The 288358-nt window shown below is 41.1% G+C and overlaps 15 protein-coding genes, 3 long non-coding RNA genes and 3 pseudogenes across 39 annotated transcripts in view; 15 read left to right on the top strand and 6 right to left on the bottom strand.

Moving 5' to 3' along the window:
• The window catches only part of LOC5510397 (lysosomal acid glucosylceramidase), a 4253-nt gene extending 4143 nt beyond the window's left edge, over positions 1 to 110 (top strand). The window contains exon 7 of the mRNA XM_001630823.3: positions 1 to 110. This exon is cut by the window's left edge and continues 404 nt beyond it. The gene's annotated coding sequence lies outside the window, so the exon portion shown is untranslated.
• An 804-nt stretch (positions 111 to 914) lies between these two features.
• Positions 915 to 7324, top strand: LOC5510396 (protein PRRC1). Its single transcript, XM_048727650.1, has 5 exons — positions 915 to 1484; positions 1953 to 2007; positions 3065 to 3335; positions 3841 to 4061; positions 6365 to 7324. The coding sequence occupies exons 1-5, from the start codon at positions 1035 to 1037 to the stop codon at positions 6475 to 6477; spliced, it is 1110 nt and encodes a 369-aa protein (XP_048583607.1). The 5' UTR covers positions 915 to 1034; the 3' UTR covers positions 6478 to 7324.
• Positions 7325 to 9187: 1863 nt separating this feature from the next.
• On the bottom strand, positions 9188 to 12397 carry LOC5510395 (shieldin complex subunit 2). The gene is made up of 3 exons (XM_032379526.2): positions 12266 to 12397; positions 10642 to 11829; positions 9188 to 10287 (listed from the first exon to the last, which is right to left on the bottom strand). Exons 1-3 carry the CDS (start codon positions 12360 to 12362, stop codon positions 9530 to 9532), a joined length of 2043 nt encoding a protein of 680 aa, XP_032235417.2. The 5' UTR covers positions 12363 to 12397; the 3' UTR covers positions 9188 to 9529.
• Positions 12398 to 12401: 4 nt separating this feature from the next.
• LOC5510394 (uncharacterized protein C9orf85 homolog) lies at positions 12402 to 15831 on the top strand. The gene is made up of 4 exons (XM_001630821.3): positions 12402 to 12721; positions 13299 to 13412; positions 14010 to 14092; positions 15378 to 15831. Exons 1-4 carry the CDS (start codon positions 12516 to 12518, stop codon positions 15506 to 15508), a joined length of 534 nt encoding a protein of 177 aa, XP_001630871.2. The 5' UTR covers positions 12402 to 12515; the 3' UTR covers positions 15509 to 15831.
• A 2008-nt stretch (positions 15832 to 17839) lies between these two features.
• Positions 17840 to 28320, top strand: LOC5510393 (anoctamin-8). 3 transcript variants are annotated; one of them, XM_048727733.1, is made up of 15 exons: positions 17840 to 17977; positions 20584 to 20628; positions 21050 to 21285; positions 21964 to 22192; positions 22422 to 22538; positions 22914 to 23203; positions 23890 to 24169; positions 24874 to 24929; positions 25371 to 25445; positions 25610 to 25828; positions 26232 to 26423; positions 26494 to 26625; positions 26888 to 26998; positions 27072 to 28037; positions 28086 to 28320. In XM_048727733.1, exons 1-14 carry the CDS (start codon positions 17914 to 17916, stop codon positions 27138 to 27140), a joined length of 2115 nt encoding a protein of 704 aa, XP_048583690.1. In that variant the 5' UTR covers positions 17840 to 17913; the 3' UTR covers positions 27141 to 28037; positions 28086 to 28320. The 3 variants fall into 3 exon arrangements, with proteins under 3 accessions (XP_048583690.1, XP_048583691.1, XP_048583692.1); XM_048727735.1 differs by lacking the exon at positions 17840 to 17977 and adding an exon at positions 19616 to 19761; XM_048727734.1 differs by having other exon boundaries at positions 27072 to 28320.
• LOC5510392 (spindle and kinetochore-associated protein 1) lies at positions 28181 to 39259 on the bottom strand. Of its 2 annotated transcripts, XM_001630792.3 has the most exons (7): positions 39137 to 39258; positions 38379 to 38503; positions 37604 to 37701; positions 30015 to 30140; positions 29388 to 29523; positions 29090 to 29123; positions 28181 to 28631 (listed from the first exon to the last, which is right to left on the bottom strand). In XM_001630792.3, exons 1-7 carry the CDS (start codon positions 39216 to 39218, stop codon positions 28480 to 28482), a joined length of 753 nt encoding a protein of 250 aa, XP_001630842.3. In that variant the 5' UTR covers positions 39219 to 39258; the 3' UTR covers positions 28181 to 28479. The 2 variants fall into 2 exon arrangements, with proteins under 2 accessions (XP_001630842.3, XP_032235415.2); XM_032379524.2 differs by lacking the exon at positions 30015 to 30140 and having other exon boundaries at positions 39137 to 39259.
• Positions 33966 to 37210, bottom strand: LOC125563049 (annotated as a pseudogene).
• A 937-nt stretch (positions 39260 to 40196) lies between the features above and the next one.
• On the top strand, positions 40197 to 41123 carry LOC125562949 (transcription initiation factor IIB-like). Its single transcript, XM_048727307.1, has one exon. It carries the CDS (start codon positions 40197 to 40199, stop codon positions 41121 to 41123), a length of 927 nt encoding a protein of 308 aa, XP_048583264.1.
• A 15243-nt stretch (positions 41124 to 56366) lies between these two features.
• On the top strand, positions 56367 to 76617 carry LOC125563127. The gene is made up of 14 exons (XM_048727991.1): positions 56367 to 57334; positions 60953 to 61037; positions 61434 to 61774; positions 62555 to 62696; positions 63619 to 63944; positions 65444 to 65585; positions 68341 to 68566; positions 69705 to 70099; positions 71920 to 72144; positions 73029 to 73262; positions 74071 to 74397; positions 74526 to 74725; positions 75023 to 75164; positions 76295 to 76617. Exons 1-14 carry the CDS (start codon positions 57314 to 57316, stop codon positions 76564 to 76566), a joined length of 3078 nt encoding a protein of 1025 aa, XP_048583948.1. The 5' UTR covers positions 56367 to 57313; the 3' UTR covers positions 76567 to 76617.
• Positions 76618 to 78912: 2295 nt separating this feature from the next.
• LOC5510390 lies at positions 78913 to 147910 on the top strand. 4 transcript variants are annotated; one of them, XM_048727984.1, is made up of 34 exons: positions 78913 to 79062; positions 93486 to 93878; positions 94680 to 94939; positions 95478 to 95592; positions 96678 to 96905; positions 108088 to 108498; positions 115531 to 115785; positions 116606 to 116716; positions 120007 to 120216; positions 121928 to 122590; positions 123202 to 123305; positions 124219 to 124274; positions 124905 to 125038; positions 126689 to 126994; positions 127554 to 127850; positions 128430 to 128720; positions 129079 to 129378; positions 129671 to 129967; positions 130667 to 130838; positions 130997 to 131163; positions 131566 to 131868; positions 132056 to 132355; positions 133770 to 134072; positions 134642 to 134929; positions 135805 to 136110; positions 136368 to 136560; positions 136844 to 137117; positions 137237 to 137325; positions 138346 to 138502; positions 139131 to 139197; positions 139668 to 139801; positions 144934 to 145071; positions 146013 to 146184; positions 147064 to 147910. In XM_048727984.1, exons 1-34 carry the CDS (start codon positions 78963 to 78965, stop codon positions 147342 to 147344), a joined length of 7875 nt encoding a protein of 2624 aa, XP_048583941.1. In that variant the 5' UTR covers positions 78913 to 78962; the 3' UTR covers positions 147345 to 147910. The 4 variants fall into 4 exon arrangements, with proteins under 4 accessions (XP_048583941.1, XP_048583940.1, XP_048583942.1 ...); XM_048727983.1 differs by having other exon boundaries at positions 121895 to 122590; XM_048727985.1 differs by lacking the exons at positions 78913 to 79062; positions 93486 to 93878; positions 94680 to 94939; positions 95478 to 95592; positions 96678 to 96905 and adding an exon at positions 107562 to 107930 and having other exon boundaries at positions 121895 to 122590.
• A 911-nt stretch (positions 147911 to 148821) lies between these two features.
• LOC116617089 lies at positions 148822 to 195618 on the bottom strand. Of its 6 annotated transcripts, none has more exons than XM_032379511.2 (20): positions 195568 to 195618; positions 191915 to 191988; positions 179113 to 179241; positions 178581 to 178777; positions 177323 to 177565; positions 169019 to 169131; positions 168717 to 168947; positions 168181 to 168293; positions 167728 to 167837; positions 166986 to 167180; positions 165651 to 166007; positions 164800 to 165023; positions 160100 to 160361; positions 159554 to 159796; positions 158804 to 159055; positions 154973 to 155096; positions 154535 to 154672; positions 153198 to 153254; positions 150821 to 151019; positions 148822 to 149405 (listed from the first exon to the last, which is right to left on the bottom strand). In XM_032379511.2, the coding sequence occupies exons 2-20, from the start codon at positions 191967 to 191969 to the stop codon at positions 148916 to 148918; spliced, it is 3732 nt and encodes a 1243-aa protein (XP_032235402.2). In that variant the 5' UTR covers positions 191970 to 191988; positions 195568 to 195618; the 3' UTR covers positions 148822 to 148915. The 6 variants fall into 6 exon arrangements, with proteins under 6 accessions (XP_032235402.2, XP_032235401.2, XP_032235403.2 ...); XM_032379510.2 differs by lacking the exon at positions 195568 to 195618 and adding an exon at positions 194162 to 194276; XM_032379512.2 differs by lacking the exon at positions 195568 to 195618 and adding an exon at positions 194167 to 194259.
• A 7563-nt stretch (positions 195619 to 203181) lies between these two features.
• LOC125563131 lies at positions 203182 to 203877 on the top strand. Its single transcript, XR_007308144.1, has 2 exons — positions 203182 to 203311; positions 203507 to 203877. It is a non-coding gene; the product is annotated as an uncharacterized LOC125563131 (long non-coding RNA).
• Positions 203878 to 206885: 3008 nt separating this feature from the next.
• Positions 206886 to 208152, top strand: LOC125562948. Its single transcript, XM_048727306.1, has 4 exons — positions 206886 to 207395; positions 207427 to 207651; positions 207761 to 207945; positions 208062 to 208152. Exons 1-4 carry the CDS (start codon positions 207186 to 207188, stop codon positions 208150 to 208152), a joined length of 711 nt encoding a protein of 236 aa, XP_048583263.1. The 5' UTR covers positions 206886 to 207185.
• A 4558-nt stretch (positions 208153 to 212710) lies between these two features.
• On the top strand, positions 212711 to 227941 carry LOC116607137. 7 transcript variants are annotated; one of them, XR_007308142.1, is made up of 6 exons: positions 212737 to 213201; positions 213294 to 213360; positions 213609 to 213683; positions 215112 to 215325; positions 215458 to 215552; positions 216064 to 216637. XR_007308142.1 is itself a non-coding variant. In XM_048727998.1 (5 exons), the coding sequence occupies exons 1-5, from the start codon at positions 213198 to 213200 to the stop codon at positions 227560 to 227562; spliced, it is 282 nt and encodes a 93-aa protein (XP_048583955.1). In that variant the 5' UTR covers positions 212711 to 213197; the 3' UTR covers positions 227563 to 227941. The 7 variants fall into 7 exon arrangements, 5 of the variants coding, with proteins under 5 accessions (XP_048583955.1, XP_048583951.1, XP_048583952.1 ...); XM_048727998.1 differs by lacking the exons at positions 215112 to 215325; positions 215458 to 215552; positions 216064 to 216637 and adding exons at positions 225102 to 225195; positions 227529 to 227941 and having other exon boundaries at positions 212711 to 213201; positions 213286 to 213360; XR_007308141.1 differs by having other exon boundaries at positions 212729 to 213201; positions 215112 to 215552.
• On the bottom strand, positions 213607 to 225000 carry LOC125563128. Of its 3 annotated transcripts, XR_007308140.1 has the most exons (4): positions 223964 to 225000; positions 221713 to 223775; positions 217531 to 217613; positions 213607 to 217320 (listed from the first exon to the last, which is right to left on the bottom strand). XR_007308140.1 is itself a non-coding variant. In XM_048727993.1 (3 exons), exons 1-2 carry the CDS (start codon positions 224640 to 224642, stop codon positions 221713 to 221715), a joined length of 2742 nt encoding a protein of 913 aa, XP_048583950.1. In that variant the 5' UTR covers positions 224643 to 225000; the 3' UTR covers positions 217488 to 217613. The 3 variants fall into 3 exon arrangements, 2 of the variants coding, with proteins under 2 accessions (XP_048583950.1, XP_048583949.1); XM_048727993.1 differs by lacking the exon at positions 213607 to 217320 and having other exon boundaries at positions 217488 to 217613; XM_048727992.1 differs by lacking the exons at positions 213607 to 217320; positions 217531 to 217613 and having other exon boundaries at positions 221540 to 223775.
• On the top strand, positions 217575 to 220069 carry LOC125563130. The gene is made up of 2 exons (XR_007308143.1): positions 217575 to 218040; positions 218194 to 220069. It is a non-coding gene; the product is annotated as an uncharacterized LOC125563130 (long non-coding RNA).
• Positions 227942 to 228014: 73 nt separating the features above from the next.
• Positions 228015 to 231907, top strand: LOC116617098 (annotated as a pseudogene).
• Positions 231908 to 241237: 9330 nt separating this feature from the next.
• On the bottom strand, positions 241238 to 244821 carry LOC125563129 (annotated as a pseudogene).
• A 592-nt stretch (positions 244822 to 245413) lies between these two features.
• Positions 245414 to 260321, top strand: LOC5510386 (DNA mismatch repair protein Msh3). 3 transcript variants are annotated; one of them, XM_048727990.1, is made up of 22 exons: positions 245414 to 245810; positions 247015 to 247479; positions 248298 to 248392; positions 249031 to 249304; positions 249674 to 249846; positions 250300 to 250545; positions 250817 to 250901; positions 251023 to 251129; positions 251596 to 251734; positions 252238 to 252366; positions 252587 to 252648; positions 252994 to 253060; positions 253569 to 253670; positions 253752 to 253816; positions 254248 to 254472; positions 254665 to 254785; positions 254867 to 254935; positions 256067 to 256155; positions 256630 to 256687; positions 257033 to 257161; positions 259521 to 259738; positions 260016 to 260321. In XM_048727990.1, the coding sequence occupies exons 1-22, from the start codon at positions 245655 to 245657 to the stop codon at positions 260101 to 260103; spliced, it is 3162 nt and encodes a 1053-aa protein (XP_048583947.1). In that variant the 5' UTR covers positions 245414 to 245654; the 3' UTR covers positions 260104 to 260321. The 3 variants fall into 3 exon arrangements, with proteins under 3 accessions (XP_048583947.1, XP_048583946.1, XP_048583945.1); XM_048727989.1 differs by having other exon boundaries at positions 245415 to 245810; positions 250303 to 250545; positions 259347 to 259738; XM_048727988.1 differs by having other exon boundaries at positions 245416 to 245810; positions 259347 to 259738.
• Positions 260322 to 260430: 109 nt separating this feature from the next.
• On the top strand, positions 260431 to 262841 carry LOC5510382 (alpha-1B adrenergic receptor). The gene has a single exon (XM_001630811.3). It carries the CDS (start codon positions 261255 to 261257, stop codon positions 262197 to 262199), a length of 945 nt encoding a protein of 314 aa, XP_001630861.2. The 5' UTR covers positions 260431 to 261254; the 3' UTR covers positions 262200 to 262841.
• A 20328-nt stretch (positions 262842 to 283169) lies between these two features.
• Positions 283170 to 283650, top strand: LOC125563035. Its single transcript, XR_007308064.1, has 2 exons — positions 283170 to 283310; positions 283535 to 283650. It is a non-coding gene; the product is annotated as an uncharacterized LOC125563035 (long non-coding RNA).
• Positions 283651 to 288358: the final 4708 nt, after the last annotated feature.

The raw sequence follows: 288358 nt of genomic DNA, 5'->3' as shown, positions 1-288358 counted from the left end.
AACCCATGCTTATTAAAATTTTGCAGTATGCTTGGGGTATGCCCAGGTTGGCTAACATAAATGTAAACATGTTTTGAAGAAATCGAAATAAAAGTATTTTTAATTTTCAATTTTTTTTGTTGCACTCAAACACAGTCTTTAAGGAGAGGGGTGGAGGAGGAATTATTATGTAGGAATTATATGCAATACGAGTTATATGCATTATATACAAGAAATGCTTTTTTCTTAGCACCATAAGGTCAGGCATTAAAACGGCAGCAAGTATTCTTAGGAAATCTTTATCATGTGTGTAACCAAAGGCAGGCACGCATAGCCAGGAAACCGCTAAAGGGGGGTGCATAGTCATTTTAGATATTGCAGTTGGTTGTGTGAAACTAAATGGGCGTATATAAACACTATGTGTATGTTGTTATTCACCTCTTCTTATGCACCTCTAGAGACTGATGCTTTGGCTGGCCTTCGGCCATTACAGTTTCCTACCCCATGCCCCTGCTACAATCGACCACCCCCTGAACGGTACCCATGATATGGCGGTCCCGCCCACGAGCCCCTGCCCTCCCCGCCCCCTGTTCTTGTAAAACAATGTTGTAGGCGTCTATTGCACAGGGTACCATTGACATTCGTAGTATTTTTATAAAATTGCTTTACACTGGTAGTTTGCACTGTAACCGCCATTGGAACGTATCTCTGATTCAGTGCATTGCGTTTGTGGTTATCACTTTGTAGGTAAGGATTGTTTATTCAAACCTTTCCAGGTAGCTTTGTTTCACGGATTTTTTTCACCTCGTTCGTAAAATTCGATTCGGTGGATATGTGGCGTCATATCCGGTTGGCTTATATCAATCACATGAGACCGAGGCCATCTGCCATTGTGCTAGCCTACGTGTAGCCGCTGACTCGCGAAAAATATCCTCTCGCTACGAGAGGATATTTTCGCGAGTCAGCGGCTACACGTAGGCTACCGTTGTGCTGTCTTGAGAAGTTTTCACCACACTTATTGTAAGGAAAGTTCCTAAAAGAAAATTGCTGGCAATATGGAACAAGACTCAAAAGGACCTGAATCTAAAGTGGACATCGTGAGAGAAGTCGCGAGTGCTCTAGAAGAGGAAGAATTTGGCAAAGATTCCCCGGAACAGAAAGCTAAAACTGCCACGAATCCACAACAACAAGAAAAAACGACAAAGCCATTCGAAAGTGCTTCATTATCCAGTACTTACTCAACAGTTACTAGTTCTATAAAGAGTCAAGAGCAGCAAAAAATGTTGCGGCCCTTAGAACCAGTTCCAACGAAATCAGGAGAGAATTCGAACATTTCATCTTCCGGGTCTAGTACCTCAACGTGGCAACAGGCGCCAGATAATACGTCGGTAAAGAGTGAATCGGTGGTGGAGACGGGCGGCATGTGGGGATGGATGTCCAATGCAGTGAGTGCGAGTTTACAAACGACTTCCTCCATAGGCAGGAATCTTGTTGAGAAAACAAAGGTAGATGCTGTACTGTAAAGCGAGGTATCTGTATCAGTGAACAAGGGGGTAGGCGGGGGAGGGGGGGAGGTTTTAGTTGATGTTTTCTAATAAGTATTAAAGCCGCATTGTCACCAGTTTACTTCCGGTCGATTGCGTAACAATATCCGATGATTTTTAACGGAAAAGACGAAAAATATTTAGAAATATTAAAAACAGTGTGTTTATTGGAAGTTTCTTTGAGGATGTGATTGATGGTTTAGAGCGGATGGCCTGTTTAATATCTCTGATTTTAATAGATTCTTTTGTCTTTTAACGGTTGAGGTTTCAGACGGACCTCCGGAAGTAAACTGGTGACAATGCAGCTTGTTATAAACTTTATTTCAGTACTGACTCCATTAGTGATGATGATGCAGATTTTTACTTAAGTACTATGGTATTTACCATGTTTATTTTGCAAAGCTTACTCAGTTCTTTCCTATTTTTCAGAGCTCTGTGGATACTGTCATAACAACGTTGGACCCAGCCATGGAGGATTACTTACGTAAGTCATTCTAAACCTGCAGTCAGAATAATTTAATTGCCTCGACACGCTAGAATATAACTAAAAGCTACTTTAATTGTTAATACGTACTGTATGAGCAATCATGTGCATTTCTCATAAATACAATGTACAATACTTGGCAAAATTTGTTAGTTAAAAAGATGACCTGGGGGTCGTTTTTCAAAACTCCCGATAATTACCGGGCCCGTTAGGGTACCGGGAGAGTTTTCGGGATACTTTTCCGGGCGGGGAAGAGCGTTTCTCAAAGCTAGCGGTAGCGTCCCGGTTGTTTACGAGTTCCTGATAAGCAAATTATAATTTTCAGAGTTAATGAATAGATTGGCTAAATAATTATTGAATATCAATAAAAATCGTAGATTTGTCGATGTCTGTAGACAACTGGTACCCCAAACACTGCTTTGGCATCGGCACTTTTCGAAAAAAGACAAAGAACAAGTAGATAAAGTCTCATTTTGTAGCAAACTTCCAATATCTTCGCAAAGTTGTTTTACATTTTTTTAGGCACACAGTGACAGCTAAATGTCAAATCATTTGACAGAAAAGAAACCTGATTGGCTGGTAGGGAATCCCATAAAATGATGTTAGCCGTGATTGGCCCACTTTTTTCCGGGCAGTGATATGGTTTCCTCAAGTGATGAAAATTTACTACAACTCGACACAACTTGAAAATGGCGAGATTTAATCGGAAAAAAGCACCAAATTGGATAGTTCAACTTGGCTAATTCTAGATGAATAGTTGATCTATGAATTCAGCTGAAAATATTAAGGAAAAACATCGTTTTGGGTATCAATTATCACATTAAAAGTAATTCCTGGTAAGTTAACGGGAGCTCTTGAGCTCCCATGAGTTACCGGGCGAGTTACCGGGATTTTTTCCGGGCCGTTTTGAGAAACACCCGTAAAGTTTATCGGGGGCTTACCGGGTGACTTCCCAGGTTTATCGGGACCCCCTGGAATCAAGAACACTCATGCCATCTACAGAACCTTAAATGTAAAGTAAAGTAATCCACTTAATTTTATGTATCTCTGTACTCAGACGACAGGGGCCAAGCAGTTAATCTCATCCTCACAACAGAAGACCCCGCAGCAGTTGAGGCAGTACGTGATGGATTCAGACAGATCTTTGAGTTGGCATTTGTTACCAGCTGTTCATCGGTGTCTAGTATCGCGCCCTTACCTGTTGGGTGTTCTGCAGGAATGAAGGGAGCTCAGCACAGGGTATCACATCTGCGGCGAACCAAGAAAGTCCAGGATGACAAGGTGTTACTGGGAATGGAAGAGTTTGTGGCTGAATTAGTGCCCGGCAAGTACGTGTAGTACCTCTCTAAGTATTTACTTTTTTAGACGCTATAGTATTTTATTACGAGGCAGCTGCACTGTAAACTCAGAAAGGTTTTGAGGGTGGCCTTAGATACTACGCCCCATTAAAAAAAACACAGAGACTTACAATTTATTTATGTAGAGCAGAGAGGGGTCACATCAGCTAGAGCCTTCTTGGTAAAATGAATTTGGTGAGTGGAAAATCTAAATGTCATTCAAAGTTGTTTCAGGATGCAGTGCATTTCACATTTATTTTAAATGCAGTCTAAAATTGTAAATCTGTATTGTTTAGTGTTGTATAAAACCTTTTCTTACCTCAACTGGTTGAATTAACTGGTTTTGCTCATTCAGCTACTGTACTCTAGCCTAGTTGCTTCACATGCTTTGTGCAACCTTGTAAACAACTACATTTTACTTAAAGGCAACCTGGTAAATAGGTACCAATGAGTAACTCAAATCCCAGTGTTACATTTTGTTTGCTTCCATTCTCAGATGGTTTAGCATGATCTGTTTGCACCTGAGTGACCCCATACTCAAGGCAGAGTTTCACACCCTATCCCAAGCTGTGGAAATTCCTAAACAGTACATCACAAAAGCTGAACAGAGCACACCCTCAAACTACAACCTGCGCTGGTCTGGACTATCGTTCACACTTGCAGAGGTTATCCTGGGGAGTGGTCACACTCATGGCGACTGGCAGTCACTACTAGGTGGTAAGTTACAGTAACCTTGATGACAGCAGGAGTGTTTTCATTAAAAGATGGTCTCAGTAGGGCATTGGCACAAGTTTGCTTAAAGCCCCTGTATTGTGTTTCATCATTACTTACAAACTCATAATATATTATACAGCAATCAGTTTGGATTCCGCCCTAAACACTCAACAACTCATGCTGTACTAAGTGTCAGAAAGCCATAGAATTGGGCCAATTTTCGTGCGGACTTTTCCTTGACCTTAGTAAAGCTTTTGATACTGTAGACCACGCGATTCTTTTACACAAACTCAAACATTATGGAATTCGTGGCATCGCGTATGACTGGTTTTCTTCCTACCTTACAAATCGAAAACAGTTCACACAAATTGGAAGCAACAAATCTTCACTGAGCTCCATCTCCTACGGAGTTCCCCAAGGGTCTGTGCTTGGTCCGGTTCTTTTTCTACTATACATTAACGACTTTAACAACTCCTCCCAAACCCTAGACTTTAACATATTTGCAGATGATTCCAATTTGTTCTATTCAAACAAAAACCTAACCAATTTAGAATCTACCGTGAATTACGAATTAAAACATATATATACGTGGCTCTGTGCCAATAAACTCTCTCTAAATATAGATAAAACTAACTTTTGTGTTATTCCATCCTCCTCAGAAAAAAGTAACTCATCCTATAAAACTAAAGATAAACAATAAACCAATCAAATCAGAAAAATACATAAAATATTTAGGAATAATGATTGATTCACATCTTAACTGGAAATGCCACATAACGGAGCTTTGCAAAAAACTTAAACGTAATCTAGGAGCACTCTCAAAGATACGTTACTTTGTCAATATTAACATTTTGAAACAACTATATTATTCACTTGTTTTCCCCCATATAACTTACGGAATTTTAGTATGGGGCAACACCTATAGTACAACACTAAAACCTCTCTTTTTAATGCAAAAACGTGCGATACGAATTATGACTTTTTCTAAATTCGATGCCCCATCTTCCCCCATCTTCAAACAACTAGGACTTCTCAAGGTTAAAGATATAGTTTACTTCCACACAGCGCTATTTATGTACCAACACCACTCTGGAACTCTCCCCACAACTTTTGACTCTTTCTTTCATATAATTTCCCACAAATACAACACCCGACTTTCTGCCAAATCTAGTTACACCCTACCTAAAGCATGCACCAACTACGGGAAATTCAACATCCGATTTAGAGGTGTACAAATTTGGAACGAACTCACCCAAAATGACAAAGACCTAAATATGAAATCCTTCAAAAAAAAATTATCAGACGACCTGGTCGCTACCTATTAACCCACCCACATCTTCACCTGTAACCCATACTATCACCTAATTCTTGGCCATATATTCCTTCCTTTTGTTTTTGTTTCCGCTCTGCTTGTACCAGCTTATATTCTTGTCGTATCCTTGTCGTGTCTCTATATCTGTGTTTTTCTCGTACATTCTTGCTTATGCACACAGCCTCCAGATCTCCAAACTAGGATTTTTCCCTAACATTTAAGTGCACCGTAGCCCGTTTAGCTCTCAAGCTATTCTAGGGTGCCCGCACCGAAGTATTGTCCCCCTTGGTATGCAACTCTAGGTTTTTTTTTTTTTTTTTTTCTCTCCTCTCCCTATCAATAAATATATGAATATAAAAAAAAAAAAAACAACCTATGTAACACTTAATTTTGTGTGCAAATAAAAGATGTTTGTTTGTTGTTTGTTTGTTTGTTGTTTGGAAGCATTGTGATTTGTTCCTCTCTTTATGTGCTACCACCCCTACCTCTTCTCATTTCTTACATTCCCATCTTGAAAAATACCAGAGGGGATCCAGGGATGACCACCCCTTTCACACACAGTTCACCTCTGATTATTCGAACATCCATGGGATAAGTGGGAGATTCAAGTTATCAATTTGAGTCACTTGACGTAAAAAATATTAGGAAACTAATTTTGGTAGTGTTTTGAATGAGAGAACCTCTGCTCTCACTGTCCTACAGGCCTTGATTGAATGCATGTTTCTTTCGCTGGTGCCGTAGATGCAAATCACACCTCAGTGTTCTGTAAGGGCACCAAGGCAATGGCCAATCTTTTTGAAAAAAAAATAGAGATTTTTGGGACAGCAGTTAATGTAGATATCATTTTATTTTTAGTATAGATTTTTTAGTGTAGATTAATGTGTAAAAACTTGCGTTTGTTGATCTGTGTTTTTTATGGTTTTTTATTAAATAATTTTTGTCTATTATTTAACAATTTTAAAATTATTTTTGTCTATTTTTTCCATTATTTCAGGTTGTTCAAGAAAACAGATTTTAACAGTAGCGGCACGAACTCTTGCAGGACAATATCGGAACAAGCTGAACGAGACTGCAGAATCTGTCATGGATAAGGCAATTGTGTTATGAAAAGCATAGAGAACACCCCTCACGCCAAGATGATGTCACCGGCCTAATGCTGCCTGATGGGACAACAAATAGATGTAAACAAAAAAAACAAGTTTTTCAGGAAACAAAGTTTTCTCTTTTTTTTGCAGAGTTTTCAAAGGGCAAAGAATTTGTAATGCTATGATGCAAACGGGTAATGACAAATTGAATTTACACACCTGATTTCTCAGTTATCTCTTTGAATGGAGCAAGAATATACCTATATAAATGCCCGAGTAACCATACGTGCCTTTATGTGCTCACTGGGTTCTTGAAGCATTATGATAGAATGTGCTGTTCTTTTAGCCTGTGTAGTAAGCGTTTCTCTGAGGGTTTCGACTGGTCATTCTCTTCTCTCGCTTCCAATCTCCACGTGAACCCTAGCCTGAGTATCAGGCTTTTTAGTGGGGGGGGGGGGGGGGAGGAAAAAAGGGGAAAAAATCCTTCTTCTCTCCCCAGTCCCCCTTCCCCTGAGTGAAACCCGACAGAAATGCTACTTCTAAGCAGGCTATTCTTCTTTGGAAGGAGTAGGTCAGCAGTTTTATAAAGTTTGCATGATTTGTATTAAGGTCAGAAAGACAGAAATAGAAGATAATTTATGTAAAAGAAAAATTAGTACAGTTAAAAATACAAATGAGGAGCAAAAAATATATGTGTATGTTGGCAATACCTTTGTTGAATACCTTTGTTGAAAATCGCTTAGTTCAAAATACAAGACACAATAGAATCCATGCAGTCTAAAACATTGCGGATTTCAGGGGTATTTGTTATTTATTAGACAATATGATGTCACTTAGTGGAAATAAAGAAATAAACTTTTGGTTCTCAATAGACGTGCTATTTGTAGAGAAAACTCAAAATCATAAGCTAAATCACAATGGTATGTGACATGTGGTATGTAGCCAAATCCGACAATAAACGTCCTGTGCAAAGGAAAAAATCCCTTTATTGTTCTTTCGGAGGTGGTTAGATTTTTATCCGAGAAACCCCCCCCCCCCCCCCCCCTGAAAAATTATGTCCACTTTTTCGGATTCCGCATCCCCCTCCCCAAGAAAAATCCTGGGCCGGTATAGCCTTAATTTTGTTTCTGTCTTGCTTGCCGTGACAAGACAAAGCGTTTCTAATATTTTTTTTTTACTATTTTAGAACTAGCAATCTTCTTTAATGGTGTGAGATCCAGTATTTTAAATCTTATTACTAAGGTTGTGAACTCACCTTTATGTAAAATTCAAGCGACAAAATACGTTAAAAGCCTTGGCCTGTTTTCATTTGCAAACACTTTGATAGTTCAAAGTGTATGCAATGCGTTGACCATTCACAAAGCCGTTTCAAAATGTATTCCGTTAAAATTCAAAGCTTGATTAACTGGGATGAGAAGCGATTTTAGGATTTTGGGTATTGTTGAAATCGCAGTTAAAAAGAAAACTTCCGTGTCTTGTCATGCTACTCTTAATATGAGAAATTTATTGCGCATGCGTAGTTCGGTGCGAATGTCTAGAAAATCAGAAATATGAGATTTGAAGAAAAGAAACCCACTAAGCGAAAAACACAAATCCCTTACCCATAAAAAAAACAGGTTTTTATTGAAGAATTTATTCTTTTTTTTTTTTCATAAACTTTGCTGTCCCACATGCGCGCGATCTCGGCTATGTTGTAGTCGAGTTTCGGTAGTTCACCAAACTCCGGTATTGACCTTCTGGTTCAATAGGGAGTTGATGAACGGGTTACTCTCTGTCTGTCAGAGACACGTGCGCCCTTCCTTGTTACGCATAGACACGTGACCCTTCTGATCCCATACCCGATGCCATGACCAATCAGAAATTTCGTTTGAAAAGGGTTAGATACGTTGTAATGATTCTGTTTGTGCCAACCGTCATGGCGGAGCTCCAAATAAAACATTCTTATCAGGCGCCAAACGTAACAAAACTCATTTTCGCACTATAGTATCAATTTGACAATCAAGTTATGCCAAACTATCCGTTCAACTATTGAATAATAATTGCAAGCATATGAATTCACAAGAGTATGCAAAAAAACTTTGCTAGTAAGTAAAGATTCCGTGAGTTTACAAGTTCCATGCAAGTATAAAAAATCCATGCAAGTATAAAAAATTCCGTGCAAGTATAAAAAACCATGCAAGTATACAAAATCCATGCAAGTATAAAAAAAATCCATGCAAGTATAAAAAACCCATGCAAGTATAAAAAAATCCATGCAAGTATACACAATCCATGTAAGTATAACCATCAAAAAGATTGTCACGTGATGTGTGACGTTATCATAAATATGAATACCTTATAAAAATCATCGTATGACAACCCAATTTGGTAGGTGTCAGCAGGGGTCTATAAAATTGGTCACGTGTGAAGTAATCGACTAATAATAAAATATCCAAGTATATAAGGATACGTGAAAATTCTTATATTGATAATTTCGCAATATGAATGCAATAAATTATCCTTATTATTAATATCGTCAGGCAAAAGATGTTATGTAGCTTAAGTAGGTGTTGATAGTGTAAAAAATAGCATAAAAAAGCAATCGTAAAGCATCATATTGGAATTATGGAGTAATACGTGCCTACGACACCCGCCGCTTACCACAGGTATCCCGTTTATACATCGACGGACTATTTTACTATTTTGATTTTGGGCCCATTTGTTTCTTATTCTATGTCCTTTCTCTTCAATTCTTAGAAAATGTTGGATACTTGTGTGTTTTCTGAAAAGCATAAATTCTGGCTAGCGAATCTATGTTCACGCTTTATTGCACCTCTTTATTTATTGTGCCTAAAAATACACTGCCTCTAAAATAAATGTGCACTTTTTGGGCTGTTTTTTATTTCAAAATAGCCCACCCTCCCTCTGGTTGTTAAAATTAAATCATTATCCTTTGGTTCGTTCTCGCTGGGAGGCACGCGAGCAATTAGCCGATTTTCACTGAACGCAAGAGATTACAAACCGTTGAACTTCTTGGGCTTGGATTTTCCCCATTCTCTCACTTATGCCGCGCATGCGTCCCAGTGAGAACCAACCTATACAAGTGAGAAATTTCTTCGACTTACAAAACTATTCTCATCTATATTTGTCTCCACCCGAATATAGAGTGTTCTGCTCTTTTCCAAGAGCTCCCTCGCTGCGCAAGCAAGTTCATTCCACGTGCCCTCTCGAATGTGATCCCGCGAGAACTCACGTGGGTCCAAACGCAGAATCCGCGAAGCACAGCGCGGGGAAACGCTTACTTCGATTGTTGATTTATTGGAAAAAGTGAGAGTAATTGGTTTAAAGAAGTGCGAAATTGAGTAACCATAATCGACATAATTGTACAAGCAATACGTACACTGCCCGTATATGCCATTTTGATCTTGTTCAAGTGCACGCGTACAACTTGCACAACCAACAAACGTCAAGCCCCGAAACACTGCACTATTCAGATCTTGCTCTTTGTCTACCTTTACTAACCCATCACTGCTACTAAACACTATTCTAACTATGACTCCTTCTACAACAGCTGTGCCATTAAAATTCTCATCCAGGAGCTCTTGCAGATTTTCAAACCTTGTGGCTGTATTTTTAGAAAATAGTGCTGACACCGGGTCCTGATTTGGAATTAGAGTCTTGGTCGACTTGGGTGTGGTGTGTAGGGTGAAGGCGTCAATTGTTGAGTCATACGTAACGGCAAGGTACTGCAAGTCCCATACACACCCCACCCCCCTTTGCAGTGCTGACAGCCAGTCGGCCTGTCTACCCCATAGGCAAGCGTCAATAGTTTTTTGCTCCGCACCTTCCAACACTAAAATAATAGTAAATATTGTTTTTGAGTCTGGTTTTACAACCTGCATCAAACAAAAGACTGTTTAGAGAGCTAACAATTAAATTACCTTATCGGTATGCATTCATCACACAATGTGAATTAAATTCACCAAAGAATTGGGATCTCGTTACTTAATTATACAAAAAGCAAAATAAAGAAATTAGCTAAACTGTATTTTCAAAAAACCTCATGCTATTTGGCATCAAGAGCATTTAAGGTAACTGCTTTCTTTAGAGAGCGAATAACAAGGAAATGATAGTTTAAGTCAGAATGTTAATTAGTGTGGAAAGGATGCCCAAACAGTTCAAACTAGTGCACAGAAAAATACCTTACCTGCAACAAGCTTAGGAAGTCGTTGGTTGCCATAGGAATACACACGTTTTGGATTCTGGTAAAGAATCTTCACCAGCTTGCCTTTAAAGTGTACAAGACTATTCCCTCTGAGCTCATCAATACTTCTATGCCGCACCTCGACTGGGTATGAAAGACTAAACAGATACCTGTGGCTTCTTCTTGCCCATGACATCAACTGGTCAATTCTCGTCTGTGACACCAGTTTCAACCAGTCAGAGGGCAAGGGCATCTCTGGCTGGTGCAGATTATAAAGACTTGACTGATACGTTGTCTGGCCAATATACTCATCTTTCCATTTCTCAATTTTGACAGATGTCATGACAATAAATTCTCCGGTCTTAACCCTTTCAGCCCATTTTGAGGCCTCCCTCCACAGTGTCAACCTGAAGTAAGGCTTGGTCTCATCTGCAACAACGATGGATGATAGTGCAACAAACCTACCAGCATTCACTCCAGATTTCATTTGTATTTCTCTGATAGGGTTTACTTGTAGTACCACACATATAATATTGCTGAGTGACATTCCAAGCTTGAAGTCTATCAAAGAAGTAAGTTTCTGAGCTATGTCTGGCAATTTGATTTGCAGAAAATCAGTGTGAGCTGTTGTAAAATTTTTCAGTGGTGACGGTGAAGATGATGAAATAGAGCTACTTGTCAAGGATGAACTTGTTAATGACGTTGATGATAACGGTGCTACTGACAGTGACATTTCAACTGTTGTAGTGTCACATGTGAATTTAGAAATGTTCTTCTCTGCATAAACTCTTAGAGACTGTTGTGTGTACGCATCATCTTGTGTCATTTGATGCACTTGGTCTACTTGACTATAAAGACTTGATCTTCTTGAAATAGGGTTACCATTTTTTCCCTGATTAGAATTTGCAGGGCTATCTTTTGCACATTGTAGAAGCATTTGACTTGCAGCTTGTATTTCATCATATTCATTTTGCAGCTGAGCATCTAGATCTTTTATACCTGCTTGCAGCACATTTCCTGTAAACTCACTCTCAAGGTAACAGTGGACAGAGTCTTGAATTTCTTGTGGGTTGTAATCTAAGAAGAGGGAGCTTTCAGAGGTATCTGCACGTAAGCTATCAGCTATTCTAAGATGGCCCCCATTAAAACAAAAGTCTTCCCGGAGCCATTTTACTTCTTGTTTAACCAAGCCTGAAAAAATAACAATTAATGTTATTATAAATATATAACATAAATATCTCTGGTATCTTGATCTTAATCAAAAGTGTGCATAGCAAAATTCATTATACTGTTTTTGGGGCCACAGACTATATCTGTGGGACGGAGGGGGGGGTTGTTTAGATAAGAATTGGGGTTGCTATACCATCGTCTTCCGTCAATGATATTAGGCAGAATTTCAGAACAGAAAAGGTATTGTTTTTTTTAATTGAAGTTCTGTTCACAGATTGGTAGAAACAAGACTAGATGATGTAAATGACAGGGTTCCTAAAGAAGCCATGCTTAGGAAAAACAAGCGTTCTTTGCTAATGCCCTTGCCCAAGTCTCGATATAGAAAGTGGCAAGTAACGATGATTTGTGAGGGTATTCTAATGAGCGGCCATCTATGCTTGCATCAACCTAAAATTACCTTCGATAAACAACCGTCTTTTTGTTTTCTGCAAATTTAACGGCGGTGGAAGAAAAACAAGAATGTGTGACCAGCTTTTCCCCGCGGCGTCCGCCATGTCTGAGCCCGCATATTAGCAGCGGTGAACTCTCACGAAACAGGCGCGTGGTTATAGTGCTCAAATAATTTGACATGAGCCGCTGATCCCAAATTGAATGTTATAGTATAGTTTTGTTTTTATCACAGCTAAAAAACACTTGATTTGAAAAGTATGAGTACGAGGAAGGGAAACAATTCTAAAAGAGCCCAAAAGTTCCAGAACACATCAGCTTTCAAGAATAATCTCCACGATAGTACCTTAAAACAAAAACAAATTAACGGATTTACCATATCTGGAGTCTGCGCTAGATGTCAAGAAACCATAGACTGGAAGAGAAAATACAAAAAATACAAGCCGCTCACAGCCCCTAAAACATGGTGAGACTTAGCGTGTTGATTACTGCTTCTCATAGTGCTGATCTGATTGATGTGTTTATGAATATTATCAGTTTTTTAAATGTTTACAATTTGCACGTGGTCATACATATTAAGTATACAACACTGTCTCAGCAATTCAATAGTAAGCATAAAGGTTTTGAATTTGAATGTGTATGCTGTACTTGAATCAAGCGCTTGAACCACTTTTACTCATATATAAATCAAAATAGATCTCATTTTATTTGTCTCCCCTCAAATAATCCACGGATGCATGTCATGAAGAATACTGCAACTTGGCTCAATTTTCGCATACTGTACATTTAGTGGAAATAACTGGAAATGTGTCCATAGGGAAAGTTTGGATTATTACAAGGAGTCCATGAAAGCAGGGGTTTCAGTGTTAATAGGTCTGTATTGGCAATTTTTACTCCAAGCAAAACAATTTTTGTCAGTGTTTGTCAATATTTTGAGTGGTGAGCTGAAACTTTGAGGATATTTTAAGGCCAAAATTTATCAAGCTTTTTCCCCAGCATTTGTCCCTAATGGTGTACATATAATAGCGTGTTTTATTTTTCAGTGTCAAGTGTAAACAGAAAACTATCAAACATGCCTACCACACACTGTGTACGCCATGTGCACAGGCTGCAGGTGTTTGTGAGAAATGTGGGAAAAATGAAGAAGTAGTAACAAAGTAAGAAAATTATATGGATAATGTCACTTTTTCTTTTCATTCCCCACATTTCTATACCCTTTATATACCTTTGTTATATTTTCCTCTGCAGTATATACACTCAACAGCTCTTTATCCCTTAACCCATTGTGTTTGACTACTGCATGATTACATTAGGTAAAAACATTTTTGAACATACTGTACAATATGCACGTGGGTTGTTCCTCCCTTCCAGAATTTTACCAGTCAAAGCATTACTTAAAAAATTATGACTAACCTGACCAGTTTTAAACTGTAAAAAACTGATATATGAGCTGTGTAGAAAGGGGAGACATTAGCTTAAGCACTCCACCCATCTCTTACTGTACATGATACTTTGCCATTCTGTCTTTGTAATTCACCTCTTTTTCATGATGCATTTCTACAGTAGAGACCCTCTATCAATATAGGCTACATACCAGAGTGCATATTTGAAACCATAATAAAAACTGAGGAGCTTGTTTACATTCTTTACATTTAATAACCGAGTTCGCCTGGTATTAAAATGGAACCTCGATTTATTGCCAATCTACTGTACATCAAAAGGCTTCTATTCAGTTTGATAATTAATCATTTCAGACCAGGGATATCTGCTGAGGAGCAAGCAGCCCAAGATGCCAAACTCCAACAGGAACTAAGGACATTGAGTGAAAGGCAGAGAAGTAAGGGGCTTATTTATATTATGAGTCTTAAACAGAATAATGCTTTTGTTCTAATTATTGTTTTTATAGCCACTAAATATAGTGGTACCCCGGAACCCGGGGTGATGAGGTCAGCATGATAAGGCATGAGCAGTCAAAGCAAGGCCCACCTCCACCACATTGTTTCGCCTCCTTATTGCACCTCATTTGGGCACCCTAGGTACCAGAGGCTCGAGCTTCACTCCAACAACAAGAGCCGTAACAAGCAATGTTAACATTTCTTCAATCAAGTATCCACATTTTAATATCTTTTCTTGAAAGACAGCCACTAGTTGATTGCTGAGCACAGCGCTGGTAGAACTTGAAAGCACAAAGACTTCCCCCATCCTGTTGGCAGTGCCACAAACACGTCCTTTCCTCCAAAAATCCAACAACAGCCTTATGCTGTTTAGCCTTAAAAGCTTCTATATGCAGAAATTGCAATTTGAGTGTTCCCGAAAGAGCATTATCTATACATGTCCTTCGTTATTTATATCGGCGGCACCATAGCTGTTGTGAGAAACTTCAGGAAAAAAATACGGTTTTGTGAGTTTCAAGATCACATGTTATGAATAGACAAATCACAAACTGCCATCAGGGGATTATAACCAACCAGCCAATCAGCTCTAAAAAACATTGATTGAAGAAATGCGTCCAGAGGCTTGTCGCTTCGCTCCTCATAGTCAGTACAGGGCACATGGTAAACAAACTGGAGACTCTGGTACCCAGGGTAGCATTTGAGTAATAGAAAGCGAAATGGCTCTTAGAATTATCTGATCTAACTAAAGACTAAATGTCTCTGTTTTGCACTTGATGGTATGCTGTGCACAATCACATATCTAAAGTTACCTAACCATAAGTTTACAATGCAAATACATTTTTGTGTGATGGATCGGGTATACTATGCGTTTTCTGCCAGTCAAGCCTCTAAAAGCAAATATGATCATAACTGCAAGGCATAAAGGGTTTGGTGCCTAGAGTCCAAGTGATAGCAGTTGCTATGAAATTATGGTTAAATAAAGTTAGCAGCATTGTGTCCACAATTCGACAAATCAGACGTTAAATAGTTTCATAATTTACTGAAAAAATATTGCACCTGGTCAGTTTTGTAATACCCTCGGAGGATTAGGACAACAAATTCAGAAATAATTAACTTTTAAATGTTTATGTCACCACAGAGGGGTCACTTGACACTTGCTCCAAATTGAGAGTTCCACTCTTGGAACTTGTCTTGTTCCTGTCAGTGATAGCGATTTGCTTATTCCAGGGACGTTTTTTAGACACCTGGAAAAAGGAGAAGGGAGCGGTGGAGCTTCTGTTAGCAGTACACAAGATGATGACAGTGATGACGATATGATGGAAGATCATGACCAACTTAATGATGAATGTGAAAGCTGACAGATCTGTAATTCAGTTATTCAGCAATCAGTATTCATTCTAGGCCCTTCGCTAGTATAAAGTAATCCTTGGGGGGGATTGGGTACGCAGTACGCAGCGGCTTTGTCTCCTATTATCTTTGTTCTACAAAGAAGTTCTTTTGTCTCTATTCTTCTCGTTCTTTGTGTCGAGGTGCGGATATTGTTCATTTGCCCAATCAAATTGCAGCTTCTAAGAGCTGCGTACTGACCCATTTCGAAAGGGGGGGGGGGAGGTACCTGGTTTTGACATAGAGTGCAGATAAAAATGATACAAATAGTTTAAAAATATATATATATAACATATTTTATTGTTCAATCGCTTTATACATGTAACACTTTTATGTAACACTATCAGGCCTTACCTTTGTCCCAGGCCTTACCTTTGTCCCAGGCCTTACCTTTGTCCCAGGCCTTACCTTTGTCCCAGGCCTTACCTTTGTCCTAAGCCCTACCTTTGTCCCAGGCCTTACCTTTGTCCCAGGCCTTACCTTTGTCCCTTTGTCCTGTCGTGTGCGTTTGTTTGCGTGCTTCACATCCCATGAGAATATCGACAAAGGGATTGCAGTTCTAGATTGAAGGTGACTTGGTGAGAACGGAAAATGTTACAAAGGCATAGCAAAACAAAAATGCCGAGCCAGAGCTGTACAGGACCCGAAATGATCCCAGGACCCGAAACGATCCCAGGACCCGAAATGATCCCCAAAAGTACCCCAACTGATCCTCGGACCCGAAACGATACCGAGGAGTCCCCGAAATCAACCCCAAGGAATTGCGGTAATGGACAAAGGGAAAGCAGAAGAAATACTAGTAATTCTTGAAGCATAATTAAGGGTTAACAGCGACTCGATTTCTAAACAACGTGACTTAAAAAATATTAAATTCCAACACAATACTTCTATTTATTACATTGCCCGGCGTAAAACCCATAAACAGAGTCCAAAACAAATACACAACCTTAAATTGCTACTGAAAGGAATACAGCATAAACATAGTACAGCTTTCTATGGCCCGCTTTCCTCAGATCAACCAAACTTTTGACCTTCCATCACACAAACATTTTGCGGGTTCGACACATGACTCTGACACTATAAATCTCGTTTCCGGTAAACATCACCCCTAAAAATTATTATTCATTTGACAACAAAACATGTATTTCACCAAGAAATCCTTGTTCACACGAGCGAATATTTACCGACACATTTTAGGCAGCCGGTTTGGCCGAGAAGATGGAATGACAAAAGCACACTGAGTAATACACTCGAACAACCCTTCTACTACCGATGCAAAATATTAAGAGGATGTGGCTTTTGTTGAAAGCAATATTATGTGGGTTTTGAATTTCCTCATGTAGTCGTGTGTACACCCCGGCATGATCTCATGATATGATAGGTCTTTTATTCACCGAAAACAAACATGCCAAAAAATAACTTTAAAACATTTCGCTTCCTATGAAAAGCGGCATGCTCACGTCGGAGGAAACCCGAAATCGATAAAAGCCAATTTTTTCCAATAAAAGGCGCCTGTAGACGAGGCTTTGATTAACTGTCATGGGACGATTTGGGTCCACTTGACAGATTTGTGAAAGCAATTTAAATTTCAAAAACCCGATGAAAAAGGGAGAGACTTACTGATTGACATAAACTAAACTAGCCATCCAGAGAGGCAAAGAAATGCTTGAGTTAAAGTAGCCGCCTTCGCAGGCATCTCGAGTGTTTTTTTTTTTGTTTGTTTGTTTGTTTGTTTGTTTTTTTCTTACTTTCAATATTTGAATGAATTGGGCTTCCTTTGGGGGACAAAAAAAATAAAATCCCTGCCGACACAATCGGAGCGATCTGCGCATTTTGCTCGCGCATGGCGTAGATCAAACCTAAGTAGGGTAGGGAGCTTTTTTGTATGCCACGCTCCCTTTGTTGAGGGAGCCCTGAATCGATAAAAGCCCTTGTTCCCCAATAAAAGGCCCAAAACACTCGAGACGCCTGCTAGAGTGCAAGTACGACGGGATCCCTCTAGTCATACACTTCGTGCTAATCAAAAGGGTTTCTTTCATGGTGATGGCATTGGTGGTCACGGTAGCGCGCGTCGGCACAAGCCAGCCATATATTTCTTAGATCATTATTATTACGGACCACTTCCCACTATGCGATCAGTAATTACTCTTTTTTCTTAAATAAATGCTCATTAACATTTAAATTCAAATCTGTCATAATTGGATGTCTAAGTGGCTTTGTGGTAGCTGGGAAACTTGATTTTTAAATAATCTTATGCATCCAAACACAGCCTACACAAACATGACATTAAAATATATATATTCAAACATAGACTTACTTGGACGAAATCTGATGGAACAGAAATAATAGTGGCTTATCGTAATATGTTTACGCGGTGATGAAAAAGGCCCGTGTTTTTTTAGACACCACAAGGGAACGACACCAACAGATATGGACACTGGGTAGGAGATTGAAATTTATGTTTTAGAAAACAGATTATTATTATTTCTTTATATGAAGGTATAAACTGTAGCTCGGAAATTGAAAAACATATATATATTCAGCCGAACTTGTTGCATCGTTGTGACCAAAAGTCAAACTTAAGTCAATGAAAATCAAAGATTTGTACTTTAATCGTTTCTTCCTTACTCGGAATTATTGTAAGGGCAAAATTGTTATAACTATAAAAAAACAAAAATTAGAATAATTTAAATCGACTGCAGGGTCATTTGAAGCTGAAACGAACCAAACCTATAATTTCATGATAAATCCCCCTCCTAATCCAGTTACCGAGAAGTTATCACATTGCGACACATAATACGATTGTAGAACTTGGTGTAAAAAAATGTAGGATAACCTATACTCGAGTAAGATAAAACATGAGGGTAGCTACGCCATTAATTGCGCATCTGCGCATTTAGTCCTCGTGTAGCAGGGATTGTTAAACCCTATGTTCTGATTCTGGTCTATAACAACCGAAGAACAGGCGTGTAGCGGGGGGGGGGGATGCGCAGGCCTATATAACATATGGAAAAAGCAAAATAATTGAAGATATTTCACAATAAGAAATGGGGGGGGTAGGCTCCACCTGCGTACCCCCGGTCAACATACCAAGATATTAGCGTCAACCTTTTGTTTGAACATATTTCACATAAGGTTGTATCCGCTTGGAAAGGCATGCGTCTTAACCCGCAGTGCTACATGGGTATCAAATAAATGATGAGGCAAATAAGTGAATTCTTGTGTGTGGGCCTGTAGACGCTGAGACCAGGGCCGGGTTCCTAAAAGCAGGTTAACGCTAGCTCAGGGATAAATAAGGTTGTTATTCAATCAAATGTTTCCTTAATCATATTTGATAAGCGCTAACCTGCTTTCAAGGAACCGGGCCCACTGCAAGATACGACAAATCGATTCTCCAGTGCAACCTTATTGCATATTTAAAATAAGTGTATAGTCCAGGGATTTTGTCAAGCACTGTAATTACCTTTTTAAGATTCCTGTATGATAAACAAACACGGTAGAGAATATGATTGCAGGGAATGCAGCTCGCTCTAAGACAGACGACTAGGTGCGCAGCGAACAACACAAAAACTTGCTATTTTTCAGTCCCGTTCCTTCTATCTTTTTTTTTATTGGCAAACCGTGGCCAACGGAAAACCTAAAAGTAATAGACATGGACAAAGACGTAACCTGGAAAACATATCGCGGTACATCTGCAATAAATCGTAAAAAGAAAAAGGAAAGTTACAATAGAGTATTAAATTATGCTTTTATTGAAGAGAAGGCGATGCCATTAAACATTGATTTCTTTGTCCGTTTCCTTTACTCTACGCACTCGCTTGTGAATTTCGCTGTTTTTCATTTAGTGTTTCCGTTTTGTTTTCTGTTTTATGATTTTTGAAAATAGAGTTAAGCGCCCTCTTGCTCCTTGATGACTTAATATATTACGGTCGGAAATATTCTTTTGCAATGATTGTTGTTTTCAGATGCCATTAGTTTTTTTTAATGAGGAAAATCCTGGATTTTTCCCAGTAAACAGCCACCCGTTGGACCTGCTAAACTGACCAATCACGATTAAGGTATTAAAAAACAACCAATCAGAGCACGTTGCGGTCCGCGTCCTCAAGGAACGGTTTAAGTTGTCTGCTTAGAAGTCTTTGCTCGGAAGGCTGCAAAGAGGAAGCTAGGAAAGTAGTTTTGCTTCTCGTCAAAATGCCTATTCCGGAAAAGAGGACGAGTTCTCAAGGTAAATTCGCACTTTAACATGAGACCTTTAATTGTACGCTTGGCCTGTCCTTGCAGCTTCTACTGGTACCTGTTCTTAGATATCCGCTATGGAACAGCAAACTTTTCGTAAGATAAAGTGTGTAACATAAAGATAAACCACTCCGAGGCATTTACGCCAAGTACGCGCAAAATCACAACGAACCTCAACTTTTATTGGAAGCAACAATTAGCAAGAATCAAGTTTTAACCATACAGTGTGCTATGCCGAGTCATGCATAACTTATGCGGTTTATTTTCTACTTACTTTTCTGGATAGTTGTAGTTACCGTGGTTTTAATTTAACCGTTTAGTTACGTTTTTGCTTAATTATGCAATTACAATTTCTTATTACTATGTCAACCAGTACACTCCACTTACAAAGATTTCTTTGTCCTATTTTTGAAATGGCAATAAAATGGCATCTAAAGACTTCGCCCATAAAATATTATCTACCCTGAATGGACCTACCCGTAAAATGACAAACAACTCTTTCGGAATTCCATAGCACACCAAGTTTATCGTGTACATCGGTTTAACTTTTGCTCCGGTTTCTATAACCTATAGTTTCCAATTTAAATTACTGGCTGTGGCACCGTATCTGTAAACTGTTATAAAAAAATACTGGAGGAAGAAAACGCTACATTCAAAACTATTAACAGCTTTGTAAAGTAATGTATCAAAGGAAATGTATCTTGTTGAATGTTTAGGGTCACTTTTGTTTCGTCCTTGAATCAAGAAATGATTTTATGAAATAGGATAAGGTGCGAAAAACATGCTAACGATTGATCATATCTATTTCCAGTGAAGACAGCAGCTGCTGATATCTTCAAAAAGGATGAAGGCGAAGGTACTATAAACGCAGATGCTCTTGTCTTTTCGCGCATTACCTAGAAAATATCAACTTTTATACTTGTTAAAGCGGACGCTTTCCGTGCATCGCCTTTGCAGGTCCTTGTGTCATAGTTTGAAAAAGGTTCCCTAAGTCAGCTTTTGTGCAAATCTCGTTCCCAGGTCCCACGTAACTTAAATCGTGCCGCTAGCACAAAAGTACCCGGGCTCTGGGAACAAAATTGCGGATTATAATCTGCGCATGCGCCCACAAGGTGTTGTCACCAGTGTGGATAGTTCGGGTTGTAACACAGCTAGCCCGTAAGCACGGTTTACGCATTTGGTTATACCATGCTTTAAGATTATTCCATGAGGGACAAACTGAATAAAATCTTGTTAGGGCAGTGGTATGGAAATGTTGCTGAGGGTTTTTGCTCTAGTTTCAGGCCGCGGCTTCAAAAAGGCCGGTAAGTTCGTGCTGTCCTCTAAGCTGTGGGAGAGCTCCACGCCTTCCAAGACATGTGACGTCATCATCACCTTCCCCAAGGACACGGAGGACTATGTCGTTATGTGGCTGCTGTCCAGATTGCGGGCGCGGGTCCCGGATATCGAAGTTCATGTCCGGCAGATGGCTAACTCTCCGGTCTACGGCTTCTATCTAACTGCGTCATACGAGGTAATAAATCAACCAAAATACCCAAAAATAGTCTTGTTCCTTTACCAGAGAACCAGAGAGAATAAATAGGGTTTAACTCAGTTAAAAAGTAGTCGACTACTAATAAGAATTCTTCAAGGAAGACTCCAGGTCTTATTAAGGACGAATTTGGCAGGTTCGACTACCAGTTTTGGTAAGCCATATACAAAGTAATGAGATACATTACAATTAATTTCTATTAATACGTAAAAGTTGACAAAAAATGCCAACACTTCTGGCCGAGCAATAATATACTGGCGCTATTTTCCGCTAGGTTGGGCGGTATACAAAAAACAAGTTTGCCAACATTTTCTGGTGTGAACACAGAGCATATAGGGGTAGGCTCCAGGTGCAAACGCACCCTACCATAACGGCCGAAGGTCCACTTTTGGTTCTCAATAGACGTGCTATTTGACTAACTACATTAAAGCATAAGCTAGATCATTTTTTTTTCTTGGGCGGTCAGATTTTTATCGGAGACCACCCCCCCCCCCCCCCCCCCCCCCCCCCTCATAGGCCCCACCGGAACAATTAGGTCGACTTCGTATTTCGGACCCTTCCAAGAGAAATCCTGGTACGGGCCTGTAAGGGAACTAGTTATGTTGATGTAGGTGTTGTTTAAACGGGGTCTAACAACCAGTCTTTTTTGCTGCTTCCCAGACATTCCTTCGACAAGCTGAAGAGCTTGGTCTGAGGAAAAAGCTGATCGGTGGAGGAATGGTGGAATTCAAGATGGAGGACAAGGAGCTGTTCGAGAAACACGATGATCCCACAGCATTCTTTACATCCGGGGATCGACAGAGCATGATTCTCGAGATGGTGAACGGGTTGCGGGCGGTGGACGGCGACGAGCTCGGGAAGATTACATTCTGCGAAGGCATGCAGATAGGTAAGAAAAACTTCGGGGATATCACATTACGTGAATTGTTCAGCTTTACTCTCCGGAAATTTGCAGAGTGCCTCAAAAAGACGAAAGGATAGAGAAGTCTAATGTAATAAAAATATATGATAAAAGTTCACCAATATCATTTTTTATAGCAAAGCAACATACCGAAATTTAGCAATAAACGTCTTCTTTTTTCCGCCATCTTTTTCTAAAATTTCATAACAAATGTTAGTTCCCAGGCTTATGGCGGAGGGTGTGATCGAAAAGATGTTTCCGCTGCATAACCATGACGACCTGGCAAAGCTGCGCAAGTCCTGGGTACAAGCCTTTTTCAAGAAGCAGCCGCTCGGTGAGAGGATTTTTTTTTCTTTTATTTACAGTTGCATGTCTAAGAGTCTCTATCAAAATTGATTAAAGTTTTAGTTAATTTAGTGAATGAGAAAATGTATTCAATGCATTATATCAATTATTTATCTAGAAAACTAAAGCAAAAAAGTTTTTATTTTTAAGTTTTGAGTGAAGGTTATGATCCATATCTGCAGTCATTAAACGTCTGTAAAAATCCACTTTTAAGAGGAGCTAAATGGAAATGCTCTTAGTGCCCGATCAATTGAGCCAGAAACAAACCTAGGCTTAATTCGTTACTGTATTTCATAGTAAAAGTATTCAAAAACATCATGGCTTACGTCTCATTATCAATCTTCATATATTTCCATGTCCCCAGATGACATTTGCGAGTACTTCGGTGTAAAGATTGCCATGTACTTTGCTTGGCTTGGAATGTACACCAAGTGGCTTATTGCGCCCGCAATCCTCGGAATCGTTACCTTCGTACTGAGCATGCGCGGCGAGGTGACACGTGACTGGTGTGTGCTGGCATTCAACATATTCAATATTGTTTGGGCAACGCTGTACCTTGAAGCCTGGAAGCGTAAGAGCGCCGAGTTAGCGTACCGCTGGGGAACACTGGATATGCCATCAGAAGCCCTCAAGGATCCAAGGCCCCTTTTCAGGGTAAGAACGAAGGCCTCAAAGGCCTTAACGATCTAAGGTCCATTTGGGGGTAATTTAAAAAAGAATTACTAAGATATGCCCCCAGAGACTCTCAAGGATCCGAGGCCCATCAAGGGTCCTTTTTCCGAGTAAGATCGAACAACTTTGTATTTTGATTCGCCTTCAAAGTCCCTTTAGGATCCAAGGCCCATTTTGGGGCGATAGGACAAAAAAAGGGAACTGTTTTCTTTTCATTATATGCAAGGATAATAACATATATGACATTTCTCAGATATATTTCAAGCTGACTAGGGTCGTAGAACTTCTTTAGGTTACACTGGGGTTACACTGCGTTTAAAGTACTTTAGATATGTCTGCAATCGGAAGCTCTCACAGCGCGACACGCCAACAAGCAAAGCAAAAAATGCTTGGGTATGCACAGAAGCGCCACGGAATCCTCCTGTTATGGACTTCCTGTTAAACAAAACCGTGATTCTCGATACTGATTGGCTAGCTCTATTAAAACTTTGTATTAGTGGCCACGATCACGATAGCGAACGTCCTTTCATGAAGGTAAAAAAGACCTCCCCTAGATATCGGACAATCTTTTCAGTCTTATCTTTCTCTAATGTTTATGCAATACGTTTGCTTCAATACCCCTGGTATTTTTGCCAAATAATTAACCTTTCCGTTTATTGTTTTACCAGGGTGAATTCAAACCCAGCGAAATCACCGGCCAAATGGAGCCCCATTACCCGTCAATCAAGAGGAACATTTTCCGGTACTGCGTGTCGCTCCCTGCCATCATTGGATCGTTGGGTGTTGTCGTTATCAGCATGCTGTGTTGCTTTGAGTTCCAGCGGTGGGTGGACATGATGGATAACCCACCAAAACCGCTCAAGTTTGCGCCTAAGATCGCTCTGGCTGTCTGTATCGGCATGCTTGATGATAACTATAAGAAACTCGCCTATAAACTTAACGACAAAGGTAGGGAAAACGGCATAATTGCTTCGTCAACATCTTTATCATGTTCTTCATAACGGGCCTGTAAATACAGGCACGATACAGAGACATAACGAATAATTTGTGGGGCACAGCTACGTCCCTATTGATCTTTTCCTCATCACTTTAATGGGGGTACAACCCGGCCTTTAGTGCGGTACGGCGCTGGTCTTCAAGTTTTATCAGCTCCATGACGATAACATGGTTAAAGACAGCAGAAAAACTATAAAATTGGATTGAGGATTCATTAGATGTACGTGGAATGCGTTTCGGTCTGATACATTTCAGTCGTTCCTCCCAACCAACAACTACGTGAAAACTCCTAGTTTCACGAGGCATCAAACGTTTGAACTGTTAACCTCTCTAACTTCGTTTGCTTCTCTAGAGGAGGCATCTTTAGTTTTTGTTACATATCCTTCATCTCAGGATGGGGGGGGGGGGGGGCTCCTGTGACAGTATTCACTTTATCAACGCTCACGACTCAGGCTGCTCACGACTCAGGCTGCTTACGACTCAGGCTGCTAACGACACAGGCTGTCCACGACTCAGGCTGCCTACAACTGATGATCCAAGAACAGACAATCAGTTATATTTGAAATGCTTAAAAGACAAAACGGGCTCATAAAGTAAAATTACTGATTGATAATTGAGGAAAACTTATGCAAGAAGCCATCAACGTTCATTTTCAGAAAACTATCGTCTTCAGGAGACGTACGAAAACCACCTGATCATCAAGCTGGTTTCGGTGAGTTATACTCAAAGAAGGCCAAACTTGCCGACATTTTACTCTTTATCACACAAAGTGCTTACAATGCTTACGAGGGCCATATGTTAGAAAACTGTAAATTCGGTTAATATGCTACCCTCGATAAACAAGGATTATTGTATTTGTGTATTGTATTGTATTGTATTGTATTGTATTGTATTGTATTGTATTGTATTGTATTGTATTGTATTGTATTGTATTGTATTGTATTGTATTGTATTGTATTGTATTGTACAAAGCATACATTTCAATCGGCTCTGAAGCAAGTAATATGTAAAATGTTAGGGGTAAGCGTATTACGATTTAGACAAGTAAGCATGATAAGGGGGGGGGGGGGGGTATGTGGTAACATATCCCCTCCAAGTGAATATTGCCTTCGTCCAGAGCCCCCTGATGTTTCCTTTGATTTCTTGATTGTAGTTCCAGTTCTTCAACGCGTACCTGTCATTGTTCTACATCGCCTTCTACATCCAGGATCTGACCCGACTAAAAAACGTAAGTGAACCTCCCTGCTCAGGAGCTCAAGAAAACATGTTTGAAGCAACAATCTTGGACGCTCTTTCGGTTTAATTATATCCAATGGAACATCTTATCAAATGAAACATCTTATCAAATGGAATATCTTATCAAATGGAACCTCTCAATGTCTTTCTTCGCAGACCCTCGGTGCCTTGCTCATCACCAAGCAAGTTGTCGGTAACGTCAAGGAAGCACTTGTGCCCTTCGTAAAGCAGAAGGTAAAGGAGTGGAAGATGAAGAAGCAAGCGGCAAAGGCCAAGAAGGAAAAGGAGGAGAAAGGAGAGAAAGACAAGCCATCCGAGCTGGATACTCCTCTCATGCATCAGGCGGAGATAGAAAGCAACATGCCGGAGTACGAGGTATGCCCTTAACACGCGTTCTTAGTCTTGATCACATATACCATAGCAAGTTGATCACGTGCTTCCATGGTCCTAGACACACATCGCAAGTTGATGACGAGTTCTAATTGTCCTTGTCGCATATCATCGCAAGCTGATCACGTGTTTTCATGGTTTTCGTCACACATCGCAAGCTGATCACGTGTTTTCATGGTTCTCGTCATATATATTTGCAAGCTGATCACGTAATTTCATGACAATCCTAGACACGTATTGCCAGCTGATCACGTGTTGCCATTGTCCTAATCACATAACATCATGATTTGATGACGTCTTTACTGTCCCGATCTCAATTCATTGAGCTGGTCACGTGATTCCGTGGTTCTGGTCACTTCGTTGCGAGTTAACCACGTGTTTTCCCTAGGACACGTTCGAGGACTACCTTGAGATGTTTATCCAGTTCGGATACGTTGTTCTGTTCTCGTCCGCCTTCCCGCTGGCCGCTTTGTGCGCTCTAGCCAACAACGTCATCGAGATCCGAAGCGACGCATTCAAACTATGCACCAACCTACGACGGCCATTCGGAGAGCGCGTGGAGAACATCGGCACTTGGCAGGTACGAGGGGCAGGGAAAGGCTGTACAGTTTACACATTGCTCACAATTTTATTACGCGTTTTATTCACAGGACGCTATGGAGGTTATGGGTGTGGTTGCTGTCATGGTGAACCTGGCTCTGCTGGGTATGGGCGGCTCAGTTCAGCGGATGTTCCCTGGAATGACAGTCACTGAGCGTATCATCCTCATCGTAGTCCTGGAGGTAAGTCAAGTCCCTTATACGTTGCTGAGGTTTGGCTATTTGTTGTTTTGTAGCAACTTGAGGATTTGTCAAATATTTGTAAATAAAAGACACTACTACTACACAAAAAAGAACTAGGATAAAGTGCAATACGCTATGACGTCACTCGGTTGATTTTGCACGGGAAAAGATGTTTTTTATTTTTAACTCGTTCGGTACTCGTTCGAGCCAAACAGTCGTTCTCATTAACTGTACGCCGCATTGAATACCTTTCTGTCTTTAGCATCTTGTACTCGGCATCAAGTTCGCCGTGGCTTATGCCATCCCAGATATCCCTGAATGGGTGGAGAACGAGATCGCCAAAGTGGAGTTCAAGCGACGCGAGGCTCTCAAGGTAACCCAACTTTCTCATGATGCACATGTTAGACATATCATCCTTCTTTTAACAAACAGAATCTTTCTTACAGGGAGGCAATTCCCCAAACTCCCCTCCCCAGAGCAGCGTGAGCCCCGAGGAAAACAACACTTCGGTGTGAGAGACTGGTACTGAAAGACTAGAAACTGGGCCACAGAGGATGGGGCCAAGGAAAAGTGGAGACTTGACCTATAGAAAGTGAAGGAATAACAAATATTGAATAGGCCTTCAACGCCAAAAGGATGAAGAACGATTTTTTCATTAACCAATTAATGTTTGTAGATAGACAAAAGCTGTAGAAGTCACAAAGTAGCGCAGTTTTTGCGATTGCACAGCATGATTTTGGTGCAATTGTTTTACGCAAATCTAAGTTTCGAGTTAGAGCCGCATTGTCATCCTAGCAAAATACCAAGTGCAAGCGCATCCATGTCCATCGACTGCCAAGTGCAAGAGCATCCATGCCCACCGACTGCCAATTGCAAGCGCATCCATGTCCATCAACTGCCAGCGCATCCATGTCCATCGACTGTCGAGTGCAAGCACATCCATGTCAATTGACTTCCAAGTGCAAGCGCATCCATTTCTATCGACTGACTTTGGAAACATATTTCGATATTTATCCATATAATAAGGGTATCGCTGATTAGGGCTGTACAAATGCTGGATATTATAGCAAAAAGGATACAAAATTTACTTTAAAAATCTGTCTTTCGAGGCATGCGTGAGTGTAGCGATCACCGAAGCCTTAAGACTTAGGGAAAAAGCAAAACTAGCAAAGGAGATTTATATGCCCCGAGAAGGGGGTTGAAAAATCAACTTGAAGAGATCTCTTACTTGAACAGACAAACAAAACTAGCATAGCGAATGTGTATGTTGAATGACAAAAAAAGACAAGAATTGATTTAAAAAAACACAAGGGGCAATAAATATTTCAATTCTTTACGACAATAACAGATGTACAGTAGATAGATATAATTTAGGTATAAAGATGTAAATGCCAAACATAACTTAGTAAATGGTCATAAGCGGAAAAACGACACGATGTCAGCCATACAAAAGTTTAAAGACAAGTTATCTAGAAGAACCAGGACAGCTTTGTACAGTACAGAAGGACGCCATAAAGCAGAGAGACAGACGCAAGCAAGACATCAAGACAATAACTGATGTGCTTTTTAAACTTTATATTCCTAGATACAAGATACTGTTAAATTCATATATTTACATGACATGTTCTACTGACAGGCCTTGAGCCCTGTTTGTTTCAAATATTAGGGGATGCACCAATAAAAATTTGCACCAGACAATGTCGATCCTTGCCATTTCATATCTAAGCAAGCCACCAGCCCGCGCCTCCTTAATCCGACCACAAAAGCATAGCAACCGTTTAGTCCTTGAGCGCATATCTAAGCAAGCCATCAGCCCGCGCTTTCTTAATCCGACCACAAAGACATAGGATCCGTTTAGTCCTTGAGCGCATATCTAAGCAAGCCTTCGGTTCGCACCTCCGTAATCCGACCAGAAAGACGGAGCACCGTGAGCAGTGCACGCCCCTTGGCATCCATCTTCAGGCCAGAGTATGATTTGATGTCATCTTCTACAAAGAAGTACAGACCTGCAAGGAAATACAACGCTCGTAAAGTGCGCGTTCTGGTTTGGCTAAGTTTGTGATTAGAGTATGTGCACACATAGCATGCGTGCAGCAGTGTTTTAGGGATCTTCTAGAGTTTAAAAAAATCCGAAAGGGAAGGGGGGTCAAGGGTCAACTCGAAAAAAAAAGAAAATTGGAAAATCGAAAAGAAAATCGATGATCCATGTTTTTGTTTCTTAGTTTTCTTGTTAATATTGTGCCGAAATATAATAAAAAATGCTGTGACTATCATATCATATGATGTTGTGCTTTGTATCATAAGAAAAGTAATTAAAAAAAAAACAGTTTAAACAGGGGGAGGGGGTACACCTCTATCAAGATTTTCTCAGATTTTTGGAATTTTTGTTTTTACTTCAAGAGATCCCTAATGTATTCCGTTACTATGGATGGTGTGCAAGATGTATGTTGCAGGTTATCCCTACCATCGGTTTCTTTACATTCAGCCTCTTTGAATGCCTGTCAGAAACATAATGCAGATCAATCATCAATAACATTAACATGCATTTATTTATTTTTTTTTTACTTATTCGTTCATTGATTTGTTTATCTATTTATTCATTCTGTCCCCTATTCTGTGATATACAATATGGCTAAATCAGAGGGTAGTGCTGGTACCAACTTCACATCAAAATCTATAGCTTTGTTAAAACTTTAAGGTTACATTCTAGCTCTGATAACCACAGCAACTGCAGTTCTTTTATTTGCAAAAAGGTACAGTACCTTGTATTTATTCATGACTGATTCTCCCATGGATGACCTAGGAAGGTTGACAATCTTGTATTTACTGTCAACAACTTTGTGTATCTCATCTATGGCCTTGTTTACTTGGTCATAGGTCATACGACCTCTGCTGTACCTGGAAGGTAATACACTTTTAGACAGTAAAAACCTGTGTATACAGGAGAACCTAACTTATGAGAACCTGTTATGAGAACCTGTTAGGCTAAAATTTCTGCCTCATTATTACAGCCTCAAAATGAACTCAAAAAGTTATTATTAATTGACACAGTAACATGGCTACACAGTCAAGAGAAATCAGGGATTACATAAGGCCATGGCTGCTGGCAGAACTGACTATTTTCCACAGGGCAAATTGATTGAAGTTTGAATTGAACTATATAAAATAAAATAACTTTCACCCCCCACTCATCAATCTCAACTGCCAACTCTGAAACTTAATGAAAACCCCGAGAAATTATATTAAATTATATTAAAAGATCTCAAAACCTTTAAGCACAAGCTTCCAACCACTAAAGCTTTGATTTTAAATTGAGTCAGCTACTTGGAAATTCTTGCAGTTTAGTACAAAAGCATTACATACAACATGAAAGCGAAAGCTGCTCTTACTTTGGTATATTCTTAAACTCGTCCACTGTGAGATAGTCAATTCTGGGAAAGCTTTGTGTTCTTGCTTTCTTCACATACTTTTTAGTTGTAGGCCCACTGGTAACCTCACACTTGCTCTTTGGTGCACTTCAAGAGATCAGTAGCAATTTAAATAAGCGTGTATGTATGTCATCTGTAGTGTGGCAGTAATGTAACAATTAGTAGATTTCATTTTACCATTGCCATTCTAACATTGCACAAGGGATTGGGCCGAATGGATAACTGGGCAGCATGCTGTGACGATTTTTAGGGACGCAATTTAACATGGCTAACTCTTCCCAGCATGCTGTTTGCTTATCAACTCAACAAAATCCCCCATGCATCATAAGAATGCCAAAATGTTTTAGGAGCCGAATGGAGGGTAGGGACGAGTCGATTATGCTAGTAAAACTGGCATAATATGCTAGTAGCAAGCAAATTATGCTTACTATTTCAAACATTATGCTTACTATTTCAAACATTATGCTTGACAAAAATGGGAAAAACAATAAAAGATCAGCAACAACTGCACAGTTTCCCAAGAGCAAGAGTGGGACTTTGAAGAAGTTTTTCCTAGGCTTCCTGTTCCGGATCTTTCCCACCCCTGCCTTCATCCACAGCTTCCCCCCTCCCCCCCCCCCCCCCCCAAAGAAAAATAAAAAAATAAAATACAAATATAATAACAACAACAACAACAACAACAATAATAATAATAACTGTTATGAGAATAACAGTAATGAAATACAAGTGATATTACTTTTACATTTAAATGATATATTTATTTATAAGGGATATATGAGGTTGATTTTATCATTTTTTAGTCTGCAAGATGCAAAATATGCTGAGAATTGCTTTTTTGCTAGCATAATCGACTTGTCCCGAGTGGAGGGGGGAGGGGGAGAGGGAGGACCTTTTTTGAAAAATAATCTTGAGTGCCTCTTTACAAGGTCTAAAAAACCTACATTGTTTGATCCAAGAAAAAAAAGCAGACAACAGAAATAACTCTTGCTAAATAGTTACATAGCTCAGTGAAAATTAAACTCCTGGGGCCGGTTCCTGAAAAGGGGATTAGCGCTAATCCAGGCATAAATCTGCTCTAATCTGGGCATAAATTTAAACCAGGATTAAATCGCGTTCCTGAAAGCGGGAATAGCGCTAATCTAGGCATAAAATCGGCATAACTTTATACCACCTAGCGAGGAGGGTATAACTCGCTAATCCGGGAATAAAAGTCGAGCAACAAACAAAATGGCGGACATGTTATTGTTTGGTAATCTTGCAGGAAGGCCTGCTCAACCGCGTCGGTTTCGTCATTTCCGTACAGAATTAGATGATTACTATAATGATAAAAATGTAAAGTCGAGGTTCCGTTTCAATAGCGATTCTATTCGCTATATTGCGGACTTACTTTCACCACAATTAGCGAGGAGCACAAAGCGAAACCATGCACTGAGTCCGACCTTGCAAGTTCTTGTTGCTCTTCGGTACTTTGTCTCAGGTAATTTTCTTGAGGTTATAGGGGACACATTTGGACTTCCAAAGTCTACAGTATCACGGTGTATTACTGACGTTTCAAAAGCACTTGTTGCCAACAAAGAAGAATTCATTGCTTGGCCTAGCGACGAGGAAAAAAGACAAATCAAAGAGGCGTTTTTCGCAAAAAAAGGGTTTCCTGGAGTGATAGGCTGCATCGACGGCACTCATGTTCGCATTCAAGGACCTCCCAGGAACGAGAACGACTTCGTAAATAGGAAAGGATTCCATTCAATCAACGTTCAAGCCATTTGTGACAACAAAGGTGAGTAAAGATTCATAATAAACAAGGGTAGTGGTTGTGGGGGGTTGGGGTGGGACCAATTAGTGAACTTTTTGGGGGTATATCAGTCCCCTGTAAGTAAATCAGATCCACATTCTCCCTAATAGGTCCACCCTTTCTAAATTAAGAACTGAATTTTCTCAAACAAATAATCACAGCTACTGTATTTTATACTGATGTATTAATTATCCACGATCAAAGAATACTTTCAAATGAACTATCTTTTACAATATTTGTTTTCTGTCATCTCATCAAACAAATGAAAAATATCTTTTGTAATAAATATTTTTATTTTTTTTTTCCACTCTTAGGGCTATTCACCAATGTTGTAGCCAAATGGCCTGGAAATGCCCATGATTCTTTCATTTTTCAAGACAGTGGAATACACGACAAGCTGCAGCTGGAGCACAAGAGCGTCGAAGATGGTGTTCTAATTGTTGATAGTGGGTATGGATGCAAGGCCTTTTTAATGACCCCTTTTCCTCACCCTGAATCCCCAAAACAAGAGGCCTACAATGAAGCACTGGGAAAGACAAGGGTGAAGATTGAACAGACATTTGGCATATTTAAGCGGAGATTCCATCTCATGCATACAGAGATCAGGGTGGATCTCTCAAAGGCAACCCTGCTAATAGGGGCTTGTGCGGTTTTGCACAACATTGCTATTATAAGAAATGATGTTTATAATCCTCCCCGTGGGGTTGTCTTTGAGGATGATCAGCCAGAGGTACCCCCCTATGAGGGACCAGAGGATGGGCTAAGGATCAGGGAGTACATTTGCCAGAATTATTTTTAATATTTTTTTAATGTATTCAATACTTTATTAGAATGATGGACTACTTTTACAAGTTTGTATGTCAAAGAAAGCTTCTTATAATAAAAAAAATACCCATATGACTGAAAGATTGGGTACTATAAGATTTTAAAGATTGTAAATTTAAGACTATAAGATTGTAAATTTCTAAAGAATATGAATTACAATGGAGGGAAATTGACAAAAAGACCATTTTTCCTTTTCTTTTCAAAAAAAAGAAACAGACAAAATATAAATTAGATAAAACTCAGGCGACACCTGCAAATTTACAGTCGATTTATGGCGTTAGGCTTAATACATTATTAATAAAAGATGAAATTCTATCTGCAAATTCCATCAAAAGCTTTGAAAAAAGATTGCATTTTCAAATGCAATACTCACTAAGGATTCTTGCCGGCATGTGTAAGGGAGTTGGAAGTTGGGGACCATGGTAAGCTGTACTATCGTGTCAAAACTTTAAATACTGTAAAACTGCTGCAAATGTGTGCAAGTCCAAAAATACTAGGTTCAAACATCCCAAGAAATTGGCTATCAATAATCGATAAAAAAGGCAACACTTCTTTGTCAAAATAGCATAGTGTTCTGATCATGATTTTTCACCAAGAGTAATGGCAAATTAATATTCATTGATTTTCAAACCATTGAATTTTGAATTACTTTTAGGATGTTGCTCAGATTAGAGCTAATCTAAAACCAAAACAAACTCACTTTGAGTTAACAGGGAGTTTGAATTATCCTAGTTCAAATGTCAGTAGCAAATTCACAGCTGGCCCAGGAATGACTCTGTAAGGTTACCTTATCTTTTGATTAGATTTGAGTACAGACTCTACTCCCTAAACCCTAATCTTCCAGTTGTCACGGCTCTGAGCATGTGACGTCATGTGCGCTACGGCCGCTGTCTTTAGATTTTGTTTGGAAGTGTAAAAGGCATGTATCAAGCAAAGAGCAGATATTTTGACTGAACATGTGCTGTGGGCATTTTTGTGGCAAAATATGGCTTTCGAGTAAAAGATAAGCTTGCTACCACTTCAAACCCTAATTTCTCACTGTGTCATGAAGGTATTTGGCTCTCAAATTATTCTAGAGTATACATTGAGAGTTTGCATTGACTTTGCCTGCGATTTGAACATTTATGATAACTTTTATCTGCACCGATCATGACACAAAGTAAGCCCGAAGAGTTCTAGATTCAATGCTAGCCAAAAAATATGTTTTAAAATGACTTCAGATATTCTTGTTGACTGTACAGTTTACGTATAATTGTCATTGTTTTTGAAGTATTTTTTAAGGCTTTTATTCATTATTTTTAAATGGAAGATGTCATCCTGTGAAGTGTCTTGTAGACTTCACTCTCTTGGAGACTTTGCTTTATATTTACACTTGCTTGTTTGATTTTCATTGCCATGCCATTCTGACTAGATCCGTCAACATTATTTTAAAACATAAAAAAAGAAATCCAGATTACAATTTTCACTAGCCGAAAGCAATGCACTGAATCTCTTTGAAATCCAAACATGGCTAACTTGCCCGAAATAGCCTCAAGCATGACATCATTGCTCAGAGCCTATATCCCAAACCCTAAGAATACTATTCCAAACAGCTTGTAAAAAAATCTAAAGAGTTAAAGGTCTTGAGAATTAGACATTTTCAAGACCCTTAACTCTTGAGCTAATTTCTCCTTCTTCATTATTATATACTCTTTCTGCAGTTGGAGAGTTTCACACTGCAGGGTAAGTAAATCATCTGCAGTGTACCTTTTCTTTCTCTTGTTACTCTTAGGGACAGGGGCTTCAGCAAGGACAGCAATAGTCGGCTCTTCTACAATATCATCAAATGCAATTGTGGGGAACTCATCACCCACTACATCTTCTGATGTTTCCAGCAGTTCTTGGTAGATATTTTCTCCTACAGTAATAAAGTAAGACATCAGAGTAGCACACACATTGAATTTAGAGAGAAATGCATTTACAGCGTCACCAGTAAAACCGTGAAAAGCAGAAATGCATGGAATGCATTTTTTTTTCAACAAATAGTAGTACGAGTCTGTTGAATTCTCACTTCTGATTCATCACAAGACAATAAACATTCTGCTCAGGCGTTCCAGCCTTACTGGTTGTGCTTTAAATCAAGTCAGACAACAGCAACAAGGAAAATCATGAATAGCTGTCTGCAGGTAGTTATTTGCTTTATTCATGCCCGGTGTGTTCAATCGATAGAACCAATAATCTACATTAATTGATTCTAGTCGACAAAATTAACTAAATGCATCGGCAATCAATCATAATCAATAGCAAAAAAATTGGAGGTCAATTGATATTTATCGATTTTTCAATTGAGACAGTCAAGAAATATTGATTTCTTTATTGATGACTGAATAAACTACACATTCCATACAGACAAAATACGACACAGCATTCTTAAAAAAAAGGTCTTTGTAGAAAAAAGAGTGTGTAAAGATGTATTTCTCTTAGGAATCACCATTGCACAGTTTCCCTCCAGCAATTCTAGCTACGTGCCTGGATTGTCAAATATTTAGTGCTTCATGTTTTTGGAATTCCGAAGATCACAGGTTTTGTTGGCAAGACTATAGGTGCAAGGAGGGAAGTTCGGTGCTTCACTATATGCTTATATAATTAGGAAACTCCTTGCAAAATGCGAAATCAGGGTGAGAAAATGTTTCATATAATACAGCAAGTGAAAGGGTTTCTCAAGTGAAGCTTTCGATTTGTGGCACAATTAGAAGTCTATCTTTTGAAAATTCCTGATGTAATCGATATATTTGACAGACTAATGCAGGGTTGTTTGAGTATAAATTATTATCGAACTTCCAATCCAATCGATATCAATTCATTGAGGTTATCAACCAATTTCAATTTAAGGACTGGTCTTTTGATAAGATATGTTTGGAAATATCGCCTGAAGTTGAGGCCTTCATGTCAAAATACAAAAAGGGACTTCATATAAGGATAGCTCAAACTACATGATTGGCATTAACTTATCTAAACACTACAATCAACAGCAAAACTGGTAGAACAAGAGAAATTAATCTTCATTTTTTTTCGAAGGTGTGTCGTTATGTCGTTATGTAAGGTTATGTCAGAGTAGCATGACAAGTCATGCTTCGGTATGTAGAATTATGTAATATCTATTGTTAGTAGTTGACATAAGTCAACAGTGTTCTAAAACAAACACCCAAATGTTTATCAGTTGTTGTATTTGATTATAGTTATGCTGAGAATTAAAAGGAAAATATTTTTCGTTCGGATGAACTGGTGAGGTAGAATGAACCGTTAATTTCGCAGTAGAGAAAACCACTTGTTACTGTGTTTTGCCAAAAAGTTCCTATACCCCTGCATAAACAGATGACTTCACTTAATGCTTTTAAGGATTATAATACGTGTTCAACTATTAGCAGAGGAATACTTATCTTTCGGGACGTAAGTCTTACATAGACAGGCGATATATTAGATTTTCTTTTTGATGTTTGGAGATTTTGCTTCGTTCTACCCCCGTTTGTAATGTTATACAAACATGGCTGTGTGAAATTCCGACAGGCGTTGCGCGTAGAGTAACGTGACATAATCACATGACTGTATCATGAATATGAATAATATTCAAAACACAAATAATACCTGTCTCGAACCCTCCTTCGATCCCGGAGAACCCCGGCGTGTTGTCATAAACCTCCACTATTTGCTTGCTTATTTCGGAGGGCTCCTTCGGCGGCGGACCCCCGCCAGTCTGTCGCTTTCCCTTCTTGGCAACGGAGTATTCTTTTTTGCCACGCTGAACAGCGCCTTCCATTTAACCCTGACCTCTTCCACAGTGCGGTAAGCCACACCCACGGCATTCACCTTTGCGGTGATGTCCAACCACACTTTCTGCTTCATTTGGTTTGTAAGGTTGTTAGTAAACTTAGACTGCAATATGTCTTTTTTGGCCTCAACGCTCTCGGTGATGACGTTTAACTCTCTTTGAGAAAAATTTGGCTTTCGCTTTCGCTTGTCTGGTTTTGTATCCTCCACGGTGCTATTTTGTGACATTTTTAGTTGTTTTTTAAGCGTGCCTTTTGGAAATTTTCCGAGGAAGTCAACGTTTGTTTACACAGGTTTCCCGCAAATAAAAAGAAAAAAACGCGCGCGCGTTGCCGTATTTTCCCGCCAAAACTGGTTTTCCACTCGCTAATCTAGGGATTAAACATTTATGCTGGGAATAGCTATTCCCTGCATAACTTGTGCTTTCAGGAACCGATATTTATACCCGGAATAGCTATGCCTAGCATAGTGGATTTATGCCTAGAATAGCGCTTAATCCGGGCATAAGCTAATCCTCTTTTCAGGAACCGGCCCCTGCTAAATAAAAATACCTTCCCCATGCCTCAAAAACGAAATGGTCCACCCCTTGCATTTCTTAAGTTTTTCTAAAGTAGAGCGAGAAGTGACAACCCTGTCATGTTTGCAGGTCCAATTACCTGCAATCTTTCGTCGTTTGACCTGGTAGGTGACGCGGTAGGTTATTACCTGCAATTCTCGATTGTTTGACCTGGTAGGTTATTACCTGCAATCCTTGATTGTTTGACGTGGTAGGTTATTACCTGCAATCCTTGATTGTTTGACCTGGTAGGTGACGGGGTAGGTTATTACCTGCAATCCTTGATTGTTTGACCTGGTAGGTGACGCGGTAGGTTATTACCTGCAATCCCTGATTGTTTGACCTGGTAGGTGATGTGGTACTGTAGGTTATTAGCTGCAATCCTTGATTGTTTGACCTGGTAGGTGACCTGGTAGTTATTACCTGCAATCCTTGATTGTTTGACCTGGTAGGTGACGCGGTAGGTTATTACCTGCAATCCTTGATTGTTTGACCTGGTAGGTGACGCGGTAGGTTATTACCTGCAATCCTTGATTGTTTGACCTGGTAGGTGACGCGGTAGGTTATTACCTGCAATCCTTGATTGTTTGACCTGGTAGGTGACGCGGTAGGTTATTAGCTGCATGCTGCAACCAGTCTTTATATCTGTCAGTGACATCCTTTAAGGCCTTAAATGGAAGGCGTGTACAGTCATAAATTGCAGACATATTGTTATTATGTTCAGAAGTGAAATAGCCCTGTCGTCAAGAAAGCTTTGTAGTTAAGGTCTGGTAAAGGAGACATCTCCTAGTTTAGCCACCCCCCGAAAGAAAACATAACAGCGTGCCATATATTGTTTTTGCAACACAAAAATGTCTGGCATAGAAACTTTCTTGTGTTACATGTGACAAAATTTATCACACACTATTTTTTGGCAGTAACAAAACAACTAAACTTGCTTCATGCTACATACCACACACAACAAATCTTCTAATTTAGCCAGGCCTTTAAACAATAGATTAGGGACCAGAGGGTTGAATACAGTAACAACAGAATTTGGGGATAATCATTATATATTATCATGTATGTTTCCTCTGTCAAAGATGTAGTAGATCTTTTATAGAAAAATGCTACTTTTTGATAACCAAGAAAGGAAGCAAATGTGTCAAAAAACCCATTTTGGCTGCCTAGCTATGCACCTGTAAATGGATTTCAAACAATGTATGTAAATAGCTGATGATCTTGTGTTTCTTTCGATTAGTCGTTGTTAATCAATATCAACCAATTATAATCAAGCAAGGGTTTTAATTTACTTTTATAAGGTTTTAAGGTCTCTTACTAGAGGAAAACATTAAGATAATAATACCCTAGCCTGTCCCAGCTTCCTTTTTTCTTCATCAACAATGCTTCTGAGCTCTTGCAGCCCTTGCTCCAGGTAGCCCATCTCCCTGTCTATGGCGTGAAGGTCACACATGCATGCGGGCGATTTCGCTACACAATATCAACATGATGGAAGCTTATTTTAGTTTATTGTCAAGCAATGCTTGGCCAAAAATCTTGTTAATGAAAAATTTGAAATTTATTACATTGAGGACACAGGAAGAGGGCTATGCTGAACAACTTTGACCAATCAGATTCGGCTTGGACACCGTAAACATTTCGAAAAAGCCAATGAGAAATGTCATCAAGCATAGCTGTCTACTCTGTCACACGATTTTGGGCCTTATCATAAGCCTAATTTTTGTAAGAATGTTCATACGTTCTTTGTCTTCACCCGCATTGGCTCTCTTGTTTTTTTTGTTTTCTTTTTTTCGTTATTTTTTTTTTTTACATATTTACATTACATATTTTGTTTTTATATATTTACTCCGATTTTATCCGATTTCACAAGATTTATGTCCAAGTTGGGTTAAACAGCTATGTATGAAGGGTCTTCACACCCCGACCCTTACCATGATAAAATATCTAAAATAACAGACCCAGTTTAGGGAAGAAAACCAGGTGGGATAAGTGAGACAAATCCTATATGTCTTAGCAAAATAATAAAATCGGAAGCCAAGGACATAGGTTTGAAATGGAAAGCTGTACAAAGAGAGAAAGAAAATGAAGCCCGGACGACTTTACCTGCATTTCGGATATCCATGCATCGTTTTAGGTTAGATGTTTTTGCTGCAAAAGTTTCGAAGATTTCATCCAACGAAGCCATTTTGGATTTGAGCGCCAAAAGTAACCCCGCTGGTCAAATACATGGCGGGCTCGGGTATGCCACAGGTATACCATATGCTAAAGAAAAAAAACCGGCTGTGTGTGTTCAGTTGTTATTCTTTTAAGTAGTAGGATTTTGGCGCAGCTGGCGCAACTTTTTGATCTCCCCAAATTTCATTTCAAAAATGGCGCAAAAGTCTCCGCACACCTCCGCCAAGCCCCGCGACCTGCGCATGCGCGAGTTTGCCAGAGATCTCTTGCACGACCAAGCCCACCTGTCAATCACTTTGTCACGTGATAGCCAAGCCCACCTGTCAATCACTTTGTCACGTGATAGCCACGCCCACCTGTCAATCACTTTGTAAAAAAACCTGTCAATCACTTTGTCACGTGACGACCACGCCCACCTGTCAATCACTTTGTCAAAAACCTGTCAATCATTTTGTCAAGGACCTGTCAATCACTTTGTCAAGGACCTGTCAATCACTTTGTAATGTGATAGCCACGCCCACCTGTCAATCACTTTGTCACGTGCTGCACTTAGGGGGAGCTCGGGAGGCTATTCTGGTCTAAAGACGTATGGGGTCCTAGATAAAATGACATTAAAGACGGAGGTTAAGATTAGAAATGGTGCGGCTACCGCCGGCGGTTGTTCGGTGCCGGAGGTGGATGTGAGTAACACTGCGGATGCGGGGCCTGAACACTGCTGTTGTGACGCTGATTACTATGAAGACTCAGAATACGGAAGCTTCGACCCCGTTGGGTTTGTGGCCGGAGCGGCGACAATTGTCCTTGGTGTTCTAGCAATGTTAGTCTCCATGCCACGGTATGACGAAAAAAGATGGGTAAGATACTAGTCCACGAATGTGGTGCGGAGACTTTAGACCCCACCTAGGGGGAGCTCGAGGGGGCTAGCCTCTCAGCTTCACATCTAGAAGGCCTTTGAAAAGTGGTTTAAAGACGTGAACAGTCTAATAAAATGGAGGAACGAACAGTTGAACGCACGGTTGAAGATCGGTCACCACCACCATACAATATCCCCAACGGGCTGGTGCCCGAGGTCGACGCCCCCATCCTCGTGTCGGAGTTTGCACTGTTTGACCGAGCCCTCACCGAATACGAGACTAGTAGAGCCTCCTTGGGAGACGAGGATAGTAGTAACACCCTTTGCAATCATGACAACCTAGTCACAGAAGACGGGGTCACTAGTTGCTTAGAGTGCGGGGAGCAGATGCAGCGCGTGATCGCGCACGAAAGGGAATGGGGTTTTTACGGACATTCCGACGGCAAACGGTCTTCGGATCCAAGTCGGGTCCAGGTACGTAGGTCTGAGGATAGAAATATTGACAAGGATGTGGAGGACATGGGTTTTAGCGGGGTAATTGTAGCCAAAGCTAACGAGATATACACTCAGGTGACGAAAGGCCAGATTTTTCGCGGCGACCCACGGAAGGCGATCGTCTTTGCGTGTATCTACTACGCCTACAAGATGTCCGGTAAGTGTCAGACACCGAAAACCTTGATGGAGACTTTTGGATTGAGCAGGAAGAGTTGCCTTAAGGGTCTAAAAATCTTTAGTATTAACGCGCCTAAAGATTACTTACTACACGGAACGTCTCCCACCGTCGTGGACCACATTCGCGATGTGATGGATAGATTCTCGGCGTCCCCCGCACAGAAGGGAGAGGTGGTCCAACTCTACTACAGATCTAAGAATCGCTCGTCTGAGTTGAATCGCGCTCGCCCACAATCCTTTGCGGTCGCTTTAACCTATTACTGGGTACGGCTAAAGGGGGTCGATATTACACTTAAAAAATTATCCGAGAGAACGGGCGTCTCCGAGTTAACCATCAGTAGGAAAGCGAGAGAAGTGGCCACAGTCCTGGGTACGCCTGGTGTGGTATGATGTCTCCTGATTTCCAGAGAAATCAGGATTTCCAGAAAACTGTCAGTTCGGAGTAGATGTGAATTAACACGTCTAAAAAAATTCGAAAAAAGTGGTTTAAAGACGTGGATGTAATAACAAAATGGATATGCAAAGTGCTGGGAGTCTTACAAATCTTACCGTGGAGGATCAAGCCGCCACCTTGGTGAGGTGGGGAGCCACAGACTTTGACGAGGCTATGGCACGCGCGGCGGCGGAGGGGTGCGTCGAGGCCGTGAGGTTGTGTAAAGAGTGGGGCGCGTCGGATTTCGACGAGGCCATGGCGAGCGCGGCGGAGAATGGGCACGCCGAGATCGTTAAGATGTGTTGTGAGTTGGGCGCCTGTGACTTCGTATATCCAGCGTCCATGGCCGCGAAAGGCGGGCACGTAGAGGTTTTGAAAGTGATGGACGAGTATTGTGACGACGAAGAGGCCATGATCTGTGCTATGAGTGCTGCGGCGGAGGAAGGTCAGGTGGGGGTTGTTAAGTTATTGATAGATCTAGGTGCCGATGTCGATGTTGGTTGGGCCACCGATGAGGCGGCGTACAATGGTCACGTTGAGGTTCTAAAGTTGCTTAGAGAAAACTTCTGGGAGTTTGACCCGAACTATGCTATAAGACCGGTCATCGAATCCGGTAACGTTAATGCTGTGAGGTTGTGCTTGGAGTGGGGCGCGACCGATCTCATTTGGTCTATGGGCCGCGCGCGATTCTTGGGTCTACACGAAATTGTCGCGGTGCTACGTGCGGCGTGGAGGTGGGGTCTCGTGCATGAGGAGCTCCCGGAGAAGCTACACAAGGTGAGATTCCGTAGAAAGCTGGAGGACGAACTAATGCCAGTAGCTTGGCATCCTGACAGGTTTTGGGATTGGTGCATGGATGAGCAAGAGAAGGAAATGTTGGGAGAATGCTTCGCCAGGTAGACGTCGGCCGGCTAGAAGGCGGGTATCGCGTGTTGGATTGAAAAGTGATTTAAGGACATGACCGGTTTGATAGAAATGGAGAACCAAACGGTGAAAGACCCGAAAGTATCCCCCGTAAAGCGAACAACGGATTATAAGTGTCTTCATGGCAGAGTGAAATATTATTGCAAAGATTGTCACGGATCGCAAATCTGCCCTCACAACCGGAGAAAAACGCGGTGCAGAGAATGTAACGGCGGTAGCATTTGTGAGCACAGACGAGCAAGATATGTCTGTAAAGACTGCAAGGGGAAAGGGATGTGTGGACACGGCAAACAGAGACCCTTTTGTAAGTTATGCGGAGGGTCTCAAATATGCGAACACGATAGACAAAAGCACCATTGCAGAACGTGTAACGGAAATTAGCATTGACCCACTCAGTTTTGTAACGCGTCTCACGTTACAAAACACATACATTCCTAATCGCCCTAACAACTAGCGATTCTGAAAATAGGTTTTGTATTTACATTGAGAGTTCGCGGTCGCCAGGGTGGTCTGGTATGCACACGTGAACAGGTATTGTTTTCTTGCGGTACGTCACATCCGTCCACATGCACCCCGCATGTTACCGGAATAGATACCAAGCTAAACCAGCCGTAAAGGCTGTGATCGTGGCAAGGTTAGTTTCGTGCTGTGTGTTCGTGGGTTTAATCACGTCCGGCTTTGGGTTAGTTTTCGCCTCCGGTTCCGGTTTGTGAGCCGTGACTGACTCGGTATGAGGTAACACAATCTTTGAATGACCCATATTATGTTTTGGGATCGTTTTTATCTCGTTATTTATCGGATTCAGCCCCAGTTTCATATCAGTGGTGGCTTTTTGTAACTTGTTATTATAGCCAGCGATCGAAGTGTTGTTATTTATCACAAGATACGATGGACTTAACCAACAACCGAGGGCGAAAGCCAGGTCTAGTTTTTGTCTCGCCTGTTGTAAAGCAAACTGATACCGTTGTATACTTTTCGATATACTGTTTTCCACCACCGCGCTTTCAAAGAGTTTCGTGAAGACCTGTTTCGTTTCCTGAGCTGAACCGCTATCACCGACGATTGACGACCGGGTCTGAACTTGCGCGCCTAGAATACAGTAAACAAAGGCTTCGATGCTCTGGTTTATCCTAGACAACCCAGCTTTGGTTAACCCCAGTGATTTTTCCGGAAAGAACCACTCATACTGAAACCCAGTTCTAAGGTCTTTCAGGTACTCGATCTCAAAGTGATTCATGTGTTCGTGGTCGCTTTTGGCAGCGTCCCATTCGTCGTGTAATTGATCAATGGTGCCATAAGGCTTATACTTGTCGTTAGAAGATGACAAGCCGTGATAATCGTAGTTATAAACATTTCCCAACCCATGGTTTATCGGTCCAAGGAACCGGAAATCGCTGCCAGTTCGGAACTCTGTCCTTAATTTTTGGTAAGCCGCTTCGCTGTAAAAGTTTTTATTCCAACTAAAGAGCCTATCTTTCGGAAGAGGGCATTGTAGCTCGTTTAATATTCGTCTGATAGTGAAAATGATGTGAAATCTGTAGAATGACCCCACTTGAGAGTCGTCAATCATGTCACGCGTCACACCACATCCAGCAGTCGCGCAAAACATAGCAAAATTTAAGGCTTGACTCCAATAACTGAGGTTCGAGGCGTCGAGCCACCTACTAGCCTCCTTTGCTGTTCTGAATACAAGCTCGCTGTCGGTGAATATGTCCCTAAAAACAAAGTGTGTCTTCAGCTCTGGTGTTATAAAAACATCGAAAGAGACGTAATTATTTCTCGTAGGGTTTTCGTCCCACGGCAATATCTTGTACTCTGCACGCGCGTCTAGTCTGTATTGTTTTGGGAACCCAAACAGTTGCTGGATCGTTTCCTTGTATGCTTGTGTGTCGTCAGCGACTAGAAAATCCTGGATATTCTCAGGTTTCCAGCTGTCACCGGGGAAGTGGTATAACGTCTTGACTAGATTCCCATTCTTGTCGAATGGATCGTATTCGTCCCCATTGAAAACGAATTGCACATTGCCGTGCTCGCCGGCAGAGAACCTGAAGCGTGAGTAGTAGGGGTACCTTTTCACAAATTCTGTAAACTTCATCTTATATGACATATAAGATGTTTTTAAATCAGTCCTTTACGCATCTCAATTCATAGATCCATCCGACGGGAGTTCTCTCGTACAGAAATTTCACCGAGCGGGTCGACTCGCCAGGTCTTTCAAAATCTCTTCTCTTACTGTTTCCCTCAGCTTGGTAATGTTTACGTTTTTTTCGTCCTCTCTTACCGACTTTTGACGGATCTGGAGCTTTAGAGCCTCAAACTTGTCCAACTCGTTCAAGATTAAAGAGAACTCTTCGTCTGATATTTTGTTGTCTTTTAAAGCTTTAGAGACCAGGTCGCGTATGCTATTTACTTTTGCCTTTGCCATCGCCGCTGTTTGGTCGTGCTTGGAGACTTTTTGCGACAGCCGTTTAGAAACCGCCGCACAGCCTACAGAGGTGAGACCGAAAACACCAGCCAAAGCACCCAACGGAACTCCAACGATGATGCCCAAACCTGACAGAGAAGTCCCCAAACCACTAGACCCAAGAATGACGGATAAGAGTCCTAAGACCACACTTAACTTTGAAAACACGCTCTGCCCTCGTTTATACTTTTTCCTCACATTCTCGTAATGTTTAACTTCTTGTTCCAAACTTCCCAAAACATCGTGGGTCTTTTGAAGCCTGAAGTTATCACCCGAGGGGCTGACCCCTCGGGGTACGTTCGGGTAGATTGAGTTGTACTCTTCCATAGCTTTATTATGGGGAGAGTTTATTCTTTAAGTGATTTCTAAAATTAGACGTATCGGGTAGAGACCGCGCTCTATTGTGTTTCCGTCACCGCCCTTTATACTAAGACGGAGACTACTCACATAACCGACTGATGTGGTGCTAACCCGTACCGGATCGCTTGGATTGAGGTATATCTTTCCTTCATCAAGCTCTACACTTGCTAGGATTTGTGAGGGCGCCCCTTGTTGGAGGGAGTCAGACGCGTTCACAAGATCGCAGTGGATAAAAATAGCCTCGTGACCTATCATCTTTATCTCGTGGCGAGTGTTTGCTTCCAGCTCCCTGGTCTTGAGTCCTAACAGGCAGGCGAGCGGCTCATTCAACACAACGTTTCGATGAACTTCGAGTGACGAGTCTCTAATAGAGATTGGCTTTTCACCGAGACGCAAACCCTCGTCTATTTGACGTTTTAGCGTCTCGACCGTATGCCGCCCCGCGGGGATCCTAAGGATAATGTTCTCACCGTCGGAGACCGTTCCCTCGCTTGAGAGACTGTTACAACGATTATGAAACGCACATCCTCGCAGCGCAATAAACCGCGGCTTTTCAATAGGGTGTTCTAAATAGACGGTAAAGTCACCAACGTTCCCTTCAATGTAGAGTAATACCATTTGTTATGATTTCCGTCTCCTTTTAAATCGTTCTACGAAATACAGGACGACAGCGACGATGAGAAGCCATGCGTTTTTAGCTAAAAAGCCTACGACTTCACCCGCCGTTCTAAAGATGAAACTGGCTATCGCACCAACCATTCCTGGGAGTATTTCTCCTAATTTCTTGCCTATTGTTTTAAGACCGTCTCCAACGCCTTTTGCAACACTTGTCAAACCCGTCTTCAGGTTAGAGACAATAACACCGATAACAACGCCCACAGCGGTAACGACAGCAGCGACTGTAAATCCGTATTTCTTAAAAATCGCTTTGACACGATCTTTCAACGACATTCTCTCTTCAAGATTTTCTCTCTCCAATTGATTCTCTTCCAAAGTCTCATCTATGACAGAATTTCTTTCGCTGAGCTCTTCGTTTTTACGATCTATAACTCTTAGTCTTTCTTGGTTAGTTGTTTCACTTCGTTCCTCATTATTTTTTCTCATTTGCTCGGTGTTTCTCTCTTCTTCTTCTCTGAGTGTATTACCTGTAGCGTCTAGTTCATCGAGTTGAATCTGAATTTGCTTGTACTTTCCGGATCTGATTTTGTCGTCAACACTCTTCCGCACCGTTCTATCCTCATTATACAACCTTTCTGGTCTAGTCCAACCACCTTTTCTCGCAGAATAGAAGGAAATGAATTGTTTCCCTCTTTCATCCGTTGAAATCTGAACTAAATTTTTATCAAGATCTGGATATTTCAATAACAAAAGGTCTACCCTAAGTGCGTCCGTTGAAGAAGAACCCCCCATATTCTGTAACTCCATGTATTCGGGGACAACCCTCCCGGGGTTTCGTGTTTTCCATAAGTCGGTCAACCTCCCTATCACATAGCTTGCACCTCTACCAAATCTGTTTGAAATCCTTTCATTCCATGATTCTCTTCCCTCACCATCGTTTGGAATAAGAGAATCATAATCTTTGTCTACAGTAGTATTCAAATCTTCTCTACCTTCTTCTGTTGTGGGATCAAAATCTATATCCATTTCTTATTTTGTTTGAAAATAAGAAATCTTTAAGTCGTGCCGGCTCATATCCACCTACTCGCTACATAGCCAAGGGCTAACATTCCACCTCCAACATATGCCATCTCTCCCATCTTTTGGTTGCTACTTGGTCTGTAGTAATCTGAGAGCTCAGGCTCTTTCAAATCAAAATCTGGATGTGTTTGAGCGTATAGTTTGAAGGCCTCATCCGTCTCCTTATCATTCTGGTCTGCACGAAGTTTATTATTATATTCTTCCCCCAACCAATCCTGATATTCCTGTCGTTTTTTCTGCCAATCACCCATTGCTTGTTGATACTTTTCAAGCGCTTTATCGTGTCTTATTTTTTCTTTATCAACATGAGTAGCGTCAGAAGATAAGTATCTCGCTAGGTAACTCCCTCCAACGAATGCCGTCGCATTAAGAATAGCTCCACCAATCATAAATGCTATACTCGCCATTTATTAATCAATCTATAAGATCTTTAAGTCGCCTACAGCGGTTTTGGCAAAATCTTTTGTGTTTCCAGATAATCTTTCAGATACATACTACCGGACAGGACAGCAACCCATTTAGCGTAGTTTGTGACACTCGACGAAGGGTCGCTGATAAACGATTCTTTCATAGCCTTTTTAGCAACATAACCCATACCGGCGGCTAATCCGATGATGACTGCTGAGTCGGTGATCGTTTTCACAAGTTTGTTTTCAGTTGACATGATTTTATTTATTACAGATTCAGATAATCTTTAAATCACAACATTCCTATTTTTGGCGTCGCGTTCGGGAGGCTAGCCACTCGAGCGGCAGGCCTCTCGAAAGTTTCAGTCTCGTTGGCGTTGATCTTGGGCGTCTTTTTGTAAAAACGCATATACATATCCAATGCGGTGAGCCCTATTCCAACTAGAGCCAGTACAGTTGTAAACGATAGCTCTGGAATCCAAGCGTCCGAGAGGCTATCCCCTCGAGCTCCCTCTTGGTGGGGTGTCTCTGCTCGTGCAGCGTCTTCTGAACTCGCCTCCGCCTCGCGTTTCATCTCCCTAGCAAGTGCTTCTCTACACCTCCTATTATATTCGGCAACTCTCTTACCAGCAGCGACTTTTATAGGATCTTTCTCCTTAGCGGCACTCTTCTTCCTGGGGGGAGGGTCCTTTGTGATTTGCTCAACCTCTTGATTTTCGTCAGACATGATTCTTTACTCTGGATAAAGAATCTTTAAATCACATCATGCTCAAGAGCTTGCTCAGGTGTGCTCAGGTGTGCTCAAGAGTTTGCTTAGGTGTGCTCAGGTGTGCTCAAGAGTTTGCTCAGTTGTGCTTGGAACTTCTTGAAGTTTGTTGGAAGTCTCCTGTGAAGGTGTTAGTTTAACATGCTTAGCGACCCGAAAGAGACCGCTAGCAAGTGCTACCATCCTTCCTCCCTTCAATACCAAGAGACCTGCAAAGTTTGACAATTCGCGTTTAACCAACTCGTCGTTCTGTAAGTCTTTGCTAAGCGCTTCGGTGTCATCTACAGGAACCACGTAGGAAATGACTTGAGACACCACTTGAAGTGCTGATTCTACTAATCCATCAGTAACTTGTTTGCCTAAGACGGTCTGGTAGCGAACAAAGTACTTTTCGACGTCTTTCGCCGGGAGCTTCTTGATATCCCCTAAACTCATGTCCACACCAAGAAATTCCTTCGTAGTCCCAAGAGATGCGAGAATAGCCAGCGATTCTCGTTTGACTTCAACATCATCTTCGGGAGGCTCGCCCTTCGAGCTAGCCCCTCGGGCTCCCTCAGACTCGGGTTTCTCTTCCATGTAATCCTCGACGCTTGCCATCTTATTTTGTAAGTAGACCAAGATGTTTTTAAACCACTTCGAGGGGCTGGCCCTAGAGCTCACCGCGTGGCAGGAATCTCCAAATAACGTTGGAATGGATGCCGTAGACAGAAACAGAGTCTGGAATACTTTTCAGTTTTCAGCAGTTCGACGAACTTTTTACGAGTCTCGACGTCTAAGTCACCCCCATAATCTTCAAACAGTGTTTTGGTACCGATTTGAGATGGATTATGGAATGTAACCACACAGGCGACGTTATCACGGAAGGGCTTTGCTATGGATGTTAATTGTTGCGTCAATACCCACACTGATAATCCTTCGTGTCTCCCTGAGAACGCTAGATTGATAAACTTGTTCGAGCGTTGCTTTAGATCTTTCGATACAGCACAGTCATCCAAAACGAGTAACGTATTTGTACCAGAAAATAGCACCGCACAATCTGTTAGTAACTCGTTAATCTCATCGGTGTTACTAGCATCCGGCGATAATACCAAGAAACGTTTATCTCCGTGAGCAAATCTACGGTAGGACTTGTTTTTCGCATAAGTCGGACAAATCAACACAATGTATTCAAACACATGCCGGAACGGCCCTCGGAGCTGTTCCGTGAGGTACTTTGTCTTCCCACAATTAGTAGGTCCTGTGATAATACAATGAAAAGGAACTTTTTCCCGTAATTCTTCCATTCTTTTTGTATTATCACACAAGTCCTTTTTAATACATGATTGCTCTCAAATTCGAGTTCATAACCTCCATCAACGCGTCGGCTACTACAAACATGTAGCAGGTGATGTTTCCCGTTCCTCCAACTTTTCGTTTCATCTCGAGTTTTACTCCGTCTCGCGTGTTGTTCAAGACCAGACCTCCTCCGTGAATGCTGTTATCTGGATGTGCCCTCAAGTCGACCCACAGAGCAAACTTGTTATTAGCGTAAAAATCCTTTTGCTTAACACCCTCTCTACCGAAACGTTTCTTTACCGACTCCCAGAGGTCCGGCGGTGTCATCCCCTTGGAGTAGAGACGGTTTGGCATGCCATCCACATTAATGTTGATCGATGTGATACTTGGATTGACAAACTTTTCGGAATCCCTTGCTCCTCCTGTGTAGCTCTCTGTGAACAGACACAATATCCCTGTCATTGACCTCCTCGGCAGATTAATGTGCTCGTTTATGACACCATCATTAGGTTTGGAAATGGTGAACGTTTTGTGGAGAATGACGTTCTCGTAAAAGAATCCTCTACCAACCTGATAAGCCGACAACGCCTCACGAGCCAAGTATTCACTTGAGATGCAAGCATATTCCAACTCGAGGTTTGTGATTGTGTACGTTGGAGTCTTGACCGTGTCAGCATAAACAACGACGTCGGAAACTGGGGCTAGAGTAATTTCAAAGATTAGCGGATGAGGTAACGCCTTTGGATAAAAGACCCCATGCTCGCCGAGAATAGGATGGTCGAGTGGAATGCAGTACTTGGTGTTGTGAACTGCTGCAAGAGCTACTTCCTTAGCATCTGATGTCGCTTTGTCACCTGCATTTGTCCTGAGCTTCCTCATGTTTTCAGAGGAGATACCTTGTTTTATTCTATCCTCACGATCTTCAGCTTGTAAGTATAAGTCGTGATAGGTTTGGAAGAGATCGTATCTTTGAGTATCCTGTAGTGTTTCTCCACCGAAAAGAATCTTGAGCCTTGACACTAGGTTCCGGCCAACGTTGTTGACGAGAGTATTATTCGCGTGTCCTGTGACGTTTAAGTCAAATAGTAAGGATACACTACCTGGAACAATCACTACATTTTCAGCAAGTTTTGGAATATTTATATAGAGGGTTTCTCCAGGACTTGCCGATGAGGGATTGAATGTAATCCGATTCAGCGACGATTCCGCTTTCAGGCCGAAGGGTTCCCGTGGGATCCTGTTTGGGTTAATTTTTTCTGATATCGCTTGTGCCATCTTTTATTTTAAGAAAAGAGAGATAATCTTTAAATGAGTAACGAAAGCAGGTTATCAAAAATATACTATTCCACCGATGGATACTGGAAAGGGTATTCAGCTATTTCTAAGTTAGCTAGTGCCGCTAAAGTCAGTGAAGCCGAGGCTAAGAAGTGGCTTGAAAAACAGGCGTTGTGGCAGATCTATCTCCCAGCTCCAAAGTATGTCCCCAGGCCGCATTGGACTGTGAATAAACCTAATCAGATTCACCAAGCCGATCTGTTGTTTATGCCCCACGATAACGTAGGCAGAAAAACCTACCGTTACGCGTTGGTTGTGATTGATATTGCCTCGAGATATAAAGATGCAGAAGCACTGACTACCAAGGATTCGAGTGGAATTGCTAAAGGGTTTGAAAAGATATACTCCAGAAAACTTAAATGGCCTCATACGGTGATTGTCGACCCGGGGACAGAATTTATGGGAGAGGTAACGAAGATTATGAAAAAGAAGGGTGTTACCATCCAGCGAAGCGAGGCTGGGAACCACCGCGCACAGGCTTTTGTCGAACGCGCTAATAGAACACTGGCGGAGAGGTTGTTTTCTCATCAGTATGCTCAAGAAATGATTAGCGATGATCGGTCTAGAGTTTGGGTGAAACGATTGCCAGGTGTTTTGAAAACTCTGAATAGTCAACCCATAAGAATCACTGGCAAAGAGCCTGCAAAATCTATTGGTTTGAAAGAGGTTGATATTGACCCCCCAACGTATAAGCGACCTGTTGGACTCGATGAAGTTAGACTACCACCAGGGGTTAGAGTTAGATATCTATTAGCTCCTGGAGAAGAGGAAGGAGGTGAACGCAGACGAGCCACAGATCCTATTTGGAGTTTAAAAGTGTTTGATCTATCACGCAGTGTTGTTTCAGTTGGACAGCCTGTGTTGTATTACCTCTCCGAAGGTTCGCCAAGGAGGTCGTTCGTTAGGGAAGAACTTCAAGTCGTTCCTGAAGATACTGAGCTACCACCTAATAGCGTTCTGAAATGACCGTGAGCGAAGGTGTGAATACCATCATCACAGATGACCCGTTTATCATCCTCATGAGATAGAGCGACCTTGTTCACCGTTTCAGTGTAAACATCATGCTTATGACTTCTGATGACATTCATAAGTCTCATCTGAGGTTTCTTACCAAATAAGCAATCCTTGTAGTCATCGAAACCGATGCTCTTCTTGACGACTGCTCTCTTGACGCCCTTGCATTTCTTTTCTTCTTTACCTTCATCCATCTTGTACGAGTAAAGTTTGGCCCTCAGTCCTACAAATTCTGTGATTTGCTGGCCCCCAGCCTCATCTTTAAACATTCCGATGACTTTCTTGTTCACACCCACCTCAATACCAGATGGGTGACCCTTCGGAAAGTTGCTGGTGTCGAACATGGACCTCACATCCCCGCTGATGTCCTTGTAAAAGTCTTTCGTCTCGATCTCATACATCAGGCTGTCAGTATCAGTGAATAAGAGCTTTGCATCCTCACCGTACTTGGGCTTGACGAAGTTGTAGTGGAAATCGTACATGAGCGTCTTACTCAGGTCCAGAATGGACATGCCCAAGTAGACAGGCTTGTTGAAGATCAGCTTTGTCTTCTTCATGTGGATGGCGGCTAGATTCTCGCAAAAGATGGTGCGATGTTGATAGTTCGGCTTTGATATGAGCTTCTTGGCCTGCTTCTCGTCCGTCACCAACCGAATGTCCACCCTGTTCCTAATGTTCTCCATAGTCTTACCAAAGACGGAGTTGTTCATTAACTTGAAAAAATCTTTCTCAAAATCGTTTGTCGCCTTGGCTCTCAGATCGGTGTTCAAGTCAATGTAGGGCTCCAGCCAAGCAGACTCCTCAAAAGTGACACCCCTGTGAATCTTGGTGACTTTTAGCCCAAAACTCACATAAAGTCTCAGAGTCTCATGGTGGATAACGTACTTTGTCTTGTCGTTAAGGTTGGGGACCAACTTGTCCACATTGCCTAGCCCGATAGATTCCGGGGCTAGTGGGTAATCGTTGTGTAAGTCATGTAGGTGGTGAGGGTACTCCAAGTCAACCTCCAGAATGCATGGGCGGTCTCTCCAACCTGACAGCTCTTGGTCACCCATCCACCTGAAACCGTGAGTCGGTAAAGGGTTGCTCATCGCCCAGCCATACAAATTGTTAGCATCAAGGTAGGTGATATATTTTGTGGGTAGGTCAGGGTCATACTCCTTCATGTAAGGGTTATTTGCCTCCCCATGTCTGTTGCTTATCATGGAGACACCCCCACGGATGCCCTTCTCAATCATGAGCAACATGTCATAGTCCGTTAGAAGCTCTAGCCTCACCTTGGTGGTCTTCAACGCTGCATCCCAAGCCAACCCTGGCGCTGTGTAGTACCAAGCGGGGTCCAGACCGTAATTCTTGAGACAAACGTCCCTAAAGTTCTCGAAAACGTCAGCTAAAAGCAACACATCCGACTCTAGGTACAGATTGTGGTAATCCCTCATGGTCCCCATCCCAAAGACCTCCCACACTCTCCGCGCGTGCAGGTGATCCTCCTCCGATATGCCGGTGTCGTTGAGTTTGGAGTGGAATGCCTCTCTCTGTGGGAGCTGTGTTGCGTCGAGCTTGCTAAAGCCGTCGAACCAGTCGTAAGGGAAAACACCCTTCCTCAACAACAGCTGGAGCTCCTCCCCCTCATAGTACTCCGCCAGGTTTTTGAAGCACTCCCTTGACATATTACCCACTAGACTGTCGAGACTGGCCGACATAAACCTGAAACTGTCGATAAATCTGATATCACGTTTAACATCAATCTTGTTGCCCTCCTTGTTCGTGAAACTGTCGACTACAATCTGTTTTGTGAAAGAAATATACTTTTCCTCGTTATTAGGTATACAGTTTATTTTACCTTCCGATGTACCAAGGTTCTTGATAAATAGATGGCTGTCGTACCCAGACAGATTGTGAAAGATAACAGGAAAGAACTTTGGAATTTTGTGATCTAAGTTGCATGCGTTGTGAGCAGCACCTCTGTACTTCCCTGTAAGGTGGCAATGGTCCAAAACCTTGTCTTCCCCTAATCCACCCTCACAGATGTGGCAGTGAGTGGCGTCGTTATAGGCGATTTTGTCCTTCGGAGTCATTTTAACCTTCTTAGGGAACCTGAACTTATCGTAAATTTTCTTAATGTCTGACTCCAAAGACTCTACGAAAAGCTGTGGGATATCTTCGTCTGGAGATTCAGCTGTGTATCGTACAAGCTCGGGTGGGGATATATCTCCGTCGAAACACTTGATGAGATAGCAGAAACCAGACGGTTTGTGTTTCTGGTATTGCTTAGTGAAGCTTTTACTCCCATCTGGGGAGCATGTGTCTATATTCTCTGTGAAGCTCTCAAAGTCGGCATAGACAACAAAGGGGACACGCATTTTTCTGTTGTAGTTTTTGAATTTAATGTGGGGTAGATTTCCATCCTTATCTATCTTAGGCATCTCTATTCCAACCGCCTCATGATTGCCGCAGCATTCAGAATGTTTTTCTAATGATTGTTTGCACCGAAACGAGTTCAGACATCTACAGCATAAAAAACGAGTATGATGAAACTCATCAATTTGAGTAGATACTAATCTCATCATATTCTTTATCCAGCAGTAATGATTCGTCTCATCATCCGAGATGAGAAGTAAGTTGATTGCATTATCTGGATCCTTCTCACTGATTCTCAATGGATATACTTTGGTTTCGTATCCAAACACATTAACCGTATACTGGTTCTGTTTCTCGAACTTGTCAATCTGTTTTAGTGAGACGGGGAACTCTATCCCTGACCAGTCGAATTTCTCAGAGTTCTCTATCATTTGTTTACTGAACCTTTGAGGATCTTTCTCCCTAGGATACACAGCAGAGGTTACTGCCCACTTGAAACATTCGTGATCATTCTCGTTCTTAACATTGATGATCGCCTTCTTAGACGCTAGTTTCGGCGGCAGCGGAATATAGGAAGACCCAGAAAGCGGTTCAAAGGGATCTATGTTGATGTCAAAGTATTCCACTTGGTCAAACTGCCATCCGGAGCCTTGCTTCTGGAACAGCTCAACTAATCCGAGTAAATAATTTGTCATCGTATCGAACAAATCAGAGAGATCAGTCGACTCTGTCACAATCTCGGGCTTTTCTGTATGAAAATATCCCAGTTCTTCTTCGATCTGAGCTGTAGCCGGATCCTCTTTTATAAACCCGCAAGTAAAGATAAACTTCACTTTGATAGGCTTCTCTTGTCGACCGATGAGTTCAAGGACTTTCGGTTTGATTCTGGCGATGAATGTCTTGGGGTCGTAACCTCTCTGCCCGGCTATTCCGTGGGTTTTAAGATACCCCTTCAACGCCGTCTGTTGTTCCTTGGGTGTGAAGCGATCTTCCACCTCCTCGTGTAGACGCTTAATCCTCTCCTTCAGACGTTCGACCCGTTTATCTGCAGCCTCTTTGACGGTCTTTTTGATGGGCTCAGGGACATAAGATAGTATCCAATCCGCAAACTTGTCTAACTCGCTCTTGATCAAGTTGGCCGCCCTGTTTGCAAAATGCTTGAGTGATTGGACGCGGGAACTCCGTGGGGGTTGGGAGGGTTTTAGAATAGGGACATTAATCTCAGGTATCGGGCCGTCGAGAATACTCTCCGACGTGTTGGACGGGGTAATGCGGGGTGGTCGTGGCAGCCCTTTGACAAGTTTGGGTAAAGGAACCCGTCGGGGTGGTGGTGGTGGTGATGTGCTGGTCAGCGCTCCGACGAGCTCGTCTCTCCGCATCCAGTAATATCTTGGGATACCCCGCTCCTTGGCGAGGGCTTTCAGATCTTTCACCTTCAGGTTCTCCATTTCTATCAAACCAGCCATGTCTTTAAACCACTTTTCAAAAGCTTTTTTAGATGTGAAGCTGAGAGGCTAGCCCCCTCGAGCTCCCCCTAGATGCGACACGTAACAAAGTGATTGACAGGTTTTAAACAAAATGATTGACAGGTTTTTTACAAAATGATTGACAGGTGGGCTTGGCCGTCACGTGACAAAGTGATTGACAGGTTTTCGATAAAATGATTGACAGGTTTTTGACAAAGTGATTGACAGGTTCTTGACAAAATGATTGACAGGTTCTTGACAAAGTGATTGACAGGTTCTTGACAAAATGATTGACAGGTTCTTGACAAAATGATTGACAGGTGGGCGTGGCCGTCACGTGACAAAGTGATTGACAGGTGGGCGTGGTCGTGCAAGAGATCTCTGGCAAACTCGCGCATGCGCAGGTCGCGGGGCTTGGCGGAGGTGTGCGGAGACTTTTGCGCCATTTTTGAAATGAAATTTGGGGAGATCAAAAAGTTGCGCCAGCTGCGCCAAAATCCTACTACTTTTTATGATTAGATGAAATGCCAAAATACCTTGTGCACAAGACCATGATATAGCAAGATATTCTTGAATGAAACATGTCGCTAGAAAATGATTAATATCTAGCATTAGTCATGAGGAGCGACTGCTCTTTCGGTACGGATAACATCCCCGTCAAGTTTATCAAAATGGTTGCCGAAAACCTTGCAGCTCACTCACGAACATCTCTAAATAAGGTAGCGCAGCATACCGAGTTGCGCTATCTCATCTACCGAACCCATAGCGCACCATAACGAGAGTCAAATTATCCCATCTACCGAACCCATAGCGCATCTCTAAAATAGGGGGCGGCATCCTCGCCCCCAGGAACCAACAGCTCAAAATAAAAGATGGCGCCCGATCACCGAACGGAGAGGGTTTTCCGCGATGATAACACCAAGTACCGCCTGCAAGCAGGTTATGCTTTGTTTAGTCGATGACAGTATAAATTTCAAAATTTTCAATTTTCTGATTTTTTTCCATCATGCGTTATTTATACGAAATATTTTCGATTTTTTTCCCTATATTGAGAGAAAAGTAATTTGTGGAACAGCCATAAAATGGTCACATTAATCAAAAGTTATAGCCAATTCTCTATAATTCGCGAATAGGCAGGTGAATAGGCAGCGTCTTCATGGTCTATAATCTAAAGCTCAATTTTACGCGTTTCACAGAACAGCTCACATGTTAGATATTAGTGCCAAAACTGTGAGAAAGACAAGTGGGATCCAGGGTGGTGTGGGGCTATTCTGTCTATGCAAATTACATTCCAAGGATGCCATTTGATTAGCTGCTATGTCCCGATCATTGACGGACATGCCCGAAGATCCAGCGTTTGCGAGTGCTCCAAACATCAAATAGAGGTTTAAAAATTTACGTCAAAATATTTCGCTGTTTTTTCTAGCGGATCGTTAAAAAAATCGATTCAGGGATAGTTCCGCCAATCTTCTTAGTGCCTAAAATCTGGCAGAAAACCGCGCTGAAGCTGGGGTTGTCTGAATTAAGTTTCTCATTAACTAGTATCGACACAAAAACAGGGACAAACTTATATCGCTCTAAACGTGTAAAATTAAGCTTCTAGGGAATAAAAAGAAAAACACTACAGAAGGATACATTCACACCCCGGCTAAGTTTATTTTATGAATTAGTGCATAAAGATACAACTCATAGATGTTTATTTGCGTGAATTCGTCCTTAGAAATTCTTCACTGACGCGGGTGGGAGCCTGTGATGCTAAGCAACGGACAAGGACTGTGAGAGCCATACGCCTGTCTTATCAACTAACATGAAATCATTGAACCGCTGAACAGTTTTTATACCTTAAAAGAGTTTCCTTTTTGAGCTATGGGATATAACTAACCCACAAAATTAAAAAAAAATACTCGATTTAATGATGTATATGCTTTCCTAAAATGGCCTATTGTTATTAATATTAAGGATCTTAGTTTCGTCAATTATTCATTGTTACCACCAATTAACGGAGAAGAGGAAATTGTGTTCAGTATTGACCTTTGGAAGTGAGTTCTCCAAGAGACTTGTCGGTACTTCCATTCGGATGATTTGCCCAACGATAATGGTAAGTGGAGAGAGTGTTGTGTGTTAAACAACAAGGAAAACATAAAGACATGGTAAAACCTATGTTTCATCATTTACCTAAGTTTTAAAACTCTAAGTCAAGTCATTATATCATAGGCATATCATTGTAACTGTAAATCAGGTAACCAAATTATTAGTTTGGCAGAAAGAGTAAAAAAGAGCTAGAAAGAGAACAAATTGATAAAAGAAGAAACACACCAATTTTAGGCTTAAACCAGTGAAGTTGTTAGAAAATAAAACTAAAAATGCTGATCTATGAATAGCGAGATAATAGACATACAGACAGTATAAATTTGTTAATATCTTACTGAGATAAATACTGATTTTTTTTTAACGGGATTTTATAATAACCGAACTCTTGGAACAGCAGATGTAAAATCGCTGATCCATGATGGCGAAATAAACAAACAAACATTTGATTTTTTGTTACATCTTACCGATGTAAATACTCATTTATTTTAAATATATTTTAACGGGATTTTATCAAACTTAGTGAACTCTGGAAACATTCGAACAAGTCAGATCACAAGTGATGGCAATGGTGTAGAATGATTAGCAAAATAACCTGATTAATAAATGATGATAGAAAATAATTAACGGTTAGAATTAAGTTTAAAGGAAAAATTATGGAAAGACCAAACCTCTACGCATTATTCCAGCATAGTTATAAAGTATATATTACATTTTTGGCATAATTTTAACGCCTGTAAACTTTTTAAAGCGAAGATTTGGATATTTAAGTTAACCCGACGAGAGTGCTATTTTTGTTTAATATTTTGACACGCACAAAACATTTCATCCTACACATAAGGCCATAAAAAATGTTTTTTTTTGTTTTTTTCTGGTCGCTGCCCGCGGCCAGAATTTGTGCCGTGGCAACATTTTGTTTTATTTGTTATCACTTGTTCTGTTGAGGGTGTGGGGCTCGCATTACGAAGTGGATTATGTTTGTTCGTTTTACCGGTTATAGACCCCCCAAAGATATCGGATACGCGTACTTATAGTGTCGGGAAGAACTTTCTATCCTCGAAAAGGATTCGAGCATAATACGAACAAAGGCCGTGTTAACAAACATAATCCAATTCATAATCCGAGCCCCACACCCCAACAGCGCAATTGATAACTCCCCTTACAAAGCAAACACACATGACGCGTTTATTTTCGTAACAATATCAAACGCGCGTTGAATAGGAAAACATTTTGCTGTGCTCCAACACGGACATGTGGTATCAAGGCGCATAGGTATCATATGGGGACAAATTCAGTATATAAGGATCCATTAACACATTGATGAACCCTCAACCGGCCTGTGCCGGCTTTGAGAAGTACCCACAACCCAAAAAATTCATAAATGCAAAATAAACACAACAAGATGAAGATACTCATGCATCAGTTTAAGGGATAAATGGTCTTGAAGATATGCATCCAACCAAGGGGATAACAACTACCTGACTACTCTTAAGCCAAATAGTAGCACAGGTTCTTTGACAAATTTCTAATCGAACAAGGAAAGAAAAGCAGAATCACCCCTCTAAACAAAACGCTTAAAATACCACACAAGGGAGAGAGATCAGCAAACACAGCTCAAGACACAAATAAATACGTTTATTCTGATCCTCCAGGTTAATTTCTCAAAACACAATGTCCTCTCCTTGTGAATCTGGGCTTGTGAATCCACTTGGATGCCATTACGGATTGCAAAGCATTCTGGGAAAATCAATGAGGGGAGGGCCAGTCAACACTCCTCTCCCGAAAGTCAGATGGTTTTTTATAAGTCTTTTCACCCCGAAGCCAATCAAATCAATTCCAGGTCATACAGACCCAGAATAGCAGTTTAAACAATTTTGGAATCAATTTGGTTTCAGAAAAGACAGCATTTAGGAGAGCTGTGGTGATTCATTGAAAAATTATTTTCTCATCCAGGCAAAGCCAAACAAGTAAAAATCACCATGAATCCACCTTTGCTTGCAAATACCCACAAGTACAGCACTCAATTATGCCCCAATAGACTTCATAATGTCCTAGGACACTCTCCCAATATGCTTATAGCTGTATTTTTTATGAAAAATACAAGCAACAATCAATTTGTGCTCGCATAGCCAAAATTGGGACCGCAAAGCACTGTTACAAATCTAGGATACCGCTGACTAGGTGAAGTGTTGTTTTAATTTGACAGATTGTATAAAACTCAAAATAGGGGGAGGTATCTGTTTTCAGTCTGTTTTTTTTAAATTTAGTTCAAAAATAGCCAGGAGTCAATGAGTTAATATGAAAAAGTCCCCTTTATGGCGCGCAGCCTGCTCACCCCCTTGTGTACTCACCTGAAGGTTGTACTTGGAAAATCTGTGTATCGTAACCCGCAGTGCTTCATGGGTATCAAGTGAGTAAGCAAATAAGAGTAAATAAAATACAAATCCAGGTGTCAAAAGCTGTAGAATTCTAGTTTATGTTTTTTTTATCATTCACATACATGACAAGGATTCATCCGTTTATACACTACCCATGAAATACCGCGGGTTACTATACATGGATTTTTGGTTGCAAACTTTTTAGAAATAAATTATGTCTTCATTTATTCTCCAATTTCATTCAAACAAGCGGCTGGCTTGGGCTTGGGAGACCTCACTTGAAATGAGGGAGAGTACAAATCATCTCTGCTCTTGGAATATAAAGGTTTTTAAGAAAAATTAGAGGATCCGGAGTTCCTATCTACTGTTACGCATCAATAAATTTAGTACATATATTAGTATGTAGGAAAAAGCCGAAGAACAGCTAAGGATAAAACAAATAACGCCAAATAAAAGGCCTCCCTTCAGGTTCCTATAACTAAAACTTTGTGGATATGTTTTGTACATCAAAAAAGTTACTTCCACCCTCTGAAAAGTTGGTCATATTGCAAACAATTAATTCAATATTTTGGAGAGTACATAAAGTTTTGGTGCACACAATACTATTAATTTAAACATCCGTGGGGTGGGGAAATACCGAAATAGATGTAATCATGAGAAATTCAACATAAAATTTAACCAAATTTAGCATTTTAAAGCTATTAGAGAAAGCTCCTGTTAAAAGCTATTGAAAACCCAAAATATCTCTGGAGTGGCCCTCACCCGCACACCCCTACATTTAACTTTTGAGGAGGGGGATGATTCTGAATTTTTTTTTCCTGTAAGCCATTTTACAAGAAAAAGGATCGTGCATTACAAATACACCCCCAAAAAGATATTGTACCTCTGTAGAAAAAATCATGCCCAATAGCCAAGAGGAAAAAAATATCTTACTCACATGAAATCATTCTCCCCCCCCCGTCCCTTGAATATCTCGATTTGCCAAGGGGATGTACACGCAGCCACCTAAGTACGCTCTTATGAGCTGTGGCAAATTTGTAAATATGCACGATTTTGTTTCATCTTTTCTCGGATGTAAAATCTGTTTAGAATTACTTACGTGTGTGTGAGTTTTTCAAAAAGAATCGATTGTCTTGGGGGGTTTAGAGTAATTCTGTATAGCCTGGAACACACATTAGATGGCGAAAGAATACTACACATTTTAGCAGAAGATATCCAGTCTCAGGGTGTGTGGATTTATTGTTCTTTAGCGCGGTCAAGTATGCTGCATTCTTGGCGTGTTCCTACTTATCGCTGGTCATCTGACGAAGGCGGATAATCCATACTGCTCAATCAGTAAGAAAAAAACGTTTCCAATAACATATGCAAATGTGCCTACTATATAGTTTCAGGATAGCGTTACAATATTGATGGCCGTAGAGGTAATGATGGCTGCAGTTTAATTATGATGATATTGATATCCTTATGATGATGATGATGCACATTATGTTGACAGTGCCGTAGCATTTTGAGGGGCACAATACAGAAACATTAAGAAAATATTGGGGGGCACAGCCACGCCACTTCTGGTCGTTTCCTTATAATTTTTGAAAATATTGGGGGGGGGCACATGCCCCCTATGACATTACCTACTTAGCAACCCCCCCCCCCCCCCCTTCCCCCTGGCCAGCGCTCCAGTTAGTTAAAGAGTTAGTTAAGAGTTAAAACGATAAATTTACCTCCACCATCTAGACTGCTCCCAAGCGCTAGGAATGGAGGATGGACGTATTGCAGACTCGGCAATCACGGCATCCAGCTCGTTCTCCCCTGCGTGTAACGCGTCTCGCTCCCGCCTCCACGCAAAGAAAGAGCTACAAGGCTCGCAAGAGGTTTGCGGAGGATGGGTCGCTGCGAATAATAGTCTAGATGGTCCTCACTGGCTGAAGGTCGACCTTGGAAGACTGACTTCAGTGACAGAAATAGCGATCCAAGGGCGAGATGACTCAACCAACCCACAATGGACCATGACTTTCACAGTCAGTCACAGCAGGGATGGTCATCAATGGACGGATCATGTACAACAGCAGTCAAACGTAGGTTAATTAATCTAGGGGTATAACTTGCCAGCCCGCCCAATAGGCCACTCCAGCTGTAAGTTTGCGCGCGCATTACCATAGAAACCTACCTCAACTACCAGAATGCAGCGCGCGTATTTTAAAGCTTGCACTAAACGAAGCGCGCGATACATGACGGTAGTTGAGGTAGTGCTTTCGGTCCTGTGTAGTGATTGTCTCATGCTTATATATATATTCAATCCTGATTAAGACAGCATTGCCGAAAAGTCGAAAATAATACAACCCAGTGATTCAAGATATTGTTATATATATACGGTAGTTGAGGTAGGTTTCCATGATGGGTGCGCGCGCATGCTTATAGCTGGAATGGCTGAAAGCATCCCCGGTCCCTTATCGTTCAATTTTGCATGTCTTTTGTCCTAGTTTTAACGCATTCACCTCTGCAATCGTACTGTGGAACCACTTAAATACGGGTGGATTCTGGAACTAAAACTATTATTAAACTTTCATGGAAATTAATAAGAATTAAGAAACATTTTGAAATGAGAATTTGAAATACCCCATCGTACCCTTGAAGTCGGGCACTGAAAGGTATTGCTCATACCATCTCCGAATTTCGTGCGAGCCTGTCTAACAACACGTTCTTTGTGACTGTCAATGCAGCAACTTCTATTATCACTTGATCATAGAATCTTTTTTATCTTTTCTGTATTCACGCATTATATGCATTTATACATTATTTTCAAAGGACCAAGTCATATCTATAGAAAGACCAACTAACCAAAGTCCTTATGTCAGGTTCTCACTGGTAACAATGACACTATGACAGTGGTGTCACACAACATTCTTCCGGTTCTAGTAACGCGTTACGTACGCGTTACGATAAAGACGTTTCATGGTTGGCCGGTACTCAGGGTGGAGCTCTATGGATGCGCTTGCGGTAAGAAATAACAAACAGCCTCCAATAAGTCGCATTAAAACTGAAACAAAATGTTGCGTAGCCCTGAAAGCCATCCCATACTTACGAGGGATTTCCGTGCATACGTTTATAGAACTCTTTGGATTGATAAAAAAAAAACAGCATGTGTCTAGGAGAATAGGCATTAAAACTCGCGCGCGGAATTTCATTTTGTAAACATTTTATTCCTTGGTATGGATGCTGTTTATACAAATTTTTAATCTATACTGAACGTTTTCCCATGAGGGTCACATTTACAGTGCGACCAACAAAACCATGAACTATATATAAATATATAATATGGAATGTTTATTATCCGACTAATCCGACGCGAGGTATTTCGTCAAATGGAGTCTCAACAAAATCTCAGCAAGTTCTAAACATATTCTCTGTCTCCACATTTCATGTTGGCGCAGTATTTAGCTGTAAACAACGTTGTAATAACGACTGAAGCGATCTATATCCCTTCTAATTATGACGTTCCTCATATAAGCTTTTTTCACCGCAACATGCTTTGAACGCTTGATCTCGTTTTCCAAAAAAAGATTGATACTTGGTTGCCAAGTGCTGAAAAACGCTAGCTAGTTCCAGTACCAAACGGTTAGAACAGCCTTTTTGCTTTCTTTCTACCGGGGAACTGCCACATTTTGGCAAATGCTAAGAAAACTAGCGTAAAGCTAAGGCTATAATTTTCTTTATGACTCCCTCATTATCAAACAAAAATCCCAATTTTTGTGCAGTATGATTTTAATGCTGTACAGTTAGTCAAAACAGCCACTGAGGTCAGCCTTTCGTAGCTTTACTCGAACGATTCAACACTACGATTGTCTTTGTTTGCACCATAGCACGCGCATGCGCATACGTTATTCAACACTGTCTACTTTGTTATATCCCTACCTTGCAGGTGAATATTTCAAGTGTCCTCGTCCGTTAGGGATGGAGAGTGGTGACATTATCGACTCCGCAATAACAGCATCATCATCATTACCATCAGCGTGGTATTATTTGCCCTTTAATGCTCGCCTCAATCGCACTCCTGTTCATAGTGTATGGCTCGCCAACAGCAATTACAACCAATGGTTGCAGATCGATTTGAGCAGTGTCACTATTGTCACTTCCGTGTCTACACAAGGGCGGGACAATAATGACCAATGGGTCAAGAATTATACCTTGAGCTATAGCTATTCTGAAGAACATTGGACTACTTATGCGATTAACGGTATCCATAAGGTACGCCTAATACACTTTATATAAGGTTGCACTCGAGAATCCATGTGCTGTAACCTGTAGTGCTTCATGGGTAACGTATTGTTACTCCACTGAACCAAATACTTTATGGACTGAAGATTTTAGGTTGAAGACTGTTCATTTGTCATGAGGCATCAGCATTTACAGGTTTCGTAATAGTACTCTTTACATTTACCCTTTACATTTTATCATACAATCAGGGACAAATTACTTAGGGACACAACAGTTTTGCACACTCACGTAGAACACGGGTGCGCGCATCATAATATCGGAACCTACTCTGTTCCTGTCTATAAGCCCCCCCACCCCTCCTCCCATCCTCCTATTAAATTTTGTTCGGAAATCAACTTTCTCTACAATTCAATGTATATTTCCACGTTCAAAATTGAGCGTGGGGGAGGGGGAGGGTAGAAAAATGATATTTTTTTATGTCGAAGAAATTTTTTGCGTAACTGCATAGCAATTGTTCCATCGCCCCATTGTTTTTGTGTTTGATTGTATGCTTCTTTGTACAAAGGATGAATGTTTGCCTGTTACAGCAATTAAGGGCGTGTATAGAGGCAAAAGGAAGGGTGGTGTTCAAAGTTGTAATTCACTGACCATGGAACAATTAAGTTCAAATCGGCATCCATAACTCTTTCTATCTACCAACTACCAACAAAGGGGCCAACCGGAGTCGAACCCATCTCGTCACATGACCAGGGTGGGGTCAGGGCCCTCCCTCTGGACACGCGCCTTGTGTAACTGAAAACACTAAAACACATTTTCGATGCCTTGTTTATCGTTACATATGCTATTATTTAACGCAGTGGCTATATGCCCGACAGTCGGGAAAGGTCTTCAATGGACTAAATGCCTGACAGTTGTCAATTTATTCAAATACACCCATTACTTGTCGACCTAGTGAGTTCAAAGTATTTTATATTTGTTGAGGGCAAGCAAATCTGAATTGAGATTTATTACTGGTATTAAACGTTGTCGGTGGACAATGTCCACTAATTATAATTTTAGTGGCACTCAATTCAGATTCACTTGCCCTTTCTAAACAAATATATAATACTTTGAGCTCACAAGAATTTTCTTAAGAATTCTCTACAAAGTGATGCTAAAATGTCGACAGTTTTCAATTTGCTAAAATATCACGGTAAATTGTCAACCTTGTGAGCTCGAAATATGATATATTTGTTTATAAAGGGCAAGCAAATCTGAATTGAGTGCCACTAAAATTACGATTCTATACTGTACAAAGACGACGGAAAACATCCATACCGACAATTCAGGTTTGCTTGCCCTTTCTCAAAAAATATAGAATGCTTCTAACTCACTGGGTCGACAATTTACTGGGTTGTTTGAAAAAATTGAAAACTGTAAAGCATTTAGTCCATAGAGGACCTTTTACTACTAACGGTCATATAGCCACTATGCGATCATTTAATGTTTCTAAATGAGCTGGAATAACAGCCAGCTTTCCTTGTTTTCAGATCTTTGATGGGAATACTGATAGAGCAACAATCGTCACTCATAATCTCTTGCCGGCCATTGAGGCTCGTTTTGTGCGATTTCAGCCCAAGGCTTTCAATGGACGAATAGCTATGAGAACTGAGCTCTATGGCTATAGATGTGGTAAGTATAATGTCTTAAGCCCCGTGCAAGTAGCGCCAGCTGGGGGAATACTGTGCCAAACAAAGGCTGGTACAAAAAAATTCATAAATGCAAAATAAGCACAACAGGACGACGATACTCGGGCATTACTCAAAGGGATAAATGGTCTTGAAGATATGCATCCAACCAAGGTGATAGCAACAACCCTTACGCCAAATAATAGCACAGGTTCTTTGACAAATTTCTAATCGAGCAAAGAAAGAAAAGCAGAATCACCCCTCGTCAAAATGCCACACAAGGGAGAAAGATCAGTAAAACACAGCTCAAGACACAATTAGATACCTTTATTCTGATCCTCCAGGTTCATTTCCATGGCCTCAAAACACAATGTCCACTCTATGAAGGCTTGTAAAACCACTTTGATGCCATTACAGATTGCAAAGCGCGTGCAGCCGCGTGCAGCCTGCGTGCAGCCGGAAATAGTTCCATTATTACCGTCTGCTAATTACCTACTATAAGCTTGTTTAGACCCCCCGCGCACCAACCGCCGGAGTGAAGCGATTTCTGATTGGCTGTCTGGTTCAAATGTAACAAGCCATGCGATTGGTCAATGGCTCCATGTACACTGCAATTGACTGCGAAGGGCGAAGTGTGCAAACCAATATATGGCAATTCCTTCGTGTAATTTGTGCCTCACGGATGTAGCTAATAGCGACCAGAGATTTGCCATCGGGGGTAAACGGAAGTTCAATATAGCTTTTGAGCCGAAAAATCTTTCTTCCACTAGAGTAAGCGAGTATATTTGCCGTCTGTGCTTTAGGAAACTACGAAAAATTGCTTCAAAAACTGAAAACCATCGAAGACCTCTTTCAAAATAAATAAAGGGATAGTCAGAACACCGAGCAAGAAACTTATAAGACACCAACAAAATCATAGGGAAAGTCATCATCCTCAAAACCAGAAATACTCGCTTCTATTCCTGTGCGCATTGGTCCAGCGACACAACCGCAATGGGCAGTCAGTCCTTTCAATCCAGCTCCGGCTGCAACTCCAGCTCCTGTTGCAACTATAGCTCTGCTACAAATGCAGCTCCCGCTGCTGTAAATCCTCCGAATTCCCCAAACCCACATGTGGCTGTAACTTTTCGGGTTAAATGGCCCTCGTTGGACAAAGAGAGAAAACTTCCAGAGGACCTCGAATCATTAGGCAAGATGCTCTTCCGCGGAACATATAAACAAATCGCTACGCCCAGACGGCAAATATACTCGCTTATTCAATCGCTAAAGAACCAGAGGGCAAATATAATCGCTTACTCTTGTGGAAGAAAGATTTTTCAGCTCAAAAGCTAACTTCCCTTCACCCCCGAAAACAAATCTTTTGTCACTATTAGCTACATCCGTGAGGCACAAATGACACGAAGGAATTGCCATATATTGGTTTGCACGCTTCGCGCCTTCGTTTTCAAACTCATGCGCGAAATAATAACATTCGAAAAATTTTATATGCAGGGACATGGAGCTATTGACCAATCGCGTGGCTCGTTACATTTAAACCAGACGACAGCCAATCAGAAATCGCTTCACTCCGGCGGCTGGTGCGCGGGGGGTCTAAACAAGCTTTCTGTCGGTAATCCGCAGGCGGTAATAATGGAACTATTTCCGGCTGCACGCAGGCTAATCCAGGCAAAGCCAAACAAGAAAAAATCACCATAAATCCACCTTTGCTTCCATAAGCACAACACTCAATTATGCCCCAATAGACTCCATGATGTCCTAGGACACTCTCCCAATATGCTCATAGCTGTATTTTTGATAAAAAAATACAAGCAAGCATCCACTTGTGCTCGTATTAGCACAACGACGAGGGATTAAAAAGTGGGGACCGCAAAGCACTGTTGGAAAGCTAGGATACCGCTGACTAGGTGCAGCGGTGTTTGACTTTGACGGGCTGTATAAAACTCAGAATAAGCTGGGAGGTTTCTGTTTTTAGTCTGTTTTCTTGTAAATTCAGCTCAAAAATAGCCTCAGTCGGCCTTGTGATGTACACCTTCCAATAAAGCAGAAAAAGAAAAGAAGAGACAGCTTAGTCACCAGCATTTTATTGAGTTTCCAATAAAGTGGTGACGATACAGTCTTATCACAAGCCTCAAGGTTTATTTCCAAAGACAGAGATCCCGATAAGAACGGCTAGTGCCAGGCTAAGCCCGTACTGAGGCGCTAGTCTAGGCACGGGCGCTAGGATAGTCGCAGTCTCTAAACTATCAGTATTTTAAGATTTGAACATTTCAATTTCAATCAGAATTGTTATGTGTGTGCATCTAGTGAACCTTTGATGTCCGCTGACCGAGCCAATTCGCACTTTTCTCATCTTTAATTAAAATGATCTCAATTTACCAAACAACCTTTGAACCCTCACAAATCCTTCTAACCGTTTTAACTTGTCAAGATTATTGTATCTTTTTTTAAATTGTTCATAGCAATTTGTTCCCAAAGCAAAGGTTGAATAATAAGCAACTGTTCCGAATGATAAGCAACTGTTTATCGGAGAAGAGATTTTATACGATAAGTTTTAAAGGACAAATTATTGTCTGCATTCGCATTCGCGGATAGTGCAAAAAATTATTAATTTTCTATTATTATACTCAGGAGACGTATTGTGAAATTATAGTAAAGTGTACGGGCGGCGGGCAGGTGAACAAAAGGGTACCCACGCGATGACCAGAAAAAAACTTATTACTAGATACTGAAGTATTTGCTTGTTTTAAATCTTGTTTTAGATGGAGACAAGGAATACTCCCTTTCATTCTCTGGAAAACGTTCCACCGATTACGTTCTTTTTCCCAAAGTAAAAGCACACCAAGTCATGACTGTCTGTTCTTTCGTGAAGTCGCATGTGGTTCAAGCCCGCCAAGGACTGTGGACTATGTTTGGTTCTCAGACCAATATGTCGTTCCTGCTCGCCAATGGCACAGCTTGCGAGGTGTATTTAAATGACAAGAAACTGTAAGTTGCTTATTTGGAATGAATAATGAGAAAATGACAGACATCAAAGTTAGCAAGCCCACTGTCGCACTTGCAAATAGGTATTTCAAAATGACAAAATGTGAATGAAAAATTAAGGAGATTCGATACAGTTTCCCGAATTCCCAACCATCTTGTCAATCACAACTCGTATCTTCTGCTACAGGGATCGGATCATTAAACTATTTGGCCATGGCATGCAGCTAGGGATAAACTTTATAAAAATATAACATGTGTTTACATTGCTGTTTCTATGGCAACGGAACGGTGGACCCGTTTAATTCACTATTCGCAAAGTTTGGCCATTTTCAAAATATCTAATCGCTTACTTACAACCCTTAAATGGAGCTCAAAGTTGAAAGAATGTTTCTCAACATATTAATTTTATTCTGCGAAAACGACGAAAAAATTAATCATTTTTAGATTATTATATAGTCGCAGGAATGGCCCCTAATACTTACTATCAACAAAACTGCTTTCTTTTTTGGTAGCTATTAGAAATAAGGATAGCTAATAAGAATAGCTAAATAACAATGGTAAAAAAAAATCCTTGCCCGCGTATGGATTTTTTTCAGGGACGAATTTCAAAGTAGGTAAATAACCGAATGACTGAACATAAAAGTACGCCAATATCTCCGAATTCCTCTTATAGATTTTAATAAAACTTCCTCTAAGGTTCGAACAAGGTCTGATGTACAATATCCTATAGCTTATTTGTTAAAAATGTCCCTGTATTGAACAGCACTTCGCGAATAGTGAATTTAACGGGTCCACCGTTCCGTTGCCATAGAAACTATAATGTAAGCACATGTTACATTTTTATAAAGCTCATCCCTAGGTACATGGCATTGCCAAATAGTTTGATGATCCGATCCCCGTAGCAGAAGATACGAGTTGTGATTGACAGGATGGTTGGGAATTCTTGAAACTGAGAATTTTAGGATACGAGAAGGATCACAGGACAACAAAACGAGTTGTTCAATTAACCAAATCACAACTACACAGAAATAATAGATGGATACAAAATAAAGCTTTTTTTCCAACATGACGTAAAAATGTATGTCATATTTGTGTACTTTTATGTTCGTCACAAAGTGAAGGGTGCTTCTATCATATATAGGGATATATCCACTCCAATCCCAATCATACAAGACAATCGCTGGAGCCATATCTGCTTTACATGGTCCAACGCAACAGGCGCGTGGAAGTTTTTCCTGAATGGGAAAAAAGCAAGCGAAGGCGCATCTTACCAACAAGGAGTCCACAACGGTCTCGACTTGACCTTGATGGTTGGCCAGCGTCCCGGGAATGACGGACTACCTTTGCCTCAGTACTCATTTAGTGGTCAACTGGCTCAATTCTATTTGAATCATCATTTCTTGGCTGATGACGGTGTCTGGTCATTAGCATCTGGATGCTCACGTGACCCAGGTGTAATCCCATGGTCCATTGCGCACTCATGGACCCATGGTGACGTCCTTAAGTCACCCAAAGTTTTCTGTCATCGCCATAAAGGTAAATGCATTTGACTCCGAGGATGCGAGTGACATGTACTTCACTTACGCCCTCATATCCTTAAAGGGAAGGTAAGAAGAGATGTCGCAAGAAATAGTTTAAAATGCCATTTCTCCTTCATCCGCATTTTCATTGCGCAATAAAAATGCGGATGAAGGAGAAATGGCAATTGCCTAATTCGTTTTGAAAACCGTGCTCGCCCGGCCAATGCCATACAAGGTATACTATATACCTTATACCAGGGGCGGATCTAGCTTTTAGCTAAACAGGGGGTTTGGTTCAGTGCCAAAGGTGGGGGAAGGTAATTTTTTTGTTGCATATGGCTTTATGGCAGCCCAAAGGGGGGAGGGGTTAACCCCCCTAAACCCTCCCACTAGATCCGCTACTGTATACGGAAGTCAGCTTCAATGACTTTTATTCGTTTGTTTCTCTCTTTTAAATATTACAAGTCGAGCAATATAACGTAAAAAAATCAGATATTCGTGTTTTAATGATGGAAGTGTCCATAATACAAGCAAAGCCATTCAGCGGCCGGCGAAGATTGTACTCTCTCCTCTTCCTCTCTAACGTATGTAACGTGTGTAACGCAACGCGGTCACGATATACCACGTGAGTTGTAGCACGCTTGCAAGAAAAGAAGTTGAATACACAGTGATTTAGTTACGTGTCTTGTTTTTATAGGATTATTTTACCCAGAGAACGATACATCCTCCGCATCACTTCTCATCTATTCCTTCTCTTTCTCACTCCTTGTCAGTGCACATCATCCCTTCTGCCTCATCCATCCCTCCCCTCTCTGTACCCCTTATGTTCGCCTTATGTCCCCGTATGTACCTCGTGCATTGTCGTCGCATGGATTATAATTTCATACAAGAATACGAATATTCTGTAACCTAGCCTGCTAGCCGGCTCTCATTCGGGTCTATTCGGAAATGTTTTGTTTTTCGAATATTGGGAATTCTGCGCATGAAGGCCGAGGGGCGCACGCCGGAACATATGGAGTTTTTACTTTATGTAGTATTCTTACATAAAAATGTAACAAATTAAATCTAACGTGATGTAGTACTTGTAGCTGTCTATTATTTCCACGTTTAAGAGATTTAGAGCGCATTGAATTTCTTATATTTTTATAGAAGAATACTAGCATAAAGTAACAACTCCATATGTTCTCTCTATTAACGGTCAATGAGCCGGTCGATTCAAATTACTCCTCGATAGAGCTTGGGCTACCTGTGCCTAACCCTAAGCCCAACCCTAACACTACTGTAACTCTCTATTTTTGGAAAGGGATGCTGCACCTCTACTAATGCTGCTGTGTCTTTGGCTAATAGCTCCCGATAAAAGCATTGGATAGAGTTGTTTTCAAAAAACCCCTACAAAATAAACACACATGAACGCGTTAATTATCGTAATAATATCAATCGCGCGATAAATAGGAATACAATCTGCCGTGCTCCCTTGGTATAAATCGATTGCTTGATAACATATGATGCTATTTCTTCAAACTGATGGTATTAATTTTGGCGGTACTCTTTGTCAAACGCAGTGACACCCTCCCCCCACCAACCACCACTCCGAACCCCCAGACACACACTTTTAGGATCACTCTGTCGCCCAGTTCCGTTGTCTTGATATCTCTCTTTGCAATTGTCAGACGCAGGTACTCCCTCTCCCTCAAGCACTCCAGCTCTTCCCTTCTGCAAAAACACTTCCGAACCCTCCCCCCCCCCCCCCCCCCCCCGTCCCCCCTCGTGACCACAACGCCGCCCCTTTATATTGTTTTATTTTACCCTTGTCTTGATTATTTCTCTCTCTGATAGTCAAACACACCTGGAAAGTGGCAAGTAATGGCAGCGGCAAGATCGAGGATGTCTCGTATTCAGTGGTACAAGTTGTAAAAACCGAAAACGTAACTACCGATCTCCACTCCATCGATACCGACAAACAAGGCTATGCCACACTTCGTACTCATACTGAATGCATTTCGCTTTCCTCTTTATGCTACGGTGGTGGGATTACCATGTCCTTCTGGCTTAGATACCGAGGTGAGCATCTAATGTGCGCAACAGAGTTTGTAACTCCCTAAAACAATGGTATTGGACAATGGTATTGGACAATGGGAATAATTGCCATATTATGTTCGTCTGGCTCAAAGACAGAGAGGATGCTCTCATTTTTTTCAATAAGAACCTCGGAGAAGAGAATAAGAACCTATAAGAAAGTCCAGCCTATGAGATTTCACCAAATTACCATAACATACTAAGAACACGTCAAGGCTCATAAAGCAGCAGTATATTGATTTGTTAGTGCGATCTGTTCTAAAATGCAGAAATGTGCTAACTTTTATAAACCTCTACGTTTAGGGTTATTCTTTCAATATTATACTATCCACTGTGCTCCAAAACGAGAAAACGATACGTCAGCAAAATTTCTCAGCTCCAGCATCTCTTTAAAAACGTGTTTCAAACAATGGCTAGACCAACTAAGCGGTATCGTGTAAAGAATGTCGTTCAACCGCTCTTTGTTATTATTCATTATGAAAATACAACGGTTTATTCAAAAGGAAACTTTAAAAAAATATTCAAATGAAGTCTGATATAATATTGACAATATTGGATTGAAAATATTTTGGTTACTCGCTTTAATCAGCCGATGGAAATGAATGCTTTGTGTGACTCGGCATTTAGCGAGAGTGTAAAATGGCGGCGAGATATTTAACATGTCATCCGTTTTAAATTGTCAATCACATCCTCGAAGAAACTTGCAATAGACACACTGCTTTCAAAATTTTGAAATATTTTTCGTGTTTTCCGTTAAAAAACATCGGAGATTGTTGTGTAATCGACCGGAAGTAAACTGGTGACAATGCGGCTTTACGTGGCGTTCCTTGAGAGGTAAACGTAACCATGTTTTATTGCTTAAATTTCAGAGCTTTTTCATTCCCGTATCCTGGAAAACAAGCCAGAAATGACAACGCAACTGAACCGTTTGCTCTCCCCCATCATGATCCCGAACTCGAAGTGGTCACTATGTTACCGCGCCTCTGAGCACGGCCGTGACTCGGCCCAGCATAAATCACTTTGCCAAAAAGCGTCTGTGACCCTGACAATCGTAAGAGTGAAGACTTATGTGTTTGGGGGATTATTGGATTCACCCTGGGAAGGTAAGCACTAGTGGTAGTTGGGGAAATATATAATTTGTGTTAAATAATGATCAAGTAAGGCGCATTGAACACCCGTCTAGTGGTGGGTCCAGGACATTTCAAACCCTGGTTCAAACTTTTAAGGCCTAAATGGAAATGCCTTCAAAGACCAGGGACGGTCTGGATCCTGCATTATGCAGGCTCGTACTCAAGGGAGTGCGTACGGAGATACTACAATGGCAGAAAAAAATCATTTTTTGTTCTTTAGGAGGCGTTCAGACTTATTTAAGGAAACCCAACAGCTCCACCCCCCCCCCCCCCCCCCGCCCGCCCCCGAAAAAATTAAATTCCACTTATTCGAATTTCACACCGCCTTGTACCTGGGCAACGTCCACTTTTAAACGCGGGCTTTTAAACGCGGGCAACTGTTGAATGCAAAAGGACCAAGGTAAGCAAGAGTTAAGACGTGAGGTGCATTTCCAAATAAGAAAACTGATTAAAACATTAGAATCTTTTTTGATCTCTTTAAATGAGCTTATTTCTAAAAAAACACATAACAAATATATAATTGAGTAAAACTTTACAAGGCTAGATATCGCTTATACTACACATTAAAAGTTCCCATTTTTTAGCACTGCATTCTTATAAAAACAAACAACCCCATGACACTTTTCTTTGCGAAAACAAGATTTCATCCATAAATAAAAGCAGTAAATAAATAAAACATAATTATATATCTAAAATGATATCAGAAATCCCTCCTTTTTACGCCTACACTTGCTAATGCATTAGAAACGTCGTATAAGGTTTTTCTTTATTCCATTTCTAGCATACGACGACGACAAAGCAATAGAGGGCGTAGATGCTTTCTTGTTCAGTCTTGCGAACGCGAGAGGGTGCCCACCCTTCAAGCTAAGCATAAGGAATGATTCGTACTCTCAAGCTGGACGCCACGTAAACACCTCTGGTCCCGTGTTTGGGCTGAATGACCTTCACCTTGGCCCTGTGTCGTTCAGTGACCTAGGATTGGCTTACAACCTCAGCGAGTTGTCATGTGACCACCTTGCGTTACCATTGTCACGCGAGGACGCGCGTAACCTTTTAGCGGGGACGTTTTACTTTACCCCTGATGAGATCGAAGTCTTTACATATAGATGTGAGTTGTTATAGTTTTCAATCAGTCAATTTTAACATTAACTTAGACACGACTCAAGTCCATAATTTCTAGAATATGTATTATATTAAAAAAAAGCGCCTGAACTACTCGTTTAAATTTTCTTACAGCTAAGATAACGAGCAAGGGAAGCTTTATACACCCTAGTATGCCTACTGCTACATACGTCAACATAGAGACCTCGTCTATCGCAAGGCTAGAATTTTCCTCCATAAACTGCTTGCACGGACACCAGATTAAAACGTTCCATTTCCAATACTCTGCTGATGGAATCACATGGAAAACATACCCGGACGACAACAAGAAAAAGGTATAGGAGCCCAGATTTTTGTAGAAGAAATATCTAGGCAATACCTAGTAAATAACTTTAACAAAAATATCCAGCAAGTTTCCTATTGGGGTATATCCCTACCTTTGTTACGTCACCGATGTGACTAGCATTGCATCGTGGGTAGACAACATTATGGACTGCAACAAAATAATCTCCACCAGCGCGGTTTATTAAACTCAACTATTATCAGCCTATTGTCTTCGACTCTAATAGTCTAATATTACATTCTAATATTGGGTGTTTTCACTTAGTTGTTACATGTGAAATATTTTCCAGGTATTTCGTTACACTGGTACACCTAACAGCTACAGACTACTGACTCCAATTCATTCAGCAAGGATAATCAAAGTAGCTCCGCTTACCTGTTACCCGGATATGACCAAGTGCTGTCTTAATTATGAAGTATTCGTCACTGATGGTAATGGTTACTTAAATTTATTATTGAATTCTGCCTTTTTCTATACGTATCCTCGTATTTTCATGCTACCCCATTCTAAATTAAAGTCATCTTAACTACCCTAACCACCTTCCCCTATTCATTTCCTGTCCTATACTTAACATCAGCTTATTCTTCCTTACTCTATCCATCCATATCTTATTCTTCCTCACTCTATCCATCCATACCATATTTTTCCTTACTTTATCTATCCATATCCTATTCCTCCTTACTCTATCCATCCATATACTATTCTTTCTTCTCTATCCATCCATATCCTATTCTTACATACTCCAATTTATCCATCCATAACTTATTTTTCCTTACTCTATCCATCCATATCCTATTCTCCCTTACTCTATCCATCCATATCCTATTCTTGTTTACTTTATCCATCTATATCCTATTCTTCCTTACTCTAACCATCCATAACCTATTCTTCCTCACTCTATTCATCCATATCCTATTCTTCCTTAGTCTATCCATCCATATTCTATTCTTCCTTATTTATCCATATCCCTTTCTACCTTACTCTATCAATCTATATCCTATTCTTCCTTACTCTATCCATCCATATCCTATTCTTCCTTACTCTATCCATCCATATCCTATTCTTTCTTACTCTATCCATCCATATCCTATTCTTCCTTACTCTATCCATCCATCTCCTATTCTTCCTCACTCTATCCATCCATATCCTATTCTACCTTACTTCATTCATCCTTATCCCATTCTTCCTTATCCTATCCATCATTATTTCATTCTTTCTTTCTCTTTACATTCAATCCTTATCTTCCTTTCTCCATCCATTTCTTGCCCTGAAAAAAAAACATATCTTATTATACTCTTTTATCGCCCAACCATTTCCTAAGTTCTACTTTGTGATAGATTTAATTTCTTTGTGATAGATTTAAGCTAGCAGAGAAAGGCTACAAGGGGTAAACTAAATAGTTAGTACTTAAAGGAGTCGATAGAACTGTGCTTAATCTACGGATTGGCGAGGTTGCCCAACTAACCAGCGTTACAGACAGCTGTCTATTTTCTGTAGATATGGAATGCTTCACTTTCCTTTTTGGCTACGGCTCTGAGTTGTGTTTGTAATCTCTTGGTAGGTACACTAGGTGATAGTCATATTGTGGCCTCCACTACACCAGCATCGAATGTAAAAGGCTTCAGGTTCTACTATAGCAGCTCGGTGAGTCAGCCTCCAGTATATATCATCGAGATGAAAGCTTACAATAACATTAAAGGAATCTGGAGGCTCCGTATACCTGCTGATGCCATATCATCTAACCACTGGTCGCTAGTCATAATTACCTGGTCAGGAGAAGGTCTCAGCGTACTTATCAATGGGAATGTCATTTATGACGATTTTACAAGGTGAGTCATCATCATCATTACCACCAACAACAACAGTAGAATAAATATTAAACAATTAATAATCGAAGCCGATTGGACTATAATTTAATAGTGAATTCGATTGAATGGTCTACTCAAAACAAAAGGAAAAGAAGTCTAATTATAAATAAGAATTCACCAACAAAAATAGCGGCGACTACCCTGGTTCCAGAGTCTCCTTCGCTCCTTCTCTTTGTTTAATGGCTCGTACAAGACAAAGTCAAAGTCTTTGTCGCCGCTTTGAGGCTTGTTAGTAGCTTGGAGCCTCTTGAACTAGGGTAAGCGACAACTGGAAATGGTTTGTATATCGAACTGCATTGAGGCGTCTTTGAATACAGTGTCATCCGTTTGTTGAACCGAAGCATAAAATACTTGGTGACAGCAATTTAGCTCTTTTTTAGTCATTTTTAATTTGATAACTTAATTCTCCTTGACTTTAATTCTACAAAACGTATAAACTTTAAAAAACGATAAGAATATTACACAAAAAAAATATTATCTCTCCGGATTTCACGCTCAAATATATACATGTTACATGAACTAATCGTTTTTAGTAGTTTTCGTACGGTTGGAAGTTGATTTTTTTTTTCTGGTTCAAAAATTTCAACCCTCCCCCACACAGCACAAGAATGGTGTCCCTCCCCTAAAAAGTCGACCAAATAAAGGCCCTCCCCCAGAACAAATAAAAATGCTAAAAAAACCTATTGGTTACGTTACTGAAATTATGCACGTTCTTCCAGAAGCACCAGCGAATTCTATAACTGTATGAGTTTAGAACCCACTTTAAATGTAATAAACACCCACAAATGTTATAAACCCACAGTTGTAATAAGAATTTTCCCCAAAATGTAGTAAACCCCCAATTTTAATAACGAGCACTCCTTACGGTGCCGGGCTGTACAAACAGAGATAGGGGATTCTGTGGGGAATGAGGAGACAGACGCCACCCTTAAACACCGTCAAGCCAGGAGAAGTGTTGTCTTGAGCCCATTTTTTAGGGGTGTAAATACTATCGTATAGTTGGGTTTAGCGGCATGCTCCCCTATTAAAAAGCCATTTCAAATATGAAATGCTCAGTTTTGTTAAAACCTAAATAGAAAACAGCTTCATTAGCTCCTTCCCACCATAAATCTTATTTACCTAATATATTTTTATACCACCAATCTGAAAAGCTGGTAGGGGGGGTGGGGTTAAACATAAATTGAAATTCGAAAATTCTGAGATGGAACTTTATAAAATAATAGGTGCAAAAGATAAAAGAAGCCACACTCTTTGGGGATCATCATTTTCAACGCCGGCCAAACAAGAGCTGTGAAAGTGCGTGCAAAAAAGAGCGCATTACATTTATTTATCTATTATGTAGGGGGTCTTGGGTTCTCCCCATAAATTTTGAAATTCCAGACTTCGCAAATCGAAACTCAAGAAATTGCAACCCTCTCCCCCTTAAATAATGAACCTTCCCCTAGGCGAATCAGTCGCCATTTTTCCAAGCATTTCGCTTCTCACCGTCTATCGGCCAATCAGAATGAAGGATTTGAATTCTAAATAACCAGAGACGTCTTCGTCATCATAAATATGGCCATCATCATTATCCATCCAATTCTCATTTTCATGATTATCGTAGTCATAACTACAACCACGAACACCAGTATAAAAATCCCCACCGACATCAGTATAAAAATACCCAACGACATCAGTATAAAAATCCCCAACGACATCAGTATAAAAATCCCCACCGACATCAGTATAAAAATCCCCACCGACATCAGTATAAAAATCAATTTTAATTAAAATAACAACACCATCGTTAGTACCGTCATTAATAATCATCACTACTGACACATTCAAAATACTTCCAAAGGCCATCGTCTTCTTGATACCATCGGCATCATCATCCTAAACGGTCCAACAATCACCAGTTTAATTATCACTGTCATATCACCTCTATAAGAACCGTGTAGATAGATAGCCACCCACAAATAGCTACCCACATATGTAATAACAATTACCCTCAAATGTCATAAACTCACAAATGTAGTAACAAGTTACCCACACGAGCCGGAGTCACTCTTTTCATCGTCACTTAAATAGAAAATGCGTTCTTATATATGGATGGATACTATCAGGTGTTTGTGGGTAACTTGTAATAACATTTGTGGGTAGCTTGTTATTACATTTGTGGGTAATTATTACATTTGTGGGCTCTACAACCACGTCATCATTATTGTCATCATCGCCATATTGTTATCATCCTCACAGCAACTGAATCGCAAGTGTGTCATCTACCCTTTCTTTCTTTTTGTTGTCAGGATGGAGGCAAATTCTTATTATATTTCTTACTATCTACGAGTTGGTACAGACGCCGAGACTACCCCAGCCGCTATGTTCGTGCCCAACCTAAGGATTAACGATCTTCGAATCTGGGAGACACATATGACTTTGTCGGACCTGAAAGCTGTCAGTCATATGATGATGGACAAAGGTAGACGATGCTTTTGTTTTTTTTGGACCAAAAAAGTAAATCACCGTATGTCACCACTGTGGCCTTTCGAAGAAGCACATCGTCAAAACAACTTTAATTCTTTAGATAAAGATTATTTTCAATCTTTGTTATTCAGCCAAGCTTTTGACATTTTACTTGTTCTCAGGTTCTCAGGATTAATTAAATTAAAATAGCGGTAATGCTTTGAATAACAACTAAAGAATTCTCTCAATTGCAGTTTATCTTAAAAAGAAATGTCTCACTCACGTCTCTTAGCTCTTAACATAAAAAAGCGAATTTAAAAAAGATTTTACCATACTAGACATAAAATGGTTGCTTTTATTTAGAGTTTGGAGGATTCATCGTGCGATCGGGCTCTTCGTTCTCCATGGAATCCGGTTGATAACGTCCACCAAAAACTATTTTGACAGCACCGTTCTTACTATAAGGCTGAAAAGACTAAGTTTAAACGTCGTATTATCTATCAGTCGTATTCAATGTAAATAAATCAAATCGATTGTTGAGGGCGGTAAAAGGGTTTCCGTCAAACAAGATCTGGCCATTTTTCACAGTCGAGAAACGAGAAATTGTCCATTTCGACGTCCGTGAAACGTGATTTGACTCTTCTCGTGAAACGTAATTTAGAAGTTTCAAGTCTCCGTGAACCGAGATTTAGTTCAAGTTTTTTAGTTGTTGAACGAAGAATCATGTGACCTTTCCAAAATAGATATATATGTATTGTCGTATGCATTAAATACTAGTATTTTTTTTTATTTTGGACGCGGTACTACTGTATTGGGGGGGGGGGGGGGGACTGGGGGGTTTCATAGAAACGAGTGGGAGGCGCGAATCGCCCCTCCGGGCCTCCCAGCCCCGTCTTAGGCTTGGGAGGCGCGAGTCACCCCTCTGACCCTCCCCCCCCCCCCACCCCCCAGCCCCAGGCTGGGGGCTTGGGGCCTTTGGTGGCACCGAAACGCGTTTCGTGTAGATTAATAATTGCTGGTTATTAATTTACGTCGGGACCACTTCGCGTAGATGGGTAGATCTACGCAAAACACACTCCGCGTAGATGGGTAATTAGCGTTGGATAGCAATCATTAATCTATGTCGGGGACGCCAGCGCCTTGTGCTAGGACCTGAGGGCCGCGAAAACGAGGAACGTGGATTGGGCCGCCAACCTACGGAGCGCGGAATAATCGTTTTTCGGCCGTAAATTCAAAGCCGCTGGCGTTGCGTTTAAACCTGAGTTTTACTCGAACACCTCGCTCCCGAAATCCTAGCAAATTTCTCGCAGCCTCTTTTTCATCTTTTCGCGTGTCTCCAGGGAGGGCCCTTTCCTGCTTTTTTTATCACTCGGTGCGAGGCCGTGTCGAGCTCTGATAGCGGCCTTGAGCGCGTAGTATCTCTCTTGTTCCTGAAGCATTAGCCGAAACTCTTCGTCTGAGATATGCCCGTCCTGCAGAGCCTTAGAGACAAGCTCGCTGATCGAGTTTTTCTTACTCTCCGCTAAAACCATCGTGTCTTCGTGTTTAGCCACCTTGCTCGTAAGATTCCTAGAGAATACCCCCGCGCCCGCGCCCACGACACCGGCCAGCCCAGCGACCCCTGCCAGCGGACCGCCGATCAGAACCCCTATCCCACTCAAAGAGACCCCCACCCCGGCGCTGGAAAGCGCCCTGCAGCGATGCCGGATGCCACAGACACAGCATGGGTAACGGCAAAGGCGAGCTTATACTTCTTCCGCACCTGTCGATAATGCGTTATCTCTTTGTCTAGAGCCGCCTGAGTGTCACATATTTTCCGGAGTCGGAAACTTTGCGCGTCGCCGCCGATGCTTGCCGGAGCGGTAGGCGTCATGTGCGTTTGTGGGCAAATCGGGGGGCAGACGCTGGGAAGCGAGGGGTATATGGCACCGCTGCTAACGTCGCTGTTTGCCATGCTTGTTATGTCGGACCTAGGTTAGCTCTAATACGAGGCGAACAGGCTTGCCCTTAAAGTCCACCCGTATACCGCGGTCATCCCTGACTCATATTCGGATACTCGAGACAAACTCAGAGGAAGATGCTGCGACACAAACGGGGATGTCGGGCCCATAGACGACTTTCTCGTGCGGCCTCCCGCGGGTTTCTAGGCAAGCGAGAACGTTTGAAGGTTCGTCTAAGGCGAGGCATTGCGTGCGGTCTACGATATCGCAGAAAATGTAGAGGGCCTCTATTTTCGGCAGTCACCTTAAGTGGGGGCCCCCCAAGGGCAGTGCGAGGCCCCGCCACCCCAACTGATCGTCTTTAGCCTCTAGGCCAAATAGTGCGCAAAGCTCGGCATTCAGGAGCGCAACACCTTTGGACATGAGCGCGATCTTCCCGGCTTCGCGGTCAGAATCTTGCTTTCAGCGCGGTTGATCGTTTCCACGATGGACTCGGCCGTGTGGTGCCCGGCCTGCAGAGTAGCGATAGGCGGAAGGGAGGCTATGGTCGTTATTTGATGTTTCCGCTCGAGATTATACCAGCTGTTAAACAGCGAGCACTGCCGGAGCGCCACGAAGCGTGGGCGCCTTATCGGATGCTCGAAGAAGAGCGTCAGTTCACCTTCGGTGGACACAGCATGTAGGACCACCATTGTGTAGAACATAGCACGCCTTCGTGTTTAATAGGGCTGAGCATGGATTGGGAAGGCTGGCGGATGCTGAACGAGGAGGCGATTCCCTGAAGGGAGAAGGAGGAGACGAAGAAGGCGGCAGTTGCGGCGGGAGCCTCTATAGCCGAACATATCAAGCACGCTATAGCCGAACAAGTCAAACGCGCAAAAAACCGGTTTCGCTAGGTCCCTGACCCCCGCGCAAAAGCTGCTCTACGCCGTGCCCTCGACCCCCGTGGAGAGCACGGCCTTAGACATCACCCCACTACTCACGCAGCTAGATATACACGTGGCTGAGGACAAATCATTCACGACTAGGGTCCGAGACATATTCAAAGAGACAGTAGTCACGCACAAGTCCGCCAAGGAGTCTCGCCGGTGGCTATCGGAGCCTTCCTATGGGTACTGGCCACAGCAACTCAACTTTACGGTCTGGTGCGCAACCGCCGGATGTTGGGTGTCCCTAGTCGACCCTGCTTTCGCCACGCTCTCCTCTGTCATCAGGGGATTTCTAAGATTTCACGTCTACTTTACCACCCGGAAGATACTCTACGAGCTCGGCGCCCCCCTGCCTGGCGACAGCCCGTTCACGCAAAAAGGTAACCCCTACAAGAAGGCCGCTTTCGAGCGTCTATGTACAGAGTTCGGTTTGCCGCGTAAGCCGGACTTCCGATGGAAAGGCGGGCGGAACCACGGGCTAGGCGATGTGTTTGTGTTCTACCGGGGGAGGGGTATCGCAACGTGCACGTGATCCGTGGCTACGACACAGCGGCGGACGAGTACCCGAGCCACCTGAATCTGTTTAGCGACGAAGGTGGGACGTACAATAGTGGGAAGCAGGTGGGTTACATACGCAACGACGACCACGGGGGCGTGCAATATAGCTGGTTTGCGCCTCCTAAAGGTGAGGGGCTGACAAAAGCAGGGCTAGGAAGACTCGATCGCTCGGTCGAGGCGTTCGTCTACACAGTGCTTGGCGCGCAAGTAAACGTCCGTTCCTCTATCGCGGGAGCCGGTGGGCCGGCCATGGAGGCGCAGGCGGAGTTCACGCAGCTGCTTGAAGACGCGATCATAGAAAACGACTTCGCTCAAAACGTGCAAAGGTACCAGTTAGCCGTGCAGGAGGCCAAGGTGGGACTGAGTCTTGCGGTCGCACCAGGAGTGTGGCTAATGCCGAGCGATCTGGTGATAAACACGGAAAGCGTCGTGGGCTACAACAATAAGCTGCAGAAAGCCACAGATACCATGACGCTCAGCGCAAACGCGATCAGCACCGAGACGAAGCCAGTCGGTGCTCATAACATGGCCGGTGGGCATCCTAGGGTGCAACACGTGACTGATCCGGGGATCAACCACGTGCCGTCCCGGCGGCGAAGCAAGGCTTCCGCCCCTGCGAAAGTGCACGCAGAGGGCGCGGCGCCTGCCCCCTCTCCACGTATGCATGCTGCGCATACCATGACTGCCACCGGACCGGGCGAAAAGAGTGACCACACCGCCCTCAAGGCGGGGTTGTCGGCAGACGCGGTGGCCGCGGCGTATTACTTGTTCCGATGACTGCTTTGCATTCGACGAACCAAGAACGCGGCTACGGCTAGAATGAGCAGCCACGCATTTTCGCCAAAGAATTTCACCGCTTCTCCTGCAGCTTTAAACACGAAGTTTGCGATGCTACCTACTAGCCCAGGGAGAAGCTCGCCTAGCTTTTTCCCGATAGCCTTAAGCCCGTTACCGACCCCTCTGGCCACGGAGGAGAGCGACTTGCCGAGCGACGTCACAATGGCCGCGATCGTCGTCGCTACGGCCAACCCATTAGCGGTGACGGTAAAGCCGTACTTTTTGAAGATGGCTTTGATGCACTCTCTTAGCGGCTTTTGGTTCTCGAGCTCTCGGTTTTCGCGTTCTAGTTCGTCAATCTCGGACAGCCTCTCCTCGTTGCGCTCACGGGCCTCTTGGCGGCTACTCTCTGACGTGTTAGGGCCGTCGATGGTCTCCCTGTCTGTGGCTACCACCCCTTGCAGCTCTTGGACTCGTTCTGTGTTCTCCTGGATGACCGCGTCTATCTCTGCCACGGACCCCATCGCCAGCTTGAAGCCTTTCAGCTTTGCAACGTCCTGTCGGACGCCCCCGTCCTAATTGAACAGCTGTCTTGGTTTAGACCAACCTCCTTTGTCGAGGTTGCGAACCTGTATTAGCGTCTTTCCCCTCCGGTCTGACTGGAACCGTATCAGATTCTTGTTAAGGTCTTGGTATTCCTCCCTGAGGGACTGGAGACCGAGTCTTGTCGCTGCATCCTCTGTGATGAACGAGGTTTCAGCGGTCGTTTGCGTTGCGCTTCGCGTAGCCATGCTATGCGCAGCATGCGTACGCGATGACGTGCTCGTCATTGGGATCGACTCCCCATCGTCGGGGTCGAACGGGATAAGGGGCGTCGTCTCGTCGTCCCCCGCTCCGCGATCGGAGGACGCACCCGGCAAGGTATCGTCAATTTCAACGTCAACATCACCCATGATGCGTGCGCATAACTCGTGCTATACTATATTAGACATGTCTAACAGTCCGCACCATAGCCACGCGGCTTCGTACTTTATGTATACATACGTATACGATATATAATTTACGTAATGTCAATCAGAGATAAACTTGACCCCCAACGAACACCCAGAACTCCTCTGGGGTTGAAAGCCGAGATAACTGTTCACCGGGTCACTCTCAACCCGTCGACGGCCTCCCCAGGCGAGACGCTGTATGTGGCGGTCCTAAAGCTATCGGAAGGCGTCACGCTCGTGCCTGGCTCATTGAGGGTCGGTCTCGATCCCTCCATCTCAGGCCATGCAAATAATACCGTCGTGAACAACGTCGGCCGAAATCTCGTGAGCCGCCTTTCAGCTTCGCAATGTCCTGTCGAACGTCCCCAGGACACCAACCGCTACAACGTCTTCAAGATGTATGAGGAGCTTTACCTGTCCAAGGTCCAGAGAGAGGACTGCCTTGAGCAGGACATACAGTCAGAAAACATGCGCAAGCTTCGCTCCAAGGCTGGCGATAAAGCGACTAATAACGCCAAGGAGAACGCTCTAAACGCCGCCCACGGGGCGAGGTACACCATCCCGCTAGACCATTCTCTGCTGACGGACCACGGCGTACTGTACCCAAGGGCGCTTTCCGAGGCGCTGCTCTTCGAGATCACGTTCGCAACGGTTGACCAGGTAGTAGTCGGAAGCGATGCTACCAAATCATCCTATGGCATCAAAAATCTAGAGCTGGAATACGAAAGCCTGAGGGACGACAACCTCGCCCGGTCTGCAGCCGCCGCCTACCAAAACGGCACAACGTTCTTCTACGAGCAAGTGAACATTCACAAGACCTTCGTGATTAGCAAAGGGACGGACAGCATAATCAACGAGAGTGTCAACCTGCCGCGAAGGTCTATAAGTGGTCTGTTGCTCCTCTTTGTGAAGCCATACACGGCAGGGGCTCGCGACTCTGAGAAGTTCGTGTACCCCGACATCAAGAGCGTTCGCGTTACAATCGAAGGCATGCCAAACAAGGTCTTCAGCCAGGGGCTGCGCCCCACGGATTTCTGGAGGGAGGCGAAGAGGCGGTTCGTCCGCCCCTCCCCGGGGGGGCACAGCGGAGCGCCTGCCGCCCCGGCAATCGGCCCCGAGTCGTTCTATGGCGATAACAAGTTTGCTCTGTGGATCGACCTTCGAACGACGGACGACTGTGCTATCCATGGGGGTGGTCTCCGATTGGTCAACACCCGCGACGGTGTGCACCTCGAGATAAAACGCACGGCAAGCGGCACGGGTACCGTAAACTGTCACGTGTTTGTAGTGGCCGACGCCCAAATGAACCTTATGAACGGACAGCTAGAGTCCATACAATACTGAGCACAGACACCGAAACGTGTTTCTGCGCGAAGCGCTGCGGCAGCGCGGTATGGACCCGAAAAACATCCCATTTAACGCTCTCATCGTGGGCCCGACGTCATGCGGGAAGACCCAATTCCTAGTGGACCGGCTGCGCGGCCCTTTCCGGGGCAAGTTTGACTACATCGTACTCATATGCCCTACCTTTGTCTACAACAAAACATACGACGGCTTCGGCGAGGCGCTGCCGATATACAGTGTGGTCGATCTTCACAATGACCTAGTGTCCGACTACATCATCAACAACGAGCTCCGCAAATTGTGCGGAAGCCTGTCTCTACGCTGCGGTCGTTTGATGGCTTTAGCCGTCGGGGCGTTACACGTAGCACGTCATGTGAACACCGCCGGAACGGCAAGCGCTGACACGCAGTGTCAACACGAGGTAGCACTCGCGGACTCACCAGTGGTTTGCCCGCAAACGCACAGTGGCGAGTCTGCCATCCCAGAGCAGACGTTCATTTGAGAGCTTGCCACTTCTTCAGCAACCAAGTAGTTGCATCAAAAATGGAAGTACTAGTGCCCAGCCTGCCGGAACGGCAAACGGGTCAGCGAAATCTGACAAACAAGCTGCGGAACAAGCTGCTCATAAACCTGCACGTACGCCTTCGGCGTCGGCGGAAAGAATCACGAGCCCCGAACCACCCGCGACCCGACCTAAACACCCTGGGCAAGTCGAAGCCGGAAGGCGCTTGGCAAAGTGGAACCGAATTAACAGAGCGAAGAAAGAGACACTTCGTGTCGTGCAACACGTTGAGTCGCCGGTTGCTGGCGAGTCGCAGGGACTCGAGGGCTTGCGCGCGCGCGCCGAAGGTGCCTTCGGCACGCCTTCGGTGCACACACCAGTCCCGGAAAGCAACTCTGCTTGGTCGGCTAGCTCGGTTATCGAGGTTGCTGGTCTTCTAGTATCATTGATCGGTCTCTATACACGTAGGCGGGAGCTAGCTGCCGCGTTCACTCGTACACCAGCTGTTAAACAGCGAGCTACCGATCCGCATGTAGCGGCCGACAACGTGACTCCGCCCGCAAGGCCGCCACTGGCGGCCACACAGCAGACCAGGGATCGACCGCTTGCCGTTCCGGCAACAGCGCTTCGCGCTCCCGGACAATGCAAATCTCGACTGTTAGCCATGGAGTAAGCAGACATTTACACACGAGGGCCCCACCCATATCCGCACGTCCGTGCATCGCAATGTAGACGACGCAGCAGAGCAAGATTACAAAGACCATCACCGACGCCGCAGTCATAACCGGCCTCGTCGCCGGTATCGGCTGGGTTAGGCGCAAGGTCTTGCGCGAGGACTTCACCAAAGACCACTCCGCGAACGCCATGAACTACGCAAAAATGACTGCCGCCGTTGCAGGAGCTGTCGCTTTGAAGGGTTACCTCGAAGACCAGAAGATCCTGCCCATGTAGTAGTGTACTGTGGCACACTACTACATGTGTAGGCCGTGTATTAGACTCGTGTACGTCTCACGTGCGTACACACAGCACGTGAAGTGTGCGCACGTGAAACGTACACACACTACTCGATGGCCTCCATCGCGATTTTGGTTGGCGGCGCCGTCCTAAACGCGACTGCATTCGTTGGTGGCAACTACCTCGCAAAGTTCCTGTCGAACGATGAGAGCCCTGCCTTAGCTGAGAAGGAGAGGCACGACAAGGCCCTAGAGAAATACCAACAAGACTATGGACGCTACCAACAGCGGCGACAAAAGATCCTCGATTGGCAAGCTCAAAGTCGCAAGAGAGGGTCCCTCGCAAAGCAAAACTTCACCGACACTGACTACGCGCTCAAACTCTACAACCAGACCCGGCCAGAACAATCCCTGGAGTCGATGCAGGCTCCTGAGCTGTCCGACTACTACATCCCCAGCAAAACACAGAAAAACGCCGAGTTGGCGTACATTGGCGCCGGCGCTCTCCCTATCGGCTACGCAGCTAGCCGATTGCTATGATGCAGCTGCCGTTCCAGCGCTGCGTCTAGGCGGCCTTTTTCCATGCTGCGCGTATACGCATGCGTATGCGTATACGTATACGTATAATATGATTGCAGATGATTGCAGACCGGCCTCAGAAAGACCACCTCGGCACTGCCCGAGCAGAAGGCAACCGCCTGTTGGAGACTGATACACCTGTTGCAATGCATCGCGATACATTATTGCCGACACGTAATGGCGGCGAAGCGCATGTCCGACGAAGAACTCGATGCGTTCCTTCGTCCTATATACTACGCCAGAGGCGGCTTCCAGGGAGTGACCGCTCTGCATGCCAAACTTCCCAAGGGCTCAGCATCCATAGATCGAGTGCGCAAGTGGGTAAGCTCGCAGCCCGTCGGGGGCTACACAGAGACACCCCCTCCTCCGACTACCTACGCCCACTTCTCGGAGCAGATACCAAACCGTATCCACCAGTCAGACCTGCTATTCTTGCCAACCGACCGCAGGTACAAGTATGCCCTGACTGTCGTTGACGTTGCTTCACGATATAAAGCCGCCCGCCCACTGAGGACTAAGAGCGCGGCCGTCGTCTCCCGCGAGCTCGCTGACATCTATGCAGTGGGACCTCTCACATGGCCTAAAGTCCTCATGGTTGATAACGGCACGGAGTTCAAGGGTGCTACCACAAAGCTCCTAACAGACCACGGGGTGGAGGTCCGACGGGCTTAACCAGGGCACCACAGGAGCCATGCTTTCGCCGAGTCTTTCCATCGCTGGCAGACACAGCGCCAATTTCGTGCGCAATACTCGAAGGAGCTTGCATCCGGCAAGACAAACCGCGAGTGGGTTACTGCTTTGCCAATCGTCATTTCGGACATAAACGCAACGAAGACTCGCATGACTGGCGCCTAAAGACGCCATAAGGCTAAGGCGCGTGCCTCTCAAAGCCGAAAAGCCCCCCTTGGAGGTCCCCTTAGAGGTAGGACCGGAGGTGTACATCGCCGTAAACGAGGAAGACCTTCAGGACAAGGGCCGACGGCGAGCGACGGACCCGTGGTGGACAAGCAAGGCATACCAAATACTAAATAGGGTCATGGAGCCTGGACGGAGCGCGACGCTAGGATTGGAGTCAAAGCGGATGGTTGCTGGCAATCGGGGGTAGTTTTTCCTGTGATGCTTTACCAATCGCTGCTGAACAAGGGCCCCCATCTTGTTGGTCGAGCACACCCACATATCGCTTGGGTGGGCCTGCTCGATTGCCGCGTCGAATGCCACCCCATCCCACTCCTCTCGAAACACCTCAAGCTGTTGGAATCTGGCTGACACCAAATCCGGCCCTTTATGTCGTGGAGCCTGGAGGAGGGCGCGGCAGAGCCGCAGTCGCATGTACTGTACTGCTTTCCACAGTCTTCACACAGGCAGCGGTAGTCGGACTCGAACCAGTGGATGTTTCCTTGTGCCCACTCCTTGTGCATATCGTGAGGCCCCTCTTTATCTCCCCAGGGCGGACCTGCCCATAATCGCCACAACACACTACCTGACACGGCCGCGTGGCGAGATACCCCAGGATGGCGCGTAGCACTTTAGTCTGTACCTTACAGCACTCGTCAATGATTACTTCTTCGAGACGGTCGAGTTTGTGCCCCAGCTCGGAAGGTCTCCACTCCTCTATCGGCTTTTCCGCTGGTATGCAGAGGTAGTGATAGTAGGTTTGAGCGCGCTCCGCGCACGCGAGGCGCGGTTTGTTGCGATGGTCGTGGGCGAGGTCGTTCTCGGGGGTGAGCACCACAACGTTGCGGCCGCGGAACATGCTCACCGCCCACTAGGTCTTCCCCGATCCTCCTTGGCCGGCTAGATACATCTTAGCAGAGGTTGCGGCCACTAGATCGCACGGCAGACTCGGCGCAGTGCTTGGCTTCCTAGCCAAGCTCCCCGACTTCTTCGGACCCCAAGCCGCTTCGGGTCGCCACTCGTACCCAGGCTTCTTGTGGCGCCACTCTCCATACCTCGGATTTCGCTCCACGAGCTTTACACCACTGGGCACCGCCTTTGCGTATATGGCATCTGTGCACACTCGGAGGACGTCTTCGCGATGGATCCGCCCAACATGCGTCGCAACGCTACGTTTGTGTACGCCAAGACGAAGGCCCTGATATGGTACCATTGTGAGCGCCGGACTCCGTCTTTGTATTGGATCAGATGACACCCGTCGGCATGCTCGAAGTTAAGTAAGTGGTCGGTGCCCGCAAGGAGGTTTGTCAGATACGCGGCTTCTTCACGGTCGCGGACTACGATCGAGGACTCGTCGCCATGGCGAGCGCACTTGCCTACGAAACGGACAGCGAGATCTCTACCCTCAGGGTACTGCGAGTCTTCGCCGCCGGGGCGGCACGCGATGGAGTGGGGGTAGTTGATGGAGTCCTTTTTTCCGAGGCTATACAACACCTCCCTCGCCGTGGCCATGACGAGGTCACCCGAGTCTAACAGGTCCTTGAGCTCTGGCGTGGTGATCCAGCCCTCGTTTTGCTCCAAGTGCTGCCCCACCCTCCCGGAAGTGTAGGAGGTGTAGGGTGGCAGGCCTCAGAGAACTCTCACTCGGTCAGCTGAATGGCCCCGGTTAGTTGAAGAACCTCGCTCAATGGCCGTCCCACAACATCCGCGATACGATACACGTAGGGAAGCCGTATTTCCGTACCAAATCAATGGCGTCCGAGGCGCCGCCGAAGACACTGTCCTCGCATCCTAGATACGCCGCACGCATGTCGATGTGCGCATGAGGCTGCGCCCCTAAGTTTTCCTTGCTATTCCACACTTTGGACTCAACCTGCGCCGCTCGCTAGACGTCCCTGTATTTAAGAGGCGTTGGCCTGATGTTCTCTCTTTGGGTCCACTTCTTGAAGCGATACCCTATTGCACCGCCCATCGAGTGCGTAGCTTCGGTGTACTCTTGGTAGGCTGGGTGGTCATCAGGGAGCCATTGAGGATCGTATCCAGTCTCGTCTGTAAACGCCCTGTCGATAGCCACTCCGTCCTGTCCCGATCGGTACAGTTTGCCTTCGTGCGTGACTATAACACGCCCACACAGCCAGATCCTCGTGCTTTTGGGGATCGCCCTGTTTATATAGCGAATTTTTTGTGGCGGCACTGGTAGCGCGAGGCGCTGCCTTCTCCTGACATAACGAACGAAGCTCCCTCTCAGCCTCGAAGTCTAGGCCTCGGACGCTCGCGATCGCAGGTGGTTCAGTCGGAAGCCCGTCCCAGGCGTGGTTATTGTGGCAAGGGATAGTGATCCTCGTCTTAGTCTTGTACTTCCCCGAGTCCCACAGGACGTTACCCAGGGCGTCCACGGCTACTAGCTTTACCTCGAGCTTCTTTTCCATCTTAAAGAGGTCTTCTTTGGTGCATCCCGTAGTGGCCAGCTTCTTGTCAAATCGCTCGAGGATCTTGCCTCGTGTCTTGGTTAGACCAAGGGAGCGCGAGGTGCCACGATTCCTCAAGAAGTCGGCGACATAGCTCACAACACAGTTAGCGAAGGCGTCACTCCCCTCTCGCTCAAACATTGGCCCAGGCTCACCATCTTGCTCAGGTAGAGGGCGAAGCTCGTATCACGTAGACGAGGTACTCTCGTCCTTTCTCCCAAATACCCGCATCGATGCCTTCAAGGGCACCGACTGCGATTTGGCCCCCTCTTTCGACTAACGACCCACCGATCTTGTGCTCCGAACGCCCTTCCTCCTCTGTGATTGGCGCCAATGGCTCTGCGGGGGCCTTACCAACGACCGTAAAGAGTCTGTAACGCCGGTCGGGGTCCACCATCTCAAGCACCGGTGGCAACACTGCGTTTGCCCGCAGAGACTCCCGCTCGTACGAGACCCACCACACCGAGCCATCGTCATTAATGTCACGCCCCCACATAATCGGCTTTAGAGCAATGACACCTGCTCCACCAAGATCTCGTATCTCTTGGTAAACACCGGAGCTTATGTCTCGGCCCAGAAGAGTGGCATCCACGCTTGGGAACCGAAGATGGGCGCCCCCGACGAAGAGAGAATAGTACTTCTCGGGGTCTAAGCTCTCTGGGCCCTTTTGCCGCCGTCCCGGCAGCAAAGGGTCGAACTCGCGCCGGACTTCCTCTGTCCACACTTTCGCCGGTACGAGCGGCTTAAGCAGCCTGTGTTTGACATCGTCGGGGATGTCCTCGTTCAGGATGTTCTGGACCAGCCCTGCCAGTACAGCGGGCGCCTCTTGGTCACGCATGCTATTAAGAACCTCCTCTATATAAGCGTCCATGTTTGGGTATACCCTGTGCCACCCAGTCTCTAACTGCCCGTATCACAGCCGGCGGGACGAGCGTTTTGGTATGCCTGTGCAACCCAGTCTCTAATTGCCCGTATCACAGCCGGCGGGACGAGTGTTTGGGTATGCCTGTGCAACCCAGTCTCTAATCGCCCGTATCGCGGGCCGCGATGTCAGACAGGACGAGTGTTTGGGTATGCCCTCTGCCACCCAGTCCCTAATTGCCCGTACCGCGGGCTGCGATGTCAGACAGGACGAGTGCGAACCATCCCCGAGCGCGCCTCTCGACGCCGCGCATCCTCTGCCCTTCACGATTCGCTCCGCAGGGGCGGCACAATCGCGTCTCCGACTGCGTCCCTATGCCGCAGATCCTGCACGGCACGGGGAGGGGGCTGCCCTTACGGAGCCTTTGGAGGTGCACCTTGCAGTAGGTGTCAATGCACCTCTGGCCGCACGTGTTTGCGTGGCCGACCTTTAGCCACCCGCAATAATCTTTTCTGCACTTCCTCCTTCGAACGCTCGGTATACCACAGGACAGACGGAGGTCTAATTGCAAGTCCTTGGGGGTTCGAACTGCATTATTGGAAAAACATGGCCATGATACTTCATAACAGCTTTATTAATTAGAGTGCGAGTCAGAAAGCTCTTAAAAACGTATGTCATGAAGTACCAAGCTCAATTATCCAAGATGGCGGCTCGAATCTACGCGAAGTGGTCCCGACGTAGATTAATAACCAGCAATTATTAATCTACGCAAAACGCGTTTTGTCGACGTGATATTACAGTATTTGTGAGTTTTGGTGCGATATTACGGTTTTTGAAAACGTGAAATGTGAAAAGGCCATTTTTCGGCCCGTAAAACGTGTCATTTTTCGTTTTCAAGAAACGTGATCCATACCCCCTTAACCAACCTGATTGTTTCGTCTTAATTTAAACGCCTTTGCATTGAATAAGGCTTATTGATAATACGACGTTTGAACTTAGCCTTAGGTTCTCAAATTTTAGTGCATCTAAAAATATAATATTCAAAACATGTACACTGTACATGGCTTATCATGCATTGGGCTTCCAAATAGCACATTTCATTCACTCTCTTTTTATAAGAACCTCTATATAAGAACGTCAAGCCCTAGATTTCACCAAATTTTTAGAACATGCCGAGGCTCAGATAGATACAATTTTTTGTTAGCGTGATGCGCTATAAAATGCAAAATCAAATTGTTTTCTTAATAATAATCTTAAATTTTATTGCTATTGATCAATGGGTAAGAATATCCCAAGAATATTTCAAGCCCGTTGCCCGGCCAACTCAAAAATGAAATATTTATAAGAAAAAGAGTGTACTGCCCGTCATTCTGAAAAGGCAAACCATGTGCGTTCCTACGAAGTTCCAGTCAAATATATACTAAATATTTGGCCATTTGTGTAATACGCAATGTAAATGCAGCAACACCATTGAAGAGCTGCTGCCGGTGGAAATACAATTAAAGACTATGATGAAAAGTAAGCCTGTTTTAAGAAGCTCATAATCAACAATATTTTTAAATTCACCTTAATCATTATCAAGTTATTAACAAAATCATCTTCACTGTTATTTGATATTAAAAAAAATTCATGTCATTTCAGAAGAAGTATGGCCTCGGGAGGTGTCTGATTTGGCGTATAACAAGAGGGCTCGCACAGACGTTCGTTCCACTCTCCACTATCGCAACGAGCTAAGGGGTTTTTGTGTACACTCAACTGGATGGGATGAATGGTGGGAAATTGATTTAGAGGAAATTAGCGTGGTATCTGACATCTTTTTAATGGCAAGGGATTCTACAAAGGTGCCACGGTTATTAACCATTAAAGTGTCCGAGGGATCCTCTGAACCGGATGCTCTAGCTTGCGTTGAGCGACGCGCATTTAGTTGGCCGACAACAAGGTTCTTCTGCAGACCGCACTTGAAAGGAAGATTCGTGAGAATAACGAATATGGACGCTGGCACTACCATCGCCTTCTGTATGGTAGAAATAAGAGGTTAGAATATTTATACAATAAACTCAATACGTATAATCATATAATGATCTTAAGTTATGGAAAATACTTAGGGAAAACCACAGGAAACGCATCGGGTTAAAACAACCCACGCATTTTCAATACGTATCAAAGTCTAAGGTTTTGGCTCTTATTATAAATCAGCTTGTTTTGATTACAAATACAGGGTGTCTCTTTATAGGTCTTCGACACAATTATTCTACTACGTAAGAGCGATTTTGAAGGTATATGAAAGTTCCTGTTACAAATTCATTGGGAGGGGAGGGGGATGCGGGCAATCAGCGCCAGTAGCTACCTACACACTAATACGATAAATCAATTTCATAAAGAATTCAAAACAGAAAATCACACCAGAATCGAGGGTTCACCCGCGCTGTCAGACTAGGAGAACGAAGAACATTTTCTAGTTAAATGCTCAATTTACAAAAAACTAAGAAATACAATTTCCCAACAACTAGACATTACCCAAACTTTATAGATTTAATAGCTCCAAAAAACACCACGGCATTGTAGCTAAATACATTTATGACTGCTTGTTGACTAGGCAAACTCACTTGTAAATGTTCGAGAATAATGGTCTATGTACATCTTTGTTCACGGCACTAAAATATGTCTATTTCTATGTCTAAGGGTGCTACCCCTAGACATGTCTGTAAACCTAAAAAACCAAATTTTCATAGCCCGTTAAGGACAAAGGACAAACGGTCGCGGAAATAGAAATGTGCAATACTTCAGGCACCTTAATTTTCTTACAATTCGGGTAATTTGTATCCTATTTCTCAGGTTTCAAGTACCCGGGTTATGTTGTTGTAAACGCAACTCTTCCACAGCTCGGACCATATCGTTATAACACCTCCTACGTGCTTCCCTTCAAGAACTGCCTGACTTTCGCCTTTATCATCAACGGCTCATATCCTGGTCGCTTAAATGTTTACTCAAGCGGCTACCAAGGAAAGGAAAGGCTAGTCTGGAGAGTAGCAGGAAGCCAGGGAGACAACTGGAGGCAGGGGAGAGTTTTAATAGAGGGCGATGGTATTTTTAAGGTACGGTAGATCCATCATGGCCATCACAATCATGATCGCTCACCTTTCTATGTGCTAATGTTTTCTTGTTTTTCCTGTATTGTGCCGACCCCCCCCCCCCCACCCCCCCATGTTACGAGGCCCGTTACGGCACTGCATCACCATCCTTCCATTATCTTAATTATTCATATATCATCTGTAATGATATCAGTTATAATAATCGGTTAGATATTTTAAAATCACGCCCAAGTCAACATGTAATAAGAACCATAATCTCTCTCTCTCGCAAACACAAAGCGCTCAGCGAGCACGATAATACAGCATCATTTTATCTATTTTATAGCTGAATAAATACTGAAACGAAATCATTACATCATCATCATCAACGGCACTAAGATTTGGCAACTGTTAAAGTGCAGCTGAACCTCGATATGATGATGAACTACACGAGATTGTTGTTTGTTTGTTGGATTAGCTTGGGATACTTAAAGGCTTACAAAACCCTAAGTCCAATTAACCATGAGATATAGACTAATATAATGTTACAAAATATGCTTAGGTTATCTTTGAAGCAAAGGCGGAGATGGACAGCGAGATCTATTTTGACAATATCACTTTGTCACGTGACGTCAATTGTACGCATGCGCCCGAACACGCAGTACATCGTCTTTTAGGTAAGACGCACTGGCACCATGTGCTTACTAGAGACTCATCGCTGTTCTTGCTTAAAAAAAAAAAAAAATAACGTCGAAGTTCTTGTTTAAAAATGAACATCGCAGTTCTTGTTTAAAAAAAAAAAAAGAAATTAACATCGCTGTTCTTGTTTTAAAAAAATTAGCATCGCTGTTCTTGTTTTAATAAAATAAAATAAAATAAAACTCTTCTTGTTTAAAAAAAATAAAATAATTAAAAGCGCTGTTCTTGTTTAAAAAAAAATAAAAAATTAACATCGATGTTCTTGTTTTAAAAAATAAACATCGCAGTTCTTGTTTGAAAAAAAAATAACATCGCTATTCTCGTTTAAAAAATGAACATGGCAGTTCTTGTTTTAAAAAAAAATAAAAAAAATTGACATTGCTGTTCTTGTTTAAAATAAATAATAAAAAATTAACATCGCTATTCTTGTTTAAAAAAATAATAAAAAATTGAACATCGCTGTTTTTGTTAAAAAAAATAAAAAATAAACATCGCATTTCTTTGTTAAAAATATAATGAAAAAATTAACACCGCTGTTCTTGTTTAAACAAATGAACATCACTGTTCTTGTTTAAAAAAATTAGCATCGCTTTTCTTTGTTAAAAAGAAAAAAATGAACATCGCTGTTTGTTTAAAATAAAAAAATAAAAAAATTGAAATCGCTGTTCTTGTTTAAACTCAAAGGCTCTGTGAGCCAACTCGTGAATGCAAATTGAATTTTCTAGTTATTTTCTTTTGGTCAATAAGTCAATAACGTCACATGGAAGACTTTTCTGAAGAAACTATCTTATATATACTTTACTTATATATTACTTATACTATACGTAGCGCACCCGAAACGGTCACAGGTCGTTGACAAAGCCCTTTTTAAAAAAACTAAGCTTTAACCGGACGTTGAGCACCGGAAGTATGTATATATGATATGATATATAGATTATGGGTTGTGAACGCGAAAACGAGCTTTCATAGGTCTTATTATCCTTTGATCAAAATGCTGTATAAAAAAACAAGGTTTGACCTATTTCTATAATCACAAAAACTTGAATCATGTTACTCATTGTAGGGATTCAATCAAGGGTAATAGACCGGCCATTTTACCGCGAGAGACTGGAGCAGATGTTATCTCGTGCGGGGTTCGGGCGGAAGCTGTGGAAACCGTGCTACCGTGCACTTGAACATGGATGGAATGCTAGCAACCTCCACAAGCAATGCGACAACAAAGGCCCACTTATCATCTTGCTAAGACAAAGTAATCTCCTCTTTGGGGGATTTACTGGGGCTACAATGACAGGTACGCTATCTCACAGAATTCCACCACTCGATAATATTCCAAGTCAAAAACTTTCCGAAACTACAGTGGCTCGGGATAAATGTCAAATTCTTTGACACCTTTACTTTAATGTACTGTAAAGACCAATCATTGATCAAAATAGATAACATGAACCGTTTCAATGGCAAACTATTGAAACACATCCATGTGCTGCCCGGTAAAGGAAAAACGCAACAACAAACATTCTCCTCGATTAACTGTAACGCATCCGGGATCCAGAGAGCGTAAGCACAAAGGATACGTATCCAGACGCGTGTAAAAAGAATAGACCTTGTTCTAAAAGAATTTTTTTTCCACAAGAATTTTCTAATAAGTGATTCGGCTGATAAATATAAATAAAATCGCACAAAGCCCCCTATTTTCAAAGTTGGCTATAAATTAAGGCTGGTGGTTCAGGTAAATTTGATATATAAACGATAAATGTTTCTTTCGTATTCTTTCTTAGCCTTCTTTGCAAGTATAAGGCTACAAAGAATAAATCTACAATGTTGGAGTCCAATGAAAGCGTCTGAAGTCGAACGAAAGCGCGTTAAAAAAAAGACGCGGGGCTCCCGTGATAGTAGACAAAAACGCAAAAAAGTAATTGCAGGTTAAAGTTTAGGGGCGGATCTAGAGGTGTGCCGAACGGGCCACTCCACCCCTTATTTTTAGATATTTGGCTTGAAAATAACAAGAAAATATAAGCAAATTTATGGAAAAACAATGAATCCCCCCGTTCTTGGCTTTTCATTTATGCTTTTATTTACGTGATTTACTTGGCACCCAACTGTCCATGACAGTTGTCATTTACACCCGCCGTAAATAAAAAAAACAATTTAATCTAAGTAAAAAAAATCATACAGGAACAAACACGTTTTTGTTGATATTCAGTTGAATCAGTTGATTTTACAGAACTTGGCAGGTATGTTTGCACAAAAAAAGTTTCATCGCGCTGGGGGCTTATCTCAGTTAATAAGTCAAGGGGTGGTGCTTTTTCTAAATTGGAATTGGCGAAATACAACGTCTTTATTTCAATGTATGGATAAGAGTTAAGTAGAATAATGAACAGATAAAACACATCTTATGTTTCAAGGCTAAAAAAGCACAATGTCAACGCCGATACAATGAGCTTCCCAAATGCTCTAAAACCTTGCATTCGACTATTCATAAATTTTAAGGTAGCTGTAGGGAGCGCTTATTTCATATTGTACGCCTTAGGAGGGAGCGCTTATTTCATATTGTACGCCTTAGGAGGGAGCGCTTATTTCGTTCCAAAGCAAGATGCACTGAGCCTATAAAATATATAATACAATCTGGGACTGAGGTCGCCCATGGTTATTCGCTAAGGGGGGGTTGCAGCCGTTTGGATAAATCAGTTGGTGTAACTGAAAGGTATAATAACTTTATCACAATTCGTTTCCAGTAGTTATGCCAGTATATATTTATACATTGTTAAGTGTAGTGTGCATCGGCCGACATACTGTAATTTAGCTTATGCTACAAAAGTATGAATAAACGATTATTATTATTATTATTATATTGTACGCCTTAGGGAGCGCTTATTTCGTATTGTACGCCTTAGGAGGGAGCGCTTATTTCGTATTGTACGCCTTAGGAGGGAGCGCTTATTTCATATTGTACGCCTTAGGAGGGAGCGCTTATTTCATATTGTACGCCTTAGGGAGCGCTTATTTCGTATTGTACGCCTTAGGAGGGAGCGCTTATTTCGTATTGTACGCCTTAGGAGGGAGCGCTTATTTCGTATTGTACGCCTTAGGAGGGAGCGCTTATTTCGTATTGTACGCCTTAGGAGGGAGCGCTTATTTCATATTGTACGCCTTAGGAGGGAGCGCTTATTTCATATTGTACGCCTTAGGAGGGAGCGCTTATTTCATATTGTACGCCTTAGGAGAAAGCGCTTATTTCATATTGTACGCCTTAGGAGGGAGCGCTTATTTCATATTGTACGCCTTAGGAGGGAGCGCTTATTTCATATTGTACGCCTTAGGAGGGAGCGCTTATTTCATATTGTACGCCTTAGGAGGGAGCGCTTATTTCGTATTGTACGCCTTAGGAGGGAGCGCTTATTTCGTATTGTACGCCTTAGGAGGGAGCGCTTATTTCGTATTGTACGCTTTAGGAGGGAGCGCTTATTCCGTATTGTACGCCTTAGGAGGGAGCGCTTATTTCGTATTGTACGCCTTAGGAGGGAGCGCTTATTTCGTATTGTACGCCTTAGGAGGGAGCGCTTATTTCGTATTGTACGCCTTAGGAGGGAGCGCTTATTTCGTATTGTATGCCTTAGGAGGGAGCGCTTATTTCGTATTGTACGCCTTAGGAGGGAGCGCTTATTTCGTATTGTACGCCTTAGGAGGGAGCGCTTATTTCGTATTGTACGCCTTAGGAGGGAGCGCTTATTTCGTATTGTACGCTTTAGGAGGGAGCGCTTATTCCGTATTGTACGCCTTAGGAGGGAGCGCTTATTTCGTATTGTACGCCTTAGGAGGGAGCGCTTATTTCGTATTGTACGCCTTAGGAGGGAGCGCTTATTTCGTATTGTACGCCTTAGGAGGGAGCGCTTATTTCGTATTGTACGCCTTAGGAGGGAGCGCTTATTTCATATTGTACGCCTTAGGAGGGAGCGCTTATTTCGTATTGTACGCCTTAGGAGGGAGCGCTTATCAGTGCCGTACATTACTATTTTTGGTTATATCGATTTACCTACTTATTATGCAAATATTCAAAATGGCCGCGCGGAGTTTGAAACTTGAATTTGTTTTGTTAGCGAGACGTCGCACCGCAAAAATCGACCAAAACAGCAAAATATCCTGCTCTATACCAAGTTTGATATTTGATTGATAAGTTCCTGTGCTAGAAAGTAAAATATCGTTTGGGAAACCTTTTCAAATTGAGCGCTTTTATTGGAGGCCGTAAAATCGAACTCTTTTCGTAATGTTTACGTTTAGAAAAAGAGAAATATGAGTGTGATGGACCAAATTCTACGGCTTAGAACCTTGACTGGACTAAACTAGGACAAATGAGGATCATGGCATACTAAAACAATTTTCACCACAAGCCGAAACGAGTGCCCACAGGGTATGGTGAAAGTTGAGGAGAGCGGAGGTTGAATTGTGAGGACGAAAGTGCGAGTCAAGGCCCAACGTCTATACAACAGGGAAAAATCGCCGAAGAATAGGTCGAAGAATAGGTATGAAAATTCGTGTCAACATTTAGCCGAAAAGCATTTTACCCTACCCTTGTCTCTCGGGGGTTCGCTTCTTATCATTCTTTAGCTAAATGTCTTGCCCTGCGACCACCACAACAACATAAGGGGGGGGCACTCTAGCTGTAAACATGATTGTTGGTTCCGACAGATACGGACATTTTATGTCCCCAAATGTCGATATTGAACTTGTACTTGATCGGTCACGTATTTTTGGGCTCCGTTTTTTCTGCTCAGAAACCTACTTTAGCCGCAGCTACTAATATCAAATTACTTCAGACAGCTTACTAAACTTCTGGTCTGTCTTCTGGACTGGTTTTTGGTCTGTTCCCGTCGTGATTTGCCTTCGAGTTTGGCGGAAACCTCGACTCGATCGTAGCCATTGTGACGGCCGCCATCTTGTTTGTGTGGAACAATGAAATTCGCCTTGTTAGTATTATCCATCTCGTTGCTATTAAGAGGCTTTTACCATCAACATTTTACTTCTACTACTCTGAAGTTGAAGCCTACGTCAATTCAACTACCATCTTCTGCTTCAATTGCGTGCTTTTTTACATCCAAGCAACATACTGGTTCAGTATTTCGTCCATTCCCGGCACCGCTGACCTCATCGTCCTGCTGGCTCTCGATCCTGCTAGTGATTAGTTCCAACGGATCCATTCTCAATCCTGGACCTGTGAAATTCCCCTGTGAATGTTGCAGTAAGCCCACTAAGTCAAACCAACTCGCTATCTGCTGCGATGATTGTGATACTTGGTATCATATCAAGTGTCTTCGGATGCCAATGCATATTTATCAGGGACTTAATAACTCTCATACGACCTGGATCTGCTGTAACTGTGGCTTGCCCAACTTTTCCTCGTCGCTGTTCAGTCGTTCTCTGGACATCTCCAGTTCCAACTCTTTCAGTTTGCTTGAAAGCACCTCTACAGCCAGCCCTGGACTCGATCCCACTCCATCTCCGATCGCTTCTTCATCTCCTGTGCTTACACCGTCACCAAAGCACAAGCTGCGTTGTATGTCCATCAATTGTAACAGCATATTGAGTGCTGAGAGATCTGCGCTCTTTGCTAGCCTTGTGTCTCATCATAACCCGGACATTATTTTTGGATGTGAATCGAAACTGAATAGAGATGTCCCATCAGCTTCTGCATTTCCCCAAGGCTTTACTATCTATCGGAAAGAACGCCAGGACTGCGGTGGTGGAGGTACTTTTATCGCTGTAAGATCTCCAATTGTCTCACACCCACTGGATAATATATCAACTGATCCTGAGGACGAGTCGCTTTGGGTCTCCATTCAGACATCTCGGCGGAAATTTGTGCATTTATGCTCCTTTTACAAACCTCCTCTCGCGCCCGCTTCCCGCATCGATCTTCTTTCCCAGGCTCTACTGAGGGTGTTTGACAAGCAGAAAAAGTCCCATCCCAACGTCGTGATTGCAGGCGACTTTAACTGTGGGGATATAAACTGGAAGGTCAGCCCTCCTGTTATTACCAACCCGGCCACTGCCTCATTGATGAATAAGTTACTTGACTTTATTGATGACCACGCCCTCACACAGTATGTTTCCGATCCAACTCGCCCTGCCTCACTGAAGACACTGGACTTTGTTTGCTCGTCAGTTCCTTCTCTTGTCTCAGACGTCTCTGTTCATCCTGGCATGAGCGACCACGATCTAGTACATTTCTATATCAACACTAACCCACGGCGTGCAACCAGAACCCCCCATAAGGTGTACTTGTTTGACCGGATGAACTTGGAAGGTCTCCAACACGACATGGATTTGCTTAATCAATCCTTCATGGTCTCACCGCTCTCTCGATCTGTTGAGGAAAACTGGTCAATCTTTAAAACGGGTATTAAATCAGCAATCGACGCAAATGTCCCTCATAAAATGACCAATCGCAAACCAGACGTCCCTTGGTTGAACAGGGCACTTAAGCGGCAGATACGCAAGCGCGAACGCCTCCTTCGCAGGGCAAAGCATTCTGGGGACAAGTCACCGTCTTCGCCTGCCTGGTTGGCTTACAGGAAATATCGTAACAAGGTTACCAAGGCACTAAAAGAAGCTCATAATCACCACCTGAACGAAGTTGTGGGCGGCAGCCTAGTTTCAAATCCAAAGAAATTTTGGAACTACGTTAAGAGCCGTCGATCAGAAGTATCAGACATCCCTTCACTAAGGTCTAACGATGGTATCTCCATATCCCCGCGCGACAAAGCTCAGGTTCTCAACAAGCAGTTCCAAAGTGTGTTCACTGTGGACGACGGAGTTCTCCCTGGACTTGGCCCAAGCCCGTTTCCGCATATTAGTGATATCATTTTCACCCCTACTGGCATTAAAAAACAACTAGACAATATGCAGACATGCAAGGCCTCAGGCCCTGATGAACTTCCAGCACGCATCCTACACGACTTGTCAAACTACCTAGCCAACATGTTATGCATCATCTTCCAACAGAGTTACGATAAGGGGACGCTCCCTCTAGACTGGTCTACCGCCAAAGTAGTCCCAGTCCACAAGAAGGATAACCGTGACAACCCCAGCAATTACCGCCCTATCTCTCTTACGTGCCTCTCCTGTAAAGTCATGGAACACATTGTGCTAAGCCATTTAAACAAACATCTATCTGCTTTTAATATCCTGTCAGACCTGCAGCATGGCTTCCGCAGCGGTTTCTCCTGTGAGACTCAATTGATTCTTGCTACACATGACTGGGCCAGCACACTTAATTCTCATGGCCAGGTAGATGCCATTATGCTCGACTTTAGCAAGGCCTTCGACAAGGTGTCCCACGCAAAGCTATCCCATAAACTACATCACTGTGGCATACGTGGAAAGACTCTTGGTTGGATTGAAGCCTTTCTAAACAACCGAAATCAGTTCGTAGTAGTTGACGGGTCCCATTCCAGTCAGGTTCCTGTGACATCAGGTGTCCCCCAGGGGACCGTGCTTGGCCCAACCCTCTTTCTTGTGTTCATTAACGACATTGTTGACCAATGCAGCTCGGTAACTCGCCTATTTGCAGATGACACAGTGGTCTACAGGACCATTCGATCTCCAGCTGACCATGTGTCCCTCCAACACGATCTCTGCAACCTTGAAGCCTGGGCTCGGACTTGGCAGATGGAGTTTAATGCCTCTAAATGCCAATTACTGCCGATCACCTTGAAGAGAAATAGCAGCTTGTTCAACTACTCGCTAGGCTCCCAGCTCCTGAATTCTACAGACGAGCATGACTATCTAGGGATCCGCGTTGCACACGATCTCCGCTGGAGTAGGCATTGTTGTAAAGTCTCTTTGAAAGCCAACAAGACTCTTGGATTATTACGACGTACCCTTAAACCCTGTTCTCAGAGTGTAAAGGAACGTGCGTAATTTTCAATGATAAGACCGGTCATGGAAAATGCTTCTCCAGTATGGAACCCCTTCACGGATAGAGACATCAACAAATTAGAGCAAGTGCAGAAAAATGCGGCGCGTTTCGTTACTGGTACCTACGACCCCAGGGCAAGCTCATCTGACCTTGTTAAATCCCTGAATTGGGACTCGCTTGAAGTGCGACGTCAGCTCGCCCAACTATGCCTCTTCTATAAAATCCGCAACAATTTAGTGAACATTGCTCTACCTCAACAATTTCAGCCAAACCTTCGACCGTCCAGAACAAACTCCTCTAAATATAACCAGATTCAGTCCAATGTACTTTCCCACTCATACTCTTTTTTTCCTAGAACTATCAGGACTTGGAACTTGCTTCCCTCCGAGGTTGTCGAGTCCTCGTCGATTGACTCCTTTAAATCAAGTGCACTGCCAGTCTTAAGATCCTTACGGATCCCTGGCCACCTTCGCCGCCTATAATACCTTGGCGCCCCCTAGAAATAAGCGCAAGCTTTAATAGGGTCTAACATTTAAGCATTTAAGCAAAAGAATGGAACCGCGCCACCCCTAAGAATATACCTGCATCTGAACTCTATACCCAAAACTCCACCAAGAATAGATAGCCCCCCTTCCCCCAAAAAAAGTAACCCAAATCTGAGTTCTATTCGTAAATCATACAAAAGCTTGAAACTTGCCAGTCCCGTAAAAAAGTTTTAGAAGGAAAATTTGCTTATCAAATTTAATTTATTTTTATTCCCTTTTATAAAAAAAAAAGTCTATCCTCCTCACCTCCAAGGCCCTAGTCATCAAACCCGGTACAATTTTACTTCCTTGTCTTCGCACCTTGTGTGAGCACACCACATGTGACATGCCCTCAGTCATCACAACCTCACTCCCCTTACCATGCATTTCTCAACCTTTAATTTTACACTCTATGCCTTTTCCTATTTGTCTGCACACACCATAAAATAGCTCTCATTGAGTAAGCGCATTACATAGCCACTCAAACCAGTGCCCCCTCTAAAATCTAATGCTAGAGGGGCATAATATGTTAAAATAAGCATTTGCGATAAGAACCTTTTGATGAATTAGCCCCCCCCCCTACTCATCCTCAAAAATACCCAAACCTGAGTTCTATTCATAAAATATACCAAGCATAGAAACTTACCTCCCAAATAAATAACCAAACCTAAATTCTATAGCCCAAGCATACAAAATCTTGCTATAAGGGAGCTTCAACTCTCAGATTTGCTTATTAAATAAAATCAATTTTATTCCATTTTTATAAAAAAGACAACAAACAAACTCTGTGCAATAGGCACTGAGATAAAAAAATGCTCCTGAAGTATCACCAAATATAAATATTTATTTTCCATACAGTATGATATCTATGACTGCACAATCATACTCCTAGAATATCCAAGGCCTAGTAATCAAACCTGGTACAAGAGGGGTAAAAAGAAGGGCATAATATGCTAAAATAAGCATTTGCGATAAGGACTTTTTGTCAAATTAGCCCCCCCCCAAAAAAAAAAAATACCCAAACCTGAGTTCTATACATAAAATATGCCAAGTATAGAAACTTACCTTCCAAACAATTACTCAAACCTATATACCAAACACATATAAATTCTTAATATCACTGTAGTTTTAAAGGGGAGCTTCAATACTCAGACTTGCCTATCAAATCAAATTAATTTAATTCCCTTTTTATATAAAAAAAAGACTCTTTGCACATATAATAGAGACTGGCGAGAAAAATATAAGCCTGAAGTATCACCAAATATGAATAGATATTTTCCATATGATATCTGCTCTAGTGAAGCTTGGAGCCTTTGGTACCCAGGGTATGACTATACTCCCATTCTCCTATTATCTCCAAGGCCTAGTAATCAAACATGGTACAAGTTTACTTCATCTTCACAACCTGTGTCAGCACCCCCAATTAGACATACCCTTAGTCACTACCCCTTTGCCCTTACCATGCCTTTTCCTCACCCTAGTTTACACTTTATGCCTTTTTCCATTTGTCTACACACACAATGAAATACACCCTCAATGGCTCTAACTTGGTGTTAGAACCTGTGTATTAAGCACGATTTATGTGCTATTTATGTGCTATTTATTCCAGGATCAAATATAAACATTTAAACAGTACTTTCATGTAGTGTCTTTAAATTGCATACAATAAACAGTGACTCGCTGCCAATCTGTATACGATTTAGCTTCATTTTTTAATGAGACTCGCTGCCATTCTGTATAAGATTCATTTTAGTTTCAATATCACAGCTAAAATTTTTCTTGGAGTGCCTTCATTCCGAGTGCGAAAGCAAGATAAATCCAGGGAAATTTTGTGCATTTGTATGACTTGATAAAACGTACTACTAGATAATTGGTGATCAATGTTATAGCCTGCTAGCAGTGGCTTACCCTTCCGCGTTCATTACAGTACGATTCGGTGAAGTCGTGAAAATAACCCTGCAAATGAGGTCTATTGCCGATGAGAAACAACACAAATAGGGTATATATGACGCACTGAGTCGGTGAAATCCCTGCTTAAACAGATAAGAAGAAATCACTGCTACAGAGAGTTAAAAAGCGGCGTTCAACATGATTTTCCCGATTCAACGGAACCGCCATTTTGTTTTCCCACTCTGAGTTGAGGCGTGTCCGCGTGAGACTGGGCATAGTAATACTCATCTCTGATTGGTTAATCAGATTGTTTATCAAATATAACCAAAAATGGTAATGTTACGCACTGCTTATTTCATATTGTACGCCTTAGGAGGGAGCGCTTATTTCATAATGTACGCCTTAGGAGGGAGCGCTAATTTCATATTGTACGCCTTAGGAGGGAGCGCTTATTTCATAATGTACGCCTTAGGAGGGAGCGCTTATTTCATATTGTACGCCTTAGGAGGGAGCGCTTATTTCATATTGTACGCCTTAGGAGGGAGCGCTTATTTCGTATTGTACGCCTTAGAAGGGAGCGCTTATTTCATATTGTACGCCTTAGGAGGGAGCGCTTATTTCGTATTGTACGCCTTAGGAGGGAGCGTTTATTTCGTATTTAACGCCTTAGGAGGGAGCGCTTATTTCGTATTGTACGCCTTAGGAGGGAGCGCTTATTTCGTATTGTACGCCTTAGGAGGGAGCGCTTATTTCGTATTGTACGCCTTAGGAGGGAGCGCTTATTTCGTATTGTACGCCTTAGGAGGGAGCGCTTATTTCGTATTGTACGCCTTAGGAGGGAGCGCTTATTTCGTATTGTACGCCTTAGGAGGGAGCGCTTATTTCATATTGTACGCCTTAGGAGGGAGCGCTTATTTCGTATTGTACGCCTTAGGAGGGAGCGCTTATTTCATATTGTACGCCTTAGGAGGGAGCGCTTATTTCGTATTGTATGCCTTAGGAGGGAGCGCTTATTTGAAACTGGGTTTAAAAAAGAAGCATCATTGAAGTCTTAACATCGACCAAATTAACCCCCCCCCCCCCCAAAAAAAAAAATAAAAAAGAAACAAAACTTGCACTCCGAAGTAATAAGCGAAGTAATAAGCGAAGTAATAAGCGAAGTAATAAGCGAAGTAATAAGCTAAGTAATAAGCGAAGTAATAAGCGAAGTAATAAGCGAATTAATAAGCTGAAGTACATTTCTAGCAACTACACATTACAATGTTTTGATTCGTTCCCGATACACCCTTCAGGTTTTGCCCTGTTTTTTTTTCACGTGTTATGAAGGAATTGTTAATCAATGCAAAAGTCGTTTCCGACACGTCAGATATTTACTTTCACTTTCCATTCGACATTTCACTTATTTGCCTTACGTGGATCTCTTCATTGTTTGACTAAGCATGCGTAGTTACTGTTTAGCAAAACAGGATTTATATTTGCCAGGCTTAAAATAACAGTTTAACGATTACCTTTATCCTTAATCTTACCGCTGTAACATTACTTAATTTTGCATATTACTATAGTCAAACTCTTCCTTTTATACTGCTTTGCTATTTCTATCGAAGGAATTTATTCTAAGTCATTTATTATTTCATCGTTGTTTTTCTTCCCAAAGTCAACACCCGATCTTCTATTCTTACATCATCCTTAAAACCAGTTTGACCAGCTTATTAATGAGATTAGTATAAATTGAGCAGCATAGTAACTAGCTCTAGGATTGTACTGTAACTGTTGCGAGGACACTACACGGCAGTGCTCTAGGTTGGTTTAGTCAGGACTCTCTAAAGTTGGCTTCGTCAACTTTCCGGGAAAGAGATGTTCTTTCACTACCTTACGAAAGCACTTGCCTTCTTACAGCCAACCTCCCGCTAGCCAGTGGTAGCTCTACCATTTGTAAACACTCAAGCGGTGCAATAAAGAACAACGAAGACGGTCAACCCTTGCTCAGCGTGTACGATCCCCTGCTACCCCCAATATCATAAAAGAACCACCCAAAACCTCGTAACACACGTTCTATACTACTCGTTGCCATGAGACAGCAGGTCTATGCCCAATATGGAAAGACCTCTGCTAGCAGTAGACTGATTTGCTTCTTTCTATTTCGGTAGACTTTGCACCAGGATACAACTTGGCATACAAGCGTCCAACAAAACAATCAAGCACCTGGGGTTCTTCCTCTATGTACAAGTCAAGCCATGCTACGGATGGTCGGCGTGACACTGTTTCACACACGGCAGACGATGACTTGGTGCCATGGTTACAGATAGACCTTCTTGCAGAGATGCTCATCTACAAAATCTCCCTTGTAAACAGAGATTCTTATCTTGATCGATTGCGAGACATCGATATCCGCATAGGGAGTAACGAAGAGTTCCTTTCCAACCCTAAATGCGGAGATACGATTAAAACTGCATTACCTTTGGACTCTTCGTTTGACTGCACTCCTCCCATGAAAGGACAATTTGTCAGCATAAACAAGACAGGCGTACATCTCAGTTTGGGAGAAGTAAAAGTGTATGGTAAGAATGAAATGATTAATGTTATACCTTTCTCCGTTCAAGACGGATAGCTTTAAACACGTAATTTTGTGGGTTATTTACTGCATACGATAATACATATCTATCTATTTCGGGAGGGCGCATGATTCTCCGCTCAAAACACTCAAAACGAAAGTTGTCTTAAAATGATAGAAGACGTGACGGGACGTGAAATTAATTTGCATGATCCAGCCGCTCAAACCACAGGTAGCCCAGGCAATAGTTTTGAAGCTTGTTCGTAGCTTGAAATCGGCTGTTCTTCTTAGGTAAAACGAGTCTATTGAAGAAGTGAGTTTTTGTGAAATGTTGCAAATAAAATTGCCAAATTACCCTCCCACCAAGTGTAAAATCCGCGAGGCTATCACCGGCGCATACTAATCTGTTATATAAATTAAACTGGAATAAGAGAAAACAGATTTCTTACATAGCTCCGAAAACTAATATTTCTGAATCTCAAACCGTAAAAAAAAAATATGAAATCCGTATCGAATGCGCCATTGACAGCCTTGCGGATTTTACAACTTGGTGGTGTTTGCTTCACTCCCTTGTTCAGCCGAGCGTAACTAATTGTCCAACGGCGTCGGTCAAGGAGGCAAATGGCTGCTTACTTGTTTGAAAAATGCTAGCGGCCAGGGAAAATAGTTTAGCTTGGATATTTTGACACATTTCGAATGTAAGTGTACCCTAGGACTACGAGATAAAAATATTTCGTTTGTTGTATTTTCCTCGCGAATTTCAACGGTATTTGAGTGAGACCGAAAATGGCGCCTCCAACCTTGTTTCTTTCCTTAATAGGGTGAGTGAAGCTGTATATTTCGCGAAGGAAACCACCCCCAAATCGTTATTAGACATACATTTGACAATAACAAGAAATGTTCTAAGTTTTAAGGCAATTTTACTGGCAACATTTCACAATAACTCGCTACTTCAATCTACTCGTTTTACTTCTAAGAAGAACAACCGATTCCATGCTACGAACAAGCTAAAAAAAAAACATTGCCTGGGCTACCTGTGCTTGAACCATGAAAGTTTTTAGCGAACACATCTTCGCTGAAGACACTTGCACAGAGCACTCTTTGTTAGGAAGTCCATGCCTATACGATACCAGAAAACGCTAGTCTGAACACGGGGACGTCAAGAGCCGTGCACGGGGCGATTGTTTAGCTGTGGCATATTTTTGACCGGCAAAGAAGTTAGTATTTCCATCACGTATCGCTCGATTTTCCGCCTCGGATTCACGTATTAAAAAGTAAAATAGCAATACAGTTGTGTTGTATATCAAGGTCATGTGGCAAACTTCAAATGTTCCCAGGCCGTTCAACATTGCAATAATTCTTGAATAGCCACCAAACCTGTGTTGACTTGCTTGAATGTGGAAATTCAATTTGTTTATGATAAAGCAAAAATCCCTATAGTTGTTTTATTTCCTCACTCTAGAGGTTTCCCAAAACCATATGTTTCCCCCAACTTTTGTCTATTCCAACATTATTTCTCTTTAGGAAGCAAATGTATATTTGATATTTTAAAATATTTTGATTCAGAATCAATAAATAAAAAATATGCTTACAGCTAAATAATCGCTGTCTGTGTCCCCGTGCACGGCTCTTGACTTCCCCGTGTTCAAAGTAGCTTTAACTCTAAAGCTTTAACTTTAAAGCTTTAGCTTTAAAAGTATGTTTAACTCTTGATGCATCTCCACACATAATCTTTCCATCTCCGATTCTTCTTGTCTTGACTGTTGACCCTTTGATTTCAGTGATGATATAGATGTGCGGTTCATATGGTGTTTGGGCTTTTGTTTTCTTGTCCCGCTTGATCAGAATGGCTTGTCCTACTGCGAGCTTGTGTTTTGTTGCCCTGTGTCTTATGTCGTGGTACATTTTTGTTTGTTCTTTGTACTTGTATTTCACTATCCTGTGTCGGTTTGTCTGTTGGAAAGTGTTCCAATTTCGTTCTTACTTCTCTGTTCATCATCAATTCATAGGGTGTCTTCTTTGTAGCTGGGTGTGGTGTGTCTCTGTAGGCTGATAGCATGTCGTTTGTCGCTTCTTGTACATCTATGTGTTCTTGGTTAGCAATAGTCGCTATCTTGTTTATAAGCTTGTTAAAGCCTTCAACTTGGCCTTGAGCTTTCGGGTGTCTTGGTGTGATTTTCTTATGTCTGAATCCTTCTCTGTGAACTCTGTGAATTCTGTGGAATTGAACGGTGGTCCGTTGTCGTTTGTACGACTTTTGGTACACCGTGTGTAGCAAACATCTTCATAAGTTTCTTCCTGGTTGGTTTAAGTGCTGTTGATGTGATAAACTCTACCTCCGGGTATCTTGAATACTGGTCTGTGACCACTAGTACATATTCGTTGTTTAGAAATGGTCCACAAAAGTCTGCCTCCACCGTTTCCCATGTTTTTTTCTGGTAAGCTTGTCATTTTAGCTGGCTCGGTGTGATGTGTGTTTGTTGATACCTGGCAGCTGAAGCAAGAGCTAACGATGTCCTCAATACGCTTGTTCATTCTTGGGAACCAGTATTTCCGCCTTAGTAGCTCCTTTGTCTTTGTGATGCCTAAGTGTCCTTGCTTGTGAAAGATTGTGATTATCTTGTCCCTCAGGGATTCAGGTGGAATTATCTTGTCCAGTCTTAACACTACGTCGTCGCTTGTGTAGATCTCTGCTCGTAGATCATAGTACGGTGCTAGGTCAGGGTCATTTTTGTCCCATTGTAGCGTGTGAAGTACTGTCTGTAACTTCTGCAATACTCGGTCTTTCCTTGTTGCTGTCTGTATGGTTTCCATGACAACTGCGTGGTTGGTCTCTATTATTGCTTTGATGTAGTGCTCGCTGTCTGATTGCTTTTCGTCTGGAATCGCATGTCTTGATAGATAATCCGTCATATTGGATTTCCCTGCGATGTGAATTGCTGTGAAATCGAGGTTTTGCATTTTCATCACAATCCTCTCTATACGTGGCGGTAACTTCGCTCTTGGATTGTTCAACAGCGGTAGTAATGGCTTGTGATCTGTCGCCAGTTGGAAGTGTGGTGATCCTAGGAGGTACATGTTAAGTCTTGTGGTAGGAAATTCTGCTGCAAGTGCCTCTCTCTCGATTTGTGAATAGCGTTTCTCTGTGTCTGTCAGCGTTCTGCTCACAAAGTGTACAGGTTGGTATCCTTCGTCAGTCTTCTGAAATAAACCGCCTCCTAGTCCAGTTGGGCTGCCGTCGCAGATAATCAGCGTTTGCCGTTCAGGTTTGTAGGGAATCAGGACTGCCGTAGTTATCGCTCTCTTCAGGTCTACAAACGCCTTTTGCTGCTCGTCGTTCCATTCGAACCTTGCGTCTTTGTGTGTCAGTCTCCTCAGAGGTTCGCATCGACTTGAGAAGTTGGTGATGTAGCGAGACAGGTATGCCATCATTTGAAGAAATGATACAAGTTCCTCTTTAGACTGCGGTGGTGCGCACTCTCGTACTGCTTTTACCTTGTTTGGACTGGGTTTAAGCCCCTCTGATGTGAAGAGATGTCCGTGGAACTCGATGCTTGCCGAACTTGCATTTCTCTCTTCTCAGTGTTTAGTTGTGCGCTTCCAGTCGCTTTAATACTCCCTCGAAGTTCTTGTTGTGGTCGTCTTTGTTTAGTCCACCGATAAGAATATCATCCCGATTGTTTAGCACTCGCTGGAGTCCTAAGAGAATACGGTTCATTTCCGCGTCAAATAGCTCTTGGCTGTTAACGCCGCCGAACGCTAGCCGTCTGTACCGATAGTTGCCTTCTGGGGTGGAGAATGTCATAAGCTTTCGCGATTCCTCGTCAAGTGCAAACTGGTGGTATCCGTGATTCATGTCTAGTTTGCTAAACATTCGACAGTCCTTGAATGTTGCGATGAAGTCCTCGGTAATTGGTGCTTGGACTTGTCGTATGCGCTGCATTGATTTGTTGAGCACTCGGAGATCCAGGCCCACTCTGATGTCTCCTGGCTTCTTCGGTTTTGGTTGGACCACTAATGGTGAGCACCATGTTATCGATTCGTGTTCCGGGACAGGCTCCATGATGTCGTTATCGACGAACTCTTTCATCCTTTTCTTTAGTGGCTCTATCAGGTGGTATGGAACTCGCCTCGGTTTCTGGATGATAGGCTGTGCGTCGTCTTGCATGGGTAGGTGGATTTCGATATCTTTCCCGTCTCGTCGTGCTTTTCCGATCCCCGAAAAGAGCTGTGTGTAATTGTTGACTATTTGATCCAGCTGCTCGTTTCCGGTTTGTACCTTGTGTATGTGTTTGTTGGGTTGCTTCAGCCGTCCGGTTGCATCGAATTTCACCATCCCAAGTTCTTCGAGTGTCTCTCTGCCCAGTAGTGGTAGCGAGTCGGTGGTTCCGCCGATAATTGCGATCCTTGCTACGGTACTTCGGGTCTCATTGGCTATGGTCACGTTGATTTCACCGATTACGGGAAGATCTTCTGTAAGCGTTTTGAGTTTCAGCGTTGTTTTTAATTAGCTGCACTTCCGGTTGGGCGTTTTGAAGTGTTTTTAGATGTTGTTCGTCCATGACGTTCGCATCGGCTCCGGTGTCCGGTTCGACGGTTGTTTTAACTCGTTTATCCAGATCCTTCATTTGTTTGCTTTCGTCGAGGATGGTACTGTGCTTGTCTTGCGGATATTCACATGTTTGAGTATCCGGTTGATATCTTCGTCGCTCTCTGTTTCGCTTGATTCGGTGTCGCTTTTTCGCTCCACCTGTCGAATCTGTCGGCGTCCTTTTCCTTTGTTTCGGCTTCCGAAGTTCCTTGATTGATGTTTCCCGCGTTGGTCTTGCCGTTCTGAGGTTGTTTCGTCTTTTGTTTTTGCGCAGCTCCTACACATTCGAGCGTAGTGATTTCTTTTCCCGCATTTGTGGCATTCTGCTCCATAGGCTCTGTGCCTGTGCTGTGTTTCGCTCTGCATCGGTCGCATCCTTTGTGGTGTTGGTCGCGCGTGTTGCTTTGTGATTTGTTTCACCCTTTGAGATTCCGACTCCTTCTTAAGCTTCCTTTCGATGGCTGCCGCTTGCGCGCTTGATTCTTCATCTATCGCTGCTTCGTTTAGTATTTGTGTCAGAGTTAAGTTCTTTCTTATAGTCTTGAGTCGTAGTTGAGCGCTTCTCATAGTCTTGATTAAATGATCTCGAATCGCCTCGTTCTCATCTGTGAATTCGCATTTCTGCGCTACTTCGCGGATCCTTGTGTAATATTGCGCCATGCTTTCTTTGTCGGCTTGGATAAGGTTTCCGAACTGGAATCTGGCGTAGTCCTTGTTCTTCCTTTGGAGAAAGTTCTTATCCAGCTTCCTTATAAGTCTTGTGTAGGCATTGTCTCCGGCTTGTTCAGTTAGCTCAGGGAGTGAGTCTTCAAGGTCGGCGATCTGCGGGCCGCCGTAGATTATCAGGCCGTCTTTCCTTGTTTCTGGTTCTGTTATTTCAAAGAAGCGAGACTGTCTTTCGATGTCCTTCTTCCACTATCCCATCGGATTGCCGTGTCATTGGTGTCGGTGTTGATGTGGAAGGCTTTGATACTGAGTTGTCGGTTTGCTACGGTGATGTTGTTCGGGTTGGTCGCCGCGCTACTTGCGCCCGAACTCGTATCTCTGCCGTGTCATTTGTCATTCTTCTACTCTTCTGCTTTGCTGATAATTCCTATTCCTCGTCGCCAAATGTTGTGACCTTATCGTGGTTCTACTATGAGAAAGCCATGAGTGAAGACGGTACGTGTTTATTGTAGATCTGTGTGATTCAACTCTTTTCTAATCATACATGTGCTGTATGCTAATTACAATATTTGTGATCATGTGATTAATATGACGTAATCATTAAGATATTAGATTACTACAGAAAGTAACTCTGCAGCGCAGATTTTCGCTAAAAACTTTTAGGATTTGAGCGGCTGGATTATGTCGAGACAGGAGTTTAGCAACATACTTCATGTAGTGAGATTTTTAGAACTCGACTGGGCGTGAGAGATGACGATGAAAATGCTAATGACATCAACGAAGTACTAGCCTTGTCGAATGTCGAATGACTAGCCTACTTGTAGGCTTTGATAGTTTTTCCGGCACGAAAACCCCGAAAACACGACGTTCTCATACCATGGCCGCCATTTTGGATAACGCGCTCCGCAGTTTTTTGCTGTTTTCTATTTAGGTTTTTACAATAATTAGCATTTCATATATTTGAAAATGGCAACGTTTTCATGGGGGAGCATCCCCCCTATACAACACTATTTACACCCCTGAAAATCAACACCTTTCTTGGCTTGGTGGTGTTTAAGGCCAGCTCCGACGCCCCTTTATGGGCATGTCTAAGTCAGTGCCCCCTCTCACACAATAATTTAGCGTGCGGAGGGGGGGGGGGGGGGGGGGGGAGGGAGAGCGGTGTCTGTCGCCCCCTCCCCACAATTTGAATTTGGAACGGCGACACATTGGGTTAACATAATAAAAAGCATATATTTTTTTTCTTGGCAAAGTGCCCAATCCCCTTTCTTTGTTTGTATATACAGCACAACACCGTAAAAAGTGCTCGTTATTATAATTGTGGGTTTACTACATTTGTGGGCAACTTCTCATTACATTTCTGGGCTTTACACTTATATTATAGAATTTGCTGGTGCTCCTGAAAGAACGTGCCGTACGCAGAGCATCTCAAGACTAGAGTATAGTTTCATTAAAATAACCGCTTTTTTTTGTTCTGGGGGAGGGCCTTAATTTTTGGTCGCAAAGGCTCTAATTTTTTTAACTAGAAATAAGTCAACTTAGCAGTCCTCCCCCAATAACTCATGACCTTTCCCTAATGGACACAAAACTGCTAAACCTAGCTAGAAAGCCCCAAAACTCCCTCGTGTTGTTGGCAATGATGTTGTTATTAATGCTTTTACAATAGCGTTAAGAGAATGTTTCATGTGTAAAACATGCTTCGACTGTCAAATGACGTCGTCCTGGCAACTGTGTGATGAATACTACATTGTTTAGTGAAAATGTGTATTGTTCTTTTCCCAGGTTATCGTCCGATCCCATCAGAAGCCGCCTTCTTATTCCAACTGAATGAAAATCAAATATCTAAAGTGAAACAAAACCAAACCCACTTTGCGTCCTTTTATTACCCACGTGGTGTCATGTTCGGTGCGGCTGACCTTAGAGTTGACCTTGGGACAAGGCAAGCTTCTATTGGACAAGATCTAGGCGCTTTGGCATACGACGATACCCAAACAAAAACCTTAGACCTGAGCGATGTAGAGGTCTTAGCTATAGAAGGTAAGTCTTAGATCCCAATATATGGGATACTAACAAATGCGAGTAGGCTTTAGCACAGTTTGAGGTTAATATCTAAACGAGGGGCCCATATCATAACACCAGGGCCACGAAAGTGTTTTACTATTCACATGAAAGTTGGCTTATTTCACCAACCTCTGCAGCTTCCCTTCTTACCAATGTGTAGTCTTGAAGAGTAATTTACTTCTCGAACCCCAGGTTCGCTTTTATTTCAATAAAACTCAAATAATCGTGTTTGGGCGTAAGCATATCAATAAGAAGTTGAAAGGCTGAAATACATAAAAGTGATAATATTGTTATTTAACATCCTGGTGCAAAGCAAAGCAATTTGAATAGACACCGTCACAGTTGAAGTTAATAAAAAAATGCGTTGAATACTTTGCCCGGCAAACAATAATGAAAGCCAGATATTATACGGCTGCGTCTCGTCATCACCCACCAAACGCCTCTAAGCAAGGGGAATCGAGATAGATAGGAATTTCTTTTTCGTCTTATCAAAGCTATCGGGGTCACAATTGCAATATGGGTCCATAAGGAAATCCTTCGCCGTAAAGGAAGGTTTACGTTAACGAGGTAAGAATATATTGAAAAATTACTTAGAAAAAAGAAAAACGAAAAAAGGAAAACGGCATAATCCCGTTAGCCGGCGTTGGAGTTACATAGAAAAAAATATTACCCTATCCCCAAACCCTAACCTAACCCCTAAGACTTACATAGGGTAACATAGGGTGATAATGCAGTAAATGTACGAGGCAAACCCATGTGACATCGGTTTTGTATTCCTGAATGTATTTTTGTTTAGAGACAATGTGTGACCCGCCGTGCTTGCGAGGCGAGCAGTGCGACGAGGAACTTGGTGTCTGTGTGTGTGACGACAGCAAGAGAGACGTGGAATGGTGCAACAAGAAGAGAGGTGCAGTACTTGCCCGCTTATAAGAGCCTACAGTAGCGACTCTAGGGGAGGGTCTAGCGGGTTTAACATCCCCACTCCCCCGGTTTGGAATTACCCCCTCCCTCTTTTGTCACTGACCCAAACCCCTCTTTAGCAAAAGCTCGATCCGCCCTTGACCTAGAATTTAAGAACTTGTTAGCCTAAAAATACCAATAGCCTCCCGTTAAATAAGAACCTGTGTAGCCTAAAATTTGAAACAGGTTCTTATTTTAAAATATATATATATATAAAATGATGGTTAAAGGCTTTCATAGAAAGTGCTCAATACTCGAAAGTAGAGCGGTGTATAGTGTTGGTTTGAGAAAAATACAAACTACATAGGTTTCCCTACAGGTCTGTTTCGTGGTTGCCCACTCATCAGGATATACTCATCCCCTGATGAGTGGGCAACCACGAAACAGACCCGTAGGGAAACCTATGTAGTTTGTATTTTTCTCAAACCAACACTATATATATATATATATATATATATATATATATATATATATATATATATATATATATATATATATATATATATATATATATATATATATATATATAGTGTTGGTTTGAGAAAAATACAAACTAGGGAAATCTATGTAGTTTGTATTTTTCTCAAACCAACACTATACACCGCTCTACTTTCGAGTATTGAGCACTTTCTATGAAAGCCTTCAACCATCATTTTATATATATATATATTATACATTATTAATCAATATCTTTAGCATGATAATAAGAATTTAAATATATTACCGCATTTCTACCAGCTATTAGTATATTAACCAATCAACAATCTTTTTTTTATAAAATAAACTCACCTCCTTCCCAAGCCCCTTCCCCCTCCCCCGTAAAAATTCGCTTAAAGTTGGTTCTCACTTGGACGTAAGCGCAAGCGCAACCCACGTAATTTTCCGATTCTCACTAGAATACAAGCGTTAGCGGAGGCTTACACGCGCGTGCATTACAAAGAGAACCAACCTTTACTGTACTTAACATTATTGCAAATAAACCAACCTTTACTGTACTTAACATTTTTGCAAATGAACCAACCTTTACTGTACTCAACATTTTGCAAATGAACCAACCTTTACTGTACTTAACATAATAATAATAATTATTATTATTATTATTAAATAATTAATAAACATTATTGCAAATGAACCAACCTTTTCTTTTTCCTTTAATAACATAGCAAAGATTTAATTTCCGAAAAAGTGATTACATAATCATCGTGCGTGCGCAGACACACGTGCTCAACACACTGGCAAAATCTTTATTACGGGATTTCGAGAACACTTTTCTCTACAACATATGACAATCCAAGAGCAATCTTACGGGTAACCTACTACTACTGAGTAGAAAATGGAAAGAACAGTCTTTAAAAATTTTCTACAACAATTTTTCCAAACCAAGATTGCTACAGCTTTCACGGGGTTACACTTGCAGTTTTCAGTGATCACTTTTTTCCATCACAACCTGCACATTTTGGATTGTGCAGTTACTGAACAAGGATCCAAATGGCATTCCTTGGCTCTTGGTAACATCAACGACCACATTATTCTGCTGGACAGCCGTCGAAAGACTCACTGCTGCTTGTTGAGGATTCATCGGGACTACGGACTGTCCTGAGGTCAAACTGCGTGAAATAACATCGGAGCAATGGTGAAGCTGCTCTGTGGACGGCCGTGTGTTGTAGTGCGCCAAGCTTTTTAAGCTTTGCTCGTTTCTATGGCCAGAAATGGCCATAATATGGCGGTTTGGAACTCCATCATTAGACATCAAAGTGATTGCAGTCGCTCTGACACAGTGGTTTGTGTATTGACGTGAGAGGTTTGCTTCACGGCTTATCTCTTTCATCATACCGTCCAGTTTGTTTACTCCGACAGGCTTGTTGTCAAACCACACGTCGTCGTCGGGACACCAGCATTTCTTTGGATAATGGAAAAATGTTTCACATTTGGGATTCAGTTTCGAAGTATACAATTGAAAAGCTTTGAAGCCGGTCATATGGGTTGTATGTCTCGTACAATTGGGTTTGTTTCTCTAAACTCGCGGTGTCGTTCAATCCTCCAGGATGGCTCTTTGTCGCTTCATCGTGCGACATAGTTACGTAGCGCCGGCCGCTTGCATCTTGTTCAACAGGAAGCTTGTTTTGTTTTTTTCAACGCTCGCTGACCCTCTCTACCTCTTCTACAAAAGTGCAGGACCACGTGGAACCACACATTTCTTAGGAGACTGAGATGGTGTACCCGGAGAAAGTGCTTTGGAATTTTTGAGCTTTTTTAAGTCTTTATCCTCGATGGCGGGTTTGTGCTTGGTGTTTTTAAGTCCATTTCTCTTCATCTGTACAAGCTGAGCATCCAGCAACTGGTTTGACCGCTTGAATCTAGGGTCGGTAGACAGCTTAAGGCTTCCCGACAAGGGTGGCTGGTTGAGATGGCGTTCAATGGCATGCCGGAAGACGAGTAGTGTCTTCTTGCTGTACATTTCTCCGTTTATTTTTTTGCTTCAGCGTAAAAACGACGGAGGTTCGCATCAAGTTGTCCAAGGCTCATGTCTTCTACAGGAGTATGTATTTGTTTTTTCTTGCACCAAGCTGTAATTATACAGGAAAAAGGTTAGAATTGATTGTTTGTTTATAATAAATCCACAAAGTTCGCAAAACTGTTTCATTGGTATTGTTGTTGTTGTCACTGTCACTGTTACTATTTAGTAATTTTACCGTAATTCTTAACAATTATCCTTTCAAATTGCACAATTCTTAATAATGTTTTATTTCAAATATATAGCACCGTACCTTTAGACGTGGAGACACACCAGTTTGTTGTCTTTTTTGTCTTTTCTGGTTGTTTCTCCGACAAAATGTTCCTTTTCCGACAGATTTGCAAATCGGCGACTTTCGCTCACTAAAAACATTGCCATTGGTACAACATTTTCCCTTTCTTCAAGGGAAAAACACGGGAAATCTGCGTCCTCATTCATCATATGTAGAAAGATGCAGCTCAAAAAAGAAGTATAAAGGTTGTAGAGTTACCGAAAAGTCGCTACTAGTATTTATCTGGCGAACTTTTTGTTGTCAGCAAAGATTTTTTTCCTTTTATGATATATCCCTATAGTATATCCATTTCTTGTTCATAGAAAATTAGCCAATCAGAGCGCGTGTTAGAATGTAGCTATGTTATAAATTTTCTTATTGTAGACTGTCATGTTGCCATCTTCTTCCTTTTGACTTTACAAACAGTGATATATTACCTTTTGTTTTCTAGAGCTTTACACCAAGCGGGAGGATTACTGTAGAGCGATCTGTGGCTCGGTGAGATGTTATCCGCGACACGACACCAACGTACATTCAGAAGAAGATAAATGGAGATGCTTTACCGAAGAGTCTCTAACGTCAGACAGACAAAGCTACAATAAATCTTCCAACTCAACAAAATATTACACGAGGGACGAGGAATTAAGAAACTTTGGCAAAGGTAATGTTGTACACCAAACGAAGCTCGGCTAGTTTGAGTGACAGAAACCAGAAAGCAAATTTCAAAAGCTGAAAATTATTGTATAGAGTTCGCAGAAATCACATTAAATTATTCGCAGAAAGATGAAGAAATACAATGATCACTGCTATAGCAGGAACCTGAGGAAAAAAAATGTATATCTTTGGCGGGGCCAGAATAAGATACATGTTTGTGCTGTGATCATTTTATAGAATTTACAAGCTTGTTTTCCATACGATAACGCGAGGGGAGGTTTCTCTTTTGACTTTTTTACTGAAATATACAATGCTTTAACCATAACAAAATACAAAACATCAAAGCATCAAATTTTACAAAAGTTGATTTGTAAAATGACCATCGAAAGCTGGATTTGTACTCCCGAGGTTATAGATCTTCACACTAAAATGGCATTTTTTTGGTCTTTTTATCTAGAATCATTGACTTCACGGAAAATCGGCTTCTAATTCCATGTGTTTTGGTAATTTCCCGACATAATGATTTTGCAACGCGCGAGACAATTTCAAGTTTGCTGAATAATTTTATTTTGGATAGAAAAAACAGCATCAAATCTTCTCTTCTTACGAAAAAAAACGACAAATCACTCTAGAAATTTACCTGCATAATCAGCTTAACGTATCCACATTCAAGAAAAGTTCTTTAGTGAATATATCTTATCGTCTGTGAAGGATTTAAAGCGAAATAAGACATTTTATCAATTCGAGTTGAGAACGACGTATCAATTGGGATTAAATTATTTTACAAGATTATTGGTCAAAACACAGATAATGTCTTCATTGGAGGTTCTGTAGAGGATTAAAAGCGTTGTGTGTAAACACAAAATGGAGTTTATTGAATGATCATGAGCGAACAAAATCTTCACGAACATCGACAAATGTCAGAAGCGAAACCTCGCCTCGTGCAACCGTAAGCCGGTAAGGTAAATAAAATTGGAAATTCTATTGAGGAAAACAAATAAATATTTCCCAACTAAGGGTTGGTCCGTATCCTGAAATACCGTGACCGAGGTCTTGAAATAACTGACCGAAGCCGAAGGTCGACCTTCAGCTGGTAAATAACATATATTTATCATATGCAAAAAGTTTTGGATTTGGAGATCATAAGGCAAGAGGAGGGGGTGGGGGAAGGGTGATTCTGCGCTTCCTGTGTCCGTCCTTTGCTACGGTAAATGATCTAGTAAACGCCCGGGGCGTTTATCAAATTTCGACGGTCCGGCGGGGGGGGGGGGGGGGGGGGGGGGGGGGGGGGAACGTTCAATAGATAAGAGGCGTTTATTAGAGAGGGGCGCTCTTTACAAGCTATGAAAATATAACAAACCCAAGTGCAGTAGGTTTCTAGTCTCATCAGGATCCAATTAAATTAAAGCTCGCGTATTAAAAGCATTTCTTAAAATTAAGCAAGTGTCACCCAGTAGAAGCCAAACTCAGAATTATTAAATTTTATTTATATTACTAAAATTACTAGGCGGTATATTTTAAAGCTGGGAGAGGGGGTAGGGGGGGTTATTACAAACTTGTTAGCTCAGGGGGCGTTCATTAGATAGGAGGCGTTCTTTAGATAGGGGGTGTTTACTAGGTCATTTACGGTACGTAAGAGGTTCATTTAGGTGTCGATAATATCATATAAATACTCTCTTTCCAAGACTTTCCTGAGCTCATTTACGACACGTTGGTAGTCAGCGCTGCGTACTACTGGTCATTTGACGATCGTTCAGATGTCAAGGAGCTGAACAACGCAAATGAGCACTGGACCGAGGCACCAACCGCGCAGTCTTCAAAAGGAATTCTTAATGGAGCCGTAGCATTCAACGGATCATCTTTAAAACCAACAATTCTCCTCCAGCAGCCCCAAGAACCAATGCACTGTCTTTACAATCAACTGTCACCTTGCAGTGGTGGGATCACATTTTCAATGTGGCTAAAAATCAAGCCAAAGCCACATCAAGTGTTTCTCTCGACAACCTCTGCTTTAGAAGACAGAGGTTTTCGGATCGTTGGTCAAGCCCAAGATGGTTTGTCCCTTGTGGCCGTGTCAATAATCGGAGATCTACACTTTGTTGAAAAGAAAGCGAAATTCCCATCGTTGATATGGACACATCTCATTGTTAAATATATATACAAAGGTTTTGAAGAATTGGTCAAATCGCTGGAACTGTTTATAGATGGAACGATAGTGACAGAGTTTGTGTCAAACTATATATCCTTGGAGAAGATAACCCCGGACGTTTTTCCGTCCTACATTAGCATAGGGGAGGCGGATGCGTCATATGACGAACTCTTGATTTTCATGCGAGCACTTCCTGCGTCAGAGATAGAAAATCTATACCAGTACTACAAAGGTAAGAGTTACCTGTAGCACAAACAGGGAAAAGAGGGATATCATTGTTGATGTTGACTATTGCGATGGTCATGTTATACACGAATTCTTTGTTGCGCGACCGCCGAGAATCCATTTCTCGTCTAGGAATAGCGCGTAGAGTCAATTATAGCACCTAGGCCAATCACTGCCCTCGCTGTGTGCAGTCAAATAGTTTATGACGCGACAGTCAAAAACATGAAAGCTATCGATAGGTTAATTGACTACGCGCTATTTTCAAACCAGAGAAATATTTTGGATTCCCCGAGGTCTCGCAACCACGAATTCGGCTATAACGATTATGATGCTGATGATAATATTGATAGTGACGATTATGATGCTGATGATAATACTAATAATGTTGGTGGCTATGATCATGACGATAGTGATACTAACAGTAAGAATAAAAAAATCGACAAATACAATTTATTTTTCTAGTTTTGACAATTTTTCTGTCAAATTAGAAAAACAATATTCTATTCCGTTTAAAAACGTTCCTTAAACCAAAAAAAAATTCATTGATACGAAATTGTTAAGTTAAGTAAATTTTTCACATGGAAGGATGTTACATTTATGCACATTATTTATTTTCAGGTGCGCCAAATCTGATTGTTAAAACTACAATTGGATCAACTAAACCCTGGCAAGTGGAATACCTCAATAAGTATAGTGAACTGTCGAAAGCATTCGCTCGCGAGGTAAACATAATTTATACACCATTTTTAAATAAGGTTGCACTCGGAAAATCTCTGTATCGTAACCCGCAATGCTTCATGGGTACGATGTAAATAAGCAAATAAGCGTAAATATTAAACAAATCCAGGTATCAAAAGCTTTATAATTCTGGTTTGCATTCTTATGGCCATTCCCATGGCTTTCAGATACAAGGAGTCAGCCGTTTATACGCTACCCATGAACCACCGCGGGCTACAACACATGGGTTCTCAAGTGCAACCTTACTAGACATAGGCGTATATTGTAGCCTGCAATGCAGGTGTTTAGCCGATGTTTTTAAAAAGAAAGGAAGCGATAATCATAATCGCTCGACGTTAAAAAAACACCGGGTAAACGCCTGTATTGCAGGCTAATATATGGGAATGCTACTGATATTCATGATAAGACATTATGTTTCCAATACTAACCACGATGGTACTGCTGAAGATGACGCCCTGATGGTTGTGGTGGTGTTGGTGATATGGTGTGCTGACAATAATGACAATGAGGATATTGATACAGCGACGACGTGATGAGGGTCAAGATAATGGTGTTAATGATGGCGCTGGTTTCATTTTTGTTTATGGTGATGGAGTTGCCATGGAGATGGTATCCTGAGTGTTGCAGCCTGTCATTTTCACTCTTTATTACCTTAATAAGGGACTCCACTAAAAACCTAATGGTTTCCTTCGACTCCTTTTAATATGTATAACTAACGTATTTTAAATAACTAAACATGTAGTAAACAAAATATATAATGATGATGATTGATGGCGACGAAGATGGTGATGTTGCTTCTGCTGATGGTCATTATAGTAAAACAATAAACAAAGATTGTATTGAAGATGGCGCCAATTAAATTATGACGACAGAGCTCGTACTTGGTTTTTTTTACAGGTGTCAGACGAACTCTCCATTCAAAACGACACTCGCCAGGAAATCACTCGGATGTGGTCAGTCACTAGGACCATCGCTTTTCTTCAACATCAATATAATTTATCAGAAGTTAGAAAAAAGGTGTAAATAAGCCAATCAGCCTGATATAATCAAAGACTTTTGTGACAGCTTACCGCTGTTGTTCTGTTTTGAATATTCTAAAAATAATAATATTTTAAAAATATTATGAGAGCACAATTTCATAGCATCAGTGTACCGTTTGTTGTAGAATGGACTGAAGTCCCTAGTAATTCAAGTAGATTTAGTTCGCTTCTGAAATGTACATCTAATTCGGGGCAGCCAAAGATTCGTCACGTACATACACCTATTTCAAATAAGGTTGCACTCTAGAACCCATGTGTCGTAACCCGCGGTGGTTCATGGGTAGCGTTTTAACGGCTGATTTCTTGTATCTGAAAGTCGTGTGAATGACCATAAGAACATAAACAAGAATTCTAAACCTCTAGAAACCTGGATTTGTATTTTATTTACGCTTATTTGTTTATTTACTTGATATCCATGAATCACTGCGGGTTACGATACACACATTCTCCAAGTACAACCTTATTTGAAATAGGTGTATAAGTATTGTACAGTATTGAGTTTATTCTAGTGTGGTTCTGTAACGAACCTCGTTGTTTTCATAGGAACGAAGGAGGAAAGATCTGGTTCAGCTACTTACTGAACTACAACAGAACCGGGTACTCTACTGTGGCACCGCTTCTCGAAAGCATAAAAAAATCATCAACTTTTCATTTGATAGATATCGATGTCAACGATGGTAAGTTAATAGGAGAAGGATTGGGGAGAGGTGGGAAACAAACTTAGTGACCAGATTGCATGTGCAAAATACTTAAGGATACCGTAGACCCAAGCGGTAATTACCCCAATCGTCCCGGCAAATCGCTCACGCTCGCGTCGGATTAAAGCAACTGCCGACAAACTATATATCAATTTAAAGCTTTATAATTGTTCTTTCCTCCTAAGATAATCATTTTCTATACGCGCTTAATTTTGAGTGCTTTTGCCTGGTCCGAAGTGCGAAATCGACCACATTTAAACATGCGAATTATTTATACACACCAAAAGCGCGTAACCTCCCGGGATCTGCTTTATATATTTTGTCATGTTCTGAACTGACAAACCGTGTCTACATTTGGCGTCACACAGCCTCGTTGATAAATAATCAAGGGTCAAAGTTAGGCGTGGAATAATTTTGCTTCTTTGGCTACAACGCGCTAATTAAATCCGAAGCAAAAAAAGCTATTGACTATCCGCGGCACGGTGTGACAGAACAATATCTATACTAGACGCTTGCCAAGTTGCGCAGGAATCGGGCGGTTAGAAGTGTACCTTAAATTCACATATTTAGAGTAAGACGGGGTTAAATTTGATTGCGAGATATCGGGGATTAAAGTTGTGTTAACATTAGAGGCAGCGTGACAGTAATGACAGAAAGAGCAAATAGAGCCGCGTATGGCAACCAATCACATTGCACGCTGTACACGCAGCGGGAAAACTCTCAGGCGCTTAAATGTGATAGCGCTAGTCGTGCAAGTGAAGGAAGATGCCTAGACCGTAGCGAGCTTACACCGAAAAAAGGATGAGCGCGGAAAACTTAAAAAGACCGCGAACGGAGACAACTCTCTTTTTTGGGCTTTCTTCCTCACTTAGCCTTCTTCGAAAGAAGCCAAGGATTCTTACTTAATCTTGGAATAGTTTACAACTATGCAAAATTTAGAGTAAACGCTTATAAAGTTGATATAAATACGGATAAATCTCGGATAAAACGTCGATAATGATACTGACGCGCTTGTATGCAAATTAGAGAGAAAAGCAGTAAAACTAAGTTCCCCGGATGTTGATCGCGGGACTTTGAGCTAGGTAAACAGGATTATGGGATTATTGACGCCTTCGAGAATAACGCAACACTTGTTCGAATTCGGTTTTTCTTGAAGATCTGGCGAAGTATTTAAGATTTTGGTGGGTTTTTTTTTGCTTACATCTAGAGTGTGCCTATTGTCATCGAATGGCATAATAAAAAAAAATTCACCCGAAATTCAGCTATTTGGGTCTACGGTATCGTTAAGTAATTTTTGAAGTAACATAAAAAAACTAAAATTTTTAAGAGTAATTTATTCGTAGTTTGTGTTTTGCAGTATATCATATCTTGCATTATCCGTCGCCAACTCTGTTAGTCACCCTAACGCTTACCTTACGCTTATTACTGTTTCTATTTCTAGTACCTATTACACAACTAACGCTACGGTATTTAACATTTCTGCGTCTAAAATATTTCGCGACACTTTACGTTCGTTTCTGATAGTTTCCTTAACCATCTTTATACCGTATTTATAGTGTCCATATCCTCTAATGGTCGTTTTCTTGTTATTTTTACCCTATGGTATTAATTCTGTTCATTTGTATTTAGTGTACATTACACCTTTAAAGCTATCAGCTGTTAACTCCACATCCTACTCAAACGTCACCTTAATCGCGAAGTGGGAAAGCTCACGTAATCTCTCTCACGGGATACTCGCGGGTTACGAGGTGATTTACTCGAGTCTCGAGAATTCGAACACCTCCCTTCTCAAGGTGGACAACTCTAGCGCGGTAGTGCCGCTGACCGTGACAGACCTGAAGCCGTGCACTGTGTACGCGTTTTGCGTCAGGCCCAACACGCTCGAAGGGACTGGAGCGCTTTCGGACACTATTTACGTCATGACGAAATGTGGGCGTAAGTATTCTTAGTCCCTTTTTAACAAGATCATTTACGTCATTCAAAGGCATTGAAGCTTTCGGACAGGCATATTCTGAAATATTTCGGGGTCTAACCAACGAATAGACTGTATAAAGAATATAAAGATAATAAATGCTCCAAAGAATAAAAATTTCTAATGGAAGCCATAACTCCAAATAGAAAAACTCACAAAATACTCAAAATAACAGTCAATATGGTTCGTATCACTTGTTCTGTGACTTGCTTTTGAAGCTTCATTATTTTGGATCAAGCACACTCGTGACGTCGGGCGTCGGCGTTAAATTGTATGTTTTGATGATAGTGTCAACGGTCATGTTTCGCTCGGATTGGGGATTATAGTCAATTGTTCATAATTCTTGAGACACGCTTATCATCAGCATCTGCTCTCTTTTCTCAACAAAGTATCATTTTGTTCACTAAAAGATACGGCTCTAGAGGGAGGACTTGTGCACTTAAAGTGCAATACTTCTACGATAAACTACTCAATTGATGTCTTAGTATTATGCTGTGGATTAAAGAAAAACTTTCCACACAGCTCCTTTAGCCGCACCAAATGGTCTACAGGGTGCTGCGATTAACTCCACATCCATCCAGGTCCAATGGAGCCCCATTCCAGATTCGCAGCTTCAAGGTCCTCTAAGGGGCTATAACATAAGCTACGACCCAGTGAACCAAGAGCCAGTGCAGATCACAGTGCCTCCCTCGACGACAATGATAGTAATCCATGGCTTGATGAAGTATACGACATACAGGCTGAAGATCTCCGGAGTCTCTAATGACCAGGAGATGGGGCCTGAGAGCTTCTATATCAACGTTACCACACAACAGGACGGTAAGACTGAGTGGATTTGGGCTTACAGCTCTTGTGACATCGATTTAAAAACAACTGACTCTACACTAATGACAGAAAATATCTTTACTGCCTCTTTTGTATTCTGCTGTCATTGTAAGCAGTCGATTACTTGGTGCTATAAACTTAAAACAGTACTCTCCCATCCTAGCCCAGGCAAACAGTTTTTTTTACGGAAAAACTGGCAAATCTTTCTTTTACAGTTGCAGCCACTGTGTCATGTGTGACGTAAAATCCAGTGCAATCAGCAACGTATTGCTCAACAACAACAAAAATCTACCTTAAAAACAGAATAGTTAGCAAACCAATGTGACTCCGTTTCTTTCACTGAATTAAAATAGGTTTAAAACAACATCGATTGAAGCATAAAATTGAAATAGAGTTATCGCAAATTTCTTTTGATCCTTTTAAAAAGAATAAGTGGAAACAAAACGGATAAGGGTTAAGGAAGTATCCAAACTTTGCAGTAGATAAAACAGATTTGCCAATAGCCTCGATTGACAATTTAGCATTGCCCTATTAAAGTTCCTTGTATGGTCCTTTGATCGTTTTTCTTTTCAGCACCGAGCGCTGCACCAGAGTCAATCCAAGCAAACATCATCAACTCCACTAGCGTACGGATTTACTGGGAGCCACCTGTGAACACTGAACAGAATGGCATTATCCTCGGATATAAAATATTTATAAAGGAAACAATTCAATCCAACAAGACGAGGTCTTTCTCCTCTTGTTATACAGTGCAGCAAATTGACCATCTTAACAAATTCAGTCAATACAACGTTCAGGTCGCGGCTTTCACTAGCAAGGGATATGGTCCATGGGGCTTGATAAGCTTACGGACAGCAGAAGACGGTACGTGGTGGATATGGTCTTTATGTGAATAAGAAACAATGATACTCATCTGGCAGAATTGCCTTGCAAAGAGCAAAACCATACTCGACATTTCTGACAAGTTAACAAAAGGTTTTATATGTACAAAATAGACTCAACATAAACCAATAATAGGTACCGATTCTGAAGTGAGAAATGTCTGACCATCGGTCAACACTGTTTAGGACATTATCATTGGCATAGAAATAGGTTGTTATTTTCCTAGTTTGTTCTTGATGGGGCAAATAACAAGTACATTATATTACCTATAGATAAATACTGCTTGGGATTTTTCCCAATTATCAAAGCAAACATCTAATTTAATCAATTTCCTTTACAGTCCCTACTGCTTCGCCAAATATCACTGAAGCGTACAACACCAGCTCGACAAGCATTTTCGTGAGATGGTCAGAGCCTCCGGCACACCTACTTCATGGCGTCCTTAGAGGGTATCTGATGAGATACGGTTTGCGTAGCTCGGATGAGTCTCAGAAATCAATCATATTCATGCAGTGCCAGATGTTTATGAATGTGACCGAGCTTGAGAAACACGAGGAATACGAGTTCAGCATTGCCGCCGTGACATCAGCTGGCGTAGGCCCGTTCAGCGAACATATGTATGTCTTCACTGATTCCGACAGTAAGTACACGGATTGCAGTAGCTGGTGAAACAACAAGTTTCCCTACAGACCCTCCCGAACTCCAAAAATTGATTTCAGTTTAGGCAAATCGGATAGATGGGCTCTTCTTGATTTAACATGAAATTTGCTATATTCTCCTTGCATTCCTTATAAGACTTATTCTAATTCATTATTAGCAGCTTTAGGGCCAAATAGACTATTAGCAGTTATAGTTTATTTCCCCTAAATATTTTTTCCTAACTAGAACACGCCTTAGAATGGTTTGTTCCTTTAATCAATCATTAATTTCAGAGCCAGAAGGAACCATTCAAAACTTGACCGTGAACAGCTTGTCGGATCCCCGCAGCATCAAATTCAACATCCAGCCAATGTCAAAAAAAGATGCGAACGGGGACATTCTTGGCTATAATCTGTACATCTATGACAAACTGAGGAACAAGACAACAGTCGTCTCCGTTAATTCCTCTTCTGCCCAGGAGATTAATTATCTCAGCCCTTACACAGACTATGAGATTCGCATAGCAGCGTTTACATCCAATGGCGAAGGCAACAAAAGTGAACCTTTCCAAGTAAAGACCTCAGAGGATGGTAAGTAATCTTCGATTCACCATAGCTCATCGTTAGTGAACGGCGGCCACAAAACAATAAGCGCATTTTTATACAATACTTCAAATATATTGATGACGCTGATCAACAAAATATAAAAAGCCTTTTAGGGTTACGGTTCACGTTCAACCTAAGAAATGTCGAAAAAAATTTATATGCAAAAACGATTCGTTTCATTCCTTCTCTAGGGTACTAAAAACAAATAAAGAGATTTGCAAGATGTTATTAGGTGCAAGATTGTTGGACGTCATTGATATGGGACGTCATGACCTTTAGGGGCGCATTTTAGCGAAACTAAAATGCGCCAAAAAGCAACAAACTCTTTAAATGTTGGGGCAATGTAGTTTCAATTGACAGAGTGCAAAAAATGGTTGGAATGCTTTCAGTCATAATAGTCATGTGAATTCTTGTGAAGCTTGCCATGCACAGTAAACCAGAATGCATGATGTGTTTACCCTTGTAATCATTGGCAGCATTCTAAAATATAAAGACGTCACGGCAATCAAAAGTTAGTTTTGAAGCCACACATCTAGGGAGGTCATATCTCGTGCATCCCTTGACTAAACCTTTATCTTTTCACATCTAAAAGCCTTTCTAGATGTTAAGTACCAAGCTACAAGGAATCTGTTACCTATGGAGGTACTGTGCAATGCATACACCCTACTATTTTTATATTTACAGCACCTAGCAAACCACCAGAAGAAGTCAAGGTAAAAAATACTAGCTCGACCGGCCTGGCAGTAACCTGTATTTCTCCGGATAAGGAACATCTGAATGGAATTCTTCGAGCGTATGTGTTACTTCTTTGGGAAACCCTGGACCGCGCCAATACTGAAAGGAATTTTACAATACGGTAAAAAAAGCACTTACGCTTGGCACTGAAACCATTACGCAGTAAACCTATTGTTTCAAGGAATTCTTTGATAACAGCAAGGAAAATACAAAAATTCTTTATAGCCGAACTTGTTGTTGCGCGCGTAAAAATATTCTACGTGTATAATATACTTGCAGAGTACCAGCGTCACAAAGGAAGAGACGCGCAGTAGATGAAAGTGGCTCGGCAACCTTCGAGATTAATGGTCTTAAGAAATACACTGAGTACAGCGTTCAAGTCTTGGCAGTTACGGTAAAAGAAGGAGTCCCCACTATCGCCTTCAATATTACTACCGATGAGGATGGTAAGCTTGATCAAGGCTGCTCTGCTGGTGTTTTGCTAATGAAAACACGGCTTATAAAAGCAGGATCAATGACAGCAAGAGTTTACATGTAGTTATTCTCATTTATCTGGATTCTAAGCGAATTTTCTGCGGCTTAGGATAATCTGCGGTATTATTTTGAAAAAAAAATATCCAATTGACAAGATACATTACGGCTTTCTATGCATTTCATTTTCCCAAACTTAAACGAATTAAGAAATTTAGGACTTGGAAATCGCTGACAACAGTTAACAGAATTCCCAAAATCCGACTGCACAAGCAAAAATAATCAATTTTGCTTCGGATATGTTTGAAATATGTAGTATATTTTCTGTCGCTTCTTAAGTTTCATTTTCACAGTAGAGGTGAACTTTTTCTTCCTAGTCCCTGACGAGCCACCAACAAATATAACAACCTTCAACACAAGCTCGACTTCAATCCACGTGGCTTGGGGACCAGTACCAGAGGGACACCACAATGGCATAATCCTCGGCTACAAAGTGTTCTTTAAAATAAATGCATCTACGGAAAGTATAAATAACGTCATAATAAGCAACGCTTCTCAGCTTAACATTGAGATATCAGGGCTGGGAAAATACGAACTTTACAGTATCTGGATACTAGCGTTTACTGTTAAAGGCAATGGCAATGTTTCTACCCCAGTGTACTGCCGAACAGACGAAGACGGTGAGTACACAGTTAACTATTATTTTCTAACATCAAGACAAGCAATCTTTCTGTATGAACAGTAACTTTTTTAAGCGGACATCATCCGCTTGATTGTCAAAGCGCTGTGTTGATAAGGGTGCTTGGCAATAAGTCAACTCTAATAGAATATTGTCTTATGTTTCTCGGTTTCAAACACTCTTTCTAGCACCTGAAGGTGTGCCTGGAAACGTGACATCACAAGAAACCGTCCCAACTGGAGTAAAAGTCAATTGGCTGCCAGTGAAAAAGGATCTCGAGAACGGCATCATTCTAGGCTACCACATTGCCCTTTACACCATTAGCGGCGTCTTCCTAAAAAACACAACAGTACATGACTCGCATAGCTTGACCGCTGACCTAGATGATCTGGATATCTGGACTAATTACACCGTATCCCTGAGTGCTTTCACGCGTGTCGGGACAGGCCCATGGAGTCAGCGGTATTTGGTGACGTCAGGCGAACAAGGTACTGTTTGCATTGCCGTTTATGGACATATATTTTCATATTTAAACACGAAGGCGCGGTATAAAAGGGCCTAAGCCCCGCCCCTATTTTTTTCAAATGAAGAGAAAGTCCAATATGGCGGCCATTACCGTCACGAGCCCAGAAAAAATGCCCCCAAGAGCCCAGAAAAAATGCCCCCAAATCTAATGATTTCATATCAAACGAATAAATAATTTCCCAAATGAAAGAAAATATATGTTTGATTTGTACTTCGAGCCTTTTTTTGGCAGCGAGAAATGCATATTCGTACATTTACGGCGCGATTTCAAATCTTCCGCCTTTCCCTTCGACGCTATGTTTACCTTCCCTACCCTCTTAGGGAAGGATTTGGTGAGCTTGGGCCCGCAATGACCACAGTCATTGCTTAGCAGTCTATCCTAAGGAATTATGCGTGCAACGGGGTGCAAGAAGAGCTAATTTTTGCCATTTTTAGCGTGTTTAGAAAACATGTTTTGTGGAGCGATTTTTCTTCGCACTTCTTGGCCGGTAGCATTCGTATTTCAATCAGAGATTCGGGGAAATATGAAGAGCACTGTACTCTGGAAAGAAGCACATAAAATTGGGAGAAGAGGAAAGGAAGACAGGAAGAAAAGACATTGCAGAAAATAATGTGTTTGTTCTGTACTGAAATAGCACAAAACAAAGCAAGACATTAGAACTAAACATAAGCACCAAACATCAGGCGTAAAATCAAGATATCATATATGTATTTTATTATTTTATAAATCACTTTACAGCTGTAGTGTAAAAGGACACTTCAGTAAAACTTATTATAGTGAAACCATTATTTCTACTTTCTTGTTGCTGCAACAGGTGCTGCAATAGGAGCCTATCTGCTGTTGTACATCTGTTCAAGAAATAACCAAAAATCCATAAAGTGTTATGACATTTACCTGAGCAGGAAGAAAATTTAGTGTGGTCAGGGGATGCTGAACCCTAGTTGACTTCTACTTTGACAGAAAAGTGTTTAAAGACACTAGAATCCCCCTCCCAGACGCATCTTCAGAAATTAAAGTGGGGAATGCTGACTCTTAAGACTTGCAGAGAAAAAAAGAATAGTTAGGAAGCCCTTGGTTTTATATTTCACAGTCTTGTGAGATATCGCAAGAAATGACAACAAATTAATCAACAATAATTACAAATCCAAGCTTTTAAAATAAGTACATTAAAATGCCTCTAAAAGTCCTGGTCTCCTTTGCCCCAGCCCCACCCGCCAAAGTCAGGTCTCGTCTCAACACTATTAACAGTTTATCGTCCCACAACACTTTTTGTTAATCAATTATTTTTTTCCCAACTGTTCTCAATCTCCCCTTGACTTACCTAAATTTATGCGGAGTGATAACAACCTGTCCATTCATGTTGTCTAACCGTTCAGAGCCGCAAGACGCTCCAGCAAACATCACAGCCACTGCCGAAAGCTCAACCTCTATTCGCGTTCGATGGGACCCGATAGACCCATCCCGAACTCGCGGGATCCATCGCGGGTATCGGGTCTGTTACCAAGCTTCCAACACGCCTTTCCCGGACCCTTTACTTAACGTGACCGTTGAATCATCAGCCACAGAGGTACTGCTAGTGGACCTATACAAGTATGTGCGGTACTCCATTTACGCGGTTGCATTCACCGACAAGGATGGGAAACTCAGCAACACCCTCACGCTATACACACTCGAAGATGGTTAGTGAAATAAGCCATACCTCTAATGGGAAATGCTTTGTTTTGATTTTATAATACAAACTTGTTTGATACGGCAATCTAGCGACAAATTATCCTCTTGATCTCATTCAAGGAATCACTTACGATGGACCTTTATTATTTTGGCTTAACAGTTTATCACCAATTCACTCATTTTAGGGGCGGGTTTTGTAGGTTTCAGGTGGTTATGGCATAATAGATAGCGAATTGTACATGCAGCTTTCGTGCCGTTAAATAACCGTGCTAGTAAGTTAATAAGAGTGGATAAAAAAGCGTTTTGCACCTAAAAATAGGCCACATGTTGATTACAGGTTGCCAAAATATTGAGCTTTAAAAAAAAATAAAAAGGCTTGTAGCAAGTTATGCAATCTTATGTAATCCCCTTCTGACTAAGAGGGTCGGTAGAATTACACGGAAACTTCGCCTTACAGGCAAGACTTGTTTAGTTTTTTGTAAGATCGTTTACACGAGAAAAGGTACATTGATCTATGAGAGACCAATGCTTTACAGCACGATAATTTCCCGCAGTAAGTTTTCATACTTTCTCCCAGTCCCCGACCGTCCACCTCAGACCATCACCTTCTCCTTCCCAAGTCCAACGTCGCTTGGGCTCGAGTGGGATCCAGTTTCCTTTGGCTACCAGAATGGTATCATTGAAGGCTACAAGATCACGTGGTCTAGGGGGAACCTGACAAAAAAGATGGACCTTCACCATGGCAACAGGTTCACTACCATCGATGGACTGGAGAGTTATAAGTGGTATAACATTAGCATCAGTGCATACACAAGCGTCGGAGAGGGCGTTGCCTTTAAGGAGAGGGTTCTCACCAACGAAAACAGTAAGTCATTTTAAAACGGGGTGTCTCACGGGTTAGGTACACGGACTTGCGATAAAACAAGCCAGTTCAGAGTTTAAAGAATGACCGGATAAAAATGGGTCGAGTCTGACCCAAAATCCACCGAGGCGATTGGCTTCTTTGGATTATAGGACTGAAATTGCTTTATCGGCCAGCAACGATAAACAACCAAGAATTTAAGCTTATCGCGCCATTGACCGGGTGGCTACAAGACGGAATTTTGCTGGCTTATTCTATGTTTTATCGGCACTATTTCTTCGGATATCAGAGAATAAGACCCACATTTAATCACACTGAGGCGAAAGGTTTGTATCATAAAGCATACATGAATATCTCTGAGAGTTCTGACAAAAGGAAGGACAAAAAGTGTTGTAAACATGGCGATCGTAGAAGAGGGGTTAATCGCTGGTTTTATCATCGCTCACCGCTAAGGCAATTTTGGTATAATAATCATCAAAGAGACATCGCTTTAATAAATCACATCTTAGGATTCATGTCGCATCCTGTTTTGATTAATATTTGCGCAACATAGTACTTTTTGGAGCGAGTTTATACACTATATATTGTTCGAAAAATACAGAGGTTTGTATGGGGAACGATCGACATCCGGTGGATTTATCGCAATAACCTTACCTCAAAAGTTATATTATTTTAATAGAAACCAACACTGCAGTTTTCCTAAAATAGACTGGTGATGTTCATACTATAATAGTATAGATGTAAAACTGTTTAATGCAAAGATTAAGGAGTTTATTCATTCCACTTTAGAGCAGATCAATCACGAGCTTTTGACAAATTTATGCAAATAGTTATAAAACCTAAAACCTAAAAAAAATAAACTTCCTAAATGTTTGCAGATCCCTGCCTTGCGCCACAACAACTACTTGCCGAGAATCACAGCACACCTCACAGCATTCCACTGAAGTGGCAGCCAATCCCAGCACACTGTGTACAAGGCATATTACTTGGGTACCGAGTACGCTACAAACCCGTGTCTGCCGGAGATACCACCATAACCAAGAAAACTATAGAAGGGGAGAGGGTCGTTGGCGATAGTGAGCTAAGTGTCGTGTTGCAGAACCTGGACGTCTTTACGCGTTACAGAATAGAAGTTGTAGGGTTCACTGAGAGAGGCGAGGGTCCAGCAGCCATTACCTTCGGAGGTAAGAGAGTCTCTCGAAATAAAGACTAGTGTTTTATATCGACTAAGCAGAGACATGTTTTAGTGAGAGTGTAATTTTACTATTTCCATGTCATCACATGGCAATAAAATATGGCATTCGGTCAAGTAGACTGGTCTTATGATACGCTGTTCTAGTATTGACGAAATAAAGTTGAAACACAATTGTCGATCCTTAACCTGGTTTTTCTTTTAGCATATGGGGCGTATCTTAGGTTCCCCGTGTATTTATGGTTTCAGAGACTTGCCGTTGTAACCATCGGCTGAGCACGAGTTGGATGGAGTTTGCGCCTTACACAGTCTTCAACAAGTCAACCAATCACCTCACAGGGCTGATGCCACAAGTCATAGAGAGTATGGTGTCCGAGTGTTGTCGCACATGTGCAAGCCATGGGCCATCTTATGTGGACTTTGAATACAACGGTGCCAACACGTGAGTTCACAGCCAATGACTTGACGATATTGCTTCATGAGTGCACATATAAAGGTTGTTAATATCCCTAAATTTCTTATGCCAACAGTTTTCATATTATTAACGGGTTGACCAAAAGATCTTCCAAAACTATCCTTAATAACTGTTCTAAGTTAGTGATAGTCGCTAAGAGCAAAAAAAACGGCTAACGAAGTCTTTGTACGTTGATGCCCTCAGCAATGTATTCATCTTTCTATATTGATCAATTCTTCCTTATGCTAGTATCTTTGTTATTTTTCTCTAGTTCATCACGAGTTGAAACCGAAACGAGCTTACGAGCTAGTATCGACGGCACAACCGACCTTTCATTCCCCATAGCAGGTTATACCCTACAAACTGAGTACAAATCGACTAACGGCTACGCAGGCATCATAAAAACGTCTGGTGTAGCATTCCTGCTGTCATTATCAAAAGCTGACTCGAGCCATTCTGTGATGAGTGCAGTCACAGACAATTGGCCACTTATCTTGGTTTGCATTTGTTCGGCTTACATCATGGGGTGCGTCATATGGTATTTGGTAAGTACACGTTACGTCATATTGGTGGCATGTCATATTGAATTGGTGAGTTATTAAAAGTGAATATGGTACGTAAGTAAACACATGTGTTGCAGTATCGTATACTTTTTCTTTTGAAGGATCCAGATAATAAAGACTTCCCAGATTCCTTCATCGCAGGCAGCATGGAAGGGTTTTGGTGGGCGTATGTGTCCATGACAACTGTCGGGTATGAATACGTTATTGTTATGCTTATATGTCAATGCATAAAACAATAATATCACTGCTTTATAACAAACCCCATTTAACAGTTCTTTTTGCTCTTTTCGAAAGGTATCGAAGACTAAATTTGAAAACAAGGCGAAAGCTAACTAAGCGTAGTTCGAGAGCTCTATAACGTTAAAGCATTCGTAACAACATGGCTAAATAAACTAAAGATCGTCTAGTAAAGTTAAAGGTTACATGTGATTTATAAATTATAGCCCTTAGGGTAGTCTGGAAATAAAGAAAATGAGAAAAATCGCTTTAATTAAGTGTTGATATAGCTACTCTCCCCCTTTCTAATCCTTATCGAGAAGATAAGAATAGACGCGTTTTGCTTACGAGTTAGTGTTGGATATTCAATAATACAATAGCTGTGCCGAGTTGTATAAATAGTTATTACCATTTTGTCATTATGGTAAGTACAGTTTCGTGTAATACCGAAAATAAGATTTTTACAATAAAATAAAACAAACATTATATACTACCGTATTCTGGAATGAAATTTACACAGCGATTCTATTTGAAGAAATATAAGCTAAAATCATTTTAGGGGAATATTTTACTCTTGTCGAAAGTGTGTGTAATTCTTGACGGGAATTTTTTTATCGGAAACGCAACACAGCAGTGATCGAACCTAATTGGCTATGTGTTTAGATGCAGCGCAATACGGCATAACTCGACCAAAATACGCTAAACCTTTAAATTTATGTACCAATATAGATTGCTCGGATTACACGGTCACGTGGTATGGTACCTACCGACTTTCACTCACACGGTCACGTGGTATGGTACTTAAATTTTTCAAAGACACATTTACCCTTTTCATCAAATTTATTTGTAAGCCTTAAATGACAAATATAGGTAGATTCTCCATAATCTAAGTACTAATTTGATACCTGGTTCGTATAGTTTGGATAAAATGTGCGCGCAGGTCGGGAGAGTGTACCATAGCCTTAACCTAATAGGTTGATCTCCTGCCAAATAGGTATGGTGATCGATCGCCAGTATCCCCCAAGGCTCGCCTCATCTCCATTGCCTGGACTCTTGCTGGGGTTGTTGTGATTGGGATCATCGTCGGTAGCATTGCAACCTCCCTCTCTACTATCACCATAAAACAGGCCAGCTCTCTCTACGGGTTACGGGTAAGTAGTACAACTTAGGACTCTGGTTTTCCATTTCATACAGTACAAAAATGTTTAAATGTGGTTGCATATCTTGTGACAGCAAATGGCTCTCAAAATTAGTATGACTGGAAAAACTGCAGACAAGCTATAGAATAACTAGGTGGCACCAGGAAGAGAGAGTAGTACTCATAGCCGTAAACCACACCATTCCAGCCTCAGGTACACAATGTCTTACTTCTCTCCCATTTTGTCAACCAATAGTCAGTCACCCAGTTATTTTCTGTAAAAAGGGCAATAATCAAAAAAGTATAAAATGGTGCGAAAAATAAATTCCTACATGCCTTATTGTTTCGTTTCACAATTTTGAAATGGATATGGTCTGTGAACGTCTCAACATGACAGATTTGCCCAAAACAGCGTCTAAGGTGGCGTCGTTCCCCGGAGCCTAATACCACACTAAGGATAGTGAGCAATTGAGGTCAGCAAAATGTTCAAACCTAGGCTCTCACCTTGTTACCAAGCAAAGCTCAACAACAGCCCAGTCATCTCTTTTTGTGAATGTGGTAGCTCTAGGTTACGGTAATTCAAATGTAAAAATTGTTTGTATAAAGTCTCTCTAATTTCTTACATTATCTTTTCACTCTAGGTCGCTTCTATCAAGAACTCATATGAGTACCGTTTTGGTCTCAGAAGAAATGCAGTTGTTGATGTTGGTAAGAACAGCTCCCTTACATATTGGCAGCATGTTGCGTTTTTTCTTTCTCACGACTTACTTTTCGGATATCTATCAAATTACAACCTAACTAAAGCCACTACAGGTAACTTGTTTAGAAGACTCTTACCAAACCAAAATGAATGAGCTGTTAGCATGACTTCGCAATAAGCGGCAATAGTGTGTTTGTCACCTGACCACCATGCGAAGGTTTGCAGTGGGGCCCCGATGAATGTACATCATAAACTCGGTTGTAGCTGCCAGGTGTCCGTCATCCACTGCTTTTGATATAGATACATCTGTTACTGTTGTATTGTCGGCTGCGAATGGACTAGCACCAGTCTTGTTTTGGTGGCCATGCTGTGAGGGGATTCTTAACCGATATCCACCGCCTACGTATCGTTATTTTAGAACTACAACAACTGTCATGTTACAATGATATTGTCATGTGATGATACTTTTATATCATAGGGCGTGACTATCAAACGTTTGACAAGATCTATGAAGATTTGGTCAGCGGGTATGTTGGTGGTGCCCTCCTGGATTCGCTAGCTTTGAGCAGCCGCAAGGACCTTTTTGAGAAGCCGTTCATTCGCGTCCACAAGGTACAAGATACGCGTTAGTTTAGCTCTATCCACAAGGTACAAGACACGCGTTAGTTTAGCTCTATCCACAAGGTACAAGACACGCGTTAGTTTAGCTCTATCCACAAGGTACAAGACACGCGTCAGTTTAGCTCTATCCACAAGGTAAAAGACACGAGTTAGTTTAGCTCTATCCACAAGGTACAAGACACGCGTTAGTTTAGCTCTATCCACAAGGTACAAGACACGCGTTAGTTTAGCTCTATCCACAAGGTAAAAGACACGCGTAGTTTAGCTCTATCCACAAGGTAAAAAACACGCGTTAGTTTAGCTCTATCCACAAGGTACAAGACACGCGTTAGTTTAGCTCTATCCACAAGGTACAAGACACGAGTTAGTTTAGCTCTATCCACAAGGTAAAAGACACGCGTTAGTTTAGCTCTATTTTTACGGTCACAAAACTTAACCCAGTGATGGATATTAACATAAACTACAGTTAAACGAAAAAATAAACTACGCCCCCTTGATACTTACAGTTTTAGGGATGGAATAAATTATTTCCTTTAATCAGCATTAAACCCAATACAACTTTCAAACTTCACATAATTGTTATACTCTTTACAAAACTTCATTCGAGATATGGACCCACGCCCAGATGTGAGTACTTACAGTTATACTAGAGATGAGAGGCAAATTGCTTATATAGAGATCCTTTTTAATACCAACTAAGAGCTAAGATTCCATATACTAACTCATAATGGTATATTGCAAGATATTCAAAACCGTATAGCCACGCCCCTTTTGTACTTGCAGTTATACTAGAGATTGCATGAAGGAGGTATATCGCTTATATAGAGTGCCTTTCAATACGAACTTACAATTATACTAGACAGCATAAGCGTAATATATACCATACATATAGCACGCTAATAATGATCAATGTGCTATCAGTGCTATCGACAATAAGATAATTGTTATCATTGGCTGTTAATTGGACTTCTCCGGGTACAAGTGTGGTGAATAATTGCGACGTTGAAGAAATGGCAATGAAGGTGTTGAGAGAGTGATCGAAGCACTGCATACTTAAAATGGGGCTCTATCATCCTGTCAGTCATAACGGTAGGAAGAGCCACTCCCAGTACAAATCAAATGCAGAAAAAAGGCATAACTTCATTGTAAAAAGTTGAAATACCAAGCATACATGCTGTATGGGCTAGTTGTAAAAAGACACAGACCTTTTTCGAAATCAAAAACGTCTTTTTCTTCGTACGTAGGACGTATTTGTTTCAAGACTATTGAGTAGAAACGTGCATCATCGATAATTTTTTTATTTGACTTGTTCCATGAACAATAAATTCAGAACTGCATTTGATAATGTCTTCACTCAAACTTTTATTCATGTGGCCAAACCTCGTTCTTTCGTGGAAAAGGTAAAACGAATGCGTGGAATGTCTGGGAGGCGTTTCCAGAGGTCTCATCGGCTTTGACTGGCTTATCGGACCTTCCGAACAAGGAAACAGTTCTGGCAAGCATCGGCACCCTTAAACGCTTTGTTGTCCTCCTCTACTCCAAGATGAGCCAGATCTCCTCGGTGAATGACGTCCGGATGGAGATGGTTGCGAGGAAAACCCGCCTATCCCGCGGTTGGAAATTCCGCCTACATTCGCCGCCCTTCTACAGCACTGAAAGAGAGCGGCCTACCATGCTGGCTATTGCCGGGCGCAGTCTCTCGTGGTGCAGCCTGTTATGCCCTCTCCATCCTCCGACAATGGCACCTGGCGTCCACTTTGGAGCCTGCTCCCTCCAATGTCAACCTGTATCAAGCTGGTAAAGTGCGGTGGCCAGCCCGATAAAGGCTGCAAAAGGAGATGCAGGTGCATCAAGACGGGGCTTAAATGCACTGCTCTGTGCAGGTGCGGTGGGGACTGTGAGTGGCAATGCAACAGAGACAGGTAAGAATTGAATTGGGTTCTTGAAACTAAAAAAGTAAATGGCTCACTGAAAAGTTTTTTTTATCAACAGTGCTGCTCCGGTGGACACGTGAACAGATGTTGAGCATATGCGTTGAACAACCCACATGCTTATGGGACCCCACCCCAGTAAAGTATTCTTCAGTATATTGCCTATTCTTCGTTTATTATTGGTGTCGCGGCGTTCTTAATGATTATCTTAAATGCAACAGTTTCTATTAATTTCAGCTTCCCAGCTTTTTTTAGAAAAAGGTTCAATTTGTTTCACTCATCTAGAACTGTTAATGCCATTTAGGCAATGCCCTGCACGTTTTTTGTATTTTGATAAACCAGACATTTGTGAAACTGTGTTAGTATGTACAATTGTCACGTGCAGTTCGAATGGAAGGACGTTCGTTCTTTAAACTCCATCTGTACCATCTCTAGAAGGGCTCTAAGTACTATAAGGGCATGGTTATACATTTAACTATATCCTGCGATATACCAATATCGGCGAGTATATTGATTTTTAGCTTGAAATGCGTATTGGAAGGCACTTTGTAAAAGCGACAATATACCTTCATTCCCGTCATCTCTAGTATAACTTTAAATACCATAGGGGCGTGGTATTGCAATTGATTATATCCGGTAATATACCAATATAAGTAAGCATGTGGATTTGTAGCTCATAGCTCGTATTGAAAGGCAAACTGTATATGCGAGTACCTCTTGCGTGCCATCTATAGTATAATTGTAAGTACAATAGGGGCGTGGCTATACGGTTGGAAATATCTTGCAATATACCATTTTAAGTTAGTATATGGATTCTTAGCTCTCAGTTTGTATTGAAATGCATTCTAAGCAATATGCCTCTTTCGTATCATCTTTAGTATAACTGTAAGTACTCACATCTGGGCGTGGGTCCATATCTCGAATGAAGTTTTGTAAAGAGTACTACAATTATGTGGAATTTGAAAGTTGTACAATAAATAGTATTGGTTTGAATGCTGATTAAAGGAAATAATTTATTCCACCCCTAAAACTGTAATTACCAAGGGGGCGTGGTTTATTTTTCATTAAACTGTAGCATGTGTTAATATCCATCACTGGACTAAGTTTCGTGACCGTAGCATGAAAAGTACTGGTTTTATTGAGGAAGTAAGGAAAACTGATTCCAACACTATAAAACTGTAAGTATACATTTTTGGGGGTGGGTCCATATCCTTAATTGCTCAGTGCGAGATTCCACCACTATAAAACTGTAAGTAAACTGATGAAAAAGAGATCATAACCCACTCCAAGAGCTCCTTCCTGGTCCACAACCAAACACCCTGGCAGAAGAAAGGCAACACGATATTTGATGTTACGATGGGGAGCTTCGATGGCGCAGAAACCTGTGAACTTGTAGGCAACTTCCTTCTCTCCCAACTTCAGGACCTCAATATGAACGTAGGACTCTACCGCGACGACGGACTAGCCATCACCAACGCCACACCCAGAGCCACCGAAAACCTAAAAAAGGAACTATGCCGCATCTTCAACAACAACGGACTCCGAATCACCATTGAGGCAAACAAACAAGTTGTCAATTTCCTAGACGTCACCCTTGACCTAAAACGTAATGCACACCAGCCTTATACAAAGCCGAACTCCTCGCTACAATATGTCCACCGTCAGAGCAACCACCCGCCCTCCATCACCAAGAACATCCCTGCTGGTATCAACAGACGCCTATCTGCCCTATCTTCAGACCAAGCCTCCTTTGACCAGACCGCGCCACCTTACCAGAAAGCACTCGACGATAGCGGATACAACTACACGCTACGCTACGAACCCAACACCGTAACCAACCATAAAACCCGCAAACGCAACAACATCCTATGGTACAACCCGCCCTTCAGCAAGAACACCAGCACCAACATCGGCCACAGATTCCTCACCCTGATAGACAAGCACTTCCCGAAAGACAACCACCTCCGTAAAATCTTCAACAGAAACACCATCAAAATCAGTTACAGCTGCATGAACAACACCAAACAGATCATCGACAACCACAACAAGCGCATCATCACCGCATCGTCGGCTACCGAGATCACCAGCTCCGCCCCTACCACTACCAACAACAAGACATGCAACTGCCGACAGAAAGACACCTGCCCTCTAGACGGAAACTGCCTACAGACATCTGTTATCTACCAAGCTACCGTAACTCGAAAAGACAACAACACCTCGGAAACATACGTCGGGCTCACTGAAAACAGCTTCAAGACCAGGTACAGAAACCACACCGCATCATTCCGACACGCCAAACACAGAAACTCCACCGAACTCAGCAAACACGTCTGGACTCTCAAGGACAACATGATTGAGTACTTTATTTCATGGCGCATTCTTTCTTCCCACTCCGCCTACAACAGTACCACTAAGCGTTGAAACCTCTGCCTCAAGGAAAAGCTGACGATCATCTGCCAACCCAAACTATCAACTCTAAATAAACGCAATGAACTCGTGTCCTCGTGCCGCCACAGAAACAAAGCCCTGCTACGAAACAATTAGAACTGTTAATCCCGTCACCGCTAAATTTTCGCGCTATCAATTTTTCACACGTTCCGCACTGTTAGTTTTCGCCCCGCATATTTAATGTAACTCGCTATTGTTCCTCTTACCGCCTTAGCTAAAACTATCAGTCTATTATTATGTAAATTTCAATGTTAATAGTATATATACGATGGTAGGAATATTCTCATTAAATCCCCTGATGAGTGGGCAACCACGAAACAGACCTGTAGGGAAACCTATGTAGTTTGTATTTTTCTCAAACCAACACTAAAACTGTAAGTATACATTTTTGGGGATGGGTCCATATCCTTAATTGCTCAGTGTGCCAAATTTAAAAAATGTTCCACAAATTTGAGCGATGCTGCTAACTGCTTTATAGTCTGTTAATTCTCAACATCATATTTTTTCCCTGTTATTTATATATTTTTTAACGTAAATGTTACGTAAGAACGGCACACTTAATCCGAGGCCCAGCCCCCGCCTATGGTAGAAGTTGAATAAATAAAAGCTCGTAAAGATAGCTGAAAAAAGAAAGATACAATGGTTAACTGATGTGACCTTTTATTGAAGGAGAGAGGTGGCGCGTGTCTTGTCAGGGGGGTGATGCGTCAAGGGAGGTATTCAAGTATTTGATATGCCTTTTAGGTATACGACGTGTCGTTTGTCAGGGGGGTCGTGACGTCTGGTGACACCACAAAACTGACCAAGTGTATCCATCGCTATATGACATCACACGCGCAGGACATATCAAACAGCGTGAAGGAAGCAGCTATCCCAGTAGAGGTAACATGCATCATCAAAAATCATAAACGGCAATCAATCAACAACCACTAAACAATTTCAACATAGTTTTCTAGAAATGGACATCTGGGACCGGTTGAACAAAGTCTGGATTATTTAACCACTGGATATGGGCTGCCCATTGGATGAAACCCCTTTTCAATGGAGTTATACGCCAGATAACATAGCGTCGCACAGCGCCTGAATAGCTGCATAGCTACCATTTACCACTAAATGGCTTTCCGTCACCATGGTAGATACTTAAATCGTGCGCTGTTGATCTTTTAAACAAAATGGGGCCCCTTGCAAGAGCTTCAGAAAGTGTTAAGAACACAGTTTATCGATGTAGGGCTCATGCCAATCATGAAATGGACGTTCAACCCACAATTACATGCGTCTTTAACAGGTCAGATAACTTTATCCACTGGATGTCTTTTAATCGGGATTTGTGCAATCACGCCACTTGGATACTTTTTATCCGCTGGATAAGTATCTATCCCCTGGATGCCATAATTGACAAAAATAAGCATCTATCCCCTGGATGCCCTGGATGACAAAAATAAGCATCTATCCCCTGGATGCCCTGGATGACAAAAATAAGCATCTATCCCCTGGATGCCCTGGATGACAAAAATAAGCATCTATCCCCTGGATGTCATAAATGACAAAAATAAGTATCTATCCCCTGGATGCCCTGGATGACAAAAATAAGCATCTATCCCCTGGATGTCATAAATGACAAAAATAAGCATCTATCCCCTGGATGCCCTGGATGACAAAAATATGCATCTATCCCCTGGATGCCCTGGATGACAAAAATAAGTAGTTGCATTAGGTGCTCTCATATGTCTCTGATGAAATTTCCATTTCCCCTGATAACGATACACTTCGTTACGTTGATAGGCAGAAAGATGACAGGGCTAACGTACATTTCGTGCCACTAGGTGTCTAGCGAGCCGCTAGCAACGGAGCTGTCATCATCCTTGTTCGACTCGAGCAGTGAGTTATTCAAAAACTCAATCCTCTACATATCTTGTTTGCTGATTGCTGCCATATTGCTGGGCTTAGCCTGGGAGGTCTACTACAGGAGAACACGGCAAAAAAATGCAATTAAAGGTAATGTAGTTTAAAGTAAAAACCATGATCTAAACAGCATTCTTAGCCTCTGACAGCAGATAATAGTATATTTTTGGGAGCTTATTAGCGTTGCTTACAATATTGTATCGAACTGAAACTTGGCAACCAAAAACTAGACACAATTTAGAAACTTTTCATAAGGGTGCGCAATCGATTTATATTTCAACGCTAAATAATCTCGGGCGAAAATTGAATTTTGATTTTTCGCAACTGATTTCTCGCATTTCAATTTTTTTTTTGTGCACTCTGATGAAAAGTTTTATTTTATCCTTAGGTATTATATACTGAATTTATATTGGGTTACATTAAAACGCGTTTGCTCTAAAGCGAAAAATTGATTAAATGACAGCTTGCACTAATTAGCCGAATTCCTCGAATTTCTTTTAGATATGACTAAAATGACAATTTTGTCACGAAGTTGGATAATGTATCTGTTTGTTGTGAAAGTTTCGATCATTTTTATGCAAAAGCAGCCTCAAAAATGTAATTTGTAATTTAGGGTAACTTGAGCGCGTGTTTGGCTTGTTTGCCTTTCGCACCGCCTTAAGTAATCATTTTGTAGGAATTGCTTTAAAAATATCTTTCAAATCAATATATACGTTATTACTGAAAATAATCCATAAAATTTATACATAATAGTTATACATAATAATTTTAAAACCTGTAACAAAAATTTAATATAATATTATGTTCTTCTGTTTTATGTGTATGTTATGCTATTATTTGGTCAATCAAATTTACAAAGGTACAAAGTTCGAAGTAACAAAGGTATTTCTGACATACCAGCGTGCACTTGCCGTGGTTCCGGCCCTTACACGGAGCATTAATTAAAAAGCTATCATATCGCTTTTTCTTTAGAAACCTCATTGTTTGCATATCGGCGAGTTCTTCGAGAAGAGATGCAGAAGGTTGTCTGCTCATTTCATGATCGCATGGAGCGTGTTCTGAATGACATCAGGGAGAAGCACGAGCTTGAAAAGAAGTGCTACGTGAAGCAAATGAAAGAATACTTAAAGGCTGAACAGAAGGAAGAAAACGCGAGGAGTAACGAACAGGCGCGCGCGCTCGCGGAGCAACAGATCAAATTAAAATATCAACTAGACGATAAGTCTGGACCTGTCGCCTTGAGTGAAGCCTAGCAAAGAAAAGAGATTAGCACCAGTCAGCGAGAATAACATACTAGATACATTTAGGCACTGCCTAAAGCGGAGCCCCACACTTAATAATGCGCTTTACAGATTAGATATGATCGTGCTTTATATAAATTCTCCAAATTCAAAACACTGTTCAGGCCATTGGACAAAATGTTTGTAGTTTCCATAGTACATACAATAGAGAAAGATACAATCTTTATTCTTACGTTTATCCGAATATTATTTTCGCATAAAACCAACCCAGGTTTACGAAATCGCTTTGATTTACAAAATACTAAAATGTTAGGTTTGAGCAATACTCGTGATTTCAAAACTAATAAATTGTAATATTTGTATAATTGAAGTATACTGTAAAGAACAAAAATGAAAAGGCTTGTTAATTTTTATCATTTATCCACGAGTTATAAACATTTCAAAATAGATCACAACAACACAAGCTTATGAAAAATTTTGGGTTCTTCTTTCACCGAGCACGATTTTGCTGAATGATGTTTTGCTTTCGAAAAAGTTAATAAATATATAAAAAAATAAATAAAGCACGATTTTGCTGAGTGATGTTTTGCTTTCGAAAAAGTCAATGAATATAAAAAAAATAAATAAATAAATAGACACGGGAAAGCATAGACACGGGAAAATCCACGACTTTATCGTATAGCTATACCACTTTCCTATGACTATAGGGCTCCGGACGGGCTCCTCTATGAAAAATTTGCACGCGAGCTCAGAGTGCATCATAATTTTCGAACCGAAAAAATAACTGAATCATTTTTTCTAAAAAAAATGGTTCGGGGAAAATATACCAGACCGCCAAATCATGTTCATTTTCTTTAACGTCTGATTTTTCTGCTTTCTAACCCTTAAAGAAACGATTTTTCAACATTGTGTTTTGGAGGGTGGATTTTACTTTTTTTTTTGATGACGTGTCTTAGTATTACAGTATTTACTGCAAACTGCGCCAGCACCTGCCAGCATTGCTGGCGAATTTTCGCTTGACTGACTACAGGTCAAAGGAAATGTCAAAATGGGAAATGGACTTTCTGACATTTCCTTTGTCTTGTGGTCAGTCGAGCAAGAATTCGCTAGCAATGCTAATTAAACTTCAGCTGTCATCTAAAGTCTATTTAAATTGCTAACTTTCATAGCCTGTTATAGCAAGTCGGGGGTAAATCGGAGTAAAGCGATAGGAGCGCCTAGCTACGAGAGGAGAAGCTTACCTAATTCACACTGAGTTCAGTGTGAATAGTACACTGCTTCGCTCAAAAATCTAATAAATATATCTAGATTTTCTATGTTTTTATCGGCCCGAGAGAAGAAACACAATATTGTATGTATTGTATTCCAGAAAAGACTACCCCCCAGCATACTGCTCCTATCCCACTGACCCAAACATGTTTTATCTTCGTTTTCGTTTTCCAGAATCCCACCGATTAGCTTATTTATACAACAAACCCAAATAACATTATGAGTTTTAATACCATTGATTTATTAGTGATTTAACCAATTTATCCTAATAACAATTTATTGTTATAATATCATCTTATGGTATATTGATTTTTTTATCCGTTTGTGGGCCATTGCCACGCGCGTCCAGGGGCTCGTTGCACACGCGAGGACTTCCTACGCCCTGATCTTGCCCCTGAGTAATCTCCCTGCGTCCCACTTGCAATTGGTCCTTTGCATGTCGCTGGCTCTCTTTTGTTGAATTTTGTGGGATCTGTGAGAACCTGGCCAATCTCGTACCAGTCCTTTGCGTTCCCGGCCAAACCGCCACAAGAAGAGTGAATTTGTTTTCTGTCTTCGTAAGACAATGCGCGGTCCCATATGTTGATGTCGGAAATGGTACCGGGGAAGAGATGTTGGCCCACATTCGCGCTGATGTAAAATATCCCGGGCCCTGCCGCGATTTGTTCTTCAGATAATGGTCTTAACGGCTGATGTATGTCCCTTTCGTTGTTTTTGTAAACTGCTTCATGCATAGTGCCAAAGTTTACAGTGTGGCAGTAAGAGAACCACTTGTCGTAAGCAATAGGCCTACCACCAAAAGCGCTATAAAAGAATAAGAATTGTATTTTGCAGTGTGAGCGTTTCATGAACGTACAAATAAGCTGTGCATTACTATTCTCCATTGCATTAATGATGTTATGTACAAAACTGCTAAAATTATGTGCTTATTTGAGAAATGCACAAAAATTGTAATAATAGAGCGTAATGCGCAGCCTGAAGCTTCTGTATAGAATTCAGGGTAGGATATATTCGATTCAGAATTCAGGGTAAGGTATATTTGATATATAATCCTATAGTCAAATTCTTACACGCACTCTCATTGGTCATAACCGTGAGATTTTTTTGTTAAATTCAATAGTTGAAAAGTGGAATTCAATGAAAGCTTAGGTGTACCACGATTTGCCAGAAGTTGGAAAACTTTCGTTCAAACTTTCTAAGCCTTTGACTCTTGCGAGAAGGACACAAACGGTAAAGAAAGTCAAAACACCGAGAAGACTGCTCTTGCCGCAGAAAAGAAAAAAAAAAACATTAATGTGCAATCGTTACGCATATTTTAAACGAAATACAAGAATTCAAAGAGTGCATGACAGCCAACAACACCAGAAAAAAGCACCGAAGTCGCTACCCAACAAGCGTGAAAATCCTCCTGTACCACAACCAGCACAACGGGTTTTGGTCCAGTGAGTGGTCTGTTTCTGGAACTCGCTTCAACAACTCCCCAATGAGTATTGCTGTCAACCCCCATTTTTACTTTCCCTCCGGAGGAAGTCTTGATTTCCTCTAAATTTGAGCGTCGCGTTTTGAAGTGAAAACTCTTTTCTGTTGTGTGATCTGTCCATTTTCTTATCCTAGGTTAGAACGACGAATCCTCGCAGATTTGATCAGGCGATTTCTCCTTAGAGCGTTTGTGCTCAATCCGATAAATATCCAACATTAATTGTACCATCGAAAATAAAAATGCCTCCTCGCTTTTTCTTGAGAACAAAATTGATTCAACTTTCTAACTTGATAGATCGCATGTAATAACACTGCTCGCGTATCATCGCCTGGTAAAATAACAACTACAAAATGGCTTCTTCGCCAACATTGCGCATAAAAATCTCTTCAACCATTAAAAGAATTTGACCATAGGACGTGCGACTCGTGCGATGATATCGTTTTTCGCGTGAAATTTACCATCGAAATCCCCTATCGATGATGAATTTCTCTATAGAATTCAGGGTAAGGTATATTTGATATAGAATTCAGGGTAAGGTTTTTTTGATATAGAATTCAGTGTATTATGGCGAATATTCGGGTGGTGTTCAGTTTATATTCTTTATAGTAGGGGAGAACAGTTCAATTCAGAGTACAATTGCACCCCCCCACCCCCTCTCAAACACGAAGGCCCCAAATCATGCTTATACCAAAGTACACCTCCCCTTCCCCGGGCCCCATAGTTCAGGCAAAATACTTACTTTCTACCATATAAATTCTTTCCGAAAACAAGCGTTTTTGCCTTATGCATATAGACTTGAAATATGGGATCATCTTCCGGCCTGGATTGCTGCACATAAGATATGATTGGATATGATTTCCCGTTTTGCAGCTGCTTCCCCTGTTCTGCAGACAATTTCACCCAGAAGCAGACGGAAAAGTCGGTCAGAAAGTTAAGCCCTTGAGAAACACAGAGAAAAAAATAAGAACAAGGCAATCAAGAATGAATACGCTGCGAATTCTATTTTCGAAAAGAAAAAAAACATTACCTTCCCGTAGTGAGATTAATGATGAAGTATTTGTTGATTCGTGAGTTCAACGAGTTCGTGTTTTCGACTTAGTGTCACGAATAATAGGCCCCGAGCGTGTGACGTCACACGCGCCTCGGCGGCCATGTTGGGACTTTGCTTCGAAGGTTGGTAGGGTAGGCGTATAATTTAACGGGGGGGGGGGGGGGGGGGCTGCTATGTTTTTTAGGGAGGGTTGCGCTTTTTGACCGTCGATTTGGGGAAGGGCCTCAAATTCTGATACAAACCTTAGGAAGGGCCGTATTTTTTTCAACAGGAATTCTGATCAATTTCCGAGCCATATAAAAGTCTGGCATTTCAAAATTTTTCTAAGGATAACCCCAGACCCACTACATAATAAATCAATGGATATGATGCACCCTCTGCTTGCACTTTCATGACTTGCGTTTGAAAATAGTTTTTGAAAATCGTTATCCTCTAAAGTGTGTCTTCTTTTATCTTTTGCAGTTTTGGTTTTATTAACTCCCATAACAGAATCTACGAATTCAGTCAGTCACATGTGAAGCGCATTTGATCACGTTAAAGTGTGCTATACAAATACCAAACATTACATTACAGACTCCCCCTATACAAGTATTTACAGCCCTGAAAAATGGGCTCGAAACAGCACTTCTCCTGGTTTGGTGTTGTTTAATTAAGGGGTGATGTCTGTCTTTTCACTCCCAATTATACTGAAAACAGCGAAATTCAGACCATATTCCGGTGAACAAAATTTAAAGGATATATTTTTTCTTGGCAAAGGGCCCAATCGTCTTTCTTACAGAACGGCACCGTAAAGTTATAACTGTTACGAAGCTAGTTTTAGTTATTTGTAGTCCCTAGCGGAAATATAGAGTTAGAATTGTAGTCACGTCTGTAAAGATGTTTTTGTAGGAAACTCCCCTACGTCAGCTCATCATATTAATCAATATCTGTGAAAGGCTCAGCTTAGAGGAATTCCCACGGTACTCCAAAACGTTTCTTCCCAGCTCTTAAAAGATTCTAATCTAAACACATCCTTAGTAAACAGGACATAATTCCGTGTAAAACGTGAGAACCACCCCGAGCCGAGCCTTATAAAAGGGGCCTGTACGGTCTTTCTAACTTCACTCATCCCTTAACTTCACTTCACTTCTCTTCTCTGTTCACAATTTACTTCATTTCATCCCTTCAATCAGTACTCTTCTCAAGTAAAGCAGTGCCATCAAAGATCCTAGTACTTGTTTTACTACATTTGTGGGCTCTACGCTCATACGGCTATAGAATTTGCTGATGCTCCTGGAAGAACATGCCGTATGTACAGCATCACAAGACTATAAAAGTTGCCCGCTTTCTGTCAATTAGAGGAATGTAGGAAGAAAATTGTCCATCAAATGGAATCGCTGGCCTGGCTGGATTGTTTTTTCTTTGTTTCTTATTGTTAAGTGAAATCCTTCACAAATTCGCGCGAATTCATATCCAAGAAATCTAATGCAATTCCTTACTAGATAAAGCACATGAGAGACTATTTTTTATCGTGCATTTGCTGTGTCGCTTTAGTTATTGTATTCTCTAACTTTGTTTCATAATTTTTTAATAAAAATGGCATGTGAAGCGTCTTTTAAAGGGTAATGAAATGAAGTGAGTCCATTACTTTTCAAGTGGCGCGCAAAATCTCTTTGAAGTCCTAACAGGGCCGACTGTATAGCTTAAAATGTGACGTCATCGCTCGGAGACTTTTTTATGGCACGAGGTTAAACCAGTCTTCCCACCAAAAAGAAGACTTGGGATAAAAAAGTGCTTCACTAAAGGCTAATTCAGACAGCACGATTTAATCATATGCGAAGTGTCAGCCCTGAATTACTTACTACGACTTTCGTAGTAAAAGCATCGTTGCGGAGTCGTGGGTTGATTTACACTATACAACTAGAGCTGCAGGGGTGTCGCTTACGAATAAATCGTGCTGTCTAAATCAGCTTTAAAGTATTTAATGGTACATCCTAAAACATAAAAGATCGCCTAGAGCACCATGCTTTAAACCTGTAAACAAAGATACATCCGAGCTGTCTCAGGGATTTTTAGAGACTTTTACCTGTGATAGCAGAGTCTTCTACTTCAGCTTTCGATGGAAATGACAGCTCGTAACTATCTGAGGAATATAGATAAGAAAAAAGATATAAAAACCATATCTTGAAATAAACCGACGGAACCAGGTCCCCCCGGGAAGGGGGGGGTCCATAAAAAAGGGGGTCATAATATCTTTTAGGTTATAAAATTGTACTAAAATTGTACTAACTGCTACCCCTTAGGGGGAATTGCAAGATCCAGAATAGCAGATAGCAGAATGGTCTGCTATCCCTTTGAGGGTGTTCAAAGATCCTTCCATTCTGCTATCCCTTAGAGGGTGTTCAAAGATCCATACATTCTGCTATCCCTTAGAGGGTGTTCAAAGATCCGTACATTCTGCTATCCCTGAGAGGGTGTTCAAAGATCCATACATTCTGCTATCCCTTAGAGGGTGTTAAAATGTCCATACATTCTGCTATCTCTTTGAGGGTGTTCAAAGATCCATACATTCTGCTATACCTTTGAGGGTGTTCAAAGATCCATACATTCTGCTATCCCTTAGAGGGTGTTCAAAGGTCCATACATTCTGCTATCCCTTTGATGGTGTTCAAAGATCCATACATTCTGCTATCCCTTTGAGGGTGTTCAAAGATCCATACATTCTGCTACCCCTTAGAGGGTGTTCAAAGGTCCATCCATTCTGCTATCCCTTAGAGGGTGTTCAAAGGTCCATACATTCTGCTATCCCTTTGATGGTGTTCAAAGGTCCATACATTCTGCTATCCCTTTGAGGGTGTTCAAAGATCCATACATTCTGCTATCCCTTTGAGGGTGTTCAAAGATCAATCCATTCTGCTATCCCTTTGAGGGTGTTCAAAGATCCATACATTCTGCTATCCCTTAGAGGGTGTTCAAAGGTCCATACATTCTGCTATCTCTTTGAGGGTGTTCAAAGATCCATACATTCTGCTATCCCTGAGAAGGTGTTCAAAGATCCATACATTCTGCTATCCCTTTGATGGTGTTCAAAGGTCCATACACTCTGCTATCCCTTTGAGGGTGTTCAAAGAAATATACATTCTGCTACCCCTTAGAGGGTGTTCAAAGGTCCATCCATTCTGCTATCCCTTATAGGGTGTTCAAAGGTCCATACATTCTGCTATCCCTTTGAGGGTGTTCAAACATCCGTACATTCTGTTATCCGTCCGGATATTTGTCCATATTTTTGTCAGTGATAAACTGTTGTGCGGTAGGGTAAAAAATTGCTTCGACCACACTTATGGCGTTCTTCCTTAGGGTTAAATTAATTTGGCCAATGATGTTTCTATGAGATCCCCCCGTTCTAGGGATCTAATACCTTACCTCTACAAACGTTATTCTTGTCCGTCCGTAGGTTGACCGGACACTGTGCTAGGCATTCGCCTGTCCCTTCATGTCTAACCGCAAGGCAGCGGTTACACTGATCCGCTGCGGGCTTGCCTCCTTCCCTCTCTTTACAGCCTAGAAAATAGATGAATAGCCTTTAAATCAGGACATATAACATAATGGCACCAAAAAAGCCTTCGAGAACAAACGTTTTGGTTTATATAAATCGTTTTGAGAGAGACCGTTATATTTTCTTTCTTGTGCATTATTTGAAACGCTACCGAAATGTCGCTTCGCCATAAACAATAATGCTAAGAAGTTTCTAAAAAATTACAATGATTGAACCGGAGAACACAAGAAGCCTCTATTAAGTCCACACAGCTTTAACAAGTCAAAAAACCCAAGCAATGTCATGTGATCACAATTCTAACTCACCAACCAATGGATCGCATGCTTCGTGGCAATCCTGGAGGCAGTAGGTTTCGCCGGGGACTTCCTTGGTACTCCCCATACACTTGGTTTGGGTTTGGGCGCGGTCTTGTATGTGTGCATCCATAACCTAACGAAAAGTGTAAAGAAACCATTTCATTCTGCGTTATACCCTTTCCAGCGCCATTATTGTGCTGTATGGTTACCATACTAATTATTTCTCAGGTTGTGACTGTTAAAAACCCCATTTGAAACCAAAGCGATTGTTGTTGTTTTGAAATAGCGACATTGTCTTGCGAGCGATTAGATTGGAGGACTATAATACGCATAATTATTCACTACCGACACTCGAGGTGCGTGTTTCATCTTGTTTTCGCCGCTGAAGAAAGCCAAAGTATTTAGGAAGACAAGAAGATAACGTAACGAAGAAACGACCAAGCATAGCGTGCCTCAGGATAAGGATCAATGACAAATAAAGATTGATGTTATCGGGAAAGATGTTGGTTTATTCCACGCGATCACTCAAACTCGAAACTATTCTTTGTTTTATAACTAATAAAGGTACTATAACCTGTCATTAAAACTCTAGATTAATAACGATAAAGCGAGAAGTCGATGAGAATATACGCCGAACACATGGGAAGTATATATTTCGCTGCTATGATTTGCAAATTCGACTCACGGCAAAACTTCTACATATTTTTTGTTTCTCTTGCATTTTCAGGGTTGCACCGAGCTCACCTTTGCATCGAACTTGCTATTTTCATTCCCTCTATGTGTGAATGAGTGGCTCAGAGTCTGAAAAAATTTGACTTCAAGGAAAACTAAACACACATTCCTTTGTAGTCAGTGTAATTATTATCACACAATGCGTGCAAGATTCCCTATAGGCAAGATACTGGCTCCGACACGAACAGAAAAACCGAAGATTGTTCTTATCTAGTGTTAATTACACATAAAATGCAAAAGAAATTCTGTATTGTTCTTGGGCGTCAATTAACGATTAAAGTTTCACGAACCTTTTTACATACTTCAATTTCCCGTGACCTTCGTCCTTCGGCTTGAGGTGGTAAAACCGCCTTTATATGACATCGCATAAATGCCAACATATATAAAAACCTTAGAATTATTTGCCAGGTATTGTTGTAAAACGATAAAGTAATAACTATTTAAAACTTTGAGCCGCATATCGACAATTTTAACAACGACAGAAGAGGTTTCTTAAAAGTTTGAAACAACTTTCTATTTTAGCGTAGCGCTAAAATAGAGTATCGATCTGATGTAAGCTTGGTTGCTTATTGGCCTTTAAGCATCTCTCCCATAGAAGTTCTTCTTCATTTGATATAGGCTTATAAGCCACGCACGCCAGCGTTGCCACGATCAGTTCTGCGAAATGAGCCAATAAGAATGCGAGAAAATCTTCTATTTGATTAACACGTCGAAACATGAACTTAATAGGCAACCAGCGATTCAAAGAAAAGCTTCAGTGCAAAGCAATAAGTGGAAATCCTCCTAGTGATGAAGTTCATGTCAATGAAAGCTGTTATTCTCGCATACTAATTGGCCAACTTTCTTAAAGTTCTTAAAACCTTTCACTTATATCAATCTAGCCAAGACAAAGCATAGATAAATTTTCAACTTCTGTAAGGGAATTCAATTTAATTAAAATTTGAATATTTTTCAGATCTTTGAAAATTTACTGGCCGCTTAAAAGGAGATTGAATCGGGTGAATAATTCCAAGTTTTGGAGGGAAAATCTAAGCATCTAATTACAGTTTTTAATATTTACTTATCCTGAGATGAAGAAAAGGAAAAAGGTTTCATATGATATCAGAAAAAATCTCAAAATTTGACAAGGGCAAAGACACAAACGTTTTTTTTTTTTAGAAATTTCAGGCTTTTCTTTAATCATACGATAATTGTTTCCCAACTTGAAGAAATTGATTCCAGGCCTTATAATAATTTAATCCAATTAGAACTGCGTCCCTGCTTTTGCTAACTAAAAACTGACAAAAACTAATGTTTAAAAAGAAAGTTTAAAGAAGTGAAAATGCCGTTTTCAAAGACACACACGTTTTGACACCTTTGTAAAATTTTGTATTTATAATTATACAGATGAGCATATTGGATAAGAAAATAGTGAAATAGTTCTGGTAACAAGGTAAAGGCCCTAAAAATAGAAAATGTGCCCTTCAGGATCCCTGAATCAACGAGGAACGCCTGGCGCTTTCGAAAATTGGGGTCACTTGTCGATCAAGATAATAATTATTTACATCTAAAAACCGGGAAAAACCCACGAAAACCCGTAGTATGGCAATAAAAATTGGTATGGTTTGTTTTCAAGTCCTAAACTAATGATATATTGGTATAAACCCGGAAATTAAGAGCTTGATGATACGGGCACTTTAAATCCGTCAAAATGCAGAGACGGCAATACCACAAAATATTATGGCGAAGTGTTTTGTATTGCAATGCTACTCACAATAAAGCGAAGAATAATTTAAAGCAGAAAATTATATGCGAAAAAAGAAAATATCGTTTTGCTGTAGGTTTCAAAAACAGCGCACCCTCGTGAGAATGTCGCCATTCTTGATTGCGCATGCAGCGCGCGCACGATGCAAAATCAATTCATAGACTACAAAATATCTGCTAAATTTTGCAGATTTGTTTCCTGGAAACGGTAAAATTTGTAACCACACAACGATCTTCAGCAATAACTAAGAAGACATGAAGACGTCTCATGTAATTCGATTGACATTTCGATCTACGTACAAAACCCGGGCGTTTCAGTTCACGGCCTTTTTTACAAAGGTTGAATATAATACCTCAATATTACAGATTTGAGTTATTCGCGCGAACACGCGTCTTAGACCCTGTTCCCTCGTATCTGTTTTCGTTTGAAAACGCAACCTATTTGTTCTGTTTCCAAAAAGATCCGCGTCTACACGAAGCGTTTTCACTTTGATACGACCCGTCCCCACAAAAACGCAGGAATGATAAGAAAACGATTAAAAGCCCTACAGCGCCCTACAGTACTCGCGCGCCAAGTGGACTGGACCTGGGTTATCACGTCATCGTTTTCTAAAGGTACCGTTTTCGCCCGTCCCCAAAAGGGTATCGTTTTCAAATTGTTCCACTCTGGAGATCGTTTTCAAATCGTTCTGTTTTCGGTCATCGTTTTCGCGTTTCCATGTGGACGATACTCGTATCCGTAACAAAAAGGTTTTCAAACGAAAACGGATACGTGGGGACAGGGTCTTATATGGTCCATGGTCCATATACCATTTGGAAAATGAAAATATAAAGAATTGACCAAATCTATCAACTCTGAAAGGTTATATGGACTTGGAGACTTTTCCCTAGTGGACACGGTAGCGCGCGTCGAACTATAATGCAAACGAGGCAGATAAGGGCTCGTGGTCTAAAGTACCTGGAGCTTTGGAACCTAGAAAATTTACAATGCAAGTGCGAATACTTTGTACAGATCCCTTGATATATGTGAACCATCTAAACTACTTGCACAGCTTCAATCTCAACTTCATCGCTCAAACAAAATTTTAGAAATGCAGAAGTAAGAAGAAAAAGTAATGCAGAAAAGTTTATTTTTTTAGTCTCTCCTTACGGTAACGTGTGGAGGGGCAATTTTTACACATTGTTTACTGTTAGAGCTACCAGGCCGTTTGCCTCAGAGTATACATCAAATTAAAGAAATTCCAGGGCAGAAGCGTTTCTCCTATTGCGTTTCTGTATTCGACAGGTTGGTTGAAATTGGTTATTTGTGATGTGTACATAATATCTTTTTGACTAATTTCCAAGTTATTGCGATTACGTTCATACCTGTAAATCATTATCATCGTTTCCAAACGCGTAAAAACGCACTTTGAGCGGTTCGTTGTCCCCCACTTTGTCCTTTGCATCAATCATCGTGAGATAGACATCTCCTGCGTTAGTGCGACCCGACGTCTTACCATACTCAATGATAGTACTATCGTCCGTCTCACGGAGACAAACAAAGTACGACTGGTACAGCTTACTGTCCCCAAGGCCAACTGCATTGCTATCAACTGTTGATACTTGGAGCTTTTGAGCCTTAAAAAAAGTATCAACTATGGCATTATGCAATGATAATTATCAGGATAGTAGTATAGTATACACCGAAATAGGCCGTTTCACCCAGGCTCGCGCCAGAGGGCATTACGCATGCCTGCGCAAAAGCAGTATTCCTGCGCCAAGAAGGGCTTATTCGGTGCATACTATACTACTCAGGACCATCATCGTCCAATATCCTTCGTTGGATGTGCCTCCCCCTTATCTGACCCAGCCCCCCCCCACCCACCACCACCATCACCTACACGATTCTAAGCCGTACATACATTTCCGTCGGTGTCAACAACATTATGTTAGCAATGATTCGCGAGGTTTATCAATCGCTTCACAATCACACATCATCAAATTGTATACTTCCTTTACCAGATTCAAGCGAAAATATCGCAATAACTTTACAAATAAGCCGATAAAAATGTGTGTTTTCTCACACTTGTTATTTTGCCAGGTTGACAGAATGACGGCTGAATAGACTTGTAGTACCTTGTAGATGCCTACGCCGTAAGGTGATATCTCCACATAGTACCAAGTCTTCTCATTTTTCGGGATCGCAGAGAACACAACGAAGACTGAACCAGCTGTGGATGCGGTGAAGTGAAGACAGTTTCCTTCTGAGGTTTTTCTTGGGTCAAAGCGCATTGTGTTAGACCAATCGACATTGCACGGCAAATTTCCAACAGAATCCTTGCTGCTTTTTCTAAAGATATCGGCAGGCGTCCATTCGATCTAAATAAATCAATTATTATTGATACTGGGGATAACCAGCTCACTTTTAAGAGGGGAGATTTGTTTGTTCATTTTGTAAAATCCAGTGATCAAGGGCCAACTACTTAACTTTTGATAGAAGAAGAATGCCCTGCTACATATGTCAAAAAGATATCCTGCACTCCAGTTATCGTTGCAAAAAAAATCGTGCACAAGAAAGCCTCCTTCAAAAGTTAAATGTTCCACCTTTAAAATAACGCTACTTCATAGCAAATAGCTTAACATACACTCAGCATCTTATGTTAATGTTTTTGTTGTTGTTACCTTTGCAAGCTGTTGACCTTTATATTCATCTGGTAAAGTGTCGAAGAACTTCTTTGACTCGGCAAAATCATCATTTTCGAGGATAAGACTCCCATCTGTTTCGTCGTACCTCAAGACAAGCCCGTATATGGACACCTTCATGTTGGGAGTCGAAGCTGTCTCGCCAATTTTGGCCTTGTCTGTCGGAGCTGTTCCGCCAATTTTGTAACCGTCGTAAGCGTGAAAATGATCATCAGCTTCACTGGTGTACCACTTACCATGCCTTGCAAATGAAAAGAACTCGGATTAGAAGAATTTCATACTTGTGAATTGATACCTTCACTTTCTCCCATAAAAAAGAATTTGAAATTAAGGGGTTGGGTCTGTAAGGTTACGGATCACCTTACCACCGTGTCGCACTAAAACAAGATCCATAAAAAAATTTAAATCCTAAGATTTCGAACATAACTGAGCATCTACTCATGAAGTGCCTTTTTAATAGCGAAATATTTTTAGCGATGGAACACATCCGCGCGCTTAAATTAACGCAATACGTCTTATGTTCACCAGCACACGTCATCCTTGAAAGCGGTATTTTAGACCCTGTTTACACGGATCCGGACAAATTTTCGTCCGCACGAATACTGGCTTAGTTTGCTAAAGTGTTCACAAGGATCCGGGCCAGTTTTGATACACTAGAAACATTTGAATGGCTCTACTTGTCTCAAATGATTGGTTGAAGCTATCCATATCAGCTAATTACATCGCAGATTGTTTGCGGGCTTTTAAATCCAATATGGCGACAAGCAGCCCGACGGCCGCGGAAAAAAAAATTACATGGTCTGACGGGGAAATAAGCTTGCTTCTTGCTGTCATAACCGCATACAAGGCAACTAAGGAAGCAGAGGGACTAGATTGGGAGACGGTGAAGTGTCGATACGAAGATATTGCCAGGAATTTCGCGGGAAAAAAAACGCAAAACCAGCCTGCAACATTTCCGCGCAGATCAAAAGCAAATTTTACAAAATACAGCGTTCAAAACAAGATCAAAGGAATCAAGTCTAGTAATAGAAAGGCGGTCGATACTGGAAGAGAGAGTGGAGGGGGGAGATTGGTGGCCACATTTTCTGATGAATGCTGCGAAGTGTGGAGCGGTTTACCAGCTGTCGATTGAATTGTTGGAGGTATTGAAAGCTAATTGGCGAGTGAACTGGATACATCACTTGAAGACGAAGATAATAACACAAATGGTGGAGATTCGGTGGAATTATCATCTACATCTAGGGAGGTCAGAGAGACATTTTTCGTTTTAAAAAACATCAGAGAAAAAAAGACGCAAAGCTTACCAAGAAATTGTCAACTGATAGTCAGCTTTTGGCAAAAGCCCGGGAAGGCCGAAAGGTCATCGACCAAAACGAAACGAGAGGCGGACATGAAGCATCAGAAAACGATGGACACCCTTCCACAGGGCTTTACATCTTTAACAGCTGCCCTCAACAATAGGTTTGGAATGGTTGGGAATCTTATTTCGTACCAAAAAACACCCCAGTTCCCAGGAATCCCACCAACGGCAATGCCACAACAACAACACCATGGTTTTTTTTCCGGATTTTACTCGTACCAGCGATGACAGTGAAAACAGCAACACATATGTCCGGCTGTGAACAACTCTTTCACTGGTTGCTGGAACATATTGGAAGATTTCTGAACAGGACACATGGGTTATTTCCCTTTGTGCTTTTATACACATGTTGCACAGTAAAACATTTCTTCAGAATAAAAAATGAAAAATTATAATTAAATCAGATAATTTAAGTTTTTGGCAAAGTTTTTATACAAAGTTTCTATATTTATAATATGTTAAAATGATAACCTGTAAGGACTTGGGAGGGTCATGCATTTTAAAGCAAAATTCAATAAAAATGGTACCCCCCCTCCTTACTGGAAAATAATTATCTCCTAAGGTTAAGGATATATAATATATAACATAACATATTGAAAAATACCGATGTTAAAACTTATAAGACCAAGCAGTTTAACTGTACACATGGTTATTATTTACATTGGTCTTTGAAATTGTCATGCAATATACTTATAAGTAAGCCAATCAGCAACCATTTATCTCCGAAAATATTCATATTTCTTTTGGACAGGACAGGAATGATCGTCAGCAATTTTTATTTACCATGAGCATATAACAGCACTTAGGTACTAAGGTAATGAAATTAAAACTGACCAATTTCATTTTCACACCCAGGGAGATACACAGGGCTCCAAATATACACCCTTAAAGATATGACGACCATAGCCATCTGATGGATATAGAGAGTAACCCCTCTCCTGTCCTACACCCTCTGCTTTTACTCAGCCATATGCCCCTTCCCACTGAAAAAAAAATGAATGGTCCTCTAATTCAAGGGAAGGGAAGCATTCTCTACGAATGCTTCCCTTATCCGCTTACTTTGAGTTTCGGTACTCTGTTGTCTGCAGGTAAAGTTGGAGGATGAAACTCTTTGCCATATTGCATTGCGTTGTCAACGTCTCCTTGTGGGAGGGAGCCATTGTTGACTACGCAGAAGTTATGCAAGACAAACCATGCATGTATAACATTTAAGAAACCCTTACTATTGATATCCAACTCACGGAGTAGTGCCCCAAATGTACCCTTTAGCCTTCCAAAAGAGCACTCTATAGTCATACGTGCTGAACTCAGCCGGTAGCCAAAAAAGTTGCTCTTGTATGGTGTTGCCCCCACCAGAAAATTCCTTCATCACATATGGCAACAAAGGATACACTGGATCACACGTGGTGTTTATGGTAGAATTGTAAAACATCCCCGAGTCATGCACACTACCAGGCCACCTTATCACGACTTCAGTGAAGCAGTATTTATAGTCACAGAGGGCTTGTACCTTGATTAAGTTTCTTTTTTTTTGCGGTTTAGATAGTCCATTGGATTTTAAGTTGGCTGCTTTATGTAGACGTGAGTACCATCAATCACTCCAAAACACTGTGGGAACCCATATTTTTTTATAGAAATTTGGTAACAGATTCTCGAAGCTCAGTTTCATTCTCGGGTAGTTTGAAATATTGAGGGGCCAATTTTGACAGGTAATGCAAAACACACTCTACGCCTGATACTGTACTTTTTCCGGAGTCCAAATGCATTTGCCACTTTACGAATTCGCCCCTCGTCCGCAAGGTAATATAGTGTTACTGCCAATTGCTTTTCGACAGAAAAAGGAGTTCGCATGTTGGTGACTCTTCTTTCCAGGTAGGGCCTAAGCTCGTCGCTCAACTTGAAGAAATTAGTCTTTGTCATCCGAAAGTTTTCTTTCCATTCTTGTTAAAGCATAACCCAGCTTACAAAGTTATCCCACCACTGGGACGTTCTCCCAGGTCGAACCCAAAGGCTACGTGGCTTTCTGGCTCTCCTTTTTTTCTTTGTATAGTTATTTCTGATACTTAAAATAACATTTAGTCGTTTAAGTTGTCGTGCTCGTTTACTTTCGCTAAGCATAGGCATTTGGAGCAGTGATTGTAGTCCGGTCAATCCAGCCAAAATAGCTAAACATGTTGCTGCCGCTTGTATTGCCATTCCTTGAGATCGTTTTTCCCAACCTGAAACTCTTGTTTTGTTTTATGAAACCAAAGATAAAATCAATGTTGCGAGATGTAAACAAACTATTTTTGTTTTGAAGCGTAGCATCACGTCAAAATCCGCGCAAGAATAGGGTCTAGTTTACACGGTTTCGATGTTCACACGAGTCCGGACGAATTCGGAACCGTTCGGGACGAAAGTTATACCTGCTTTTTTCAGGTCAAAAACTTGCACACTTTACCGTGCAAGAATGTGAACAGAACGCGTAAGTGCGCAAAAATACGTGCGGACAAATATTCGTCCGTATGCCTGTGAACAGGGTCTTACCTTATCTATTCAAAGAGCTATTTCATTTCAAAGTTGTCTTATGCAAATGTTTTCTACTTGCGAAGCTTTAACGGCATAATTTACAAAACTGCTGTACTTTAATACTAGAAATACACGACGAAGTGTTTGGTGTAGAGGTCCTTCGTGAAAATCATATTTTCTTGGGGGTGGGGAGGGAGGAGGGGGAGGAGTTCTGATCTTCCTGGGAACCGCGAATTTGTAATAGCTTGCTCACACTTACCGTAATTTCAAAACTCGTATCATGTTAATAGCTTGCTCACACTTACCGTAATTTCAAAACTCGTGTCATGTTAATAGCTTGCTCACACTTACCGTAATTTCAAAACTCGTGTCATGTTAATAGCTTGCTCACACTTACCGTAATTTCAAAACTCGTGTCATGTTAATAGCTTGCTCACACTTACCGTAATTTCAAAACTCGTGTCATGTTAATAGCTTGCTCACACTTACCGTAATTTCAAAACTCGTGTCATGTTAATAGCTTGCTCACACTTACCGTAATTTCAAAACTCGTGTCATGTTCATAGCTTGCTCACACTTACCGTAATTTCAAAACTCGTGTCATGTTAATAGCTTGCTCACACTTACCGTAATTTCAAAACTCGTGTCATGTTAATAGCTTGCTCACACTTACCGTAATTTCAAAACTCGTGTCATGTTAATAGCTTGCTCACACTTACCGTAATTTCAAAACTCGTGTCATGTTAATAGCTTGCTCACATTTACCGTAATTTCAAAACTCGTGTCATGTTAATAGCTTGCTCACACTTACCGTAATTTCAAAACTCGTGTCATGTCTCGCGCGATGTGTTGACCCATTGTGGCTGATTTTGGAACTAGATCACTCTTCATATCAAATGTAACTTTCACTGTATTTAAAGGATTAATGACGTCAGTCCATTTTGGGGGAGTGGCTGTTTGACTAAAATCACGGCGCGCCGATTGGCACCCAGGTTCCCCGGCCTTCAAGCTGACGTCACTGACAGAGATGGGACCCTGGATACAAAAGGGAATCATTACCATAATTGCCGAAACAATAATAATAACTTTTATTGTGTAACATCATCACTATTAAAAGCATCACAATCATCATCATCATACAATCATCATAGTTGTTATTATTATTAATCAAAGACAATATCGTCATCTCCTCGTCGCAGTCTTCATCACAGTTACGCGGGTGGGGGGGGGGGGGGGGGGGGGTACTTCATTCACTCACTCCTGTCGTCATTACTACCGATTTCACAATCAATCTCCCCATCATATGATTAGCATTGTATGGTTCATGGTAGATTATATTTCCCAGACTCCACCACCATCATCATCACTGTCCATATCAATCAATGACAGTCGGTTTTTTTAAATGATCTAAAAAAGACATAGGCGAGCGCCCGGTAAATCTGTGATGTTGTTCTGAAAAAGCTAGGTTCTGAGCCTGTTTCAAAATAGCAGCATGTTAAGATAAATTCTTGTACATTTACGTGAAACTTCTCGCCGTACACGATTGTAAGGCAAAAAAAAATGAAAAAAATAATGCGGTCTTCAAAATTTAGAATTGACAGGCGAGCTAGGAAATTCACAGTTCTTAAAACAAGATCGATTGATATAAATTTCCCTTCTCACCTCTTCCATGTACACTTCAATGGCTCGCTTTAGGCCGTCGCGTCTTCGTTTTATATGATCGCCAACTTCCTGTCTTTCAGTCGTTTCACAGTACTGTCTCTTCGTTACACTGGTGGCACTCGCGTCGCCCGAGGTACTAGCACTTTCCGACGAGCTTGAACTTGTCGGGGGAAGGTTGTACTCATAGTATTTCTTTCCGGTTTTTGGATCCGTTAGTAGGTCGGTTTTTCCCTCGCATCCCCACGTAATTGTTTCGTCAGGGAACAAGTCATTTGCACGGAAGTCCAATAGGTCGGTAATCGCGCTCAAATGGAACTTGAAAGCCTTGGGGTAATCGTTAATGCTCTGTAGCCAGGCCTGGACAGGTAGAAATAAGCATGAGACATTTTTTTGTAGAACACAAAAATAAAATTGTCTACATATCCCCAATACGTACGATACTAAATATACCTTTTTTACAAAAGGTTGTCAGTGCAAATGGCGAATGGCAAATGGTAAATGACTTATGGGTACTAATTATTCGTAAAATTAAAGGTGTTAAATCAAGTCCATGGATAATTGTTTTGATTTATCCATATACTTCGAGACGCATAGTTACTTTTGGTCGTAGAACTGCCATTTGCCAATCGCCATTTGCATTGACAACTTTTATTGAAATAGGTGTATGTCATCTACTGCAACTCTGTCTTTTTGACAATAAAAATCCTGCACTAGTCAATACCGGAATACTATAATCAGAAAGGTAATTTGTCTACATTGCTACATGCTGTATTATAATAATGTAGTTTGTTATGTAATTGTTATGTGTGTTTGTTTGAAAAAGAAGAAAACTGATACAGGATAAATCTGGAAATAATGAAAACTAATCAATATTTGTCCTCGACGGCTTTAAGATTCTTTCTACTAATATTGTTTTACATTCGGCGTATGTTACGGTGGCAACCTTGACAGTTCTTTGAAGCCAATAGAAATTACTTAAAAGCCTACCAACGGCAAAGATTTGCGTCATTGCACATCAGAACACGATAAAACCAAACTTATTTAGTGTCAATCAAAACGGTCATTCATTGGCTCACTTCCTTAACACTTTGCCTTAGTAGCCACGTTAGCACGAGTCGCACTATAATACGCACAAGGCTAATAAGAGCTCGTGGTCTGAAGTATCTGAAGAGTTAAATCAAAATTCCATCGTGCAAGTGAGAGTTCTCGGTGCAAAAGACACGTTGATATATGTGGTAAATAAACCACTTATTACAATTTAATTTAAAACTTTCTCTTGGTGCCCATGGTAGCGCGAGTGACACTATAAATATCATGATATGACAAAATCGTTACCTTGAACTCATTCTTGAATGTCGGGGCATACTCGTCAGATAAGATAGACGCGATCTCTTGGCTTCCTCCCTGGACCACGATGGAGGAGGATGTGAACTTGTTCTCTTGTCTGTTGGTTGTCCCCTCGTTTGTGCTAGACGTCGCCCCAGCACTCCAGAAGAGACTTCTGTACTCAGCCTCCATTTTTTCTGATACCTAGTGTTTTTTTTGGAAAGAAGGTTATTATTCACCATCACTCAAAAAGGATTGTTAGTGATGGCGATGGTCATGTTGTTATGGCTGCTAGTGATGGTGAAATTGGGGGTGATTGTGATGGTTACGGTGATAGTGATGTTTGTGGTGGTGGTAATGTTGGTTTTGATAGTGGTGATGGCGATTGTGGAAGTTATGGTGGTGATAGTGATGGTTGTGGTGATAGTGATGGCGATAGTTATAGTGGTGAGAGTGATGGTTGTGGTGATGGTAATGTTGGCGTTGATGATGCTGATGGTGGTAGTCTTAATGCGGTGGTGGTGGTAGTGATGGTCGCGATGAGATGGTGGTGGTAGTAATGATGATGATGACGACGACGACGTCGATGATGATGATTTCATTGTGATGGTATTGATAGTGATAGCGATGGTCAAGTCGTTGTGCTGCTGGTTTTTTAAGCCCGCCTGTGATATTGCCACACTTGAGTCTGTCTCGTCAATTTTCCCACTAATGCAGCCACGGACCTTTATTGATTACATCTTTTTATTACCTGTTCTTTGGTCTGTGAAGAAGTTCGCTGGACCGTTTTTCTTAGCTCCAGCTGACCTCCAAATCTTGCCGACTTGATGTAATGTGTCCCCCAACGAAGAACAAAATCCTCTGTATAAATTGGCATAACCGTTATCTATCTTCTTCGTTTGGTTAAGCATGTTAACATAATAGAACACATGAACAAATAAAAAAAACATGCAATAGGTTAGGCTAGCTAACTAAAAACTGTGTATCGGGCGGTCCAAAAAGTTGTTCTAAACAAAGAAAAAGCTAGTTCTAGTGTTTTTGGTGCGGATATAGGATTTTGTAAGAGGGGGGTTGCAGCAGTAAGGGGGGGGGGGTTGCCACTAAATAAAACAAGGTGACTCTTTAATACATTTTATTCTTTCCCCCACAGGGAGGGGGGGTTAAATTGCCCAACGACCCCTCTGCTAGATCCGCCATTACTTACGGTAAACAAGTGGAGCCTTAATGTCAAAGTAAGAGGCGGGAAGGCTCATGAACTCTCTCAAAAACGCCCTGCTTAAATCTTGAGGCTTCACTTCGTCTTTAAAGATCTCGTACCTGAACAAAGAATAAAAAATGTGTTGTCCACTTGAATATTTGACTCACCAAGCCTATTGCCGGCAACGAAGTTATCTTTTTCCGGATACTCTCAAATAGGAAACTTAAAAAAGACTTTTCTAGACGACTGATGGCAACCGGACCATAAGATTTTTTATCACATCAAGAGAAAACGATTGCCGTCCGTCTTCTTAAAAGGTTTGGCTTCAGTTCCAAAATATAACAAACCTATCAACGTCGATGTCAAAGACAGACAAGTAGCTATTTGACGAAAGCTCCCAAATATAACAAACCTATCAACGTCGATGTCAAAGACAGACTTGTAGCTATTTGACGAAAGCTCCCAAATATAACAAACCTATCAACGTCGATGTCAAAGACAGACTTGTAGCTATTTGACGAAAGTTCCCAAATATAACAAACCTATCAACGTCGATGTCAAAGACAGACAAGTAGCTATTTGACGAAGTACTCGTCGAGCTGCCCCATGCCTTCTTCACGCCGCCATAGAAGCCGAAGAGCGACCCCGAGACTCCGGCCTCCCCCTCGAGGAAATGCTGATACTCAGACCGGGACGAGAACGTGAACATCGTGGCTGATGTGTCGTAGATGCCGTGGACATTCATGGTATCTGGCACTTGGAAGTTGTCGTACCTTGAACACAGTATACAAATGAAAATGTGTCGCAATGGGCTTTTTTGTCCGACTCAATGTTAATTACTTACATTGAATGCCCGCCACAGCTCCTCTGAATAATACTCATTTTTCTAGACTCAGGGCTGTACTCTCCTCTCAGATCAAAGCCGACCCCAATAAATGCCGCACCATCAATCATGTTCTTAAAAAGAAGGAACATCATCATTTATTACCATCCCTATCCATCCCTCCGTCTTGTTTGGTACTGTATCCCTGCAATATATAGATTGAGGCACTGCCTAAAAGCGGAGCTCCAAACGAACAAATCTTTGCTTATTTTTGCTTAATAATTTAAAAAATATTAAAGATTATTATTATTTCTGTTTTTGACGACATCAACGATTTCACAGATCACGCGACCAACTTGTCATACCCCCTTCCCCCAAACTTACATGACACATAACAAGTGCACCCCACTTGAAACATAATCACACCTACCGAGTTTTGTTGTCACACGATGTTTCTTTATTGAAATAAAAATATTTCTTATTTGATAACGTCAGCCTATTTTTTGCTTCTAGTGACGTCATTGACGCCATACAATGTTTCCTTCGTTAAATATAGATATTTTTATGACGTCAGCATATTGTGCTTCTAGTTACATCATCGATGACGTCAAGCATCACGTGACCATATCTTGGCACCGCATTTGACACATACATGACACCTACGATATATGAATGTTTTTATTTTAATGAGGTCAGCATATTTTGTTTCTTTCAAGAGATATGAATGTTTTTGCTTTAAGTAACATCATCAATGAAGTCACACAACAGGAATCCATATTGGAGCACCCCCTTGACACCTACATGACACCTACCGAGTTTGGTTGCCATATGATGTTTTCTTCGTGAAATATAAATACTTTTTTTATTTTGATGACGTCAGCATATGTTTGCCTCTAGTGACGTCATCGATGACGTTACAAATAACGCGACCACAGTTTTGCACCTCCCTTGACACATACATGACACCTGCCAAGTTTGGTTGCCATACGATGCTTTTAAGGGACGGACGGACATCGCGTCACGAAAACTCGAGTCGATGGGTTACCAATATTTGTTATCATAAACAGGATGACTTTTTGCGGGTGCATGCGCTTGGACTGGCCATTGGTAACACGGGCTCAAAATTGTTGTTCGTAATTGCACTATTTCTTCTTAAATAGCTTTATTTCTCAATGAATTTTTACACCGATTGCAACCTAATTTACCGGGAAATATCAAAAGCTGCAAATAAACTACGTGAGAATTTGGACTGGCCATTGGTAACACGGGCTCAAAATAACGCGCCATTGTTGTTCGTAATTTCACTATTTCTTCTTAAATAGCTTTATTTCTCAATGAATTTTTACACCGATTGCAACCAAATTTACCGGGAAATATCAAAAGCTGCAAATAAACTACGTGAGAATTTGGAGAATTTGGACTGGCCATTGGTAACACGGGCTCAAAACAACGCGCCATTGTTGTTCGTAATTTCACTATTTCTTCTTAAATAGCTTGATTTCTCAATAAATTTTTACACCGATTGCAACCAAATTTACCGGGAAATATCAAAAGCTGCAAATAAACTACGTGAGAGTTTTTTTTAACATATATATGACAGTTTAAATGATCAAATTGCTTAAATTTCATTTTGTTTAATGTGTGGTATTGGATTTCGTCCAATAGCGGTATAATTTAGATTATTTAATAATTGTATGAGCTAGACTCAAGTGCCTGGGCGCACGTAATTTATAATCAGTTTTATTTAGACTTCGCCGTCGTAGTATCACTTGTTCTCGTTTATATTTTTCTTTACCCACCCTCCCACACCGCGGGCCTCATCGCGCCGGGCGCGGCTTCGGCTACCCCCTGCGCGATGTGGCTTTGCTATATCCGGCAAAACAATAAAGGACTGATATATATATATATATATATATATATATATATATATATATTGTACATAGTTGTACGATATTTTCTACAGTTTCTGATTACAAGGGAAGAACATGCGGTAAACGCTCTGTGTATTGCGCAAACCAAATAAACGCGATAGATTCCTGTGATTTAATTTATTGCAAACACATTGAAACAAAATTTATTTTAATACTATTGAAATCAATTCCTACAAATTCCGATCTTTTGTTAATTCACTAGCCAAATGCTCAAACTTGAACAAGGTTTGTTTTTCAGTCACGAATTTTATTAACAAAATGTCACAATGTGCAATAAAGTATGCGTAGTACTGACACCTGAAACTCTATGTGGTATTATAATTAAGCTTTATTCGTCGAATTCCCCAATTTTACCCATCTAAGCTAATGTTCATGGAACACACCGAGAGTTGAGATAGTGTGGTACAAAGCCTGCATGTTTTAGTAACTCGGTTCCAATAATTGTAATTTTATGCAATTTCACAAATTTTTTACTAATTCGCTGAAGTCTAGCTCCGCGAATCTAAGCTTGATTTCAACAGTTTAAGATGATATGATTCTTTTGTTTCTACCTTCCAGATTCTATAACTCACAAATGTAATATTCCGTCCATGGCTTTTTTACCAGATTCATTCCCATATCCCAGAGATTCAAAAGTCGAGAAATGCAAGATAAAATAGCCGAATTGCTAAATGAACGCTATAGATACCTTGCAATAGCATACTGACATAGATATCCTCTGAAAAAAAGCCTTCCTGCGTCCGTAAAGCAGATAATTTTGGTCCAAAAGTTCAACATATTTGTAAACATTGTGAGCGAATCTCGCTACTCGGCCCTAGACATGGGATGTGATGCGCATGCTCAGACAAAAAGTCACCTTGTTGTTATCATATTTGTTTTATATACCACTTTTTCTTAGGTATGGGGCTCCGCTCATATGGGAAGTCCGCTAAAGTTAACAATTAATCGCTGTAGGCGAAGTGAATAGCGGTGGATAGTGGGACTATCCACCGCTATTCGCTGAGCCGGAGGAGAATAATTGTTTTAGTATATACTTGGCGGGGACTGAACAAGGCACATTTTGCTGTAATTATTTTACCGAATTTCCAACTTTGTTTTCCTTAATGGCCGCGCGAAACGATGTGTCGCTTTTGAGAGTTCTTGATGTTCGTGTGTTTTTGAAGATTTTGCTCGCTCTGAACACTGAGGCCACACATTGCTTTTAACCATCACGAAATACAGACCATCCAGACCAATCCAGACCAGACCATCACGAAATACAGAGCCTCCAGTGGAGACAATACACGAATTTTGACCATCACGAAATACAGAGCCTCCAATGGAGACAATACACGAATTTTGACCATCACGAAATACAGAGACTCCAATGGAGACAATACACGAATTTTGACCATCACGAAATACAGAGCCTCCAGTGGAGACATTACACGAATTTTGACCATCACGAAATACAGAGCCTACAGTGGAGACAATACACGAATTTTGACCATCACGAAATACAGAGCCTCCAGTGGAGACAATACACGAATTTTGACCATCACGAAATACAGAGCCTACAGTGGAGACAATACACGAATCTTGACCATCACGAAATACAGAGCCTCCAGTGGAGACAATACACGAATTTTGACCATCACGAAATACAGAGCCTCCAGTGGAGACAATACACGAATCTTGACCATCTAGAAATACAGAGCCTCCAATGGAGACAATACACGAATTTTGACCATCACGAAATACAGAGCCTCCAGTGGGGACAATACACGAATTTTGACCATCACGAAATACAGAGCCTACAGTGGAGACAATACACGAATCTTGACCATCTAGAAATACAGAGCCTCCAGTGGAGACAATACACGAATTTTGACCATCACGAAATACAGAGCCTACAGTGGAGACAATACACGAATTTTGACCATCACGAAATACAGAGCCTCCAGTGGAGACAATACACGAATTTTGACCATCACGAAATACAGAGCCTACAGTGGAGACAATACACGAATCTTGACCATCACGAAATACAGAGCCTCCAGTGGAGACAATACACGAATTTTGACCATCACGAAATACAGAGCCTCCAGTGGAGACAATACACGAATCTTGACCATCTAGAAATACAGAGCCTCCAATGGAGACAATACACGAATTTTGACCATCACGAAATACAGAGCCTCCAGTGGGGACAATACACGAATTTTGACCATCACGAAATACAGAGCCTACAGTGGAGACAATACACGAATCTTGACCATCTAGAAATACAGAGCCTCCAGTGGAGACAATACACGAATTTTGACCATCACGAAATACAGAGCCTACAGTGGAGACAATACACGAATTTTGACCATCACGAAATACAGAGCCTACAGTGGAGACAATACACGAATTTTCACCATCACGAAATACAGAGCCTCCAGTGGAGACAATACACGAATTTTGACCATCACGAAATACAGAGCCTCCAGTGGAGACAATACACGAATCTTGACCATCACGAAATACAGAGCCTACAGTGGAGACAATACACGAATTTTGACCATCTAGAAATACAGAGCCTCCAGTGGAGACAATACACGAATTTTGACCATCACGAAATACAGAGCCTCCAGTGGAGACAATACACGAATCTTGACCATCACGAAATACAGAGCCTCCAGTGGAGACAATACACGAATTTTGACCATCACGAAATACAGAGCCTCCAGTGGAGACAATACACGAATTTTGACCATCACGAAATACAGAGCTTCCAGTGGAGACAATACACGAATTTTGACCATCACGAAATACAGAGCCTCCAATGGAGACAATACACGAATTTTGACCATCACGAAATACAGAGCCTCCAGTGGAGACAATACACGAATCTTGACCATCACGAAATACAGAGCCTCCAATGGAGACAATACACGAATTTTGACCATCACGAAATACAGAGCCTCCAGTGGAGACAATACACGAATCTTGACCATCACGAAATACAGAGCCTCCAGTGGAGACAATACACGAATTTTGACCATCACGAAATACAGAGCCTCCAGTGGAGACAATACACGAATTTTGACCATCACGAAATACAGAGCCTCCAATGGAGACAATACACGAATTTTGACCATCACGAAATACAGAGCCTCCAGTGGAGACAATACACGAATCTTGACCATCACGAAATACAGAGCCTCCAGTGGAGACAATACACGAATTTTGACCATCACGAAATACAGAGCCTCCAGTGGAGACAATACACGAATTTTGACCATCACGAAATACAGAGCTTACAGTGGAGACAATACACGAATTTTGACCATCACGAAATACAGAGCCTCCAGTGGAGACAATACACGAATCTTGACCATCACGAAATACAGAGCCTCCAGTGGAGACAATACACGAATTTTGACCATCACAAAATACAGAGCCTCCATGGAGACAATATACGAATTTTGACCATCACGAAATACAGAGCCTCCAGTGGAGACAATATACGAATTTTGACCATCACGAAATACAGAGTCTCCAGTGGAGACAATACACGAATTTTGACCATCACGAAATACAGAGCCTCCAGTGGGGACAATACACGAATTTTGACCATCTAGAAATACAGAGCCTCCAGTGGAGACAATACACGAATTTTGACCATCACGAAATACAGAGCCTCCAGTGGAGACAATACACGAATCTTGACCATCACGAAATACAGAGCCTCCAGTGGGGACAATACACGAATTTTGACCATCACGAAATACAGAGCCTCCAGTGGAGACAATACACGAATCTTGACCATCACGAAATACAGAGCCTCCAGTGGGGACAATACACGAATTTTGACCATCACGAAATACAGAGCCTCCAGAGCCTCCCGTTTTAGTCCGTACCCACGGCACCGATAGGGTATCGTTTTAATATTGTTCCACTCTGGCCTTTTTGAAATCGTTCCGTTTTCGGTCATCATTTTTGCGTTTACGTGTGGACGATACCTAATTTAGTCCCGTTTGGCACGTCGTTTTCACGAATTTGATCTTAGAAATTATTTCTTTTGCTTTGAATCCTCTACAGAAGGTACATACACTAAAACAATTCTCTTGATTGTGGATAAATTATGAAGGCCTAAACTTTGAGTAACTTGTCGTTTTCCTTCGTATAAAGTGAGAATGTGATGCATTTGTTTATTGCAAATAAAATATCAGCGAACTTTGAATTTGTCGCGCGCGCTGCAAAATCATTTCGGCGGGGAATTGTCAAGACTAACACAGGGAGTTAGAAGCCGATTTTCTGTAAAGGACAATAAATCTAAAACAATTTTAGCAAAAAAGCTCGATAATTTCGCGTGTTAAAACCTAGTTTTTATATGGTAATTTCACAAATCGACTCATTATTCCGAGCTTTAGCAGAGAATACTGTCCCATTATTCCGAGATAGCGAACCAATCAGAGCGCGCGTTCTTATGAAGTTCCCGCCAAGTATTTACAAATACTATTTATATCCCAGTGATCTACTTCACGCGCGGATTGGTCAATATGGGTCACGTGCACATTTTCAAAGGACAAATATCACGCGATAACGTCTAGTCAAAGTGGTATCTGTCCTGTGACTATTTTTGTGCAGTCAAAACTCGCTTTTTGTCTGCTCAATAACTCCTCAAACAAACACCAAGGTTTTCAAAACGCTATGGAGGCACAGAAAGAATATTTGATTTCTTTTTGCTCAGAGGGAGCGCAGCGACCTGAGAGAAAGACTAATCTTGGTATCGCAAATGATTTTCCGTGTCCACACCACAGTCTTCCCAGTCGGTTGATTTGTAGCGGAGCCAGAGGAGCGTGGAGTCCCATAGGTATAGAAATGGTCTATAACTAGGCGACTCAGTTTTTGTCTATATAGGTATAGAAATGGTCTATAACTAGGCGACTCAGTTTTTGTCTATATAGGTATAGAAATGGTCTATAACTAGGCGACTCAGTTTTTGTCTATATAGGTATAGAAATGGTCTATAACTAGGCGACTCAGTTTTTGTCTATATAGGTATAGAAATGGTCTATAACTAGGCGACTCAGTTTTTGTCTATATAGGTATAGAAATAGTCTATAACTAGGCGACTCAGTTTTTGTCTATATAGGTATAGAAATGGTCTATAACTAGGCGACTCAGTTTTTGTCTATATAGGTATAGAAATGGTCTATAACTTGGCGACACAGTTTTTGTGGTCAATGACGTCATTGTCACACGCTGCCAGCCAGCCGCGATCTGCCTCGGCACAGGCCTCCAGAGCGCGCAAAACAATATGGCGGATGAGTATATCTGCCCCTCTCAAAAACACACAAAAACTGACTACAGAAAAGCCAAGAATTGTCGAAAAAGAAGTGCTTGAAAAAAATCATTGGTGGGAATGCTTACCACGGATATGAACCTAAACCTAATTTTGTGAGAATGTTCATACATTCCCTGTATTCATCCGCATTGGCTCTCTTGTTGTTGTTTTTTTCACATGTTTGCTTTTTTTCATGCGAAAAAAAAAAACAGTCTAGGTTAAAATAAATCAGTTGAAATGCAAGTTTTGAGCCTGTAGTGTTCGTCCTAATGAAAAAAACTGTTGCATGGATTTTTATAGATTGCGAATGGCAAAAGTGACAGCGCGCGCTCGTGGCGTCACTCCAGTGCCACGTCAGCGCGCGCAGAAGACACTTTTTGCATTTTCAGTGTAGTTATGTTTAGAATAGATTTCCCTTATATTGTTGTGATTTTGATTGACAGTTAGTAATTAACATGTGCAAAGATATCAGAAGACGCTTATGAACGCTAGCGGTCGGAGCATGAACGAAACGATGTGATTAAAGTGATTGATATCAGGAAGCGTTTGTTCTATCGTCATACGTTTTCGACATAGTCACTGGGATAAAAAATAAACTAACCCCTTCTTTGGCTCACTGTGATATCGGCGGATAATGGGCGCAGATGAGAATTGGCCCTCAAAATTTCACAGCTGCCTTCAAAGCTTCGTTTCTCGGCCAACTGTTTATTTTTCGTAACATTTTTCATGCTTAGACATTTTATCCGCCGATATCCCAGCCATCAGACTGGTTTATTTACTAAATATCCCTATGCATTACTGAATGTCCCTATGCATCCCTATATCTCTGTATATTTCTTATGTGTCCCTCACGTCCCTAATGTGTTTCTCTGTCCCGGGTGAACCTGTGCCCTGGTGGCCCATTTCTCCCCTTCTCTCTTTTTCTGAGAAGACCGAAAACTGTTGCTTATGTTGCCCAATGATGGGTTTTTCATAGGTACAGCTATGTATACATGTAGCTAAACCACATCACAGACCCAAACTTCCCTGACCCAAACGCCCAACATAGGGGAATATCTATTCTTGTTATTTTTTTCTTACTCGGCATTGTGTGGTGTTTTCCATGGCGTTATAGCAGGGGTCTCCTGGTTTGTACCCAGTCCCCCAGCATCCGTTCATGATGACGCTTCCAATGCCTGCTGGGTAGTTGTACGGTGTAGGGGATGGCTTGTCGAGATCATCTTCCGCGTTCTCATTCTCGAGATGCGAGTTAATATGGTACCCCGCAGGGACGAACATGTCTGTGCTTTCCCACCCTTTGTCGGGCATTATGTCAAGCTTGATCTGCAAAATAGAGAAGCTATTTACTATGAAGGGTTGAAAGAAACGCAATGCATAATCTTATTGTTGTGAGATTCTAAAATTTAAAGAGTGAATATTTGTCATGAGACCAATCCATTGTTTTTGTTTGAAATTAGGCGCCGAACTACAGAGTTCAGGAGGAAATGCTTTATCTCTTTTGTCGTGATTTTAGATTTAACAGACAACTTTGCTATATACATTTGTGTCAAATTATGTATTTTAGTAAGCAAAACAGGCGTGTCCCCAGGATTGGCTGAGTGGGGTGCGTAGTCATAGGTATCATATGGGAAAAGCAGTATTTGAAGATTCCATGATAAGTGATAACCCAACTTTTGGCCGCCAATGGTGGTGGTGGTGGTGGTGGGGGGGGGGGGGGGGTTGGGCGCACACCCTATTTACGCGCCTGTAAATTTTAAAAAAATCAAACGTCGTGAGCCGTATTCAATGCAAATGGAAGGCGAAACAATAGACTTGATTCATTTCCATGGATTTCCATTGAATGGCTCATGGATATACGACGTTTGAACTTAGCCTTAAAATATGATCTTCATTGCTTCCACTTACATGTTACATTATTGTATTAAATTGTTTGATTTTTTATCAAGTTGTTATCAAGTTCGGCGTTTCCGACGACGAATGGGAAACCTAGACCATGAGAATGACTCAATTTTAGAAATCAAGTAGTATAGTGTTATAGTCCGTGGGCCCCCTCGGAGATTTTGGGAGGCATATCATCATCTGAAAGCCCTTTCCATAGTTATTCCAAAAATATATGTTTACGCTTCAAAAAGCTCTGTGTGGCCGTACGGCGTAGTTGTTTATTCCAGTTAAAAACCACAGGGTACCCACGTCAGATATTTTCGAAAAGAAATTTTCGAAAGAAATTACTAATATCTTTGTCAACGTTGTGTAAGCAGCGGGTTTTCTGTGGTCTCGTAATTGCGCACACTAAATGACATAAGCTACTACTCTCTTATTATTCCGCTATTTAGGTCACCTTCTTCTTCAGGAAAGCTTCCGCCTTTGCCCCTTGCTCTTCCCAAGTCTTCAGCTGCTTGTCAATCAATTTCCCCGCCACTTCGATACCTTTTTCCACCACAGCCTCTTGCACCTGTTTGTTGGCAGCGATCTTAGCGAGAACAGCGGGGATGGCGCGCTTGTGCCCAGTCCCACTGACGTCATCACGCATAGAAACTAGACAAGAAAAACTATAATTTAGAGATTAAGGACTGCCTAAAAGCGTAGCTCCAAATCACAACGCTGCTTATTCTTGTTTTTTTGTTACGACTATTTGTGACGTTTTTAACGACGGTATACACCACGTGACCATATCGTTGCACCCCTTTGACACTTGCATGGCTTCTTCTAAGTTTGGTTGGAAGTTTGGTTTTGGCGATGTTACTATATGGTCGATCCTTCAATAAGAAATGGCCCACTTTTTGCCTGTCAAGGGATAATACGCGATACCTGTGAACGCGCCTAAGAAATAAAGCTTCACTTTATCATACATTTAAAAGCATATATAATACCTTTATCATTTCTTTTATTGTCGTTGTGCATTTGAGATTTATTGTTAGAGAGCGTTGACCACAGAGAAGAGTTGCGAGTGTTTGCGTGTAGCACATCTAAACGTCTCCCCGCGCTTGCATTTAGTGTCTCTGTACAAAAATACATAATATATAGATTACGGCACTGTCTAAAAGCGGAGCCAGCATTAAACACCTTTTATGTTGACTGATCGAGGTATTATTGGGGGATCTAGGATTCTGCTCTTTACTGAGATTTATTCATTGGCCCAACCAAATGGATCCAGACCTTATTCAATAATTTAAATTATGCAGTACATAAAAGTTAACAAACACAATTCCTGTGGTGTGAATATGGCTGTCAAAGTTGTCAAGAGTCTAATGGTAAAGTCTTATGTTCCATTTATAAATATTTTTTTTAATCAAAACATTACTCAGACAAGCTTTGCCCTTGTGCAGAATATGTCATGAATGTAACAGCATTCCAAAGATTCCCCATAATATATTTAGACTGTTTAGATGCCATGCTGTAATTTTTATTTATCGATTTAGTGGCGATTCTCTCCTTCATTGGACTGATTATTCAGAAAAATGTCTGTAAATTAAAATCCACAAAAATATATCTTCTTTCATGCATTTCATATTGGTGCACCCACCCATTACCATATAATGGCCTTGTTGTTGGTGGTCTACTCCAAAATGAGAGAAAATGAGAAAATGAGCTCTCATTTGAGAGAAAATATTAATTTGGAAGCAAACCCTAAAAAATACATCTAAGACATCACAGACAGTGCTAAAATGCAAACTTCTAATTTCAAACCAAAACCTTTCATTGATATATGTTTTGGGTAGAGAGAAACAGCAAAGAATATGAATTGACTAAAAATGGCTATGAGGAGAGGAGAAATAAAGGAAATTGACTCAACTTGAAAGATTTAGTAAAAAATATAACAGTAATGAAAATTATTGGATAAGCATTTCTTGACATTTCCCCTTTCTCGTTATTTTAAGGTTTTGTTTACATATTTATCATATAGTTTAAGTATCTTGCCCTAAAAAACCCTTCCCCTTAGTTTCATTATGAGACATTTGTATAGCTACATTCTGACAAGCTTTGTCCTTGCGAAGAACAAGTAATGGATGAAACAGGATTTCGAGGATAGAATATAGTGTCAGACACAATTTTAGATGAGATGCAATGCTGAAGTTTTCATGTACCATTTTAAGTGGTGATTTTCCATCCCCATGGGAATTAATATCTACATACAAATATAAATATAAACCTCTAAAATAAATTTAATGTAAAACAGACTGAACTGAAAAGGAAATCCTTAAAAGAAGATATAAGTTAAAGTACTAAATAGAAATTTCTAATTTAAAAATCAAATCTGTTCATTAATTTATTTTTGTTGTAGAGGGAAAATAGCGAAGAGCATCAATTGCATAAAAAAAGTCAACAGGGAGAAGGAAAAGGAAGAAGTTTGACTTCTGTAAATGTTTGATAAGAAAATATAACAATAACTTGATAATTATATTCAGTACTTCCCTCAAATATCCCCTATGGCACTATCTTTTGAGTCCGTTGCTAGGGAAATTTGTTTGTTTTATAAAAGCTTCTGTTTTGTGTCAAATCTCTGACGTCATCTGACCCCTCCCATGGTCACGTGACCCAGAACATAAAAACGCGTCGGAGAAGCTACTGTTCGAATCTACCATATTTTTTTCAGAAATATTTAAACATCACTATTTTCTAAAACTTCACACATCGGATTTGCGAAATTTTGATACCGCGAGAAATTGCGAATATTTATGTTCTTCGAAAACCACATATTTGGTAATAACTTTTTCATTTTTCCAAAAATCAAAAATCCCATGCGCTAAGTAGTTAGGAATGGTAATATCAATGATTTGAGTGAAAAAAATTCAAAATTGTTGTAAAATGTTCAAAATAAACGTGTTTTCTCGCGCGGAAATGGCCTCCATCTTGTTTTTCCGCCATTTATTTTTATTATCGTAAAACATATAAAAATTGCATTTTCTTCAACAAAATGTCGAAAGTTTATTTTAATTTCTTGGAAAAAAGAACAAAGAAAATTAGAACTGGAGTTTCGAAGAACATAATAATAAAAAAAAGGACTCGATTGAACGCGGAGCGCTTGCCTACAAGTCAAAGGTGCTAACCACTGGGCCACAAGTAGACCACAATGTATTGGTGCAAGAGCTTGACCTTCTGGCCGTAGATGCCCATCTTAAGCAATGGGTGAGTGCATTTCTTACTGCTAGACCTCAAAGAGTCATGATCAATGGGGTTTTGTCTGAGTATGTACGTCCCCATGGGGGTATCCCTCAGGGCACTAAAATCGCGCCTCTCTTATTTGCCGTCTTAGTAAACAGATTAGTAGATAACTGGCCGTATAGGGTAAAATATGTTGATGATACCACTATTTATGAGGTTGTACCTAGATGCTCGCCTAGTTACCTTCCTTTTATCGCTAATAAAATCTGTGGGTTTGCAACACAACGCGGCATGCGATTAAATCCTAGCAAGTGTAGGGAGCTAGTAATTAATTTCCTAAAATATCAACCATCTCCCACATGTGCACTCAATTTAATGGGCTCAACTATCAAAAGGGTTACCTGCTACAAGTTTCTTGGAGTTTTCATTAGTCATGACCTGTCTTGGAATAATCATGTAGAACACGTGTTCAGTAAGGCAAATAAGCGCCTGTACGCGTTAAGACTTCTCAAAAAGGCTGGCTTATCAGTACATGATTTGTGTACTATTTATTGCGCGCTCATAAGGTCTGTACTCGAGTATGCGTCGCCGGTGTGGGCTGCTCTACCGGAATACCTATCTGAGCACCTGGAGTCTATACAGAAAAAAGCTTTAAAAATCATTCTAAGGCACGAATATACGAGCTATAGTAGTGCCCTTGCCTCAACGTCTCTCCAATTTTTGTCTGAGAGAAGGGATGAAGCATGTCGGAAATTTATGGCAAGAGCTAAAACTGTTGAACCCTTAAAATCTGTGGTTAATAACATGACAACTGTCCAACATGGATGTAATTTGAGATCAGGAAATGAGAAAATAATAGGACCGCAAGCTAAAACTTGTAGGTTTAGAGATTTTGTGACTGTGCGCTATTGTTAGTTTCTGTGTGACGACCTCTCACTTGTAATTCAGCCATGATAGCTGCAATGGTGTAGAAATAAACATGTATTATTATTATTATTATTATTACGTAACCAAGTTGGATGACGCGCGGCGATTTAAGTCTATTTAACCGAATGTAGCGCTTTTCCATTTCGTAGCAACGGAGTTTCGTAGCAACGAGATAGTACCATAAGCCCTTAAGTTGATGGAAAACTGTTTTCTTTACAGATTTATTATTTAAAAAGCAAAAGTTTGTTTTTAGTTTTATTTAGGTATCTTGTTCTAAAAAAAAACAATTGAGTGTGTACTGCTGAATCACATTGTAATGCCCTAGTCATTTGAGCCCCCTCCCTTATGGTCCCGGGGAAGTCAGGGGTTAATGTGGGGTTCTATTTCGTCATCAGCCTAGGTCGTGAGGGACTGGTACGAGAGCGAGTAGCGCCAAGCATCAACCAGTTGTGTCGTGCTTTCGCATCGTTTGGTTTACGAAGAGTACTTCCCTATATTCTTCAGCTTTTTCCAATCACTCTTTTTATAGAATAATCGCCGATACAATCAGTGGAACCATCAAGGAATCGTTTGAGGTAGTTTTTCGACATTCTGGTTGATTAATTCTACCCAATTTCTTCGTTCGGGTTTTTCCCCCGCCCTTTTTGCTATCTTTTTCTACAGGAAGGAACAAGATGGGCGACCAAAACGACCCGAAGGAAACCGAAGAAACGACTTCTTCTACTGCAGAAACAGGATCCAATTCCTTAGTAGCCGTCCTAAATAGCATGCAGGCTAGCATGCAGAGTAGTAATGAACTGCTCAAAGAGCTTGTGATCCAAAAGAGATCACGCTCGCCTAACCACGAGCCACGGTCAAAACGATCGAAGGCAAATCCCCCGGCTCCACAGAGAGCAATAAGCCCAACCTCCTCAGATGAGGAACCAGAACCAGAAGCTTCTCAAAAAGCAAGTTCTTCACGTCAACATGACGCTAATAATCTCACTGATGATTATGATAAAGTTAGTCTCTTTGGCGGAGACATTGAAAAGGATGAGGAGTTACTAGAGCTCAATTCTGAGCTTGACGAGTCCGAGGTTGAGGGTGACAACAACAGTTTCCTTGACCAAATAAGATCAGGTATAAGTGGCTCAGTGGATACTGGCCCCCCAGTGTCAGCTAAATTAGCTGAATTGGTTAATGAGAGTGTTAACATAGAGTTGCCTACAGAACAAAGAAAACAGCTCTTGAAAAAATTCAAAAAACCCTCGAATTGTGACAAGGTACTTTGTCCAAAAGTAAATGAGGAGATCTGGTGTAAGCTTAACACAAATGCTAAACGCTCTGACCTTAAATTAACAGCCCTGCAGGACACCTTAGTAAAGGTATTAAGTGCAATGATTTGCACAACTGAAAAATTGCTTGAGCACAGGGAACATAGAACAATCCCTAACTACAAAGAGCTGATAAATCCTTTTTCAGATGCTGTGGCTCTTGTAGGGCATGTGAACACTGAATTATATTGCAAGCGAAGGGAATTAATGAAATTCTACTTAAACCCTGAGTTCAAGCCATTGTGTTCGAGGTCTCGTAAGCCTGGGCAACTCCTCTTTGGTAATGATTTACCAAAAACATTACAAGAGCTCAAAACGACTAACAAAATCATGAATAAGAGTTCTGAGGCCAAGCCCTTTAAAAGGAGCAGCAATATGACTGCTAGACCTGGGAACAATTACCCCCAAAACAAGCCTTTTTTGCCAGGCAGGGGGAGGGGCTACAAACCTCCCCGGACGACCTCAACAAACTCAAACATAGCCAAGAAAAAGTTCACGAGGAACTAAAGGATTTGAAAAAACAGGTAAATATATCATTCTTTCCTATAAATGTTGAGTCTACTCTGAAACAATACCTTAACACAAAGGTTGAGCATTTTAAAAGTGGACAGTTATCCTGTTTCTTACCACAATGGCAGGAGTTAACATCTGACCCTCAAATTCTAAACACAGTGGTCGGGGAGACAATAGATTTTGTATCTGAGCCTGTCTAGTCATCTTACCCTCCTAATTCTATATGTAAAGAACATGTTGCCCTTGCAGAGGCAGAAATTAACTCACTTATGAACAAAGGTGCAATTATCCCATGTGATCATGAGTTGGGGGAATTTATATCCCCAATATTTACAGTCCCTAAAAAAGATGGAAAGGTAAGACTTATTTTAAACTTAAAAAAGTTGAACTCCTTTATTGAAACATCCCATTTCAAAATGGAATCTATCCATTCAATTTTGGACCTAGTAACCCATAATTGTAGATGGCAAGTCTTGACCTCAAGGATGCCTACTATAGTGTACATATATATCCAGAGTTTCAAAAGTTTCTCAAGTTTAAATATAATGGAATCCTCTACAAATATTCTGTTTTCCCAAATGGATTATGCACATGTCCACGAAATTTTACAAAATTGTTAAAGCCGCCCTTATCCCATCTAAGGCTCAAAGGCCATATCATAGCAGGGTATATTGATGACCTCTACATACAGGGTCAGACATTAGAGGCATGCACACGAAGTGTCATTGACTCTATTGAAATGTTTGAAAGTCTTGGCTTTGTGATACACCCAGAAAACTATTCTTTAATACCTAGTCAGCAGATTACATTTTGGGGGTTTCTCATAGATTCCATGTCTACGACAGTAAGACTCACAGAGGAAAAGAGAACCAAAATTAAGATGCTCTTGGTTGAACTCATCAAAACGGGGATAGTAAAAATCCAAGCCATTGCTAAAGCTATAGGGCACACTATTTCCAGCCTCCCAGGAGTAAAATATGGAGGCTTATATTACAGAAATCTGGAAATGGAGAAGGCCCATGCCCTAAAGATTTTAAAAGGAAATTTTGAGTCCTCTATGATAATTTCTAGTCAGGGAATGGCTTAATTAGATTGGTGGGTTAACAATATTGACATTAGCTTCAATGATTTTAATCGCCCTCCAATAGACATTACCATTTACTCAGATGCCTCGCTTCAAGGGTGGGGCGCTGTAATGGCCGACACCAAAACTGGCGAAACTGGTCCCCCTCTGAGCGTTAGCAGCATTTTAATTATTTGGAGCTTCTTGCAGCCTTCTTTGCTTTGAAATGTTTCCATGCCTCATTGGCAGGCAAACATATTAAGCTTATGATAGATAATACCACTGCAGTGGCCCTTATGTACATGCCACAACAAAGAATGCAATGCACTCGTAGTTCAAATCTGAGAATTGTTTCATTTCACACAATATGCTTTGGAAAACAGCAGCTCATATTCCTGGAGTTGATAATCATGAGGCAGACAGAGAATCCAGGCATTTCTATTCACAAGATACCGAATGGATGCTTAACCGAGATAATTTAGACATGGCATTGAGTAATCTAAATTTCAAACCAGAAATTGACTTATTTGCCTCTAGGCTTCATAAGCAGTTTGATGCCTACTGTTCTTATCGACCAGACCCAGAGGCCTCTTTCATAAATGCATTTACCATTTCATGGTCTGATGAGAAATTCTACTGCTTTCCACCTTTCAGTTGCATCTCAAAGGTTTTGCAGAAAATCATCCAAGACAAAGCGATGGGAGTGATGGTTGTTCCGTTTCGGCCAAGCCAGACTTGGTACCCAATGTCTCTGCTTGCTCGTCCTCCAGTGAAGCTGCCGCCATCCAAAGGTCTGCTGACCCTGCCAGCCTTCCCGGAAACGGTTCACCCACTGCACAAGAAATTGACCCTTCTTATTTGTCTATTGTCCGGCAACAATTGACTGGACTAGGCTTTACAGAGCGATCTGTGAAGATTATAACTTCAGCTTGGAGGGAAGGGACTACATCACAATATCAGACTCATTTAAAAAAGTGGCTCCAGTTCTGCAAAGAGAGAAAATGTGACGTAATCTCGCCGAAATTGTCATTTGCCCTTGATTTTCTCTCCATGCTACATGAACAAGGGTTTCGTATAGCTTTGTCAATACAGCCCGAGGCATGTTGTCCTCCATTTTGCAGCTTGATGCATCATCATCGGTGCCATTTGGACAGTTACCTATCGTTAAGACATTTATGAAGGGCATCTTTCAACTTAAGCCTGCCCTCCCACGCTACGTATCTACTGGTTTCGCAAGGGCGAAATTGTTACATCCCTTACTTTGAAGGAATTGACCTTGAAGCTTACATTTTTGCTAATTTTGTTGAGTGGACAGAGATGCCAGACGATCTCGTTGTTTTCTCTGGAAAATATGAAACTGTCTGACTCTGCCAAGAACGATGTGGATGCGGCTCTGTTGCTATGAGCTTTGAACTGAGAAACATCAACACCTGCTGAAGCGAGCACTGCTTTGCACCACCTCGATATGGTATCGGTACTTGCAGGGCCATGAGGCTTTGCATGACATAAAAGTAGTTGCTTGCAATTATTACGTAGGTTTTCAGTTCGTAGGAGGTATTCCTTTAAGTACTTCATTATGCATAGTTTCTCATCCTCTGGGTATGCCAGAAAAACAATAGGAGCAATGTGGTGCCCTGTCCGAGTTTGTTTAATCTTCTCGGTTACTGTGAAGGTACAGCTAGAGTTGTATAATGTACATCCCGCTTGTTGTTATAACCACTTTTTTATTAAAGTGAATTTTGCACAGACTGGTTTGTGTTATTAATGTCCGGTACTGTTGCATCATGGGTAACATCTGTTCCCGCATCTTATTTTTCAACGATGCCTCAATAACTGCTCTGAAATCTCGTACCAGTCCCTCACGACCTAGGCTGATGACGAAATAGAATTGGAAATTAAACGAGACTTACCTGGCCCACCCTTGTTATGCCCCACCCTTTGGGTATTGGCTCTGTAGTTATTGAGGCGATTATTGTGCACTCTAAAACCTGATTGATGCTTGGCGCTACGCTCTCTCGTACCACTCCCTACACTCCCGGCTGATGACTCATAGAATCACAATCAAACTTCGACTTCCAGGTAAGTCTCGTTTAATTTCCAATTTTAGATTACTTTTTAACCAGAATATATCAAGAGGGGTGATGGTATTGGCTGTTTTTGACTCTTAACTTGGAATCAGGCTTTTATCACATTTGTTTAAGTCTAATCCCCACCCTTTCCTGGGACCATGGGGTATCAAATTACTAAACTCCCTTCTGTTTTCTTCAAAACATGGTTTTCAATTATCATGTCTTCCAATCTTTAGCATTCCTCTTGACCCTCAGGAAGTCCCTGGTTCATAAAAGAGTGAAAACAATTATTCATTATTTATGTCTTTCAAAACAATCTTTTCATCAAGCCATTTATTATCTAACTAATTTTCCACAACTATTTGAGGTAAAATAAACAACATCAGATGCAGCAGATAATAAAAACACTAAATATAGACAATAGGGGTCGAATTTTGTTTGAATCCTCAGTAAGGAAAATTTCTCTTGTTGGAAAAGTTGGAAAGGTTGCTGTATCTTATAAGGATATGTATCTTCTTAGAACTAAGAGCACAGGATTTAATGACAAGAACGGTTTTCTTTAGCAGTATATGACAAATGCAACATGATATTGTTTAGCCTTTATGGAATATCTCAACACAATCAAGAATAGAATCAAAAAGCCCAAACTGTCGTGATCTCGTGCCAGAAAATGAATACAATACACCAAAAAACTGGAATTCGACTCTGCCGAATTTTCGTCTTTAATAAGACTCAAAGTCTGCCCTGAAGAAGTTTTATTTAAGACGAAAATTTAGCAGAGTCGAATTCCAGTTTTTGGTGTATTCAACACAATCAAGAATATAGATAGAACGAAGAATGTCAAAACAAAAGGTGTTATGCTCAAATAATTTGATTGCTACGTAAGTTAAGTACTCGCATTCCCAAAGCAAAGAAAAAGGACAATAAAAAGCCCAATTACTGTGATATCCTCAATATACAATACAAATCGTTCTCCGAAACTCACCTTGTAGTGTTTTTTTTTGTCGCTGTGCTTTCTTGTGGTTGTGTTGGCTTTTTAATGTAAACGGTTACTTACTTAAATTTACTAGCTAAAACCAGACATATCCTCACATAAATCTTGTCGTGAATGTTAGTAGATCTCCTATAATTGACTTTATCCTTAAGTCACAAAATTTGAGGCAAAAAGAAATAATCATCGCATGACAAGAACTTTTTCCCTTGCCCCGTGCTTGTATATAGTCACAAGTTCGGGGCAGAGTGGGGCCTGGGAGTTGCACGGCTGGCTGGCGAGTGACACAGGGTACCCGCGAGAGGGTATTCGCGCGATGACCACAAAACCAAGTCGCATAGGTATACCATATTTCTATACCTATGGAGCTCCGCGCGCGGCCTACGTCCGCGCTGGCTCCGCTATTAATAGCGGAGCTCCCATACCTAAGAAAACGTGGTATATAAAACAAATATTGTAACAAATATTGGGAACCCATCGACTCCAGTTTTCGTGACGCGATGTCTGTCCGTCCGTCCCTCGTATGACAACCAAGCTTGGCAGGTGTCATGTATGTGTCAAGGGAGGTGCAAATATGCGGTCACGTGATTTGTGACGTCATTGATGACGTCACTAGAAGCAAAAATATGCTGACGTCATCAAAACAAAAAAATATATTTACTTTTCACGAAGGAAACATCCTATGGCTACCAAACTCGTTAGGTGTCTTGTAGGTGTCAAGGGGGATGCAACAAAATGGTCACGTGTGGTATGACGTCATCAATGAGGTCACTTAAAGCAAATTGTGATTAAAAGCAAAAACATTCATATATCTTGGAAGAAACATTGTTTCACAACCGAACACGGTAGGCGTAATGTTTGTGTCAAGGAGGGATGCTCCAATATGGTCACGTGATTGTGACGTCACCAATGACGTCACTAGAAGCAAAATATGCTGACGTCATCAAAATAAAAACATTCATATCTCGGTAACTTGGTAGGTGTCATGTATGTGTCAGGGGCGGTGCCAAGATTTGGTCACGTGATGCGCGACGTCATCGATAACGTCACTTTAAGAAAAACTATCCCGATGTCATATCTATATTCATATCTCCTAAACGAATCATCATATGACAACTAAAATATGTGTCATGTATGTAACAGGGGGGGTGCACCTATATAGTCACCCGATTGCGACGCCATCAAAGGACCTCAAAAGCAAAAAATCGTGATTAAAGGAAAAAAACATTCATATCTCTTGAAAGAAATATTGTTTCACAACCAAACTTGGCAGGTATCATGTTTGTGTCAAGGGGGGTGCAAAATATGCTGACGTCATCAAAATAATAAAAAAATAATTAAAGAAACTTCGGGTGACAACAAAACTCGGTTAGGGCTGTCCCAAAGATGCTCGGCAACTTCTGAGCAGCTTTTAGGATTTGCGGCAACTTTTCTCTTTCCGGGCATCTTTTGTAAATGAGAGCACGTTTGCTTGCTTTCTCGGGTTTTTAGGGATATATTCACCTCAAATGTGCATTTTTTTGCTTATTTCCTTGTTCTTGGTATCAAACTATTGAACTCTCGCGTTTTTGAACTACTTGCATCATTTATTAATCTGGTAATATTAATGGTCATTGGTCAACCTATAGTTTGACAAAGAGGCAGTTATGTTGGTCAGCGTTCTTTACTATGATTATTCAAAATGGCGGAGTCCTCGAATGACGATGAACTTATTATTAGAGGCAACAAGCGAGCGACAACAACAAGCGCATACTTACCAATTCTCACGGGTTTTTTTTAATCAAATCTCCCGGTCTCCCGGTTTTACCTTTATTACAAAATTTTAATCAGTCGATTTGTTTTTTAAGGTAGAAGTTAGATTTTACCCACAAAGTTCTGCAATTCTTATAGTTTGTACCCAAGTTATGACGTTTTCAGTTTTTTCGATCTGAATAATCAACGAGCCTTTTGCATGTGTTTCTTGTAGACCACAGGACTACCACAAAAGTTCTCGTGGGGGAACATCTCTTAAATTTCGATCAAAGTTTTCACCATTTTACTACAGGGTACCCAGTTATCATATTCGATCAAATTGATATTAACTGAGATTGTACAGTCGTTATATCAGTTGATTGTACAGTCGTTATATCAGTTGAATATGTCCCGTTCCTGTTCCCCGCCCCCTCAAAACTCAAGTTTTTTTTTAAGTCTGGGGGTTGGCAGGTATGCAAGCGACAACAATGACTGATAGCCAAAGCCTTGAGTTGCACTTTGAACCAAGTCGTTTTGTTTTTACATGATGCCTCTTTTATTGCATCATCATTTAAATACATATTACAGCATATAATCAAAAGAATTTTTAAACACTGTAAAATGTTGTAAATTTCTTGGCAACTTTTTAAACTTGGGACAATTTTTAGGTAATTTTTACATGATGCCTCTTTTATTGCATCATCATTTAAATACATATTACAGCATATAATCAAAAGAATTTTTAAACACTGTAAAATGTTGTAAATTTCTTGGCAACTTTTTAAACTTGGGACAAATTTTAGGTAATTCTCATTCTATTTTTTGCATATCAAGAAAATTAAGCCAAAAATTGTCGTTTTTGCTCAACGCGGTCACTTCAATATAAGGAAACTAATATATTCCTTTCTGGAAAAACTGCACGATTCTTGTAATTTTTAAAACTACCGTCAATGGAGAAAGTATCTGAAAAGAAACTAAGAGTCCTCGGTACCAGTCGCTCAAAACGACAACGTTTTCTTCATATGGGCATCTTTTTGGCAACTTTTGGAAATTGGGGCTACTTTGTGGCATTTTTTCAATTTTTGGAGCAACTTGTGGGGATTTTTGGAGCATCCTTTTAAGAAATTTGGATCATCTTTGGGACAGCCCTAAACTCGGTAAGTGTGATGTCATTGATGATGTCAATAAATTATAACTACCCTGACGCCAGAACATCGTATGACAACTAAACTTGTAATGAGTCATGTAGATGTGGGGAGAACGGGGCATAACAAGTTGGTCGCGTGATCTGTGAAATCTTGACGTCGTCAAATACAGAAATATAATAATATTTAATATTATTAATAATATTTATAATTAAGCGAAAATTAGCAAAGATTTGGTCGTTTGGAGCTCCGCTTTTAGGCAACGCCTAAATCTATATATTATTCTGCTATATTAGCTTTTAGTATTTTATCATAAGGGGAACTTAAAAAAATATTATCGATCAGTAAAAAAACCGTCACCTTCCAATCAGATATCAAATGATCGATCCCCTAGTACTATATGGCGTAGCATTCATCGTGTGAAAAAAGGCCGTTCACAATATTTGTTGCCTTTTCATTAAAAAAAATTATCAGATTGACCGCATCTTCAAGAAGAAAAGACTTTGTCAATGTCTGCTTCAACTTCGAACAACAAAAGGAGCAGTATCTATTTCAAAACATGGACCCCTCCCAGCCACAAGAAATTTGGGATGGGTACGTGTTAAACTAGATCTATGGCCTAAATTACGTATGTATAGCTCTTTTACTACATCTCTGATGGACCCAATTGGGAAATCAAAATAGTTCGAATCAGGAGGTCGAGTTATCAAGGTCACTAAATACTTGGAGAGAAACATGAATAATTTCGAGTTAGTTCTTGTGTTCGTAATTGTGTTGGAAACTTTAAGCAAATTTCCTAAATAGATATTGAACATACCTGATGTCCAGTATAGCGTAGCCAAGCAGGCCAAGATGACAGCTTTGAAATGCATAGCAGTTCAAGCCTTAGCTCTAATAAAACAAATGAATTACATTTTAAATTTATGGAACATTTACAATAAAACCTAGAAAATTGTTTTATCTTTTTTGTGTTGTTGATATTGATCATTGAAGGTATTGCTTTATTTTATTTTGTGCCAACGTCCAAGGGTGTGTTGATGTGAAATGCGCTAGTCAATCGATTTTGATATCATGAAATAAAGGTCACAATGGAAAATTAGACAAGGTACATAGGCTCAGTTCAGTGCGATTCAGTTGTCGAGGGATGAGAACGAAAAAGCTACAGCCGATCACTTGGCGGGAGGTACCAGTTCATTCCTTTCGACAACAGGGTTGTACAAGATTGATAATGAGAAATACGAATGAGAATAAGAATGAGAAAAGTAGGAATACAACCTTTTCCTTTTTATATGCTCTACACAGAGCGGCATGACATTTTTGCGGTCCAGAAGTGCAAGCGGTTTTCCTCTTCATACGTGTATTTTAAAACTTATTTTGTTTGAACTAGACCACAAGGGCAAAACGCGTCCGTGCCGCAATTTTTTGTAAACTTTAGTTACCTTTATCAATTTTTTGGGCTAAATATAAAAAATTCCCTTTTGACATCAAAACCAATAATTATTTTTGGCATCGGGAGCTCACACGCAATGAATCTCTTTGCATACTTTCTTCGCTCCAAAACATTACTTGTCCGGCTATTTCTAAGATTTAGCAGGTGAAGGTTTTTCTAAATACGAGAATTAACAAATAGTCGATAAAACAATTGGTTTGTTACTTGATAGACAACCTGTCGCCCCTTAATATTCTTACAGACGGCTCCAGGTTTTCTCGGTTTTCCGTAACTAAATAAAAGTGTTTCGCGGGTACTGTATAATAGAGAGAGATGTCATAACAGTGGTATTTTTCCGATACCACATCATTTACCAATGATGTCTTTCTAAAGACTTATGATAACATATCTTTTTAATAACTAATAAATCACGTCAAGGTCCTATCTTATCTACCATTGATTACTCAGCTTCCCTTAATAACCGCTATATCACGAAACTACTTATCTTTTCCTTATAACCACAAAATCATAAAACTTAACAAACCTGACCACCTATTTTTTCTCCTTTTCTCCTAAAACTAACCATCTATACTGAATATTTGATTATATGGAGATGTCTAGTGTGACACAGTTTCAGATTTCCAAATTGGAAGCAAAAAATTACGCGATTTAAAAAATTAAAATAGAATCCGGAATTGAGCTCTTCATATTAAGATTCAAATCTAAAATAAATTTTACGAAAATACCTACTTATTGCATTGAAGAAGAAAAAAAAAAAAACGATGTTTAATATCCTATATTTTTCAATCAATGGAGAATAAAAAATACAAATGTAAACAAAATTTCATCTATAAAAGAAATAATTTCGAATATCCCCTAATTTTCGAGATTTCGCTTTTTGATTCAAGGAAAAGAAACAATTGTCGTTAACGCCTACTGATAAAATATAGATGCTAACACCAACCGATAAGTGATATTTGAAAAAAAAAAATGCTTTTTTAAAAATATAAATTTACTGGCATAATATATGGAAATTGATTCCTAAATATCTTTGAAAAATGATCTTAAGGGATCAAATAGGAGACTTTTATTTATTGTAATTAACTTATCTACATCTGTTGCTATATTACCAGTCATTGTCATCATATTTTCATAAAAATATCAAGACAATATTTAAGAACCTTAATAGCCTAAATGTCACTAAGCGCACATTATATGTATGAGAACCTGTCACGCTAACTTTTTTTTTTTTTACTTTATAGCTCTAGTTCATTTTTTAGAACATATTTTCCAAAATATTATCTTTATATGTGCTTATTTTTGGTGAGCTACATTAAATTCAATTAAAAACAATTGTCGTTAACGCCTACTGATGAAATATAGACAACACCAACCGATAAGTGATTTTGAGAAAATGAGAAAAAAATATTCAAACTGCTTAAGTTCAAAATGTCAGCATGTCAGAACATGAATTAACAAACGTATTTTGTCTTTGTGTTTACCGACTGCCTTGATAAACATTATTAGTTTGTTGTTGTTTTGCTATAAATTGTTCAACATTTTTCACTTTAAGTTTCACAGACGTACTTTCTCAGACACCTAACAAACAGCAAAGGCGATAAGGATCTCCCTTACCTTACCAGCTATTGAAGAGGTCGAGAGAAACACTTAAGCAAGTAACTGTAGCTTGAGCGGTGAGTGCTCATTTATAATAGGTGAACCTTTTTGTCATTTTAGCATGTCACATTAATTTTGGAAAACCCAACATGCACCGTCAATTTTTACCTGTGGCAGGTACCAGTGACCGTATACCTATCACGTAACAAAGAATCGAGGTATTTTTCAGGTTTTCATGGGGTTCGAAACGAGCGTTTTCGAGTTTCCCGTTTTCAAACCCACCGGAAGAGTAAATGTGTTTTACCAGTCTGAGTAAAATCCGCGTCAATAACAAATAAAAGAGAAATATAAATAGCTTTCGAGTCGTTATTTTAGTATTGGGCGCGACGCCCCCACCCCTTTAAATTCAAATGGTCCGTCCCTTATACATTTTGTGTAAATATACTTCCAGAATAAATATTGTTTCGAACTACTAATGCAACACAACATTTTCGCGATGGAACTCTGCACGACCAAGGGCCGCCTCTACTTATCAATAGAAAACCCAATTTTATAGAACAAATTTTAAATAACATATTTTGACTAGATACTCGGTACACCCAAGTCACTGATCTGGTCATCGTATCCTCGAATCATGTTCATTTCATTTACAGCCCGTGTTGAACACCTATCTTCTATTCGCCTTCTACAATTTGAAATAGGTTCTTAATTTGCTTTTGAAAAAAAATATACATTTACAGGGATAATATTTGGAAATTGATTTCTAAATATTTAAAAAAAATGATCTTAAGGGATCAAATAGGAGACTTGTTTTAAATATTATAATTAACGTATCTACATCTGTTGCTATACCATTCATTGTCATCATATTTTCATAAAAACATCATGACACTATTTAAGAACCTTAATAGCCTAAAGTCACTAAGCGCACATTATATTTATGAGAAACTGTCAGGCTAACTTGGAACAAAAAGTTTTTTTTTTTACTTTATAACTCTAAGTCATTTTTTAGAATATATTTTCCATTTGTAAAATATTATCTTAATTTTGGTTGCTTTATATGTGCTTATTTTTGGTGAGCTACATTGTTAAATACAATTAAAAACAATTGTCGTTAACGCCTACTAATGAAATATAGATGCCAACACCAACCGAGAAGTGATTTGGAAAAAATCATAAAAATGAAAACAAAATATTCAAACTGCTTAAGTTCAAAATGTCAGCACGTCAGAACATGAATTAACAAACGTATTTTGTCTTTGTGTTTACCGACTGCCTAGGATAAACATTATTAGTTTGTTGTTATTTTGCTATAAATTATTTAACATTTTTCACTTGAAGCTTTATTTCACACAGACGTACGTACTCAGACGTACGACTCAGACGTACGTACTTAAAGGTGATAAGGATCTCCCTTACCTAACCAGCTATTGAAGAGGTCGAGAGAAACACTTAAGCAGATAACTGTAGCTTGAGCGGTGAGTGCTCATTTATAATAGGTGAACCTTTTTGTAAATTTAGCATGTTACATTAATTTTAGGAAACCCAACATGCACCGTCAATTTTTACCTGTGGTGGGTACCAGTGACCGTATCCCTACCCCGTAACAAATAATCGAGGTATTTTTCAGGGTTTAATGGGGTTCGAAACGAGCGATTTCGAGTTTCCCGTTTTCAAACCCACCGGAAGAGTAAATGCATTTTACCAGTCTGGGTAAAATCCGCGTCAATAACAAATAAAAGACAAATATAAATAGTTTTCGAGTCGTTATTTTTAGTAATAGGCGCTACGCCCCACCCCTTTAAATTCAAATGATCCGTCCCTTATGTAGGGATGTCAAACTAAAAATTGGATAAATTCACCCATCGATTTTGATGCATATATCTTCAAGAGCTCACCACTCTGATCATTTTGATACCACCCCCATCTCTGTAGCACCTTTGGTTCAAAAGTTATTATTTTATAAAGGTGCCAAAATATGGCATATAATTAGATGAAATATCGCCTGTTTTAGTTACAAACAGCCTATACTGTGATGGCACCATTTTGATGAAACTTAGCAATATGGGAATATTAAATATTTATTCATTACTTTTGAATCGGCCAATGGGTTTTGCTCAAATTTTCAGAGTGTTTGGTTGTCATGAGAGTTTCCAAAAAATATCGAACGTAGGTTACTATGGTAACAAATGTGACGTCACCAAGGGTGAAAACGCAAATTTTAACAAAAAAAGTACATTTTTTATGAAAAAGTGTATTTCTTGTTAATACTAATGTACCCGACAACTGTTGAAAGACCAATTACAGGTGCATGTTAACATTTTGACACCGTTACCATGGTAACAAACTGAAATTACCCATAATAATTGCAAATGACTAATTGCACTAGCATAGTAGGTTATCATGATATTGACTCCCCAATCTAAAGTAGTTCAAAATATTGGCTATGTATTGACTTCTGGTTGCCATGGCAACCAAAAGGAACGGTTGAGTACCCTTAACCATTTGTTAAATCATACTTTATATCAGCCAGATAATAGAATTTGTTTGAAAATAAAAATGTGTCAACCCTGTATTTTTATAGCTTATTAGCACCCTTAAAGAGCAGGTCCCCACATAACCTTTCAGAATTGTCTGAGAATCTATCCATCCTCACTACTTTTGTCCCAATAGCATAACAATATTCTATAATAATGATGAGCAATGATAGTTTAAATAATGCAGACACATGTTCATTCTATCTTAAATAGTTTTAAGTTTTGATAGATTGTACAAGTTGTACAAGGACCAAGCAAAAATGGAAATAGTCAGATGTCAGTTATGAACTCACAAGACCTCTGGCAGCACCAGTGCCACCGGCCTATTTCACTGGTCTTGCTGATACAAAAGAAAGAAAACATACTGCAATTACTTTATTCAACTAAAGAAGTCTCAAATGTTTTTTTAAATAAGTCCTCAAACAAATTAAAGGTGCACACTTCTGGTCCATCAAGACAGGCATCATCATCATCATCATCATCATCATCATCCAGATCATACTCAACCACAAACTCTGGGCTGTCACCGTTGTTCACTTCTGATGTGCTTAAAACCTTGCCGCACTTCCACCAGCACTCATTCCTGCTCTAATCTTTAAAACGCTGAGATAGCCTTTTCTTCAGCAATTATGGCATGATCTAGTTTATTATTTATGTTTTAACTCTATCCTTTTTATCTGTTTATGTCTAGGATTTTTTGGAGTTTATACTCTTTAAATTGAGAATTGATATTAGCTTGATACCACTTGATATTAGCTTGACTACCACTGCATGCATTTTTTAACATTTCTGGCAGAGAGGTTGCCAGGTCTTTCCATTGCATCCTTTAACCTATTTGATGTTTGTTTCTCAGGATTTTTTACTTTTTCTAGTTCAACTCCCTGTGTGTCTTCCCACTCTCAGCCTGCTCAGCTATGACTTACACCTCTACATGAGTGTTTGTTTTATCTAAAATACTAATCAGAGAACTAACTTCATTGTCATAAGCTACAATTAAAGCATCTGTGTCTGTAAACACTTCCCTTTCTTCCACATTGGCAACCTCCACACCACCACCTCTATATAACACCCTCGGCAAACGAGACTTCTCCTCCAGCATCGACACCAACTCCTCCTTCTCACCACGCCTATCCCATTTCTCTGCCATTATCTTCAATCTTTCAACTGCCTGCCACAAACTCTTCTGATCGCATGTTGATTTTCATACAGAAAGTCCAAAAATCCACCACAAAAAGTCCTTCCAGGATTTCCCTCTAGAAGCTAAAACTTTCCTCAAAGCATTTACTAAGACCGGGCTATTCCCAATCAATAGGTACTTGCAACCTATTAATTCTGAATAGATTATTTGACTGTAGCTACTAGAAAAACAACACAGACTTTGTTTTTTCGAGCTCACTCGCAGCTAGATAAGAAAATAAACTTTTAAATAATTTTGCTTTTGTGTTCTTACCTTTATAAAGTATGCCAAGCTATTGTTTATTTCTGGTGAGCAGATACCCAGTGTGTCCTGATTTTATTACGATTATTGGTTAGGCTGAACAATTTCAGAAGCCAGAAACAAAATTTCAACCTGATTTCGCAATACCACGAGACCGTTTACACTGCTAAGCGAACTCACAATCCACACTATTGCGATTTTAAGCAATAGTTATGTGAAAATTAATGCGAAATCACGCTTTGCAACTTCAAATTTATCTAATCTGAATTGAATGGCTGGAGTTGATATGGCATTATAATTATATATTCCACTAATGACGGTATGCCATTTTTCAAAGAATACCTGAAAATGACCGAAGTGCCGAGCCCTCGCTCCCAGGGCTCCCACCACCCATGGAGATCGAACAGACTGGTGAGTTGGGAACGGAAACTTGTTCTCCTTTTTAGCAGAACTCCCCAGGCCTGGAGTGGAGCCCATGGCCATACGTATAATTGAACGTCACTTGAAACTAACCATTCATTGCCCATTGCGCCTGGCGTAAAAAAAATGGACTAAGATATTTTAAAACACCCTTTCACTAGAGTACGTGAACACCTGGCTAATCAAATTGATATTTGGTTGATTTTTGGTTGAAAAACGATCGATCGTCTTAACTAGTCTGTTGGCAGTTTAGTGATATCGGGACTCATGATAGGTCATTATTTTATTTTAATAAAACTTCAGAGTGGTGATATTTAAATTCACCTGAATTCCAGGGTTGGGGTATCCCCAATGGCCAAAATCTATGTTAATAAAAGAAGTATAAATACTGATTTTCTTTCTAAATTATCCTTAGGTTTACTTGAATTGCGAAATGAGGTCCTTCTAAAGATATTGGCGCTTTTGCCGTTACGGACTGTTATACAATCGTTATCTTTCACGTGCAGGAGGCTCAATATCATCGTCCACTACTTTGGAGGACTTTCTCGTTGTCAAATACTGGCTGTGCCAGATGCATTCGATTTTATATTTTCTAAGCATTCTATTCATTTCCGTCATCTTTATTTTAATGGGAAGTTTGAACCGCAATTGACCGAAAATCCGCGATTGTTTTCCAAGGCATTGACGGGTTGTCTTAACGTAAAAATACTATAGAGAAATTCATCATCGATGAGGGAATTCCACGGTAAATTTTACCCGAAAAAACAATATCGTTTCTCAAGTGAAATCGTTTTTCAAGTGAAATTTAACGTGGAATTCACGAATCGATGATGAATTATTCTTGAATCCTATAGTCAAATTCTTTTTATGTTAATTTTTGTTAATTTATGTTGAAAAGATTTTTATGCGCTATTTTTAGTTGGCGAGGAAGCCATTTCGTAGTAGTTATTTTACTAGCCAATGAGACGTGAGCAGTGTTTTTACATGCGAAGATCAATGCATTTTGCTCTCAAGAGAAACAGACGACGGTTTGAATGATTGAGGCATCTTTATTCTCGATGGTACAGTTAATAGCTGGATATTTGTGTATCGGATTGAGCACAAACGCTTAGTAGTCGCCTCACCAAGCAACTCTGTGAGGATTGGAAGTTCTAACACTGAGATGAGAAAATAGACAGATCAAAACAGAAAAGAGTTTTCACTATTCAAAACGATATTACTAGCAATGCTTTAGTGACTGATATATCTGTTATCAAATCCTTTCCAGTGTTAACGGAATTTTACATGGAATACCGTCAAAACGTAATCAGTGCAAATGCTACTTTAACTCTGTATGACTACAGACACACCACTCTTAATCTACGCATGTGTCCACAGTTCAGCAATTCGCAGCGTATTGACATCGCCGTTAGCTTACCGAAGTTAGAAGTTAGAGAATTGATGGGTCTGGTATGTTTTCAATTTGTGAAGCAGCCAAGCTACTTAGTTCCTCTAATTCCTTTCTAACTTCCGATCTTGATACATACATGGCACAAGAATGGAGTAGCTTAAAATGTATGTTCCAGGAATTGATATTATGCTAGAACCTTATTGATAAATATATCCTCTTTGATGGTTAGAAATTTACACGAGGGACAGATCATTTAGCTTTTGAGGGTGAGTTAGGTTACGGAAGTGTTTACGGCGGTACTAATAGGGGTATTTTGATCTGTGCAAGAATTGTTTTGCTCTTGATCAAGCTGTGGCAATTTGTTTCTTGCAATATAATACCAAAAAATTAATTGAGTTGCCTGCTTTGTATTTTTTTCCTAAGCAGATGCAATCAGACGCTGTATAGATCCGCCTCAAGCACAGCAATGTTCGAATGCTTCGGAGGACACTGTTTTTTCAGGTAATCGCTAGTTTTATTACAAAGCTGCTTTTTTAAATAGAGTTTAGCGATATTTCGTAACTTATTTTATTGACCGCGAACAGATCACTGTTAATTATGACATTAATTAGCAATTCAAATTACTTGGCTTACGGTAGTTTGAGACGGGTGTTTTTTCCTTTTCTAGTCTCAAGTACAAATGGCGGGGGAGTAGAGGAATTTGGGGAGCTGCTCGATGCAGGCCGAGTTAAGCGGTTGAGTGACAGCGAAAAGTTCAGACTTATTTCGGCAAAACATTCCCCACCCCCAAATCACGTTTTTCCCAAGACAACCAAAAGGGGCAAGAGTCGATCATTTCAAAGATCGTGGCTTTCTGAGTTTAAGTGTTTATTGTACATCCCGTCAAGGGGTGGGGGCATTTGCAAGGCGTGCGTCCTATTTCATTCTACCAGCCAACCTGGTGTGCTTGTAAAATCGCCTATGACCAATTTCAAACGTGTCAAGGAAATCTTACAATCTCATTCAAAAACAAATTACCACAACGACGCCCTTTTGAGAGCGGAGAACTTTATAAAGAATATGAAAGCCCCAGAACAAGCCATTTCTATGGCTATCGAAGGTACAAGGATAACCCAAATAGCCAGAAATCGGAAACTTTTGGCTAGCATCGTGTCGACAGCGATCTTGGATGCTCTGGAAAAATGGTCACTGGATATCAAGAACTGCCGTGGGCAGGCATATGACGGCGCTGCTAACATGTCATCGCTGGCGCGCGGAGCTCAAGCCCTTGTCAAACAGAAGAGCCCCAAGGCAGTGTACACTCACTGTAATGCACACTGCTTGAATCTTGTAATAGCCCATTCTTGTGATCTTCCAATGATTCGTAATATGATTGGCACGCTGAATGAAACCTGCTGTTTTTTCAAGTATTCCCAAAAACGACACGATCTACTCGTCAATGTCATTAAAGATGTATGCCCCGAATCAAAGAAGACAACACTAATAAGCCTTTGCCGAACACGCTGGGCGGAACGCCACGAAGCTTATGAGGTATTCTACAGCCTCTTCCCTGCAGTTCTGAAAACCCTAGAAGTGATGACAAACGAGCGTCAGTACTAAGATAAGTACGGAAGTTGGAGCTGGGACCAGGAGAGCCGCACAAGAGCCAATGGCCTTCTGTCCGCCATGTCCAAGTTTGAGTTAATAATCACGATGATCACTGTGATGAAATGCCTCTCAGTTGTGAAGCCACTGAGCATCCAACTTCAGAAGCGCGCAAGCGACATTTACAGAGCTTACTCCCAAATGAGCTGTGTAAAGGAAGATCTTCAAGCTCTGAGGCGCGATATCGATGTCTTGTTCGTAAAGTGGTACGAGTCATCTGGCCCTGGCGCTTCCCACCGTGATATCTGGCTTTAGCTCTGTCGATAAGGAAATCAGGTTTTGGCACTGTCCACGGGGGTTTCTTGCTGTGGCGCTGTCCACGTCGGGATTTGGCTCTGGTGCTGTCCACGGGGGGATCTTGCTGTTGTCCACGGAGGGATTTGGCTTTTGCACTGTCCACGGGGTATCTGGCTCTGTCCACCGTGATATCTGGCTCTGCCTCTGTCAATAAGGAAATCTGGTTCTGGCGCTGTCCACAGGGGGTCTTGCTCTGGCGCTGTCCACGGGGGTTTCTTGCTGTGCCGCTGCCCACGGCGCGATCTTGCTCTGGCGCTGTCCACGGCGCGATCTTGCTCTGGCGCTGTCCATGGGGGGGTTTCTTGCTGTGGCGCTGTACCACGGGGGGATCTGGTTCTGGCTCTGTCAACAAGAAAATCTTGATCAGGCGCCGTCCACGGGGGGATGTTGCTCTGGCGCTGTCCACGGGGGGGGGGGGGGGGGGGGGAGAGCTCTGTCATGGTGGGACCGGCTCTGGAGCTATCCACGGTGGGATATGGTTCGGGCGCTGTCCACGAGGGGTATGGTTCGGAGGTTCTCGCTCTGGCGCTGTATACAGGAGGATCTGGCTCTGGCGCTGTAAACAACAAAATCTGGATCTGGCGCTGTCCACTGGATATCTGGATCTTGCGCTGTCCACGGATATCCCACTTTCCGCTTAGCGTGGCTCCGGTGACTGACCAAAATACTAGGCTGCAGCAGTTTTTACGATTACTGCGCCATCTGATGCGCCATGTGCATCGCGGTGGCTTGGGCAGATAGGGAGCTTTGTGTATTTTCCTTCAGGTTCAAACAAACCTGGACAGCAAATCAAACTGTATGCTATAAAAAGTGGTTATTCATGAGCGTCAATGTTAAAATTGTTTTACCTGCACTGGCCAGAAGCAGCTTTGCTTCGTAATTTAGCGATAATTCGGAGATGCTTCTTGATATCTTGAGTGCAGTTTGTGATATTCACGCACTGCACTATACCAGGGTTGTCTTGACAAGCGAAACACGCCCCGCCTACGAACTAAGAGTATGAGCAAAAAGACATTCATTAAAACTGTGCAAAACGGACAGCAAGAAGAAACCAGTGTATAAAAACTCATAGAACGTACCTGGTACCTTGTACTGGTATAAAAAACTATCTGTTTATTGCCACATGTCAATTTCACACGAATAAAATCCATCATCCGATAACTTTAATGGCTTACAATTCCAAACAATCCTTACAGTTGGACACTATTTATTTTATTCTATTCCAAAATAAGGAATCAGATTTTTTGATTGGTTGCTCTTTCTCTTTTCTGTCTTTTTTTTTTTTGCATTGTGTTTGAGAAACTTTGGGATTCCTGTGTGAGCTGCCGTTCACGTGGAAGCACCATGAAAAACATTCCGTGATCGCAAGCCGTTTTTATGCGTTTGTAGAGGAACAAGCATTGATAAAAAACGATGCCTATCAAGAACTTTCCCAAGCTGAGGTGAGGAAAATTTAAAACAACTCAGCTTGTTTTTTTGATCTATGTTACGAATTCTTTGGACACAAAGATTACGCAAGACTATTTATAATCCATTCAAATAATCACTCAAATACGTGTTTTTTTTTAAATCATCTCGCACAACGAAGAATGCAAGTAATAACACACATATTTATTGGTCCTCAAATTTGTTTTCAGCGTTGTATCGATGAGGGAGCTTGTGCAAAAGCCAAATCCCCCTGCGAATTCAGCAGATGGTGTCATAGTTAGCCCAAGTTGAAAGGTCAAATACCTGTGAAGTGTTGTATCTTCTTGGCGCTCTCAGCGCTCCGGATTTTATTATCCCCAAAATTTTATTTCAGATTCTAGGCAAGTAAGGCAAGGCAAGTAATCTTTTCAGGAAAAATGACCATTTTTGATAGAGCAATGTACCAGATGCGACTTTTAAGGCCTTAATTTGTCGGTTTAACGATCGTGCAAAATGATGGATGCAAGGCTATATTTGAGAAAATCTGTCAAATATTCTATTTTAACTGGATTAAGCTGAGATTAAAATAATATTGAGAGCATATATCCTGATTGTCTCCTGTGGTGTTGCTGTGTTTCTGCGCTGTTTATTTTTCGCGCTACAGATACTTGGTTCAAATTTTGTAGTGTTTTTCGGGGTCAAGCCGAGAAAAATAAGGAAAAATCCATAAAATATTTAATATTCGTTCGATTTTAAAAAGAAACACATTTTTGTAATCCGGAGACAAATATAAGTTTATAGACAAATTATTGAAAAATCATTTTTTTGAGTATTGCATTTCATCTTGAATGGATTAGCGGAGCGCTTCTTAAGCACCTTTCAAGTATAAACATTAAACAACCACATATTTGTAATTAATTCAATAGTTATCGAAAAGCAACCATAAAATTGAGACTTCAGTCAACTATTTTTTTCAGAAGTGGCACAAAGTCTGAATTCACACTTGAACACAAGTTATAAAAATGTTTAATTACATTTTCTGATGTGTGAAAACAAGCAATATCACTGTTGTAAAGTATGCATTTTTGGGGAAAAGTATAGATTTGAATGGCATAACTGTTCTTTAGAAATACAATACCATTTATAAAACCATCTTTAATATCTCTAATCAATGGTTCAAGGAATAGATCCAGTGAGATTGTTGTATTATTGGGAAGCAAGTAACTTGGCACAAATCCCACAAGATAAACCTCTTCTGTAGAATTTGGACATGGTTGCAATAGTCTCTTCAATTGCACCTAAAAGAGTAGAGAAATTATATTACACAAACTATGTATACCATAAACCTAAGGACAATATACTGGAAGTACCCATTCATCATCTGGGTTCCAAAAGTAAGCTAGCTCTGCAAACCTTGTTCCATCCCAAATTTCACTCTTTTGAGTCCATCCCCAAACTGTACTGGAAGCATTTTCATTGGGGAGCCAGTGGTCTTTTTCTTGCCAATGATCAGTCATTCTTTTGCACATAGATGGTGATGCACACCACCGTTTAACTTTATCTAAAATACTGAGATAGTAAAATGGGATGGTTGGTTGTTTTCCACAATACCTGCAGGTTTCACTGTTAGATGTCATCAAGGAATAATTACATTTGTGTGATGGGTCAAGACAAATCCAATAACATTTTGCCTCTTTATAACCAAGTTGTTGCAATAGTCTAGTTACATGTTCCCATTTTGCTGGCCAAATATCAGTCATCAATTCATTTCCATTTAGTCCTTTCCCTCAGTTAAGGAGCTGTTCAAATGCATTGATGGAAAAACCATGTGAGCCTTTATATCTACAAATCTTAAAATTGCATCTTCAATGAAAAACCACCAGAAGCCGTCGCTTGGGGATCCATGTTATTGATTTCGTCATTTACATCACCACTTTCAACAACATCATCACTTTCATACATGTAGCCATCATAGGAGTTGTCACTAAAATCCTGGACATCATCATGCCCTGATGAACAAGCATCTATTGCTTCTGGATCATCAGGAATATAACATGAAGAGCATCCATCGCTTTTATTGTCAATTGTAGGATCTTGAAAATTGGATGAGTCACTATCATCAGTGCAATCAGGGATATCTATGTCGCGACTCGAATCATCACTAGTACCAGGTCTCAGATCAGATGTCGATTTGGGAAACAAATTTCTCAAATTGTTGCGATGCCTCCAAGCGGTGGCAATTGAAACAGCTTCGCCTCCACATATTCGACATGGGCAGTGTACAACATGTACTGAAGTTTTTTCCTCGCATCGACACTGAGATCGATGGTTTGACACTTCTCCCTCGTCCGCCATTTTGCAATGTCTGAACCTGCTACTGGCCAGCGGTTCTTAGCACAGGAAACCCTGCACAGGTCAGTCATGCTGACGATTCCACAAAGATAGATCTGTCAACTCTCCCGGATAAACCGGGAGTATCCAGGTTTTGCAGCAAATCTCCAGGTCTCCAGGTTTAACGCTAAATCTCCAGGTTAAGTAGTATTCTCGGAGAGTAATTGCCCGAAAACTCCGTGATGATGAATAAAATGTTTTGAAAAACACGTGTGAGTTATTTTTTTGCGAATCGTCGAGAAAACAATGCCAGACAGGGGATATAAAACTACACATGATGACTGGTTGAGCAGTAGACAGATCATTGACTGTAATAGAAATAGAGAATACATCAGTTGAGTTGATTGGTTAGTTATAAGCCAATTGCATGCCTCGTCTCATAGGTCACGCACGTAGAGTAGTACGCGGCTTTTTTCACAAAAAGCCTGACACTGTGCCATCTGTAAACATGGCGCAAGCCATCGAGAGTTTTTAGGGGCACTTCCTTTCGGATCCATAGGGTTAAGAAACCTAGTGGAGAAAAAGCTGAAAGATATAGCTCCACTCGACGTTCAGACGCAAGCATTTAATTCGCCAGGTGAGTAAAATCGACTATTTTGCGTTGCCAACAAACAGCAATTCGTGAAATTTCCCACGTTTTCCACTAGCATTGAACCTTCCCTACACTTTTAGAAAAATAATTGTGTCTTTTGCATTAGCTGGAGCATAAATAAATGATTCCACTGTAATGGAGTGGATTCAAAAAAAGTTGCTGGAACCAACCGGCCAAAATATATTAATTTTTAAAGTAGGAATTTAATTAGGTCTAGGACAATTCATATATGGCCGATCAGGCAATTTCGATTCCTGGGGGAGGGGCTGCAGTTGTCACTTTTTCCGCACAGATCCCCTGCTATATAGACGCCAGTCCTTTTTCTTTATTTCGCTGGGCTGGCAGATCCACAAAAGGAAATAATTAAATGAAAGAGAGAAGAAAATTTCATTGACCGGTAGGGTCCATGGAGAGTTATTCTTCGAAGATCTGTATACAGGGATGCTCCGCCCAGACTTTGGACCTATATAGTGGATTGAAAATGGCGCCTCATTTATTAATAAAACGCAAAAAAGTACCCGTTTTATAAAGTTGAAAGCAAAAACACCGTTTTATGGTGAAAATTGCGAATTCGCTATTCTTGTATATAGTGAAATCACCGCAAAATTGTAATCCTTTCATACAGTTTGAGCATCAAACGGACCCCTTTCGGGCGTAGCATCCTCGTATAGTCAACATGATAGAGTACTCGCCTCCTCCTGACGTCCAATGGCTTTGAAGAAAATCAATCTGAACAACAACAGGGGAACAACAACGCGTTCTTACTAAAAAATTCAACTGCGTAATGGCAGTTTAAATTTCGGATTAGTTTAAATTTGCGATTAGTGCGCATGCGATATTATATGCCTGAACGGTCTTTTATTTAATTCGAAGCCGGCATAGACAGCGCAAAAATATGCCAGATATTGCAGTACGTCCCCGACTTAATGGTGTTCACTAATGTTGTTGGCTGCCAGATTCAGTCAGTTTACCCTGAGGTCGTAGGATCACTGATTGACCGACAGTACGTAAACGTGCGCATCACGCCCGAGCTAGTGCGGTCTCCAATGGTCGCCTCGCTTATGTGGACCCACACAAAGAACGTCAACCTGACAGGTTGGGCTCCTAACCACTTCGTTCCACTTTTACCTCCATCTCCATCTCCGGAACCAGTCCCGACCCCCAAAGCACCAGCGTCAAGGCCAGGCACGAAGCATCCAACGAGCCCGTCGACTCCTCCCAAAATGCCCAGCAAAACTGCAACCCACAAAGTTTCGCTGTACAATCTGCGGCAACCGAGAAATTTCCTGTGCAAAACAAGGTGCCAAGGATGTCCGCGAACACCTCAACACTACTATGCACAAAAACAACAATGAGCAGACATGCGCAGCCGAAACCAACAAAATTGACAAGGTAAAAATATAATTAAAATTAATAATAATAACTATAGTAACGATAGCAGCAGCAGCAGCAGCAGCAGTAGTAATAATAATTAATATATTGCGTTTCTTTCACTCGTTAGGTAACATCAGCTGAAGTCCAAGTGGTAATGGCCCTTGTAAAGCACAGCATTGCCCTCGCTGCAGCTGATACCTTCAGTAGCTTGTTTCCCAAGATCTTCCCAGATTCAGAGATAGCAAAATGTTACCGGGCTGGACGGACGAAATCTACCTGCATCCTGAATAACGCGTTGAAGCCACATTTTAGGTAATGACTAAAGCTTACTATAAATATCTAAATATCTAGTTTATTGCTTTAGCCCTGTGGTATATATGAATTCACTGATTGCATTTATTAATGCGTAACGTCTTTTTATTGAACAGAAGCGCATTGGCCGAGGGCATGAAATCTTCACCTTTTTCCCTAGCCGACAACGGATCCAACGATAATGGCACGCAGAAGACATCTGCATGACAAGTGGGGGTACAGCTGAGGATATCTTTGCCAGATGTCTGAAATCTCTTGATATTTATTGGCAAAACTGCGTGGCATTTGGAGGTATTGTATAGGACGCTAGGCTACATGAAACTATAGTACACGAGGCTGTATCGCAAGCACTTAGGAGTAAAGGGGTGGGGGTTTTAGAGGTTTCACGGTATTTTTTATATCGCTATATTAATTTAAATGTACATGGGCTGGTAGCCTCGGGGGACGGTGTTATGAAACCCCATGTCAATGATAGACGCGTACGTTTTTATAATCTGTCACCGTCCTTTTTTAGTTAAATGGGTGTTAATTTGTTGTTGCTTTATCTTTAGTTGATAACGCCAGAGTTTACGTCGGGAAACGTAACTCCATCATGATGAGGGTCCAGTCGAAGAACGACGTGGTGTATTTCAGTGGATGTCAGTGCCATGTGGTACACAACACTGCAATGGAGGCCTCGACTGCACTGACAGAAGCAACCGGATTCGACGTCCAAGATCTTATGGTGGATGTGTTTTATTGGTTCGACCAATCAACAAAGCGGAAGGCGAAGCTAGTCAAGTATGCTCAGTTCTGTGATCAAGAGTATCGTAAGATCCTGAAATATGGAAGTACTAGATGGCTCAGCATGGAGAAAGTCGTAACCCGGCTGCTTACACAGTATCCTACACTACGATCCTACTTCCTGTCGGAGGGGGAAAGTGCACCACGCTTCATGAGGCTTGAAGTAGCCTTCGGAAACCCCATGACACAGGTCTATCAGGCCGCCTTGCAGATCCCCCTAAACCTCAACCTATTTCTTCAGAGAGACGACCCTCTCATTAACGCCATTAGCTTGAGCCTTAAACGCTTCCTCCAACAGCTGGCGATGAAGTTTATCCCACGAAAGACCGTCCACCAAGCAGCGTCAATGGAAGAGCTCCTGGATGCATCCAAGCATTTGCCAGGTTAGTAACAAAACCAGATGTAATATTTATATTAGTAATCATAAGACAGCTAGGTCCTCAATTACGATCAGAGACAATGTGTTAGATTTTCACGGTTTCATCTTTCTCTCACTCGAATGAGACCACCAATCTAAATTGGTGGCAACAATAAGATTGTGTTCTTATTTATCGAATGCTTAGTGAAAAATCAGCCTCAGGATGTTCTTAATTATTTTTTTAGTGCTGTACAGCATAAAAATGTTGCTAAAAAATTTTAATCATGTTTTCGGACATTTATATAAAATTGATGGAACAATAATTAAAAACCTAATGTTCAAATAGCCTACTGTAATCAGTAATAAAACAAAACAGTAACCAAAAAGGGTGTATGACTTGTATAGTTCTTATGCTAATTTGTGTAATTTTGACACCCTTCCCATTTTATTAGAACATTTTTTATTGTTCTTATAACAGTGGTGCTTTATTTGCCTAATTTCAGCCTGATGTTCTTTATCCATGTGTTCTTATATGCGGGTGTTACTGTATCTAGTCAATCTGTTCCATTCATGAAAACGCTGCAATTTCTCGATGTAGTTTTTTTTGCAGCCGTGAACATTGAAATTATCTACGGAGGTTTTTCAGTAATGCGTTCGTGGCAATATTTACTAACCCCCATGTCCTCAATATTTATTCATAGATTCCAATGTGGATGTTGGGCTTATCATGAAGACGGCATCAAGCCCCCTCCTGAGCTCCTAAAATCTGCCAAGACCGCCACTTTGGTCTTCAACCGGGACCACCGATGAGCATTTTAACGATGATTGTCTACTTTTTAACGATAGCCCCAGGGCAGATAACTTTAGGGGAGGGGTTCTTTACCAGATGGTGAGGAGAGAGTAGTAACTCGTATCAGGGTGGTAAAAGGGGGGGGGGGATGGATCACGTTTCACGGACAGACAAATAGCCTTTTAAATAGTCGTTTCTCGACAGTAAAAAAATGGCCAAATCTCGTTTCACGAAAATACCCGTTACCACCCTGTCGTATAACAAAAACCATGTCTGTCTCAGGGCCGATCGTTATAATTGTATGTGGATTTGAGTATTGTTTTTTTGCTACAACTTTAATAACAATGCAAACAGTTTTACTTTCTCAATAGTCAAAATACACATTTTCATAAATGCACTATTTTCCACCACCACAAAGTTGTAGCAAAATAGACTAGCTAAACCTAATAAAACAGTGCATTATCCCGTATGTCAAATTCAAATTCGATTATCACTCAGGCCTACCCTCCCCCCTTCCCCCCTTTACCACTGCATATAATTTATTCGGACTGTTTATTTCAAAAGAAAAGCATCACGATTTTATTGATTTTGAGACATGTTTTATTTTCGCGCCAAAAATGCTATAACTTAATAAAGTGATGTATCATAGGAAACCAAGGTAGTTAACATTGGTATAAAAAGAGATATATATTTGGATACCCATATCTAGAAAACCAATGTTCGAGAATTATAGCCCATACAAATTTTGGCATTCAATTTCTAATTGTTTGTATGTTTAGATTGGAATGTTCAAGATGTAAAAGATTGGCTAACAAGGAATAACTTAGAGACAGAGGCTGGACTATTTGATGGTAAATACCTTCCTTACATAGTTATAATGATAACTGGGTAAAAATGAAAAATTACTGATCTTGTGTTCTTGATACAAATATTAGCATCCAAAATAAGTGGAAGATCAATTAAGGCGATGCTACAGAACAGCAATGGAGCAAAAGAAACATTAAAAGAAATAGGAGTTAACTGCAGTTGGAACACAGTGGGAGATACTTGACTTAATGAATGATCTTCAAGGTGCAGGTTAGTGATTAGATCTTTCAACATTTATAATATTTTGTGCCTAAAGACACTCATGCTAAGAAGGCAGATAGCAACAAAGCAAATGGTCTGCTGCCTCGTCTCTACCTCACCTAAAGGCTACATGGGGGCTATTCAATGGTGCTGTAGGTCGAGTTGTGGATATCGTGTATCTCAACGGACCAACAGATGATCCACCACCGCTTCCTGACTATGTGATGGTCCGGTTCACGGGCTACACTTGACCAGCATTCGTGGCAGATGACCCACAAGTGGTGCCGATTGTTCCTGTGAGTCGTTCTATTGAATGTGCATGTAGGTTGTACCTATTGTTCCTGTGAGTCGTTCTATTGAATGTGCATGTAGGTGCACACGTGTGCAGGTTCCCTTGAGACTGGCATGGGGGATGACGATCCACAAATGCCATGGTATGACCGTAGGGGAGGGGGAACCGTTTAGGTATGTTGTTATCCATCCTGGTAAGTATGCTTTTGAAGCAAAGAATCCAGGAGCATTGTTCGTTGCTTTGTCACGAGCAAAGTCAGCTGGGGACCAGGGTACTGACCCAGATTTTGCCTCATTAATGAGGATAGATTCCGACCAGTGGACTCTCGAACAACCAGGGCCCGTGCATTCGAGATGGAGAGACTTCAACGCCTTTCTGAGCAGTGCCAGAGCCGTCATGAGTTTGCAGATGCATACCACAGGGACACCTCCCTGGAGCTTGTGCAGTGGGGAGAAGGATATGACCACGAAGAGTGATTTAAAGGGATGTTCACGTCAAGTTGCTACCAGGTTCATCTTGGCATGAGCAATGAGATGTGAGGTCACAAAATTAGTTTTCCCTTCCATGCCATCTCTCTTTTGCTTGCCTGAAAGAATCGTCCATGAAGGCCTTCAATAGCTGGGCTAGGGCAAATGCTGGATTACAAGGCAATAACTTTGTTACAGTGCTCATGTTAGTCAGGCCTAAAAGCCTGGAGCACTACACCAGCAGGTTAGCAAGGCAGATAGTAATCTTGTGGCAAACATGTCCGTCAGAATTGCTGCACAGTTCTTGACCCGGCATGGGGATCAGGTATGCACTGAAGCTAGCAAAATGGGAAAAATTGCTCTGAATAGTCAACTCCTAACATTTTGGGCAAAGGGCTGGTAATGGAGACTGGATTACTGCTCAGAGCTGGCAGGACTTAGAGCAATTAATTATTGCTTGGTCTCAGTGTCAACTTCCTGGAAAGGGAGGACATAGTAGCTGGCTGGTTAATGAGATGATAATAATCGTTGAAACTTAAACAAAGTTCACTATTTGCAGTCAATGGCCCACAGCAGACCACCTTTGTTATCCAAGTTGGGCAAGGCTAGCGTGTGAATAGTAGTCACTGTATTACTTGGCAGTTGCATGGTCTACAGGCCATCTACTGCAGCTAGCAAGCTGGAATGCTAATAGTAATCACCTAGATGGTTACTGAGGCAGTGATAACCACTGCTGGCAGCCAGCGGAAGGTGGGATATAGACCAATCCATTTTCAATTCTTTTATCTCATTTTCTTTTACAAAAGCCAAAATTACAAGTACTTTATTCAGCAAAGAAGTTGAAAACAAACATGGACATGGTATTTATTGCTCATACAGCATCGAATATGGTTGAATTCAAATACTTTTTCTAGTGTAACAAGTGTCTTGAATTATTTTTTTTAATCATAATTATAAGCTCTTTTCACTCTTTACTGCTCTACTGAGGGTCGGTCTTTTGCCTGTAAGGGCAGGGCTGGTTGATGCAGTGTCGACTCTTCATTGAGGTCAATACACTGTGACCAGCAATTGAAACCAGGCAAGTCTGTACTTTTTACTTCAAACTTTTCTTCTTTAACTTTGTTAAACACATGATTTTATACATCCCCAATCATATGTAAATAATGATGAATGGGTAATGTAGAGCTTGAAAAGTGTACCAATTCAAGAACCATTGAACATTGGTAATCCAAAGCCTACAAGTAGAGCAAAGATAAATAAAATGACAAGCAACAAGCAAGCTAAAGGAAATCTGCAAACCACTCCTTAACAAGAGTGCCCTCAAAGAACACAATAGCAGGTGATCACAAATATTAGCAGGTGGTTTGTTATGTTCATTGTTGTTCATGGCACTTCGTATGTATAACCTTTTTTACACACTGCATAGGTACTCTTGCGTGCACAGGAGGTCAATATTGGTAAAGTATTATCTCAACATGGAGGAAAGAAATTTAAATGGGTGATTGAACATTTTGTAAGCTTTTTTAAAATACTGTAACTGTTACATCACATAATAATTTAACTTTTTTATATTTTCTATGAGAATTTCAGTGTTACATAAAGACATCTGGGAGCCTATTCTTTCTTCTAGTCAATTCCTATAACAACAAAGGAACAGGTAAATCTACTCTTATTATGGATATAATCATTATTTCTTTTAACCACATGATAATTTCACATATTTTATATTTCTTTTCTATGCAAATTTCAGTGTAGCATAAAGACATCGAGGAGCCAGTTTTTTTTTTCATCTACTCAACAAATATAACAGCAAATAGGTCAATGGACTATGATAATGGATGTAATATTCCTGGGCAGTCAACGATTGTATAACTGCATTTCTTTTTTTAACTATTTTTCTTTCAGACACCAAAGTAATGCATTATGGGCATGGGATTATTATCCGCTTTACAGGAGGAAAACCACAGAAGTCCTTGACAGGTATTTAAAACCAGTATATAAAGAATAACATTACCTCTCTGCTTAGAGAACAATTAAGATTCTTTCTATAATTGCTCAACTCTGGGTGTTCAATAATTGTATAACTGCATTGCTAACTTTGAAGCATAAGTACGGAAGTTTGGGGCCGGTGGTAAAAAAATGTTATTTCCAGTTAGACTGGTTATAAACCGGTTATGTCCAGTTTGGTGATTGAGTTAACATCCTCATGACGTCATCGTGATTGACGTGTCACTTGTCACGATGACTCCTTTCTAGTTGGGCCGAGTGGGGCCTGGGAGTTGCACGATTTACTGGATTGTGACACACAGAGTACCCGAGCGATGGCCACAAAAACCAAGTCGCATAGTTATACCATATTTCTATACCTATGGAGCTCCGCGGCCGCGCTGGCTCCGCTAAAAACTGCATTCATTCAACACATTCATTGATACGCAGTCCAATTAATAAACATTTATCAAATTAAAATGATGGTAAAATAGACGAACCAGTAAGGTAGAAAAAGCTGCCGTGACCAGGATTCGAATCTGGGTTATTGCCTGCGGCCGCGCTGGCTCCGCTACAAGTTTGTGAAAAAAACATCCTCTTTTCTGGCGCCCTGACGACACACAGGACGCAATTAAAACTCCGAAATTCCAAGGCTAAATGAAGGAGGGATACCCAGAGTATACAAATGTAAGCTGGAAATTTGTATTTCAAAGTTGTTCTCAAACTTACACCTTGGATTTGAATCATTTAGGGATTAAACTTCTAAAACATGATTGAGAGTTGCAGTTTCCTAATAGCTAAGGTGTTTTTTCAAAAGCGATAAAAGCTGACACTCTTTCTTTGGAAAAGATCGAAGCAGGCTCAGCTAAAAAGTGATCAGCGGTTGTCAGTTTCCATAGATACAATGAAAGCAAGATGGCGGATGGACATTGTTGCAGTAGATTGATTGAATACATGAAGAAAATGACGAAAATTGCAAGAGATTTCTTAGTTAAGTAATGGTTCGTGTAAGAACTACGGTACCCTGCGACAACGCATGCGCAGAAGTATCTAAAAAAACTTCAGTAAAATCCTGCCCTCTGATTGGCTAAAATACATCTTCGGGTGTTTTCCGTATCTTATCCATTGATTGACAAACATTTAAATTAAGAATAAAACAAAGGTTGCATTGTTACGACTTATCCCCGAGTTTTGTACAAATCGTATGTTCGGAAGTTACATTTCCGACCTAGCGCTCACGTTGCCATTTTGAATTCTACATGCTTCCTCCTCGATATATTAAGACAAGTCTATAGCTATTCATTATCTCTTCGAAAATAGTTTGAAAATCTATTGTATATACTTTAAAGAAACGTTTCTGAGTTCTGTTTGGTTGCAAACTTTGTCCGAGAAGTTAGAAAAGCTTGTTATGGTGTTCAAAAGGCAGGCATGTTGCTACCCAAACCACGAGGCTTGGTGTGGCAGTAAGCCTTCAGATGTGGAACAGAGGTCCCTGAGAAAGGCGAACAGAGTAGAGAAAGTTTTCTTGGAGCTAGATGACAAAGGCAAAAAGGGCTGGTCTAGAAGCATTTGTATATACTGTCGACAGCGAGTCGATTTGGAGCTTGGAAACCAACGCATGAAAACTTCACACGAGGTGAGAAAAATGATCTTTCTCAAAGTCAATGTTCTGTCGCTTGCCGTATAGATTCTGCTGTTTCTGTACTGTCTTGACCAGTCTTGATCCTCCTTTTCAATTTGTTATTTATTTCGAAAATCAAAATTGCAGAGCTGTCTACAGCTGCCTCGAGTTCCAGCGTGTTTTTCCAACCGGAAACCTCTGAGACCAGCGCCGCTGCTGAAGCCGCGTTAAAACCATTCCAGGTAAAAAATTCATAGGTCAATAAGTACTTGAGAGACAAATAATTGGTTCAGAAGGGAACGAAATATTTTACTCGTTCTATTTTACTAAAAGAGTTTTATTACGGGAAGTTGTCATTTGAGTTTACGATGTGAATATGTAAATATAAGTAATGTGAGCCTGATTTATAAGCTGGGTGAAATGTAAATACAAACAAGCCCGGATGTATTCCTTGAATGTAGCGAAACATCCTGGGGTTTGACACCCTGAAATTGAGGTACAGCAAACTCCCGTCTAAGTGAAAGAATTGTAAGCGGATAACTTAACAAAATGCAGGGTTTTGTCTTCCTTTCCATTCAAACAATGTCTTTCTTCATTTTCATTAGCTGACAGCCCTTGTAACACTGTTTTTAGTTCCTGACGTGTCTGCTTCTGAGGGAGTTGACTGTAGTTGCCTTGTATTTTTTATAAGTTCTGATATTCAAGAAATGAAGTTGAGAAGGAATCTTAAGTTTGTGTGTACTTTTTTTACAGAACATTGAGGAAACCTCTGCACTAGGGCAAATTTCGCCGTCATCAGTTGATGCTGTACGACTCATGAAAGCATCAACTAAACTAAGAGACATAGAACTAAAGGACATAGAACGATGCACTGAAGTAGAAGATACGGAGTTTGGTGAAGCGAAGATATTTTTTTAGAAAATTGGAAAATATAAATATCAGCAATAACCCGCAATTGTCAGTAAGAGCAGTGGAATGCTTATGCGGATGCAAAAAGCTGAAAGAAATAGTGAATATAAATGCAGCCCGTCTGGAGCCAGAAGAATTACAATTTCTTCGCAGAAATTTTCCGTGAGTTTCATGGCCTACTATGTATCGAAGATGGAGACCCCGATTATAAGCTGGACACTCTCGACTTCATCAATGAGCTTATGGAATAAACCTTGCTTGCCGCTTGTTTTAAAAAAATATTGTGCGTTCTGTCTGTGTCGATGAAATAATAATTAGAGGACTGCTACTACTGTGAATTCCAGTAAACTATATTGCTGTGGCTTGTATGCGATAATAGTTGTATTGAGGATCGAATAAAGCAAAATTGGTAACTTTATTTAAAGGCGTGAATCATTTTAGTTGTCAATCTTAACATGAAAATCGTTGTCAAAAATCTTTGAAAGAAAAAGTGACTTTCTTTGGAAAGCTAAATTCTACCGCACTAACAGGCTTTTGGAAATGTGAGACCGTATTTTCACACGTTTAGCCAGCGGAATGTTTGCTTTGGCAAGAGACAAAGCGCAAAATTGTAATAAGTGAAGTATAAAAAGTTATTAGCAGATATCCGAAAGGGATTTCTCCATGCTCCGAACATACGATTTAAACAAAAATGCAAAGTTTGAAAGCTTTCTTACTTCGAAACTAAGCCCCCTAATGAATATGAGTTTATGGAGACTTTCTCTAGAGAGAAATGGCAAGGTTTATCTGAAAATAGAAGAAAGGAACATTCATTTCAGAAGTGTAAAGCCTGTGCAATCAGATACACAGAGGTTATGTCATACTTCCCAGTCACCTCAAATTTCTTCAAGGGGAAAGCAAAGCAAAATATTATATTTGCCGCTAATAACGAGGCTGAGCATCTGCGAAATGCAACCCCTACTGCAAAAGCACGAAAACGGGATGCTACAAATGTAGCAAGAGCTCTCTTTGAGCAATATGAGGAAAGTTTCCAAGAACAGTACCAGTGTTCACTTGCCAGTGCCCTGTAATCTGTTTCAGGGATAAACTTGCAACACAAAACTGAAAATGAAAAGAGAAATGAACGACGCCGCATTTACACTTCGTCAAACAAAAAGGTAGAAAACCAAATGAAAGAGACTGCATTTTTGAGGTGAGCTCGATTATTTAAATTTGAAAGAAAATTTTGGGAGAAATTTTGATGGGAAGTGAAAAAAATAATCAATGAGTCCAATTTTCTATAGTTTTATTGGGATATTTATTACAACATACCAATTAATTATGTTATGGAAGTGGACAGTCCATAAGAGGATGGGAGCGTGGGCGTAGAGCGTTGTCGTTTGAGCCAGCAAACACTGCAAGAGAAAGAATGGATAAGCCTAACAAGAAAAAGAGAAAAAAGACCACACCGGGGACATTGAGAGGATGGGATGGGACAAGGCTGGGCTTAAAGCAGAGGTTGAGGCGTACCAGGGTGGTCATCTTATCAATTACAGTGCTCTAGCTAGGAAGTATAATGTGACAGACAGCAGTGGACAAGTTGCACTTAACGGCGGACAGATTGTGAAGGAGTGGCTAGTGAGCAACAGAGTAGATGTTGACCGGTTTAGTACCAAACGCAAAAACCCCATGGATTCAGTAATTAGAAGAAGGAAAAGGAGAAGGCAAGGGGGAGAGATCAGCATACCCTGTAAGCCAGACAAGAAAACACTGAAAGCACAGCTATTGCAGAAAATCCACACAAAGGAGTACAGTATAGGAGAACGGATTGTACCACGAAAGGTAGGCAGTTAAAAATAACTCTTTGCAGGGCAATTGTGGTAAAGTCAATTGTCAGATTGATATAAAAACAAAAACAATTTCAGTACATGACCTAGATTGTCAATGTCTCTACAATATGTCTCCAATTAATTGCATATTCTCTTGGTTTTTCAGTATGAAAAGCTTATCCTTACAAAGGATCTGAAAATAAAAAAGAAAAATGCCCCTTGCCAATATCCGAAGGTCAATGTTAAAAAAAAAAAAAACAGGAGAAGTTTCTCCGGGGGACAACAGATGAAGGAATAGCAGAGCTTACAGCAGAACAGCTAAGAACAAGGCTTTTGCAGATCAACGAGTATGTGGATGGTATGGCAGTCCCAGATATGAGGGAGAAGCTAAAAAACCATGAAAGAACAAGGCATCTGATGGTATGGCTAGATAACTCAACAGTTATCTGGATATCTGGTGTGCCTTATGACCTGTCTTTATGACAAGGCAATGTTCCTTACAGATGAGGAGTATGCTGCAAAATATGGAAGACGGGTTAATGTGCAAATGCTGGTTGAAGAACCAGAGCTCCATTTTATTGCAAAATGTGGTAGCTCTGGCCATGAGCTTTTATTATATTCGGAGACAAGGCTCCAATGTGTCAGAGAGCTGTGTGATGACAACAGTATTTCATACACTGATATCATGAGGTTTCGTCAGGGAGACTCTCCATTGCGAGCTTTTGAGACAGAACAACAGAAAGGAGGAAACGACTTCTGTTCTTCCTGTGAAGTACACTGTGACATGACCAGCGACTTGGCCTACACTCTGAATTTGGAGGCCATATCCCTTACTAAGAGATAACAGGAAATTCTTCGGGGGACCGTCTCCCTCTCTAAATCAAAACAGAAAAAACTAAACCACTGGAAGAAGAGCTTGAAAGGGAACTAACATCAAGGGGCATTTATGAAGGAAAAACGAAAATAGAGATGCAGAAACTACTCACTGAAGAAATGAAAGGAAAACAAAGAGTGCCTGCACTTCTCTTTAATACCCCAACAGAATCCCTGACCAACCTTAATCTAGAACCTTATGAAGTCATACCATGCGAGCCTCTTCATGATCTTGGCAATCACACTGCAAATTTCTTTGCTGAATTTCCAAGCCATCTGATGGCTGAAAAAAAGACTTTGATAGAGGAGACAATCACACTCAGTCTGGCAGGGAAAGACAGCAAGAGATGTGTGGACCAAAGGGAAGCCCTTATAAAAACTGCTGGGGTGGCACACCAGTCCAATATCATGTCCAAGAAAGCCATGGCTGCCATTGACACCTTGGTCGAGATGCAGAGACTCCACTACGCGGCAGACAGCCAAAGATCTCCGGCCTCAATTCTTAGATAAAGCAACCAAGCCTGGTACCATTCCATATTGTTGATAGATTTTGTGAAGGACACAAAGAAGCTAACCTCAAGAAAACTGTATGGAGTGTACTTTCATAACCTGACAGCCCATGCTATCAGTACATTGAGCTTAATGTCTGGACAAGCTGCTAATGCAGAACGAGAAAGGATCTTTAACAAGAAAGGATCTTTAACAGTATCAAGCGCATCACGAAGCAGACATCGAATTACCATCAAGGGCAAATAATACCTAACCTCTTCATCCGCTTGCAAGCAGAGCGCCAGATAGGCCTGCAACGAGATGATGTGTTTAGACAGCAAGACCATGTAAGCTACTTGCCTCCTATCTCCCAAGAACACTGTCATACCTGAGGAGCTCATTCAAAGGCATAGCCATGCATGGCAAAGTCACCTCCAAGAAATAAGTGACTTCTTAGTTGAAGGAGAAGGTGTTTGGTGGAAGAAAGTTGAAGATGGTTGTGGGCCCTCTCTTCACCACTTTCGATCCAGCAACTTGAAAAAAGAGGCTGAGAGACTCGACAATTGCTGGAAACATAGCTAGCAGCATCCCCCTCCCTACTCACCTCCTAAGAATCGACCAAGAAGATGGGACAACACTACGAATAAGAATTGACCCAGAATCAGTTCCTGCTGACAAAAGGAATGCCTCAGATGAGACAAGTGAAGAAGATGAAAATGCTGTTAGCATTACCCTGGCCCCAGATGAAGTAATCTGTCACAGTGCAGGTTTTCCCCTACCGGAAGAGGTACCACCAGTACCTCTTATAGCCACTGCTGACATCATGGATGCCACAGAGAGTGAAGATGAAAATGTAGTTGGTATTACCCTGGCCCGGGATGAAGTAGTCTGCATTGATCCGGATCTCCCTCCACCGGAAGAGAAACATGCAAATGAGGGAATTCCACCACATCTTTACCAACTTCACTTACAACAGAACCAGACACAAGAACAACAGATTCCTCAACTGAGTTGACATCAAGGCTAGGGAAAGCTCTGGAGATTGTTGTTGGCAAGACAACAGAAGTGAGTGCTCTTGACAAAAAGCATGCAAGACTCAAGCAGTTGCAGAGACAAAACCTCAGGGACCAGCATCTAGAAAACAGCTATTACCACAGTCTTGCCCAGATGCAGACAAAAGTCCTTGCAAAGAGAAAAAACATACAGTCTGACCTTGTTGCATGGGAAAAGCAGTTTTTGTTTGACCACAACCTCACTGCTCCTACACCCCAGTTCATGAACGAGGACAGCACAGAATTAGCACTGTTAAAACAACTTAAGTATGCCAGTGCACTTCTGAAGCAATGGGGGATCACATTATAGACCCAAGCATCCACCTCAGCCCCAGTGGTTTAGAGCCAGTTACAGACCAGCAGTTTTACAAGAGGCCTATCTAAGATCAACATTTCAACCAGAAGCTCCAAAGTTCAATGTTTTTTTTTAGGAATCAAACACAGACACAAACCAAACGGCTCTTTTAGGAGCCACCACAGTTTTCAAAAGTGACGATCAAATTGCGAATAATAATCGCATTAAACTCCTCAATAAAATGTTTCAAAATTAGTTAAATAGTCCCCAATCCCCCAAATTAGAGACTAATTTCTAAATTCAATTTCTATGGATGCTTATGTCATTAAAACCAATAACTAAAATATTAACCACCCGGTAGTGATGAAGACGTTAGAACAAACGCTTTCGATGGCGAGACTTGGTAATTAAGTTATAATCTTTTAATGAAAATAAAAAATAACAAACTTCAGTCCAACCAAACGGATCAATCAAACTGTTAAAACATAAAGCAAGCTTTAGTATCTCTGAAATACATAAAAAAAAACATAAAGACCTACAATAACTTCTGAAAGTGGTTAGGGTTAAAAGAATAATAGCTGGAAGAGCGTCACGTCAGCGCCTCTGTTGTGTTGTCAAGGATACATGGTACCTAGGCCCCCGCGACCAAAATCAATGCTGGTTTTTAAAATTGAAAAATTCAGCCGTGCCTTACAGGCACTGAGTAGGAGCTTATTTCTTCAAGAAATAAGAGATTTCTCAGGGGGTTTGAATCATAGCAAACAGTACGATTAACTAGCGCGATTTTATTGCAATCATTGTTAGGGACCAGTCATTATTTATCTATGGGGGGGGCTGGGTAATTTTCCAGTCAAAGGTGAAACTTTTGTCAAAGCCCCCCCTTAATTGAAGAAAATTGCAGATAGCCCCCCCTCCGTATTATAATTTTAAAAGATGACCCCCCCCCCCAAAAAAAAATGGGGCACCTGAGACCTACCTAATAAAGAACGAAATCAGCAAATCTTGAATTTTGTGTAGTTTTTCGGCCACTTCTAGATGTAAGTACCTCTGCAGAGCCACCTTCCTCATCGCCATCGCAATCACTACTATCACTGTCACTGTCACTGCTGCTGTCACACAAAACGAGGTCTTCATCACTGTCACTTTCATTTTCACTATCTTCAGAACCAAATTGTTGATCAAAATCTGCTACAGGTTGATCATCAGGCACAGCTCTTCTATCCTGATTGTAGTAGTGAACGGTAATGCGCCTGATTTTGTCCTTTTTCTTCCCTGTCTTTGAAAGGTTATAATGGATCAAATACTTATCAAGTTCTGAAACGACAAGTGATGGCAGCTTGCCATTCTCAATAAGTTCCTGCCAGTTGTAATCAGAAACCTCCTTCTTTTTTCGTTCTTGCCTTGCATCTTTGCGTTGCTTTTCCCGGATTTTGGAGATGGTTTCCAATGACGATAGATGTTCTAAATAGGATCTGACATATTTTTCGTCAACAATAAATGCCTGGGAAAATTTCTTGATTTCTTCATTGTCTTCGAGGGACAATTTCTTTTGCTCAAATAACTTCTTAATGTTAGCTCTTGGCTGCCAGTCATCTGGACCACGATCATTTCCCTTGCTGTCTGTGAGTGGAGTGCTATGAACATTCTTGTAATGGAACTCTGGAAGATCATCGGCGCTTGGAAATGGTCTTGGTATACGGGTCATTACTGGGCCGCTCCATGGATTTTTCAGACAATACTCACATGAAGTACCCAGTGTTTTCTTGCATGACTCCTTTAGAAATTCCGTATACAGTTCCCCTGTCTGCAGGTGTAGTTCAATGAACGTGAATATCTTATCAAAATAAGAAGCACCAGGCACAGTTGCTCGAAGAGACTTTGATTTACTTGTATATTGCGACAGATAGTTGTCATTAAAGAAGAACATATCATCTGGACTTTCCGATGCTATACCATTGATGAAATCTGATAACACGGGCGCACCGTCAATTCTTTCAGCAAGTTGGTGTGTGATTCTCCACGCATTCCGTTCCATCCTTTGGTCTTCGAGTGCATCAAATTCTTCGATGGTCAAATCAGCTATCTCCTCTTTCGTCATTCCATGAAAACGTTTGTAATGTTCCCATTTGATAGTGGCTCCATCAACAACAGCGTCACCAATTGCAGAGTTTGTGCGCTCCGCCTCATTCTGCCCACTATCACCCCTTGAACGGTGTACTCGGATACGGTAATCGCGGTTGTATAACCTGTCTAACTCTGCACTTCTAACCTTAACATCAACATTGTTAACTCCCACTCCTGGACCAGCGTCTGTGAACTCAGCCCAACGTGGTTTGACTTGCGGAAGCTTAAGTGAACCCAGGTGCTTTAGAATTTCATCAGCTTGTGATTTCATATCCATAAAACTGCCGATTTCTGGACAGTTATCCTTCCTAAGCGCCTCTACAATTATGGAGCAATGGTTAATCAGTGGTATCATGGAGCTTTGAATGTTCTTGATTAATTCGCATTCTTGTTCACTCATCACATTCTTTGTTACCTCAACTGCATCAAAGCAGATATCAACTCTGTGTAGAAAATGTGTTAAACGTTTTAGCTCATATTCTTTGTGAGGGCATGGTTCCGATGCACTCATCTTCTTGAGATCTTCTTCCATAGTCATGTCGTCGAGTAAATATACATCTCCATACAACGAAGAACAAAACTGGCGAAAATTTGCAGAATACTTGACGAAGGCATCTTCTGGTTCAACTTCGTGCATATCTGGGTATACACACCTTAACCTATGAGTCTCATTAGCCCACATTGTTCCTGATGACGGCACGTATGACTTTGGGCGTACGATAACAATGTGATTATCATTAACGGTTATCAGCTTTTCAGATTCATCGTCCATAGTTATACTCTCTTTTTCCATTATTCTATGTGCAGCGGGAGTTTGATAAACTGCTTTCTCTGGCCAGTCGTACTTCGGCAACTGCCTTGCGCCTTCACCGCTAAGTGTTAGAATCTTGGTATTTCGAGTCTTTTCAAGTCCCTCTAGGAAGATACATTTAAAGGACTCATTAATTGAATTTTTTTCTTTTTCATTAGATTACTCAACCACTCAATTATTGATGCATAACTGGCAAATTATATGTATATATCTATGACTAAAAAGATTACGCCGGCAAGTATTGTGGCCCACCTACTATAGTAAACTATTTTCGTTTGTTATCAAAGTTTACCTGACGTTCCAGGTCGTATGTATGCCTTATCGTCCATAGATTTAATAAAGCTGAACTTCTGCTTCGACTTGTCAGAGGACAGGAATTGTTGGACATTTTTACAGTGACTTCGCTGATGATGAGTGTTTTCGTTATCACAATCTTCTGCTTTCGGTGGCTTTTTTGTGCAAAATAACCCTTTGCCAATATGCAATTTTGCTTGACGACTTCTGACGTTTTTTGGACGGGATCTGTTCCAAGGGGTTGTGGCAGACTTTATTAACTTCTTGCCTTTCTGGAGTAGCCTGTAATTAGCAATTGTCAGTAGATCTCCCTTCTTCACGCGTCTATTTGTGAACATCACAGGATTATGCCTCCTGCCATGGTAAGTGGCTTTATCTTCAATAGCTTTGGCTATGAACTCTTCATCTGAAGAATCAAGTTGTTGATTAGGACCAGCACCCAGTTTTCGTTTTTTCATCCTGTGAGACTCTACCAGATTTTCTGCTGTGCGTTTTACTCTCTGTTGTATTTTCTGCTTCACATACTTGTCAGCTTCATCTGGGTTCTCAAGACATTTAATGTATTTTGCATTGTCATCAAGTTGCTCCTTTGCAATATCCAATTTATCCTTGACTTCACTTATCAGATGATCTTTCCAAACACCATTTTTTCTTTCCAATGAGCGATGTATATCCATCTATTTGAGATTTCAGATGTTCTGTCTTATCTCGCAAACGTAACATAACACAGTCACCTGCAGCAACCTTAGCTCTTTCTATTTCCTCGGTAATAGCTTTTACATTTTGCATACTTTTCACCAAAGAATCAGGATGAATGCCAAGCTCTTCAATTTCCTTTCTTGACCGGTTTGCTGCAATTAAAAGTTTTGCACATTTTCTATCCCATTCCGAGTCCATCGAGTTCAAAATACACTTCAAGCTGTTTGTTTTTATCTCAAAACGAGCTCTGTATTCTTGCACATACTCATTCTCACTTGTAACCATGGTAAGAAGCTCAGCAACAAAATTTGGGACATCCAGCTCACTTGTCTTTAAAATTATGCACCGTCTGTTGTACTCAAGAAAGTTTACAATATGTACATGCAAACCATAATCAGGGTGCAGGAGAATGTCTCTAAAGTCTTTTTTCTCAACAGCATTTTCTTGGTGTCCACAATACAGTTCATATGCAGTGTCAAAGTCAATATATCCAATGTGCTTAGCATTGCCCACATCTGGCTTCAGTAGAAGGTGACTATGAATTTCAAGGAGACCTTTAAGTTTTTTCTCCTTTTTTATATGTCCCAGCCTTCTTGCTTCTTGATATTGATAGTTTAATAAAAAAGCCAAGCCATCGTCTTGACAGGCCTGCAATGAAGTTCTTAAATCTATGCTAGTTTCATTCACTGAGATGGACTTACTATTAAGGCGGATATCATGTTTGGTTACTTTTGGATTGGTTGTTGTGTCAGTTGAAGTAACTAGAGGCGAGTTTTCCACATTCTTTTCTGTAACAAGTGATGCATTCATTATACCATCCATGTTTGGACTGCTTTAGTTATTATATAACCTCAGTAAACAGTTTTATAGTGAGCCCGCGTTACAACGACGGAAGACATTAGTCTCCAGACCCCACTCGGCGCTTATTCAAGATGGCGGATGAAGCGATAAACAATGTGACTAAATGGCTCCATGATTGTGGATTATCGGAGTTTCAAAGCCTATTTGTAGACGAAGGATACGATGATCTTGATGTTGTTGCTACAATAACTGACCAAGAGTTGGAAGAAATAGGAATTTTGAAAAGAGGACAAAGGAAAAAGATATTACTCAAGATTGAAGAACTCAAACTTTCAATGAGACAGAAAGCAATTAACAACAAACTCGATGCAGTCAAAACCAAAACACCTTTAGTTCAGTCAGGTATGTTTAAAGTTTTGATATTAAGATCTTTTTAAAATGAAGATATAAACAAGTTTTGTTGTTGCAAAAAATTCAAATTGCTTTAGTGCTATTGTGAACAAAAAGACTAGAATTTAGAATATTTTTACCTTACATAATATAATGTACACTGTACTCTGAAGTTCCCAATAATAGTTCATGCACTTTTATGTATTTTAAAGAAATTTTGATAGCCCATGGTTATTAATTTCCACTTATATATTAATCTGTTTATTTTCCTCTATCCCATATTCAAGACTTCAGAGTATTTTATTACTCACAGTCAAACTTATTGTCATTTTTGTTAATCCTCTTTTTCTCCAGTTCTCCCAGGTTCTTCAAAGCAACCCACAAGAGATCCATTGCCATACCAAAAGTCCAAATATTGGTATGAAAACCCTCAACACCCACGTACTAAGTATTTCAATGAAATCTTGCCAGAGATGTTTGAAGCTGCAAAGCCCCATATGAGTGACTGTGCATTTGAAGAGTACCTATTTAAAGAGAGAAGAAAGAGGTGGGAAGCAAAGACCGAGACAGAGAAAATAGAACAGAAACTCAATTATATTTTGAGTAATGATAACAATGCTTGCTTTGGTAAATACTTGGGCTCTCTGCCATGCATCAGTCCAGCTGATGTTTCAAATTGCGAGCGTGGAGTCAAAGAGCTATCATGTTTGGAAAAAGCACTTCTTGCACGAAAAAGTGAAACTGAAAATAGTTATGGTGAACTATTCATAGCCAGTGGACGACACTCTCATGCATGGGCAAAGGAACAGGAGAAGTATTATGAATCTCAGATTGGGCACTTAAAAGGTCTTATTGATACAATAACAAATGCCAAGTCTAAGCTTATCAGTATTGGAGTAACCTATAAGTCATTATCTTCCGTAAGCTTAAAGAAAAAGTCAAGTCTTGCAAAGAGAAGAAGAAAAGAAAATGCTTGCAAAGCCAAAAAAAGAAAAAGGAAAAGAGAAGACACTGCAATGCATAAACTGATTGTCAAGCTTACAGATGAGTTTACCTATACTCTCTGCTTCCCTGATGGATATAATGTAGCCTTACAAAGTCAACATGCTGTGTGCGAGGATGAGATTAACACTGAGGCCTTAGGACTGTTGAAGAGTTGTGACATCATGAAGTTAGACCTTCTATTCAATCAGGGCTTTTTTGCGCTCGATGCACTTGCAATAATAGGGCAGACCATTGCCGCACTTTAATAAGATGATGTTCACTCTTTTTGTTGAAAATGTTGTTGTTTTACAGAAAATTATTGATAAATGTCATGATATTCAAATGGTATTTTCATAAATTGTCAATTCTTTATCCTACATAACATCTCATCTAACTGGTTTTCAATATAACAACTCTTTGAAAAATCATGCTGATTAACAAGATGGCCCCCCCTGTTTATTGTACCTAAAATACAATGACCCCCCCTCTTTGCTAATTTAAAATGGCCTTGACCCCCCCTTTTTTTCTCCCAGCCCCCCCTATAGATAAATAATGACTGGTCCCTTAACAGATACTCTTGTATAATGGACATCTCTGATTGGCTATTTTGAAAAAAATAGTCTACAGGCTTCCCGACTTGCAAGTTACTGAAAATTTCCAATATTTATTGCTGAATTTATTCTTCACAGAAGACTAGCATGGTGGACGAGGAAGAAATACTAGTAATGGTGGAATGTGCAATAAGAGAGGCCAAGTCTGCTAGACTGGACTATGCTGGTGTAAAGGGCTTTGCTTCCTACCAGAGGCTTAATCCTTCCTTCAAAAAATACATGTCAGAATCAGAATTAGTTGAGGCCGCAACAGAATGAATTTTACATAGGGTTGGGGATCATCCATATCTTAAAGTAGACTTGTTACGGGGGTTATTCGGGGCTGGAAATCAAAATCCAGTCAACATCAGGCTACGTAGCAATGTACTGCAGATAATGGCAGCTAAGGTTTTTACAGGTTTCTTTTTTGTTGTCGATGTACTTTTAGAACATATAAATGTGTTAGAGATATTAAAAAGTATTGAAACACGAAAAACGTGTTTAAACGTGAATATATCCATTGAATCAAGTATCCAAACCGTCAGAGTGCTCTATGACAGACTCTTTCATGCCTAACGGCAATAACAAGATTGCACACTAAACATAAATTTCATTTTACCAAAGGATATTTGCCTCCAGCCAGTTGGACATGACTATGAAGCAGTGATTACTTTTAAACAATACTGCGACAAGAATGACCAGTTCTACATCTATAAGATTAACGATAGTCGTGGGAACCCAGAAAAACCATCCTTTGTATTCAAAATGGGTAAAGGAAAAGCGATTTTGATGGTAAAAGAAAACGTTGCAGGGGGTTTGTAACACTCTCAGCAAATTTATATCACCCTCTACTAAGAAAGCACAATGGAATCAACATCTAAAAACGTCAAACTTTTCTGGACTCTTTTCAATGAGGGCCTCCAAAAAGTGAAACAGGATGATAGCTACCAATTCGCACCAGCAGGCTGGTGCAGACATGGCTGGCTTGAACATGGCTGCAATTAATACAGTGTTTGGTACTGAAGCAAAAAAATTCAACTTTAAGGATTCAAGGAATTAAAAAACAGGAAAGCTTGATGAGGTCAGCGCTTAACGATTCAAGTTTCTAACTGATGAGTTGCTAATGAGTGAAACCGCTGTAGCCTACAACACCTCTAAAGCCAAATTAGATGCATTTATCAATTATTCTCTCACCAGAGCTTATTTAAATACATGGCTTGCATGGTGGCATGATAGAAGGGGATTTATTTTACTGCCTTCTCCCCAAAAAAATGCCCCAAATCAACCAATCATGTCTCTTCTTGATGTGTGCATGGCCAAAGTTCAGGACACCATTGTTATTGAAGTGGAACTAAAAGGGATTAAAACAGGTACCAGGGACCAGGGGACCATCATACGTGGATTTACAGAAGCGGCAACATGACAGAGAAATGCAAAAGGCAAAGAGGGCGGGAAAGGAGATGATGCAAAAGAAAGATGGCATCTCATCGATCCCAAATCTTCTTACCGCACAAAAGGAAGACAACCTCTGACAAAGCTCGATAAGCTTCACCTTGCAATCAATCCTAAAATGATTTGTACGAAAAGGCCACCCTCTGTGGAGGAGGACATGAAGTTCATTGTTGATAGGTCGAAACTGAAACACAAAGGTGACTGGCTTGTGACCGACAATGGTACGTTTTGGAACTTGGGCAATTCACTCAAAGTGTACAAGATAAAGGATGGAAAGGTATTATTTGCCTCTCCAAATTTGTGCTACTTTTTGCTCCTTTATAATTTATTGGAAAAAATGGATTCGACGAAACATTGAAAGCACATGTTTTGCACTTCAATGGAGTACAAGGGGCAGGGATTAACATGTCTAGTAGGAATGGTTAGGCTGTTGGTAGCCTCCTGTTCAGGCACCTCTAAACAAGGGAATGTTTATTAATTACCCTGAGGGGGAGGGAAGATTTTGCATTTCAAGGTAAAGTGAGATTTGAGCATAATTTTGGGAATACGTCGGGAATAACTCTGTTTGATTTTCAATAGGTTATAAATGGATACATGATGTCCAGAAAAAAGGACCAACGGCCTATGCTCCAAGATGATGAAGCCCTCATGACAACCATATATTGGCGTCACAAAAATCCAGAATATGATGACTATCGCCGAATTACCACAACTATTAAAGACAGTAGTGAAAAAGAATCAGATCATGGTCTCCAGGAATTTTATTTCCTTAACCAACCGCATGGTGTGAGCACTCAAAAGAGAAAGAGAACTGGGGAACCTTTTCATGCAACATCCACTTCAACTTCCTCCATTTTCTCTGATATATCAAAGGAAGCAGGGGGCTATCAACTGCGAAGCAGATTTAGCCCTTCCAAAAAACATCGGGCAGGTAAACAATGCTCGTAGTAGAGTTAAGGTAAAACAAAATGAACAGGAATTTGTAGCATTGCTGGACCTTGCACAAAACAATATGTGTATAAAAAAATTCACAGGGGACCCCTGTGCTGAGAGTTGTTTTCTCTTATGATCAGGTACTCTCTTATAATAATAAATTAGTTCAGCAAAATGAAAAGTTTGAATCCACTAAGTTTGTAGGATTTGATCGTGGTTCATCCTTAAGGGGTTTGTTGTAGCCCCTCGAGGGTGCAATCAATGTTCCCGTTACTGCGCATGTTAAGACAACTGCGAGGCCCAAATGGTTTCACTTAAAATGAGCACTGATTCCAAGAAAACCATAATTGGGGACATTTTTGGTAGTCAACTGGCTTGTAGAAAAGGTTTGATAGATAGTGATTCTATAGCAGATTTCAACTTGAAGTTAGAAGTGTTAGGTGAAAAGTGGTGTGAACTAGATCAAGGCAATGAGTTCTTGCAATACTTTAAGGTCCACATCAGTGATGATATGAAAATGGGCATGTTGCCTCCAGTAAAAAAGGCAATTGGCTTTGGCGATGGTTTTTTTTTTATAACAATGCCATTGAATGTGCCCATTAAGTATAAAAACAAGATCAGAGTATTTAAAGCATTGACCACAGCTGGTAACAGGACTAGCATCAAGGTGTCATGGCTAGATGCCCTAAAAATTACAAGACTATGATTGACGATGTTAGGGAAAATGTTCGCTTGGCAGTTGTAGAGAAGGGACCCTATAGACCCTCTTCCAAGGGCAAACACCTAGCACAGAGGCTCGTCGAAAGGACCTGGATAAACTGGATCCATTCTGCAAAACTGCCACTTTTAACCCCCTTGATCAACAGACATTATATCAATGTAATTCCAAGGTTTCTTTCATGTTCTAGGGTACTGCTGCTGATATCATTCCTGATGTATTGGGTGATTTTAACTAAGTGGTCTGCCAGCCTTTTTACAGGGCTCATGGGTTAATGGCAGGAAAATTTTACAACTAGGTTGGATCAACAAACATTCTTCTGATGGAAGGGCATTTCTTTTAATTTCACTGTCGCAACCAATAGTACACACAATACGCATTCAATGAAATGAAAAAAACATTTTGTGATGATGATTGCTTCCGTTTTCAGACACACGGAATATGTGCACACACCATTGCTGTAGCCAGGGAGCAAAACATTTTGGAAAGACATGTGACCCAATACAGACCAAATGTAGATAGTGTTATCAATAGCTCAATTGCCAAAAGGTCAGGCAAACAAAAAACAAAAAAAAACAGGACAAACCATTAGGGTCCGAACGGTACCTCTAAGAAACACATGAGGTTGGGCTGACATTCAAACCGGAACTCCCGAGAATGGAAATCTCTATGAGGTAATGTTTTTGAAAAGTCCCCGTGCCACATCCTGTCATGGATGTAGAGGAGAGATCAGAGAGAAACCCTCCAATGACCCACCTCCACCCCTATTCGATATGAAAGGAGAGTGTACAGAAAACGTGGAAGCACTCAAATAAATATATCAAAAGATGAGTCGGCAGTATAATACCACCTACTACACAGCTGCCTGAAAGAGAAATTTAGCAATGGCAATCGGGAAAACATAATTTTAACCCCAGAGATTAGCGCAATTCTGCTTGGTTGTCACAAACAGATTCTGTTTAAAGAATTTGGCATCCAAATTTAATGGATCATTTAAGTAGTTTGAGTGCATAGGTCCTTCAACTACTGTACCATCATGCAGTGCGTGCTTGGTGGGGTTTTCTAATAAAACATGTGCTGGTAGTTGAGAACCGTCATCTTTCTTTTATCTTCTATATAAACAAACAAAAACAAAAGTAAATGCTGTAAGATTCATCCATGCCATATCACGTTAGTTCATAGTCATGTTAGCCTTGGTAGCAGTTATAAGAGAGTTGTCACTCATGAAAACATTAAACATTTTGTTAAAATTGTTATTGCAATTAATGATACATTATTGATAGATTAAGAATCATTTTAAACTTTGATTATTTCTCCTTATCATATCTCTCCTAATGTTGAAATTGTCTATTATTGCTTAACACTGTTGTAATTATTTTTATTTTGTTTTATGTTTGTTAGTAAATTTTAAAAATGGTTAAACAAAAGGCGTGAGAACCGTCAGCGCAACAACATCATCTGGTACAACCCCCTTTTAGCAAGAACACAAGCACCATTGGCCACAGATTCCTCTTACTCATAGACAAACACTTCCCAAAGACCACAAAGTTAGAAAAACCTTCTACCAGAACACAATCAAGATCAGTTACAGAACACAACAGAACTACCAGAACACAATCAAGATCAGTTACAGCTGCATGAGCAACAATAGCATGTGCATAATCAGCTTGGTCTGTATGTACTCTAATATATGGTTATTAACGTGTAACGGGTTTTATTTAATCTAAAATTATTATTTTTTATCTAAAATTTAACAAATCTTCTACACCCATCCGAGAATTGTTTAAGTGGCAATTTATCGGGTATCGTTTCCCTTTGTAATTCTATTTCAGGAAATCGAAAAGACATAGAGCCATTATAACAAAATTATCAAGTCAAAAGTTTAAATATGCTCACCGCAAATGTGCAAAACTTCACATGAAAATATGTGATTATTTCATTTTATATTTCCTGGAGAAAGTTGCGAAGGTGGAACACTGAATTGTAGTTTTATTGTGATATCGCTCGTTACTGGACGATGTATTGCAAAATATCCATTGAGCCTACGAGCCCTCAAAAATATAGCGATCGAGGAGGGAATGATTGCCTCCAAGGAAGGCTTTCGCCTTATGTATACAAGTATATATGTGTTATATTATATCTGCCTCCCTTTCTATTGTCATCGATGGGAAGGCCAAGAAGTGGGTTGTTAGAGTTAACCCCTTCCTGACCGTTGACTCCCAACCTATCCAGGCTGTGAAAGCTAGAAGTGACTACAAATACCTTGAGATTATGACAGATGCTAACAACGTAGTGCCCTGGCCGACGATCTCAAACAGGTCCTTAGTAATATCTCGAGAGCGCCATTAAAGCCTTTTCAAAGGCTCACTATCCTTTTTCACTTCTTTCCTTAGTTCCTTCACCAGCTAGTTCTTGCTTCTGTTTCCTCCACCTTTCTGCGATGGTTTGATATTTTCATCGGGTCAGCCATAAAATCCTGGCTTAAAAGTGCCCAAGGATACTGTTAATGATTTCCTTTATGCCAGAATCGCCGACGATGGCCTCTTTTATGAGTTCCCCATTTTATGAGGAAAGAAAATATATGGTGGCGGACGTCTACATGGCACACTTGGAGGGAGTTTACCGAACAGACCAGCTTCGATAATTTTATTCCTCCGGCTGCCGATCGCGCAAGTTGTGTGTTTTGATTTCTGTTCAATCTAGCGATAGCCAACACAACCATCCAAGCACAAGCCCTGATCGCCAAGTACAACTCTAGTAAGCGTCCACTCCCCCAACTCCACAGAACATCCCAGCCTCAGCCTATGTCTCTACCCATTTAACAAAAAGGAAAAGGGCATGTGCTTTGTGCGGTCAGAGAGGAAAGACAACCCTAAAAGGCTTCAAGACAGCAACATACTACAAGTGTGCTATCTGAAAATGATATGGACCATGGCACGGCATGAGCTATATCGGCCTTACAGACTTTATTTTTGCACTGTTTCTTATGACGGATATATTATTTTCTTGTAAATGATGCAAAATTTCAGAAAATTGTGCAAAAATTTAGATTTTTGTATGAATTTGTATATTCAAACCATTATTTGTAGCTTTAAACAGAATTGCCAACATTCCGGTTTATCAAACACCGCATTATCTGTAATTTTCAAGCTAAGTATTCAGACGAATATGTTTTGAAGTCCAAATTTGCAGAGCTTAACGCAGTTAATGTGCTTCACATGTCTGAAACCCCCAAATATGGTTGCATTTGCATGTACCATGAGAATATTATACTCCCTTGCGGTGCAGTGCACAAGGCCATCACAAATTTTCCTGCATACCATATTTACTCGTGTATAAGACACTTTTTACACTCCAAAATTACCATTTACACGAATGTCTTTTTTTATGATCTTTTGCATAAAACAAAAAACTTTCTATAATTTTCTATAATTGGCTTATTTGATCTGTGCATTTACTACTATGGCTATTTAAACTGCGCGTGGCATCGTGTTGCGCAATATTTATCACTATTTATAATGGCCTTGCCATTCTTCATTGCCATTTAGTGTATTTAGTAAATGTTCACTGACATGAGTGAACATTTACTCATGTCAGTGAGTAAATGAGAGAGAAAAGGCAGAAAGGAAGAAACGTTTAACGGTCAGGCAGAAGCGTCCAAGGCCGGGAACATGCTTCCAAATCGTACCATAAACAATGCTGGAAAGAAAACTGTTAAGATCAGGACCAACCATGTCACTGTTGTTTTATAGCTTGCATCGCGGATGGGTCAAAATGTAAGCTAAGGGTTATCTTCAAGCGAAAGACGATGCCCAAGATAAAGAAGAATCACGCCATTGTCGTTCATGTGCAAGAAAAAGGATAAATGGACAGGAAAGGAATGTTGATTTTACAAAGTCTGGCGAATTCAGCCCAAATAACTTGGTCGACAACAAAACATGCTTGTTTATGACGTGTTCGAATCCCATGTGACAAATCTTGTGGAATTTTGTCAGGGCGCGTCTTATACACAGATAAACTACGGAACTCAAGTAGTTTTGTATAAAGCTTTGTGTGTTCTTCAGACTTAGAGAAAAATATGACAAGAAGCTGTGAGAAGTGCTCGGAGAAGATCACAGAGTTTTAAAATCTCAGGAGCCTCATTGTATCTACCTCTTTTATTAACATTATAGCAAATTTTAAGATATAGTTTATAAATAAACGTAGGGATTTCTTAATTTAGTATGTATCTTTAACATTTTAACATTATAGTAAAAAGACTGTAACTTAGTCGCCAGACTGCAAGGGATTCTTTCATAAAATTATCTATCAAATTAACTATGGAATGGTTTGCTAATTTTCAAAGGCCTGTTCTGAACACAGTTGTCTTTTGGTATGAATGGTCCCAGGAGGAAGCTACAAATGAGCATAGAGACAAGAGAAGAAAAGCAAATGGGGATGGGACAGCAAGTGCAACAAAGAAAAATCTTATGAAATGTGCCGGATCAGGAACAGTGCTTGCTGCACTTGAAAGCCCCAGAGCCAGTGTTTCTGAGACATGTTTTCATTAAGAGAGAGGTGAGCAACCACTTCCAGACCATACTCCTTAGAATACCCAATGAAAAGGCAGTGATCCAGGTGGATTCCAGTGAGAACTAAGCATTTCAACATTACTAGAAATGATGGACGTTACGAGCCTGTATGAATTGCAGTCAGCGATGTTCCCCCATCTGTCTGCGCAATCCAAAAATGCGGCCAGCGACTGCAGTGGGCCTGTTCAAGGGACTGCAGTGAGCATGAAGGAAAAGCCAGAGCTCAATTACCCTACGCTCAATTAAATAAGTTTTCCACCACGGATGTGTATGATAGAATTTAAAATAAACTTTTTCAGACAGGATCGAAGACACATACACAGTGGAAGGACTGATTTCCCGACGTAAATAAAAACGTCTTTAGGTTTTGGAGGTGAGGCCATCGAGCATCTAAATATCGAGGGTCTTCTCGACAAAACACTCTACCCAGGTAAAAATAGCAATAGTTTTCACGAATGGCAGAAACAAGAATCTGCTACCAGAACCTTTTATCTCTTGGCAGAAAAACGTTAACGCAAAACTGAGAGAGTAGTTTGAAGATTCTGCTCTCGAAATCTCCAGCGCTTGACTAAAGGCATTTTCTAATTCAAACTTTGTGACCCTTTCAGAAGTAACTGCTTCTCATCAAAGCATCCCATTGTTTTTCTACCAATCACAAACCCTGTCCAATGGTGGACGGAATTCGAAATTTGTGCTGAGAATCATGGGTATTAGTGCAGTTGGTTTCCCTCCTCTCCTTTCCCCCCTGCCCTACGTCTGTTTATGCGATTGTCCCCAGGAACCACGCGGCTAAAAATACACAATGGTGCCCGATCATTGAGGGGAGAGGGTTTTCAGCGATGATAACACCGTGCCTGCAAGCAGGTTATGAGAAAATCTCGCCTGGCTTCCCTTGCTCTGCTTCATATGCACTACGATACTCTGATAGATTAGGACACTGTAGTGGATCTGTATGCACGCCTTTAGCTTAATGTAATAAGGTAAGGGGAGGGTTGTTATTCATTATACAGTAGACAATAACTTAAAAATTGCACTGTGATTGAAAAAACATTTTTCACATGATTGTTGATTGTTACTGGTAATATTTCCATTGCTTCAGTAAAAATGGCTTGAACTGAAAACTCCTTTTAAATACCTTTAAAATGCTATTCATGCTATTGGACACAGGTTACCCTCTATTACAGGGAGTGTGTAATGTCCTTTATATAAAAATGTAACATTTTAAAGGTAACAGTCACAAAAGGGTATAATTTTTTAGACTGAAACACTTTAATGAATAAATGTTCTAAATTTCGGTAATATATATTTAACCATTTCTATGAGGTTCTGTGGTTGTCGGTGTAATGTGTTACACTAACAAATTTATGTTTTTTTTCAAAGTTTGTTTTACATATGGCTATTTTCTTAAATGTTACATTGTGTGTTTTGAATTCAGTCATATATTAATTAATTTGAATGATAAATTTTAAACAAAATAAACCTTTCCTTGGATTGTGTAAACAGTCGAACGTCAATTTCATGGAATTGCCCTAAAATCCCTAATCCAGTGGGAGTGTCTGTAGGCCATTACAGTGGCCTAAAACAAAAGCCTTTAGATTTTCGAAGTTCCCTTTCACAGACGAGATTCTCGAAGAAATAGTCCTTAAGACAAACTGTAATGCCGCGCAAAAAGATGATTGTGAGCGACCCGAAGTGGTACCCAACAACAAAGGACGATCTTTGTGCGTACTTCGGAATACGCTTCCTTCTTTAAGGTATCAAATCCGTCCCCAAAGAAACGGCTCTATTGGTCGAAGAATGAATTCCTTTCGTTCAAGAACATCAAGGATATCATGCCAAGAGATAGATACCTAAAAATCACGCAGTACGTTCATTAAGGTTTCATGTGGACAGAAATACCGAAAATACGAATTTTACATTAACTGAGTCCCTACATTAAATACTACCATTTTCTTGAATAATATTTACGGTAGCGATTTTATTTTAGAAAATTTAAGCGAAAAACGTTTTTAGGAGAATTATAAGCATGACACATTTTGCGATATAATTTTTAATCCTGTTATGATTAGACTCGAATTTGCCCAGTTACCGAGCAACGCGCCACGAGTGTTGTGATTTGTTTCATCGGCGCTCGCGCTCACACTTCGGTTACTCTGTTCTACAACTTTCGATCATTTTCAGTATTTTTAGTATATATAGCAAAGAAAAAACATGCCTCGCAAAAAGAAAAATCCTTGGGAAGGTAGAAAAGCCAATGTATAATCCCAGTGGCAGTTCTGGTAATATCTTATCATACGCGTAGGTTTTCCTCGTTTTTGTCAGTTTTCAACGCTCACACGTAAATAATTACGTAGATACTCTAAGAATTCCTCTCCGTTGAATCTACACAAAACACAAATAAGACGATAACGCACTATTCAAACGGGCTGATTTTGTCCTGTGAAGATCTACACTGACCCAATAGCAGCCATTTAATTAAGAGTTTTTAGTTTTCGCTTCTTTCGGATTGGGATCCTTTGCTTCTCCCTTCTTCCCGCGTGTTTGGTGTTTTTCTTTGCCAATGTCTACGATTTACTAGTTTGTTGCTTCTGTCAAAAGCGCGTGTAACACTTGATAAGCGTTTGTTTTCTTTGGAAAGGCAACACAGCAGCGGTCGAACCCTATTGGCTAACGTGCGTGTCTCGATTAGGTGTGAAGTGTTATAATCCGGAAAAGGGATTATGCATCAAGGAATCTTTAGAAGCGCATTACGGCAAAACAAAAACTCTACCAAAACACGCTAAACTTTTGAATTTATGTACCATATAGATTGCTCGGAATTGCATAAAATTTGGCAGGTCGATAGAGCAATACCTCGCTAACAAAAGTGTGTGTACAGCCATTAAAATTCTAAATGCATCGAAAGTTATCGGAATTTGATCGCCGGATATGGCTGAAATTTGCATACTGTAACTTTGAAATATAATTGCTTTTATATGAAACTAGATATGAAAAATCGAAGACACACTATTGTTAACAAGCATGTGCTGATTGAAATAAGACATTTGGCGTCAGTTTTCACTCACGGGGTATGGTACCTAAATTCTTCCAAAGACACCTATATCGTTTTAGGTTTCACTGCCATTTATTAAAAAAGTTTTCTTTTAAGCAATAAATAACAAACAGATAGATTATTCATTTTGTAATGATTAATTTGATACCTCGTTTGTATAGTTTGGATAAATTGTGTGCACGTAATCATTTTATTCCGGGACCATGTCGCGAAACTGTTCCGTAACCTTAAAACAACTCTGCAACGCCAAAGCCAGGCGGTCATCCCGAGCACGACAAGCTTCACTTCATCCGACCACTTATAACAAAGCTTGGGGAAAGTTTTCTCGTGCAGTAAAAGCCAAACAGGTAGAACGCAACCGACAAGGGCTTGTTAAATTTAAGGGACGGCTCGCCTATAAGCAATACATGCCGATGAAGCCTGTGAAGCGTGGAATCAAGGTTTGGATTCGTGCGGACTCCATTACGCACTACATGTCACACTCCCAGGTCTACACGGGCAAACCACAACAAGGCCAAGAGCTCGGCCTCAGCAGAAGAGTTTTGGAGGAACTTTGGAGGAACCTTTATTTCGACAACTTTTTCTCAAGTGTCGGTTTGATGGCTTCGCTCCTGGAGCGGCGAATTTACGCTATGGCAACAACCCGCCAGAACCGCAAAGAATTCCTGAAGGAAATGAACACGTTCAAGTTGAAGCGAGGGGAGAGCAAAGTGATGCAGAAATCAGGAGTGAATGCATGTGTATGGCAGGACAAAAGAAAGGATTTCTTTCTCTCCACAAATGCCCAACCAATCGGCCAGGACACTGTCAACCAAAAGAACAAAGACGGGAGTTTGTGTGAAGTAAGGGCTCCCCTGTGTGTCGTTGTTTACAACAAATACACGGGGGGAGTAGATTATGCAGACCAGAAGTGCAATGACTACCGAATCAGGATAGAGTCCCGACGCTGGTACCGCTATCTCGTCTGATGGAAACAGCAGCTGTGAATGCCTTCTTTTATATCAAAACTCCAGAAGCCACAAGAAAATATCACAGCTCGATTTCCGCCTGGAACTCATTGAGCAATTGATCGTTAACTTCTTGTCGCAAAAGAGAAAGCATGCCACAGAAGAGATGGAAGCCTTAGGGGAATCACACTTTCCAGTGAAAGTTACGATAAATCGTACACAGTGTGTTCACTGTGCCGAGCGAAATGAGAGGAAGAGCTCAACCTGGGGCTGTGCTACAGTACATGCAATGTTACGCTGTGCGTTGGGTGCTTCGAACCTTACCACATTAAGTAGCAGTAAACCAATGCAACAATGGTGCTCAAAATTAATGAAAAACACATGAACAGAACATTGCTGGTAAATATGTCTTTTACTGCAACTTATATAGCTTGAGTAACCTGTTTTAGGAGACCATTGGCTCACCAATTCATTATTGTAACATATATCATTTGAATTTTCGTATTTTAAGCATTTAGAGATGTTTTATTGAGATAAAATGTAATTATTTTATCAATTTTCATGCTACTGCCCAATTTCAAAGATTTTTCATGAGCCCTATGCACATTGCATTTTGCTTATAAGTTCTAAAATGTAATTGTTGCTTATCTAAGTCAAAGTATAATTATTCTTGTAGTATTTCAAGCAATGTAACATGGCTTCTGGGATTACGCGCTTGTGCGGAAGCGCGTAATTTGGCTTTCTCCGCGTAATTCAGAAATTTCCGCGTAATCATGAGTAATTTAGCTAAATTTTGAAAGACAAAACATGTAAGTGCACAGCTGATGTGTTCTTTTCAGGTTCTTACCTCTATTTCTCGTAAAAAAAAGACAGATATTCTTTGTAAGAGTGAGATATTTCCAACTGAATTTCAAAAACAAATAAAATGACTAGGCGTTCTTTGCTAAACCGCGAAGGCCTAGGACTAATAATAAAATACATTTTTTAATTGGCTGGTGGCCATTTTGGCTTAGGCACAGGACCAACCCCTAGAATGTGATACCTAGGCTATAAAGGGTTAAATTTACTGGGTGGTGGTAGTACTATGTGTGATACTACAAGTGTTTCATCTGTCCCTTCCATGTAGCAAAAGAATGACATACATGTTTGTAAGTCTAACCCTCACTGCTTAGTATAGACTTATCAATTGTCTGTGGTGTTTTCCTAAACCTGTCAAACAGACGTTTCTCTCTGCTTTCAGCTTGGTAGACTAGGCCAAAATATTCTTCCCAAAATGTCTAAAAATCCCGAAATTAGAAATCTCATTTTTCCCTAAAAATCTCTATTAAACCCCAAAATTACAGTAGGCTTAAAAAATCCGATGTTCTCTATTGGTGATTAGCTGCTGACTAGAAAAAATGTAGAAAATTGACTCATTAATACAAACTGGGATTTGTTACTTTTAAGACTGGCACTGCACTGGGTATCAGTGAGTTTGAAATCAAACTAATGGAACAAGGAAAAAAAAGCCCTCTTAACAAAACGCTCAAAATACCACACAAGGGAGAGAGATCAGCAAACACAGCTCAAGTCACAAATGGATACCTATTTTCTGATCCTCCAGGTTCATTTCCATGGCCTCAATACACAATGTCCACTACTTGTAAAACTACTTGTAAAACCACTTGGACGCCATTACGGATTGAAAAGCATTCTGGGAGATACAGGGAAAAATTCACGAGTGGAGGGCCAGTCAACACCCAACACTCCTCTCCCCAAAGTCAGATGTTTTTTCATAAGTCTTTTCACCCCAAAGCCAAACAAATAACTTCCAGGTCATACAGACCCAGAATAGCAGTGTAAACATTTTTGGAATCATTTGGTTTCAGAAAAGACAGCATTTAGGAGAGCTGTGGTGATTCATTAGAAAACTATTTTCTCATCCAGGCAAAGCCAAACAAAAAACAATCACCATAAATCCACTTTCACTTGCAAATATCCATAAGCACAGCACTCCATTATGCCCCAATAGACTTCATGATGTCCTAAGACACTCTCCCAATATGCTCATAGCTGTATTTTTTTACGAAAAATACAAGCAACCATCAATTGTGTATGCCTGCCTGTTGGTAGCAATATTCAATCATTTCTTTTTAGGTTACATTGACTAAATATTTTGTTAAATCTTTATTTTTGGATTCAATCTTTTCATTATATTCAATCTCTTTTACTTTTCCATTCAATCTTTTAAGGTCAAAGCAGTAGAAATGTATTACTATATTTTCTTTGGGTCGAATAATTCCGTTTTTATTTATTCAATCCTTAGCGGTCACAGCGTATGGTCAGCGGTTTTCGTCACTGGAGTACGCCATCTCTAGAAGGTACTGCCAGTTCGGCGGCCATTTTTCTCAGAAAGCATGGACGAAGGAGTAAAAGAGAGGATTGCCAAGCTGCTTGGAGAGGCCTCAAACCTTCTCACCTCCTCTCCAGCCGGTACTTCTTCTATTTAGCTTTATTGTTTTACAAATTAATCCTCTGTGTTCGTTTCGCTCGACGTCGTAATTCATAGAGTAGTCTATATTTAGTAAGCAGAAAAGCAATATACGTACTATTACAAGCATACCTATGTTTAATACTTTTGTTAGGTACAGTATCTTGTAAACAGAATAAGTCTCTGAAATGGAAAGCAAACTAAACGAAATGGAACCCCAGATTAATTATCTTTATATGAAACAGATTTCAAAATCATGTTGAGTGTTATTATATACATCTCATAAAAATGAATTGAAAATATAAAAATAAAAAATATGTTTTTTATCATCAAGGGCTGCAAACTTCTGGATATCCCATACACATGCCATAGCTGTGCAGTGTAAACATAGTCTGCAGTGCCTTACCATCTACTGTAACTCATAGATTTATTTGTCTAGCCGATTTCTCATGATTTAAATTATTCGCTATGTGAGCATCATTTGTGTAATACTTGTAAATATAATAATATAATCCATCACAAGAAATGTTCTTCAAGCTTTTGGACAACTAATGCCAAAGCAGCTAAGTATATATCAATACCAGCCTGGCTTGATGGTCCATTTACATTAATAACCTGAAGTATATAGCTACCAATTATATCCGTATTGCACCCAATTTGGACAGGCTCAATGACGGTCGCATTCATCCAGATCTGGTCCCCTAACCAGATCTGGATGAATGGGATGCTAGATCAGAGCAACCCACTGAATACTGATAGCAACCCACTGAGCAACCCACTGAATCCATGTTCAGTGGATAGCTTGTGGTTGTTGAACATTTCCTTGAAGTCATTCAACGCAGTGTTTATTCTTTGTGTAAAAACAAGGTGTAATGTAAATAAATGGATAGGATTCTCAAGATCTAGTAACCCAGTTTGCTCCATAGCATAAAAGAGGTAATAGAAAAACTGACTAACACATCTAAATACATCTCTCCTCAGTCTTTCGATACGTTGGTTTCTTGTAGATGAACCGGCAACATAACTTCCACGACCTTCTCCTCTGTGTGCAACCATTTCATCACAAACCAAGACATTTTCCACACCATAATCCACACAGATACGAGATGGCCATAGCCCTAAATTGTTCTTGATAGCACCTTTGAACAGATCTAATACAGTTTCTGCAAGATTGTTTGTGCTGCATCTTAAAAAAAATAATCTTACGAGATTTACCATCGCAGCAGCCATGTATCACAAACTTCCACAGTATGAGGGAGTGATGTCCATCCAAGTGCCAAAGTGAATTAGGCCATGGAACAAAGTAGGTTCTTCTACTAACCAGGGCACCCCATCGTAATGCTGTGTTTTGGGAATCAACTATGTTGATGGCTTCCCTTATTCGTCTCCTTTGTATGTTTAATCCCAACGACCTAAAAGTGGCCTGACATGAAAGGCTCTCCAGTGGAGTGCCCATGGCTTGATATGTAGTTTCTAATAGTGTTATCTATTTCTTCGTCTGAATAAGTTGCATACGCCTGTAAATTATGAAGACCGTACTCTTCAATGCGACGCATTATTGTCCACCTCGACACCCCGAACATTTGCGTAATCTTGTTCCAAGAAAATTTGAGTCCCCTTAGTTCTACCAACACATCTTTGGGTACAAAATAGGCCGGTCTTCCCGCTTCTTTAGAAGTCACTTTTGACAAAGGTAAGCTGCAAGTAGTCGTACTCGTGTATTTATGACGATAATCGATGCTCAGAGAGATACTCCTTCGAGGTCGCCATAAATCTTTCCTAGACACTTCTAAGCGCCATCTTTACCTTCGGCTTCATCCGAGCCTTCGTCAGCAATGCCGTTCAACATCTCAGTTGTTTTTCCTAGCAAATTTATGTGTGTCAAAAGATCACTGAGAAAGCTTTCATTTAAGATCTCCCCCATCTTTGCAATTCATCAAATCCTCAGTTTTCTGTAATACATGGAACAGAAAAGCCCTCGTCTCTTCTTCGCATTCGGCAGCCATTTTGTTTGAATTAATATAAGAAACCGCTGACCATGAACTATAATTTCGCCACGCTCGCCCCAGAAAGATTGAATAAAATGCTATAAGGATTGAATAAAAAACGGAATTATTCAACCCAAAGAAAATATAGTAATACATTTCTACTGCTTTGACCTAAAAAGATTGAATGGAAAAGTAAAAGAGATTGAATATAATGAAAAGATTGAATCCGAAAATAAAGATTGAACAAAATATTTAGTCAATGTAACCTAAAAAGAAATGATTGAATATTGCTACCAACGGGCAGGCATAATTGTGCTTGCATCAGCACAATGACGAGGGATTAAAAGTGGGGACCGCAAAGCACTGTTGGAAAACTAGGATACCGCTGACTAAGTGCAGCAGTGTATGACTATGACGGGCTGTATAAAACTTAGAATAGGGGGTGGTATCTGTTTTTAGTCTTTTTTTTAAATTCAGCTCAAAAATAGCCAGGAGTCAATGGGTTAATGTCTGCCTAGTTCAGACAATCGTGAACAATTTACTTTGGTATAAAGGTATTCACGTAACAAAATTTTGCAACAAGTGGTTCTCTACTTTCCTCATTCCCCCCAATAAAAAATGTCTGAATGTTTTGGTGACAGTGAAATTTGCAGTTTGTGAAGTTTGTATCTATATCGATCTTGGGGGGGAGGAGGGAAGGTCAATTTTAAAATAATTGCAAGAAGCCAATAATCTCAAAGTCCAAGTAACCTTTCAGAGTTGACAGACTTTGTCAATTATTTATATTTTCATCTTCCAAATGGTATGTGGTTCGTATGGACCCCATAAAACATGCGTTGGTGCAAATCTCTCAAATCTGCAATATTGAGGTATTTTGGTCAACCTTCGGAAAGAAGGCCGTGAACTGAAAGGCCCGGGTCCAGTCATTTGTGACGTAGATCGAGATGTCAACCAAATTACATTAGAAAACATGTGCGTGTTAAACCGGTTCCCATCTTCATGTCTTCTTAGTTATTGCTGAAGAAGGTTGTGTGGTTACAACTTTTACCATCATCTTTATATCTCAACCTGGTAGTCAAATGATTATTTAACTTCAGGAAACAAATCTGCGAAATTTAGCAGATATTTTTAGTCTTTGAATTGTTTTTGACATGCTGCGTTCTGATTATAAAACCTACAACAAAACGATATTTTCTTTTTTCGCATACAATTCTCGACTTTAAATTATTATTCGCTTCATTGTGGGTAGCATTTCAATAGAAAACAATTCGCCAATATTGTGGCATTGCCGTCTCTGAATTCTAACGGATTTAAGGAAAATACGTTGTTTCAGATTTTCCCGCCAAAACTTGGAATTATTCACCCGATAGAATTGCTTTATGCAGTGAAGAAATAAAGTGAACAGTGGTTGAAAGTGGTCAAAGGGCGCTCTTGACGGTTCTGGCGCCGCCAATGAATAGAGTGTGTGGTAGATTATATACACAACCCTTTTACATCATAACATAATGGCGACGCTTAATTGTGTAAACGACGTTTAAATATCTACATATGATTTTAATTCATATGTAGTTTACGAAGGAAAAGAAAGCTCACCTGGAGAGATATTGTTCGCAGGAGAATGTGTTTTCATAAAACACGTGGAATACATTCTACACTTCGTTTCTTCTCCTGTCGTCGCTGTTTCTATGCTGCATCAAATAACAGCTTGGATTCGCGTCAGCTTGGATTTGTCGCTTTTTCTTCTTGTAAAACATTGGTAAAAGCTTGAATGGAATGGAGAACGAACAACCGCCAAACGGTTCACGTGTGAGATGGCACTACGAGCGATGCCCTCTGGGTAATTTCGAATTTCGTCCCCGACTCTTCCCCAGGCTCTTTGGTCTACCTGTGTTTCAAAAGAAGCGGATTCTTCTGAAAGATAAATACTTAATGTAAGTAAAATAAGTTGTTCTCACTAACGGAACTCCAAAATTCGAGACTCCACAAAGTATAGCTCTGCTTCCATGATTCAGTGGAAAACTGTCCCCGATGAAAATAATACAACAAGAAATCGATATCAAGCATACCACAACAGGATCTATTTAATGCAGAAGTATGCGACGTGTCAACCTAAAAAAGCTAAAGACTTCTATGAATGCCGAACCTTCAAGAGACAGACGGAAACCGACAGGGCAGTCTTCGATTTCGAGTTTCTTTGGCGCGAAGAGCTGCAAAAGTAGTCAAGCATTCGCAGACACCTCGAGCAAAAAGGTGAGAGGCGTCGTTATGGTAATAGTGCGTGATCTGGACATAACTCTAGAGGTTTGAGGCTGCATCTCTGAGAATTGGATCGCCCTTGGAAGGGAGAAAGTTACCTTATTACAGGCCAGGCGTAATACACTTGACAATTGTGTCCACCAGGGGAGGGGTACCCACTTCAAACATCTCCATTGAGTAGGGACATTGATGTGGAATTCAACATAGCCCATTCCCTGTGGATATGCCAAATACCCCTTCCCAAGGGGAAACCATTGAGTGCATAACTGCCAAACATCTCCAGAAATCAGACGCAATCAAATGAATTTATCAATTTTTGATCTGAAAAAAGATGTGACTTTTATTTTTTGTTTTCTTTGCATGTTTAAAGATATGCAAATTTGAGTGCAGAATGTTTCAAAACAAGAGCATTATTCATATCCAGTGATAAAGATAAAATGATAATAATAATGATGATGATCAATGATATTCTGATGATTGTTTATTGCAACCTAAATAATAATTTGTCTGTCAGCAAAATGCATGAATACTCAGTACATAATAACCATATTTACTTGAAGGCAGAAAATGTTTTTATTCATTTAATATCAATTTTATACCACTACAACAGTTTCTTTTCTCTATATCATTATTACAACTCGAAGTAGCTTTTTTCAATAAACTGTCATCCATTTAATATTTGTCTCTTTTTTGTCCAGAGGCTATGTGCTCCATTGCTTTCTTAGAACTACATGTTCTTTTACTCATGTCATTTTACTCAGTTACATAAGACCTAGGGAGGGGAGGGGGGCGCTCATTAATAGTTTTGGTTCAAAAGGGGCGCTTATATTTGGGGAGGTGCTTATTCCAGGGAGGCACTTATTTGAGTAAAATACAGTACTATACAGTAGTTGTTGAGCCAGATCTTAGCAGGTAAGGCCAAATGCCAATCTGCACTATAAGAGAGATGCACCCAAGACAAGCTGTTATTCATCATTTAACTTCACTGAGTTTGGAGCTCCTTGGAGGGAGCCAAAATGCTACAACAGAGTTAAAAGTGGTTGAGATGACATGCTACTGCTATCACTAGTACTATTGTTGTTGTAGTTTTTTTTTTTTGTTATAATTTATTATTATTATCTGCTTGAATGTGTTCAAAATGCACAATTCTAAAACTATATTGTCACCTTCTAAAACTATATTGTCACCTTAATTATAGAGAGCTGCTGATGAGGAAGCTGTATGTGAGGACAATAGCTGCAAACATACTTTAGAGGGTCAAACGAAAAAGAAAAAGTTATCAGATGAAGTCAGCCAACACTTGGATCAATCTTTTACAAAAACAGTGACAAAACTCAAGGTATTTGAAAATGATTCTGAAATATCCAATTTACCAAAAGAAAAGACCAACCCTATTGGAAGTGATGTCAAGAAAAACGGGAATTCCATCTTTGGACACTTTATCCATAGTAGAAAAGTTATGGATCTAGAGCAATACAAAAGAGAGGAGACAGCCACTGCATTACCAGGGAGTATAAACTCATCACTAAAGATTAACCAAAGAACCAAGTCTGTCTACACACCTCTGGAGCAGCAGTTTATGGAAATCAAGGCTAGAAACAGTGATGCTGTGTTATTTATTGAGTGCGGATACAAGTTCAAATTCTTTGGAGATGATGCTGAGGTAACATGCAAAAACAGGCCAACTTTTTGTGAAAGATATACACTGGATGGAACAGCGATTTCAATGTTTTATTATCATATAACCTTCTTTGTCAAATAGTTAGTATAAAAATCAGTATTTTGGAAAGGCTTTTGGTTAGTGAATCTAACTACAGTGATATTTTTAATTGATTCACCTTCATAAATTACGAAATCAGGTTCCTCTTTGGACCAATGCATACCTTTATTTGATTGTTTTGATTGTTTCTTTCAAGGTTTATTTTAAACTCCTGTTTGTACTTTATAGGTGGTATACACCTATTTCACAAAAGGTTGTCAGTACAAATGGCGAATGGTAAATGGCTTATGGGTACTAAATTATTTGTAAAATTAAAGATGTTAAATAAAGTCCAGCAATGTCAGAGCCAAGCATTGGTAACCTTGGATAATTGTTTTGATTTATCCATATTCTATGAGACACAGTTACTTTCAGTCATAGAACTGCCATTTGCCAATCGCCATTTGCACTGACAACATCTATTGCAATAGGTGTATGCACATGGAGTCATCGGTGTTCATATGCATTGTATAGTACTGGACTGTCTCGAATTAGTACCAGGCCCTAACTAGCGAGACTGGGGTTTGACTTGGCAGCAGAGTCCAAGTAGGACACAAGGGAAGAAAATGGCATCTGCCCTTCCAACAAGCACACAGAATGGCTAAAACCCTCCCCCTCCCTCTTGACAAAATGTTTTTAATTAAAGCCATGTAGTTTCATTCATTTAGTAATTAATTTATCCATTTGAGCTTTTAAGTATGGATTTTATCCCTGTTTTGCAGATTGCAGCCAAGGAGTTGAATATCATGTGTTTTATGGATCATAACTTTATGGTAGCTAGTATCCCAACACACCGACTCCATATTCATGTCAAAAGGTATAGGAAAAAAAAAGAAAAATCAAATTAAATAAGAATGTAAAAGAGTAGTTAAATGGGAGGGCACATAATTCACCTACACAATGTGCTAGATTTACTATAAAAGCAGCTGTATTTGATGCTTTTTATTTTAATGACAGCAGGTGGGATGCATATTCCTTTGAAATCTGTAGATCTAGATCAGATCTAGTAAAATCTGTAGTTCGCACTTACAAAAGTTCTTATAAGTTTGCAATGGAATTGGCACATATCTGCATGTTTTGAAAATGGGTTTATTGGAAAAAATCGATTTTTTGTTTAATATATGTGTTAAAATTAAAATTAATAAATCACATGTTCCTAAATTTTTCAGTCACAGTTTGAAAAATGTGCACACAGGACTCTTCGGACTAATTCAAGGTGTTGGTGCCCAAACAATAAATCTAATTTTTGATCCAGCTTTGAGGTCTCAAATAGATCTAACAAATTTCCCATAGTGGAGTCACAAGGCACCTGCGTGCTACAGTAAAGTATGTTCAAGCTGCTTCACACTAATGTGAGGTATAAAACCTCAGGAAAATAAAAAAAAACATTAGTAGTAAACATGTTCAGTGCAGCGCTTACTTACACACATGGGCCTTTGCTTTTACCATTATCAGGTTGGTGAACAAGGGTTACAAAGTAGGCGTGGTCAAGCAGATGGAGACCGCGGCCTTGAAGGCAGCAAGTGACAATAAGAGTAATGTATTTACTCGAGAACTACATGCTCTGTATACCAAGTCTACACTTGTAGGGGAGGACATGGAAGTACTTAGAGGAAAAGAAGATGCAGCAGGTGGTGATGAGGTTTCTTTAGAAGCACACGGAGGCTACCTGATGTGTGTACATGAAGAGGATAGTGGTGCTAAAACTGGCATTACTTATGGCATTGTGGTACAGTTTTTGTCATAATGCTTTTATATAATTCAGTTGAAAACATGTGAAACCTATTATTATTATATTTTATAGAGTAACTGCTAACTATTATCATCATCATCATCATCATTGTTATTATCATTATTATCATTATTATTAGATTAACAATGTGCATTCTTATATCCAAAAAGTCCTGTTTTTTTTTCCAGTGCATTGCATTATTTGGTTCGACGATTTATTCAATTCCTCACTGATTTATGGACTTTATTTTCCTTTGAATTGCATAAAATGTGCATTCTGTTATCTAGACTAAAGTCTCGGGTTTAAGGCAAAATTTACCAAAAAGCAAAGGCAATGAGACAATAAGAATTTGTTTTGTTGTTTTAGGCAGTTCAGCCATCTACTGGGGAGATCATCTACGATTATTTTCCCGATTCTCCAAGCTGCAGTGAGCTCGAGACGCGACTTGAACATCTGTCCCCCTCAGAGCTCCTCATTCATGACACCCTCTCTGAAAGAACAAGGAGCTTCTTGGATGTTTTCTCATCCTATTATAAGAGGTGATGGTAGTCTCCTGCGTTGTTCAATAATTGTCAAGCAATAAGCTCAGGCACATGGCATGACAAAGGGCAGAATGACTGTATAGGAGACTAAGGTGACATTACGTTATACCTTTGAACCATTTGGTTTAGATTACTATTAAAGACAAGCTGTCATCAATCACTTCACTGAGTGTGGAGGTCTGTATCAGGAAGCCATACATTTACAACAGAGTGAAAGATGACTACTGCTACTGCTACAGTCGACTTTTAAAATTCTGCGGACCGTTATGTTTACATTACTATTAAAGAACTGAATTTCATGAATGTAGTTTCCTATTATTATTAGAAGGGGTGGTTATACCTTCGATCCTCCTATCATGAAAGGCAATCCCTTACTGTGCATTATTGACTTTCTTATGGCACAGAGCTCTGCAAATGATATTATTAATGATTTGCAACTTTTTTTTCCAGTAGTGCAGACCCCATCCGAACCGAGCGAATACCAGACCCTCTACCATCCTCACAAAGTGATGCCAATCAGATACTCCAGGAATTCTGCAACTCAACCGATGAAACCTTTGGTAGCTCTAGCCCCAACTCACAAGAAACACTGTTACAGACACTCCTCACTCTACCCCTGCCAGTACAGAAATGCTTTATTTCTCTCCAAAAGTACCTCAAGGATTTTAAGTTGGACAAGGTGTTAAAGCTTGCTGGGTAAGAGAGTCAGTATTCTAGTATGCTTATTTTCAAACATTTGCATTTTGTAGAATTTGTTTGTTTATTTATTTTTTTTTTTTTTGTTCTTGAATTATATGCCCAACGCGGGGGCATATAATAACCGACTGAGTTTTTAGTCAAAGGTGATTATCACTGTGTGCTCTAACATCTTGTGTTTGCAGGTACGCTACACATTTGAACCAAATCTGCGTTAAGGAACTCTGCAAATTTCTCATACCTATACTATATGCTATTCTTGCCCCTATAGGAACTTTGAGAAGTTCTCAACAATTGCGAAATTCATGAAGCTGAATGGTTGTGCACTTCAAAATTTGGAGATACTCAAAAGCCAGGTCAGGTCTTTTAAAATACAGAAATAGTTTTTTTTATGTTTTATGCTGAACGCATCTCAACAGAGTTCTTTCCATGACGATAGATATTTATTAAGTAGTTCGTCTCTTTGTGGTCATTCAGTGTGGATCAAGGAAGGGCTCGCTTCTTGGGATTCTTGACCACACGAGTACACCATTCGGCAAGAGGCTACTAAAAAGATGGATCACACAACCGCTGTTGGAAAAAAGGTGCGGAAAGTGATCAAAGTATCGTAGATAATCATTAGATATCTATATAGAAATACAATACAGTCTAATTTTGATCTCAATTCAAGCGTTAGCTGCCTTACAACAGTATTCAAGAGAGCAAAACTTTTTCCCGAGAAAAAGGACGGGGAAATAGAAGATTCCTAGAAAAGTGAGAGATGATGCGGTTCATCAGTCAGTTGTCGCACTTATTTAGGGCGCTGTTTAATCGAAAAATGTAGCGTAAGGAAAGAAAGAAAATGAGTTTTTTTTATAGTTATTTAAAGGCCAGATATAAATAGTAGATAAATCCTTATCCAGCCGCTAAATCTTAAAAAGACTCAACAAGATCAACAAGATAATTTTCATCGTCCGGTAATTTTATACTAGCTAAGAACCCTTATTCAACTAAAATAATGGACATGAAAACAAAGAGAAGACTATAAAACTTTTGTTTGACATGTTTCAGGGAGATCGAAGAGCGTTTGAAAGCCGTCTCATGTCTTTCTGCCCTCTCCTCTGATCAGCCACTGCTTAAGAGCATTCACCGACTCCTCTCTCATATTCCCGATCTCGAAAAGGGGCTTTGCGCAATCTATTACAAAAAGGTACGCTTTCATTTTACCATAGCTAACAAGCGTTATTGATAACTAGGTGTTTAGAAAGTGAGGGTGAAACTACACCAGCAGAAGTTAATCGTCCCCTTTTTATAAAATCATTTAAAACAATGTTCAATGTTGAACGTTGAACTTAGGGGAACAATCGTTTGACATTCGACTTGGATATTTTATTAGCCAGTTTTTTTTTCCGGCCAGTTGCCTCACCTTGCTATATCTGTTATCTTGGGCTTTTTGTGTGTGTAGGGGGGGGGGAAGATTTTCGTGACGAAGCCATTAGATAACAAATGGTCCGGTTTTTACTTCATTTTATGTATAGAATTATTAAAATAATTTACAGAAAAATTATCTTTCTCCGGAGTTTGTTATAGTATGGCTTGGGCGTGGTCCCCATACCTCTCTGGTTCACCTTGTTCCGGTTCCAAGTGTGCCTCGCCAGGTGGGGGGGGGGGGGGGGGGTGGTGGGGGTATTGTAATATTCTCATCTCTTTTAGTGCTCCACTGTCGAGTTCCTTTCCATTGCTAAGGCTTTATCCAAGCTTCACGATGAACTAAAGTCGACAGAGCTAAATTCTGCTAAGGAATTGGCTGGATCATCAATTCTATCTCGAACATTTACCGAGGTCAGGATTACTTATCTACTATCAACATGACTGCACATTATGTTAACACACAAACATATTTCGTGCCCTCCTCTAAATAGAACCCCCTGGAACTAACCCCCCCCTCCCCCCACCTTCTCAACCTACTCACAATTAAATCCTTTGTTCTTCTTTGCATTTCAAATGAGCCGTTATGTTAATCATACGTGGTAAATCGGTCGACGTTTCCACAAACTCTTAGGTTCCAGATCTCCTTAGTGGTGTAGAAGACTTTCTCAACCAGATTGACGAGAAAGCTGCGAAGTAGGTATTTTGCTTAACTCGTTACGGTCTTCATGTATTGTTTACATTGATTCTAGCTCTGGGACAAAGATTTTGCCATTAACAAGAGATCCATATAAACCGAGACAGATATCATTATACATAATCCATAGACTCATGAACCTGGGTAAATATCAGGTCAGGCGACATTTTCCATAAAGCTCTAGATAAAATGTTAGTAATGCCAAACTCGCCATAATGTAGTAGACGTCATTGAGCAAATCAGGAGCCTTGTGGGAAGTGATACAGCTTCAAGATATAAACTGTTCTTCTTTCAAGTGTTTTTTTTTTATTTTGAGTATTTTTTATGTGTATTTTTGTTTTTAGATGCGGCGATAAAACCAAGCTGTTTACGGACCCTTCCAAGTTTCCACCTGTGTTGACATGTATACAGGTAAAAAGATACGAAGACGGCCGCAAACAGATTATAGAGTAATAACACAAACAAATATGTCAACAGAACAACAACAAGCATTAAGGGCAACACAAGTTATACAATACATAATAACAATAGCTGCAGTAGCAGCAAATAACAACAACAAATAAACAAGAAGAAATACAACAACTACAAAACAACAAGAATAGCAGCAAAACAAATTACAGCAACAACAAAAATTGTAAGAATAGCAGCAAAACAAATTACAGCAACAACAAAAATTGTAAGAATAGCAGCAAAACAAATTACAGCAACAACAAAAATTGTAAGAAGAGGTACAGAAACAAAGAACTACAGAAATAAAAGAAAGACAACAAGAAGAGTTACAGCAACGACAAAAATATATTATCAAAATAGCAAAAGTGACAACAACAAAATTCATCAAAACAACAGCAAACAGTACCAGCAACCAGAGTCATGGATCTATACAATTTTCATTGATAGAAGGTATTGTTTATTTTTACAGGAGATCGATGGTCTCACGGCAGAACTTAAGGAACACCGCTCAGAGATACGCCGGACCATACAACACCCTTCTGTCGATTACTGCACAGTCTCAGGAAATGAGGTTTGCTTGAGCAATTAATTATCCGATTGTTGGATGAAGTAATATGTGAACAACTTCTTCATCGACTCCATTCATTTCCAGTTCCTGATTGAAGTAAGGAACGCCAAGCTTCCATCAGTCCCTGCCGACTGGATCAAGATAAGCGCGTAAGGATAACAATATTGCGTCGATTTAATCATGAAAAGATGTCTTTAGCTGTTGTCTTCATTGGCTTCATCTCTATGAATGTCACTTACATCATTGTCATCGATATCAATATCACGTTGATATGTCATAAATCTTCCCAGCGTAACTAATATGATAACGCTTTGACACCATAACCCTGGGATGGGATGGCAGCGTGGCCTAGTGGTTATAGCGTTGGACTTGCGCTCCGGGGATACCGTGTTGAGCTCCTGCTCTGGCCACTAACTGGGTTTGTTTCCCAGTGCTGCAATACAGTGCTGGCGTTCGAATCCTTGGCCGTGCTTGTAAATAGCCAGCTGACTTGCCTCCCGGTTTGTTGGGTTTCTTAGAGCGCTTAGAACTATTACAGATATAAGCGCTATATGAATGCGATTTTTTTTAATCCTTACAGGACCAAGCAGATCTGCCGTTTCCGCACGCCGTTTGTTGAGGAGAAATTCAAGTCAATATGTCAATGGCGTGAGAAGCTTGCGCAAGCGTGCCAGGAAGCCTGGTTGGAGTTCCTGGATATATTCAGTACCAGCTACACACGCTTCCATAGAGCTGTCAAGCTTGTTGCCAATTTAGACTGCATTATGTCTTTAGCAACGGTTGCTAGGCAACCGGGATATGTCTGGTAAGATTTTCAGATTTAGCGTGAATTTGCTGGAGCGCATAAAACAATTCTTGATTTTGTTACAAATTCACGAGTTTACGAAGAGTTGGGGTATGATTTTTTTTTAGATTTCTTTTAATTGGTGCTTGACTTCTTGTTATCCTTACTTTGTCTTGTGTCAACACATTCTATTTTGTACTTTACTCTCTCAAGTCCAGTGATAAAGAAGGAGACTGAGGCAAGCTCGGTCCTAATCACACAGGGACGCCATCCCGTTATTGACGTTCTTCTGCAGGAGCATGCACAGTACGTTCCCAACAACACGGAGCTAAATGTAAGTAGTCGAAGTTTGATTTCCACAGTTATGACTTCGGTTCGGTGTCTTTATAGAGATAGTAACCCTTGTGTGTTTTAGACTGAGGGCCCGCGGTGCATGATAATTACTGGCCCTAATATGGGAGGAAAGAGTTCCTATATCAAACAGGTAAGTACTCGGCAAGTATTGACAACTCATCGGTAATCCTTTGTCTTGTACTCGCTAAGTGGTCGGCTAGTTGTCGGCACGTAATTGCCTATTCGCACAGTTCTCCTAAAGTAATCAGCATACTCAAAGTGTTCGGCATTCATTTCTAGTACTCGCTAAGTGGTCGGCTAGTTGTCGGCACGTAATTGCCTATTCGCACAGTTCTCCTAAAGTACTCAGCGTACTCAAAGTACTCAAAGTGTTCGACATTCATTTCTAGTACTCGCTAAGTGCTCGGCTAGTTCTCGGCATGTAGTTTTCCAGTATTCGCTAAGTGCTCCTAAAGTACACGGCAAGTATTGAAAACTCCTTATCTAGTAATCGCTGATTACTCGCTCACTGTCCAGTACTCGCTAAGTGCTCGGCTAGTTCTCGGCATGTAGTTTTCCAGTATTCGCTAAGTGCTCGGCTAGTTGTCGGCATGTAGTTTTCCAGTATTCGCTAAGTGCTCCTATAGTACACGGCAAGTATTGAAAACTCCTTATCTAGTAACCGCTTATTACTCGCTCACTGTCCAGTACTCGCTAAGTGCTCGGCTAGTTCTCGGCATGTAGTTTTCCAGTATTCGCTAAGTGCTCCTAAAGTACACGGCAAGTATTGAAAACTCCTTATCTAGCAATCGCTGATTACTCGCTCACTGTCCAGTACTCGCTAAGTGCTCGGCTAGCTGTCGGTATGTAGTTTTCCAGTATTCGCTAAATGCTCCTAAAGTACACGGCAAGTATTTAAAACTCCTTATCTAGCAATCGCTGATTACTCGCTCACTGTCCAGTACTCGCTAAGTGCTCGGCTAGCTGTCGGCAAGTAGTTTTCCAGTACTCGCTAAGTGCTCGGCAAGTACTTGTTCAGGGTTCATTAAGTGTTCAGGCAGTAATCGAAAACCCTTGTCTAGTACTCGTCGTTGCTAGTCTTCGATTAGAGACGATTATCACTTATGTTCTATTTGTTGCCCTCCTAGTCTTTTGCCAGTGTGGTCGTCAGGACGGTATATGCTGCACTTTTCCACTTTTCCAACGCTAGTGTATGTCAAATGCCCTTGCCTTACCTACAGTGGCAAAGTATGAGTACGCTGAAGAATTCTGCGTTCTTTAGGTGGCTCTGATCGTGCTTATGGCGCAGATGGGGTCGTTTGTACCAGCACATTCTGTCGAGCTGACGCCTCTAGATGCTATCTACACAAGGTAAATAATAAGGATAATAATGTTGTTTTTCTTGTATAGCGCATGAATCATATGACGATGCTCTCGCGCGCTTGCAGAAACAGGGGTCGTTGGAGACATAAGGGTCGTTGTAGACACAAGAGTCATTATAGACACAAGAGTCCTAAAGGTCGATGCATCAGAAGCGTGCCGTATCTTTTTGCTCCCTCGTTATCACACCAAACTGTGATTACACAAGACCTAGAGTTCTGTACAAGTATCCTCGAGAGGGAACAGATTCGCCCGCTACGGGTTTGTAGCAAACGTAATATCGTAGTCGCGAGGGTCGTACATGTCGATTCGACGCCTGATTGATTGCTTGTCATCTCACCAAGTGTTTTGAGGGCATTGTACATATCGTGTATCGAGGAATGGCAACTCGACATTTTAATGTCGTAGATCGGTTGTATATCCGCAGTCTGTCAGTGTAATTTGGGATGGGATTTGTCTTTTCAGGATGGGAGCATCTGATCATATATACAAAGGCCGGAGCACCTTCATGGTTGAGCTTCAGGTATGTGCGCTTTTATCTTTTATTTACATACTACGGCTATTTCCCCCTCCCCCCCCCCCCCCTCCTGAACCCTCAATAGCTAAGGTTCTATTCATCAGAGAACTGCGCCGGCTGCATGGAGACGAGCTCTCAGATAAACAGCAAAACGTAGCGAAAGGGATACGAAACTTACAGAGTAAAGCTTTTTTAACCCGATGTTAAATCCCCTAGAAAAAGAAGCTTAACCCATTAGGCAAAAAGCAATTACTAACTATTTACCCACCTGTTTCTGTGCGCTTGCCCCGCTCGTCTTCTCATGACGTGTAGAACCTGACTGAACGAATCTAATTTTTTTTTCTGTTTAAGGAAACTTCAGAGATTCTAGCACAGGCCACTCGGAGATCGCTCGTAATTCTAGACGAGCTTGGCCGAGGAACGAGCACGCACGACGGGGTGGCAATAGCTTACGCAACGCTCCGACACTTTATCGACCAGGTATCGCTTTTAGTTTTTGTTTCCACGAATTCTGACTAGGGCTATTGCTTACAAACATCTTTTATGTTGCGGGCATGCTAGAATATTGCTACACAGACACCTTTCTGTGTATTTCATCTGTAAAGAGCTTCTGGCCTAGCTGTTTCCTGGTAGTGTAACCAATTTTACTTGCTACATATTCTAGCGAACGATGAAATGCCGAATTGTCTTGCTAAAATAGTGTCACTAGTGCGAATGTGACCACGATACGACATAAATTATTTAATCCATCCTTAACGAACCCCAAAAAATAGGCGACTAGCACATGACTTGACTTAAGAAGTCACGTAACGTTTTGAATGGCAAATTCAAGCCAATATATAAAGTCCTAAATGGCTGTGCCCGTCACACGAGGTCATTTAATGTTTTTGTTTTTTTCAATAAACCTAAGCGCTCTCTGACACTTTCTGGCTGATTCGTAAGCGCTAAGTAAGCGCGAAAGTTTTTTGTTGTTGTTGTTGTTGTTGTTATTTTGCCGCTAAAAGACGGAGCGCGCGAGAGTTTGCCATTCAAAGGGTCACGTCATTTCTTAGTGCAAGTCGCCTATTCAATCACGCGCGCACGAATAGCCAATCAGGAAAGAGATGGCGCAATAACAGCCATGTGGTCCTACAAATGTCCCACAACTAGTCGGCAATCGACGCCGAAAAAGATTGGTTTGAGATATGTTTTTTTGCGAATCTGGAAAAGAGCAGTGTAAGTCCTACCATTAAACTTGTGTTTGATATGATGCCTAGGCTACTTCAATTACATATAGGAATGAGACTGTCGTTTGTATTTTTACTATAAATCTTGACGTTTGCCGATAAAACTTGTAGTTAGAAGTCGGTCGTAAACAGCGAATTCGGCTTTCTCTTCTGATTTTCCCCGCACTTAAATCCCTGCAAGTTGACAAAAATAGCTTTGAAAACACATAAACACTTAGTACCTACCGTAGAGAGCACCGCTTTATCTTATCCCATTTTAGTATTGGGCAACACCTATAGTACAACACTAAAATCTCTCTTTTTAATGCAAAAACGTGCGATACTTTTTCTAAATTCGATGCCCCATCTTCCCCCATCTTCAAACAACTAGGACTTTTCAAGGTTAAAGATATAGTTTACTTCCACACAGCGCTATTTATGTACCAATACCACTCTTGGAACTTTTGACTCTTTCTTTCATATAATTCCCCACAAATACAACACCCGACTTTCTGCCAAGTATAGTTACACCCTACCTTAAGCACGAACCAACTACGGGAAATTCAACATCCGATTTAGAGGTGTACAAATTTGGAACGAACTCACCAAAAAGACAAAGACCTAAATATGGAATCCTTCAAAAAAAATTATCAGACGACATGGTCGCCACCTATTAACCCACTCACATCTTCACCCGTAACCCATACTATCACCTAATTCTTGGCCATATATTCCTTCCTTCCTTTTGTTTTTGTTTCCGCTCTGCTTGTACCAGCTTGTATTCGTGTCGTATCCTTGTTGTATCCTTGTCGTGTCTCTATATTTGTGTTTTTCTCGTACATTCTTGCTTATGCACACAGCCTCCAGATCTCCAAACTAGGATTTTTCCCTAACAATTAAGTGCACCCTAGCCCGTTTAGCTCTCAAGCTATTCTAGGGTGCCCGCACCAAAGTGGTGTCTCCCCTTGGTATGCAACTCTATGTTTTTTTTCTCCTCTCCCTCTCAATAAATATATGAATATAAAAAAAAAAAAAACCTTTGTTTGTTGTTTGTTTGTTATCATTTCCAATTTTTCGTATTTTAAACTGGATTCGTGCCGTTTCCATTCAACAATCAAACGCGTAGTTATCTATTTCTATGCTTCATTCTCACAAGATTTTCAACAAGCTTGGACAACGAGACAAGTTTCCATCATGTTGGGTTACTGTGTTTTATTTTCCAAGTCGCAGGAAAACCCCTATAAACGTCTGTATTTAAAATAACTCCGGGCAGGACTCACTGACCTCATCCGACATGTTGTACAATTTGTGGGACTTTTGTGGGACATTTGGGTTGCACTTCGCTGGCTTCTATTTGCTGCTTTCTGATTGGATATTCGTGCGCGCGTCGGATCTATGAATTGAGTGACACGTGTTCCCTTGTCGTTATCCTCACATTAGTGGCCCATCGTCCCTTTCAGACCCACAGCCTCACACTGTTCGTAACGCATTACCCAAGCCTCGCCGAACTCGAGAGAATATTCCCAGGTCACGTGACCAATAATCATATGGCTTTCATGACGTCAGACGGTGACGTCACCTCGGGGGAAAACGACATTACTGATGTTGCTTTAGAAACTGACGTTATAATACAGGCTGCTATTGGTGCATCGTTTGATGGGCTCGCCAAGACTGAGTTAGCGTCTGTTGCTATGGATACGCCGGCTGTGACGTTCTTGTATGAGCTGGTGCGGGGAGTAGCCGCAAGGAGTTATGGGTTAAATGTGGCGCGACTAGCGGGCATCCCAATCAACATTGTCGCAATGGCTGCTGGGAAGTCACATGACTTAGAAAGCGAGATAGCCAATCGAAGGTATAAAAGCTTCCTCTAAACATATACTACTGTATAAAAGGCTTCCATTCGATCTGATTTAAGGTTTTGAATATGCTTTGATCATAAGCCCAAAGTTGACATTTTTTATATTTTTTTTATTATCTTTCACATATTCTTACATTTCCTCTACTCAAAATTATCATGCGTTAGTTGAAACTTGGAAAAAAATTAGCTTGCTTAGTTAGACGGTTGCTTAGTTTTGTTGTTTGTATTATTTTTACCAAACCTTCTTACAACATGCCTGATGTCGTTTTAGATCAAACAGAATGAAGTTCCAGGAGATCTGGCGGGTAAACAGCACCGACTCGATAAGGAATACTCTATCCATGGTAAAAAAAAACTGATGGAAAAGTCTAGACAGCGTCATTTGGTACGCGAACCTCTATATTTAGACAAATGTCAAGACTGCAGACTGGATGAAAAGACTAATTTTACTTCATGGCTTTTGGGGATATGTATGCATTTGAGGAAAATACTTAAAAATTTACTTATGCAATATTGATTTGCATGGTGTAAATGAAAAAAGAATAAATATACAAATGAAGAATGGCACTTATTCAAATGCTATTTGTTCTGAATTCAGGTTATTGGCTAACGTAATGAGCAAGTGGATATCCCCAAAAATACTCACACAAACCCGTGTACACATGATGCATAAATTCTCTCACAAACCCATGTACACAAGATGCAAAATAATTATAATAATAATAATAAGCTGAGCATTTCCCAAGTGCGTAATTATGAAAAAGAAAATGCCAGTTGATGATGTCTCATTATTTTAGGATGTCAAAGGGCACTTTTTCTTTTCGATGGACTACATAGTTCTGTTGAACTCGGCCGAGATAAGATATTTTTTCATGCTCCCATGAAGCGTGAATATGTTACTCTTGTAAAATGAAACATAATGAAAGTTAATCTTTTTCAAACAGTTTTTCTGGCATTTCTAGTAAACATTTGATCAAATAACTTTTGGTTCATGTTACTATAAGACGATTAGTCCCATGACCATGTTTCCGTCGTTTGCCAATTTGGCAATATGAAGCAGAATTTCAGATAATGCTTAATGTATCAATACAGTGTGATGTCTGTTTGCTCGCTTGTCATCTCGCACAGGACCTGTAACTCTGTGCAAACGTCTTCAAGAGGGAACTGTCATAGCAAATGTCAGATAGACGATTGAATGATTTGGTGAACCAGAAACGGATATATTTTTAACCTTCATTTATTTCATAAGTTTTGCGAGTGGTCAAGCAAGATCTGCTTACATGTTTCAAATCAAAAAACGTTTTATCATTCAAGACGGAAAGCGAGTAAAGTTTCAACTTTATAAGGCTGCGATGATTAAAAAAATGTAAAGTTTGAAGTCAAAATATTTGGAACCTTTTCGGTGACTTAACCAGGATTTTAAAAATTTAAGGACAACATGGTAAAATTGATATATTGGTCACAGTAGAACATTCCAGGTATAGTAGAATTGTTTGCCAGAAAAGCCATCATGGCTTTCACGAATGAGTCTGAATCAATTTTCGCTAACACAACGTTTAAAGGGGATCCCAAACCACTGCTTGAAGCATTCGACTACATCAAGATTTTTATTACTGTTGGTATCATCGTTGGAAACAGTCTGGTTATTTACGTTATAATGGCTGTGAGATCTCTGCGAGAGCACGCCTCGCCAAACTGGTACATCTTGTCTCCGGGAATAGCAGATCTGTTGGTCGGGCTCGTAAACAATCCAGGCTATTACATCTGCCTTCGAGTATCGTGCAGTCTATTGGTAAAAAAGGTTTGGCTTCATTGTGCCAACTTCACTTTTCTCGCGTCTTCGTATAATCTCTGTGCTCTGACTTTGGATCGTTATATGGCTGTTATACATCCGTTTCGCCATCATGCCTTTATGACACCAGCTCGTTGTATCAGCGTGATTGTAACAGCCTGGGTAGCAAGTCTTTTGCTTCAACTCATTGGATTCATAGTTTCCTTAGACAACGATCCCTTAGCAAACTACATTGATACAATCATCTATGTCATACTTGCGAACACAATCCCGAGTGTATTCGTTATTTTCTCATACGTAAGGATACTAATACAAGTCAGAAGACATAAGAAGCAAATTGAGACTCATGAAATGCAGTTAGCGGCGAACAGCCACGAGATAATCCAGAGAGAAAAATCTACCAAAAGAATCGGAAATCGTGTCCGAACATCATGGGCAACGGTCGGGATAGTAGTTCTGGTATTTGTGACTTCGAATGCGTTTGTCCAGTACTGGTTCATTTGTACACTGTCTGGATCTTGCTCGACTTCACCAGCATTTATAAAATTTCTTGTGGCTGGCAGGTATATTAACTCGTGTGTAAACTTTTTCGTTTATGTTATTATGAAGGAGGACTTTCGCTGTGGCATTAGGAAGATGATGTCGTGTAAACGTGAAAACTAATCAACAGTGAAACGGTTCTATAACCAAACAAAACAACCATTAGGTTTCCATAAGCAAAAGTTAGTCGTTGTTAAATTAGAGTGGCGGTACCGAGAGCCATCAAAAGCAAAACCCTAAGGCCATACTTTGTTAAGAATAAACGTTTTTGTTTTCGATTTTACTATTCATGATGCGCAGGAAATTTGAAGTTTGCCTAGTTCAAGTTGTAATTCTGTCCCGCGCACAGAACAATTTTCTAACGACGGAAGAGTCACACAGTCTATTTCCAGTCTATCACCCGTGCTTTTCATACAGCCATAGACAACTGTTTCGTCCTGGTTATGGCTAGTCAGTTTGGCATTGCTGGGTTAATTCAGTTATTAAACTATGACCTTCGGCGACTGCGACAGTGTATTAAATGGGCAGAGACTAAGCATTTTTTATTTTTATTATTTTGCAATCTGTCACTTAAAACCATTATTTTACAGTACCAAATGTCCGCGTTATTGTATCTGCTGATTTTCAAAGAAGTAGTAAATTTCAATCTAGTACAATCCTGTTTATAATATTTTTTTTATGGATTAGAAAAGAGAAGTCATTAAGGAAAGCAGCTTGAAATAAATGATCACTCTAGAGGAGGGGAGGAGCCAAATGCGATTATTATAAAAACTTTTATACGACAAAAATTCCAGCGGATACGGAGGAACAAGAACAGTTTCTAATACCGTTCCATTTACTAAGGTCACAGAGGAACGACGTAATTTGTGTGAAGGTCTACTCCCTAGCGAAGAATTTCGTTTAGCACTCTAAAATGAACAAAACTGAGTATTCCTTGGTGTTACGGGAGCTTTGTTTTGGTGCCCAAGGCCTTTGTTCTCTATTTCATTGTCTCGTTCTAAGGTCTTTGTTTTTGGCTTTTGTTCCATTGTGTTTTTGGTGCTGGTGCTCCGTAACACCAAGAAACTACCACAAAACTCCAGGATGTGACGGCATTTATTCTAGCTGATCTTATTACTGGGATACCTGTGGTAGCCCAGTCATAAAATGCAAGTGTTTTTTTTTCTGCCGTCTCGCGATTTGCACAAGAACACTTGCGCCACAGGCGATACTTCTTATTTTAGTGTATTGATTGCGACCCTACTGAAGCCTTTTTCTTACACGAAGTATCTAGCCTACTGTCCTACGTCATCGCAACGCTTAGTTACCAAAAACTTTTGCATAATTTAAAACTGTGTCATGGCCGCCATCTTGAATTTGAGATTCCAGCTCTCAGATCCATGTTATTTGTGCAGTTGAAGTCCCGATTCGCGATTTAATAATTGCATATTTAACCATAGCCTCAATTTCTACCAAGTTATTTTGGAAAATCATCTCAGCTTGGATTGATTTCGCTGTATTTACTCGTGTTTACATTTGCGACCCGAGTGCGAGACACGCGGCTCAAGTTAAGAATTAAGTTAAGTGCTGACTGCTTTAGACTCATACAGCTTACTTCAAGACGTAATTAAATGTGCTCTGGACACTCATGAATGGACTCGAGGTATTAACCTTGATTGCTTAATCTATTTTGAAGTGCAAGTAGTTTGAAACAATTGATGGAAATCGTCTCCTACAAATCGCTTTGTCGATGAATCTACTTTACATTGCACACTTAACCGGCTACCCTAAGGTGAATTTTATTTTCTTACTATAAAATATCTTGATCTATCTCATTGAATCTCATCATTTTAACCATGTCGATTTTAATAAAGTACAGCATAGGTAAGTTATGTAAGTGTAAAATATGTACTTAAATCTATGAAAATTATTTTGGTACTTTGGTGCTTCCTTTAGATAAGCTTTAAGTTTTATTATTTCCCTGAAATACCTTTATCCCTCATTGAATGTCATTTTATATTTATGGAACAATTTCAAAAAAATCTAGAGATTTGTAATATTTTTGTAGTGTTCTGATCTTGAAAATATGTTTACGCTCTATAAATTTCAATCAAGTCTGGATATTCTATAGCCCTCTAATTTGACTTCAAAATAAATAATTGTTGTTGTTTACTTTTAACTTACATAAATAAAATAATACATTTCAATAAAATTATATTGTTAATACAATAGGACTTACTTTGGGTGTTAAAATAAATTTACCATTAAGTGATAGCACATTGAGGGCAGTGAACCAAAGAAATGTTTAAGAAATAACAATTTTAGAACACATTCTCAGCCCTCCGCCAGTTGAATAAGACCACAAACTAGGACACAACTTGGAAACGCTTTAATCGACAGAGAACCAAAGCCAGTATCGTAACACAGCAAAAACAAGATGGCGGAGACGTGGCAGGATTTGGTGAACGTAACATAACTAAGTACCGCTGACCGGTACTGGCGTGACTTCCTTTCTTTCTCTCTTATACTATCTACTGAAGAGAAATCACACAACTAATGTCTTTCACGGCGTACAATGTAAATACGATGGACTGATTAAAGGATAGGACTATAACAGTAAGCCTAATTGCTAGCATAGTTTATACATTAAGCCCTATTTAAAGTCAGTGATAAAGTCGTCATCTCTATAACGTAAGGGAAGGTGACGCTCGCGGGTAGACCTCCTAGGTGGGGATGTGTCATCATCTTGAAGATTGGAGGGACAGTGACTGGAGTCCATAGCTCTCGTCTCAGAGGCGTCGGCATCACTTTGGGGTGGTACATCCCGGGAAGGTGGATCAGTTATCGCTGTCGGTACATCTGGTGGGGCTGGGGGCGGAAGCCTCTTGGTGGCCGGAGTGTCATCTTCATCTGCGGAAGAGTCACAGTCATAGGCTGCAGTCGGTGTCTTGTCCGGTACTTCAGATGGAACCTTGTAGCAATCTGTTTTTTTTACTCTGTATGACGTAGAACGTAACTGCGAGCCAATAAACTTTCTGATATTACAGAAGCCTCCTTCAGTGTCTACGACGAGATATCTATCTCGCCCTCGGGTCTTGTTCCTGTCGGGATGCAGGTAAATGAGGTCGCCAACAGTGATTGCTGTGGATGGGCGAAAGTCTGCGGTGGGCGCTTTAGATTTCTCGCTGTACGCGTGGTTAGAATTCCGCTGGTCGTGCTGTTTCTCTATGAGGGTTTGGTCTTGGAAGGGGAGTTGACTGTTGGAAAACTGGTCACGCTGAGTCCACATTTCCCTCGCAGACAGACCACGTAATCGGATGCGGGCGTTGAGATTAGCTGTAGCGACTGCAAGTGCTACTTCAGAGACAGGGCCCCCTAGTGGGTCAAGCTGTAGGATCTCGCGTTCTAACTCTTGTACTGCCTTTTCAGCTACCGGGTTCTTATTGACGTTCTTTGCGCGTCCAATTTCGAGGACTAATCGATGGTGTTGCAGGAGCTTGTCTTCCTTTAGCGCTTGGGCGATTTGGCGTAATGTTTAATCGACGTTTGGCATTAACGACGGTTGAGGTTTGCTGTATCTTCCAACATCAGCAAAGGCTGTTACAAGGCGTGAACCTCCATTCGGCTTGCGGACTAGAAATGATGGATTTAGATATTCCACGGAGATGCCTACGTCTTCTGGGCGTTTAAAGACCCCCTGATTCTCCAGTTCATCAAATTTATCTTGTAACTCGAGAAGTTTTTCACGTGCATATTGGGGAAGGCGCCCTTTCCGTTGGGGGGGTTCAACAGGCCCCATGTTGACTCTGGCTTCGAAGGGGCCTACGTGGCCGTTGTAGCCTTCGATATTAGCGTCAAACACCTGGTCGTATTCATGGTGGAGGGCTTTGAACTTGGCTTTGATATCTGATGGTAACAAACTGTCAGGATCTAGAGAAACGTTTGCTGAATGAAGGGTGTCTGTAGAAGGGAACGCACGGGCTGGGCTGGTCGTTGTGACGTTCGATGGTTCGAAAAGTTGGCGGACTTGACAGAAGTGCTCGTTACGTTTGAGTGAGCGTGGCTCCGATGTAAGGTTGGGAATACGTATTCTTCCGGCTATGCTGGTAACGATGCCAGGGGGAGGCCAGACAGCAGATGGTTTTACTCTACGAGCGCTCGGCGCGTCGGTACGAGGTTCAAGTGCATACTCGGCATCAGTGGGTGTGTCGTCCGGTAGTGTGATTTCAAGAAACTCGCCTGGCCAGACTGTTGCGTTGCGTGGTGGTGCACGGAGGACGGTTACAAGGCGTGCCGTGGTCGAGGTGAGGGTGGAGTGGTGGGCTCCATAAGTGTAGATGGTGTTGTCTCCAAGGATAATCTGCCCTTTTGCAGGTCGGACCGCAATGTCATTTTTCTCCATAAAGGGCGTGCCGGCTAACACTTCTACGTCTAGGTTTTCCACAACGAGACCTTCAAATGAGAAAGACTTATCTGCCCGGGTGAAAGAAAGGCGCGTTTCACCAACAACACGTAACTGGGATGAGCCGTCGGCCTGGCTTACGGACTGAGAGCTGGTTGTAATATTGCAACCGAGGCGTGTCGCGGTGGAGAGTCTTATCATGTTGCCTGTGGCACCGCTGTCGACGGTCATTCGTACGGTATGGTGATTGTAGAAGACGTCTAGATATGGTGACTGGCGGGTCTGTATTCTGAGGACGACCGCGTCATGGGCAGTGTGTGCAGGGGGGTCGATGGACTCAGTCGAGGGCATTTGGGCGTGTGTCTCTAACTCAGAGTCATTGTCGTCGAAGATGTCAGCGATTTGTCTTGCTTTAATCATATAGCGCCGATCGCTATCTGGGAGAAATTTGCATTCGCTTAGGAAGTGATGAGTATCCGACCGATTAGTCTGACTGCAGAGTGGGCATACCTTCGAGGAGCGGGGCTTTCTTGATGTGGTCTTGCTATTTGGTGCCGGTTTCCACTGATTGTTGTGGCTTGTGGCAGGTTTCCACTGATAAGTGTTGCTGACGGCTGAGCGAAGGATCTTTGCATCATCGGACGTGCGAATTTCCTCTAGCAGGGAGCTCAATGCCTGAGAGATTTCTGGTTTGATCGATGCGAGAGTCCTAGAACGTAGCTCTGTCCCGTACCGTTGCTTAACAAGGCGAGGTAGTGATGGGTGAATAAGCCTCAGCCAAGTCAACACTATGAGGTTTTCTAGTGTTGGGGAAAGTTCCTCTTCTTCTGTTACTTGTTCGCCATGGTGAGTTAGGTTATTGGGTTTGAGGAGGGAATCCTCGGCGAAAGCCATAAGTCTTTGAAACAGGTCTTCCGGGCGCTCGTCGGGCTCTAGATGGATGTCGACGAAATCTATGAAGTGTGCACCAGTTACTTGAAATCCAAAATGTTGTCGGATCGCCTGCCAGATAAACTCTAGAGATGTAGAGTTCTTAACTAAAGTGCTTCTCGAAATAATAGGACAGTAGTTTGCGATTTGTCCTAGCATAAGTTCTAAAAAGTTCACCTTCTGTTGGGCAGTGAGGCGTTTTGATTGCTGAACGGTTTCATCATCATCGGTATAGCCACGGAGAGGTTCGGTCTTTGTTTTCTTTTTCCATGTAGCTCCATCGGCAAGATAAGTTGAGAAATTTGTATCGAGAGACAGCGTATACATCAGGTTTTGCTTCCAGTTTTCAAAACTGGTGATAGTTTCGGTTTTAGATAGGCTCCATTGTTTTGGTGCTCTGTGAGTAGCAGCCATTTCTTCGGTAAATAAGTTGTGCTGTCACAGCGGCGTTTGCTGTTCTATTCTGTGATTTTTTTGGCGAAAGAGACGAAGGGACGAAATCCAGCTGCCACCACGCCAGTTGAATAAGACCACAAACTAGGACACAACTTGGAAACGCTTTAATCGACAGAGAACCAAAGCCAGTATCGTAACACAGCAAAAACAAGATGGCGGAGACGTGGCAGGATTTGGTGAACGTAACATAACTAAGTACCGCTGACCGGTACTGGCGCTCCTTAATCTTATTTCGATGCTAACTCTGATGTGGGGATAGTATTTGAAGATAGGACAATCAGCCCTGTCTACTTTCATGGAGCACACCTCGAGTCCACCCCACACCTGAAGAGATGATGCCTTTACCTTGCTTTGCCCCAATCAGTGTTGTGATATGGCATTTACAATAAAAAAACAAGATTATATTTTTTTTATTATATCTAAAGTACACAGTAAAATTTTTGTCATGGTGCGGTGGTTGAAAACTTTATAGTTTAAGGAAAAGGCTACAAAACCAGCAGCATTTATCAGGGAATTGTCGAGGCTCTGTACTACTATTCTCATTATGATGTTACAGAGCAAAAATAAAAAAAGAAAAGCTTTTTTTATAATAGCTAAAATACGGAATTTTTCTCCTAAACAAGCGAACACAACAAGGCAAACAACATGGACAGTCAAGGACGAAAATTTCAATTCAAAATAGTGTGAACGAAAATTTCAATTCAAAATAGTGTGAATAGAATATATGAATCAAAACGTAATTCCTGTCATATTTCTTTCGAGTGAAATGCTTTTTGTTTGCAAATATTTCTGAAAATAATCTCAAACAAAAAGATTTTTGTCGTTTTACAACTTCTCTGATTTTCCCGGTGTCACTATTCAATCATCTTGCTTCCACTGTGTTTTTAATTGGCTGAGAGGTCAATATTCTTGAACGCTGATTGAACGCTATTTTGGCGCGCACTAAAAGGGCTTACCAGGTCTGTTTTAATCGTAAAAGAAACTTTTCGTCAAATAAGTAAAATACATCTACAAATCAAGACTTATCTATCTAGCTCAGGTTCGATTTTCACAAACTGAGATCTGTCAGACAGATATGACCTCAACCAGGAGAGCGCTGAACCATTAATTCTAAAGCGATGTTTAAGTCTTCCAATCAGCAAATCATGATCCACTGTATCGAATGCTGCTGATAAGTCCAGCAATACAAGAATGACACTTTGCCCATCATAAATGGCTCTCAGAATGTCATTTTGTATGCGCGTAAGGGCTGTCTCAGTACTATGCCCTTTTTTGTAGGCCGACTGATAGATCTCATGCAAGCCCCCGCAATCAAGATGTTGGTTTAGTCTAATGGCAACAACTTTTTCCATTGCCATTCCATTTTCCATTGGAGATGGGTCGAAAATATCTCATGGTTCAAATTGTCCTTCTTAAGAATGGGATCAAGTACAGTTTCCTTTAAAGATAGTGGTACAACCGCCTCAGAAAAAGAAAGGTTGATTATATTTGTAATAAGAGGAAGAATAACTCCTTGGCAATCCCTTAAAATGGAACCAGGCAGGGGATCAAAGCTGCACGACTTGGGTATCATATTGCTTACCAAGAAAGAAAGTTCGTGCACTGTAGTTGGAGAATACTCACAAAGTTCAGGGATAGCATAGTTGCTTTGTGTTTGTTCAAAATTTAGAATTTGTTCATTGTTATCGGTTACTCTTGTTGGGAAACCTTCCCTTATTACTTGTACCTTGTTCGTGAAAAAAAATATGAATGTCTGCCAATGCCCTTTTACAGGTATGAGATGGAAGTTTTTTGGCAGTATTGAGACAAAGCAATTTTTGAATTCTTGAAAACAGTGTGCGTTGTTTGGTGGAATTTTCATCAATTATGTCAGCATAAAACTGCATTCTTGGGTCATAAAACAATCTGTTTACATGTACACATTGTTCGGTATACATTTGCCTATGCACATCTAGTCTAGTTTTCCGCCACAGAGCTTCAAGTTTCCTGCGCTTAGCTTTTTCTTTACGAATATTATCACAGTACCACGGAGCAGCTGGCCTGATAGTGATTTTGTCAAGACATTATTATAACAAAGTTCTTCTGTATTAGTGTAATCCTTGCAAAACAAAGGAGAAACCATTATATCTTCCATAAAAGCTTCCCTGTCAAGGGATTTATTTCCGGTATGATATTTCCTTTCTCTCAGTGGAAGGCTTCACCTGACATGGTGACGTCCAATGCACTGCACAGTTATCGGATTTTGAAGGGTCAGTCACCATTACGTTTCTGACAGAGGTCTCAGCCGGTCTAGTTATTACTAGATCTAGGGTGTGTCCATTTTTGTGTGTTGGTTGTTGGACATGTTGGGATAGATTAAAGGTGTCCATAGGCTCTTGAAAACGAGCAGCTGAACGGTCATTGCTGTTATCTAGATGGAAATTAAAGTCACCAGCAACGATCAGGGGATAAATGGTAGTCGCTAAGTTTTCCAGAAAAGAGCTAAACTCATCCAAAAACATAGAAACAGTGAATCTGTTCTTCTTGGAAGGTGGGGGTCTGTACGCAACAATCATCCTTAGCCTAGTTGATGAGTGAGTTATCATAAAATCAGTGAACTTAAAGGAAGTGTAGGTCACATCTACTGACAATCTTGTTAATTTAAATTGACTTTTGTGTTAGTAGCGCAACCCCACCTCCACGTGCACCTGCACGCGGAACATGGTGAATAAGAAACCCAGTTGGACAAATATTATTCACAGTTATTTGACTCGAAATATCTGATTGCCACCAAGTCTCTGTTATTGCAAGGAAGTCATTATCGTGTTCAACAACAGTCTTTGATAATGAGGGATTTGTTTTTTACTGATCTAGCATTTAAGAGTGACCGTCTCAGACGAAGAAATTTTTTGTTCTACAGTACAGCTTTCTATGAAGGACTAAATTCGACGGGAAGCGTGGCGTACGATTGCGTATAATTCGAGGTCGATCGGATGGTTGACCTAGCGTTATCGAGTGTCTTTTTTGAACTTCTACGGTTAGATATGCCTTGTAAGATGTTATTTAGAGTCTACCAGGACCACGTTTCGCATTTATATGAACTTATTTTGGCGATAAAAGGTGTCCCGATGCAAAGGTATGTGCTCTTAAGACAGCAATTGTCTTGCAATTGTTGAAATATGAGCGCTCAGTGGGGGCTGTTTATCGCCTCATCAAAACTCGTGTTTTTAATTGCCACAAAATTTTATTTGATATATTGGAAGTACAATAAGTGATGTATACCTATAGTGAAAAGAATTGTGCAATTCCACGTCCCATGGAAGATATAGGCCTCGTTTTCCGGGTTTATTTACGGAGTACGAAAAACAGAAAATAATTGAAAAATCTGTTAAAAATTAAGAAAAATACTAAAACTACCAACGACCTAATCCATTAGAAATTAGCGTACCCACCAGCAACCTATAAAAATATTTCTTCTCTTCCGGTGCCCATATATGGGCAGTAGGAATCCTACCAATTCTTACCGCAGCGACGTCATATTCCTACCAAATTACAAGGCTCGGTCACATATTATAACGTGACCGCTTAGCAAGGATCACTTGGATTCTGTAACTCGTTGAGAACAGAAGTTCTCTATACTATCTAGCCTCTTTCAAAGCTTACCCCTCTGGTGTATGAAACTCCAGTTTGGTTACACTGTGCTGAGTTCAACCCCCTGTGCGCACGTACCCCACAAGCTAAATGGCTACACAACGAATCTGCCCCGAGTTAAGGGGACTTGGGATTTCAGCGCAAAACCATTAATTTTTATCCAAATTGACTTATCGTTCAGAAGCATAAAATACTGGACACGTTTATTGCCAAAGGATGACCAGGCTCTTTTGAAAACAGTAATTTATATGGAATGTGTGAAGTATAACAAACATTTAAAAATTAGCTCAGCTTACTCGGCTCTTATGACAACAGGAAATATACTAACGAACGCAATAAACTGAAAATTGTTTAAGAATTATAAGCAGAAGCCTATTAGTTAGCCTACCTGTTAGCTAACCCTGCTATAAAGCAAAGAATTGCTCTAACTCTACTAACAATAAGTAACCACATAATTATACAAAGGCTGAAGAAAGAATTAAATTAATTAAATTTCGTAGTCAAATGCAAAGGATTTAACAGGGTAAAACTGTGATCATAAATCCTACAGCTAATATAGAGGGGATAAATGCAAAACTGACATACTACTGTTTCCTATTAATGGCAAATATTTAAAAAAATAGGCTGTTTCTATAACAAAACTAGTCTGCGTCTGTCTGTCTGTCTAAAGTGATCGCCTTATCAGGCTGGTGGATCATTATATCCTAATAACAACTCTAACTTAATTTTATTGTTGACTATTTTGTTGCTTTTTCAAAATGTGAGCTCGATGTTTAGGCATGTACAATGAAGCCGAAAATGAACATGGCCATTAAAGATGATACGCGGAAGATGTTTTTTTATTACTTTTGTGTCTTCCCTCGTCTAATCTATAACAATATATTACCTTTCAATGATTTCCAAGTCTTGTGCTCCGCTTGAACAGGTATTTTTCTGAGAAAGATCGCACTAGGTAGACCTCAAAACTTGCTGACATTTGTTACATTTGCTGACATTTGCTACGTACGCTGACATTTGTTACATATGCTGACATTCGCTACCTGATCATAACCTCGGCAAAGAGGATGAAACTCTACCTAATTACTTCTTCTTAGTGTCTACTTCTTTGTCATTTTGGAACTCTGTACCTAATTACTTATTCTTAATGCCTACTTCTTTGTCATTTTGGAACGAGTTCATCTTTCCTGGCAACTTATCATGTTGCGCTGCCAAAAGCCTTTACGCGCTTATAGTGGATGATGCTATTCTTTGAGGAAAAGGATCTAGAGACTACGCACTTTTTCTATAACTTAGGTGTCAAAACTTATGTTGGTCTCACCTATTTTTCTTCTCTCTGAACGAGCACAGCGGCTTATTTAGGTCCCCCAACGGCCTTAGTAAACTACGAGAACAGAGTTGTTCCAAAACTAAGGGGCGGGTTGTTGGTTTCAGGGGGTAGTGAAGGGGTGGGGTGGGGGTGAGATGAGTTTGAATTAGAGTAAATCCTAAAGATAAAACAAACATTGAAAATAAATGATATAGTGTCGTCTTTTATGAAGTATTCGACTTATCATTAAGTGAAACCACTTTAACACGGGTATCCCTATATTGACTATACGGGGACGTGGATAAAGTAGGGTACAGTTTTTCCTTTTCTCTTTCCTACACTTCTGTATAAAGTTCCCACCGCTTCTCTTTCCTGGACAGGGCTCCACAAATTCAGCTAATGAAAAATGTCAGATCTAGATTGTTATGAGGGTTGTGATTGCAGAAATAGCAACAAGCAACAAGTAGGAGGACTTCTTTTTGACCATTGTACCTTTTGTTTTAACAACAAGTAGTCTAGGATTGATGAAGTGCGAGAGTAAATCGAAAGATTTACAGCGTAGTTGCATATCCGCCCACTGCTGAGAACTGGATTCCTTGGAGGGTTACAATAACAAGAAGAAGTCGAGAAGGAATGAACAGCTTCCCTGTTTCCCAACACGACAGAGGCGATAATTTTAACTGCTATCCCTTAAGGATAAATCATCTAAAACGGAGACCTTTTCCTGTCCCCTAAGGTCAAAACTCATTTTATTTTGCTATCCCTTAGAATTTGAAACTCATTTTCTCAAGGAGCATATGTTTTTTTTTAGAGGTGTCCCACCCCTACCACCCTTACCCCTGTCGCTGCCCTGTTCACCCACCGTTAACCAGAATATCAAAGAACAATTTCATTCGTTAAATAAACATTGTTGTTTATCATGATTCTGGTCAATGGTGAGAAAGTAAGTCCGCTTCAAAACCCAACTATGCATCTGATGTTTGCAGAGTTTCTGTAAAGGTATACAAAACAAAAACCCAGTAACGGTACGAACATTGCGAGCCCGATGCAAAAAAAAATTCTTTACATTTGTCATTCAACATGGAACATTTCCAGCCTCGAGTTAAACTCGGGATGAATTTGAGAAAGCGAGCATTTACTGTCATAGATCAGACGACTGCAAAATGACGCTTGGCTACTTTGCCATCGCCTGCACATCGCGTTACACTGAGAATCGCTGTTAGTAGAACTGAGACATTCTACTACAGTTGCAATATAGTCTGGATACACTGTCTGAAAACGAGCCAATAACAAACCGTCACCCGTCACCGTCATTGGTCACATCATGTCAAATCCCAAAGAAACCAATCAAAACCGCGGGTTTGATGTTGCTCTCCTGTCACATTTTCGAGTTTTGAGTTGCAGTGTCGCGTGGTGAACGACAGTAAAATTGGCGGGGAAAACATGACAAGTATTCAGACCTTGATGACCGTGAAAACAACTAGTGAAAACTACTAAACAGCTAAGGAACACAAAAAAATCTTGTTAAGAGGTTTAATACTTGGAAACAATGTTAATGGTGACTACAGACTAGAAAGAGAAAACGGAGTAAGCTTACACTTACGGCAGCTGTTCAAAGGGATGAGGTTCAGAAGAAGGAGTTTGTCAAAATTGCAGGTATGTGTATTGTTATAATGCATGTCCAAATCTTACTTTAAAGGTTTCCTTGGAGAGTGAGAAGTTATGTACCTATTTCAGCCTATAGAAAAAACATAAAATGTTCTTTGCGCGCCTTATTAGCTTTAGGAAAACTGGGTAAATTTGGTTTGGAAGAGTTCAGGAGCCGATATCTCTTAGGGTATAAAATTCGACCAACTGCTATTCCTAAGGGAGTAATTAACCTTTTTTTTTTTAAATTCTGTTATCTCTTAGGGAATAAAATTCGACCAATTGCTATTCGAAGGGGGTGTTTTGGCCTTTAAAATTTCCTTGAACCACACCCAATTTGTTATCGGAGTCCCCCTCGCACATCTTCACGACTCCTCCCTGGTGCCGGAGGAGTGGTGGAGATATGCTAAAAATAACTCAATTCTCAGACACAAATTAAAAAGATCCTGGATCAAATTTATTTCAACAAGACAGCACAGCAGAATAAGAAAATATATCTGTAAAGGGATGTCCAATATTCTACTCCATATTTGACAGCCAACTGCCACAAGCATAAAGCATTGGAAAAGGATGTGCTCCCGTAAGAGACCAACACCTATTGTTCAAGTTTTTGGCGCCCAGTGGTTGCTTATGAGAGCAAGCTCTCGTAAGAGACCAGCTCTGTTAACGACTACAATTATCAGTTCCCAAGGTGGTCGCTTATGAGAGCTTCAACTGTTTATTGAGATTAGGATATTATCATTGTTTTCCTCTAATAAGCTATTAGACAGATGTCTATTTAGTTCCTGCTTCTTCCATCTGCTGGACCCTTGATTTTGTGATAGTATCGGAGATTATCCTAGAATCTACTAGATGCCTTCGTCCTCTCTGATGGACCCCTCGAATATTATGGAATATTCGACTACAGAATCTATTGTGTCTGTCATGTTTGTAGAATGGACCTATATGTGATATTACCTGTTTATTTCTAATGCACTTTTTTGTGATGGTAATTAAATTGTTTACCTCAACTGTCTTCAAACAGTATTCTCTCATCTTTAGCATATCCTCAAGAGAGAATGGTGGCGCCTTCTTTGCCTCATAGGGCTTCATGCCGGCCCTCATGTCTCTTCTAGAAGGTCGGCGCTTCCTTTTATTTAAGGAACGTATCAATGTCTTGACACCTTTTAAGAAAATGATAGAAATAAAACCTTGAGACTGGAAGGATATTCTTTATTCCCAAGGTCACATAATTGTTTAGTAATAAACGAGAATCTAAGTATTCAATATTTTAACGCGTCACGTGAGCCGTAGTTTGTATGAAATAGTTAAAGCAAAAAAAAAAAAAACTGTAATCACCCGACCTGCATTTTGTACCCAACCTGCAGCCGACCTGCAACCTGCATCTTGTACCCTCCGTGATAGAAATAAATCTTGAGACTCCCGCCTAATGCGGGAGAGTTGACAGCTATGCTACAAGTACAAGCCAGTCCAAAAATCTGTTTCTTGTACTGGTATAATGATAAGGCTGACAGGAATACTGACATAATCATCATAACAGACACTTACCAGCATCCTCCATAGGGTTCCCTTTTGGGATGATGTCTACAATTTTCCCATCATGATCCCTTTTAACTTGCTCACTGTATGGGCCAACATGCCCAAACTTCGGCATCCAGAATCTGTATGACAGAGTCATTAACCAATTATATTATCGCAAAGTGTCTTAATCAAAATACCAAATCAAGTGTAGTTAATCAATATGGACGTCACTAAACCATCAAACTAGACTTAAATATCTCACATTAAAAATCACTGTACCATCAAACTAGACTAAAATATGTCATTAAAATATATCATCATTAATCTCAAAATTATTAGCTACTAGATATGATACTATATGCAATATTATGTTTAGAGAAAAAGTGAAGACATCTATAATTTATCTAATATGTGATAATTCAATTAAGCAAGTAAATAAGAAAAATATAGTCTATTTTGTTTTCGAATAAGCATTGGATATAACTGAGAATCACAGTAAGTAGTAGGATTTTGGCGCAGCTGGCGCAACTTTTTGATCTCCCCAAATTTCATTCCAAAATGGCGCAAAAGTCTCCGCGCACCTCCGCCAAGCCTCGCGACCTGCGCATGCGCGAGTTTGCCAGAGATCTCTTGCACGACCACGCCCACCTGTCAATCACTTTGTCACGTGATAGCCAAGCCCACCCGTCAATCACTTTGTCACGTGACGACCACGCCCACCTGTCAATCACTTTGTAAAAAAACCTGTCAATCACTTTGTCACGTGACGACCACGCCCACCTGTCAATCATTTTGTAAAAAACCTGTCAATCACTTTGTCACGTGATAGCCAAGCCCACCTGTCAATCACTTTGTCACGTGTCGCATCTAGGGGGAGCCTGGGGGCTATTCTGGTCTAAAGACGTGTGGGGTCCTAGATAAAATGACATTGAACATGGATGTGAAGGATAAAAAAGCTAGCAGCGGTCCGATGCTGGAGGATAGTTTTACTGGACCGTGCTTTGATGCCGGTGGTTACTATGAAGACTCGGACTACAGAAGCTTCGACCCGCTCGATTTTGTGGCCGGAGCAGCGATGATTGTCGTTGGTGTTACATTGATGTTACTCTCCATGCCACGGTACGGTCAAGAAAGATGGGTAAGATACTAGTCCACGAATGTGGTGCGGAGACTTTAGACCCCACCTAGAGGGAGCTCGGGGAGGTTAGCCTCTCGGCTTCACATCTAAAAAGCCTTTGAAAAGTGGTTTAAAGACATGACTGGTTTGATAGAAATGGAGAACCTGAAGGTGAAAGATCAGTCACCACCACCATATAATATCCCCGGCGGACCGGTGCCTGAGATTAACGTCCCCACCCTCATGCCGGAATTTGCACTGTTTGACCGAGCCCTCACCGAATACGAGACTAGTAGAGCCTCCTTGGGAGACGGGGATAGTAGTAACACCCTTTGCAATCATGACGACCTAGTCACAGAAGACGGGGTCACTAGTTGCTTAGAGTGCGGGGAACAGATGCAGCGCGTGATCGCGCACGAAAGGGAATGGGGTTTTTACGGACATTCCGACGGCAAACGGTCTTCGGATCCAAGTCGGGTCCAGGTACGTAGGTCTGAGGATAGAAATATTGACAAGGATGTGGAGAACATGGGTTTTAGCGGGGTAATTGTAGCCAAAGCTAACGAGATATACACTCAGGTGACGAAAGGCCAGATTTTTCGCGGCGACCCACGGAAGGCGATCGTCTTTGCGTGTATCTGCTACGCCTACAAGATGTCTGGTAAGTGTCAGACACCGAAAACCTTGATGAAAACTTTTGGATTGAGCAGGAAGAGTTGCCTTAAGGGTCTAAAAATCTTTAGTATTAACGCGCCTAAAGGTTACTTACTACACGGAACGTCTCCCACCGTCGTGGACCACATTCGCGATGTGATGGATAGATTCTCGGCGTCCCCCACACAGAAGGGAGAGGTGGTCCAGCTCTACTACAGATCTAAGAACCGCTCGTCTGAGTTGAATCGCGCTCGCCCACAATCCTTTGCGGTTGCTTTAACCTATTACTGGATACGGCAAAAGAAGATCGATATTACACTTAAAAAATTCTCCGAAAGAACGGGCGTCTCCGAGTTAACCATCAGTAGGAAAGCGAGAGAAGTGGCCACAGTCCTGGGTACGCCTGGTGTGGTATGATATTTCCTGATTTCCAGAGAAATCAGGATTTCCAGAAAACTGTCAGTTCGGAGTAGATGTGAATTGACACATCTAAAAAAATTCGATTAAATTGGTTTAAAGACGTGGGTGTAATAACAAAATGGATACGCAAAGTGCTGGGAGTCTTACAAATCTCACCGTGGAGGATCAAGCCGCCACCTTAGCGAGGTGGGGAGCCGCAGACTTTGACACCGTTATGGAGCGCGCGGCGGGGGAGGGGTGCGTCGAGACCGTGAGGTTGTGTAAGAGTTGGGGTGCGACGGATTTCGAAAAGCCGATGGCCGAGGCCGCGAAGAATGGGCACGCCGAGATCGTTAAGATGTGTTGTGAGTTGGGCGCCTGTGACTTCGTATATCCAGCGTCCATGGCCGCGAAAGGCGGGCACGTAGAGGTTTTGAAGGTGATGGACGAGTATTGTGACGACGAAGAGGCCATGATCGAAGCTATGGGTACTGCGGCGGGGGAAGGTCAGGTGGGGGTTGTTGAGTTGTTGATAGATCTAGGCGTCGATGCCAACGTCGGTTGGACCTCCGCCGAGGCGGCGTACAATGGCCACGTTGAGGTTCTAGAGTTGCTGAGAGAAAACTTCTGGGAGTTTGACCCGGACTATGCTATAACACCGGCCACCGAATCTGGCAACCTCGAGATTGTGAGGTTGTGCTTGGAGTGGGGCGCGACCGATCTCATTGGGCCTATGAGTTACGCGCGGTTTTGGGGTCTACACGAAATTGTCGCGGTGCTACGTGCGGCGTGGGGGTGGGGCCTCGTGCATGAGGAGCTCCCGGAGAAGCTACACAAGGTGAGATTCCGTAGAAAGCTGGAGGACGAACTAATGCCAGTAGCTTGGCATCCGGACAGGTTTTGGGATTGGTGTCTTGATGAGCAAGAGAAGGGAATGTTGGAAGAGTGTTTCGATGGGTAGGCGTGAGAGACATGCTTTGGTGTATGATGTAAAAAAATTGAAAAGTGGCTTAAAGACATGAACAGTTTAATAAAATGGAGGAACAAACGGTTAAACGTATGGTTGAAGAGCAACCACCACCACCATCGGGTAGTCTCGAAGAACCCATCCTGTGCTCGATCTGTTTAGAGGAGGTGCAAAAAGAAACAAGCGCCGAGTTAGAATGTGGGCATGGAAATCATCTGAAATGTGTGCTTAGACTCCGCTCTGCGACCTGTCCAGTATGTAGGAGAACTTTAGTGAGCGATAAGCTATGCGTATGTGACCTGGATATTATGAGTATTGGATACAAAGAGCTCTCCGACGAAGAATCTTTCGATTATGAAGATCACAGGAGGGAGTGCGAATCGTTTCATGCCTACTGCCTAAGTGTAGGATCGAGGTTCAGAGAGAAAGCATTAGAGTTCATGATGGAGACGGGGATTCAGCAAGCCATAGACGAGAGTCGTAACGAGTATGGCTTACCGACCGTGCGGGATTTCCCGCGCGAAGTGAAATTTTTAGTTTACCTCAGACTGTTTGGTGGTGAGAATGATACCGAGACGCGACGTGAAATCTTCCCGTTGATTGACGAGGGTGGTGATGTATTCGCCTCGTTTCTTAGAGGTAAAACCTTTGTGGTTGATAGAGATCTCGTTCGCGAGTTGGACTACCAGATGTATCTTATGATGTGGGCAGAAGAGGAAAGGTTAGGGACGCGATGTGAGACGTTCGAACGGTCAAGATGGGATAGTTTACCGTTCGTAGATTGGATTTTAACACCTCATACTACCAACCGGCTAGAAGGCGGGTATCGCGTGTTGGATTGAAAAGTGATTTAAGGACATGACCGGTTTGATAGAAATGGAGAACCAAACGGTGAAAGACTCGAAAGTATCCCCCGTAAAGCGAACGACGGATTATAAGTGTCTTCATGGCAGAGTGAAATATTATTGTAAAGATTGTCACGGATCGCAAATCTGTCCTCACAACCGGAGAAAAACGCGGTGCAGAGAATGTAACGGCGGTAGCATTTGTGAGCACAGACGAGCAAGATATGTCTGTAAAGACTGCAAGGGGAAAGGGATGTGTGAACACGGCAAACAGAGACCCTTTTGTAAGTTATGCGGAGGGTCTCAAATATGCGAACACAATAGACAAAAGCACCATTGCAGAACGTGTAACGGAAATTAACATTGACACACTCAGTTTTGTAACGCGTCTCACGTTACAAAACACATACATTCCTAATCACCCTAGCAACTAGCGATTCTGAAAATAGGTTTTGTATTTACATTGAGAGTTCGCGGTCGCCAGGGTGGTCTGGTATGCGCATGTGAACAGGTATTGTCTTCTTGCGGTACGTCACATCCGTCCACATGCACCCCGCATGTTACCGGAATAGATACCAAGCTAAACCAGCCGTAAAGGCTGTGATCGTGACAAGGTTATTTTCGTGCTGTGTGTTCGTGGGTTTAATCACGTCCGGCTTTGGGTTAGTTTTCGCCTCCGGTTCCGGTTTGTGAGCCGTGACTGACTCGGTATGAGGTAACACAATCTTTGAATGACCCATATTATGTTTTGGGATCGTTTTTATCTCGTTATTTATCGGATTCAACCCCAGTTTCATATCTGTGGTAGCTTTTTGTAACTTGTTATTATAGCCAGCGATCGAAGTGTTGTTATTTATCACAAGATACGATGGACTTAACCAACAGCCGAGGGCGAAAGCCAGGTCTAGTTTTTGTCTCGCCTGTTGTAAAGCAAACTGATACCGTTGTATACTTTTCGATATACTGTTTTCCACCACCGCGCTTTCAAAGAGTTTCGTGAAGACCTGTTTCGTTTCCTGAGCTGAACCGCTATCACCGACGATTGACGACCGGGTCTGAACTTGCGCGCCTAGAATACAGTAAACAAAGGCTTCGATGCTCTGGTTTATCCTAGACAACCCAGCTTTGGTTAACCCCATTGATTTTTCCGGAAAGAACCACTCATACTGAAACCCAGTTCTAAGGTCTTTCAGGTACTCGATCTCAAAGTGATTCATGTGTTCGTGGTCGCTTTTGGCAGCGTCCCATTCGTCGTGTAATTGATCAATGGTGCCATAAGGCTTATACTTGTCGTTAGAAGATGACAAGCCGTGATAATCATAATTATAAACGTTCCCTAACCCATGATTTATCGGTCCGAGGAACCGGAAATCGTCACCAGTTCGGAATTCTGTTCTTAGTTTTTGGTAAGCCGCTTCGCTGTAAAAGTTTTTATTCCAACTAAAGAGCCTATCTTTTGGAAGAGGGCATTGTAGCTCGTTTAATATTCGTCTGATAGTGAAAATGATGTGAAATCTGTAGAATGACCCCACTTGAGAGTCGTCAATCATGTCACGCGTCACACCACATCCAGCAGTCGCGCAAAACATAGCAAAATTTAAGGCTTGACTCCAATAACTGAGGTTCGAGGCGTCGAGCCACCTACTAGCCTCCTTTGCTGTTCTGAATACTAGCAAGCTGTCGGTGAATATGTCCCTAAAAACAAAGTGTGTCTTCACCTTTGGTGTTATAAAAACATTAAAAGAGACGTAATTATTTCTCGTAGGGTTTTCGTCCCACGGCAATATCTTGTACTCTGCACGCGCGTCTAGTCTGTATTGTTTTGGGAACCCAAACAGTTGCTGGATCGTTTCCTTGTATGCTTGTGTGTCGTCAGCGACTAGAAAATCCTGGATATTCTCAGGTTTCCAGCTGTCACCGGGGAAGTGGTATAACGTCTTGACTAGATTCCCATTCTTGTCGAATGGATCGTATTCGTCCCCATTGAAAACGAATTGCACATCGCCATGCTCGTCGGCAGAGAACCTGAAGCGTGAATAGTAAGGGTACCTTTTCACAAATTCTGTAAACTTCATCTTATATGACATATAAGATGTTTTTAAATCAGTCCTTTACGCATCTCAATTCATAGATCCATCCGACGGGAGTTCTCTCGTACAGAAATTTCACCGAGCGGGTCGACTCGCCAGGTCTTTCAAAATCTCTTCTCTTACTGTTTCCCTCAGCTTGGTAATGTTTACGTTTTTTTCGTCCTCTCTTACCGACTTTTGACGGATCTGGAGCTTTAGAGCCTCAAACTTGTCCAATTCGTTCAAGATTAAAGAGAACTCTTCGTCTGATATTTTGTTGTCTTTTAAAGCTTTAGAGACCAGGTCGCGTATGCTATTTACTTTTGCCTTTGCCATCGCCGCTGTTTGGTCGTGCTTGGAGACTTTTTGCGACAGCCGTTTAGAAACCGCCGCACAGCCTACAGAGGTGAGACCGAAAACACCAGCCAGAGCGCCTAACGGGACTCCGACGATGATACCAAAACCCGACAGAGAAGTTCCCAAACCACTAGACCCAAGAATGACAGATATGAGTCCTAAGACCACACTTAACTTTGAAAACACGCTCTGCCCTCGTTTATACTTTTTCCTCACGTTCTCGTAATGTTTAACTTCTTGCTCCAAACTTCCCAAAACATCGTGGGTCTTTTGGAGTCTGAAGTTATCACCCGAGGGGCTGACCCCTCGGGGTACGTTCGGGTAGATTGAGTTGTACTCTTCCATAGCTTTATTATGGGGAGAGTTTATTCTTTAAGTGATTTCTAAAATTAGACGTATCGGGTAGAGACCGCGCTCTATTGTGTTTCCGTCACCGCCCTTTATACTAAGACGGAGACTACTCACGTAACCGACTGATGTGGTGCTAACCCGTACCGGATCGCTTGGATTGAGGTATATCTTTCCTTCATCAAGCTCTACACTTGCTAGGATTTGTGAGGGCGCCCCTTGTTGGAGGGAGTCAGACGCGTTCACAAGATCGCAGTGGATAAAAATAGCCTCGTGACCTATCATCTTTATCTCGTGGCGAGTGTTTGCTTCCAGCTCCCTGGTCTTGAGTCCTAACAGGCAGGCGAGCGGCTCATTCAACGCGACGTTCCGGTGAACTTCGAGTGACGAGTCTCTAATAGAGACTGACTTTTCACCAAGACGCATACCCCCATCTATTTGACGTTTTAGCGTCTCGATCGTATACTGCCCCGCGGGGATCCTAAGGATAATGTTCTCACCGTCGGAGACCGTTCCCTCGCTTGAGAGACTGTTACAACGATTATGAAACGCACATCCTCGCAGCGCGATAAACCGCGGCTTTTCAATAGGTTGTTCTAAATAGACGGTAAAGTCACCAACGTTCCCTTCAATGTAGAGTAATACCATTTGTTATGATTTCCGTCTCCTTTTAAATCGTTCTACGAAATACAGGACGACAGCGACGATGAGAAGCCATGCGTTTTTAGCCAAAAAGCCTACGACTTCACCCGCCGTTCTAAAGATGAAACTGGCTATCGCACCAACCATTCCTGGGAGTATTTCTCCTAGTTTCTTGCCTATTGTTTTAAGACCGTCTCCAACGCCTTTTGCGACATTTGTCAAACCCGTCTTCAGGTTAGAGACGATAACACCGATAACAACACCCACAGCGGTAACGACAGCAGCGACTGTAAATCCGTATTTCTTAAAAATCGCTTTAACACGATCTTTCAACGACATTCTCTCTTCGAGATTTTCTCTCTCCAATTGATTCTCTTCCAAAGTCTCATCTATGACAGAATTTCTTTCGCTGAGCTCTTCATTTTTACGATCTATAGCTCTTAGTCTTTCTTGGTTAGTTGTTTCACTTCGTTCCTCATTATTTTTTCTCATTTGCTCGGTGTTTCTCTCTTCTTCTTCTCTGAGTGTATTACCTGTAGCGTCTAGTTCATCGAGTTGAATCTGAATTTGCTTGTACTTTCCGGATCTGATTTTGTCGTCAACACTCTTCCGCACCGTTCCATCCTCATTATACAACCTTTCTGGTCTAGTCCAACCACCTTTTCTCGCAGAATAGAAGGAAATGAATTGTTTTCCTCTCTCATCCGTTGAAATCTGAACTAAATTTTCATCAAGATCTGGATATTTCGATAACAAAAGGTTTACCCTAAGTGTGTCCGTTGAAGGAGAACCTCCCATATTCTGTAACTCCATGTACTCGGGGACAGCCCTCCCGGGGTTTCGTGTTTTCCATAAGTTGGCCAACCTCCTACTCACATAGCTTGCACCTCTACCAAATCTGTTTGAAATCCTTTCATTCCATGATTCTCTTCCCTCACCATCGTTTGGAATAAGAGAGTCATAATCTTCGTCTACAGTAGTATTCAAATCTTCTCTACCTTCTTCTGTTGTGGGATCAAAATCCATATCCATTTCTTATTTTGTTTGAAAATAAGAAATATTTAAGTCGTGCCAGTCATATCCACCTACTCGCTACATAGCCAAGGGCTAACATTCCACCTCCAACGTACGCCATCTCTCCCATCTTTTGGTTGCTACTTGGTCTGTAGTAATCTGAGAGCTCAGGCTCTTTCAAATCAAAATCTGGATGTGTTTGAGCGTATAGTTTGAAAGCCTGATCGGTCTCCTTATCATTCTGGTCTGCACGAAGTTTATTATTATATTCTTCCCCCAACCAATCCTGATATTCCTGTCGTTTTTTCTGCCAATCACCCATTGCTTGTTGATACTTTTCAAGCGCTTTATCGTGTCTTATTTTTTCTTTATCAACATGAGTAGCGTCAGAAGATAAGTATCTCGCTAGGTAACTCCCTCCAACGAATGCCGTCGCATTAAGAATAGCTCCACCAATCATAAATGCTATACTCGCCATTTATTAATCAATCTATAAGATCTTTAAGTCGCCTACAGCGGTTTTGGCAAAATCTTTTGTGTTTCCAGATAATCTTTCAGATACATACTACCGGACAGGACAGCAACCCATTTAGCGTAGTTTGTAACACTTGACGAAGGGTCGCTGATGAATGACTCTTTCATAGCCTTTTTAGCAACATAACCCATACCGGCGGCTAATCCGATGATGACTGCTGAGTCGGTGATCGTTTTCACAAGTTTGTTTTCAGTTGACATGATTTTATTTATTACAGATTCAGATAATCTTTAAATCACAACATTCCTATTTTTGGCGTCGCGTTCGGGAGGCTAGCCCCTCGGGCGGCAGGCCTCTCGAAAGTTACAGTCTCGTTGGCGTTGATCTTAGGCGTCTTTTTGTAAAAACGCATATACATATCCAATGCGGTGAGCCCTATTCCAACTAGAGCCAGTACAGTTGTAAACGATAGCTCTGGAATCCAAGCGTCCGAGAGGCTATCCCCTCGAGCTCCCTCTTGGTGGGGTGTCTCTGCTCGTGTAGCGTCTTCTGAACTCGCCTCCGCCTCGCGTTTCATCTCCCTAGCGAGCGCTTCTCTACACCTCCTATTATATTCGGCAACTCTCTTACCGGACGCAACCTTTTTAGGGTCTTTCTCTCTAGCAGCACTCTTATTCTTGGGGGGAGGGTCCTTTGTAATTTGTTCAACCTCTTGATTTTCGTCAGACATGATTCTTTACTCACTGAATAAAGAATCTTTAAATCACATCATGCTTAAGAGCTTGCTCAGGTGTGCTCAAGAGCTTGCTCAGTTGTGCTTAAGAGCTTGCTTAGACGTGCTCAGGTGTGCTCAAGAGCTTGCTTAGGTGTGCTCAGGTGTGCTCAAGAGTTTGCTCAGTTGTGCTCGAAACTTCTTGAAGTTTGTTGGAAGTCTCCTGTGAAGAAGGTGTTAGTTTAACATGCTTAGCGACCCGAAAGAGACCGCTAGCAAGTGCTACCATCCTTCCTCCCTTCAATACTAAGAGACCTGCAAAGTTTGACAATTCGCGTTTAACCAACTCGTCGTTCTGTAAGTCTTTGCTAAGCGCTTCGGTGTCATCTACAGGAACCACGTAGGAAATGACTTGAGACAGTACTTGAAGTGCTGATTCTACTAATCCATCAGTAACTTGCTTGCCTAAGACAGTCTGGTAGCGAACAAAGTATTTTTCTACGTCTTTCGCCGAGAGCTTCTTGATATCCCCTAAACTCATGTCCACACCAAGAAATTCCTTCGTAGTCCCAAGAGATGCGAGAATAGCCAGCGATTCTCGTTTGACTTCAACATCATCTTCGGGAGGCGCACCCCTCGAACTCCCCTTAGACTCAGGTTCCTCTTCCATATAATCCTCAATGCTTGCCATCTTATTTTGTAAGTAGACCAAGATGTTTTTAAACCACTTCGAGGGGTCAGCCCCTCGAGCTCACCGCGTGGCAGGAATCTCCAAATAACGTTGGAATGGATGTCGTAGGCAGAAACAGAGTCTGGAATACTTTTCAGTTTTCAGCAGTTCTACGAACTTTTTACGAGTCTCGGCGTCTAAGTCACCCCCATAATCTTCAAACAGTGTTTTGGTACCGATTTGAGATGGATTATGGAATGTGACCACACAGGCGACGTTATCACGGAAGGGCTTTGCTATGGATGTTAATTGTTGCGTCAATACCCACACTGATAACCCATCGTGTCTCCCTGAGAACGCTAGATTGATAAACTTGTTCGAGCGTTGCTTTAGATCTTTCGATACAGCACAGTCATCCAAAACGAGTAACGTATTTGTACCAGAAAACAGCACCGCACAATCTGTTAGAAACTCGTTAATCTCATCGGTGTTACTAGAATCCGGTGATAATACCAAGAAACGTTTATCTCCGTGAGCAAATCCACGATAGGACTTATTTTTCGCATAAGTCGGGCAAATCAACACAATGTATTCAAACACATGCCGGAACGGCCCTCGGAGCTGTTCCGTGAGGTACTTTGTCTTCCCACAATTAGTAGGTCCTGTGATAATACAATGAAAAGGAACTTTCTCCCGTAATTCTTCCATTCTTTTTTGTATTATCACACAAGTCTTTTTTAATACATGATTGCTCTCAAATCCGAGTTCATAACCTCCATCAACGCGTCGGCTACTACAAACATGTAGCAGGTGATGTTTCCCGTTCCTCCAACTTTTCGTTTCATTTCTAGTTTTACTCCGTCTCGCGTGTTGTTCAAGACCAGACCTCCTCCGTGAATGCTGTTATCTGGGTGTGCCCTCAAGTCGACCCACAGAGCAAACTTGTTATTAGCGTAAAAATCCTTTTGCTTAACACCCTCTCTACCGAAACGTTTCTTTACCGACTCCCAGAGGTCCGGCGGTGTCATTCCCTTGGAGTAGAGACGGTTTGGCATGCCATCCACATTAATGTTGATCGATGTGATGCTTGGATTGACAAACTTTTCGGAATCCCTTGCTCCTCCGGTGTAGCTCTCTGTGAACAGGCACAATATCCCTGTCATTGACCTCCTCGGCAGATTAATGTGCTCGTTTATGACACCATCATTAGGTTTGGAAATGGTGAACGTTTTGTGGAGAATGACGTTCTCGTAAAAGAATCCTCTACCAACCTGATAAGCCGACAACGCCTCACGGGCCAAGTATTCACTTGAGATGCAAGCATATTCCAACTCGAGGTTTGTGATTGTGTACGTTGGAGTCTTGACCGTGTCAGCATAAACAACGACGTCGGAAACTGGGGCTAGAGTAATTTCAAAGATTAGCGGATGAGGTAACGCCTTTGGATAAAAGACCCCATGCTCGCCGAGAATAGGATGGTCGAGTGGAATGCAGTACTTGGTGTTGTGAACTGCTGCAAGAGCTACTTCCTTAGCATCTGATGTCGCTTTGTCACCTGCATTTGTCCTGAGCTTCCTCATGTTTTCAGAGGAGATACCTTGTTTTATTCTATCCTCACGATCTTCAGCTTGTAAGTATAAGTCGTGATAGGTTTGGAAGAGATCGTATCTTTGAGTATCCTGTAGTGTTTCTCCACCGAAAAGAATCTTGAGCCTTGACACTAGGTTCCGGCCAACGTTGTTGACGAGAGTATTATTCGCGTGTCCTGTGACGTTTAAGTCAAATAGTAAGGATACACTACCTGGAACAATCACTACATTTTCAGCAAGTTTTGGAATATTTATATAGAGGGTTTCTCCAGGACTTGCCGATGAGGGATTGAATGTAATCCGATTCAGCGACGATTCCGCTTTCAGGCCGAAGGGTTCCCGTGGGATCCTGTTTGGGTTAATTTTTTCTGATATCGCTTGTGCCATCTTTTATTTTAAGAAAAGAGAGATAATCTTTAAATGAGTAACGAAAGCAGGTTATCAAAAATATACTATTCCACCGATGGATACTGGAAAGGGTATTCAGCTATTTCTAAGTTAGCTAGTGTCGCTAAAGTCAGTGAAGCTGAGGCTAAGAGGTGGCTTGAAAAAC

The sequence above is a fragment of the Nematostella vectensis genome, chromosome 5, assembly GCF_932526225.1.
Source record: "Nematostella vectensis chromosome 5, jaNemVect1.1, whole genome shotgun sequence".
Taxonomy (NCBI): domain Eukaryota; kingdom Metazoa; phylum Cnidaria; class Anthozoa; order Actiniaria; family Edwardsiidae; genus Nematostella; species Nematostella vectensis.
This window is presented reverse-complemented; position numbering and strand designations above follow the sequence as displayed.

Coding starts and splice junctions, on each gene's coding strand:
- LOC116617089 (XM_032379511.2), bottom strand. CDS start 191,969: ATGCATTTCAAAGCTGTCATCTTGGCCTGCTTGGCTACGCTATACTGG. Junction 153,255..154,534: donor CAAGAATAACGTTTGTAGAG/GTAAGGTATTAG, acceptor TATATTCCTCAG/ATAGTTACGAGCTGTCATTT. Junction 151,020..153,197: donor AGAAGACTCTGCTATCACAG/GTAAAAGTCTCT, acceptor GTGTTTCTCAAG/GGCTTAACTTTCTGACCGAC.
- LOC5510390 (XM_048727983.1), top strand. CDS start 78,963: ATGTTCGTGCCCAACCTAAGGATTAACGATCTTCGAATCTGGGAGACA. Junction 136,561..136,843: donor GAATACAACGGTGCCAACAC/GTGAGTTCACAG, acceptor ATTTTTCTCTAG/TTCATCACGAGTTGAAACCG. Junction 145,072..146,012: donor AAGCAGCTATCCCAGTAGAG/GTAACATGCATC, acceptor TCGTGCCACTAG/GTGTCTAGCGAGCCGCTAGC.
- LOC5510396 (XM_048727650.1), top strand. CDS start 1,035: ATGGAACAAGACTCAAAAGGACCTGAATCTAAAGTGGACATCGTGAGA. Junction 1,485..1,952: donor ATCTTGTTGAGAAAACAAAG/GTAGATGCTGTA, acceptor CCTATTTTTCAG/AGCTCTGTGGATACTGTCAT. Junction 3,336..3,840: donor GCTGAATTAGTGCCCGGCAA/GTACGTGTAGTA, acceptor TTCCATTCTCAG/ATGGTTTAGCATGATCTGTT.
- LOC5510382 (XM_001630811.3), top strand. CDS start 261,255: ATGGCTTTCACGAATGAGTCTGAATCAATTTTCGCTAACACAACGTTT.
- LOC5510392 (XM_001630792.3), bottom strand. CDS start 39,218: ATGGCTTCGTTGGATGAAATCTTCGAAACTTTTGCAGCAAAAACATCT. Junction 38,504..39,136: donor CATGGATATCCGAAATGCAG/GTAAAGTCGTCC, acceptor GATATTGTGTAG/CGAAATCGCCCGCATGCATG. Junction 29,524..30,014: donor GAGTTTAAGAATATACCAAA/GTAAGAGCAGCT, acceptor ATTACCTTCCAG/GTACAGCAGAGGTCGTATGA.
- LOC5510394 (XM_001630821.3), top strand. CDS start 12,516: ATGAGTACGAGGAAGGGAAACAATTCTAAAAGAGCCCAAAAGTTCCAG. Junction 13,413..14,009: donor AATGAAGAAGTAGTAACAAA/GTAAGAAAATTA, acceptor TAATCATTTCAG/ACCAGGGATATCTGCTGAGG. Junction 14,093..15,377: donor ATTGAGTGAAAGGCAGAGAA/GTAAGGGGCTTA, acceptor TGCTTATTCCAG/GGACGTTTTTTAGACACCTG.
- LOC125563128 (XM_048727993.1), bottom strand. CDS start 224,642: ATGGATATACATCGCTCATTGGAAAGAAAAAATGGTGTTTGGAAAGAT. Junction 223,776..223,963: donor CATACGACCTGGAACGTCAG/GTAAACTTTGAT, acceptor GTATCTTCCTAG/AGGGACTTGAAAAGACTCGA.
- LOC125562949 (XM_048727307.1), top strand. CDS start 40,197: ATGGAGGAACGAACAGTTGAACGCACGGTTGAAGATCGGTCACCACCA.
- LOC116607137 (XM_048727994.1), top strand. CDS start 225,597: ATGGCGGATGAAGCGATAAACAATGTGACTAAATGGCTCCATGATTGT. Junction 225,868..226,209: donor AACACCTTTAGTTCAGTCAG/GTATGTTTAAAG, acceptor CTTTTTCTCCAG/TTCTCCCAGGTTCTTCAAAG.
- LOC5510386 (XM_048727988.1), top strand. CDS start 245,655: ATGCGACGTGTCAACCTAAAAAAGCTAAAGACTTCTATGAATGCCGAA. Junction 256,688..257,032: donor CCTTCATGGTTGAGCTTCAG/GTATGTGCGCTT, acceptor TTTCTGTTTAAG/GAAACTTCAGAGATTCTAGC. Junction 259,739..260,015: donor AGCGAGATAGCCAATCGAAG/GTATAAAAGCTT, acceptor ATGTCGTTTTAG/ATCAAACAGAATGAAGTTCC.
- LOC125563127 (XM_048727991.1), top strand. CDS start 57,314: ATGATTTGCCCAACGATAATG. Junction 57,335..60,952: donor TGATTTGCCCAACGATAATG/GTAAGTGGAGAG, acceptor ATTGTTCTTTAG/CGCGGTCAAGTATGCTGCAT. Junction 63,945..65,443: donor CGATTAACGGTATCCATAAG/GTACGCCTAATA, acceptor CCTTGTTTTCAG/ATCTTTGATGGGAATACTGA.
- LOC5510395 (XM_032379526.2), bottom strand. CDS start 12,362: ATGGCGGACGCCGCGGGGAAAAGCTGGTCACACATTCTTGTTTTTCTT. Junction 11,830..12,265: donor AAGACGGTTGTTTATCGAAG/GTAATTTTAGGT, acceptor TTATTTTTTCAG/GCTTGGTTAAACAAGAAGTA. Junction 10,288..10,641: donor ACTTCCTAAGCTTGTTGCAG/GTAAGGTATTTT, acceptor CTATTATTTTAG/TGTTGGAAGGTGCGGAGCAA.
- LOC125562948 (XM_048727306.1), top strand. CDS start 207,186: ATGGTGTTCACTAATGTTGTTGGCTGCCAGATTCAGTCAGTTTACCCT. Junction 207,396..207,426: donor TTCCACTTTTACCTCCATCT/CCATCTCCGGAA, acceptor CGACCCCCAAAG/CACCAGCGTCAAGGCCAGGC. Junction 207,946..208,061: donor GCGTTGAAGCCACATTTTAG/GTAATGACTAAA, acceptor TTTATTGAACAG/AAGCGCATTGGCCGAGGGCA.
- LOC5510393 (XM_048727733.1), top strand. CDS start 17,914: ATGAAAAAGGCCCGTGTTTTTTTAGACACCACAAGGGAACGACACCAA. Junction 25,446..25,609: donor ATCTGACCCGACTAAAAAAC/GTAAGTGAACCT, acceptor CTTTCTTCGCAG/ACCCTCGGTGCCTTGCTCAT. Junction 26,626..26,887: donor TCCTCATCGTAGTCCTGGAG/GTAAGTCAAGTC, acceptor TTCTGTCTTTAG/CATCTTGTACTCGGCATCAA.